This window comes from Panthera onca, chromosome D1 (genome assembly GCF_046562875.1).
Source record: "Panthera onca isolate mPanOnc1 chromosome D1, mPanOnc1 haplotype 2, whole genome shotgun sequence".
In the NCBI taxonomy this organism is placed as follows: Eukaryota; Metazoa; Chordata; class Mammalia; order Carnivora; family Felidae; genus Panthera; species Panthera onca.
In genome coordinates this window covers 28,706,905-28,995,262 of record NC_138348.1, presented here as the reverse complement: position 1 = coordinate 28,995,262, position 288,358 = coordinate 28,706,905, and the positions used below count along the sequence as shown (strand labels likewise).

The following is a 288,358-nucleotide window of genomic DNA, read 5'->3' as shown; positions in this document are numbered from 1 at the left end:
ACTTCCTGTTCATCCTATTCTTCCATGCAGTCAAAAGGCCACCCAGGCACAAGGGGAAGGGACCTAGACTTCTCGTCTTGGTGAGGGGAATGACAAAGAACTTGTGGACTTGCTTTAAGACAGCATGTATGAAATAGTATCACAAGCACTCTGTCACCTCACTTTGTTACAATTCTTGGCACAGTATGTAGTGTTACCTTATATTCTTATTGGTTTGTTATCTCTCTAAGCCCCCAAAGAATGCAAATTTTGAGAAGAGAGGCCTCATGTGTCTTATTCACCCCTGTGTCCCCTGTGTTTAGTAGAGCAGTGCCTGGCACTTACAGATGATAAATACATATCCAATGAATGAATGAACTATGAATGACAAGGGCTATTCTGAAGTATTCTGAGTATCATCTCATCGAGATTGATACTTGTGGGCTCCATTTTGGATGAAGATGGACGGTCCTCTCCTTCCTTTTTGTACTCTTTTTCTTTTCATCTCTCTTCCCCCTCCCTCCCAAAATAATTACAAATCCTTAACAAGACAGTATTTCAAACCTAGAATTCTTAGGAGAATTGTGATCCTTTGGAGATAGCTTACACTATCCCGTTTTTCAGGAGAACAAACACACCCAAGCATGCTGACTGCATCATTTGGTTAAGTCAAGGATACTTATGCAATTCTTTTTTTTTTTTTTAACGTTTATTTATTATTGAGAGACAGAGAGAGACAGAGCATGAGCAGGGGAGGGGCAGAGAGTGGAGGAGACACGGAATCCGAAGCAGGCTCCAGGCTCTAAGCTGTCAGCACAGAGCCTGACGCAGGGCTTGAACTCACAGACTGTGAGACCATGACCTGAGCCGAAGTCGGACACTCAACCAACTGAGCCACCCAGGAGCTCAGATACTTATGCAATTCTGCACCTTGTTTATTTTACAGATCATAGATTAGCCTGGATCTTTTTGTTTGTTTGTTTGTTTGTTTGTTTGCTTCCTGAGGTTTTTTTTTCGTTTGTTTGTTTTGCTTTGTATTTTGCTTTTCTTCCAACCAGATAAGGTGAGACCTGCTCTGTTTCCATTTGAAGGTACTCATCTGTCTACACTCCTTGACATTTCTGTCCCTGAGATTCAGCCAGAGATTTAGCAAGCTTTAACATTCTAACTACATGTCGTTGGCACCATTGTCTCTTGTCACACTCTTAATTCTATGTTCTGATAATAAAACTTCATTAGTGTCTGTGCCTCTTTTCCCTTACCTTTGAAATACTGTCTTCTGCTAAAATGATTAGCAGTGCTCTGCGTCAGATCATTTGGCTGCCTGACAGCCATTGTGAGTGAGCTAAACTGTGGGGATATGAAAATTTCTGACAATTTCCATTATCGTCAAATGGAGATATTTACTTGTACAAATATTAAAGGTTATTTAAAGATGTAAACTGACTTCATTTCATTAGAGGTTTGCATAAGGTAATAATTTAAAACAACTACCCATCCTCATTTAAATAAATTACCAATTCATTTTCTGAAAGAAAAATGCCACTTCTCCAGGCTGTGTTTTTAAGTGCTTGCAATAGTAGAAAGATGAAAACAAAAACCTATGAATATTTCAGAACAAGAAATGTTCAAGTTCTCTTATTGAATCAGACAATGGGTTATTGTTCTGGAAATCTGACTGAGAGTTGTCCAATCAGATGAGATAGTGAAATATCACTGACATCAAAATGGGTCTTAGAAAGGGGGTAGTAGCAACTGAGGTTAAATCCTCCTGAATTCCAGTTCTAGGAATTTATCTTAATTAAAAAAAAATCAGGATGTGTGCAAATATTTATTTATCTACAGGGATGTCCATCCCAGTGTTATTCTTTTTAAAAATTTTTTAATGTTTATTTTTGAGAGAGGGAGAGTGCAAGCAGGGGAGGGGCAGAGAGACAGGGAGACACAGAATCTGAAGCAGACTCTAGGCTCTGAGCTGTCAGCATAGAGCCCGATGTGGGGCTCAAACTCACAGACCATGAGATCATGACCTGAGCCGAAGTCAGACGCTTAACTGACTGAGACACCCAGGATCCCCTTTCCCGGTGTTATTTACAATGGGAAAGAAAGAAGGAAGCCAAAGAAGAAAGAAAATGTATCTGAGACCAGGGAATTGGATGATACATTAGGGAGTAGACATATGATGGACTACAGTAAAGATGATTAAAAGTCATATTGTAAAAGAATTCATAATGACATGTGAAAATGTTCACTGTAAATGCAAACCATAAGGATATATATCCTGTGATATGGCTTATGAAAAGATAAACATCTATGTTTGCATTGAAAAAAAGGCTAAAAGGTGGGGCACCTGGGTGGCTCAGCCAGTTAAGTATCTGACACTTGATTTTGGCTCAGGTCATGATCTCGTGGTCATGAGATCAAGTCCCGCATCGGGCTCTGCACTGACTGTGGAACCTGCTTTAGATTCTCTCTCTCTCTCTCTCTCTCTCTCTCTCTCTCAAAATAAATAAATAAACGTTTTTTTAAAGGCTAAAAGGAAATGGATACAAATGGGTAACTTGGTAGTGGGAATACTGGTGATTTTAATTCTTGTGCTTTTACAATGTGAAAAATACTGGCAATCCAATATTATTCAACCGTTTGCAACTTAATGGTGCTGGAGGCATCGTTATTCTTGCTTAGCTGAATCAGCTCTTCTTTTCATCTAGTACAGCACGGAATATCCCTGGGTGATTCAGTGTATTAATGCTAGTGCTATGCGGGTTGACAAAAGGATATGTGGAACGAGCTGGTCTGATATTATACAGGAAGTTCTTTAGGCCTCCAGGATTTGGTATCTTGGGGCCAGTCCTTCCCACTGAATACCTTTGATATTAAGCCAGTAAAATACTCCCTAATTGTTAAATTAAAGCCCTGCCTGCAAAACTTTCAAAAGGCATTGTATTTTACTATTATTATTTTAAAATTTAAATCCAAGTTAGTTAACATATAATGTAATAATGATTTCAGGAATAGAATGTAGTGATTCATCACTTACATATAACATTCAGTGCTCATCCCAACAAGTGCCCTCCTTAATGCCCCTCACCCCTTTAGAGTTTTCCCCCATCCAACATCCTGCCAGCAACGCTCAGTTTATTCTCTGTATTTAAAAGGTTCTTATGGTTTGTCTCCCTCTCTGTTTTTATATTATTTCTGCTTCCCTTCCCTTGTGTGCATCTGTTTTGTATCTCAAATCCCACACATAAGTGAAATCATATATTTGTATTTCTCTGACTGACTTGTTTTGCTTAACATAATACACTCTAATTCCATCCACATTGTTGCAAATGGCAAGATTTTATTCTTTTTGATTTCTGAGTAATATTCCATTGTGTGTGTGTGTGTGTGTGTGTGTGTGTGTGTGTGTGTATGTATCTTCTTTATCCATTCATCAGTCAGTGGACATTGGGGCTCTTTCCATACTTTGTCTATTGTTGATGGTGCTGCTATAAACATTGGGGTGCATGCGGCCTTTCGAAACAGCACTCCTGTATCCAAAAGGCATTGTATTTTTTTCTTAATGTTTATTTATTTTTGAGAGAGAGAGAGAGAGAGAGAGAGAGAGAGAGAGAGAGACTAGGGGAGGGGCAGAGACAGAGGGAGACAGAACATGAAGCAGGCTCCAGGCTCCGAGCTGTCAGCACAGACCCCAATGCAGGGCTCCAACCCACAAACCATGAGATCATGAGCGGAAGGTGGATGCTTAACTGACTGAGCCACCCAGACGCCCCAAGGCATTGTATTTTAAAAGAATGAATTAGTAGGGATTAGTTTGGCCTTTGTGTCACAAAACTCCCCTACCTCCAACCTCCAGCATGAAGCACAATGGTAGTTTTCTCGTTTTTAGGAAGTCCAGGGCTGGTAAGGCATTCTGAGGTCTAGGGATTTCAGTGACTGCTACCCTGTTGCTTTACTACCCTCAGCACACTGATTCCTCCATGAAGTCCAGGCTCCACCCATGACAGAACATTCTAGAAGACAGGTGGCAAAAGAGGAAATAAGCTGTGTCCCTGTTCTAAAATCCCAGGCATGACTTTTGTTATAACCCATTGGCCAAAACTTGGTCACATGGCTACTGTAAGGTTGTGTTATGAGAACCTGGAAAACCTATTTATTCTACTTGGCTCAGTTAAAAGTTTTAAGGGAAAAAAACAAAACAAAACAGATACTAGAGGGCAAGTAGTAGCCTCCCCAAAACCAGTCATACATGTGGGCATCACAGGATGTCATCGGGCAGAAAAGACCAACCAAGTGTAACTGTTTCAACATTTTCCTACCTATTCAACCCAGAAAGCAGTTCCTGGTGCTTGCATTTATTTGAAAACAGTCTACATGCTGCAGAATTCCAAGATACGGTCTCTGGGAAGAAATGAAACAGCTGCAGCAAATAAAGCAGATGGGAATTAAGAATGCTGGAGAATCTCCAAAATATGATCCCATTGTCCACTAAGTGCCAACTCTACAAAGAATGTATGCTCCAAAATAGAAACTCTATGAAACTTTGAAGCATTTGATTAATGTAAACCTACATGAATAATGCAAGGCTGTGCACCAGGGCTGGATGTGAAGCAGAGGGAGGAGAAAGATTAGCATGTTCATCTTGGCTTAAAATTAAGAAAAATTCACAGAGGGAACTCGGGCATTTGGGGGTGAGGGGTGTGACAATTAAAATGGCCACTGCTGACGTGATCCTTGGGGGCCTCAAAGCAAACACCAGCTGGCTTGCCAATGAGATCTCCTCCAGCAGGTAGACACAGTTTGTGCCCCTCAAGGCCCCCCAGGTCCAGCCCTGTGTGCCATTGGGTAGAACAGTCTGAGCCAGTCATGCATATGTGACATCATGCAGGCCCCCAAAACTCTTCTTTGCTCTGTAAATATCTTTCCCACCTATAGGTTGCTGAGACTAGACCTTCTTCCATTAGACATTCTCTCCTTTTACATTAATGAATTATTTTCTGTTGAAATGCAAAGATCTCTGGGAGGGATTGCACACACATATTATTCCAAAACACTGCCCTTTCTCTTCTGCCTATAAAATTTCTTGTATAAATCTTATCACAAAATATTTTAGATTTACAGAAGGTAAGGAATCACCCATCACTCAGCTTCACACATGGAATATTACCAATGAAGCTCAGGCTCCTTTCACCCCTTCCCTAATCACAACTTCTTCCTGGCCCCTAGAAGTAACTGCCATCTTGAATATAATTTGGTATATCATTCTTAAGCATGGGATGTCACATGAATTCATTATCTAGCCATCAAGCCCGTATCTCCTGCCCTTCTACTGCTTCAGGTCATTATCATTTTTCACCAAAGCCATTCATTCAGCACACACTGAGCACCTACTCTGAGCCAGGCACCATAACAACAGTCTTCTAGTCTCCAGTATCTTCTACTCTCCATCCAGTTCATCTCCCACTTTGCAGTGGCAGTGTTATATTCCTGCTTAAGAACTTCAAACAGCTTCCTATTGCCTGTATGATAAAGTCCAGGCTCCTTAGCATGGCTCCCAATGCCATGTGACCACACTGCTAAATCCTCTCCTGGAGACTTGGAAAGGTTAAGGTAAGGATTAAGGTGGGCACAGAACTATCATTAGCTTTACTGCAAATGGACCTCTGTGCAAATGTTTGCATGGCTGCAGTAACAGATTTCTGGGATGTATCTTTTCATTTTTAGTAGAAGGAATTAATAAAACATGTGTTCAAATCCAAGCTCTGCTTCTTGCCAGAACTGGGGCAAACTGTTTCATCCATTGGTTTCTATTTCTTTGTAAGGGTAAGTCTCTATGGAAAAGACTGCTTGCTAATCACTGAAGTCCACTTTGCCCTTCTTCTATAGTTCTGGAACTGTAGCTAGGACATTGTTGTCCAGCTAAGGACCACATTTCCCAACTTTCTGTGGGATTTGATTTTACCCTACTTAGAAACTGATATAGTCACTTGTTACTGTTTCACTGATGCTATTAGAAGACATGAGACTCCTAGGTGAGAGACAAAGGATTTTATCACTCATGATACAACAAGCAGCATGAACATATTTGCATTGGTTCCTCTTCTCCCTGGGTCTCATGGGGGTGATGAGACAGACCCAGAGGTATATTATGCACACAGAGGGTTTGGGTTACAACTGAGGAACACTGACCCTGGGGAATCCACCTCTTTTTATAGCAGAGAATAAAGAAGCCTGCTCATTGTCCTTGGTGTGTGTGTGTGTGTGTGTGAGATGTGTCCATCTTTTAAGGTTATTGTCTGCACAAACAGCTGTGAGAAATGGCCTGGCTAAAAGAGCAATGAGGCCTTTCTAGTCTTGGTGCATCCAGTCTAGTCTTGGACAAGTCAGAGACCCAAGCAGTAATGTCTCCCCACACCTCTTTTGAGATTAAATGTGACCATGTGACTGACCATATTCTACAACAGAATTTGAGAGGGCCTATGGGCTGACAACATAAGACCAAGCCATGCCTCATCTACTCCCTTTTCCCCCTTCACATTGGCTGGATGGTTGGAATGGCAATGATAAGAGTAATCTCAGAAACCAAGTATTAAAGAAGGTGGAGCTGCCATCATCCTGAGTCCCTGAATGACTGTGTGCAGCAAAGTTTCCACCAACTTAGAACATTCATTTCATGTTGTCATGTGAGAGAGAAATAAACTTTTTATTCTGTAAGGCACCTAAAAAAGTTAATTTGCTACTGTGACCCGGCCTAACCTTCACGGATACAACATCTAACTCAGAAAGATTATGGGGATTAAGTGAAATTGCAGTGGCTAACATCTATGCAGAGTCTACCAGTGTGCTAAAGACTTATACACATGGTGTCGTTAAATAATCACAATAGTCTTTCAAGATAGGCTCCATCATCTCCATTTTATAATTGGAGATCAAAGAGATTAAAAAATGTTCTTAAGGTTCAAGGACCAGAAATTGACAGTAATGGGACCAAATCCAGGTCTGACAAATGTTAAGCTCATGGTGGTCTGCAGTAAGCCACGTGTTCCCAGGTTTCACCTGCAGGTTCTCTCTCTCTCTCTTTTTCTGTCCCACCTGCTCCTGATCCCTTGTTTCTTCTTCCCCTCCCTCTTCCTCCATTCATTAATATTGGATTCCACTTTCATGTAAGATGGAATGCTACAATGTAATAAATACTGCAGTCAGGATATGTGAGTTATGGTCTCAGCTTTTGCAAGCACTGGCTGTGTGAACTTGGTAAATCATTGAATTCCTCTGACACCCAGTTTTCTTGTCAGAATAATAGTTATGTCAATGGTAGTTGCCTTATCCATCTTACATGATGACCATGAGGCTCAATTAAAATAAATTGCATCAAAGGTCTTTACATATTATAAAACATTCTAGAAATGGCAGGTGTTTTTCTCCACTTACCCCCTTTCCATATGCCAGTAGTCCACAATGTATGGTCCCTCTACAGCAGCATCAGCATCACTGGGAACATGTTAGAAATTCAAATTCTTAGGCTCCACCCAGGCTTGCTGAATTAAAAAATCTGGAGTACGGCCTAGAAAACTGTATCTACCAAGCCCTCTAGGTGATTCTGAAAGACACTCAAGATTGAGAAACACCATCACATGTGCACACACATGAACACACACTCTCGTATCCAGATGGAAGTAAGTCAAAATAAATATTAAATAGAAAAGAAGTCATAGAAGAACAGCCTGAGGGTGGTGTTTGTGGAAGGAGGTGTGAGTGCTCAGGAGATGCCTGGGAGGGAGGAGTAGGTCGAGGATGTGCATAAGGGTGCCAGGCCTTCTGTATTTAGAGGAATTTCCTTCTTCTCCCGAAAACCAGTGCTGTTGTCTATGGTTCAGCTATACCAATGGAAGAAGAGCAGGAAAAGTGAGTCTTGAAATGTCCCCATATTCATGAGGATTCTTTTGGTTGCAAGTAAGGGAAGTCCATCATAAATAGTTTCAAAGAAAAATGCAAATTTACTGGCTTACAAAATTAGAAACTCCAGGAGTAGACTAACTTGAGGCACAAGCTAGGTTCTTAGGCTCAAACCCTGTCTCTTACTTTTTTGGCTCTAGTTTTCCCCATTGTTCTCATTACTCCCAGGGTCTTCTTGTGTGGTGGTAAGAATGTCCAGAATTTATCTGCTTAGCAGCTCTAGTGTAAGGAGAGTGCCTTTTTCCCCATAGCTCCAGCAGAAATCTGAGGCTGACTCTCCTTGATCTTGCTTGGGACACATGCCCACCCTTGGGCCCATTAGCATGACTCTGGCCAGACCTAGGTCATATACCCAACCCTGGAGTCCAACATACCCACATGCACCAAAGAGGGGAGCGTGTTCCCTAAGAGAATATAGGACTGCTGTTACCAAAAGGAGGGCAGGTTGATGTCAGGCAGGTAATAATAACAAATGTTTACAAGAGACACTAACCTCCTACCTCTGTGAAGACTGGGATTATGGGTCAGCCATAAACTCCTACCAAGGTTCCCACCTTCCCTCTGAATCCTGCAGAATCATCTGTGACAGCAGTGACTGATCCTGAAAGGGGAGGGGTAGAAGCTAGGAAACAGCAGCTTAAAAAATAGGCCTGACTGTATCTCATAGTTTCAGGCTTGACTCAACTTCTCCAGTCTCGGGAAATTATCCAGAGAGAAATCTTTGAGCTTCATCACTCATCAGCTCCCATCTCCTTTTGCAACTTTCTGTGATAAATAAAATTCCAGTTGCCTTACAAAGAGAGGCCTGGAAGCTTCAACGTCTTTTAGGTTTGAGTCCACAATCTGTAATCTGTGCTATACAATAAATAAATAAATTCTCCAGCATGGAAATGTTCTTTATCTGTAATGTTTAATGTGGTAGCCACTAGCTACTCATGGCTATTGAGCACTTGAATTGTGACTGTTGTGACTGAGAAATTAAAATTTTCATTTTACTTAGCTTTAATTAAGTTTAAGTTTAATAGCTACACGTGGCCAGTGGCTACTCTGGCCTAGAGTAGATTGTGGGGAAAAAGTCAGAGCAAAGGCTCTGACATTCTGAATCCTATCAAGTTCAAAAGACAGGCTTCAATTCAGGGCTACTCACTTCCTGTTCTACTCTTCTTCTTAGTAATAAACTTGTAAGTTTTAGTGGACCCATGACCTACTAGCAAGAGGCTCTATTGCTCAGCTTGCCTCACAGCTGGCAGGGGTGTCGGGCAGGAAGTCACATGTTAACTGGTTTATGGAATGTGAGAAGTGTTATGTGCAACTTTGGGGTTATCTCCTTAAAGAAAAAAACCCTTGCCCTGGACTTTGTCTTCTCCTAGACTGGAAGGCAGATCTGGAATTGAATGAACTCAGTCCTCTTAGCACAACACCCTAGGAAATCATGGACCATAAAGATGGAAAGATGCTGGGTCCCTGAATTATTTGATGGAACAGAGATACCATATCAACCTTGAAATTCTCACCTTAGGACCATGTGGCAGGAGATAAATAAAACACTTTTATTTAAACCATTTAGAGCTTCTGCGTTGTAGCCCTTAATCTCTATGCTACTACATCATGTATCCAACAAGGCAGCAGCGTGGGGCAATGGACTGGTGATTTAGAGGTCTGAGTCCTCATTAGTTCCACCACTTGCTATGGTGGGATCTTAAATTTCTGTGTCCCCTTGTGTAAAAGGAGGCATTTGGACTGAATATGGGCTGTAGGAAAACAGAATTCATCTTGAGCAAAATAAGGAAAATAATAGCAACTACTTTGTAGAGTCCTGAGGATTAGACGAGACAACACATAAATCACACTTAGCCCAACTCCTGAGATGCAACAGATGCTCTATAACTATTAGCTGTAATTATTGTTGTTGTTATCATTACTATTAAGTTCTGACCCTGACAGACTGCAGGGAGCTTCCTGGAGAACTGTGTTGACAAAAAGATAAGACCCCTCAGGACCCCATCAGTGCTTGCTAGAAATTAATGCCAGAATCATCCGGCAGGGTCTACTGTGAGCACAGGAGGGAGAGTTCCCTATAATGAAGGGAATTCCTGGATTTTTTTGTTTTTTAATTTTCTTTTTTTAATATTTATTCATTTCTGAGAGAGAGAGAGCACAAGCAGGGGAGGAGCAGAGACAGAGAGACACAGAATCTAAAACAGGCTCTAGGCTCTGAGCTGTCAGCACAGAGCCCCATGTGGGGCTTGAACCCATGAATCGTGAGATCGTGACCTGAGCCGAAGTTGGAAGCTTAACCGACTGAGCCACCCAGGCAGCCTGGGAATTCCTGGATTTCCAAGGCACTTCCCTTCCAATCTCACAGAATTTATCTATCTGTACTAACAGCATAGAAATATCCTTTCCCCCTTTTTCCCTATGCACATATGCCACCAAATACTTCAAGTAAAACACAAATACAGGAGCCCCTCCTATGGTCTTTCACTCTCTGGCCTGCTCTGAGCCCATTTTCTCTCTCTCTCTCTCTCTGTTTTTTTGTTTGTTTGTTTGTTTGTTTGTTTGTTGAGCCTAACCCCTGAATCTGGAGACTCTAGACTTAGGAAAGATACCTAGACTTCTTAGGCTTTTCTTATTATTTTTTAAATTTCCTCCTCACTTGACTCAAGTCACTTTTCAAGGCCTGGAAATTGCTGTGTTAAAATGATATTATTCAGCCAGTTCCTTGAAGGAAGTGTTTGGAGGACGGGGGTACCCAACAGGTACAGTCCCTTTTGGGGGTGACCTTGCCTTGCTGATGTGATGACATGTGGAAATTCTGCATCCAGGATTCTGGTCTTCTGGAAACATAAACACTCACACAGCTTAGAAAATAACCCAGGTCAGAGAATCTGAATCTGCATGCCCATACCCAGTCTCAAATCATTTCCAGAGAGAGGTTTTATTTGGGATCTTTTCCAAAATCACTGAAATTAGAGAAACTATGTATGGAAGGTTCAGTCGGGGAAAATTGGAAAATAGAATCAACTCAGTTTAAACAGTGCATAGTTCTCACAGGATAAATTCACTCCAACTCCCTTATTTAGAAAGATAGGTCTTTATATTTTTTCTTTTATTTATTTTTTTATTTTAGAGACAGAGCACAAGCAAGGCAGAGGGAGAGAGAGGGAGAATCTTTTTTTTAATTTTTAAAAAAAAACTTACATCTAAGTTAGTTAGCATATAGTGCAACAATGATTTCAGAAGTAGATTCCTTAATGCCCCTTACCCATTTAGCCCATCCCTCCCTCTCACAACCCCTCCAGTAACCATCTGTTTCCATATTTAAGAGTGAGAGAGACAGAGAATCTTAAGCAGGCTCCATGCTCAGCATGGAGCCCAACATGGGGCTTGATCCTAAGACCCTGAGATCACGACTTGAGCTAAAATCAAGAGTCAGACGCCCAACTGACTCAGCCACCCAGATGCCCCTATTTATTCTTTTATATTGGGGTCAGCAAACTGGACCCCTTTCATAAAGAAAGCCACCATCTGTTTTTGTAAATAAAGTTTTATTGGACCACGATCACACCCATTCATTTACACATCGCCCATAGCCCCTCTAGCCTTGCCACAGTAGAATTAAGAAATTGCAACAGAGACTGTGTAATTCACAAAGGCTAAAACTTTTACTTGCCTGTCCCTTTAGAGAAAAAGTTTGCCAATTCCTGTTCTATATTTTAGCAACTTCATTTCAGGCCAATATTATTTTTTGACTTCAGTCAACCAACCAAGCTAACACAACCATTACCATCTGCCCATGTGTACATTTATTCCAGTAGCTTTGGTAATGGCACCCACGGCAACCATTTCAGCCTGATCCATCTCTATGTCCCTCCTTTCCTGGTCTAGCACCCTAAGAGTCCATCCCCACACCCACAGATAGGAGAGGTGAGCGATTTTGGGGGCCAAAACACACCCTGGTTCTCAGACAGCCTTAAAGCCCCAAGCCTGTCATGGTCTTTGTAAGTTCCCTTGTTCTGTCAGATGAGGCCAGACCACCGCATGGTGTGGTGCACAGAAGGCATCCCCCCTCTGTGGTGGGGAGAATACAGGAAGGGCAGAGATGGTACAACCGGAGAGTCCTGGCTGGTCTAGTGTGTGCATATTCTGTTGAGCTGATTTTTGCTGTGGGGGGAGCACAAACCCATGTTGCCAGATGTGCAATTCTTTAAAGGGAATCTGGAAATCCCTTTCGTTTAATTTTGTTTCCTTTTGATAGGTGATCACTGCATGCTGAGGTTTCAGACTAAGAGCTAATGACCTTGGGCAAGTTCATCTGCTTTTCTCAAGTACAGTGTCCTGAGCTATCCAGTGAATAGAAAGAAGGAAGGAGAAGTACTCTCTCTCAAAAGGGGTTTTGGATGCTTCCCCATGATAATCATGAAAGTTTTGTAGAATGGGGCTTGGCTGGCACAGAGTAAGTGATCAGTAGTTGTAGCTTTTTGGGTTTTTTACTGGAGGAGCACTACATTGAGATCCCATCTGTCTTGCCTATATCGATTCAGAATACAGTGTCCTGTCTTCCAAGGCAGAGACCACCTAGAGGAGAGATCCAGGGCTCACTGGGAAGTCTCTGGAGCCCTTCATACAGAGGGGTGGGGGAGAGAGATACTGCAAGGAACTGCTCCAAACAACATCTGCTGAGAGCTTTTCTACTAGAGGGAAAATAAAGAAATAAATAGGGGCGCCTGGGTGGCGCAGTCGGTTAAGCATCCGACTTCAGCCAGGTCACGATCTCGCGGTCCGTGAGTTCGAGCCCCGCGTCAGGCTCTGGGCTGATGGCTCGGAGCCTGGAGCCTGTTTCCGATTCTGTGTCTCCCTCTCTCTCTGCCCCTCCCCCATTCATGCTCTGTCTCTCTCTGTCCCAAAAATAAATAAAAAACGTTGAAAAAAAAATTAAAAAAAAAAAAAAAGAAATAAATAAAGACGAAAGGCTGGAAGGAAGGAAAGAAGGAATGAAGGAGAAAAAGAAAGAAGGGGAGAAAAGAGGAGGGGAAAATTAGATTTAGAAAAAACTCAAAGCATAGATAACATTGTATTTAATACATAGGATGATACCCCGGAATCATGGTTCAGGGATATAAAAAAACTGCTAGGAAAAGTCATGTTGCAGATTATAATTAATGATATGTAAAGATGCTTAAGACATTGTTGAGCTTGAAAATCAGGGTATAAAATAATGTGTGTTGAATGAGACTAACAGTGTGTATGTATTTACTCATATCTAAGTAGAAAAAAGACTAGAAAGACAACATAACATAAAAAAATGTTAATCTCTGGGTGACAAGACTGTGAGTGATTTTTGTGTTTTTGTTTTACTTATATAAACTTCCTAAATTGTCTTAATAAACCTCTAAGTTGTGTAATAAGACAAAATAAGAAGTATTAAAAATAATCAGTAGGAGTGTGATGTTAACTAGCTACAGCCAAACTGACAGTTTCAGATTCTTTTTCCAAACTTCCAGCAGGTGGCGCAATGGCAATGTCTGCCTCCGGCCAAGTTTCACTCCAGATCAACAGAATCTCAGACGCTTTGCTGTCTGCAGGCCTTGGTAGGTTCCTGTACAGAGCCTCTGTTAAGGCAGAGGACATGTTCCCCAGTAGGGCAGGGGCACTTGGAAGAAACAACCCAGACCCAGGGGCTGCCCATGCTCAGATCCATGGCCCAGGGTTCCATTCTTCCTACACCGGGAAAGACAACAGTGTTAGAAATGCAATGAGACCCCTTTCCTCTCCTTCTCTCCACTGACATCCTCCCCCTAATTTGGCCTAGGGAAAAATGCAAGTTACACTTTTAGGTGGGCATTTCTGGATTGGATTGGATTTGCAGCTTATCCAAACCCTAATGATAAGTGAAATTTTGAGCTGAAAGGTGAGGGGGGGGGGGGGCGGGGAGGGAAGGAGGTAATTTTGTATCCACAATGTTCTCCAGTCAGTACACAGAAAACCCCATCTACAAAAATGATGGACATTTTGGCCACTCTCAGATGTGTGGGTAGGAAGGCAGGAAGCAGGCAACCAGGCTAACCAGCCTCCAGGGAGTAAACGGGACAGAGTCTTTCCAGGCCTGGACATATCTGAGGCAATGGATGGGCACAGCTGGGGCACAGCCTTCACCTGCTCTGGAAGAGGAGCATATCTCAGAGGAATCACCTCCACTCTTTCTTTTGCACTTTTGTTTTGAATCTTAAATTGTTTGCCCCTAAGAGAACCACTCTGAAGGGAATTCAAGGTAAAAAAAAAAAAAAAAAGCCTCCAGAGTCTACCAAAATGGTCTCCATTCTACCCAGGCCAGCAAACACACACATAGTCTGGAAATAAGAAATGTTCTGGGCCCTTACTATTTCTCACAGCTCTTCAATAAGCCTCCCATGCCTTTCTCCATGTTGACATGAAGAAAAGGAAGGGAGGAAGGCAGGGAGAAGAAGGACAGCATGGCTCATCTTGGCAAAAAGAGGCTAGCAGTCTCCCCTGGCCTGGTTCCAGAAGTTTTCATTTACTGACTTATTCCTCTTCACCCCCGTTGTAATCTGGACACCTTAACAGAAGACTGACTTGCACGTGGCACTCATCTGGGTTTTGAGTAAAGGAATCAAAGCCCTTAACATATAGTAGCTTTCAATCTCAGACAACCTAGGCAATCAGAAGGATCCACAGAAATGACAGGCAACAGGGATGTGGCAACAACCATATGTGTATATGTAACTTCATCCTACAGATGTTCATTCCTGCTCCGGCCCTCTTCCACCCCCACCTCCCCACCCCCAACACACACATACACATGCACACACACACAGGCATTCCTCAGGGCACTAGAATAGTGGAGATCATATAACAACAAGAAGATGAAAATAACACATATGAGACTGTATATCAGTTCAGATTCAAGGCTAAGAGTTTTGGAGTCACTCAGCCTGGGCTTGAGTCCCAACCCTGACACTTCCTATTGTGATACTTTGGATTACATAAACTCTCTGAATCTTAGTCTCCACATCTGTTAAATGATAATAATAATGTCTACAAGTCACAATATTACAGAGAGGGTTCAACAAGATTCTTCACGTAGAACACTTAGTGCAGTGCCTATCTGTGAGCAGCTCAGTACAAGTGTGTCGTTATTACTTTCTAAAAGCCAAGGATAAAGGGGCAGTTTGAGATTGCCCAACTAGAGTTTGTCAGTTGAAGGGAAATTTCACCAGGGGCAGTTATGGTCAGTGACAAGACCTACTGTCACCAAGGTAATTTTTAAAAGACATTTAGTATTCTTTTAAGCAGATCCCAACACTTTTGGGGGGGACAGGTTTTAAACAGGTGACAGGTGACCGCCAAAATAATCAACAACCAGCACGGCAGGAGCTCCAGCCAACTGGAAAGAACCCTGTCTTAATGCTGGATCAGGGTCCGAGAGAACCCCTGGGTGCCAGGCCCTTTATGTTGGATTTTGGGGAAATTTGGGGAACCCAGGGAAGGAGCTGGGCATCAACAATGCCGAAGGGCACTTGGCAGGGGCTCCTGACCAACTAGTACATAAGAAGTCTAGTAGGTCAATAATCTGCAGGGTCATGCTGGTGCACCCTGGCTCAGTGTCAGTTCTGGGTCAAGGTATGGGGTTCAATCTCATTCTCACTTGAGCATTCCTTTGTCCACCAGCCAGACTGGACAGCCCATTTATAAATATGACTTCTTTGGCAAAAGAGATCAGTGAAAAATGTGTGAAATGATGTTCAGCAGAAATCTCTCCCCAGTTCTGGAAGGACTACACAATGTTAAAATGGCACATGGTAACAGAAACCCATGGGGGAGGGGAAGGAAAAAAAAAAAAAAAAAGAGGTTAGAGTGGGAGAGAGCCAAAGCATTAGAGACTGTTAAAAACTGAGAACAAACTGAGGGTTGATGGGGGGTGGGAGGGAGGGCAGGGTGGGTGATGGGTATTGAGGAGGGCACCTTTTGGGATGAGCACTGGGTGTTGTATGGAAACCAATTTGACAGTAAATTTCATATATTAAAAAATAAAATAAAAAAAAAAAAAAGAAAAAAAAAAAATGGCACATGGTTGGTTCCTAATCTTTTGTAACTGGTAGAGGGTAAAATATCCAGGAGCCCCACTTTCTAGCTGCCAACAGTCCAGGAGAGAGCTTACTCCCAGTACAAATGGAAGGAGAGCCCACTAATGCACAAGGGCTCTTCTGAGGTGGGTTTGGTGAGGCATGAGGGAATATCCCATGAGGTTGTGAGCTCTTGGAGTGAGGAGCACACCAGGCTCTGTGCCACTCCCAAAACACTGTTCCCAATCAATACTCAGTGTGGCCAGGTGTTAGTGTGGAGCTCAAGCTTTGGTCAGAAAGGACTGATCACATGTCTGGGACAAGTTTCACCAAGGTGAGGGACATGAGGGGAAGAAACATGAGAGCATGGGGAGGGAAGACTTTGAAGCCAGCCTCTGTGGTCTTGTGTCTGGGCTCCAGGGAAAGATAGGGCTACAAAGAATGCTTTGTTTCCATATTCTCTGGCAGACTGTAGGAGAGCAAGGCAGTTGTCCTTTGGAACTGGCAAGAATGGAAGGGGGTAAGAGAAGAGATCATTCCACAGTTTCTAAGTGGCCTGAGTGGAGTGGGTGCAGTTTGGCCCCCAAGCTAGCAGAAGAATGGAGCCCCACTACGTGGAAGGAGCTGTAGGCAGCAACAGCACTGGGAGACACCTTCCCTCAGCAGCATCATTAAGACTTTCCTTGGAGTTTCCCCGCAAAAGCTGGAGGGGCTCTGAGGAGAGAACCAGAGGGCCTGCTGCAGTGGGAAGGCAACCCAGAGAAATGCATGCCACTCGATGAAAATGACCCCCACATCTAAAGAGCATTCTGCAGTTTACTCTCTCAAACCTAACTCTTCCCAGTGGAGATTACTACTCCTGTTTTCTAGATGAGAAAGCAAAGACCCAAGGAGGTGAAGGGATGGAGTCAAGGTCTATCATGATGGTGCCAGGACGCACTGGATTGTCGTTCAGGTTTTCTGGCCCTCAACAAAGTACTCTTAATCAGAGTGGGATCAAGTGAGGCATGTGGGGTGTAGTACGTAAGGAGGCAAGATCCTGAAGAGTGAGGTGGCTGGGGCACAAATCTGAAGGTGCTTGAAATGGCCCTCAGGATTGTACAAATGGGCAGTCTGCCTTCTTAAATTTGGCCCTGAGACACCTTGCTCACCTCCTCCATGCCCAGGCCTTCCTTTAATGACCTGTCCCATTCCAGGGACAGAGAGCTTTGCCAGAGGAGCATACTGTTGGGATTGCAAACTAGATGTCTCTGGCCCCCGCTTGCCTGTTGGGCACGTCTGGGGCCTCACCACAGGCTACATCCTTACAGAGAAGTAGCCTGGCATCTCAATCTGTTCTTGCAGCTCAGAGAGGGGGAGAAAAGGAGAGGGTTGCCACCAGATACGCTGGGCACCACAAACAAACAACAAAAAAGATTCATGTGTTCAATGGAGCTGAATTTTAATTGATACTTTCTCAAACAGTGATTCTGAACCAACATCCCTCAGCCCCCAAAGATGATAAAGGGGGTGTGGCTTAACGCCACAATTAGCAGATAACCCCACAACAAATACAGTAAACATTAATCATATTAAATATTGAAAGCAGACTTTGGTACGCTTGAAGAGCAATGGGTTTTTTAAATTTTATTTTACAGAAGACAAAGCAATGATTGTGGAAGAATTATTCCAATGTCAGGGCTGAAGGGAAATAATGTAACATTCTGGAATTTATATAAAAATTACAGCTTTGTTGTGTTTCACACTATATATAGTAATTTAATCATTTGCAGCTGATTAATTTCAGCGAAGGAAAATGTAGCATTATGCATCCCTAATGGAGTTCCAAGGTTTGAATTCTAATCGTGAGTTGGGCACAGTTTAAGTCTAAATTAGCAATTAGCCTGGGCAAGGGACATGTAGGTTGAAATGGAGTCATCTGTTGACACGCACTGAGTCAACAAGAGAGCAGCAAAGAAAATCATCAGGAAAATGCTCGCCACAGAACACTCTTTGCTGGGTTAATGATTATAATTCCTGACATTAGCAGAATGCCGCTGCACTTTAGAAAACATTTCTTGTACGTTTATCTCATTTGCTTTGGTCTCCATCTAAGTCTATGAAGTGGAGATTTGTGCTCCATTTTATGGCAAGGAGACTGAGGCTCAGAGAAATTAAGATCACAGTGAGGAGGAACATATTGTGGCAGTCTTTGAACTCAGATGCTCCAGTTTCAAAGCTAGCACAGATGGTCCTCAAATTACAATGGTTCAACTTACAATTTTTTGACTTTGTGAAGGCGCGAAAGCAACACTCAATCAGGAGAAACCATTCTTGGAGTTTGGAATTTGGATCTGTTTCTGGCGGTATGCAGTGGCAGCCACAGCGTCCAGCCTGCCGTGCCAACAGGGAGGGTAAACAGTGACACACTTACAACCATTCTGCACCCATAAAACCGTGCCGTTTGTCACTTTCAGTACAGTATTCAATAAATTGCATGAGATAATCCACACTTCATTCTAAAATAGCCTTTGTGTTGGAGGATTCTGTCCACCTGTAGGGCTAATGTAAGTGCTCCGAGCACGTTTAAGATGGGCTAGGCTAAGCTAGGATGTTCAATAAGTTAGGTATATTACATGCATTTTCAACTTATATTTTCAACTTATTGATTGGTTTATTCGGACATGACCCCATTGTAACTCGAGGAAGAGTCTCTCTACAAGATATTTTCTGGGGGAACTTTGCTCCATCTTGAGATTCTCCAGAATGAAGTGCAAAGGTTATAACAATACTGATAAAAGTGACCCTTGATGAAACTCTCATGATGTATCCAGCACTGTGCTAAGCATTTTAAGGTATTAGCTCAGTTAATCCTGGAACACACCTATGAGGCAGTTTCCATTAATATTCCCTTTTACAGATGAGGCTCAAATGGGTTAGGCTATTTGTCTAAGTATGCAATTGGGACTGAGAACCTTGCTTTCTGCCATAACACTTAGCTCCTCTCAAAGACAGTTCTTTTTTTTTTCAATATATGAAATTTATTGTCAAATTGGTTTCCATACAACACCCAGTGCTCATCCCAAAAGGTGCCCTCCTCAATACGCACCACCCACCCTCCCCGCCCTCCCACCCCCCATCAACCTCAAAGACAGTTCTTAAATGCCAGGGTAAGGTGTCTGGATCATTGAGTCCATTTGGAATCTGGCGTGCTTGGTTGTGATGCACATTTGGGGCCAGGAACTAAGCAGAGCCCCTGTGCTGGATATCACCACATCCATTCTCTCCTCTCCACCTGCTCTGAGCCAGGAAGGTGAGGCTGGGTGGATCTGCTGAGTCTGGCCAGGGGGAGCAATGGCAAGAAAGAGATAGGAACGAGGCTCCTGTCACATGGCCACGATGCCCTCCTTGCCTCCAGGTTTAATAACTGCACCTCTCCCTGCCCCTCCAAGCCCAGAGTTGGGTATGGTGCCCACTATCACCATCCCTGGAGCATAGCACTCTCCCTTCTTGCAGTTTCTCTACAGTTTGCCTTTCACCAATGAGTGATGCATAGAAGACCTACTCTGAAGTCCAACCAAGCAAAGGTTGCTTTCAAGGAACTGGACAGAGAAGAGTGAAAGATACTAAGTTTTTCAGTATTTCATTTAAACACCCACAGAAACCTGAGACTGGAATGAAGAGCTCTCCCTGGGTTACACTCTTCAAACAAATGGAAGAGCTCACCGTGTGTCTCTAAAACCTCGGATCCCTTTGCTCATGCAAACTGCTGACCCTTTGTGCTGCCTCCAAATATCAGGGCTCTTTGGATGCAGGTGACAGACACAAACTCAAACTGGCCTAAGCAAAAGCCAATTTCATTAGTTCATGGACCCAAACTGGAAAAAGTAGAGTGGATCTGAGCTCGGGGAAGCTGGGATCCAGGAAGCCCACTACCAGGAGGATACTCCCCTCCATTTCTTTTCTGCTTCTCCCTGCACGTAGTCTTTACTGACAAATGCAGCCTTGCCAGTGATGCCATTGACAAAAGCAAAATTAAAACCAGCAATTAGGTGGGAACTGGTCATTTGGAGTGAAATTCACTGAATCAGTCAGAGTCCTCGCAGGAAGCAGAATTTCTCAGGTTGTTTAAATAAAGGGATTTTTTAAAAAGCATACCCACCTTTTCTCTTTTTTTGAATGTTTATTTATTTATTTTTGAGAGAGAGAGAGAGAGAGCACAAGCAGGAGAGGAGTTGAGAGGGGAGGGGGGAGGCACAGAATCCCAAGCAGGCTCCAGGATCTGAGCTACCAGTACAGACCCTTATGTGGAGCTTGAACCCATGAACCATGAGATCATGACCTGAGCCAAAGTCAGATTCTTAACGGACTGAGCCACCCAGGTGCCCCTAAAGAGATTTTTAATAAAAGGACTCTTTACAGAGATGTGGACAGGGTTAAGTATATAAATAAGAACTACCAGAGCACCCAGACTGGAAGAGGAAGAATCTATTATCATCGTAAAGTGAAGGGCCAACAGGAGGAAACACCGCTGCTGGACAGTAAGAGCTGCCCCGTGGAGAGGCATGAGGTGGGGACTCAGGTGTGACGGATGCTGCTACTGCCAGCAAGAAGAGCTGGAGCACCTCACCTTTTCCCTCTCTGATCTTTGATGTCTTGCCAGTAACATGCTCCCATGGGCCTCACCCAAACAGATACACAATTACAAGCAAATTGGGGTGGTACAGGGTTCAAGGTCAACCTCCCAGGGTACAGACTAGGGTAGTTAAGGCAGAAGGTGGAACTCAGGAGACAAAGGGAGACTAACCTGCGTGTTTATTTTGTATCTGTTGGGGTGTTAGGAAAAGTGAACGTATTTAAGAGTGTTTTGATTTTATGAGTGTTTCCTAAGAATTTCAACATCAATGACATAACTGACTTGAAGCAAATATCATCCAGAGTTACTAAAACCACTGAATGATTAGTTGGTTGGCCATCAAGATATTTACATGATCTCAAAGTATCTTCCCAAAGATTACCTGTTAATTACAAAATGAAGGTATCTTCCTGCTAGAGAGATCTGCCAGGCAGCTGCTTAACCAAGCAGTCTGGCTTAACATCACCAGTAAAGGACACACTGACACCAAGTGCCTCGTCATAGGATGCCACAGGAGGTATACAACTTCACCTCTGTTGTATTCTTGCCAGAATGGTTAAGCTGTCTCATCCGGAGGAAATGATCAGGCAAGTCCAGATCATAGAGCATACTACAAGACAGCTTGCCCAGACTCTTCAAAAAAGTCCATCCCCTGACCAATAACAACTGAAAAGTTAGGGGTAATTCAAAAACAGAGTACTGCACACAATTTGGACAAACTTCACATACGTAGTATTGAGCAAAGGAAGCCAGATTCAAAAGAGAGTTTATAAAGTGTGATTCCACTTACATAAAGTTAGAAAACAGACAAAACCTATTTGGGTATTAGAAATCAGGACACTTGGGGTGCCTGGGTGGCTCAGTCGGTTGAATGTCCAACTTCGTCTCAGGTCATGATCTCACAGTTCCTGGGTTCGAGCCCCACATCGGGCTCTATGCTGACAGCTCAGAGCCCGGAGCCTGCTTCAGATTCTGTGTCTTCCTCTCTCTCTGCCCCTCCTCTACTTGTGCTCTGTCTCTCTATCAACAATAAATAAGCATTAAAGAAAAACTTTTACATTAAAAAAAAAAGGGGGCGCCTGGGTGGCTCAGTCGTTAAGCATCCGATTTCAGCTCAGGTCATGATCTCATGGTTCATGAGTTTGAGCCCCGCATCGGGCTCTGTGCTGACAGCTCAGAGCCTGGAGCCTGCTTCAGATTCTGTGTCTCCTTCTCTTTCTGCCCCTCCCCCACTCACACTTTGTCTCTCTCTCTCTCAAAAATAAATAAACATTAAAAAAAAAAAAAGAAGTCAGGTTTTCCTTGGGCATGATGCCAGGGAGGATGCCCAACAGAACATTCTGGGGTGCTGATGGTGTTCTGTTTCTTGATCTTAATGCTCATTATAAGGGTGTATTCACTTTGTGGAAATCTGTTATAGCCAGTGTGCTGTGCTGTGTGTGAATACACACACATTCCTCTCTTAGAGAGAGGAAAAGAGAGAAATATAATGTTAATGTGGCAAAATATAGCCAACTGATAAATCTATATGAAGGATATATGAGTATTTTTCATTCATTATACTATTATTTTAATTCTTCTCTTCTTTGAAATCTTCCGAAGTAAGAAGTTAGACGAAAAACAGAAATGGTTTTAAATTATTTTTTAACTGTTCCACGCCACACAAATGGCTGGCATATTATTTATTAGGAATGGCCTCTCCAATACATTCACATCAGCCACACACTTATTTAAATATATGCAAACTGTTCATCCTTAGCTAGTACAAAACAAAGAGGAAAAAAAACGCAACTATTTTGCATTCATCATGATCCCTAAACACAAGACAAATATCTGTCTGGTGTTCAAACACAAAAATTGCAATCTTTTCCCGTGTTCAGAGAAAACGTGCTGTGTTGGGCATACTAAGCTATAGCTTGGAAACCACAGAACCATACCTATGGGACTTTGAATTCCTACAGGTTATTTTAATGGTAGGTGAGTTTTACTATGCTCGCTAAATTTAGAACCCAACTGACTTAGCTGTGACATCACCGGCAATGTTGACCAATATTAGAATCTTGTTTATCCTTTAAAATATATAATCTTTGTGTGCCTGGGTAGCTCAGATGGTGGCACGTCTGATGCTTGATTTTGGCTTAGGTCATGACCGGAGGGTTGTGGAATTGAGTCCCGTGTTGGGCTCCATGCTGAGCGTGGAGCTTGCTTAAGATTCTCTCTCTCTCTCTCTCTCTCTCTCTCTCTCTCTCTCTCTCCCCCTCCCCCCCCCCCCACTTGCTTGCTCTCTCGAAAAAAAAAATAATAAATAAAAGTATATGTTCTTGTTGGGGTAGGAGGAAGAAAATTCAGATCTCTGTCTTCTGATTTTTTAGACCCAGGTATGGATAGAAAATCCCAGAAGAGGGCAGACAAAAGAGGAAACAGAGGAGATCTATTTGTTTTTATCCACCTCTGTTCCAAAATGGCAGAAGATCCAATGTGGGGAGCGGCTACTCTAAGCATTCTTTTTTTTTTTTTTTTTAACGTTTTATTTATTTTTGAGACAGAGACAGAGAGAGACAGAGCATGAACGGGGGAGGGGCGGAGAGAGAGGGAGACACAGAATCGGAAGCAGGCTCCAGGCTCTGAGCCATCAGCCCAGAGCCCGACGCGGGGCTCGAATTCACGGACCGCGAGATCGTGACCTGAGCTGAAGTCGGCCGCTCAACCGACTGAGCCATCCAGGCGCCCCGCGGCTACTCTAAGAAGCAATGGTTCTTACTGTCAAATGTCATCATGACAAAATCTTTATGCCTCCCCCCAGTTCATCCTTTAACTGCCAAGGCTTCAGGAGGGCACAAGTATTGTGGCCTCTTGGCAGCCTGGGTCTGAGAAAGAAGCAGACTCTGATCCTGACTCTCCAATCTTCCAAAGCCAACTAAATAGACAACTTTATTTCAGCCCAATTGCCAGCTGATCTGTGAGCCACTCTCTGGCACACTCCTGGAACATAGTAGGTGCTCAATACATACTGTTAGATAAATGAATGAGCTAGGGAGAGAGGACTGCAGAAGAAGCTGAAGGAATGGTTTTCATAGAAGATTCTATGCAACTCAGAGGGCTTTTTGCTGATTTCTGCTCAGAACCCAGCTCTGGAATGCTCAAGGATGCCATCTGGGATCAGTAGAGATGTATCCTTGGCAGAGATATCAGCATTCTTACTTCAAGGGACTTTGCAGGGAACTGACATCTGTAAGGGGGCAGAGTAGGAAAGAAATACCATAGCTGTGAGGCAATTTATGGAAGATATACTAATTCTTGAGTCTATATGTGATATCCCCTAGGAGTCCTTGACTAACTCAGCATTTGTAGGGGGCTAAGGTGGTGACAGCATAGGAGTATAAGAGAAAGAGTCAGTGAAATTAAGGAGGGGGGCTACTATTACAATGAGTCCATTTTGTGCTCTAAAAAAATCTGTATTGAGAGTGAATTATGTGTTAGATCCCATGCTATATTCTTCAGATATGTTATTTTGTGCAATTCTCACAGCAACGCAATTAGGTATCTCATTTTACAAATGAAGAAACTAAGGCTTGAAAAGGTAACTTACATAAAGGTGATGGTTATGGGTCAACTTGACTGGGCCATGGGATGCCCATATATTTGGTTAAATGTTATTCTGGGTATGTTATGTTTGTGACGGTATTCTAGGATGAGATTAACATTTGAATCAATATACTAAGGAAAGCAGATTGCCCTCCCCCAATGTGAGTGGACCTCATCCAAGCCATTAAAGGACTCAACAGAATAAAAATGCAGAGTAAGAGAATTCTTTCTCTGACTGTCTTTAAGCTGGACATCGATCTTCTCCCACCTCTGGACTCAGTCTGGAACTATACCATTGGCTGTCCTAGGTCTCTAGCTTAGTGGCTGCAAACTTTGAGACTTTTCACTGTAATCACATGAGCCAATTTCTTATAATAAGTCTCTTTATATTCATATACAAATTTGTTTAACTTTAACTCAGTATTTCCCTGGTGTGTGTGTGTGTGTGTGTGTGTGTGTGTGTGTGCGCGCACGTGCATAGTATTATTATATTCTGTTAGTCAGGAGAATCCAGACTAAAATACTAAGATCATGCAATTATATAATAGACACTCTTGGCTGAGACACCCCACTCCCCTTGCTGGTAGGACCCACCTTCCACTATGAAGACTTAAATTTCCAAATATTCCCCTTATCAGCTTCTCATTCAGGGCACAGGCATGCAACCCACACCTTGTCATGTGAACCTAAAGGAGAGTTTGGAGGGAGGTAGTCCTGCAAAAGAGTTTCTTTCCTAAAAAAGCAGCCAACCAGGAGGAAATAGCTCTATCCAACTTGGTGGAGGATTTCATCTGCCTGGTGCCAGAAACTACAGCAACATCTTGCAATCAGAAGGAAGACATTGCCTTTGTGCTGAGGAAGGCAGAACAGAAAAAAAAGTATGAATTCATGACATTACTGTAGAGCTGCTGGATTAACCAATTTTGAAATCACTGGCCCTCCAAATTTCTTACATGACATAATATTCTTATTGTTTAAGACCCCTTTAATGTCAATACTACCCAAAGCAATCTACACATTCAATGCAGTCCCTATCAAAATAACATCAGCATTCTTTACAGAACTAGAACAAACATTCCTAAAATCTGTATGGAATCAGAAAAGACCCTGAATAGCCAAAGTAATATTGAAGAGGAAAAACAAAGCTTAAGGCATCACAATTCTGGACTTTAAGCTGTATTACAAAACTGTAATCATCTCCACAGTACAGTATTGATACAAAAACAGACACATAGATCAATGGAATAGAATAGAGAACGCAAGAATGGACCCACAAATATATGGCCAACTAATCTTTAACAAAGTAAGAAAGAGTATCCAATGGAAAAAAGACAGTCTCTTCAGCAAATGGTATTGGGAGAACTGGACAGCAACATGCAGAAGAATGAACCTGGACCATTTTTTAACCCCATACACAAAAATAAACTCAAAATGGATGAAAGACCTAAATGTGAGAAAGGAAACCATCAAAATCCTACGGGAGAAAAGAGGCAGCAACCTCTTGACATAGGCCACAGGAACTTTTTATTTGACATGTCTCCAGAGGCAAGGGGAAAAAAAGCAAAAATGAACTATTGGAACCTCATCAAGATAAAAAAAACTTTACAGTGAAAGAAACAATCAACAAAACTAAAAAGCAACGGATGGTATGGGAGAAGATATTTTCAAATGACATGTCAGATAAAGGGTTAGTATCCAAAATCTATAAGGAACTTATCAAACTCAACACCCCAAAACCAAATAATCCATTGAAGAAATCGGCAAAAGACACGAATAGACACTTTTCCGAAGAAGACATCTAAATGGCCAACAGACACATGAAAAGATGCTCAACATCACTCATCATCACGGAAATACCAATCAAAACCACAATGAGATACAACCTCACACCTGTCAGAATGGCTAAAATTAACAAGTCAAGCAACAACAGATGTTGATGAGGATGCAGACAAAGGGGAGCCCTGTTGCACTGTTGGTGGGAATGCAAACTGGTGCAGCCACTCTGGAAAACAGTACGGAGGCTCCTCAAAAAAATTTAAAATAGAACTACTGTATGACCCAGCAATTGCACTACTAGGTATTTATCCAAAGGTTACAAAAATGCTGATTAGAAAGAGCACATGTACCCCAATATTTATAGCAGCACTATCAACAATAGCCAAATTATGGGAAGACCCCAAATGTCCATCAACTGATGAATGGATATATAATGGAATACTACCCAATGATGAAAAAGAATGAAATCTTGCCATTTGCAACAACATGGATGGAACTAGAGTGCATTATGCTGTGCAAAATAAGTCAGAGAAAGATATCGTATGATTTCACTCATATGTAGAATCTGAGAAACACAACAGATGAACATAGAGGAAGGGAAGGAAAAATAAGATAAAAATAGAGAGGGAGGCAAACCATAAGAGACTCTTAAATACAGAGAACAAACTGAGGGTTTCTGGAGGGGAGGTGGGTGGGGGGATGGGTTTAATGGGTGAAGGGCATTAAGGAGGGCACTTTTGGGGATAAGCACTGGGTGTCATATGTAAAAGATGAATCACTGGGTTCTACTCCTGAAGCCAAGATGACACTGTATGGTAACTAACTTGAATTTAAATAAATTTTTTTTAAATGTATGCCCAAAAGACCCTTTAAATGAAAGTCTGTTTCCTGCATCCAAAATCATCCTAACCTAATTAGCTGATTTAATTTTCACTGTACGAACTCACATTAAAGGGCATCAGTTTATCTAGTCACAGGTATAATTAGAGTTTCAACTCGTATTCTTCTTTATTTACAAATAGTCCAACTAAACACTAAGTATGTCTATACATCTATGTCCATATCCATCCCTGCATCCCTTCATCCTTCCATCCCTCCATCCCTCTATCTATCAATCATCTATCATCTATCTATCTGAGTTCTGTGATTGAAAAAGTTTGGGAAGCTGTGATTGGAGCATACTATAGCTCCTCTGGAGAATCACAGTGAACATTAACGTGGGAGAGCCTCTGAGAAGTTCTATAGTAAAGAAACTTCAACTCAGTATTTCTCACGTTTTTGTTATCTAATCACAGAACTCTTTCTTTGAGCACACACTGTAACAGCAACCAAGTTTGGGAAACACACAAGTGACTGGGTAACTCTCTCTCTCTTAAGATCCCACACACACACTTTAAGAGGGCAATTGTTCCCTCTGAAGGCAGCACTTGTTATCCTGAAGCACTCAAGCAAAGCCTCCAGCACAGAGAGGCCACTTGGAATTTGCTTAGCAGATGTTTACATATAGCTGATGTTAATTTCTACACAAAAGGTTTGTTTATGGCCTTGACTTATTGTTTAGGATTCACAACTACATTCTAGGACCCTCGAGTCTGGCCCGTCATCCTGCTTGAGCTAACCATATTTGACACAAACAGTTCCCATTCAGGGTGGCCCTATCCCCTGTTTACACCATCCACAGCCCAAGAGGCAATCTCGTGCTTGTGTGTGAACATAAACTTCAGATCACATGCATCCTAACATTACTTCATGAGCAAGAAATTATTACATCTGGTTCATTGACATTTACTTCTGGGAACTGTTTCCATCAGATTAATCCGTTTATCTAAATGATCTTCCACTCACTTCACTACATCAGAACTCACCAATACATTTTCTGTTGATGTTTCCAGTCCTCCTTTATGTGGCCCAAGATACAGGGTCATTATTGCCTGCGGATCTGCAGACTGGACCCTGATCCAGTCTGCTGTGAGGTGCGAGGGAGCCCAAAATAGCATGTACCCCATTAGCGTTCAGGAAAGGGGAGAAAGAGTCAGACAGCTAAATGTGTCAGCATCAGCCTGTTGCTGAGAGTGCTTTTGGGAAAAGTGGCTTAGACGTGCAGGAGCAAACAGGCCTTGCGTTAGGACAGGTAGTGTATGCCACAGTTTTAACAACCAACCAGGACTCTCGGCGGCTGATAAAAAAAACAAAGGTTTATTTCTGATTCACATGCCCCCCGTGGCTGGCTGAGGGTCTGTGCCATGTCATCTTTACCCAGGGACCCAGCACTTGGAGCACTCACTACCCGGAACGCTGCCAGTCATCACGGCAGAGGGGGAAATATGAGTGGGGAGACACACACCCACTCTGGGAGCTTCTACTCAGAAGCGATCACATCGCTTCTGCTCAAGTTTCATTGGCCATGTGTGAGCTCCATCACCCAGGCCCCTTACCTCTGAACCCCAGAGCCAGACAGATGTGTTCCTCTAGAACAGGCATCACTGGAAAAGCCGCAGGCTGCATCCCACAAAGAGCAGAGCCAGGCAGGTGCTCTCTGCAGACACACAGATCCCAGAGCAGTCGATGGGGTAAACAGAACTCCCCATCAGGTGACAGGGTGGACATGGCCAGGCAAAGGCAATCAAATCACACTAAGACTTCTGCACAACAGGTTATTCCTTATGGTCTTCTTCAGTATGAAGTTCCCCATTTCACTCTTGAACCCCTTCTTCAACATGTCCTCCACCTTCCTCATAATTTACTTTCCCATCACTCTAGCCTGCTTCCTCCTTCTCCAGTGACAGCAGTGAACCCCACTCCACTGCTGGGCGCCCAGTGACATGAGCCAACAACCCAGTGGCTGAATCACAAACAGCAAAGGTGATGTTTAGATCAGTGTGAGACAGGCTTTTCTGTGACTGGCCGCCATAGGCTTCCTGTGGGAGCACTGAGCAGGTAGATAAACAAAGAGATAATGTCCCATGTGCAGTAGGTACAGTAGCTGCTCATTCAATGTCAGTTTCCACCTTCAGTACCTTTGCTTATTCTGGTCCTCTCATGGCATGCCCTGTGTTTTTCTCTTTCTGTATCCAAATGCCAACTATTCCTTAAATGTCAAGCTTAGGTCCCACCTCCTCAGGACACGTTCATACCTCTACAGCCAATGGTGACCCACCGTGATGCTTTGTCTACATCCCTGTGCTAACTCTTGGAACTCAAGTTGTTATCTGACTTCCATGTGTGAAGATGGACTTTACAAGTTACCTGGAAGCTCTTGGAGGGTGGTGGCAATGCCTCATATGCCCTCTGCTCCCCTGACAGAAACCAGGACAGTGCTGGATGCAGAGCAACTTTGTGACAGATAGTTTCTGGAATGACTTGGCATACAGGCTGTGCGGGGTGGTTGGCGAGGTCTGCTCCTATTACAGCGGGTAGGGGAATGAATGAGCACCAGCCCGGGCAGGGTGGACACTTGATCATGCCGAAACCCAGGAGACAGTCTCCACGTGAGTCCACGACTGTGGGGTAAGATGAGACTCTCTCTTTCGGGAAAACATGTCAGAACTGCCAAGGGGGAGGGTTACTCAGCTGGAATCAGTAAGGAGATAAAGGAAATCTAACACAAATTTTATTTTAAGTATTACATTATTCATTTCTCCCAGGATTCTGGGTTTTTCATTTGCTTGCTTTTACTGGACATTTTTTAACAAGTAAAGAGGTGAATTTTGCCCTGTTAACGACCTAGGAGCTGCAGCTGATTCTGGCTTGATGTCAGTGACTTTCAATGAGGTGCCAATGGCACAGTGACTCTCTTGCCTAAGTTTTGATGTACCAGTAATAACAATTATTATGAGCCAGTTACTATTCCAAACATATTATTTGTACCAATCCATTTGATTTTTACAAGAACTGTACAAAGCAGGTGCTATGAATGTCAATGTCTCAGAGATCAGAAAGCAGTGTAACAGAGAGGTTGGGTTATTTGGCTAAGGTTACAGAGCCTGGAAGTGCTGCAACCAGGTTTTGAACCCCTGTACTCTGCCTCCAGAGCCCTGACCCTTAACCTCTACACTGAAGGGCAGGTGGAGCAAGAATGGGAAACTTGGCCCTTCTGAAATAAGTCACATAGGGCATGGCCTTGAGAGACAGAGAGCCTGGGTTCTTTACTGTCTACTAGAAGTTTCATTTCAGGCCAGTTGCTTCACCTTCCTAGGTCTTAGTTCCTTCATCTGTAAAGTGGGGTTAAAAGAAATTAATATATAAGGTGTCTGGCACATAGTAAATGCACAGTAAATGTTAGGTATGAGTTGTTCTCATGTTCTCTTGTCTCCTAAGACCAGAGTCTTTATTTCATTCAGACTGCATTCCATCTGCCACTCTTCTCACCCAGCTCTGTGACTTGCAAACACAGGAAAAGAGAATTCTCTGATGAAATGGAGTTTCCAGGCCGGCCAAGCAGTGACTAGATCACCAGGCACCTCTGTCCAACACCTGCAGTCAGAGGTTCATAGGTCCCTTAGGAGACCCCAGATTCCACCGCTTTAGCTAGGAATAAAGATGTGGCTGAGAAGAAAACAAGTTCCTTGGGTATTTATCGTTATAGTTCGTTTATGCCTTTTTTACCTTCCCCCCCTCTGGTCCTTAATCAGATATTTCACATTTGTTAATAAATCCAAAGTCCAATGACAGAGCTAAAAATGGCAAACCAACCAGTGTTTCCCCATGGCTACTTCATAAAATGACAGAGACCTAATCTAGCTGCAAAGAGGGGCAAGCTGGTTAAATTAGTTTTTTTACAAAAAGAGGAACTCTCTTCCATTGTGTTTTACCTCCAACAATATTGAAGGCAATTTAATAGCTTTATATGCAAACAGCCATGTCTGGTTCTCAAGTAATTGCCTTCCCTGATGTAAACACTGGTTTGGGCTATTCACCCTTCACCCAGAATAGCTGGGTGAGCAGGTGTGGTCTGGAGAAAGAGAATGCCTGGGTTTGAGCCCCACACTTGCCATGTGACTTTGGGCAAGTCACTTGCCCTCTGTAGGAGGCCTCTCAAAAATAATCATGTCCTAATCCCCGGAATTCGGGAATGCTAATATGGGGAAAATTTCGAAGGTATGATTAAATTAAGACTTTTGAGATGAGAAGATTAGCCTGGATTATCTGGGTGGGCCTTCAATGCTATCACAAGCATCCTGCAAAGAGATGTAGGAGTTTATGCCCACGCACGGAAGGCAGCCAGTGACATGATGGGGGAAGGAGAGAGACAGATTTGAAGATGCCATACTGTTGGCTTTCAAGATGAAGGAAGGAGCCATGATCCAAAGAACGAAGCTCCAGGAGCTGGGACAGAGAGGCAGCAAATTTCCCCCTAGAGCCTCTGGAGGGAATAGAACCGTGCCTTCAGCCTGATTTCCATCCAGTGAGACTGATGTTGGACTTGCAGCTTCCAGAACTTGGAGGGGAGAGTACATTTATGTTATTTGAAGCTGGGAAGTTTATGGCTGTTATAGGCAGCCTTAGGAAACGACCAGAGCCTCTAGGAGTCATGGTCTCCATGACCACCAGACACAGGATGGGACAGGGCCAAGCAGGTGATGTGGAGGTGGGGACTGTGACAGAGGTGCTAAAAAGTGAGATGTGGAAGCTGGCTACAAACGCCATAGCGGGGCAATTTCCTGGTGACCCAGGGCAGACCTCCACACATCTGCTCAGCACTTCTTGAGTGTGAGGCTCTCGTGTAACTCTACACAAATCCTAGTGGTATAGACTCTGCAGCCAAAATTTCACTGTGCCTCTAGGTACCTGGAGCAGGCTATTTAATCCCAATGGCTCGGTTATCTGAGCTGTAAAACGAGCTAAATGAGGTAACGGTACAAAGGACTTGGTGCCTTACCTGGCACAGAGAGGTCCCTGAACAAGGCGGGTTTCCTTACGGTCCTCTCAAAGAACAGAGAAGCAGGAGGGGCTTCTCTGGGATCTTCCCCTCCACCCCCTTCTAGCTGGACACCAGTGACAGAAGAAAATGACCTGAACTGTGATTCCTGTAGCTGTGTGAAAGAGCAGCACCGTGGCCACAAAGGTCAGCTTGCAGACTGGGAATGGCCCTTGATGGTGTTCCCGTGAGCCCTTCAATGTTCACTGAACATGTTTGTTGAGCATCTACTACATGCCAGGACTGGTCAAAGCTCCCAGTGAAAGCAGAACAGTATAGCACATGGCCACTGCCAGCTCCAGAAGTGTTTTGTGCAGATTAGAAAAAGTTGCCCTCTCTGGGCAGACACAGCCCTGTTGGCACACAACTTGGCAAGCAGGAAGCCCCTTTGCATAAAGGAAAAGGTGTCCCCTCATCCAAGTGGACACAGCCCATGCAGGGCTCATGGTTTGACCAACAGAGTGAGGACAGGTCCTGCGTACCCTTCATCCAGGTGGCCTGGCTGTTCATAAGTGTCCTGCTAGATGCAGTGTTCCCCTAGTCATACTTTACAATTTTTTAATTTGAATATAGTTGATACATGATGTTACATCAGTTCCAGGTGTACAACATAGTAATTCAATTTCTCTAGGCTTTATGCTATGCTCACTACAAGCACAGCTAACGTCTGCCACCCTATAACACTATACGATACCAGACTCTGTTCCCTATACTACACCTTTCATTCCTGTGACTTATTCATTCCATAACCAGCAGCCTGTATCTCCCACTCCCCCCTTCACCCATTTGCCCATCCCCCCACCCTCTTCCCTCTGGCAACCATCAGTTTGTTCTCTGTATTTATAGGTCTGATTCTGCTTTTTGTTTATTCGTTTGTTTTGCTTTTTAGATTCCACATATGAGTGAAATCATATGGTATTTTTCTTTCTCAGTCTGACTTATTTCACTTGGCATAGAACCCCCCTAGGTCCATCCATATTGTTGCAAATGGAAAGACCTCATCTTTTTTTATGGCCATGTCTTATTCCATTGCATCTATACATCACATCTTCCTTTTACATTCATCTATTGATGGACACTTGGGTCGCTTCCATATCTTGGCTATTGTAAATAATGCTGCAATAAACACAGGAGTGCATCTATCTTTTTGAATTAGTGTTTTTGTTTTCTTTGGGTAAATACCCCATGTGGAATTGTTGGATCGTATGTTATTTCTATTTTTAATTTTTTGAGAAACCTGCATATTGTTTTCCACAGTGGCTGCGTCAACTTTCATTCCCACCAACAGGGCAGTGCATTTTTCTTAAAGCTAAATGCGCTCTGTTCAAGAGCGTCTCTTTGATTCTCTCCTTTCAGATAAATGTCCTTCCATTTATGAAATGAGGGTAATAGTAGATGGCCATTGAGAAGTGTAGATGGCACTTGCGGGTTTTATCTCTTTTGTGACATGTTCTTACCTCACAAAATTAAGTTGGCAACTTTGTCAGTTCTCTGGGACATCTTTCTGGCCTGCAAATTTAATAGCTTTGGAAATCACCAACCAATGGGAGGCGTTGCATGGTAAGAAGCCCTCTGTTCAAGCAAAGAAAAAGTCATTGCAAAACACAGAGCCAGGCAAGTACTCTATTAACATCAGTGTCCCCGAGCTGCAACGATCTGCATGACATCTCAGAACTGCTGGGTTGCTATGGTTATCACTATACCTCTGTAATTACCTAGGACGTTGCTGTCTTTGTGACACATGAGGCCCATGCCATGCAGATATTCAAAAAAGAAAAGATGTTTGCATCTGAGAAATGTACATGTGAGCAACAAATGCCACTACTAGAATGCAGCCGCATGCACACATGAAAACATTCATGCACACAGGAGAAGCACTGCCTCTTGCATGCTTTGGTGATTAGATGTGCCTCATGTGAAGACCACATAGCTGTGAAGAGGCAGGCCTTGGCTCCAGAGCTTAATCTTTCTCTTTGAGAAAGACTGAAAGAAGCCAGGATTCTTTCAATTGCTGGAAGCAGAAAACTGGTCTCAGTGAGAGGGGAGTGAATTGGCTCACCCAACTGAGAACGGAGTGTTTCTGTCAGGAATAGCTTGATCCAGGGGCTCAGTGACAGTAACAGGATCTGGCTTTCTCCTCATCCCCCTGATGCTCTGCTTTCCCCTGTGATTACTGGGCACAGGCTCTCCCCTCAGACGGCCTCACCACGTGGCCGATTGGCTGCCAAATTTCTAGCCTTGGATCCACCAGAAAAAAGGAAAGCTTATCTTTCCCAACAGTTCAAACAAACAAAAGTTCTGCGTCTGGGTCTCATTAGCCTGAGTTAGATCATATGCCTAACCCTGCACCTCCCACTGTAATCAGGGGCATGTTGAACCCTGAGCTGGGTTGTGGGGGAGCCGTAGTTCTCTAGAATATGGTCAGGGTCAACGGATGTGGCCAGCCTAGCTTCCTTTTACACCTAAAAGGAGTGGGTTCTAAGAAGTTAGTCCCCAAAGGGACATCGCCCATGCTGCTCATTCTCCCTTTGCCTCTGCCCGCCTCCTCCTTGATCTGTTCTCCCCTTTGAGATGCTGCCCAGTAGGGACTTTGTCCCCAGGCCCCTGGCTGGCTGGCCTCTGATTGAATCAGATGATGGGAGGCACAAGCAGGAGATCTGAGGGAAGGAAGGAAGAAAATGAGGTGAAGGTATTTCTTCCCTGCTCCCTCACTGCTCTGGGACCTCCCAGCACCCCATTCTCACTGGGGCAAATTCATGGGACTTCTTCCTCCTGCCCTGTCAGCCTCCTGCTGCTGTAGTCTCTGGGTACCTCAGTGCCCCCTGTTTGTTCCTTTGACCCTGTCCATATATCTGTTCATGGTCCCTTAAATTTTTTTTGTTAAACCAAGTGTCAGCAAACTCTGGCCCATAAGCCAAATATCTACGTCCCAGTCTCTCCTTGTAAAGACAGTCTTACTGAATGGAATTCAGCCTCACCCATCACTCATCACTTAAGTGTTGTCTGTGGCCAATTGTGGCAGAGACTATGTGGCCTGCAAAACCAAAAATATTATTATCTGGTCCTTCACGGAAAAAAAAATTACCGACCCCTGGGCAAACCATCCGTGATGGATTTTGTTTCCTGCTGCAACCCTGCCTATTACATTTTCTTATAAAACTTAAGAGTAGAGTGCTACTTTTACTGGGAGGTTTGCATGTAAATATCAATATAAAAGGTCAACGCTGCTGGCTCAAGGGGAAACCACATAGGGCAGACAGAGGCATAGCAATTTTTGTTCATACAGCAAGCCCTGCTCTCCCCCAGCCCTTGAGATGAGGGGGGCAGGACAGAGGGTGCTTCCAGGGCTGGCCGCTGGCCAGCACCCTTATAGACGGCGCACCTGAGTACTCCAGCTTCATCAGAGCATGCCGGCAAACGGGAAAATCAATATGTAAAGAACCAAACCGAAATGCTGGAAGAAAAAGATGAACATTGCTAGGTTTAGAAAATAAAAATGTTCTAAACAGATAAACAGTAAGCATTGCGCTTTGATTTGTACTGTTTTCCAGTCCATAAAACCCTAATATCCACCGACGTTTCATTAAGAGCTTCTATGCCACTCGGCAAGCCTGCGGCAGCTTGAACAGATTGCTGCAAAAATGTTATCCGAGCCGCAGACCCAATCTTTAGCAATGTTTTACATGGGTGCTAAATGGGGGAGAAGTCTGATCAATCATGAACAGAGCTCTAGTTTAGGGGAAAAGTAAATGCTAGAGTTAAATGAACAATATCTATCATTCTGCAATGCAGTTCTTCCAGTCAATCAAAAAAAAAAAAAATGCTAGGCAAAGAGCATTTATGGGAGTGAGGGGGAAAAAAAACTCAGCAATGAACATATGCAACCATATCCTTCGGCTTTTCAGAAACAGGGAGGATTTGTGTTGTGAATAATAACTCCAGTGAAATAAATGTTCAAATTATGTTGGAAAATTGTTCATTTGGACTCCTAGCCTTTCACAATCTCCAAAGCTAATAATACTCCCGTTTATGAAATCCCTAACTAATATATCAAAACCTCTTCATCTGTTGTCATACTCAGTCCCCCAGTGGCCCCACTGAAAGTTTTCTGAATGATCAGCCAGCACTGAAGCCACTACAGAGGACACTTTCCTTTAATGATCTTCATGCTGTGACTGCAAGGAAGAAGAAAAAGCCCTAGATAAGAATGCAGCAACCCTGAACTGGATTCTAGGCTAAGCTGAGAAGCCTTCAGCAAATTACTGAATCACTCTCTGAGTGAGCCTCAGCTTCTTTATCTATAAAATGGGACCAACTCCCCCTGCTCCCCGCCACCCAGGTTCTTATGAATTCATCTATTTCCATTTGATGAATATTTTCTAAGAATCTTTTATGTGTCAGGAAAGTGCTGGGTGGGGAGGAAGGTGCAGGCCCTGCCCTCATGAAACTCGAGTGCTGAGAAGAGAGGGCCAGTGACAGCATGCTGCAGTAAGCCCGAGAATAGCCATAGAGACAGGTCTCTGGAAGCACCCACGAGGCACCTGCAGGCCAGAAAGAGCTTCTGGAAGGAAGGGATCCCTAAATGAATTCTTGAGGAATAAGTCAAAGAAGAGGGGTAGAACGGAGAATATTATCATCACAAGGAAGACGAGAAAGAAAGTGGCCCCTTGGAGGTACTTCAAGCATCTTTGCATGGCCACATCCTGAGGTTCAAGGTGGGGTGTCACGAGCCCAGGGAAGGAAGGAGAGCTAAGCAGGACCCAGCTATCAAGGGGCCTCCTGGTTCCGCTGTGGAATTTGGACTTAACCTTAAAGGCAATGGGGAGCCCACTGAAGGGTTTCTGCTGGGGGAGGCGGCCTGATTTGCTGTGTTTTAAGAAGGCCATTGTCACCCCCCAACAGCTGCCAGGTGGAGGAGTGAGAGAGGAGGCTGGAGGCACGGAGGTCCACAGGCCAGAGGCACTGGCAGCTGCGGAAGAAGATACAGGGAGCAGAGATAAGGTAGAAGACGCCTTGTAAGAGGCATGGAGTTGACAGATCAACCTGCTAGACTGGTGGGAAGAGGAGAGGAAGGTATGAAGAAGGACACTAGGATTTGGGCTTGGACAAAAGGGCAGATGCTGGTTCTTGTCACTGAGAGGGAGCATGCTTGGCCATGGTGCCTGGCACAAGGTAAGGTACACAGTAGGTGCTCAATAAATGTTTGCCAACTCAAAGCAGAATCCTTATTCTCCTAGCTTCGTTCTCATTCCACTCCTGCTGCCCCCACCCACTGTACCTCATTCTGTACATCACTGCCTCGTAAATCTTCTTAAAATACCAATTTGTCTGTCAAATTGAAATGGCTCATTTAAATGGCTTAGGATTTCCCCAGGCACCACTCAAAGCCCCTCCGCTCAGCCTCCCTAAGCCAGCTCGCCCACACTGAGCAGTGTTGTTTCTGTTCTACTTCAGCCAGGCCGTCCACACAGTGGCCCCATGACCTGCTGGCCTTCAGGTCTTTATTCGGGCTGTGCCCCCTCCCCGGAGCACCCGCCTCACCTCTCTTTTATTCTGCCACTGCAAATTCAAATCAGAGAATCACAGTGGAGACGAGGAAAAGAGAAAGCAATTCTCTCTGTACTCCTGTTAATTCTGTTAATTCAAGACAGGCATAGTTCTTTGACATCCAGGCGACTCACAGGTCTGAGGTTAAGGAAGTTACGAAAGAAGAGAAAACAAGAGGTAAGATTATCTAGGTTATAAATAAATTGGCTGATCAGATGAGTCTTAATACATCCTCCTAGTACATTCCAGACTCTCGGAGTCCTTTTGATTTTGAAATGCGTTCTTAAAGCATGAGTGGATTATGATTGTCAGGGGGAAAAAGCAGTTTTCTTACAGGCCTGAAGCTGTAAAAACTGCTATTCCTGTTCTTTCCACAAATGAGCCCACTTTAGTATGTCCCGCTGGGAAATGAAGGCAATTGCTTTATGCCTGGGAATTACCAAAGATTTACTTGAAAGCACTACCTCACACTCAGTGGGAAATAAGTCTAAATGAAAGGGAAGACAATTAGCCCAAATGTGCCAACTGCAACGGTGTTGGCTGGCTGGTTGGTTGATTCTGAAAGCCCATTTTTGTTTCTAGAATCAAAAGTTGCAAAAACAAAGAACAAACAACAAGACCCCCAGTGGTCATATAGTCCAAAGATGAGAAGCCCGTGGGGAAAACGCAGACAGGGTTACTTTGAAGGCCACCCATCTTTGTGTTTGAGCCCTTCCCAGGACTCTGGGACAAACTGCAATCCTTTGGGCCAAGAAAGCCACAGAGCTCCCTAAAACAACCAGCAGACCCAAGTTCTGTCCACCAGGCTTCCCCATTACAACATGACCTACCTCCTGCCCCAAGCTGGTTCCACCCCCTTTCCAGCCACCAGGGCAGTATTTCTCAAACTATGTCCACGAACTACCTGTACCTGCATTAATGCATCCCATGCTTCCTGGGTCCAAATCACTGAAGGTGGGTTCATTCTTCAAGGCTATTTGTGTGTAGTCAGACTAGCAAGGCTCCTTTTTTTCTCCCGGTAAATTGGCATTCTCCTTCCATTGCTCTCCTTATCCAATTTAGAGTATCCAGTCCATTGTTTTATTCTAAACATCCTTGCAATTCTGTGCCCTACAACTCTACTCTGTTCCCCCAGGAAACTCACTCCTCACGCACCTCAATAGTGTTGTCAAATCTCTTCTACTCTCTTAAATTACAATTTCCTAATTACCAATCATACAACCTTGTAGCAATCCCCTAATTCTCTGAAGATTTAGATGCTACCAAATGAGAATTCTCTCCTCCTCTAGATACCAACACACACACACACACACACACACACACACACACACACACACCAGTCTTCTCTGGCCCCATCCTTCACCTTGACTCTGGATCCCACCCGGCCTTCCTTCTCAGAGCCTTACACTTTCATATGCCTCCTCTCACCTGTGTTCTTAGTCATATTCTCTTAACTGAACTCTTCCCTTGGCTTTCCTTTCCCATTATAGAGCATCACTAGAGTAACAGATTAGTGTGGGGCCCTCTCCAATATCCAAGTTAGAGAATAATTGCATCCATAAGGACATGTTCTACATTCGGATACCACACTTGAATGTTCACCTGATTGTTGCCTATAAATCCTTAATAAAATGAAGAATATGTTCAATACAGCTTTTAACATTTATGATTATGGAAATTTCCAAATATATTAAAAAACAGAGAAACTAGTTTAATGAACCACCACGTACCCATCACCCAGCCTCAACAATTACTACCATTTTATGGATGTATTTTAAAGCCAATCTCACATATCAAGTGATCACAATATGCAACTCCAGATGATAAGGGCATATTTCAAAAACATAACATCTACCAATTACTACAGCTAAATAATTGACAGTAATATTAATCACCTAACATACAATCCATGTTCCATTTTCCCAACTATCTCAAGATGTCTTTATAAGTTGGTTTGTTCAAAAGCAAGATTCAGTCAAGATTCCCATATTGTATCTCATTGTTGTGTTTCAAGTTGTTTTCATCCTATAGTAGTCTCCTTGCCTTTATTTTTTTAAAAGGTTGATTTCGTGGGCCATTTGTTATGTAGATTATCCCAAATTCTTGATTTGGCTAATCATATCCTTACAGTGTTGATAACTTGTGTCTCTATTCCCCACATTTCTGGTAAAGTGGTAATTACATCAAGAAATTTCATTAGATTGGGGTGCCTGGGTGGCTCAGTTGGTTAAGCGTCCAACTTCAGCTCAGGTCATGATCTCACGGTTCATGGCTTTGAGCCCCACGTCAGGCTCTGTGCTAACAGCTCAGAGCCTGGAGCCTGCTTCAGATTCTGTGTCTTCCTCTCTCTCTGCCCCTCTGCTGCTCACGCTCTGTCTCTCTCTGTCTCTCAAAAATAAAGAAAAATGTTTTTAAAAAAAGACAACAGAAAAAGAAATTTCATTAGATTTGGGTTCAGCCTTATTTTTAGTAAAGTACTTCATAGATAGTGCTTTTTAAACAGGATGTGGTAGAGACCACTTTTAGAAAAACTCTTCCTCATCTCACATCCTCTTCCATCTATCAACCTTTCTATCTCCTCCCCATCCACAGCCAAATGTTTCCTGAAAGTGGCTGTCTTCACTTTCTTAATTTTTTTTAGCTTCTACCCACACTTTAACCCACTCAGATCTGGCTTCTGCCCCTGTTGCTCCTAGAAAAAGTAATGACCTCCATACCACCAAATCAAACAGACTTTTTTTTTTCAATTCCTATTTTGTTCCAGTATAAAATTTAGGAGGTTAAAACAAGAATTTATTTTTCTCCCTCATGGGCCTGTGGATTGACTGGGATCAGCTGGGAACTTCTCACTTGGGGTCACTCAAAGGGTTGGAATCATCTTGACATTCAAGATGGCTTCTTTCCTCATATGTCTGGTACCCAGGCTAGAATAGCTAGATTAACTGGGGATTGGCCAGGCATCTCTCTTCTTGGTCTCTCTCTCTCTCTCTCTCTCTCTCTCTCTCTTTCTCCCTTTCTCTTCCATGAAGCATTTCACAGTTAGTTTGGACTTCTTCACAACATGATGGTCTAAGGATAAACGGACTTTTTACTTGGTGGCTGGCCTCCGTCTGAGTAGGGAGGGAAACCAAGAAACATTGCAAGGGTTCACATGACCTAGTCTCAAAAGTCACACAGTGTCCCTTCTGTGCAGTTTATTGGTTGAACACAGACAACCCTCATTCAATGTGAAGGATACTACACAAAGGTATGAATTTCAGGAGGCATCCTTCATTGGTGGGGCGGGGGTGCGGGCGGGCATCTTTGGAGACTAGTGGTCATACTTCCTCTTTGACTTTTCAGCAATTATCAGAACCTTTGGAAACTATCTGTTTTCTTAAATATGCTAGTCCCTTGTTTCTATAACACACCACATTTCTGCTCTCTTTCTGCCTCTCTGACAAAGGTCTATCCATGGTCTTTGCAGGCCTCATCTTCCTCTGCCATTATCTTCCAGGCCTGGCCCTATGCCTCTTCTTTTCTATATCTCTTCTCTCCCAAAGCCATTTCAATGTCCACAGTTTCAATTAATCCCTAAAATGTGAATGATGAAAGTATTAATAGCTCCAACCCAATCTATCTGCTGAGCACCATACCTCACTATCTCAAAATCTCCCTTTGAATACCCAAAGGGACATCCAAGTTAGCATGTCCAAACTGAACTCCAAATGGACCTCTACCCCCAACTGGGGCCTCTTCCAGAATTTTCTATATTGTCTAATGGCACCACCATTTCCTCCTTTTGCACAGAAATCTGAGGGTCATCTTCAACATCTCTCTTTGTCTCTCCTTTATTGGTTCAATTTATTCTTTCACCAAAAGACTGTTTCTGAAATATTTCTGCCCCCTCTCCCCCACCTCCATCTTTTATCACCACCTACTATCCACGCTACCATCTCACACATGTCATCTCTAGGGCTATCCCTTGAAGAAGGTGAGATCCAGGGCACTGCAAGGCAATGCCAAGTTCACCCAAAGTTCTGGCCCTTGAAAGGAGGCCATTCTGTATTGGCATATTTTATTGGCCCCTTGAGATATTGTTAAGGACAGCAGCATCAAAATTGAATTTTAGTGATGTTGATTACAATGTATTCGTTCTGTCGCTTCCCATCCTAAGTGCAGGGCTCAAGAAAATGCTCCATATTCTCTACCCAAAGGAAAGGCCTGCTAAATGGTCTCCTTGCATCCACTCTTGTCCCTTTAGAATTTCTCACACTTAACTGACTGAGTTACCCAGACACCCCTAGAATTTCTCCATGCAGCAGCAAAAGTAACCTTTTGCAAAATGAAACTATGGATCATGCTGTCTGATTAAAACTCTCTAATGGCTTCCAACTGATCTCAGCATAAAGGCAGAAAAAAAAACCCAATCCTTAACATAGCCTCCAACACAAATAAGAGACATGGTCTGTCCCCTCCTTTATTGTTATGATGTTTTGACCACAAGTAAGAGAAACTTGAACTCAATAAGGAATCTCAGGAATTATATAGCCCATATAACAGGAAGTCCTGAGGTAGGGTGGCCTTTGGGACAAGTTAATTCAGCAACTCAGCCTATGTCAAGGAAAAAGGTTCTTTCCACATGTCTCCTCCATCCTTGGTGACAGCTTCATCTTCAGGAGGAGAGGATGGCTGAAGCTGCCCCAGGCTTCACATTCAGGTTTGACAAAATTCAGAGGAACAATTAAGGACCCGATTTCTTTTGACTCACTCTTAGGAGCAAGGACACTTCTCTTGGAAGTCCACAGGAAAGTTTCCTTCTCTTCTCACTTGCAAGAATCAGGGCACAAGCTGATAAGTAAAACACTAACTGGGAAGGGGATCACCCCCTTGAACTGGGAGTGAAGTTAGTGTCCCCTGAGGCAGAAGACTGTGTTGGGGGGATATCTAGATTCCTGAACAAAGTGGGGGTTCTGTTGTGAAAGGAGAAAGGTATAGGGCATGCTGGGTAGACTCTGCAGTCTGATCTCACTCCAAGTTCCCCTGCTTCTCTCCACTGCAGCTACATGAGCCTTCTTTCACACCCTTGTCTGTACCTGCTTCCTTTGTTCAGAGTCTGGTACATCCCCAGGAATGCTTCCTCCCTGAGGAAATACAAAGTATCCTTCCCGTCTCAGCTAGAGCATTACCTCCCCTTGGATTCACCCCTGACCTTTGCAAGATCAAATCTCTCTGCCAGACAAATGCTCTTAGAGCCATGGACTTCTCCCTTGTAGCACTCACCACTGCTGCAGTTGTACATGATTTCTGTGATTATTCCATCAATATTTTTCCCCCATCAGACTGAAAGCAGGGACCATGTCTGATTTTCCTCACTATTGGATCATCAGTGCCCAGTAGTGTCTGACACAGAACCACAAAGAAACAAAACCCAAAATATCATGAGTTGCATGAAAGAGTTTGAAATCAAAGGGAACGATTTTAGTTAAGGTGACTTTTACCTGAGCGTCACATAATCTGTGGTCCAAAATGGGAAACTTTTGAGAGTGAAAGCGGGCTCAGTTAATAGTTAAGCCAGGACAACAGGGTAAACCAAGATGTTTCCACGAACGCCAGGATAGGTGGTTACCCTCTCTGTCCCTCAACATTGTCCCAGACTTCTTTTGTTGTTGACATTGCTGTTGTTTTTTTTTGTGGGTGTTTCATTTGTTTGTTTGTTTCAAGTTTTTCCAACACTTCTTCAGGAAAGAATAGGGGAGGCATGCATTTCCAAAGGACCACACTGATGTACCTCTCTTGGGATTTCCAAGGCGACCTTGTTTTTCTTGGTTTATGTCTATGAACCTTTGGGGCACATTATGCAACTAGAGCACAGACTCCTAGAGTATCCATAGTTTGCATAATTTTTTTTTCTATACGTCATGGTCATTGAGAAATCTGCTCTGTCACTTGCTGTTCATGGTAATGTAAACTGGTACACCTTTCTGGACAGCAGTTTGATAGTTTATCTTCAGAGTCTTCAGAAAAGGATATACCTAGCAATTCTACTGGTAGGAATTTGTTCCATAGAATGGATCAGATAACACTCAAAAATATTTGTATAGGAATTTACTATAAAAAAAGTCCCCCAATTGTTCATCCTTCCCTGTGTCCACACCATTTGCCCATAATTGTGCTGAGCCATTCTACTCTGTGCAGTTGGCCACGTGGCCTGCTTTGGCCAACAGGATGTGAGCAAATATGCCACAAGCAGAGGCTTGCAAAAGTGCTTGCACATTTCTGCTTAGCCGTTGCTCCTCTGAACAGCCATGAGAACATGCTTGGGCTAGCCTCCTGGAGGATTACTACCTGGAACAGACCAGAAGTGCCCTGGCTGTCCAAGCCATGAGCATCCTAAGGAAGCCAGTAGCCAGCCAGTCACAGACATGAGCAGGTCAAAATGAGAAGGACTGCTCAACCAGCAGGCAGTTGGCTGCAAAGGTGTAAGTGTGCCCAATGGAGAACAGCCAAGCTGAGCCCAGATCAGCTGAACCCCCCCAATCTTGCAAACCAAACAAATGTTTATTCTGGTATGCCACTGCAATTTTATCAGTTGCTCACTACATAGCATCATTGTGTCAATAGATGATACAATTGCAGTGCATCCAACAATTGAAGAATGGACCAATATCATGCAGCCATTAGGAATGTTGTGTAGATGTATACGGACTTGAAATGTTCACAGTAGACCGATAAGTTACAGAAGGAATGCAGAACATTGTATATAATATGAGACCATTTTCATAAAACGTAAATGTTTGTACCTGCAAATGAAAGTGTCAGGTCTAATATACAACAAGATGCTGACATGGTTATTTCTGGATGATAGAATTTGAGATGATTTGCATTTTTTGTTTATCTGCATTTATAGTTATTCTATAAGAACATGTGTTACTTGCATAATTTTTCATAAGGGAGAAAAAATATTTTGTTTGATTATCCTTTGGTTTGTCAGTAATAATCCTGAATGCTTTTTGGGTTCTTTTTGCAGATAAGGTCTTCAGTACTCTATTTCTACAATATCCCGTGCAGGAAACTTGGAAATAATGCCTCTTTCAAGATTCACTAGGGAGTGCAGGTAGTAGAACATCCTTTTCTAATACCTCCAACAAACCTGAGAAATAAAGCTCTGTGTTTGGGGGTGGCTTTCACACCAGCCCCAAAGTTTAGAAGAACCCTGTTTCCAGCTCCCCTGCTGGAGCCAAGATACTGTAGAGCTCCCTCCCCCAGAGACAAGGGCTGGGGAAACTGGGAGCAGAGGAGTGCACCCAAGCAACTTCCGACCTACAGGGCTTAGTGACAACCCTTGAACAAACAAAAGAGAACTTTTTCTAAATTCCTAGTAACAGGGTATCAAATTTCATACATTCAGAAAAAGAAATTCAATGCCCCAAGGCAGGCCAAGCATACCTAATGCTAATTCTTCCAAAGACTAAAAGGACTTTTTCTTTTCTTTTCTTTTTTCTTCTTTCTTTTCTTTTCTTTTTTCATTTTTTTCTTTCTTCATTTCTTCCCTTCCCTTCCTTTCCCCTCCGGTCCCCTCCCTCTCCCCTTCCTCCCTTTCTTTCCTTCTTCCCTTCCCTCTCTCCCTCCCTCTCTCCCTCCCTCTCTCTCTCCCCCCCTCTCTCCTTCCCCCTCCCTCCCTCTTTCTTTCTTTTCTTGCTTCCTTATCCAACATTTTGTAGTGAGACTCTCATTTAAAATCAGCCCTAGTTTATATAGCAACTCTATCCCTGCATTCTCCTTGCCAATCCTCAATTTGCAATAAATCGCACATCCACTTTTTTTCTGCCACAAGTGCTGCTGTTGCTCACACCTGCTTCACAAAGCTGGTGAAATCACACATCAGGCTGAAGGATTCTATAGCAGTCATATAATAATAGTATTATATGTAATCCCACCCCAGCTGGCTATCCTTAAAACCCTGGATTTCTTTTTCTAATTCCTACTAATTTCCTCATCCTTTTCCCTAATTTGAGTAGATCTTAACCTTTTCAATCTTTTTCATGCCCAAGCATCTCTGCTCCCTTCCTCACACACTCTGTGGAATTGACTCCTAACATGTGAAATCCAAGGACTGGCATTCCTCCTTCTCCAACTGTCTCCCTGCCTCCTTGTGTCCTATGAACCCCCCCCCCCCACCCCCCACCCTGCTCTGCCCCAATCTTCCTCCAAAGCTCTTGGTCCCAATCAACAGGTTTCCCCAGGACAGAGGCTCTTTAAAAGCTCGGTTCAGGGGATCAAGCAGAGTTCACAAGGCACTCCAGATGATACAAGATTCTTCTCAAATTAATGCAGATTTTTGCTCTTATGTCAATCTTTAGGTGAGAGTCTCTAGCTTTCACCTAATTTCCAAAGGGTTCTAGTGATTGAGGACTTTGCTTCATCAGTTACCCACACTTTCTTGCATTTTCAGGCTCTTCCCTTTTGACAGGCATCCTCTTCCCTATCTACAAACAACCTAGGGCCGTGGACAAGCATGAGATATAACTGACAGGTTGACAGGTTATGCCAGGTCTGCTCAGGCTGCCATTACAAAATAGCACAGGCTGCGTGGCTTTAACCACAGAACTGTATTTTCCCACTTTTTCAAAGCTGGACGTCCAGGATCAGGCTGCCAGCATGGCTGGTATCTGGTTTTTGATTGCCTGTCTTTGATTGTCTTTCCCTGACTAGTTTGCTTTGACGGTGAAATCCAAGGTTGGTAGTAACAGTCCCATCCACCTCAAGGATATACTTTATATTAGTTGAATCTGTTTAAATTTATTGAGACTTGTTTTATGGGCCAGAAGATTTTCTTAGTAAATTTTGTACACTTGAGAATAATGTGTATTCTGCTGTTGTTGGGTCATTTTTTAATTTATTTATTTTAATTTTTTTGTTATTGTTTAATGTTTATTTATATTTGAGAGAGAGAGAGAGAGAGAGAGAGAGAGAGAGAGAGAGAGACAGTGCATGAGCAGAGAAGGGAAAGAGAAAGATGGAGATAGAATCTGAAGCAGTCTCCAGGCTCTGAGTTGTCAGCACAGAGCCGGATGCAGGGCTTGAACCCACAAACCTTGAGATCATGACCTGAGCCGTTGTAGGATGCTTGCTTAACCATTTAACTGACTGGGCCCCTCAGGTACCCTGGGTGTTGTTGTTGTTGTTGTTTTCTTTTAAACATCAATCAGGTCAAGTATTGCTAGAGTTTCAAATCTACTATATTTTTACTGATTTTATGACTATTGTTCCATTAGCTATTGAGGGAGAATTTTTAAAAAGTTTTTGGCTATAATTGTGTATTTGTCTATTTCTCTTTGCAATTTTTTTCTCCATTTATTTTAAAATTTTGCTGTTAGGTACATAAACATTTAGGATTGTTAGGCTCGCTTGCCTAACTGACCCCTATGTGATTGTGAAAGGACTTTCTTTACTCTTGGCAATATTCTTTGCTCTGAAATATACTTTATCTGATATAAATATAGTCACTCCAACGTCCTTTTGATAAGCATCAGCATGGTCTATTTTTTCTATCCTTTTACTTTTAACCTATTTGTGTCTTTATATTTAAGATTCATTTCTTGTAGGTGGCATATAGGTGGGTATTGCTTTTTTACATAATTTGACAATCTCTGCCTTTTAAACTGGAGTATTTATACAAATTACCTTTAATAAGATCATTAACATGGTTAAGTTTGAGTCTATCATCTTGCTATTTGTTTCTATTTGTCTCTTCTGTTCCAGGTTCTTTTTCTACTCTTTTATCTGCCTGCTTTGGGATTAATTGAGTACTTAAAAAAATTGTTTTTAATGTTTATTTATTTTTGAGAGAGAGAGAGAGAATGTGACATTGGGAGGGGCAGGGAGAGTGGGAGACACAGAAACCAACGCAGGCTCCAGAAACAGAAACCAAAGAAGGCTCTGAGTTGATAGCACAGACCCCAACGTGGGGCTCAAACCCACGGACCACGAGATCATGACCTGAGCCAAAGTTGGATGCCTAACCGACTGTGCCACCCAGGTGTCGCAATTGAGTACTTTTTATGACTATTCTATGACCTTTGTTGGATCATTTAACTCTGCTTTCATAGTTTTGTGTTGCTTTAGGGTTTAGAGTATACTTCACATTAACAATGGAAGTTGAAGAGTTGACTGCTAAAGATTAAGACTCATGGAACCAAAAATGACAATATTTACATAGCTATAGTGTGTGTGTGTGTGTGTGTGTGTGTGTGTGTGTGTATACATAACAACATTAAAGAAAAGACATGCATGCTTCACATCATAGTGATGGGTCTGGAAAGGTCAGAAGGGTCTTCTATTGCCCTGCTTTCTATAAGGACCACAGCCGAATACAATTTATCTCTTGGATCAGGAACCACAGAACTCCTCAGAAATAAGCAGCCCCAAAGGGCACCTCGCCAGTCATGTAGCCATATATATTCTTGCTACATGCAGGCAGACTCCTCCAGGAGTCCCAATAAATGATGGTACAAAGTTGTAAAACTTGCACCCAAGTTTCTCAGACCCTTGGTTTCAAGGCAATACCACGATGGAGTGTGTTTCATGACTTGATTAGGGGTCATGTTTACGATGCAGAAACGTTAGCAAAATGGCTCAGATTAATTCCTACTCCACTGGAATTAAGCCTTACAGCATAATCTTTAATACATCATGGTCTACCATCAAGTGATAATACACCACTTCATGTGTAATATAAGAACCTTGGAACAGTGGACTTCCATTTCTCTTCTCGGGTCCTATATCCTACATACAGTTATTATATGCTTCACGTATGCATGTTATAAACCCCAAAATACATTGTTATTATGTTTGTTTGAGCCATCAGGTACATTTTTTATCTTTTAAATAATAAGAAAAATGTCTTATATATTTATCCTTTCAGGTGAACCATTTCTGGTGCATTTTGTTTCTGTGTGTTCGGCCAGATTTCTAGCTGGTGATGTTTTCCTTCTGTCTTTTTTGTTTCTCTAGTCCTCTTTTACTGCTTTCTTTTGCATTAAGTGAATGTTTTCTAATGAACATTTTCAGTCCTTTAATGATTTTTTTCCCTGTATATTTTTTGAGTTATTTCCTTAGTCCTTGTACTAAGGCTTATGTTATATATCTTAACTCATTAGAATCTACTTTAGATATTAATTCCAATGAAATATAGAAATGTTAATTCTATATAACCTTTCTCTTCCCCCCCTTGTGCTATTATTTTTACATGTATTACATCTATATATATGTTACAAACTCAACAATACATTGTTATAATTATTACTTTGTATCATTTTATGTCTTTTAAAGGAGCTGAGAAAAGAAAGAACAAACATATACTTGTAGCTTTTGTTATGTTTACCTTTTATTTGCCATTTCTGGTTCTTTTCATTTGTCCTATGGATTTGATTTATCACCTGGTCTAATATAGCCCAATATAGCTTTGTTCCTACCCACTGTCTTTATATTGTTTGCCAAATATGTTACATATCTATGTCATAGGCCTAACAATACCATTGGACACATATTTTACATACACCTTTTAAAATCAGTTGTGAGAAGAAATATGCATTTATACTGTCTTTTATAATTACATTATTATCTTTACTGATGCTCATGTAGGGGTGTGTGTGTGTGTGTGTGTGTGTGTGTGCACGTGTGTGTGTATTTGAATTGTTGTCTTAAGTCATTTGCTTTTTGCCTGAAGAACTTCCTTTAATGTTTCTTGTAAGGTAAATCTATTAGCAATGAATTCTCTATTTTTACCTATCTGGGCATGCCTTTATTTCATTATCACTTTTGAGAGGCAGCTTTGCTGGATACAGGATTCCTGGTTGATTGGCTACAGGATATGGTTCCTCTCAGTGGCCATTTCTGTTGCCTATATTTTTTTCCCTGTATATGGGTCATATTTTCATATTTCTTTGAATGTCTTATAATTTTTAAATTAAAAAAAAAATTTAGGGGCACCTGCGTGGCTCAGTTGGTTGAGTGTCCAACTTCAGCTCAGGTCATGATCTTGCGGTCTGTGAGTTCGAGCCCGCGTCGGGCTCTGTGCTGACAGCTCAGAGCCTGGAGCCTGCTTCAGATTCTGTGTCTCCCTCTCTCTCTGACCCTCCCCTGCTCATCATGCTCTGTCTCTCTATTTATATAAATAAATAAACATTAAAAATTTTTTAATTTTTTTTTTATTTTAGAGAGAGAGAGAGTGCAAACAGGGGAGAGGGGCTGGAGGGTGGGGGGAGAGAGAGAATCCCAAGCAGACTCCATGCTCAACACAGAGCCCAATGCAGGGCTCGATCCCACCACCCTGGGATCGTGACCTGAGCCGAAATCAAGAGCCAGACACTCAACTGAATGAGCCACCCAGGCACCCCTGAATGTCTTGTAATTTTTTTTTTTTTGAAAACTGGTTATTTTAGATAACGTACTGTCACAACTCCAGATACTCATCTTCCTCCTCTAGGTCTTCTTGTTGTTTGCTTGTTTATTTGCTTAGGAACTGGCTGGACTCTCTTAGAGAAGCCTCTTCCTCCACATTGTGAAGGCTGTGGCATTGCTCCTTTGGAAGTGCTGCCTTAGACATGCACACAGTCACTGTCACCCTGGAATGACAGTGGTTTAAAGAGAGCTCTCTTTGACTATTTCCTGGGTCACAACCAAATTTAGACACCACTAATTGCCAGCTAATTGCTCTATAGTTTTAGACAATGTCCTGGGGCAAAGACAGCTCCCCAGTCTGATCCCATTAAACTCATAATCCTTGCCAAAGTTTTTTGGGATCAGTATTTGAGGTGGTTCTGACCCCAGGAGGCACCTAGCTGTCTCTTTTCTGGGTTCTCTCTGGTAAACTTGCTGGCTTGTGATTTCATGTGTGTTCTTGTTACTAATTAGCATCCTTTCTTTTCAACTTAAAGAAGGCCCTTTACCATTTCTTATAAGGCCAGTTTACTGGTGAGCTCCTTTAGTTTTTGTTTGTCTGAAAAACACTGTATCTCTCCTTCACTTCTGAATGATAACTTTGCCAGGTAGAGTATTCTCATTTGGAAGTTTTTTTGGCTTTTTGTTTGTTTGTTTGTTTGTTTGTTTGTTTGTTTGTTATCCAGCACTCCCTTCTGGCCTGCTACTTTCCTGCTGGAAAATATGCTGATAATCTTATGAGGATTCCCCTGTAACATGTTGTTTTTATGTTGCTACTTTTAATATCCTCTTCTTGTCTGTAACTTTGGACATTTTGATTGTAATGTGTCTTAGTGTGGGTCTCTTTGGGTTCTTCTTATTTGGAATTCTCTGGGCTTCCTGGGTCTGGACATCTATGTCTTTCCCCAAGTTAGGGAAGCTTCAACCATTATTTCTTCAAATCAGATTTCTGCCCCTTTTTCTCTCTCTTCTCCTTCTGGGAGACCAATAATGAAAATGTTACTCTATTTGACATTGTTCCTAAAGTCTCTTAAGTGATCTCCACTCTTTTCTACTCTTTTTTCTTTCTTTCTTTTTGCTGCTCTGTTTGGATGAATTCCACTGCTCTGTCTTTGAGTTGACTGATTCTTTCTTCTACTTCATCTAGTCTGCTGTTGACCCCTCTAGTGTATATTTCAGTTCATCTATTGTATTCTTGAGCTTTGTGGCATCTGTTTGGTACTTTCTTACATTTTCCAGCTCTTTGTTGAAGTTCTCACTGTGATCATCCATTCTTCCCCCTTTTGGTGAGCATCTTTATGACCATTACTTTGCATTCTTTATCAGAGATAAGTATAAATTCCTTATCTCCACTTCACTACAGCTTTTTCTGAGTTTTTAGTTTGTTCTTTCATTTGGAACCTATACTTCTGTTTTCTTCATTTTGCCAGATTCCCTGTGTTTGTTTCTATCTAGTAGATGAAACAGTCCCCTCTCCCAGTCTACACAAGGAGTAGCCTTGTGTAGGAGATGAACCTTGTCACTCAACCCTGCCTCAGCTCTTTGTTGTCTTTTAAACCTTTGTGCGTGTCCAGGGAGGCTATTATATATTTAACGGCTCCCAGTGATTGAGGATGTACCAAGACTTGTCAGTGTCTCAAAGGGGGAGGATCTCAGCAGCTAGATTCAGACTTACTGGAAACCAAACCCTCAGGCAACAGCTTTTAAAAGTATGCAAATATAGGGGCACTGGGTGGCTCAGTCGGTTAAGCCTCTGACTTCAGCTCAGGTCATGGTCTCACGGTTTGTGAGTTTGAGCCCCGCATCAGGCTTTGTGCTGACAGCTCAGAGCCTGGAGCCTGCTTCGGATTCTGTCTCCCTCTCTCTCTGCCCCTTCCCCGCTTGCACCCCCCCTCAAAAAAAAGTGAATAAACATTAAAAAAAATTTTTTTTAAAGTGTGCAAATGTATATAGTCCTGTGGGATCACCAGCATAAGCCCTACTGGCCACCAGAGCCAAGCAATGTAAATGTGTCCCCTGGCAACAGCCACCAAAATGGGGCACCGGACATGGGCACCCTCCAGGAAGACACTGGCACTTTGGATTGCAACAGAAGGTGAGACTAAAGATAGAGCCTACCCTCAGAGTTCTGTGGAAAGGATCACAGTTAGCACCTAGATGCCTGTTTAATTAGAACGTTGCCCCTAAAGTCTCAGTCTGATGATGATTAGCTAATGTGCCTCTTTCACAGAAAGACTGAGCTTCTGGGTCTGTTTCCTCTTGCTCTTTCTTCCCTGGGGTGTCAACCGGTTAAGAACTCTGTCTCCTTTGTTCATAGTCCTGTGGGACCCACTAGCATAAGTCCTGCTGGCCCCCAGAGCTAGGTGATGTAGAAGTGCCCCCCAGCAGTAGCCACAAAAATTGGTGCACCAGATAGGGCCTATGATGGTGACACCAATTATTATGGTTCCACGGGACAAGGGTTGCAAGCTCCCTGGTCTTCAGAGCCACGTGATCAAGAGAGTCCCAGGCCACAGCCACAAAACTCAGGGCACCACATGTGTGTAAAAGCTCCCTTCTGGGAGATTCTGGTGCTCTGGGATGCTTTCATATAGAGAGGTGAACCCCCTTCACTTAAAGTCTGGGTGCAACCAGCCATTCCTGAGCTGGACCCAGAAGCTGATGAGCCTGAGCCCTTGAGCCCTTGAAGAGCAGTTTCTCAGCTCACTCCCAGTCTTGTGGGTCTTGGGATGCTAGCCCCATTGGTTTTCAAAGTTAAATGTTTTGTAGGCTTGTCTCTCAAGTGTATGTTGTAAAACTTGGGATGACTGATGTGGGGCTCACTGTGGGTGAGCTGTTTTCTTTTGTTGTTGTTGTTGTTGTTGTTGTTGTTGTTGTTTACTTTAAATAAATTGAGTTTTTGAAACGGTAAAGAAAACCTAAACTCCAAATAAATAAGGTCTTTTAACAAGTAGCGGGGGATGGGAAGAATAGTTATTTTGACATTTTAGTTTCCATCAAAAGAAACAGAAAAAGTGTATGCCATCCCAGGGGAAATTATATAAGCTCTTCCGGGTTTACAGCAGTGCTGGAATTCTCTGGTGATTCTCACAGGAGCCAAGATTACCTCTGGAACAATCTAACTATTGGAAAGCACTAGTGTCTGGCAGAAAGCCAACTAGGATAGGGCAAAGGATGTGCTGTCCTCAATCCTGAGAGTCTGGATCAATCCCAGGGGCGCAGCCTGCCTGTGGCAAAGCTGTGAATAAGCAAAGCAAAGACTATCTCCAATCCCCACCCACTTTCCTATTCCCTTCCTAATCCTCCTCCTCTTGATCTTTCTGTGCCTCCTCCCACTCCTGTTTCTCCCCCCTACTCAATTCACATCCTGCTTGTGTGATGAGCACTGAAGGTACAAAGCCACCTACTCAGGGCCCTTGCATTTTAATAAGGAGCTCTTATACACCCAGAGTAACGTTTCTCTATTGCTAGAAATTCAAGCTTCTGTACCGGCAGTGGGAAATACATCTGGTCTCAAGCACCACACTTCCTGTTCCACAAAAAATCAGCTCAGGTTTGGTGAGGCACCGAGGACTACATCCCTGCATCTCACTGCGGGCAGATGGGGATGTACAGCATCACCAGGATAATACCTCAAACTCCTCTCCTCTGTGCCCGCTCACACAGCACCTTGTTCTCCCCTCATATATCCACACCCCTGCTGTCTGGCTTAACCCACCTACCTTCAGTCTCTGTTTAGATGTCCCTTTCTCTAGGAGGCTTTCCCCAGTGGATCCCCAAATCTGGGTTCTGTCCCTCTGATGTACCCCCATAATACCGAATGCCTTCCCCCGCAGCACTTATCACACTGATTTGCTACTTGGTAAACCAGTACGCATCACAGCCCTGACATTTAACAGGTGCTTAATTTATTGAATGAATGAATGAATGAATGATCTATTCACAAACCCTGTATCTGCAGAGACCATGAAGGTCTTATCCTGCATCGTACCCTCATCACCCAGGCCAGTAATTAGGCCATGATGGGCATACAATAATTATTCATTAATTGATTGAAAGAAGTCCTCATAAAAAAGGTACTTGGATCTATGCCAATAATGTCCTGGCATCCTTCTTACAAGAGCAAGAGGCACAGCCCAGTGACCTTTTCTAGACTATCAGGATGGGGAGACAGAACAAGATAAAGGAAATGCTCCAGGAGTACCTCTGTCCAGGGGGCTCCTCTCTTCGACCACAGGCTTAATTTTCTAGGGATGCTGAACCTGAGGCACAAGAGTAGGCCTTCAGACAATCCATGAACATCCTGAAACTTTAATCAAACATTCATGTCAGTAATTATATGCACATTTTCCTGGAAGGAGGCCCTTGGTTTTCAATGAGTCTCAAAAGGCTATGACACAGAGTCATTGCTCTAGACCTGTACCATCCAGTAGGACAACCACTGGCCACATGTAGCTATTTAAGTTTGAACATAAATTAAAATTTCAAAACCTTAGTTACACTAGGTACATATCAAGTGTCTCAATACCCACTATTGGACAGCCCAGAGACAGAACATTTTTATGGCTGCAGAAAGTTATACAGAACTTCTCTATATTGGTAGCATTACCCAGCATTCAATGTATAGGCAAGATTTGTTTGAATTGCGCAGTGTTTTTGTAAAATGAGTTACCGTGGTTTAGAAATGGAAACATGGACCTCGAAATCCTGATTTGGCGGGGGAGGTAACGGGACTATCTGCCAGGTTGGGGCCTGCACTCCTGGCAGCAGGCATATACAGGACCGCTCAGTTTAGCTGGCCCCTCGTCATATCTACTTGTTGGGCCCTCCCCAACATTTGGGTTTGCGCCCTTGTTTCTAGTGGACCTCAGCCGCCCAGGTTTCTTTCCAGCCTCTTGTGTTTGTACCAGACTCCAAGTTTGGGTAAGTGGGGATGAATTTGGTTTAAGAGTGCATCTTGGGGTTGAGGTCTAGGGCTGGGGTTCAGGCACCCAGCTGGAAGTTGGGGAGCGGCAGCGCCTCGTTCCTTTCAATTCTCCATAACTGGAAGAAGAGAAAGGGAATTTTATCCTGAACATCTGTTGCTTGACAAAGAACTTCCCCGTCTTCCTAGGAGCCCGGAGTCCCCAGCCCAGTACGCCTGGGCCCGCCCCTCGCGACGAGATCGCGGGGAGGGGCCGAGGAGAAACCCGAGCCCCGCGCCCACCGCCCGGGCTGGCGACGTGGCTCGGCCTCCCCGGCCTCCCCCCCTCCCCGCAGCCCGGCGGCCAATGGGCGCGTTAGCCGGGCTGCCCGAAGCTTCCCTGCCCGCGGCCCGGGGCGCGCCCCTTCGCTCTGGCGCGGGGCGGGCCCGTCCCCTCCCCCGCCGCTGCCGCCGCCGCCGCCGCCGCCGCGCTGGGAGCCCCCACTCCCCAGTCGCCGTCCTCGTCGCTCGCTCCGTGCCTCCCCGCGGGCCGCTCTCCCGTCCTGACGATGGCGCGTGGCGGCCGCGACCGCCTCCTGGGGCTCGCCCTGGGGCTGCTGCTGGCGCTGGCGCTGGCGCCCGGGGCGCTGCGGGCCAAACCCACGGTGCGCAAGGAGCGCGTGGTGCGGCCCGACTCGGAGCTGGGCGAGCGGCCGGCCGAGGACAACCAGAGCTTCCAGTACGACCACGAGGCCTTCCTGGGCAAAGAGGACTCCAAGACCTTCGACCAGCTCACCTCGGAGGAGAGCAAGGAGAGGCTGGGGTGAGGCCGCGGTCCGGACCGCGCTGGGGGGTGTCGCAGGTGCCCGCGGGGACACCCCGGCGGGAGCCACGCGGGACGCGCGCCGCAAAGCAAAGCGAAAGCGAAATCGGGCGCGCGGTCGGAGGGCGGGGTCCGGCGGGTGCTGCGGCGGCCGGGCTCGCGCCGAATTGCCCGCGGGCCGGGGAACCAAAGCGTGGGGACAGCCGCCGCGCCCGGGCCGGGGTGGCTTCCCGCGGGGAGGCAGGAACGTGGCAGCGGCAGCGGGAGCCAGGGCGGCGAGGGCCCGCCCCCTCCCCTCGGTTGCATCAGAAGGGAGGGGAGAGTGGGTACAAAAGAAGAGTTTGTGCACAGTGGCCTTTTAGTGACATGAGTTCTTCCCCACCTTCCCAGTTTCCCTCTTCTCCCCCAATTCCCGGGGTGGAGGTTTTGTGACACTGCTAAGAAGGTCTGCAGGATGAACACAAATGGATCAAAGCTGAAGGAGCAGATGAAGGAGAGGGTAGATTCCTGGCGGGTGTTCTTGGGCCGCGGCAGGGGTGTTCTTGCCTTCTGCCTAATAGTAGAGATAGCAGAAGCAGGGATATACAAACCTTGGTGAGAAGATAGGGACATTAGGGGATAGGGAGTGGGAAGTGGGAATGGAAACCGGTCCCCCAGTTTCTCTTTCCAGCAGATGTCTGCGGAGGCACCCAGTCCTTTGGCAACTGAGGGCAAAAAGCTGGAGGGTGTGGTGGCAGATTGTGAATTTCACAGTTGAAGGCAGTTGAATCAGGAACCAAACCTGGAAAACAAAACTTAGGTACATCTCAGTGCACCCTCTCCGGGTCCCCTGGGGACACACTTGGTCATTGTGCAGAGGTATCTGGGAACCCTTCCACAGAGGAATCAGCAGCCATGGCCTGGTCCCAAGTGGAGGCTGGGCGGGGGAGGGTCCCAGTAGCCCTGCCTACTGGGCACCAGGCCTCCTGGAACCTGCTTCCTGGGAGTGGAGGATCTTTCTGTCCTGATACATGAAAAAGAACAGCCATCCCTGTGCTGAAGGGGGCCACCAAAGGCCAATGTGGTTGGTTAAGATATGAGGCTAAATTATACCTATTGTGTGGGTGCACCATCTGCCCGCCCTGATAAAAAGATCTTTGGACTTCAAAGTCACCTCCAAACAATCACCTTTTATTTTGCCGAGAAGTACTTTTCTCTTCTTGTTCAGGACTTCACAATGGGGGCCATTGATGAGTTCAGCCTATTGTATTAGCTTTGAAGCACTTGGAAACTGATTTATTCTGGGACCCTGAGAGGCAGCACTGTCACCTACGAGGAGGAGGGGAGGTTTTGGGATTTGGAGTAGGGAACTCTGCAGTTTGCAGTCCTAACAGCTTCCAGTTTAATGCCTTTACCATGACCATAAGCCTAGTGGTGAGAGCTAGTGCTGGTGAAGTTGCTCTGCATTTGGCCCTGGTAGGGACACCTTAACTTTGTTCATGTATTCCTGCAACAAACATTTCCATGGCTATTGTGTGCCAGGCACGCGTTAGATGCTTGGCAGATACAAAGATAAAACCTTATGCTCTAGGCCTCAAAGTACTTATAATTAAAAGTAGAGGAGGGGAGCCTGGGTGGCTCAGTCGGTTAAGCAGCCAGCTTGGGCTCAGGTCATGATCTCACGCTTCGGCTCAGGTCATGATCTCGTGCTTCGTGAGTTTGAGGCCCGCGTCGGGCTCTGTGCTGACAGCTCGGAGCCTGGAGCCTGCTTCGGACTCTGTCTCCCTCTCTCTCTGCCCCTCCCCCGCTCACGCTCTGTCTCTCTTTCCTTCAAAAATAAACATTAAAAAAAACTTTTTTAATAAATAAATAAATAAAAGTAGAGGAGAGAAACACAAGCAGACACTAATGTGTAATTGCTATGATGGCGGCAGGTAAAAACCACAGTGACCACACTCGGGAAAAGGAGCCCCTAGGGCTTCAGGTTGGAGAGCCAGGTTTAGGGGTTTGGGGACGTCACCTGATCAGAGATTGCGGGATGGCTCAGAGGTCACCAGGTGCACAAGCAGAGGAAGGCATTCCTGAAAACAGCCTGCTTATAAAAGTTTTGAAACCTGTTCTGGGGGATGAAGGCTGTTGGGACAGTAAAGGGACAGGGCAGAAGTGGGAGGTGGGAGGGGACCTAACAGCAGAGCAGGAAGGATCTCTTTGAGGTAGAGATTAGGTGTTATCCTGTACGTAATCAAAATGTCACCATCCCAAAAACTCGTTAGTAATGTCAGACAGGCAGGAGGACAGAGAACATAACTGAGGCACAGATGGAGAGACCAGGGGCAGGGGAGTGGCCACGAGTGCCTTAACCAGGCACAGCTAGTCCCGAGGGCAGGAGACTGTGAATCCAGGCACGTGGGAAGTAGAACAGTCAGTGCTTGCTCTGGACTTAACGTGGGGTGGGGAAGTGGTCTCTGGGGGGACATCTGGTCTCTGGCCTGAGCTACCAGGGAGGCAGTGGACACACACTCACCTGTAAGGTAAATCCAGGCTAGAAGGTGGGTGGAAGGTTGGGACGTAATGGAACGTGAAAAGCCACCTTTCTGCCCACAGCTCCTGGTGCAGCAGTCCCCTCTGCCCACCGCCACCCCCCCCCCCCCCGCCCCCAGGCTTGGGCTGGATCCAGGCAGTCACCACCTGACCTTAGATTCTGAAAATGTGACAGTTCTAGGGCTTCTGGAGACTTGCAGAGCGGAGGCCCACAGGCCACACGCAGTCACAAACATGCTATGAGCTCTTAGAAAAAAAGTAAATTACTTGCCCACATTTAAACTGAGCGATTTCACATACAGACCGATTTCTGGTTTCTCTTGACACCGTGGACTTCTATTCCCATGTAGCATTCATCGTCTGGAGCAGAGATGGGCATCTCCAGGTTGCCCAAGGCTCCACCTGGAGTCTTGGCTCACTTCTGTTACTTCTGTTACCTGCTGGGTGTTCGCTGAGTTCTCCATCCACCTGTGATCTAGATTGCAGCCCTTAGTGAGGCTGGGCACACATTCTCTCCTGTATTCCCCACAACATCCCTTGTAAAGCAGGTGTTCCAATTTATAGTCAGGCAAACTGAGATCCAGAAAGGCTGTGAATCCCTAGAAGGAAGCCTGAGGACACTTGAGGTTTAGTCTGTTAGCTCTGGGACCTGTTAAGATGGCAAATGAGAGGACACAGGAAAGCTGTTCGTAGCACTCACACTTTCCTAAGAGGGAAACGGGCTCCCCAGATTCAGGTAGGAGACAGTAACTTTATACGTACTAATAAATTCCTTCCCCATTTCTAATTAATGAAAGAGTGTCAGTTAGAACTTCTGTTGACAGTAAGAAAGTTTTCCCACTGAGTTGATAGACTGCAGCTCTAAGTAAAGAAATAAATCCCTAAGTATCCTGGCTGACCGTATCCCAGGTAAATCGACTACTGGAACTTTCTTGAGCATTGGAAATGGCTTGTGGGTGTCCTTGAAGTTCCCCACAGGGACTGCATCTCTAGCTTGGGACCCTCTGGCCTAGAGATGGACACTGGTGAGTTCCCAGCCTGAAGTTTACTTTGGACCAGGGTTTGGGGGTACCTCAGTAGAGTCCAGCGGGCAGTCGCTGGACCCCGGGCTAGCTGTGGAGCAGGAGACCCCCCCTGGACATAGGCATCTTCACCCAAAGGGCAGGGTGTAGGCTCCTGTAGCTGGCTCAGCTGGTCAGGCTTCTTGAATAGTTTTCATGATGTGAAGGCTCTTTCATCCCTGACGTTTTATGCTTTGGCCAACAAGATCTGGTCTTCTAAGTGTCGAGTATGAGTCCAAAGTGGTGATATTTTAAAAAAGAAGAAGAAGAAGAAGAAAAAGAAAAGAACTCGCTTATCTTCTGGTTTACCTAGAATTTTCCTTTTTTTCAAATTTTATTTTATTTTATTTTATTTTGCATTAGACCTAGTGCCAGAAGACATGGGTTCTTACCCTGTCATACTAAATAGTAGCTGTGTGATCTTGGAAAAGTCGTCTCATTTCTCTCAGCCTCTGTTTCCATCACTGTAACACAAGGGAGTTGGACTGCATCTGGAGAAGACTGTTGGGTTTCATCTCACAATCAACTCTGATCAATTGGTGGTGTCCACCTGCACAGTGCTGTGTTGAGAAGGATTCAGAGGCACGCCTGGGTTTATCAGGACAGAGGGCGTGGTCCGCTGGTAGTCTCTGCCATTGGCAATGGGGGGAGGACGCATATTACCCTCAGAAAAGATGAACTTTAAGATCCTTTCCAGCACAACTGGATCATTGCTTTTATTTCACTTGCTTATGCATTTTAGATTCTGTGGTGTTTGATCTTTTTCTGGATCAGGATCACACAAGCCTTGATAATAGCCTTGTGGGTTTTTTTTTTTTTTTTTTTTTTAAACTACAGGAAGATTGTTGACCGAATTGACAGTGATGGGGATGGCTTTGTTACTACTGAGGAACTGAAAACTTGGATCAAGCGAGTGCAGAGAAGATACATCTACGATAATGTCGCTAAAGTCTGGAAGGATTATGATCGGGACAAAGATGATAAAATTTCCTGGGAAGAATACAAACAAGCCACCTATGGTTACTACCTAGGTAAGAGGTGCTGCCTGAGCATTTGCACAGCTGGGGCCCATATAAAAAGCTCCTTGCGGGAGCCTCTCCTCTCTCAACACATCTACTGCCTCCGGGAGATGTCACAACCCCCTAAGTAGAGCCTGCTTGTATAACATCCTCCTCTGCTTACTAAGAATGTACAGAGCTCCTTACCCTGAGTGAAGCTGTGGGTGGTGAGTAGCGGGAGGGGTCCCAGGTCCAATAAAAAGTGACTTAGGTTGCTGCCCAATCTGAGTTTACAATCTCAGAGGCACAAAGAACAAAGAGAACAGAGCAGAGATGAAGTGTGCCTGTGCTACAGTCTCAAAATGCTGCCAAGTTTCAGACAGCAAGGACCGAGTGAGCTGAAGCAGTCAGGGAAGGTTTCCTGGTGGAGGGTGGTCTGGGAGCTGGGCCTTGAAAAATGGATATATATTTGGAGAGATAGAGGCAAGTGGGGAAGGTGGGTCCATTGGAGGAGCAAAGGTGCAGCAGTGAATTCAGCAGTGGGTAGGGTTTGGATGTAAGACATGCTTGTTTGTGAAGGTAGAGGAATGTGTGCAAAGCGTAGAGTGCAGCCCCACTGGGTACGTGGTAGAGAGAGCTAGGAGATAAGTCTGAGGAGAGCTGGTGGAGCACACACTCGTGGTTACATTAAGGGAGATTATGAAGGCCAGACAGAAACGTCTAGACAGAATGTTGCAGGTACCAGGGAGCCTGTGCGTGTTCTAGGTCAAAGAATGATATTATGAAAGCAGAGTTCTGCGAAGAAAAGTAGGACATTAGTATGGCCTCAAGCCAGCACTCCTAACCACTTGCTATAATGCCCCCAATAAGCCGTTGGGGCCTGGATTATAGGAGGGATGAAGGGACAGATGCTAAAGGTAAAATGCTTCAAAGAACTCAATTGGTCAGGACCTTTTTTGTCCTGTGTGTACCATTTGGGCATGAAGGATGACTGATCTGGAAGGAAATGCTTTCCTTAGCAGCCCAGTTTAAATGTTTCTGCACACATCTTGCAGGAAACCCTGAAGAGTTTCAAGATCCTTTAGATCATAACACCTTTAAAAAGATGCTGCCACGTGATGAGAGAAGGTTCAAGGCTGCAGACCTCGATGGTGACCAGATAGCCACTCGGGAGGAGTTCACCGCCTTTTTGCACCCTGAGGAGTTTGAGCATATGAAGGAAATTGTGGTTTTGGTAAGATAAAGAGCCCGGACTGGGAAAAGACCAGAGCGAAATCTGAACCAAAGTCTTGTCCCTTCTTCTAAAGAAAGAGCATTCTTCATTCAACCTGCGGGGAATTGGAGAAGAACTCTGAAGTAGAATACAATGGAATACTTGTCTACCACTGTGAGTCAGGGCAGGCTAGCTGCTGTAACAAACAGCCCCAATCCTAGCCATGTAAAACAGAGCTTATTTTTGCTTATACCAAGTCCAGTGCAGATGGCCTGAGTCAGGTGGGTCTTCCGGGCACTTCTCCAAGTACTTTCAGGCTGCTTACATCTTACACTCTGCCATCTTGTGGCTTCAAGGTCATCCTGGCAACAACCAGCTGGGAGACAAAGGAAAAGATAGGGAATGAGGAGAAGGCAACAGTCTACCCTTACTGTTCTGGCCAGGAAAGGAATCATCTTCCCTTTTACCTTCCACGGACTGCTTCTAGATATGACAAGGCAGGGAAATACAGATGTGTGCCCGAAAAGCGCAGAAGGGTTTTGTGAGCAACAAGCTAGTCTCTGTCCATTTTGCACCCTTGAAGGAACTGGGAAAAGACTCTGAAATGGAATGCATGATTGTTAAGACACATAGAAACTTAAAACTGTAGCTGGAAGGACACTCCTCTTCGGGTTGGGTCTTTGGAGGATGAATGAGTCTGACCCTAGGCTTTGAGAGATGCTTATAAGGCCTCTGAGTGTAGTTGCTTTCCATAGTGGCTGGCAGGGTCCCAAATGTCTTCATTTGCCATGACAGTAAAATAAATGCCATCATCTCTTTCCTGGGCAGATATGCCAGGCCAGTTCTGACTGCTTTGATGCTGGGAAACAAGTGGCTAAAGTTTTTGTTCATAATCAGCTCTGGACTATATTTTAGTTTTCCAGCTGGTAGATGGGATCCACTCTTGCTTTATTCTTCCTTCTCATGACCACCAAGACACTAAGGACTGGGCAGTGGCTCTAAGAAACATTTCTTTTTACCACCCAACATCCATTTAGCCACACCTAACTTGCCAGAGGCAGATGAAGATTAGGGAATTGTCCACAAGAAGATTATGTGCCTCTGGATTGACGCTCTGCTCTTGGGTGGCTATTTTCTTTAACCCAGGATATGCCTGTGAGTTGCTGTGACAATGGACAGTAAATTCATTTAATTACTCACCCTAGCAATAAACCTAATTAAGAAGTCTAATGGACTAAACATAGAACATATACATTCAAAAGTCAGATACACTTTTATTTTTTAGTTGCTCACTGTTTCGTATTTTTATGACACCAACCCAGCCTTCATAGTCCAGTTAGCACTGGAATCTATTTTTTTGTGATTGTCTAGGCTGGTGGTTCCCGAGCTGGGTTCCTCACAGGTACCGCTGAGGGATAATTTGGCTGGATGATGGAGATAGTTGGCTTGGCATGGCTTCTTGATAAAATCAGAGTCCCTCTGGGCTTATACGTACATTTTCATGTGAAGAGAGTGTTGTGCTGTTACAATTATGGGATGGGGGAGGAGGAACCAAAGCCACTGCCTATTGTTTTACAGATAAGAAACTTAACACCTGGGGAGGAAAAGAGATGAGCCAAAAGTTTCCAAGCATTTTCGGCCAGAAAAGCCAGAGAAAGGAGGACAGTAGGTAGAATTCTCAGACTTTCGTAGAGCACATAGCCATCTTGCATTCTCTGTTCCCCTCTACTTCCTAGGAAACTCTGGAGGACATTGACAAGAATGGGGATGGGTTTCTGGATCAGGACGAGTATATTGGTGAGTGTGGCCTGGGGTCTTGTTCTTCTGTCCCAACTGGGCAACATTCTTCCACCTACATGTCTAGCTGCTTTGGTCAGACGTCTCTTTTAGCAACAGCTGCAAGCCTGAAGTTGCCATTGTTGTGCCTTCCCACTGGGGAGGGCCTTGTCATACCAGTCCCTAGTGGTACAATCTCAGGGAGGCATTTATGAGACTTCACACAGCGGCCAAGAGCGGGCCCACGGCTCTGAGAGGTGCCCTCCTCCACACTGTGTAGTTTTACCTTTGCAGAGTGAACGTGGGGATCCGACAGATTTACAGTTAGGCTAGAGCAGACTGACCCTGAAGGACCCTGAAGTCACACTGTGGGTCAGTCTGTGGGATCTAAAAGCACTAAGTAGATGGAGCTGTGTTGAACACCCAGGCATCTGCAGAAAGGTGCCCCTTCTTAAAGAGGTACATCCTTTTACGGAGCGCACGGTTGCCCCTTGATTAGCCATTGTGTGCCTCTGGGTTTTGATCCTTTGATTGGGAGTACCGAACCTAGCATTTTGTTCTGATGGGCTCCCCTTCAAGCATCAGGAAGTGTGTTGTCAGGGGCCCAAGCACTGGTGGAGTGGGGCTCTGATTAATGCCCCCGGGTCAGAAGTCACCTGGCTGGCTAGAGCCCTCCCGAGCAGCCTGTAGGTCTCCAGGCATAAAGGACTGGGGCAGGCAACATGGCAGCTTCCACTCGACCCTTGTCACTGCCACTTCAGGGCTCTGCTACTTGGTTCCAACAGCAGGCTGCCTTGTGGTGGTGGCTCTTCTCCCGAGTGTCAATAAAGTAAAGGCTGGAAAATCATTTGAGGGATGGGATGCATATCATTTTTGTACTCCTATTTAATAGAGGCAGTTAATTATCTTTCAGCATAAAGCAGGAGCCCGAGTCACCATCAGTCTCTAGTCTGTGGTTGTATCACTTTGCCACCCCAGGCACAGGAACAAGTGCCTTCGGTAATGGAGAGCAAAGTTTCTTCTAATCATTAGAAATTATATCTGATCTGCAGGACCGAACGCCGTTCTTCGTCGGCCTGTGGTAACAGACAGGTGGCTCTCACTACAGTAATTAAAGTGATCTCGGTGGCTCTACCTTTGTGGGATGACACATGCTGACAGGCTACTCGTCCGTGCAAGCCGCAGAGCCGTCCTCCGGCCCGGTGCATGCGCGAGGGACAGTTCAGAGCTGCGGACGCGTCACCTTGACAGTGGTGATGGAATTAGACAGAAAAGGCTGACGGATTGAAACAAGCAATGTAGCACTTTTGATTAAAAGTGTGTGCTCTTCCTGGCCCTCCTGAACTCTGCATTGAAACGGTGCAAAGTCAGGGGCAAAACTCCCAGTGGCTTTGCCTAAAAGAAACATTCCATTCTTCACACTGGGCAGGGAGGGAGGTGGGGGGCATTGTGCTTGAAAATCCAGTTCTGAGCAGCTCGCAGAGAGGCCTGACGTGTGGACTTGTCAAGCAAGTGACTTCATTGATGGAGAAGCCTTCTTTTCAGGTGGGAGGGAGTGGAAAACCGGTGGTGATGTGGTGCACTGGGAACAATAGCACTGCACTTGGGAGCCCTGGCTTCTCCACTTACTAGCTGTGTGACCCAGTGGGAGTCACGTAATCATGAGAAGCCTCAGCTTCCTCATCCGTAAAATGGGAATACATAGCACCCAGGCTTGTAGGATTAGACGATGCCCAAGTTAGCTAATAAATGTGACAGCTCTTTCTCAAAAACAGTCTGCAGATTTCCAGTGTGGGTCCAACGTGTGCTGAAACAAGAGTCTTCCTTCTCTTTTCCCTTGATTCACTACCTGCTCTCTCTACCTCCTGACATTTCCAACTTGGGTTTCCATTAAAGAGAAAACTGCCCACAGAGTAGCTGTGTTGTCCAAGAAGATCTAGTGACTTAGCAAACAATGCATATGAACATTGCCTTCTTTTTTCTTTCCCTGCCATTTTGTATAATAAGGATAATAATCCATCGTATATAATTGTTATAAGGGTGAAATAAAATAATCTATGCAAAAGCCCCTTGGGAATGATGTCAGCAACGATAGGAGTAAGCGGTAAAGGCCATGGGTTGGAAGCAGAGTGCTCCTGCTCCTACATTGTCTTGAGCTCATGCTAGCTGTGGGTCCTTGGAGTAAGGCTGTGCCTCAGTGTTTTCATCTATAAAGTGGGAATAATAACAATACCTACTTCATAAGATTGTTAAGAAAATTAAATGAAAAAAGTGTATGTAAAATATTTTTTGTATAATACCTGGACTGTAGAAAGTGCTTGATGTTGGTTCTTATTGGTTTTTCACTTAGATAGTGCCAATTTGGGTTGTAGAGTGTATTTATAGAGAGTATCCTATGTAATCTTCATAATAACTCTGTGGTTTTTAAATATTACCTCCATGTTATAGACAATTTAGGACTCAGTCACTGAATTAAGTAACTTAATCCCAGTCACTGAACTCACTGGATTCATCTTCTGATTCCTAAACTCAGTTCTTTCTATTCTGCCAAGCAGCTTTCATAGTGGATAAATCATTCTGTCATTATCCCCAAGAAACTGCCCACGAGACTTCTGGGTTAGGTCTCTTGATTGGTCATCATCCTTCCAAAAACTCAGGAGGTCAGGTTTTCCTTGACTTACCTTCCCACTTGTCCTCGTAACTAAGAACAACCTTCCCTTCTAGCGGATATGTTTTCCCACGAGGAGAACGGCCCTGAGCCTGACTGGGTTGTGTCAGAACGGGAGCAGTTTAATGAGTTCCGGGATCTGAACAAGGATGGGAAGTTGGACAAAGATGAGATTCGCCACTGGATCCTCCCTCAGGACTATGACCATGCTCAGGCCGAGGCCAGGCACCTGGTGTATGAGTCAGACAAAAACAAGGTATTTCACGTTGTTCTGGAATCGTTCCTTGAAGGGAGACAGTTTACATAAGATTGGTTCTGTTTGCTTCTTTAGTGATAGCATTTGGCCCGTGGCCCATGCAGCCGTGTCATTCTTGACCTACATTACAGACTTGTAAACTTTAGCCAGACCTTGATTTTTAAAAAAATTTTTTTAATGTTTATTTATTTTTGAGAGAGAGAGAGAGAGAGAGAGAGTGAGTGGGGGAGGAGCAGAGAGAGAGGGAGACACAGAATCCAAAGCAGACTCCAGGCTCCAAGCTGTCAGCACAGAGCCGGACGCAGGGCTCAAACTCAGGAACTGTGAGATCAGTGACCTGAGCCAAAGTCAGACGCTTAACTGACTGAGCCACCCAGGCGCCCCTAGCCAAGACCTTGGTAACCCACGGTGAACTCAGTTGGCCCAGACATTCCTGGATAGTCTGCTATGGGCCACACACTTAATTCACTGCCATCTCCTAGGACTGCAGAACCAGTAACTTTGTTTGCTGTGGGCAGGGCAGGGATTTAAGAGATATACCCTGAGTTGCCCTAGGACAGGTTTGTTCATTCAGCCAGTCACTCAGCAGATAATTTATCAAACATCTGTCATTTATCAGACGCAAGGATGCCATCCCGTTACATCCCAGGCATCTTCAAGCATGCGCTTACTGCTGGCTCTGATGCCCAGCACTTCAATACCTGTTGATAAATATCCAAGTAAACAAACAAGATTTAGAAAGAAGTCCTGTGTCTTCCAGTTGGATCACTGTTGCAAGTTCTTGGGACGTAGTAGAGTTTTGCAGTCAGGCTATAAAAGGGGAATGGAATTCTTTGGGGCCTGTTTGGGGAATGTCAGCACTGTGTGTAGACATAACTGGGTTCTAGCTTCTGAATTCCTCGAGGACTTGCCTGATGTATTTTAGCACAGCTTTTAAGCCAGGGGGCTGTTCCGGTTTAGTTTTTGCAGGGCAGTGTGACGGTGACTGCTGGAGGTACCTAGCAGCTTCTTCATTATGACCTGTAATATTTTAGATGTTGAAAACCCATGAAATAACATGAGCTTCATGCTGAACTATTACTCAGAGTTACCAGAGCTGCTGTGACAGAGGTCTTTCCTCTCTCTTGCAGGATGAAAAGCTAACTAAAGAGGAGATATTAGACAACTGGAACATGTTTGTCGGAAGCCAAGCTACCAATTATGGGGAAGATCTCACAAAAAATCATGATGAACTTTGATACATAACAGCAGACTATGGGAGGCTTTCTTTTCATGTCTGGGATGGTTGCTACAGTTGTCTCATTTACAAAAAAAGCAAATTTATAACCTCAGATTGGGGTTAAAATTGTTTTTCACTCAGTATTTACTGGAAAATCATTATTGCTATTCTTTCAGTGAGACTTCTCTCCAAACACATTAAAACCTGGGTAAATTGCTATGGGGATACTTGCTAGAACATGATTTTTTAGCTTTTTCCATTAAACGTAGACTAAAGGGGGAGAAAATTTGAAAGAGCCCCTATATTCAGAAGTTGGGTGGGTTGGGGGCAATATATGAAGCGACTGCTATGTTATTTTAACCGCACGTTTTTTGCATTTGCCACTGTTGAACGGCTGATGAGAGAAAGTTCTGATGAAACTACAGTGGTGTCCTCCTGTGTAGGCTTATTTCAGAGCACGTCTAATATTCCAGATTCTTTCTTCTTGACTTTGTACTCTGAGCTGTCACTGTAAATGGTATATAAAACCTCCGTGCATTTTTCTGCACGGACCTGCTAATGTGCACAACAAATCCCTATCTTTGTGCTTTTTGTTTTTACATTAAGAAGCAATCAAGAAAGATAATGTGAAAAAGAAAGGAATTTTAGAGGTAGGGAAAACATGAATGCCAGGCATTCAAAGAGCTATAGGAAAATGATAAACACTTTATTTTACTTGAGAACATTTTCTTGACATGTAAATGAGGTAGGTCTGATCTTTGAAAAAGTGAATAGAAATACCATCCATTTCCTCGCTGATCACCAGTAGAAATGAGGCTGTGGGGTCCTGGGGAAGCGCAGCGTGCAGAGCTCGAGCTCTGGAACCCGCGCCGTCTGGTCCCCGTGAAGCTGTGACCCTTGGATCTGCCCCCCGGGACTATACACCGTGGAATGAGGACACGATGATGTTCCAGGCCATTGGCTGAACTGGTAGAAACAACTTTTACAGGTTGACATTTCACCTTGTAAGTAGCAAGTGAACAAAAATAAAGGATCCCGCTGAGGATTTTCTACTGTGTCTGTGGTGTTTGACCTCACATGTTCTATTTGTGACATTCTTATTCATATTGAATTAACAGTGGGATGGGATTACATGAGGAAGATTATAAAGGTTCTGGGTTTTAATCCGATTGCTACAATGTTTGGCATATACTCATTATTTAATCAGTCCGTACGTCTTTCTCTGCTCGTAAGGGCATCTGCAAGTCATTATAAGTGTTAGGTCTCTCTGAGGTTACAAGGCTCTACAGGGTCCGGTTCCTTCCTGTCTCAGCATCTCCCTACCACTCTCCCCTGCACCTCCTATAATCAGCACCACTCACTTCCTGGTCTTTGCACACACCAAATTAATTCCCAGGTTAGGCCCTTTATACTTGCCCCCTCGCCCTCAGATTCAGAACACCCCTCTCCCATGTCCTCAGGGAATTCAGCTGGTACATCCTAAATGGGGCCTTCCAGACTCCATCATTTATGGTGGTCACATCTGAGTCCCTGTTTATATTTTGTCTCATTTGCCCATCTTATTTTCTTCTCGGTACGTGTTACCATTTATGCCATTGTTTCCTAGGGTTGATGTACAAATGCCCACAAAGAGGGAGGCTTACAACAACAGAAACTTAGTTTCTCACAGTTCCAGAGGCCGGAGTCTGAAATGAAGGTGTCAGCAGGGCCATGCTCCCTCGAGGGGATATAGGGCAGAATCCTTCCTTGCTGCTTCCAGAGTCTAGTGGCCCCACATGTTCCTTGGTTGTGGCTGTATCACTCCAGTCTCTGCCTCCCATTTTATGGCCTTTTCTTCCTCTCTGTGTCTCTTCTGTGTGACTTGGAAAGTCACTTGTCGTTGGATTTAGTGACCACCTTGATAATCCAGGATGATCTTCTCTCAAGATCCTTACTTACATCCGCAAAGACCCATTTTCCCAAGGAAGATCACATTCACAGGTTCCGGGGGTTAGGAGGTAGACATAGCTTTTGGGGGGCCGCCTTCAGCCAACTGCACCATTTGATATGTTCTTGTTTGTACACCGTCTGTCTTCCATGCGCTAGAATGTGAGAGCAATGGTCCGGTCCATCTTAGTTGCTGAATGAATGAGAGGTAGTTGGCTTTCGTCAAAGAGGATATTCTTCAGGGGGAAAAAAATTGTGTAAATTATTTAAAAATTAGCTAACATTTGCTGAATGAGAAGTTCAGTAATTCGCCTGACTCCACTAAGTGGCAGGGCTAGAACTCAGATCCAGGTGTTCCTGGCTGCAAAATCTCCACTGGTGAGTGCTAAGTTTTACTGCTCCAACCTTTCATTCTGATATATGTTCCCTTTATTTCTTCGCTCACCCACGGTGTATGATTATATGGTCAGGAAATGAGAATAACTCCTCTTAGCCAGAAATAAGCTGACACCTTTTTTTTTAAAGCAATGAAAACCTGTCTTTTGAAAAATGAGAAAATAATATCTTGTAACCTAATTAGAAGCATAACACTTGTAAAAGGTGCTAACATTATTTTTCCCCCAAAAGGGAATACTGGTTGATTTATTAAGTTATGCATAGTAAAATGTTAAATATATTTTGAGCACTAAATTTTTCCTTTCAAGTCAGTGCACATAAGAAGAGAACCCTCACAGAGACTAGTGCTTCTGGGGCTGAATTTAACACTATTTAAGGAAAGAAAACCTTAGCTAGGGGACATAACTGTTAACATGGTGATTTGTAAAGCCTTAGATTTCTAATAGGGTCTGACTGTTTCAAGGAAAACATATTTTGTTTCTAGGTAATATTTCAAGTCGGATTATGGACAAATGCTACAAAATTGATCTGTAATGGGAAATACTGTAATGTCACAAAGCATTATTTATATGCTTAATGTGACTGAAAGCATTAATTGCTAGGAGCCAAAATCTGTCCAAGCAAAACATGAACACACATTTCGTACCTCTTGTCTCTTATGTAGGTTTTTGAATGAATTCGAGTGTAACAAAAATGTGGTTAGAGCAGCAACATCTGAAGGTTTTCTTCACCTGCTTGGATTATTGTACTTGTTTCTTGTTAGCAAAGGCATGAATCGTATCTGCTTAGAGGTGCCCAGCAAATCGTAGCTGCGTGGCTACCTGTTAGCCACCCAGGCAAAAACATCTTGTGGAGTTAAGTCGTGAATGGCCGACTGGATGTTTTTAAGTCTTTCTAGACGGATTTTGTTACCTTTATGATAAAATCCGGCTTCCTCCAAGTATACACAGCTAAGATTTGCCTCTCTCTGGAGTCTTAAAACAAGTTCTAGTGCTAGAATTTCCCACTAAAAACCAGTGAGGGCGGTAATGTTCGCTGCTTTGGCTCAAACTAGGTATTAAAAATTTGAGCCGTGGAAAGACTTTCATTAGAACTTATCAACTCCTGGATTTACACTAACGTGGAGCTATTTCCACAGAACCTATGTGCACTCTCAATTCTGGTCAGTTCCAGAGTCCGAGGCTGGCTAAACACACCCTAGGAATGATGCATCCCACCATCCCATGTGTTTTCAGTACCTCTATCATTTTTCTCCCATAAAATGGAAAACAGCGTGCAAGTCCCCACGGAGGCACAGGAAAGAACGGGAGTGTGGGGACTGGCTACTCTCCTATCTTGGAGGTGCTTGTATAGCGGAAGCACATAAGCATTTCTTTTCTCCTACACTAATAGCTGTGTGCCAGCCACTGTGTCAAGTTCTTACATACATTTCTCCTGGAACCCTCGCAACAACCTGTGAGGCTGGTACTTGTAAGAAAGAGGGATAAGCCTCGTTATGCTGCGGTTAACAAACAACCCTGCCGTCTCAGCGGCTTAAAGCAACACAGGTTTGTTTCTTTTGCAAAGTCCACTCTAGGCCAATGGTGCACGGCGGCTGTGGTGTGGGGGCACCGCAGTGTGAGAGTCAAACACAGGCAAGCAAACGTGGTGACTCCTGACAGTACCCCAGGTCAGATCACGTTCTTCTAGAAGTGGCAGAGCCAGGATACACATCCAGGCTTCTCTAATGGGGGGCCTGCCCTCTTAATCACCCCACCATGTTGCCCTCCATTAAAGTGCCTCTTGGTGAATATGCCACTAATTTTAAAAACTGGTGGCAATGCATGGTGTCATTTGAAAATTCAGGACCCCTGGGATGAGAGGCAGAGTTGGCAGCAAGGAAAGACAGGTCTAAAGCCTTGGCTGGATTGAATTCTAGCTCTGTACCCAGAAGTTCTATGATCTCGGCCAAGTCACTTTCCTCCTGAAAAGCCTGTTTTGACTGCACAACATGGACAATAATGACAACAACAATAATACCCAGCTCTCAGAGTAATCACAAAGATGAGGTGCAATAATGTACATGCCAGAACCACATGGACACTGAAAATTTTTCCTAACAACCTTTCTGAGCTGGTCAAATGTTAGTGGTCAGAGACGTCATGCCTACAGACGCTGGTTAATAGTCTCTCCTTCTTGTGTGAAGTGTTCCTAAAGCCTCAAGATCCATCTACTACTGGAGGAAACTGGATCAAATGACAAAGGAATCACATTCAGCACTGTTTTTATCATGGTGAGGGAGTTCCAAAGCTCTGTGTATGTGGCAAAGATTTGGAACTTACTTCAAAAGCAGATCAAAAGAGGGGCGCCTGGGTGGCTCAGTCGGTTAAGTGTCTGACTTTGGCTCAGGTCATGATCTCTCTGCCTGTGAGTTGGAGCCCCGTGTGGGGTTCTGTGCTGACGGCTCAGAGCCTGGAGGCTGCTTCGGATTCTGTTTCTCTCTCTCTCTCTCTGCCCCTCCCTTGCTCATGCTCTGTCTCTCTAAAATAAAATAAAATTAAATTAAATTAAAGTAAATTAAAAAGCAGATCAAAAGAGTCTGCACATTCATAAAAAACCTCCAGGGACCCAACTAAAAAAGGTCACACGGGGTCATGTTTTCAGATGGGGAAACTGAAGCTCAGAAAGATTAAGCTTGTAGCTTGCCCTTCCTCGGGACTGAGACAGAGGTTAGACTAGAACCTCTCTCTCCCCTTACTCCAGCTGTTCACTTTAAAGCCTCAACGATTTCATCTGAAAAATGGCGATAATAATCCCAACCTTCTAGAAGAGGAATAAGGATTGGTCAAGGAAATGCCTGTAAAGCACTTTGTGAAGGCAGTGCTCCCTCAGTAAATGGTAACCACGTTTATTGTTACACCTAAGTAGAGTCCTTTCGGCATCAAACATTGTATTTATTTGTGGTTACTTTTAGGCTTCAACCATGGCATTAGTGAAGGAGGTTGTGTTTTTATCAGAACATCGTCAGAGGCTTGTTTTGCTGTTTTAAATATACAAAAGAAAGGTGGTGTTGTTTTATAAAGGTCACATCTTTAAAAAAAAAAAAAAGATGTCACATGATTATTAACTGTAAGAAGCTGAGGAGATTTATCAGATCAGTGATCCCAAACCAGGGAAGTATGTGGCTGTGCTGCTAAGATACTGGTGATAAAGCTGTACATGGAAAGCACAGCCGGGTGACTGAGAGTCCGCTGGACCCCCCACTGGAGGACACTCGGCCAATTACTCCCACTCGCAAACTTCCTTTTCCTCTTCTGAAAAAGGCAGTGAGAGTGGTACCTGCCCCATTGAGTGGCTGAGAGGGCTCAGGGAGACTCTGTAAAGCCCTCTGCCTCTGGCCGGACACAAGCAGATGCTTGATCAGTGAAGCCAGGTGATGCTTGTTATAAAAGCTTGTAAGAAGCTGACAGTCATTTCAAGGGTTAAAAAATATGCTAAGGAATCAAAAGAAATCGTCTAGAGAATAATCTGAACTTTATTTTCTGACAGGCAACGTCCTACCTACAGACGATTCACACTGAAGCTGGGCTCACTAGCCTCAGAAGGCCCCTCCTGACGTCTTCTGGAAGGTCCGTTGGCTTGCGGGGGGCTGGATTCACAAAGACATGGACGGAAGACCCGTTAGTACAGGCCAAAGAGTCAAAATGGACCAGCTTGGGTGGCCAGAGAAAAAACCATCCCTGAGGTCCCAGTGATTTACAGAAGGCAGCTCCTTGGTGGCCTTAGGTGGAAACAGAGCAAGGTGGTAATACACACTGGAGTGACCCACTTTCTCCACAGCCAAAGCAGCCACCGGGACCTGAGGAAAGCTGATGGGTTTGTGGGAAGTGCACTGATTGGTCACCATGAACCCCACCATGGGGGACGTGAGCAAGCTGGTTCTCAGGCCGCAGTATCTAGAAGGTTGAATCACAACGCTTATTCCGGGGCACTAGGACCCTCTCTCCCAGCCCAAGGATGTGTGTTTCAGAGTAAAGGGCTCTAGCGTCAAAGGGCCACCACTGGCTAGCTGTGTTACCCGGCCAAGCTATTTCACTTTGCACCTCAATTTACCCAACACGAGAAAGTTCATAACCGTAATACCAACCCCATGGGCTAACAGGGAGAATTAATGATGTGTGCCATTTAACACAGTGTGCCATTTAATACACGAACAGTTCCTGGACCTAGTAAGCTCTCATTAAACATGAGGTATTATTAGCATTATCATTTCCATCTTATCCTTAATTCTGATTGTGAATAGCCAAGTACTTTTGTGTTAAATTGAGAGAGAAAACTCATTTGTTATAGTTACTGTGTCTCTTATCTCTGCTATTAGATTATAATCTCTTCAAAGGACAGTGGTTGTGTCTTGTTTATTTTCTAAGTTTGTTGACTAGAAATGAGGTTGCATTTGAGATAGATTTGGTGGTTGAACAGAATGGGAAATAAAAGCATAATGCTGAGTTACAGTCCCCCCACCTCCACCCCCTGTCACCTCAGAGGCCTATTTACGACCTAAACATTTTCACTGCACTTACTGTCTTCTTTCCTTGAGAGAATTAACATTGAACATGAGAATTCATTGTAAGGGAACAATCAGGGGTTGTATAAAGGCTTGACTACAAAGTCGCTCACTGAATCCCTGTTCACAGAAAGAAGCTACCAGTCTCCACCCAAGGAGGGCACAGTGAGTGCCTGTGTCCAGCCCCCCTGGGCACCTGATGATGTCACCCATTGTGACATTAGATAACGTTCATTTGCTGACATGGAAAACTGTTCCGTGAGAAAGATCAGGTTACAGAACAGTATGTACCATTTGATCTCATTGGCTGTACAAGACCTATCACTGGATGTACTTATTGCCTAGAAAAAACTTTGAAAGGATAGACTCCAAAATGTTTCCAGGAGTCCTGTAGCTGTGGAATTTTGGATAACTTTTTCCTTCTTTTTGTTTGTATGAATTCCCCAGAATGAACATGATTTCCCTTTGAAATAAGAAAAAAAAAATTATTTAAAAAAATGTCTGAATATGGTTTGTTTTTTTTAAGCACTGGAGTGTTGAACAGCTTGGAGAAGCAAAACTCCTTCTGCCCATTAGGATCCTCCCCCCTGAATGCCTGAGTGGCTCAGTCGGTTAAGCGTAGGACTTCGGCTCAAGTCATGATCTCACAGTTCATGGGTTCAAGCCCCGTGTCGGGCTCTCTGCTGACAGCTCAGAGCCTGGAGCCTGCTGCAGATTCTGTGACTCCCTTTCTCTCTCTGCCCCTCCCCTGCTCATGCTCTGTCTCTCTCTGTGTCTCAGAAAATAAATAAACGTTAAAAAAAAAAAAAAGGATCATCCCCCTGGCTGCCCTCGCAGAGGAGGCTTCCCCAAGAACACTGGAAAGGGAAACGGAAAACATGGAAAGAAAAGCCTTTGCCCTTCAGCGTGATTCCAAGATCCAGTGAAGATCTAATTCTTGCATTTTCATTCCCATGCTTCTTTCTTGCTATTGCTTTCCTATTTCTCTGCCGCCATTTTCATTCTTTTAGGACACTGACAGTAAAGAAATAGTGCCTCTTCCCACGGGGAGAGCAGTATTTCGTGAGCTCCCTGTACCTCCAAACCCAGCCACCATACTTTAAATAACTGAAATGCAGAGGTACTCTGAAACAAGGTCATCTATGGGCACCTGGTCACCAGGGCTGTGCTGGGGGGTTTACATTTTATATTCAATCTTCGAAACAACCCTGTAAGGCAGGTCTTATTTTCCCCATTTTACAAGAAAGAAAGTCAAGTGGAGAAGCTAAATAAATTTCCCAAAGGCATGTGTGCAGTAAGTGGTGGCTGGGGCCCAAACTTCAGGCTCTGTCAAGCCAAAATGCACACTTTCTCCTCCATGCTGGCTTACTAAGGTGGTAAAGCCAAAATCTACTTTTGAGTCCAGTGCATGAATTGCATATTTTAAGTGTTTCTATGACTTTAAGCATTACGTTTTCTTGGGGTGCCTGGGTGGCTCAAATGGTTAAGTGTCCCACTTTGGCTCAGGTCACGATCTCGCAGTTCTTGGGTTCGAGCCCCGCATCAGGCTCTCTGCTGACAGCTCAGAGGTGGGAGCCTGCTTCAGATTCTGTGTCTCCCTCTCTCTCTGCCCCTCCTCAGTTCTCTCTCTCCCTCTCTCAAAAATCAATAAACACTGAAACAAAAAATGAATTACATTTTCTTTAAGTGTTTGTCATGAGTCAGCTTTATCATGTTTGGACAACAGAGCTCCTGTTTATAAGTTCATAACCTAAGCTGATTTGGTTGGTGGTAACAACCAAATTTTTCTATTATTACTAGGTGAAATTTATCAGTGTTTATATATTACTAGGTGAAATTTATCAGTGTTTATATACATGTACATACTCTAAAAAGTCAAGTTGTTGCTCAAGACTTATTCCAAAAAGTAGTTCTCTGACTGGTTATGCTCTGGGTGATAGTCCACGTCCAGAAGTTCTTAGAATGAATTCATTCTTTCAGCAACCTCCACAGCACATCTACTGTTTGTCAGGTCCCTGAGGATAAGACACTGAAGAAGAGAACTGGCCCTGTAAGTTCTCGATGTCAGGAGACTGGGGTGGGGGATGGGACGTGGCAAGCTTCATCTTCCCTTTGGCAAGAAGGAGGTATCAGTTGTGTTCATTTCTGGGTCTCCTTCCATTCTTTCCTCCTTCTTTTTCTCTCCCTTTCTTCCTTTCCTTGGCACACACTGTGCGTTACTCTGCCCCAAGCATGTGCTAGGCATGCAAAGAGAGCAGTGAACAAGGCAGATGGTGACCGTCCCTGCACTCCCTCGTGCAGCCTGGGCCTAGAGAGGATGCGATCCTGATGCAGCAAGGGCTATGCCCAGGGCAGCGGGGGGCGGGGGTGGCTCTGCAAGCTCCTAGCAGGGGGCCTGATTTGATCTTGGTGTCAGGGAAGACTTTCTCAGGAAGTGACAGCTAGATGGGACATGAAGAACAATAGAAACAATTCAACTGAAGACTAAGGGGAATAAAAGGTGCCTGGGCATCTCAGTCCATTAAGCGTCTGACGTCAGCTCAGGTCATGACCTCACAGTTCCTGAGTTCGAGCCCCACGTCAGGCTCTGAGCTGTCAGCACCTCACCTCACCTCACCCCCCACACTCTGTCTCTCTCTCTCTCTCTCTCAAAAATAAACATTTAAAAAATTAAAAAAAAAACACACACACAAAGAGTAAGGGGAAGAGTCCTCCAGGAGAAGGAATGGCATACGTAAGGGCCCAGAGGCCAGAGACAGTAGGGCACATCCAGAGACAACACAAGCCCCACATGGCCAGAACACAGACTGCCAGAGGAGGCTGGGGAGGAGGTCAGAGCCAGACTGGGGAGGATCCTGGGCCAATGGGAAGCCAATAAATGGGCTGTACACAAGGCAGAGGCAAGATCAAGTTCATTTAGTTAAATGAGTACTGTGACTTTGAATTGAGCAAAGGGTTAGATGGAAGCAATAATGTCTGCAGGAGAATAATCAGGCAACTACCACAGTCCTGGCAGATGATGATGTTGGGGATGGAAGTCCCCTTGGGTTTGTCCAGTACGGGGCTCTCCAACACTGGTGTGTCTCAGAATGCCCTAGGGAGCCCCTGAAACATCCAGATCCCCAGTATCATCCCAGACTTCCCAAATCAATCTGCATCAAGCTAGGATGGTGACAGTGAGATGCAGCAAATGGAACGGAATCAAAAGAGATTTTGCACAAGATCTGATGACAAGTCAGGGTGAAGGAGACGAAAGGGCCCAGGATAGCTCCCAGTCTTGGGCACTTTCTGGTGATTTTATTTGTGGAAACAGGGACTGTGGAGAGGCTGGGGGTGAAGGGGAGGAAAGTACTGGGCTCTGTTTTGAATACTGTAGGTTGAGTTGAGGTGCCCACAAGACTCTGGGAGGAGGTGCACAGTAAGAATAATAATATCACTAATGTTTACTCGGCCCTGCACTACGTGCCAGGTCTCCCATTAAGTACACAACTGGATTCTGTCTCCACGAGGCATGTGGATATATGGGCCTGATGCTCAGAAGAGGTTCGGGCTGGAGACAGGAGCTGAGACACTGCATTAAATCTAAACTCAGGGTCTAGACAGGTAATGTAAAGGATTGAAGCTGGATGGGTGTAACACACTCGGGTGTGGTGGGCCTATGGTGAGCCAGAAAGTAAATACCCAGTCTGACCCCACATAAATTCAGACCTTAAAAAAGTACTGGGCAGACCAAATAAAATTGATGTGTGGCCAGACCAGATTTGTCTTTCTGGCCCCCAGTTTGTGTCCTCTGCGAGACATGGTAATTAAGCTGTGGGAGAGGGAGGGGTTGCCTAGGAGAGAACATACAATGGGGTAAACTCACACATGAAAAACTGGCTTTGGCTAAACTCCCATTTGGTTATTTCTTGGGGGGCAGCAAGAGACTGATGAAGTGTCTGATTCTGATGCTGCCTAATCACTGTGTGAGACGAATGCCTACTATGTGTGCTTCCGTATCCCTGACTGGGTAAACTTTAGAATACAGGGATATTGGGGATGGAAGTCCCCTTGGGTTTACCCAGTACAGGGCTCTCCAATGCTGGTGTGGCTCAGAATGTCCCAGGGAACCCGTGAAACATCCAGATCCCCAGTATTGTCCCGAATCAATCTGCAATGAGGGTTCCAGGCATCTTGATTTTGACAAGCTCCCAGGTGATTCCCATGCACACACATGGCGTAGGAGTTGTATCTCTAGGCCTACAGGTTTGGATGAGGAGAGAGCTCACCGCCATGCAGCTAGAAAGGGACATGGCCCGCCAACGCTCTACTGGTCACCCTAGCCCTTCCTGGGAGTCCATTAACCCCCCACATCCAGACTAAGTCCCAGCCCAGGGTTGGGGACCAGTGGGTCTTTGGTGTATTCATGGCTCAGGATCAGATCACCAATGCTCCTACCCTGACTTTGTACCCAATTCTAATAACTAGATTCAGTCTCACCTCACTCCCCTCTTCCTAAGCTCCTGCCTCCTTCCTTGAGTCCATAACTAGGTTCTACCTTGACCCCTGTGCTGAAGCCCTGCATTGGTATCTCCTCAGGCTCTGGGCACCCCTGGAGCAGGAGATGAACACACCTGAGGGGCATGGTGCTTCTGGGTCTGTGTCAGAAGCTCTTCTGCCATCTGAGCTCTGGAGAGAAGCATCTTTCAGATGGTAGGAGGCCAGTGGGCATATGGCACAGGCACACCTTTCAAGGGATGAGGCTATTTTTGTCACTCACTATAAATAGCAGAATAGGCCATAGCATGTGGTCAGTTACCTGGAATGCCAGAGTAGGATTCTGGCAAAAAGTCTCTCCCACACTCCCAAAACTAAGAATAAGCACAAGCTTGGCAGCATGTGCCCATGAACATGCCAAGTCCTCAAGGAGTATCACATGGGCAGCAGAAGGGGATGTCAGCTCTTGGGAATCTGTACAAGGAGGGAAAATAGCCTGGGTGGTGTTAGTAGGTTATGGTTACAAGGAGAAACACATGCATTTAGAAATATAGACATGGGAGAAAACACCTTAAATGTGACCATGTATAAAATTAAAAGACTAAGATGATAAAACTAACACTTAGGAATGAAGCGTGTGTCTTTCTATAAATAATTTATCTTCAGGCAAGCCTATTTGGATAGCACCTTTACAGGATGATTTTGGACTACAGGGCTAATTGAAATTAATTGTATGCAAGTCCCTGTATCAGCCATTCCTACCGATAGTGGCTGGCCTACGGAATACTGGTTAAGAGCTAACATCTTTATTTTTATTGTCTTTAGACCTGGGTTTGAATCATGGCCCTGCTGCTGTGTCAGTGAGTCACTCGATGTCCCAGAGCCTCTGCTTTTCTCACCTCTAAAATGGAGATAATAGGGGCGCTTGGGTGACTCAGTCAGTTGAGTGTCCTACTCTCAATCTCAACTCAGGTCATGATCTCCCGGTTCGTGAGTTCAAGCCCTCTGTCAGGCTGTGTGCTGATGGTACGGAGCGTGCTTGGGATTCTGTCTCTCCTTCTCTCTGCCCCTCCCTTGCTTGTGCTTGCTCTCTCTCTCTCTCTCTCTCTCTCAAATAAATAAACTTTAAAAATAAAAATAAAAAATAAAATAGAGATAACAACAGAGTCCTGAGGGTACTTTTATGGCAATTAAATAAGGTGATGCATATTTTCTACATCTTGGCTGATTTCTGGAACTTAAAGTTTTTTGTTGTTATTGCTGCTTTTTTAGTTTTTGAACTTTGTAAACAGTTTTGGCCTGTAGGGATGGAGACACATTTGTCTTTGGGCCAAATTTTTCCCTTATTTTGGGAAGACTCTTTGTGTTAGGACCCTGGTAACCAACTGGTGATCTACCAGGGGGCCTATCGATGAAGGCCTGCATTGTTCCTTCCGGCAGCTTCACGGCAGGGAACATGAGAACCAGCCACGCAGCAAGAAGGAAAGCACAGGTTGGATGAGGTCTGGAGATTGCTACAACTTTAGGGACTTCAAAGAAGAGCCAAAGCATGCTTCGAAGGGGAGAGAGGACAGGTCCCGCAACTGAGCCAGCGTAAGTTTGAACCAATGTAATTGTCATGGTAAATCCAGTAAAACTGAACTAATGTTTATTGCATTGTTATAACAGACAGGAATTTACTCAAGAGGCACAAAGTCTTGCTTGGCGTCTTTGTGGCAGTGTCACAAGTGCACCCATTGGTGGTGCTAATTCTCCTCAATGGAAACTGGTAAATCAATCTAGACTTCATCTTAAGTTTTCCTGACTTAACCACACCTCGGGGGTTGGTGCTGGTGACATGGCAGTGATTGGGTCCCTTCTCTAGCAGAGCTTCCACTTAAAGAGACACAATAATGAATATGTTGATACAAACTGTAGGTGAGCATTCAGCAGGAGAGGGACACGGCTGTATGAGATGCTATAACAAAGAAGCCTCCCCCAGGTGGAGGCAGGTGGGAGTGCAGAGCCTCTAAGGAACTGAAGGGAAGCCAGGGAGGCCAGTGAGGTCCCACCACAGGGCTAGACGGGAGAATGGCAGTGGGTGATGTGGAATAGGAAGGTTGGGCCCATCCATATACAAACTGCATTATAGCCCAATAGAGTGAGGAAATACTGTGGAGGTTTAAAGGGGAGGCAGGGTCATGGTCACCTCTGCATTTCAAGTGTAGCCCCGTTGGGAATGGACTGGGACAGACAAGAGTTTGTGAAGAGGTACCAGTGAGGAGACGAGGAGATGATGAGAACGAGGCTAGGTGACAGTGGTGGGATGAAAACTCGTGGCTCCAGAGATATTCAGGGAGGGGCTCAAAGGACCAAAACCTGGGCCTTGCTGGCCAGTTGGCTCCCAGCCTCTCACAAAGGTCAATGTTTGATAGTAACAGCCCTACAGCAAAAGCAGGACCTCCTTCAACTACTTTCTAATCTTTGGGGCTATTTTCCCACTTTTTAGCTGAGTATAAATTCAGGTCCAGGTGGGGCTCAGTCAGTTAAGCATCCAACTCTTGACTTCGGCTCCCTCAGGTGATGATCATGCGGTTAATGGGATCATCTGAGCCCCATTTTGAGCTCCAATGCAGATCCTGCTTGGGATTCTCTCTCTCCCTCTCTCTCTGCCCCTCCTCTGATTGCATGTGCACTCTCTTTCTCAAAATAGATAAATAAACATTTTTTTTTTTAATTTAGGTCCAGGTTTTTCAAGTACTTCAGGAAGACTATTATTCCAAACCTAAAGGAAATGACCATGCAAATAAACTCATTTGCAAAGTTTTAAGCTGTTTTGCTTCCCAAAGGGCTGAAAGGGATATTTTGAACAACAATGACCTGCAGAATACTGAGTTTTTCCTTTGGTTAGTTTCTTGTGCTTTTTTAGCACACACTGGCTTTGTTTTAAAGGATAAATGATGAGCATAGATAACAAGAAAGATCCCTTAGAACTATGGTCAAGGAAGACATGAGACTAAGCAAATATCTAAACAAGACTTTACCCCAAGCTATGTTTATCTTGCTACTTGGTAATATAGACAAAAATAAAAATAAATGTGATATTTCTAAACCAGGTTATCTATATCCAAATATAAGAAACTGATGTAATGAGCTGGTGATAGCTCACATTAGGGAAATGCCCAGACGCTGTGGACTCAGATCATCACCACTGCAATTTCCACAGCGTATGCATTGGGTCCCCAAACCGAGCAAAACTAACGACAATCATCTTCTGTCAGAGCAGAACAATTTCTTCGCTACAGTGTTCTCGCAGGAGGTTCATTCTGGTAAATCAGTGTCAAAATGACAAGAAAATCCAACATGTCTCAAGAGGTACAACATATAACAAGCAAAAATCTCCAAATCTATGTTCAGAAACTGAACGTTAAAGGGCCTGATGAAAAATTCAAGACAAAGTGAAGGGCTTGTAACAGATTCATTAAAACATTTTGAATAAAAACAAGAAGACCGTGACATTATGCTCAATTAACAGGAAAACAACAATCTTAAAGGGTAAATGTGGCAGACGATGATCTGATTTTTTTGGACATCCAGAAGCCGAATCAACCATTAGAGAGGACTCTGCAAGAGAGACTAGGGTAGGGAGAAACTTTTAATTTGCACACTAATGATACGGTAGCTGTCATGCCTTTGTCTTCACTGGGGTTGCTCTCGCAGTGAGAGATTTCAAAGAAAGCATCTCTGAAGAGTTACTTTTCCATCTTCTAAGCCCTCACGTTCAGCAGGCCAGGGGTGTAGTGATCACTCAAGCACCTGCTGAGAATGACTGAGAGTGGAAGGGAAGAAGGTGAGTGATGCTTCCCCTCACCCCCACTGCCCACAACACTCAGTGAGGTCCCCAAAATCCAGCATTTCACAATTAGTCATGGAAATTTGCAGGAGACTGGGAGGAGCAGCAGTTGAAAAACCTATCTTAAATCCACCAGGTAGCAGAAAACACTTAGAACCCATGGAGAGCAATCTAGAACCCATGCAGAGCAATCTAAATATACCAGAAAAGACTCACTGAGGGCTCTATCTAGAGAAGGCATAGTTACAGGAGACAGAGGACAGAAGATACAGAATTTTTCTTTTTATTTATTTATTGTTTATTTTTTAATTATTTTTTTAAGTTTATTTATTTTGAGAAAGAGAGAGCACGAATGGGGGAGGGACGGAGAGAGGGGGAGAGAGAGAATCCCAAGTAGACTCCACGCTGTTAGCGCAGAGCCTGACGAGGGGCTCGATCTCATGAATAGTGAGACCATGACCTGAGCCAAAATCAAGGGTCAGTTAACTGACTGAGCCACTCAGGCACCCTGATTGTTTATTTGTTTTTTTTTTTAAATCACCACAGGGTGATGTTGGAAGCTGACAAAACGTGAAGCTTCTGCTCTGGAAAGAGGATAATGCAGGGACCCCAGCTCCAGGGCCCCTCATCAGTCCATGCATGAGTGTGGTTTTAAAGCTTTTTTTGTCACTTGTTTCTTCATAATACTTAGTAATTAATTTTATGGCACAATTAATGAATGCACAGTGTAGAATAAACAGAAAATATAGCTAAACACAAAGAAGAAAATGTAAATTACCCTTCATTCCCTAACCCAGAAATGACCAGAATCAACATTTTGGCACACATCTTTCCAGACTGTTTTTTAGAAAAGGAGATTTTTGTGTTGTTTTGAATAAAAACAAGATTGTACTGCAACATGCTCTCTTCAATCAATTATATATCATACACTTATTTCCACATCAATAAATATAGTTCTTTTTTAAAAGTTTATTTATTTATTGTAAAAGAGAGAGAGAAAGAGAGAGAGCACAAGCAGGGAGGAGCAGAAAGAGAGGGAATCCCAAGCAGGCTCCATGCCTAGCATGAAGCTGGATGAGGGACTTGATTCCATGACTGTGAGAGCATAACCTGAGCTGATACCAAGAGATGGACGCTAAACCAACTGAGCCACCCAGGTGCCCCTCAATAAATATATTTATCATTATTTTAAATCACTGCCAAGTATGACCTCGTAACATTTATTGAATCAATCCCCTGACAATTTTAAAAACTTTTTAGTTTTTGAAGTTTTTGAAGTACTTTACTGCTTAATGAAAAGTCTGCAAGAATAGTACAAAGGATTCCTGTATATATATTTTTAAATTGTTTAATGTTTTTTGAGAGAGAGACAGAGACAGAGAGAGAGAGAAAGAGAGAAACAGAATGTGGGCAGGGGAGGGACAGAGAGAGAGGGAGATACAGAATGTGAAGCAGGCTCCAGGCTCTGAGCTGTCAGCACAGAGCCCGACGCGGGGCTCAAACTCACAAACCATGAGATCATGACCTGAACCGAAGTGAGAAGCTCAACCCACTGAACCACCCAGGCACCCCTCCTGTATATCTTTTATACAGAATCAAACATTTGTAACACTTTGCTACCTGTGCTTTTTCACTAACTTCTATTACTTCTGAACTATTTGAGAGTGTGTCATACATAGCATGGCACCTTCCCTCCAAATACACAGTTCTGGGTGTATTTCCTAAAAACAAGGATAATCTCTTCCATAAATTATCACACTCAGGAAAAGAAATACTTTTTATAATCTATAGTCTATATTCCAAATTTACCAGTTGTCCCTTGAAGAAGAAGAAGAAGAAGAAGAAGAAGAAGAAGAAGAAGAAGAAAGAGGAGGAGGAGGAGGAGGGGGAGGGAGAGGAGGAGAAGAAGAAGGGGGAGCGGGAGCAGAAGAAGAAAGAAACTTCTTTTTTTCTGGTGCAGAACCTGACCCAGGCTCATGTATGGCATTTAGTTGTCATCCCAACCGGGCACAGTCCTTTAATCTGTCCTTATCTTTTATGACATTGATATTTTATGAAGAATACAGGCCAGTTATTGTATAGCATGACCCCTGATTTGGGTCTGTCCGGTGACTCCTCATGGTTAGCTTGAGCTTACATGTTTTTGCTGGATGCTATGGACCCTTCTCAGGTATCACATCCAGAGGCCCATGCTGTCCATTTGCCTTTTCTCAGCAATGTTAATTTTGATCACTTGATTAAGGTATTTATTGTCCAGTCTTTCTACTGTATAGTTTTTTCCCCTTGTCAATTTTTTTATTATGGTAAAATATACACAACATGAAATTTACCATTTTAACCATTTTTAGGTGTACAATTCAATAGCAGTAAATATATTCACATTCTTGTGAATATATTCATATATTCACATTCCACTCTATAGTTTTTATTTTTCCTTGTGACAATTTTTTTGTGTAGAAATATTGAGATCATCTTAGTCTCATTCTCAGATACTGTCCTTAATAACCTTTCCATTCATCTCTTACCTCCCTATTTAGTATCCACCAATGATTCGTGCCAAGACAAAAGTGTAAGGCCTTATACTAACTCCAGGCTTCCCCTTTGCCTTTCCCTCAGTCCTGAGAAATGGGTGGAAATTTCCACAGTCACTGGCTCTGAACCTAGGTGAGGAAATACTCACTTGGATGATTTCTAAGAGCCATTGCTGCACCGAACCGTTATAATTCTTCATAAAAATAGTCATCCCTTGTCTGGTATCATGTTTAGATCTTCAAACAATTGTTGGTTCTACTCTGAGCCAGACTCTAGGCTAGATGTCAAGAAATAAAAATGCATAAAGCAACACTGCCTTTTATTGAGCTGCTTACATTTTGATGGGAGAGGCACAAATGGTACTTACCGTGCAATGTGGTAAAGGCCACATGACACTCTGGGCATGGAGGTAGCTCCTAGAGCACAGTATGAACAGAGAAGTAGCAAGTCTCACACCTAGAGTCAAGACTCATGGAGGTGAGCAAGATGTGTTTGTGGGGACTCAGGGAGTCAGGGGGTAGGGAGGGAGTGGGTTCCTGCACGTAAAATATCAGCAGGGAGCAGGGGAGACGAGGCTAGAGTGGCATCAGGGCCGGAGCATGGAGTGCCTGGATGCAAATCAGAGAGCTTAGACTTGACCCTGAAGATAATACAGGGTAAGCAGGGATAACACAACCAACAAGGTTTGATGGATCACCCTGAAGGCAGCAGAGAGGTCAGGTCAGAGGGCAGCAAACCCAGAAGCAGCAATTAGTCTAGATGAGGAAAGAGCCTGGCCTAATGAGGAAAGTAGGGGTAAGGGTCGTGAGGAGACACCTGATTCAAGAAATACCTAGAAGTACCTGAGTGTGGCAATGATGGTGAAGAAAGAATCAGGGTTGACTTTCAAGTGGAAAAGTTTGAAAGTTGAAAAAGTTTCCAACATTTCACAGAAAAAGAAAATCATGAGCAATATTATCTATCTCAAGATGAATCTCTAGAACAACCTTGTCACATAGATAGGGCCAATAACTATGATCCCCATTTGACAGATTATTAAACTGAGATGTGGAAAGTCAAAATGACTTGTCAAAGGTCACACAACTATTCAATGGCACAGCAGAGATACCAAGCGCATGTGCAAAAAGATGATATGAAATTATTCAAAATCCTGGAACTGAAGAACCGTATGCAAAACAAAAAATATGAACTTGGATCCATATCTCACATCATATACAAAAATTAAAAAATGGAGCACAGATTCAAATTTAAGAGCTGAAACTTAAAAGTCATACAGAAGAAAACACAGGAGAAAATCTTAGTGGTCACGAGTTTAACAAATATTTTCTTAAACAGGACGCAAAATGTACGAGCTATCAAGAAAAAAATCAATAAACTGGACTTCACTAAAATTAATATCTTTTGCTCTTAAAAACCCACTAATACAAAAAATGAACAGGCAAGCCACAGACTAGGAGATGTTGGACAAACCCTCCCACAAAGGGCTTCGATCTAGAATATAAAGCACACTGACCACTCAACAATAAGAAGACACACACTATACTTTTAAAATGTGCAGAAGATTTGAACAGATGCTCCACCAAAGAAGACACATGAATGGCAATAAACACATGAAAAGATGTTCAGTATCATTAGTCGTTAGGGAAATGAAACTGATGGAAATGTAAAATGATACAACTGCTTGGGAAAATAATTTGTCAGTTTCCTGAAGAAAAAAAAAAAGTAAAAAATACACCTACCATGTGACCCAGCCATTCCACTCTTAGGTATTTACCCAAAAGACATAAAAGTATACGTGCACATAAATTCTTGCTGTAGCAGCTTTATTTATAATAGCTGGAAACAACCCAAATGTCGGTCCACAAGTTCACAAAGTGTGGAACATTCATACGGTAGAAGACCAGTCATCAATAAAAAGGAATGAACACACAACAATGTGGATGAAACTCAAAATAATTACTCTGAGTGAAGGAACCCAGGCAAAGAAGAGGACATTCTGTATGGTTCCACTCACGTAAATTTCCGGAATACGCAAACTAATCTCTAGTGGAAGAAAGTAGATCAGTGAATACCTGGGGGTGGGGAGGATCAGGAAACTTTGGGGTGATATTTGTTATCTCAATGGGAGTGATGGTTTCACAAGTGTGGAAATAGGCCCAAACTCATCAAATTATATGCTTTAAATGTGTGTAGCTTAGTTTAATGTCAATAATACCTCAGTAAAGCCATTAAAAAAATAATAACAATGGGGGGACATATACCAATATCTTTAGCAATAGCAAATATACCAAAATATTAACAAAATCAGGCTCTGATTATGGGATTATGAATGATGACCCCCTTATTTTTTATCTTTTTCTGAATTTTCCAAATTGCCCAAAATGATCATGATATATCATCAAAATCAAAAAAGCTACTTTTTAGGAAAAAGAAAGAATTAGGTGTACAGAGACATTTGGAGAAAATAGTCTGTGCTTATGAACCTTAAGACCATTGGTTACAAAAATCAAGGACATGACATTTTCAAATGACAAATATCCTCTATTCTTTCCAAACCTATGGTAGGCCAGAGCAGACTATGAGGCGGTTTTATATGTTCCACAAGAACAAAAATATCTAAATCTAAAGCAACCTATGGAGAAGGCACCACATTAACACAAGGTCTCATTCAGCTGGACTGTTCAGCTTAAATGTTTTTTGAATACATCAGTGGGAGACAGATGCAGGGAACAAGGAAAAGAAAGAGACCATGCTAGAGAGCAACAGAAGATGAATTTTTATGTGATGCCATTACCCATCATTTCTAGAGTTCACTCAGGAGTATAAGGTTTAAGGAATAATCCAACATAATTAGCAAGTAGTCTACACTGTATATCCTTAAAAAGAATACGCACCGTAAAGTACAAGTTAGACCACGGAAAATGCTATTCCACATCTGACCAAATATGGTGAAGAATCATTTATCTGGGTTTCCACTCTCGGAAATATTTGCTAAATCTGTCTGTTACTGGGCTTAGGATTCAATTCTGGGTTTTTATTAATAGTGAAAATAACAACGTTTTAAAAGCTTTCAGGGAATGCATTTCACTTACTTAGATGGTAAACAATTTTTTAAAGCCCTTGGTGCATTAATCATTTAGATATCAAGTATTGAGTCTTATCAGGTCATTTTTTATGTCCATTTACTCAACAAAAAGTCACTGTTAGCAACTGTGCTATGTCCTAGAACATAAAGAAGCAAATACAACCCATGCCCTTGAGGAGTTCTTAATCCAAAGACTAGGAAATCTATAAACAGTTGCCATACAAAGTGTCTGTGGCTTGAGAGAATAAGAAAGAAGTCAGAGAAGCTATTGAGAGGTGGTAACATTGAAGCAGAGTCTTGAAGGCTATGCACAAGTTCTCTGCTTAGGAAAAGAGACACCTTCTTGGCAGAGAGGCCAGCACAAGGCAGGGAGGCACAACAAAGCTTAATTTGGTGAATGGTGAGAGCTTCAGTGAGGGTTAGGAATAGGGTCCCCTTGAAGGTGACAGGACTGGAATATGAAGCTCCTTTATCCCGTGCTGGAGAGGCTCAGGCTTTATCCTACAGGGAACGAGCACGTGTGTTGGTTACAGCTTTGCATCTTAACAAAAATGAATTCATGTAAAAGAGAGAGAGATGGTCCCGTGTCTTTAGAGACTTCAAGGGCCACATGCAGTCAGGCCTAGAATGGGGCTAGAATTGAGGGCTGGAAAGCTAGAGGAACTCTCCTCTACCTTTTGTCTTATTTTTTTATTTCTCTCCTCACATCTATTTGATATTAGCCAGGATTCTTTTGGCCATAAGTGACAGAAATATAACTCAAAACAATCCAAGCCCAAAAGGGAATTTATTGGAAAGGCTAGGCATATGCTTCGACACAAATGCATCTTAAAAGACATTTGGTATGTGAAATCAGCTACTCACAAAAGGACAAACGTTGTAGGATTCCACTTATATGAGGTACCTAGAGCTGTCAACTCCACAGAGACAGAAAATAGAATAGTAACTTCCAGGGGCTGAGGGGATGGTGGGGAGTTGCTGTTTAATGGTTTCAGTTTGGGAAGATGAAAAAGGTCTAGACAGATGGTGGTGATGGTCACACAACAATGAGAATGTACTTAATGCTACTGAACTACATTTAGAAGTGGTTTAAATGGTAAATTTTATGTTCTATAAGTTAACACAATAAAAGTGGGGAGGGGGCACCTAGGTGGCTCAGTCGGTTAAGCATCTGACTCTTGGCCTTGGCTCAGGTCATGATCTCATAGTTCATGAGTTCAAGTCCCGCATCCCTGCTTGGGATTCTCTCCCTCCCTCCCTCTCTCTCTCTCTGCCCCTCCCCCTCTCACTCTCCCTGTCTCTCTCTCTCAAAATAAATAAATAAACTTTAAAAAAAAAAACAACTGGGGACTCTAGGAGTAAACACAAGTTCAGACACTGCTAGATGCAGGAGGTCGAGAGACATCATTGGGATCCTGATACTCTATTTCACTCTCCTTTCTTCTGTGCTGGCTTCATTTTCAAAAGTGGAAGCAAAGATGGCCACTCTCAGGGGCACCTGGGTGGCTAAGTGTCCGACTTCGGCTCAGGTCATGATCTCGCAGTTTGTGAGTTTGAGCCCCGCATTGGGCTCCGTGCTGAAAGCTCGGAGCCTGGAGCCTGCTTTGGATTCTGTGTCTCCCTCTCTATCTGCCCCTCTTCCACTCACACTCTGTTTCTCTCTCTCTCTCTCTCTCTCTCAAAAATAAATAAACAATAAAAAATTTAAAAAAGATGACCACTCTCAACTGAAATTATCTGTGGAGCTAATGCCACACCCAGAAAAGAGCCTCTCATCTGAATGTTCCAGCAGTTCAGGGGGTGACTTGGCATGGGGCCATGGACTGCTTCTGAACCAATCAGTGTAGCCAAGGAGTAGAGTACTCTGATTGGCCAAGCCTGGGTCATGTGTCCAAGCAAACATTGCCATCCCCAGCCCAAGTTCTGCTTTCTCTTTGGCCAAGAACTTTCAACCCCAATTCAAAACCCCTGGGCAAATCTGACTAGTGCAGCTTGTCCAATTAGCTGTGACGGCGAGAATGGGGATAGTCATAGGGATAATATGGCAGCTATAGGCCCATTTTTGTGCATATAGGGGTAAGTTACAAGGGTTACTGAGCAAGACAGATACTTCAAGAGGTGTCTTTTACAAAAGATAATAGACAATCTTTACAGGAAAGTGGTGTAGGCAGTGTGTATGAAAATAGTTCTGGCAGCTAAACATAGGATAGGATGGAGGAAGAGAATTTGATGACAAGAGGGCGAATCATAGGGCTGCTGCAGAAAGATGACTCTGAAATGTCTAGCTTAGGAGAATGGAAATATAGTGATACTGTCCACCAAGAATGAAGCTATAAAAGGAATATTTGGTTTGGGGTGGGGTAGGAAGGAAAGGATGATGAGTTTAGCTTCGGAAGTATTTCCTTCAGATGCTTATGGAACAGCCCGGTGGGAGGCTCAGCAGGCAGTGGAAAATAGAGTCCTGGAGCCCAAGAAGGAGCGTGTAGCTGGGGCCAGAGATGTGGGAATTGCTGGTATACAGATGGGTGTTCAAGTCATAAAGCATCTGGGATTGCTCATGGAGAGCACTGAGTATAGGCAGAAAAGAGAACAGAGGGCAACACCCTGACAGATGCCCTCAGAGCCCTGCCCGTGGCTGCTCAGCGCTCACTGTTTCCAGCTGTGCCAACGGCATCTTCCTAAAGCTCTCTTTCCCGGGGCTTGCTTTCAGGCTGAGCTTGCTTCGGGCCAGAAATGCCAGGGTTAATCGCCCTCAGCCAGTGACAGGTGGGAGGCAGAGCGTAACTAGCCCAGCTTCCTCACTCCAGTGTGTCCCACCCCATCTCCCAGAGGTCTCCCTGGGATGAGCCCTCGTTGCCCATGGAAGTCACCTCCTCCTTCCTATCTGCCCTGGCTCCCTTCACGTCACACTCTCACTTGTCTAGTCTACTTGCTTATCCTAGCATCACCTCCCAAATAAACCACTTCCACCCAAACTCACTTCAAGGTATGCTTCTAGGGAAACCCAACCTAAGACACAGGCACACAAAGAAGAAAGCTCCAAGAAGAATAAGACTGGGGGGGAGGTGGAGTCCAAGTGCTGTGAGGAAATCCAGGAGACAAATGGTTTCCTAGGAGCAAGGAAGGAGAGAATGAGAGGCGAGGTAGGGCTCCACTGGAAATACTTGAATAGTGACAGATCCAGGAGGAGGGGGCTGTTCCCAAACATCAAAGCCAAATGTACCTGAATCTCTACATCTCCATGTTAGAGATGAGAAAACTGAGGCTTGTCTAGAGTCACATAACTAGAGGATTGATAGCCATGAAATGCAAACATAAGTCTATTTGACTCCAAAGCCCATCCATTGAGACTGCCTCATGAAGAAACCACGTATTTTGGTCAGAAGAACATAGGGAGTTTGTGAATGAGCCTTGGTTTGGAAATGGGCTAGAAGATGCTTGGAGACATTCCAAATGAGTCGATACCTAGGGGAAGACCAGGCAGGCAGGCTTATGAGAAGGGAAGGGAAAGCTGTGACAGAGGCACATGCACAGGTGCAGATTCGAGAGGTGGCTGACAGCGAGCATTTGGACACAGAGGTGGGGGTGGGGAGCTTCCTGTGTGCTACAACAGACAGCCCATTTCACCTCATCAATGATGGTTTGTAATGATGAAGAAATTGTGAGTGCAAGCATCTATGATCCAATTAAATGGTTTTGTGATAGGAAATGGAGCATACTTTTCAAGTGGTATCCAGTCAGAGATTAATAGGAGGCGCTGGACCGTGGCCGGAAATAGTGCTAGTGGATGGTAAGGTACATTGCATCTGCGCTGAGGTTACAGCTTAGGAGGTAAGGAAGGAAGGCAGTGGCAGGGGGACTCAGAGCCCATGCCTACTCTGGAAGAGCGTGAGTAGCAGCAAATAGAACATCACTGTGGCAGCACCACTCCTACATGGGGCCCTTCATGGCCTCCAGTAGCCAAAAGGCTGTGGCTGGAAGGGTGGTCCCTGGGACCTAAACCTCACCCAAGTACCTGCCTAGAGAAAACTGAGCCTCTTTTCCTCAAGGCTCTTCCAGTTACAAGTGATAGAAAGCTCAAAAGGCTTAGGCAGAAAAGGAGAATTTATTGGCTCATGTAACTGGGAAGCTTAGGAGTAGCCTAGGATGCTAGGGATTAAAGTCTTGTTCTCAGAAATTAGCCCTGTACCGCCTTCCTTTTTTAACTCTGCTTCTGTTTGCTCCTGCAGACATGTCTTCCTGCAGCAAGGCTGCATCAGCCCAGCCTCACACTCATCCAGAAGGGAGCAAGCTCCAGCCTGCCAATATCTGAATATAAATCCTCGCTGGTCCACCTTCACATCATGTGCCCATCTCTGGTCCAATCAGTGAGGCCAGGCAGGTGGGTGTCATGACAGCCCAGGCCTTGGTGTGGTGCTGAATTGGCAGCTTCGCCAGAACCACATGGAAGAACGAGGCACTTCTCACCAAGTAAGGGGGTGCTGTTACCTAAAGGAGGAAAGGGATGCTGGATAAATAGAAGCTGAATCCCTTAATTAGCAGAACTTGCCAGGGGATTCTCAGACCCAGAGCAATGGCTAATATCAAGGCCACAACTATTATGAGGCCAGGGCTTTAGTGTCTTGACAAGACAGTGAAGAGGGAAGAGTCAACTACTGTGTGAAGGACAGTTGGTGGTGGTCCACACACTGCCTCATCTAGTTTTCGTAACTATTATCATCTTCATTTTACAGATGGGGAAACAGAGGATCAGAAAGCGGAGCAATTGTCCAAAGTCATCCAGCTAGTAAGTGTCAGAGCTGGTAAATGGAGGCACAGGTCTTCTTCATCCTCTGGCGGTGAGGAAAATGTTGTTTCCTGGTCCCCTTTCTTATCAAACTTCGCTGTCAGAGCCCTACATATATATCTTGTGACCCTTCAACCAGATTTTCTTTGGGCTGTTTCCAAAGCTCAAGATGTGAAAGATGTCTCCGTTTTCATCTCTGGTTTTAGGAGGGTGGGACATGCCATGTCGGTGTCCCTGAACAGACACAGAAAGCAGTAAGAAAAAGGGGAAGGATGGTGTTGCTTACACTGCCAAAGTGGTCACTAGGTCCCTAACTGAATTAACCAGCACTCAGCCTGGCTGTCGAGCCTCCCCTGTTCTTATACCTCGTGTAACAAATAGCACAGATGTGGCACAGTCAGCACATCAAGTGAAAAGTAGGAGATTGTAGTGAGTCCCAACGTGTCCCTAGTTCCTGCCTCTGATACTTGCTGGCTATATGACCTCTAACAAATAATCTCCATTAGCCTCAGTTTTCTCATCTGTAAAATGCGTTCACACCTGTTTTAAAGATGCATTATCCTCATTCTAGTTGTTTTGCCCATAACTCCTGTCCCTTTTGGCCATGGTGGATGAGGGGCATCTTTCTGACCCAAGGGAAGAAAAATCACTACCTGATAAGAGACCACTGATGTTCTACAGAAAAATTCAACTAAAAACAGTAAGGCTGCTGCCAAACCAGTGGTGGGTGCCTCAGGTGAAAGGCCCTGGGTGAGTGGGGTGGGCACAGCTATTTGGGCCGAAGCACAAAAGAGATGAGCAGAGGAAGCCAGTCAAGAAAAAGAGAGCTTTGATAAGAGAGAAGCAGAACGAGAACAATGGCATGGCTCCTGAATGGTAGCATAACATGGGAGAACTGCCCTTGGCTCCTTCCTCTTTGGATTGAGTGACATCCTTATTTCTACTTCATCTGAAGTTTCCACTCCTTATAGCAAACCAGTATAGATCACAGCACTGACAGGAGCAAAGAAGTGGGTGAGAGTTCTGTGTTTCTGACACATAGTAGGTGCCCGTAACTTTAGTACAGTTTTTCCCCTGGACTTAATTGAGGGAGATTAAACTCATTCACACTAGCCCCGTGTGACTACCGCCAGGTCTGTATTTGGGTCATCTTCCCTTCTATTCCAAAAACCATGGTCAAACTAACTCTGCAAGATATACTGCACAATTAGTGTGCACCTCTTAGCCTTGGCTAATTACCTCTTTTATCAATTAAAAATATTTTCCCATTAAGCCAAGGAATTGAGAGGGAGAAAGGAGTCTCCTCTATTTCTAAAGCCTCTGAAAATCCAGCAAGATAATGTCACTGATTTGGTTAATTTCAGGTGCACATCGGGCCATTCAACCTAGGTGAATTTAATGACTCAGGACAGGTCGGGCGATGAATGTCCCTGTAAATCATTTATAATTGCAAGCATAAAAATTAAAAATCAGTCTGAAGAGCAAGATAACGTAATGCTAATGACGGAGGGCAGTAATCTGAAGATAGAGGTTCCCCGCTTTAATCAGGCCCATTCGGATGACGGAGCACTAAGCCTCTAGGGGATTGTTCTGGAAACAAAAGACTGGGAACCTACTTCAGTCTTTAATGACTCACCATGATAAAAGAAATTAACTGAATTTTCATATTATAATTATAAAACTTAATAGGGAATTTTTTCCCCTTCATACTTTTTATTTTTCTCCTAGTCGAGATAAACCAACATATAGTCTATTCTCCTTACGAGGATGACTTTAAAAGGCCAGTTATGTTCAGCTATGTCATGTTGAAAGTCCAGTTAATAAATTATGTCCAGGAAGAGGAGTTGCCATTGCTATAATGGAAACAGTTTCTAGAGGTCTTAAGAAACTAGAAAATTCTTTGCCTTATTTTCAGTGTTTCTGTAATATATCTCCAAGTCAGTAATATACCTCCAAGTCAGTCAGAATCAAGAACGGGGTGAGGAACAAAATATCACATCTGTCCCTTGGAATACTCTCAAATCACCAGTTAAACACCCTCCTTCCCTCACCTTTTCTGCCTGGTGGATACCTAATCATATTTCCAAGTCTTGAATTCAGGTGGAACTTCTTCCAGAAAGCCTTCTCTGACCATCATCCCTCCTTCCCCTTTTCCCCACTCTTTTCATCACTCTTTCTTCTGGTTTCCTCTGAATCTGGTACACAAACCCAACCCTGGACTTATCACACTGTGTTATAACATACAATACAGTAAGACTGCATTCTCTCGTATAAAACTATAATTTCTTTGCTAGGAGACTGTCTGGAAACCATGACCAGTTGACTCTGAATACTTGGCACATCATAGGCATTCAATAAATATTTGTCAGCTGACTGAGATTGACCTTAACTGCAGGCTAACCTAGGATAGACAAGTGACAGAAAAGTCAAAAAAACACCTTTAAGCACTGATGAATAAAAATTACAAAGAGAGATAAGAGGGGGGGAAAGGTGTTTTATTTTTTAGTAGATAAGCTTCTGTAAAGACACACACGCACACACACAAATTCTTGCTCTTGATAATAAAAACAAAAAGTGGGTATTTTACCCGGAGGTTTTAAATATTTCCAATAGTCCTTGATAAAATTACAGTCTTGGGGGAACTGAATGGTTCAGTCAGTAAAGCATCTGACTTCGGCTCAAGTCATGATCTCGTGGTTTGTGGGTTTGAGCCCCACGTTAGGCTCTGTGCTGACAGTGCACAGTCTGCTTAGGATTCTCTCTCTCTCCTTCTGTCTCTGCCCCTTCCCCACTCACACTTTGTCTCTCACACAAAATAAGTAAATAAACTTAAAAAACTTTTTTAAATAAAATTACAGTCTTTTCCCAAGCAGCTGGGATGATATCACTCCATATAATTTCCTCTCTGCATGAGTTGTACATAGTCCTATTGTGAGGTGAATGAGTAAAGAATTACCTGCAAGCAAAAGAAACTGACTTCAATCAACTTAAGGGAAAGGAAACAATATGTCAGGGCATATTTTGTTATTAGGACGTAGAAGTGTGTCAGCAAAGGCAGAAGAAGGCACCTGGCCATCTGGGCATCAGGAGGAATGGAACTGAGAACTGGGACATTACCCCATCCACAGGAGCTCTCTCTTTCTCTAATGGATCATATTCCCTCGGTCTCTTTCTCCCTCTCTACCAACCTAGTGTGTGTCAGAATCACCTGGAGGGCTTGTTAAAATGCAGATTGCTGGGCTCCTCTCCAGAGTGCCCAAATCAGTAGGTCTGAGGAAGGGCCTGAGAATTTGCATTTTCCACCAGTTCCCAGGCAATGCTGTTGCTGGTCTGAGCACCAACTTAGAGAACCACTGCTCTATACTGGTCAGTGCACAGGCAGGAAGATGGCCACTAGAGCTGCTACATTGGCAGGTCACAGCTCTAGCCACCAGGAGAGACTCACTCTGGTGCCACTGCCAATTTCCTGGGAGACAGAACTGACTGGCTAGGTTGCAGTGAGATGTCTACCCTGGGCTCTCAGCTATGGCCAGACACATAGCCGATTGTGGACATGGGGGGCAATTCCCAGGAAGGAGTTGCTGGGCAGACAACCCAGGGGGACTGACACCAACATGAAGAAGACTTTCGTTTTTACTGGGCCAGTAGAAGCCTGGATGCCTTTATCACAAGAAAATCTCAAGACTCAGGAAACGCACTCTCAACTGAAATAAAACTTGGAGTTGCTCCCACCTCTGCAAACAATCGCCCCTTGTCAATGTAGAGAGGCAGGAAGGAAGTGAGACTTACATCGGGCTGTGTGAGACACTCCAGCAGAGGGTGGAAGAGCTTGATCTAGAGCATTTTCTTCTTTTAAAAATGTTTACTTATTTATTTATTTTGAGACAGAGAGAGACAGAGAACAAGCAGGGGAGGGGCAGAGGGAGAGAGAGAGAGAGAGAAGCCCAAGCAGCCTCTGCACTGTCAGCACAGAGCCCAATGTGGGGCTCAAACTCACAAACCTTGACATCATCATTATCTAAGCCTAAACCAACAGTCAGGTGCTTAAGTGACTGAGCCACCAAGGCGCCCCTAGAACAGTGGTTCTTAACCAGGAAAGACTTTGCCACCCAGGGACATTTGGTAATTTTGGAGACAGTTTTGTTTTTCACAACCCGGGCTGGGGGGATGAGGTGATTATGACAGCTAATGGGTAAAGGCCAGAGATGTACTGAACATCCTATAAGGCACAGGACAGCCCCCACAACAAAGAATTTTCTGACTCAAAACGTCAGTAGGCTCAAGGTTGAGAAATCCTGTCTAGAGCCTACAGGATCCACAAAAACAACAAACAAAGAAACAAACAAACAGAAACCTACAGCCTTTACACCCACAAAAGGGGCAGCCGTGCTCCCACTGGCTGAATACCAGTCCCACCTGCTCAGATTGGGGTACTACACTGCTGCTTGCTGGCTGAGTGAACTTGGATAAGCCACAACACCTCTCAGCTTCAGTTTCCACATACATAAAATGAGATAACAGTGGTGTTGGAGGGAATTCAATGACTTAATAGTTGTAAATAATTTAGTCCCATTCCTGGTACATAATAAGTACTCCTTATATGGTTGTTACATATCAATACTCTTATTCTTATTAATTTGTGAATGGAAATAAATCTATTAACAGATTTCTCAACAGAAAGTTTGCAGGCCAAGAGAAAGTGAGATGATATATTCAAAATACTAAAAGAAAAACAATGTTAACCAAGAATATCATACCTGGCAAAGCTGCCCTTCAGAAATGAAGAGAAAGATTTTCCCCTAAAAACAAAAGCTAAGGGAGTTCATCACCACTAGACCTGGCTTACAAGAAATGCTAAAGGATGTGCTTCAAGCTGAAGTAAAAGGGTGCTAATTAACATTGCATAGAGAGAGCCCAAATCACACTCTGTACTGACAGCTCAGAGACTGGAGCCTGCTTCAGATTCTGTGTCTCCCCCCTCTCTCTCTCTGCCTTTCTCTCTCTCTCTCTCTCTCTCTCTCTCTCTCCCTCAAAAATAAATAAACATTTTTGAAAAGCAAAAGTATAAAGTTTTTGTATGCTATGGAAGTTAGATGTTATCAGCTTAAAATAAAATATTTTAAATATAAGATAATTTATGTAAGCCTCCTGGTGACAATAACAACAACAAAAAACCTGTAGCAGATACACAAAAGATTATGCTAAAAAGGTTAAAGCATACCACCACATAAAAAAAAAATCCTCAAACCACAAAGAAAGGCAGCAAGAAAGGAAGGTGCAAATGATCCTACAAATCACTTAACAAAATGGCAATAGTATGTTCTTGCCTATTCATAATCACTTTAAAAGTAAGTGGATTAAATTCTCCAACCAAAATACACAAATTGTTGGATGGGTAAAAAAACAAGATCCAATAATATGCTACCTATAGAGACTCACTTTAGCTTTAAGGACACACAAAGACAGAGAGTAAAAAGATGGAAAAAGATATTTCAAGCAGATGGTAACCTAAAGAAATCAGTGGTACCAATACTTCCATCAGAAAAAAATAGACTTTAAGCTAAAAATGATAAAAAGAGACAAGAAAGTCATTACATAATGATAAAGGGGTCAATCCATCAAGAATATACAACAATTCTACATATTTATATGCCTCCAACATCAGCACACCTAAATATGTAAAGCAAATACAGAACTAAAAGGAAAAATAAAGAGTAATACAATAACAGTTAAGTACTTTAATACCCCATTCTCAGCAGCAGACAGATTATTCAGAGTCAATAAGAAATGATGGATCTGAACAACACTATAGACCAAATGGACCTATCAAACATATATAGAACATTCCACCCAACAGCAGCAGAATACACATTCTCCTCAAGTATATATGGAATATCTTTTAGGATAGATCATGTTGTTGGGCTACAAAACAAGTCTCATCAAATTTGAGAAGACAGGAACTATATCAAGTTATCTTTTCTGGCCACATAGTATGAAATAAGAAATTGGTAACAGGAGGAAAGTGAGAAAATTTGCAAATACATGGAAACACACTTCTGAACAACCAATGGATCAAAGAAGAATAAAAAAGAAAAATAAAAAAAAAGACCTGAATAAAAAAAAATAAAAAATAAAATACCTGAGACAAATGAAAATGAAAACTCAACCTATCAAAATTTGTGGGATACAGCAAAAGCAGTTCTAGGAGGGAAGTTTAAATTAAAAGAAAGGTCTCAAATAAACATCTCCAGGAACTAGAACAAGAGCAAACTAGGCCCCAAATTAGCAGAAGGAAGGAAGTAACAAAGATTGGAACAAAAGTAATTGAAATAGAGAACAGGAAGCAAAGGGAAAAGATTAACAACACAAATGAGAACTAATAAAGGGATTCAGTAAAGTTGCAAGGTATGAAAATTAACATACAAAATCAGTTGAGTTTGTATAAACTAACAAGGAACTATCAGAAGAAGAAATAAGGAAAACAATCAAAAACGATAAAATAATTAGGAATACACTTAACCAAGAAGATGAAAGATCAACACTGAAAATTATCAGCATTGATAAAATAAATGGAAGAAGACACAAGTAAATGGAAAAACATACTGCATTCATGGATTGGAAGGGTTAATATTATTACAGTTTCGTATTACCCAAAGCCATCTCAATGCAATCCTTCTCAAAACGGTTTTATGGATATAACAACAAAGTACAAGCAACAAAACCAAACAGAAACAAGTAGGACTACATCGAACTAAAAAAAAAATCAACAAAATGAAAAGAAAAGCTGGAAAATATTGGCAAACCACATATCTAATAAGGACTTAATACCCAAAATATATAAAGAACTACAACTCAATAGCAAAACAAACAGGGAAAAAAAACCCTAAAAAACAAAAACCCAAACAATTGATTTAAAAATGGGCAAAGGATCTGAGTAGACATTTTTCCAAAGAAGACAGATACATACATGAAAAGGTGCTCAACATCACTAATCATCAGAGAAATGCAAATTAAAACCATACTGAGATTTTGCCTTATACCCAGGAGAATGGCTATTATCAAAAAGATAAGAAATAACAAGTGCTAGTGAGGATATGGAGAAAAGAAAACCCTTGTGCACTTTTGGAGGAAATGTAAATTGGTGCAGCCACCAAGGAAAACAATATGGAGATTCCTCAAAAAAAAAAAAAAAAAAAAAACATATATATATAACTACTATATGATCCAGCAATTCCACTTTGGGTATTGATCTGAAGGCAATTAAAACACTAACTTGAAAAGATAAATGTAGGGGTGCCTGGGTGGCTCAGTCGGTTGGGCTGCCGACTTCGGCTCAGGTCATGATCTCACGGTCCGTGAGTTCAAGCCCCGTGTCGGGCTCTGGGCTGACAGCTCAGAGCCTGGAGCCTGTTTCAGATTCTGTGTCTCCCTCTCTCTGACCCTCCCCCGTTCATGCTCTGTCTCTCTCTGTCTCAAAAATAAATAAACGTTAAAAAAAATTTTTTGAAAAGAAAAGATAAATGTATCCCCATGTTCACTGCAGCATTATTTACAATAGCTGAGACAATCTAAGTCTTTATCCATCCAAGAAGGGATAAAGAAAATGTAGTACACATATGCAGTGGAATGTTATTTAGCCATAAAAAAGGCAATTTTGCCATTTGCAACAACCCTCAAGGTTAATCCATGTTGTCACATGGGGATGTATTTATCTTTTCAAGTTAGTGTAAGTGATATCAGTTAGAGAGAGAAAAACGAACACCATATGATCTCATGTATATATGAAATCTAAAAAAACTGAACTCCTAGGAACAGAAAGCAGATTGATGGCTGGCAGAGGAGGAAAGCAGGAGAAATGGGTGAAGGTGGTCAAAGGGCACTAACTTCTAATGATAAGATGAGTAAGTTCTGGAGACATAATGTACATAACTGTGACTACAGTTTACAATATTATATATATGAAAGTTGCTAATAGCGTAGATCTTTGTTTGTTTTAAATGTTTATTTGAAGAGAAAGAGAGAGTCGGAGAGGGGCAGAGAGAGACGGAGAGAGAGAATCCCAAGCAGGCTCAGTGCTGTCAGCATGGAGCCTGACACAGGGCTCAAACTCACAAACCGTGAGATCATAAACTGAGCTGAAACTGAGTGTCTGCTCCCCAACTGAGCCACCCAAGCACCCTGCTAACAGTATAGATCTTAAAAGTTCTCACCACACACCAAAAATTATAACTGTGAGGTGATAGATGTGTTAAATAATCTGTGATAATCGTTTAGCAATATATACAAATATACAAATGCACACCTTCAAGTTACACGATGTTATTTGCCAATTCTGTATCAATAAAGGTGGAAAAATCCAATATTAAAAAAGGTTAAGCTTTTCCAAAAATGAATACATGGGGTGGGAGGAGGCTCTCATTTTTTTAGAATAGAGACACTAGACCTTGTGAGCGGCATCATTCTGCATTCTCTCTCCATCTCATAGCAAAGTGTTCTTATGTTGGCACTTTTCATACTGAATTAGGGAAAGTGAATATTAATCTGAGCTGATACTAATCACCCATGACAGAAAATTCCCACTCTGATCAAACTTTCATAACATATTAGGAGTAAAAAGCCCTCTCTCCTGCCTCTCACAGGTCAATCTCCACGCTGCCTATAAGCGTATGGTAGTAACAAGCATCTGTCCATCTGCAAAAGGCTCCTTAACATAGGTCGGTGACAATGTGAAAATTGAGACTACAACTGAAACATTACATGGCCCAGTGACAAGGCCAGCCTCCATTAAAGTGGACAGTAGTATCCAGTGTTCCCTTGATTCTCCAGAATGCCAGCATAAAGCTCTGCCCACAACGATGCCACATTGGAAGAATATTAAATCTAGGAACTTTTGAGCTGAAAAGACCTTAGGTGTCTTCTAATCAAATTCTCTCACTTTTGAGCTATCAGTTCAGGAAAGAGGCTACTGGAATTTATCTCACCACAAGACATTAAATCTTCTGCAGGAAGTGGACATTAACTAGAGCAGAGAAATAATCTGAAAGTCCTTGCCTTCTAATGCAATTTATGATAGATAGTCCTTTAAAATTTGGGGCCCAAATCTAGCTGGACTTTGTGGTGTTTTATTTTTACTTAGTCTTGATCCAATATGGTAGTCTTTGTCATTTAATGGGTTACATTTCTTGTGATTACTGAATTGTTTATGCCTTCATATTTTGTTTTTTCCATTAGCTAATCCATTTTCCTGGCTTCTTACCTCCTTTCTTTTTCTGGCTTCTTTTAGATTGACAAATTTTTTTTAAATTTTTTATGTTTATTCATGTTTGAAAGACAGAGAGAGACAGAGCACAAGCAGGGGTGGGGCAGAGAGAGAGGGGGACACAGAATCTCAAGCTGGCTCCAGGCTCTGAGCTGTCAGCAACTCACAAACTGTGAGATCATGACCTGAGCCGAAGTCAGACGCTCAACTGACTGAGCCACTCAGGCGCCCCATAGATTGACAAAATTTTTAATAATTCCTCTTGTCTATTCAGTGGCTTAAAACCAATAGATTGTATTGTTATTCTTCTACTGGTTATCCTTAATATTTTAGCCTACCCACTTAGTTGTATATTTGTACAACAAAGTCTCAAGTTATTCAGTATTTCTATCTTCATCCCAAATGTGACACAGATGTTATCATGTGAAAATGACTATATGGCCCTGTAGACTGAAATATTTACTATCTGGCCCTTTCAGAAAAAATTTGCAGAACCCTGCTCTAGAAGAATAGCTTTGTGGGGTAGAAAAATTTTAGGTCAATGGTTATTGTCACTCAACACTTTGAACATATTATTTTAGTGTCTGCTGGCCTTTACTATTGCTTACAAGAAATTATAGTTTTTGTATTACAGTTTTACTATGATGTATCTAGATGTGAGTTTTTCTTTATATTTACTGCTTGGAATTTGGTCATGCACTTTGAACCTAAAGAGGTCATGTCTTCAGTTTCTTTTCAGATACTATTTCTGTACCAATTCTTATGTTGTAGTCCTTGGTCTATCCTCCATGTCTGTTAACTTTTTTAAAAACCTTACTGATTTGTTTATTAAAATGTTCTCCCTGTTCATCCACACTTTGAATTATCTCAGTGCTATCTTCCAATTCATGAATTCTGTCTTCAACTGTTATAATCTAGAGTTTGTCCTGTTACTTTTTTGATTCAGTGACTATAATATTTTATTTCCAATACTTCTTATTTGTTATTTATTGATTGCCTTTCATTGCTCCCCTTGTCTGACAGCTTTCCAATTATCTCCACAAAGTCCACCCCAAACAGATCTTTTATTTTTTTATTTTTATTTTCAGAGAGAGAGAGAGAGAGAGAGAGAGAGAGAGAGAGAGAGAGAGAAACATGTGTTGGGGAGGAGAAGAGAGAGAAGAGACAGAGGATCCAAAGCAGGCTCTGTGCTGACAGCAGAGAGCCCAATTCAGGGCTTGAACTCAAAAACCATGAGATCATGATCTGAGCTGAAGTCAGACACATAACCAATTGAGCCAACCAGGTGCTCCCCAAACCATCTTTTAATGATATCTCAGAGTTCCTGTACCATGTACTATTGCAAAAACATAGATTCAGTCATGAGGCAGGGGGCAACCTGGCTAAGTTCTTACTTGGGAGATTCTGTGTTCTCCAACCTCCATCACTTTATAATCCAGTTGTTTCAACCAGGGCTGATTTTCCCCCAGGGGATATTTGGCAATGTCTGGACTAGTTGTCATTGTCACAACAAAAGGTGGGTGTTTGCTATTAGCAGCATTTGGTGGGTAAAGGCCAGGGATGTTGCTAAACATCCTACTGTTAGAGAACAACCCTATTACAAAGAATTATCTGGTCCACAGTGTTATTAGCATTGAGGGTGAGAAACGCTGGCACAGCCCCACGCAGTGGTCAGCACTTTTAGTCCCTTCCACGAAGGAGCCACAGCTTAGCTCCAGGCTACCTTCACAGCCTAGCTAGCTAGGCTGGCCACTGAAGCAGCAGTGAATGTGGCCCAGTGAACACTATTAATCTTTTTACCCCCAGAGGTGGACCTCCTAACCCTCCTTGTTGACTTCTAGACCCAGAGTCACCAAGCCCAAGGACTCCACCCCATTCATGTTGCACTTCTTGTCCACAGAATTATCTTATTTCTGAGCCTGGCATTTTAAATCTTTTTGGTTTTCTACTTTAATATTTTATCTCTCATTACTATGGATTTGGAGCAGAGATACTGTGCCAAAGCATGAATCCACTCAGCCACCTTGACCCAAGCCAACTTCCTAATGGGGTAAGTCTACCTCAATCAACGGGTGTTTTTTTTTTTTTGCGGGGGGGAGGGTTTTTCACATTTGTTTGTTTGTTTGTTTGTTTTTGAATAAAGATATTAGATATATGAATATGCTCTGACACAACTCCTGATACGAGATAATACCTCTCAGATAGAATCTTCTCAGTTACTTTTTAGCAGCTAAAATAGGCCTTTCAACAGATCTCCATCTAAAAAGCTTACAGCTGGCAGGTATAAAAAGATACCCCATGGGGCGCCTGGGTGGCGCAGTCGGTTAAGTGTCCGACTTCAGCCAGGTCACGATCTCGCGGTCCGTGAGTTCGAGCCCCGCGTCAGGCTCTGGGCTGATGGCTCGGAGCCTGGAGCCTGTTTCCGATTCTGTGTCTCCCTCTCTCTCTGCCCCTCCCCCGTTCATGCTCTGTCTCTCTCTGTCCCAAAAATAAATAAAAAACGTTGAAAAAAAAATTAAAAAAAAAAAAAAAAAAAAGATACCCCTGGGGTGCCTGGGTGGCTCAGTCTTCAAGCATCAGACATCTTGGGTTAGGTTGGTCAGGTTCCACACTGACAGTGCAAAGCCTGCTTGGGACTCTCTCTGTGTCCCTCTCTCTCGTTCCTCCCCCCAGTTCGGCTTTCTCTCTCTCTCTCTCTCTCTCTCTCTCTCTTAAAATAAATAAATAAACTTGGGGGGGGGGGAGATACCCCTGATGAATGCCTGCACCTTTCGCAGGAGCTTCTCCTACATTTATAAGATGCATGGGTTTTAGGGTGGAGATTTTTGAGGACTGCATTTCAAGAAACAGATTCCTCCCCATGACATATGTTCCTGCTTCCTGTGTCTTGTTGATCCCGTGAGAAATGCTGTATGGAAAGGAGACAACTATGAAATGCCCATGGCAGGGGTCTACATCTCAGACGAGATTGTAGGAGCAGAGTGTGCAGAGGATTGATGACTTTATCACTATATCGTGACCTTCTCTGCCTCTTTTCACAGCAGACCCTAAGGTTTTCTGACACTGGACGGAGCACAGCTGTCATTGTCATCCAACGTCTTGCTCTTCCAAACCCACTGGGTCTGAGTGATTTAGGGGCAAGACCAGGGCTCAGGTACATGCCGCATTCCACACAGCTTCTGATTCAGATGCCACACATCCCCTACAGCGTCTCCCCTCTAAGGAACGTCCAGCCCAGGCAGCGGTGCATTTCCTAGAGATGTACGACGTCTACCCCCAGAACAGTATTTATCATGCGTCTGCTTCTCACTCTCTCTGGGCACATTCAATTGCCTTCATGGGACACTTGGCCCAACTAACTTCTCTCTCTGAGGAAACTGAGTTTGAGTCATGAAGACATGGTCATTGCCCTGTGGGAAATCTAGCTAGAAGGTCATGTGGAATTGGGAGCTGAAGACATCATGTTGGGTTCACAAAGATAAGGCCACGTGTACACAGGGCCAAATGTACGAGAGCACCCAACCGAGGGGCAAGTGAGCACCGAACCCAGCTTGCCACGCTGTGTGCCCGGGAAGGGACACTTTCTCCTAATTTGCACAAAGTTGTCACATTGGCTAGCAGTGGGTCTTCTGTGCAAGTGGATGAGTGTGGACAGACACATATGCTCTGCAAAGATAAGAATGAAGGAAATGAGCAGCAGTGATGAGAGATATGTAGCCTCAGGAAGAAGGCAAGAGGGAGCCATTGCCTGGGCCCTGAAAGTACCAAGTGCTTTGTTCCAGTGTCTATAACAACCAGCTCTACTTCCTGCCCTTGGCTTGCAGGAGATGTCCTAGTGTCTTTCTGAGAAACCCCCTTAATTAGCTTTAATGAGTGGACTTCTGTCTCTTGCAATTAAAAATATCCTGTTGTAAATATATATATACACATATATACACACACACACACATATGTGTGTGTGTGTGTATGTGTGTGTGTATACATATACACTGTTGTGACTAAGCTGCAGGAGGGCAGGGGCTGTATCCCGTTCACTACTGCATGCTCAGAGCCTAGCACAGTGTCATCACATAATAGTTGCTCAATAAAGATTTGCCAAATAATGAAACTATATATATATAAGTTTATCTAAGTTTATTTGTCTATTTACTCTTAAGTAATCTCTACACCCGCCGTGGGGCTTGAACTCACAACCCCGAGATCAGGAATCACATGCTCTTCCAACTGAGCCAGCCAGGCGCCCTAAGGTTTGCCAAATAAATGCCTGGATGAGAAAGTAGTGACATGAGTGGTTTAAGAAAGTGGCAGCATTTGAGACTCCTCACCAAGTGCACCTGGAACAACAGAAGGATGAAGGTTTCTTCAGGGAAGTTAAATCAGTAACATTTTTCACCCGAAGCCACTGCCAAAATTTCAAGAGTCTAAAGAAAACACAGTGTGAGCCCCAATATTCAGAGGGCTATGATGCCCACTTAGCAAAAAGAAAATTTACCTTTGTGGTGAAATAAAACTGAAAATGTTTTGCAATTTAAAAACTCAATAACTAAATTGGAAAAAATTTTAATCCTTTCTGGAATCACAGATATTACAGTTGATATGCTCTACCAAAGATTGGCCTATCTAGCACTATTGTTTGAGGCAGGAGCTCAGGGGCGCCTGGGTGGCTCAGTCCGTTAAGCCTCCGACTTTGGCTCAGGTCATGATTTTGAGATTCGTGTGTTTGAGCCCTGTGTCAGGTTCTGTGCTGACAGCTCAGAGCCTAGAGCCTGCTCCAGATTCTGTTTCCTCTCTCTTTGCCCCTCCCCCACATGCTCTCTCAAGCTCTCGCTCTCTCTCTCAAAAATAAACATTAAAAAAATGAAGCAGCAGCTCAGAGAGGTTCAATAGCTTACACAAGGTCACACAGCAAACGTAGGGGAAGACAGCCTAGATCTCATGTCTTTGGCCTCTTCAGGCAGTGTTTCTAGTATACCAAACTGTCCTTGGCAAAGGAGGTTCTCTTTTCATTTCTCTGCTACTACAATTAAAAAGATACCTCTTATGCTACCCATTGAAACAGTTCCCATTTACTACTTTTGGTTCTTTTAACCCCGGTCAAATGGTTAGAGTAATGACTGCATTTATGCATTTATAAATTGAGCACACATTTAAGAAACAACAACCCATCAAATATGTCAGCTTCACTGCAGCTAAAGTTTTAAATGATCAGGTTACCAAAAAAAAAAAAAAAAGTGCAATTTTCTGCTGTATTATTGCCTGTGAAATATTACAAGTGCAAAATGTAATTACCTTAATGCTATTTTTGATATCATATCAGCAAATTATGCTGAGTCCCCACTGTGACACTTCTATCAGGGTAAGCATTATCCTGTTGTGAGTGTCGATCCCTGGGGAAAATGAAGTCGCTCAAACGGTTTGGATGCTTCAGCAATTAGCCACCCCGAGACTGCCACGAAGGGCTGATTCTGAGCCACTTATGGAATGTTTAACCTGTAAACATCTAGGATATTTACCTCCTGTTTGTTTTTTTCCCAATGAAGCCCCAGAGAATCTTCTTTATGCAAGCAAAGGATCATTAAATGTAATAATAACTTTTCTCCCTCTATTTTCCTTCCTAATCAACAGCAAATCCCCTCTGCTATTAAAATGCACACCACGAAAACTGGAAAAAAGAGGTAATAAGTATATATCATGCTGAAGACTAATACCAAATGCCACGAGGAGAAAAACACACACAATGTGATGTGTTGGAGTGTTAGCTATCTTCACGTTGAGCAAACAAAAATAATAACTTCCAGCAACCTCTGGAGGCCAGTGATTTGTTTTCTGAGCTTCAGAAGCTTTATCAGGAGATTAGAAAGGATACAAAACACACAAATACTCTTAAGCTTTGCAGAATAGCTTCATTTACTTTGGGTGTGAATACAGTGTGCTCAAGTCAGATCTGACTTACAGTGAAAACAAACAAACAAACAACAACAACAAAAAAAAACTAGGCAAAAATGACCCTGGGCACACCCAAGGGACCAATATCATGCAGACTTGCAAACAATTCCTCTACCAAAGTGAAAGACTCTATCCTGATCTCACTCCTTTGGAATTCTGTTAAAAATTAAACTGGAGAGAACTTGTGATATAAATGCAATAGTAAGTTGTTAATATAATTCAGACTTGTGATCGAATTTGGTACAAATTGAGGTTTTGAGGCTGGAGAGTATTCGTAAAGAACTATTTTCTCTGCAGGATAAAACCAACCTCTCAGAAAAGGAACGGTTGCCTCCAACTTGGCAGTCTTTTCAGGCTTAGCTGCAAAGATGAAAATATTAAGGTCAGTTACTAGATCCTGAGCATCTCTGCATTTTCAGTGTCTATTTTAGGTCGAAAATCACCCCTTAGGCTGCCATTCCATCTGGAAAATGTAATTAATAAATCATCAGCTCTCAGCTCTGCACACTGCCTTGTAAAGTGAAAGAAAGGACCAGGAAAGAGAAAGAAAGACAAAGATCTATTTCTTATGTATCAGCCCCTAATGCTGCCCTGCACGCTTTTCTTAAGTATCCCTGGGTCTCCGGGAAAACAAGGTGCTTGGATTTACCTGGACAAACTTGGCCTTCTCCTCCAAACACACAGAACGGTCCCTGCCTTTTCTAACCACCTGATCTCCAAGCCTGGGCCTATCACCCACCTCAACCACAGGGCTGGAAAAGGGAGGGAGAGACTGAACTACCTCTCCAGTGGGGCTCCAGGGCTCGACCAAATGCCCCTCATGTGATGACAGCCTCAAGAAAGCCCAGAGGGAAGGAGGAGACCTGGTTGGGAAGCTCCAGGAGCACCCTTAAATCAGAATCAGATTGAATAGGTTCAAACCCAGGCTCTACACAGCTATGTGAACTTGGGAAAGTGACTTCACCTTTCCAAACCTCAGTCCCACTCCAGAGTAAGCACCTGACTGTTAACTGTTATTACTGTGATTTAATGAACTTATTTAGCAAAGAAGCAATAGCATTTCATCCTAAGGAAACACCTCCTGGTGGATTCTGATTCAGCAGGAAAAATCATCTCAAGAGGCTTGGTGGAAGCTGTTCAGCAAAGCAAGCAAGTATTTTTATTTACATTTTTTAAGAGGAAACTGATGTACAGAGATGTAAATGGCCAGGCCAAGGTCAAAGTGGTAGTTCAGGCCCCTGGTTTAAAGTCTGCCCAAGACCCCAGGGTTCCACCCCCACAAGGGCTTCACTCTTTTCATCGAATCTGAATGTGTCTCTTGTCACTCTTAGGCCGGAATGACTGTTCTAATGTGACTACATTAAGCCTGAAGGCTTACCTTTTTTTCTTGGTCCTTTTTAGCTTCGAATTTATAGTATTTACTTGCTCTGCATGCAGTCATGATTACTGTCTGAATTTGACCATTGTGGGGTGTGTGTGTGTGTGTGTGTGTTTATACAATCACAACCCTCCACAGCTAACTGGAGTGTGATCTTATTTGGCTTCTGGGTTTCTGTACCTCCCTGCTTTAGAGCGCCAGGTATTTGGGACTAAATCCAGCCTGAAATGTTATGTGCTCTGTTTAGTGCTTTTATGATGATTCTCTTATTATCTGCATGGGCTTCAGTACTAATTGTACATTACAATGGTTGTAAGCAGGCTGCCTGCAAGCAAAACAGGGGTGAGGGGTTGGAACAAACTGCTGTTCCATAGAATCCAGGCAAGAAAGGACCAAAGAAAGAGATGCCAAAAGGAAAAGAGAAAAGGGGACAACTTGACTTTGCAGTTCTCTGAAAACAGGGCCTTGTGATGCCCCAAGGGTTAAATTAACTCTTTCAGGGCATTTAGGAAGGTGTTCTACCAAGAAAATATCTAGAAGATTAAAATGAATGTTATTCCTAAAATCCTAGGAGGGCGTCCAAAATAAACCTGAATCTTCAGACTCTAGAATCCATATGGTTACATTCAAGGGATGTCTGAAAAGGGAAATACAACCTTTAAATTATTAAAATAGTCCACAGACTTTGATGATAGTTGGCATACTAATTTAAGTAAGAACATTAAAATAGTCAAAAAATAAATTCCCAACCCTGAGTTTGAAAAGAAATTTTAAAAATCATCCTTCTGATATTTATGCTACTAAAAGAACTCACAGGAACATAAGATTATGCTTCCCCTCTACAAAAATATTTCCAATAGCTTAGAAATCACAATGGGCCCCCAAATCATGATCTCTGGTGAAAGACTCCATTTATGTTACATGTAGTTTGCAAGTTATTTTAAAAGACCACATATGGCACTATAATGCATCTACAGAAGTTTGATAAATTGCATATAGAAACCAAATTATGTGGCAGTTCCTGGCATTTTTATTAGCTTAAAAGTGATTTTAGCATTGACATTTTGCACAGTGTAATGAAACACAAATTATAATTAGCAAACATCTTGGTGTTCATTCTCAAATTTATCTTTTGCAATTCCCAGTTTTCTGACAACAGCTCAGCCACTGGAGATGAGAGGGACAACCATTACCAGCCTTAAACTGAACTTTCCCATCAGTCTCTAGCATTTCAGCTCCTTCCACATTTCATATTGAGCTGGTTGGGACCATTTTAGCCTAAGCTTCAGGCCTCTTCACTCCCTGGCGACCCTTTCAAGGCCCTGGATTTAATTTTATGTTTGTAGTTTTGCATTCTCTTTTGTAAACAGGTCTTCCCAAATATATATATTTCAAGCCCCATAAAAACTGCCCATTGGTAGAATGGATGAACCTTCTCTAAGCATCTCTGTTAAGTCACGGATCGCAAAATGCCAGCCCCTTCCTCAATCCCTTCCCAACCAGGCCGCACTTGCCTGATGTTATCGTGTCACATACAGACAACTGCAGAGCGGCTGATACCATGAATGACAGGGTCTGTGCGTGATTCTCTTGTAATTATCTCTTATAATTATTATTATTAGTATTATTTTGATTAAAATTTTAATTTATGTAAGCACAGCTCAATCCAAAATGTTTAGCAAGCTTCATAAAAATATCTAAAATATCTAATCTCTTTTTTACTTTATTTAAAATTTGCAGATTTCACAAAGTAGTTATGTCTCTAAACACTGTCTGGAGTCTTTTTAAATCACTATGTAACTGCATTTCACCTTAGAGCTTCTTATGTATATAGCAATAAGACAATGGGTGAGATCTAATTTTATTGATCACTTTCCTTTTTCCAGGTATTTGCTCGTATATAGCTAATGTAAGCCTCTGAATAATTCTATGAGGTAAATGCCACTATCCTCATTTTATAGTTGTGGAAACTGAGACTTGGGGAGGCAAAGTAACGAGTTCAAATCATGTAACTAACTAGTAACTGAACAAGTGTGGAGTCCAATAAATTGCATTAACACGAGACAACTAAGTATTTGAATACACATAAAACCACTTTCATGGTACACATGAAGAGAGTCACTAAGAAGAGTGCAGAATTTGTCCCCAATCTGTAGTTCTCAAAAATTAAAATGCACAATTTGACAATTCCACAACAAAGAAGGTGAGGGTTTAGGAAAGGTGAGAGCATCATCAAGGACAAATAAAGAGTGAAAAGTGAAGTGTCTCTACAGAACAAACCTTTCCCAATTCTGGTCACACATTACTAGTGGGGTGGCAGGCAGAAATTGGGAAGAGTCATAGAAGATAATCCAAAATATCCTTGAAAAAACAAATAAATAGGAGTCCTGAAAAATTCTTGGGCTGCTGAAAAAAACTGATGCAGGTTACCAAGTCTTGCATCCTGGAAAGTATGCTTGATGCTTGAAATTTCAGAAGGAAACAGACACTCCACAGCAACCAAGATCAGGAAGTAGGAGAGATCTTTCTTAGAGGCACTGGGCTTAGCACCAGAGCCTGTACTCCAAGGAGAAGAGAAGAGGTAATCAGGATGGAATCAAGACAGTATCTGTTTAGAAGTAAGTTAAGATGCTGAAGCTGTAAGTTGAGGATCAGGAAATAAGGTCATTTATTCCTCAAAGTAATGTCACTGAGATTTCTCAGTGGGATTCAGCAGACATGGAGGAGTGCCCACCCAGTTATAATGCTGGAGACTGACAGACTGAAATGGAAATGGCAGAGGCTGAAACACCAAATCAAGGAAGATGGACAGTCTTTGGCAAGAGAGGAATGGAACTTTAAAATGAATTTGGGGCAGAGGTTGATTTTAGGTCTTTTGGCATCGATAAAAAATGACAGCAGCACTCGATTTGATCTTGAGGATCAATGCCAATTCCTTATTAAACTGTCAATCTTTCTTAGTGTCAACCTTAAAGATTTTGATTCTGTGAATGTACCAGTGAACCTGAAAGCTGCAAGTTTCAACAGATCTCCTTGAAAAGTAAACATCAGCCTCTCACCCAGAATTTCTGGAGCTTCTGGTGCCATTTGGTACTACTTTCACACTGATTTTCCTAATAAGCTACAACCAAACAGCTTACTTCATGAATAATTTGCAGAAAATGTTTAATCTTAAAACTACTTTTAAAATAATAGCTGGGGGGCGCCTGGGTGGTTCAGTCAGTTGAGCATCTGACTTCAGCTCAGGTCATGATCTCGCAGTTGACAAGTTCGAGCCCTGCGTCAAGCTCTGTGCTGACAGCTCAGAGCCTGGAGCCTGCTTTGGATTCCGTGTCTCCCTCTCTCTCTCTGCCCCTCCCCTGCTCATGCTCTGTCTCTCTCTGTCTCAAAAATAAATACAAACATTAAAAAAAATTTTTTTGGATAATAGCTGGTACTAATTTCCCTGGGACCCCCAAACAACTAAAACCTATCACTCCCCAGCCCTACACTGTGGAAAATCATGCAAATGGCCATGCTGGCAATTGGAAAAATTCTAAGACTTTGATAAATGTCAATAACTGTTCAAATATTTCTCCCTAAAGGATCATTCCTGTGTCATCAGCCCACTTGAGCTCTTTTGGGGCTGTGAAGAAGCCAGAAAAAGGATTCAAATCTGATTTCTCTTTTGGGGGTAGAATATAAGGAACTTAGCTTTGCAGCTCCCAGGAACATGTTGTGACTTGGGTCACTCATCTGTCTACACCGAACTTTAAAGTAGACTGATTCAGATAACCCAGGGAGTGAATCACTCACTTGTGCTCAACTACAATTCCAACCTTTATTAGCAGTCTATACCAAGTCATAGAATTCTGAATTTGGTCCTTCATCATCTTTATTTCAACTCTGGGCAAGGTAAGTGTTTTTACATGCAGGGTCTCCTTACTTCCATCCCAGTGAGGCAATGAGGCAGTGAGGCAGTATTTCTCCAACAAGAACAAAAGATCAAGAATATTAAGGACAACATGGTCATCAATGCAGACGTGTATGTGTATATGTATACGTGTATGTGTATATGTAGGTGTAGGTGTAGGTGTATAGAATATGTGTATGTGTATGTATATGTATACGTATATGTATATACAATGCATAAATGCATTTGCTAGGTGCACTAAGTACTTTATCTACAGTCTTTGATTCCAGTGCCTGGCACTGTCCACACACGTCTGCCCATATAAGCCCATGGCCTTAACCACCCACTTGCCTTCTTTTAAAAATATATTACTTGAATGCCTGCTGTGCATCAAACATTGTGCCATGGCCAGGAGGTATAGTGATAAACTCTGCCTTTGAGAAGGACACAATCTGGTAGAGGGGACAAGACCATTAACAAATATATTAGCATATGATAATGCAAAAACTGAAGTAGATACAGGGTATAGAAAACATCCTTCTGTCCAGCAGGGTGGGAAGTGACTCTAGAAGTGACTCCCGGCATTGGGTCAATGGGTTTAGGCAAGTCCTGAAGGTCATTCACTAAAGCAGCCTAGCAAGCACAAAGGGGAGGGGCATCTTTCTTCATCACTGGATCACTTTTTGGTTTCATTGGGGTAGTCCCACCAGGCATTACCTCACAGATGTGCTGCTTGACAGGTAACCTCCGATAAGCATCAGACCCAATTTTCTGGGGTTGTCCATGAAGCAAGCATCTTCACACACAGAGGGGCGACCAGTCTCAGGCTTCTCCCTCTTATGTGGACATTTCACTCAGCTCCACTTCTGTGACCACCATGGCTCAACCCAACCCAGAGAAGGAGACCCAACTCAAGGGAGGCCAAAAGGCAGCATGTAGATCAGGCTTTGCTCAAGCACAGTAACACAGAGTAACACACAGCCAGATGATCTGGATTAAGAAGTTTAGCTCTGGGGCACCTGGGTGGCTCAGTCGGTTGAGCGTCTGACTTCGGCTCAGGTCATGATCTCGCAGTCCGTGAGTTCGAGCCCCGCGTCAGGCTCTGTGCTGACCGCTCAGAACGTGGAGCCTGTTTCAGATTCTGTGTCTCCCTTTCTCTCTGACCCTCCCCTGTTCATGCTCTGTCTCTCTCTGTCTCAAAAATAAATAAAAACGTTAAAAAAATTTTAAAAAAATAAAAAAATAAAAGAAGTTTAGCTTTCTCTCATTGCCCACCAGGTCCCTTAAAACTCATTCCCCACCTGCTTCTAATCTGCCTTTGTGTGGCAGAAGCCCCATTCCGTATTCCTACTCCAGAAGTGTCAGGCATATCTAGAACCCTCTTTGTTTAAATCCAAAGAGATGGTCTCCCTTCTCTAGCTTTCAAGGTTTCTTTCTTTCCTGTCTGAGGCCTCCTCTTTCCTGGACTTCCACTCTAGGATGGTCACCTGTCCTAAAAGGCAAAGAGACTTTGCCTTTTACTCTCAGGGATGTGACCTAACTCATGATGTCACCACATCAGGTGGTCCAAGATCTACAGAAAAGCCACCAACAAAGTGGAAACACAGGATGCAAGAGTTTGCTGATGGCTGCTCTCAATGGCAGGTTTTAGTCATGATCCATCCACTTGAAAGCAACATGGAGAAGTTTCTCTGGCATACAAAGCAAATGAAATGTCTCTGAACTTGAGAGAAGCACTGTCCAATAGAAACATGGTGTTAGCCACATAACTAACGTTAAATTTTCCACATTACCAGCCACATTAGTAAAAGTAAAAAGAGGGGCACCTCGGTGGCTCAGTAGGTTAAGTGTCCAACTCTTGGTTTTGGCTCAAGTCATGATCTCGTGGTTTGTGAGTTCGAGCCCCACACTGGTCTCTATGCTGACAGCATAGAGCCTGCTTGGGATTCTCTCTCCTTCTCTCTGCCCCTCCCCAACTTGTGCGCACTATCTCTCTCAAAATAAATCAATAAACTTAAAAAATAAAAGTAAAAAGAAACAAATGAAATTAATTATTTTATTTAACCCAATATATCACAACATTATAGTTTCAACACACAATTAATACCAACAATCATGAGTGAGATACTTCAGTTTTTTTCATACTACATCTTCAAAGTCCCACGTACATTTAACATTTACAGCCCATCTCAATTCAGACTAGCCACATTCCTCAGTGGCCATTGGTGGCCACTGGCCACTGTATTGGATGGTGTAGCTCCAGAGGCTTACAGTCTAGAGGAGCTGAAAGACGCTCTTGCTCTCTCTATAACATAAAGGGATGTTCAGACTCAGTACCTGTCTCCTCCCTTACCCCAGGGATGGTGGCCCAAGACTTTCCGGGGTGAATTTCCTTATGATACCTTTTAACACTAACTACTCTGTGGACAGGCAATGAAACAGACCCAAAAGAGTGGAACATGGCCAGTGCACCCCAGACTGCCCATCCCCTGACAGTTATCACCCTGCCAGGGATTCCTGCGATGGCTACTTTTTATAAGGGGTAAAAAGAGCCTGTTGACACTTCCACAGCTGAGCTATCCTACCTAGAAGCTTTCACAATTGCTGTCTTTGGCTAAATTTCATTCCATGATCGATCTCTGACCAACTGATTTTAATGCATATGACACTTTGGATATTAATAAAGTCAGCGGTTAGGAACTCTTCAGTTGCAAGTGACAGGAAAACTAACAGTGACAATTCAAGTGTCAGTAAAAGTGACAATTCAAACTAACTCAAGCCAAAAATAGGTGAAGGGCACAAGTGCTTTATCAGTCCACCTAAGTAGGAGGCCCAGAGAGGGTAAGCTTCAGGTGAGGTGGCATCAACTTCACCTAGGACCCAATTTCACCTAGGACCCAATTTCACCTAGGACCCAATTTCACCTAGGACCTGATTTCACGGTCTCTCCAGTCTACATTCCTCCACAGTGACAAAATCTTCAAGCTTTACATAATGGTCACCGGCAACTCCAGAAAATCCCTTCAGGTCTCAAAGGGACTGAACAGCTGCCCACCTCACAACCAGCAGAAGAAAAACAGCCTCTTCACTGGCTCCCCACAAATCCTAGGATTCACCCTCTTCCATTGGCCAGAACCAGGTCACATGTCCATGTCTGAATCAATAAATGCAAATGATCCCTGGATCCCTCAACTGTGCTTAGGCCAATCAGAGCCCATCCCAGGAGCTAGAGGAGGGGCTAATCCCTCCTGAGAAGAGAGAGGGGTGAAGTCCCCGAAGGAAAAATCAAGGTCCCTACATGTGAGAAGCTGAAGGTAGATAATGGAGAGGCCCTCCAACAAATATCTACCACAATCAACATGATGTGTCCAAGGTTGTTACTTTATTTTGCTTGATGGGCGGGGACTCAACCGGAGAATTGCTGAATTCTCTGGTAGCTTCAACTATGGCTCACTAAGTTTCAGTCCTTCCAGAGAACTGTCACAACAACCAGATTTCTTTGGATGGAGAAAAATCTCTGTAGCACAAAGCTTTTAAAACAAGTCCCCATGTTGGATGGGTTTTTCCCAGAATCCTCTATTGAAATCCTGACTATAATCCAGGAGTATTAAGACATTAACACCTCATAAGAGTTAAAAACTACAGAAAGATCTTATGAACAAAGTTCAAGTGTTATCAGCTCGTACTCTAAGATTACACAAATAAGCCTGGTCAGGCATGAGGTTAGCAAATCTTTCAACAACTGTAAAAAGATTTAAGGAAGCCTGTGATGTCATATTTCTGTGACCGGCTCTTCAAACAATTTTTTCTCAAGCTCATAGCTTGCTGTGCTAGTTCCTTTTGGTGACAAGAAGGCAATATGCATATAAGGGAGGGAGGGGAACTCCAGAAATAAGAAGCAAGGGATACACTTTGAAAAAGGATAATTCTTGGCACTAAAGTATCCTTTAGTGTATTTCTGATCCAGAGAGCTTTAAAAATATCACATTCATTTGAAAGATGGAACGCTCCTCCTAAGTTTATAATCTATAGCAATTACTGTAATTAATAATCAGTGACATCCATATGGGCAGGAACTGTGTCTGTTCTGTTCACCACCGTGTACCCAAGTCCTGGAACACGGTAGGCATTCAGTAAATATTCGATGCAGTGAAATCAGATTGAATTTATCTGGTAGAAGCCAACCTATTTTAATACACAGGCTTGGCCTGAAGATTATTTCACTATTCTAATGTAATTCTTCTAGGTGGTTGAGATTGAGGTGAGGCAGGGGGTGACGGTGGTCAGGGAGTGGTAATGAGCAGAGTGCTTAAGGTGACCTAAAAGCAATCATTCCAACAATTCAACCTCAGATTTCTTGATGTGGGGACCCAGAGATGGAGATAATACAGGTTCATGGATGCTCAGAGTGAGAGGAGCACCTGTGTAGTGATAACATAATGTCATATATAACAGAAGGAAATGTAAAGTGTTATCAGCACAAAGACGAAGGGGCAACTAATTTTCCCTAGCAGGATCAGGGAGGATTACAAGAAAGAATTTTGGCTTATAACTATTCTTACCTGTAGGCTCCACAAAGACAATATTTAAGGTCTCCAGGGACTGAGAGGAGTGGGAGTAGGAGGTGGGAAAATCACACGTGCCATGTAATCCCTAGAGCCTTTAAAAGTGTCTTCACAGATGAACGAGTCCTCCCTTTGCTGCCCCATGAACCTTTGTATATGTACCCATCACAGGCCCACGGGGTCCCAATCAGCTAGAACAAAGCCCCAGCTTTGGGACAACCCAGTGTCCCAGGAACTGAAGAGTTTAGCAGGGACGGACAGAAAGTACTTGCTTTGAAAAGAGGCAGTGGGTTGTTTCTACCACACTATCTTGTTTCTGGTGAAATTTAATAAACAGTGGTTCAGAAGAACGGACCACATCCTCTCCACTAGATAGATCTGTTTTTGCCACATGGTTTTCAGTATTCCTAATGAACTGTTAACAAGCTGTCAATTAAATGCACAAATTAGGAGAGATGACACGAGAGGTTTCTACAACAGAGCATGCTCCCGGGCTGCAAACTACAGACTCTTCCAGAAAGGCCAAGGCCCTTGCATTTGGACTTTCCAGTGAACATCTTTGACCTGGATGGTGGAAATGTTGCAATTAGGTTCCAGTTTGGGGTGGGGAGGGGGGTTAAGACATGAACTGAAAGTAAAATTATTTTTTTTTCTCACTCCAAGTGCCAAAAATCCTCTTGGCTTATAGCAAATCAAACAGTTAATTCTCTGCTGCAACTTGTAAACCTGTTTTACTTAAATGGGTGCTGACAGAAGACTTTATTCTGTGTGACTTTTATTGTCATTTCTTTTCCAGCCAATTGGTTCTGTAGGCTCTCTGCTGTTTATCAGGCCCTTCTTCAGGGAAAGAACTCCACACAAAGGAAGAAAACTGCAGAAACACACATCAAACTTTAAATGTAATTATCCCCGTTCTCTGCCTGTCGCTCCTTCCCAAGAGAGTCTCCTCCAAGTACATCTTATTGTTGGAGCCCTAAATCTCCCCCGCCTGGTTTATTGCCCAAGATGGGATGTTAAGGGAATGGCTGAGAGCATCAACAGGAGTGCTGAGGAGACGGAGGGCAGCTTAGCACATCCTGGGGGGGCAGAGTGAAGCTCTCTCACACAAAAGGACATGAAAGGTTTTCTGCAGACCCGAAAGAGAAAGGAAACAAAAATCAGAAGGGCTCCTTTGGTGAGAATTGTCGGAAGGGTTCCTCACGCAGAAATGGGATAACAAAAAGACCAGTTACTGGTTAACGCAGAGAAAAGAGCCTGGACACACTGGGGAGAGGGGCGGCATCTTGATACAGTGAATGAAACGGCCCTGATGACACATTTGTCAAAGGAGTCCGTGGGAGGAATTCTGGAAAGGAGGCTGCCAGGGTGGGGGACACATGGAGCTGACAGGAAATGACTGTTCCCACTTCATACCCCAAAGTCAATCATTTCCCCCAGAAAGAATGGGAGCCTCTGCTGGTTGGGCCCAAAGACTTGCAGGGCTGATTCCCCACCAGCCTACACCCTCAGGGACTTGGTTTCCCCACCCACTGAAGGACTGGAATGGTGCTGACAATCCCTAAATGAAAAAAGATGCCTGGGTGTGGGGGGGTGGGCGAGGGGGGCGGGTTGGCAGGACCCTTCTCCTTCCCAGAGCAGAGAGGGGAGGCGGGGAGGAGGGCTTAAGCCCCAGGTGGCCCCAGGGACCTTCTTCCCTTCCTGTGGCACTGCTGTCTCCTGCCGTCCTGTCTTTTACATCTCAAGTTTCTCCCTCGGTCTGGTGATGATGAACCAGACTCACCCAATCTGCCCGCCCAAGCACTGACCCTCTTCCAGTCTTATCTTAGGCCCTTACCCTACCCTGCTATACAGCACAGGGGTCCTGAACTTGGAATCTGAAGACCCAGGTTCATGCCCTATCTCTGCCATTCACTGTGTGACTGTGAATACATTTCTTGGACTCTCTGACTTTTGCTTCCTTTTCTGAAAACAGATCACAGAGAAAAAAAGCTGTTATGAGAGTCAAATGACAAAATGGAAAATTCTGCAAACCAGAAGGCAACAAACTAGAAGTTTAAAAATTCTTCTCCCTCTCTTTTTTTCCCTTTTAGCAGTGGCACCCTCTGTTCCAAAAGGTGTCTTAAGTGGAGCTCCAATGCGTTAAAGAGAGGAAAGACAGAGCGTTCTGGATGAAGCAGGGGCAGAGCCCCACACCCTTTGCCATTCCCTCTACATCTGTTCTCGACTTCATAGTTTGGAAACCACCTGCCTCTATTAACAGTCACCATTAGTAACTGCTAATCAGAAAGCATTCTGGAAATAAAATCCATGCTATTACAGATAACATGAATGGAACATAGCCCACTATGGCCTTCAGGTACTTATTTGCACTGATGGTTTTCAGTCAGACCTACAGGGGGGCAGACTTGCACCTCCTTGAGTATCAACCTCTTATCACAGCAGCCTGGCATCACTCATGCTTCCCCATGATGACGCCTGCTTCATTCACCACATCCCCCTGCTCTCTCCTGTCTTACACTCATGGCTATTTATCCTTTAAAAGAGGTATCTTCTGTCCACTTTGTGACTCACCCCTACACACATAGGTGCACACACACACAAACACACAAACACACTTAACAGCTAGATAAAAGTACAAATTTCTTAAAACCAGTCCAGGAAGAATGAGCTACAGATACATTAACAAGAATGCTTTGGAGTCCCCTAACGATCCTTACCACCAAGCAAGTTTCCAAAAGTGACTACAAATCATTGACCCCGGCTGACTAATGTGTCTGTAGTCAAGCATGGAGCCTGCTGGACAGAGGAGGGTCTGGCAGGTTTGGGCGTGTTAGCAGAGCTCCCCTGATCAGCCTCACTCAGGCCCAGCTTTAATTCAAATAAGCGTTCGTGCAGGATGCAGCACCACCTCCCCCCACCTTGCACTCTGCCTCTTTCATTAAGCAGTTCTTCCCCCAGATCTAAATGCTAACTGTCTGGCAGGCTGCAGAGCCGCATTCCCTACCCCCAGCCCCTGAGAGGCCCAGAGGGAAAGTCAGCAGGCACAATTACAGCTTTCACGTGTCCTTCTGGAGAGAAGGCTTAAGTGTTATTTTATATATTTTCTCTGCACCATGTCAGTGATTTTTCTCGGGAAGCACAGCCTCAGGCGTCCCCCCCACCACAATGAAAATTTCATAGAAAACTTATCCAGACTAAGAAAGGCAACATTTTTTTTTTCTCCTGAGAGCTATGTGGGCTGCTTTCTGCCCCATGCTACTGTTATAAACACAGAGTCACAGTAAACTCACGAAGACAGGGGAGGGGTGTAAAAATAGGAACATGGAAGAGAAGAGGGGAATTAGAGACATCAGGAGAGGGCTCCTCACTAATAGGAAAGAAGAATAACAGATTGCTTTCTTTACAAACGAGAGAATCAGGCCTGCAAGGGGCCTTGCCTGCTTCCATTCCCAAACCAACGCTCCAGCCCGCGGGCATTCGTGGCTTTCTTGTGCCCTCTAGTGGACAAAGGTGGTCACTTTTTTTTTTTTTTTTTTTCCTTGAGTGACAGCCAGAGTCTCTTATGCACTTGTCGGCCTTCTTATTACATCATGAATTTTGATAAGCCCATTAGCCAGCCAGGCAGCCAGGAGGAGGATGTCTTTCTCACTTGATGACTACACAATGAGGAGTAATATATTTTAATTTAAACACCATAAACCTATTGAGTGCTTAATTAACTTTAACCGTCTTTAGGGGAATGAAGCCAATTTGAGGGGGTCAAAAGGAGTTGTTTCAATATCAAACAGTTTTACATAGTCAATCCATTCATTCGGCCTACAGCTACTGATTAACACACAAAATTAACATGTTAGTAAAAATTCATATTCAGGCCTCTAGGGAAATTAAGATGCGCATGCACAGGGCATGATTAGCACAGCTATTGTTTTCTCCCAACAATATAATTTAATGGGTTTTTAGAATTACAGAAAGAGAGACTTGGTGCTGGTTTGAATTGATTATTTACCACAATGCTTTGAAATATAGAAAGGATAGAAAACATCTCAAGCCAAAGGGGCCAGCGAACAGAAGCGGATGGGCTCAGAGTGAGTGTATCTTACTAAGGAGCTTGGCCAGGATGAACTGATGGAGAGGCAGGCTGGGCACCACAACCAGACACGAGCCCAGGGCCAACAAGAGGAGTGGAGAGAGGCTTTTTGGATGCATGAAAAAGCACAGTAAGAGCTGTCTTCCCAGGGAGGAGGAAATCATTTCGTTTAAGATTTAATCATACTACACACCCAGCCTATCTCCCAGAGGTATCTGAGGTATGTACATTATTCAAACACACATGAAAAGAATAAATAAAAAAGAATGTAATTTTGTATTTTTTAAAAAATAAGGAGTCAATGGGGGTACCTGGGTGGCTCAGTTGGTGAAGCCTCCGACTTTGGCTCCGGTCATGATCTCACAGCTCCTGAATTCGAGCCCCGCATTGGACTCTGTGCTGACAGTTCAGAGCCTGGAGCATCCTTTGGATTCTGTCTCCCTCTCTATGCCCCACCCCCGCTCACACTCTCTCTCTCTCTCTCAAAGATAAATAAACATTTTTTTAAAATTAAAAAAAAATAAGGAGCCAATGAGAAAGAGAACAGAGAGCAACCGAGTAAGATCGTTACCACATTCACAAAGCAGATTTAGTTCTGAGCTTCCTGGCAGCAAAGGAAAAAGTGCTAAGCGCACTGGGATATCTAGTTCTCATTATCTGATGTCCTGAAGACAACATACAAGTTTGTCTGGATCGACATATTTCCTTCCTCACCCTGAATTTGAGAGATTGATTTTGTAATTGCTTGCAGACAGGTCATCACATACGAGGGTTGTCAGTGTGTTTAGCAAAAGATACAAAAGTGTTCTTCACAAAGTACTTCTTATGTTAATGCTCCATAATATGTAAGGACAAAACTTGAGATTGAAACTGGCAAAACCATTTCTTTAGTAGAGTACTAAAATAATACAGTGTAGGTATATGCTTTCTGGTGATCTTTCTAGAATCTCTGTTGTAACAATAGTAGCTTTAGGACCCAGACAAGCAGGAAACAAAAAAGGACTTTTTCTTCCCACACAACTTACAGGATCTCTATAAGAACCTTGATCGCCTTCAGTCTCTCCCCGTCTAAACCATCTCTACATGGCCAAGAAACAAATCCTTCTAAAACCTTTACCTTAGGGGCACCTGGGTGGCTCAGTCGGTTGAGGGTCTGACTTTGGCTCAGGTCCTGATCTCGCAGATTGTGGGTTCGAACCCCGCATCAGGCTCTGTGCTGACAGCTCGGAGCACTACCTCACACAAATCCTCCAGCCAAGCAGGCTGGTCTTTCACCAAACCCTCACCATGCCTCCAAGCCCCTATTCACGCCAGTCTCCCATCCCACGCTGGATTGCCTTTACTCATCTTCAGATCCTTCTTCCTCCACCAAACCGTTCTCCACTCTCCCCAAAGACTAATTTTCTGCACAATAAATAGTCAAGGCCCTTTACTATCTGACCCCAATCCCGCTCCTGCCATTACCTTCTATGTATCCCAAGCTTCAGGCTATGAACGCCTGCTTCTCCCCAAACTCACTACCGACATCTTTGCCCACATCATCCTCCTGCCTTGCTGTCCATCCCTGCTTTCAAGCTGGCACACCCTCCTTCGAGACACAGCTCACCTGAAACCTCTTCTGTGAGGTTCCCACCCGCCGGGCAGGTCACCTTCTTCTGCCCTCGGTTCCCGAAGTGCACCACCCACACCTCTTCCATCCCCAGCACAGTTTACTGCAAATATTTAGGTCGGCTTCCATCCCCCCTGCCACACTGGGAGCTCCTCGATGACAGGTTGAGTGTTTTAAAGGCTTTTTCTTTCTTCTTTTTTTCACCTCCTGTGGTAAACGGTGCCTGGCACTTATTAGGGTTAGTTGAATTAAATCACTAGGTAATCCTCAACCACGTGCACACCCCACTAGACTCAAAGCTCCTGTATGACAGGGTTGCAGGGTTCTGCTTCTCTGGTCTCTCAGGCTGTTCCTCATGTTGTGGGAGAGCAGTCCTTCTCTCTGCTTGCTGTTGTAGAAAGACCTTCTGCTGTCTGTCTGACTGACTGTCTGTGTATCTGTCTGCCTTCTTCTCTCCCTTATCTCTTTCTTCGCTCAGTAGCTTTTATTCACCAAAGAAGTCTGGCAAAGGGGACAGATATAAGGAGCCAGACAGGGAAAAACAGAATGGTTGAAAGGACCCAAGAGCACAGCCTCTTTCCACACCCAGCTGGCCTTGTTTCCCCACACTGGGAAAGGCCCAAGGCCAAAAGGTGTTTTAAAACCAGGTCCTTCAGCAAAGTGAGCAGACCACGGCAGTCAGGTCACTTTAACAGGCTGGGGCCAGGGTGACGGAGACAGGGACTGGGTTGGTTCTGGGACACGAGACAGGACTGAGACTGTGGTACAGAAGAGCTCGGGACCTGGGAACCACACATGTGTCAGGACCGTGAGGGGAACGACGCCGTCCTGGGTATCTGCAACTGACCTTCCTGAAGGCCACCCCTCAACACAAATGGGCAGAAACTTTCCGGGGGGGCAGTTTGGCCCACTCACTTCAGTCTTAACAATGTATGCATTCTTAGGACTCAATTTATTTAGGGATTTATGCCACATAAATAACCACAGATGTGTTCCAAGATTTAGCTATCTAGACATGCATGACAGTATTATTTAGTGAAAAGATGGACACATGCTCAATAGATCAATTAGTTAATGAGATGATAGCATCCATTCCACGAAATACCAGCTAAGTGGCTTAATAGTTATCGACAGAAAAAAATATTCATCCAATTTTATTAAATCAAAACAGCATGGAATAAACATTTCTACAGTATAATCCTGTTTTGCTTTAAAATATGTGTATGTTGGGGCACCTGGGTGGCTCAGTGGGTTGAGTGTCCGATTTCGGCTTAGGTCATGATCTCATGGTTCCTGAGTTCGAGCCCCACGTCGGGCTCTGTGCTGTCAGCTTGGAGCCCAGAGCCTGCTTCGGATTCTGTCTCCCTCTCTCTCTCTGCCCCTCCCCTGCTCACACTCTGTCTCTCTCTGTCTCTCAAAAGTGAACTCATGTTAAAAAATAAAAGAAAAAAATAAAACTAAAAATATATGTATGTGAATGAAAACAAAAATTTCTGGAAGGCTATTTACCAAGATGTTCACAGCAGTTATCACTATATAATAGAGTCATGGTGCCTTTTTGTTGTAAGTTTTTCACTCATCTGCAATTTAAAATTTTCTAACAATAAAATTGTGTTGCTTTTGTAAAAAGAAAAAGACAATAGGAGTTATATTTTTAATTATTTTTTAAAAGCTGATCATACAGCTTTACAGCTATTCCCACGCTTTATTACAAATACGATCCCGAGTTTTACGAAAGAAACTATGATCTTACCTGGCTAAGACTGATTGCTACCCAGCACCCATTCTTCCCTTCTTTGGTAACATAACCCCAATGTTATCCTGGGTGACAATCACTCAGCTAAATGCATTTTCCAGCCTCCCTTGCAGATGCTGTGGCCCTGAGACTTAGTGTTGCCCAACGACAGGGATACAGAAGTGCTGTGTGGGGCTCCCAGGAAGACTCTTTGAGGAAGTGCATTTCCCTAGAAATTCGGCCCACCTGTCCCTCCTGCCTTCCTCCTGCTTGCTGCCATGATGACTGAAGTTCCAACAGCTTTCCTAAATCCATTTTTACAGGGAAAAAAATTACATTTTTGTTTAAGCTCCTGTTATTTTGGATTTTCTGCTCTACCTACCCCCCCACTGCTCACAGTGGGTCAACAGCTACTGGGTGGGGGGAATACAGGAGGAAAAGGACTTGAAATTTTAACTTGGGGTGGCAACGAAAGCCAGCAAATCCTTCAGAGCTGGGCTTTCATGTGTTATTATTTAAAATCATAAATGCTGACATTTATGCCACTGAGGGAGGAAATGCCATTATTTCCAGCAATAACAGCACGGAGCTATGGCAAGTTGTTTCACTTAGAAGATGTTTAACACAGGTCTCGTAATTGTCACTTAATGGGTCAGGGAACCAAGAGAGACCTGCCTTTGTGTGTTAAGGCCTCCCTTCTGCAGATCACAAACGTTTCCTTTTATGTTTAGGAAATGTAATTACAAGCCAGAATACCACCACAAAGCTCATTGCTTTTGCGGGGCTTTAGTCCTTTCAGTATTTTACAAATGCTACAGGCTGCAGAAGGCAAAGCTTAACTCCCAAGACCCTTTGGGGAACACTTAATCGTGCCCTTCGAAGGACTGGTCACCAAGTGTAACACTGATGTTGGACAAGGCTTCCAGGTGACTTTTTAACCACAGCCTTCCCCAAACTGAAGCCTTCAGGCACCTCTCTCTTGCCTTATTTATTTCTACTAATCTTTTAAGATTCGGATCTGGTGTTCCCTACCTCCAGGTAAAGCTCAGTTAGGGGCTGGTCTCTGGCATGCCCATAATACCTACAGCTTACCTCTTATAATAGCCGCCACCTATTCAGTCCTTATTACACATGGGCGCTGTGCCAGTTGGTGCTATGTGTGGGCCATGTCACGTAACCCTCCTAACAGTCCTATGAGGTAGGTACACGTGCATTTTATAAATGAGGATAGGAGTCTCCGAGAAGCTAATAACCCACCCTGGGCCTTGCAGTATGATTCAAAGATTATGAGGTAATGATTCACCCACTTTATCTGGCCCCGGAGGCAAAGTCATACTGTCTCGTAAACCAGTGGCAGCCTCTCATTATACCATCCCCTGTACTTCCCATGCCCTGCAGTGCTTGGCATCCAGTAGGTACTCAATAAATGTCAGCTGAGTGATTGGTCCACTGTCAGTCCATTCCTATCCAACTATACAGACTTAGGTTAAAAATCACTAGATGGAAATGCAAATTGGTCCCCAAGGCTGGAAGAAACAGCCTAAGAGAGACATGGTTAAACAGAAGTCTACATACAGGGAGTGTGACCTGTAGCTGAAGGAAGCTCCTTCCAAGATGCATCTTCATATCGTCGAGGGATGAGCGGTTGGGAAGAGATCCATATTTCTTCCTCACGATTCTTCACGGAAACAAAACACAACCAACAGCAGTTGGAAAAAAAAAAAAACCACAACAAAAACCATAAGAAACAGCAACCTGGAAGCAGGCCCAGCCCTGTGCTCTGATTCCAGAAGACAATGGCTCCAAACTCAGAACAGGATTTAGAGGGCGTCCTTGAAGAGGCTCCAGAGACTCACAGTGGAGATGTGGCTGCTGAGGCCAGAAAGGGCCCAACCCATAAGGCTTTTCCTCAGCCTCACGATGAGGCCCGTCCACCGCAATCCCATGACGCCTAGTGCTAAACTCTCGGTTAGTGTTAAAGCTACATCCTACTGCGTCCTCATGATGTACCAGGCACATTTTCCTGCCCTGGGAAGGATGTGCAGAATCGGGCAGGAGAAGGCCTTTATTTCTCCTCAGGACACTCTTAGAAACCAGGAAGTGATGCATCAGGCAAAATTGAGAGATCAGGTCTGTTGCCACCCCTCCCCTGGAGCCCTCAGAGAGAGCTTTTTCACAGGACCTTCTGACATCTCTCTCTCTCTCTCTCTGTCTCTGTCTCTGTCTCTCTCTCTCTCTCTCTCTCTCTCTCTCCCTCTCTCTGAGACCACCTCAGCAAGCCCATCCGTGCTTGTGGCTATAGTGCCCTCCAGTGGGGAGACTGGGCCCTGTGGGGCCAGGCACAGGAAATGGCTGCCATGACAGAGGGTGATGCCAAGTGAAAAGCATGGCTTCCAGCAGCAGCACCTGGCCTCCTGGCAACTCCCAGCCAGGCTTGGAGTTGTGCCTGAGTTTTTTTTGTTTCAGATATTTGACAACTCCCCCCACCCCCACTTCATTCTTTTCCAAATAGGATCCTCCTGAAAGACCCCTCCTGTGGCTTTGTGAGGGGCCAGATAGCACCAGTCCTGAAGGGCTGCCCTCATTTTTCTACAGAAGCTATTTCTGACTCCTTAGTCAATGACAAGCTAAAATCTAGCCTTCTTGAAACTGCAATTTTGATTTGTGAAATGAAAATGAAATCCCTTTTCCTGTGGCAGACTACCAAGGCCGCTTTTGTTCAGGTAGTGCGTTTTGGGGCAGCTATCTGGCTCCGCAACGGACACTGGGCAGGATGGGCGTCGGTCTTAGCAGTGACCACTGGGAGACTTCAGCCTCCTGAGGAGGAACAGCAGACTGGTGACTTGGAGGCATATCCTACAACCAGGTAAGGTTTGGGCCACTCACCATCTCCCCAGTATCCTTCCTGTGCATCCACCGTCACCAAGCCCTGTAAACTCCACGTCCTCAACGGTGATTTTATGGTCTCTTCTCCATGCCCAGCACCAGAAAGCCAGCTGTCGACATCTGTCTGGTCTACTGTAACGACTCCTGTCTTTCCTCCATGCTGCATCCCTACACAGTATGATAGTGTCTCCCCCACGCCATGACACTACAGTCTGGCCCACATGAGATCTTCCATCCTCGTTCTCACCTTTGACGATTCCTATCCCTGCCCGACTCTGGCTTTGTGCCCCCCACCCCCCTCCCCGCCCTGCCAACACACACCTGTTTGTGGTGGTGCCCCAGCCTGCATCTGCTCTTCACACACTAGTCTGATGTGTTCCTCAGTCTTCAAAATCCAGCTTAGCACCACTCACTCTGGGATGAAGACCGCCAAACTACACACTGCCCACTGCCTACTTCCTCCTTTGAGTTCTAGAACTCCTTCACTTCTTTTTTGACTCCCCCAGGGGACTGTGAGCTCTTTTGAGTCCAGAGCCTGATGTGAATTCATCTTTGCATCTCTAGTGTTGATATAGCACCTCTTATGTAAGGACACTACGCTGCTCCTCTGTCACTGCAAACTCACCATGATGGAAACCAAACTCCTCATCTTCAGTTCCTCTATCTTCGCCTCGGACGGCTTATCAGTAACTAGGTTAGGTGGTCTCATCTCCACAGTCATGCATACCCATTTCCCCTTCCCATTTCTATTTCCACTGCCCTAAGGAGGACCTCATTATCCTGTACCTGAGCTATGGAAGTGACCTCCTAGGAGCTGATTCCTTTCCTAAAATACAAGGTGATTATGTCATTCTCCTGCTCAAGATCCTTCAATGGCTCCCCTCTGCCCATAGAATAAAGTTCAAACTCCTTCACTTGCCATCTAAGATGCTCTGACTTAGTCCCAACTTACTTTTGTCATCTCTTCTCTGAGCATCTGTACCCAAGGACCATGCTCTCATTCCCAACAGAATTATCACTGTTCCTTTCAATCCAGATAAAATAGCCCCTTCTTTTCAGGCAAAACCAATCCTTCCATTCAAAGTATTTCCACAACATGCAGTTTATGTTAACTGAGCACTCGTTTGTTCTACCTATTATCACATTGGGTTGCTTTCCTCACAGACTGGCCTGCTAGACTGCAAGCTCTCAGGGGCAAGAGTCCTGCCTCATCCACCTCTAATCCTCTCTGTCTCCTTGAGCACAACAGATGGTCAGTGTATTTCCATTAACTACAAATGGAGCAAATGAAATCGAAGAAGTTACAAGTTGTGTTTAAATAGGTTCACACGGGTTTGAAAAGCACCATGGTCAGGATCATGTTATGAAGCAGCTCTGGATGAGACAACGGCTCTTAAAAAGCTCACAGTATATTTGAGATGATATAGGAGACCATCCGGACACGAAAAGCCACAAAGGAAAAACAGTGGTCTTCAAGCATGCATGCATGCAAAATGAAGCGGAGATAGCACACAATTTATGAAACCCAGAGAGGTGTTTTCATGCCACTGCTCTGAATGATGCCTCTAGGATTTAAAATTCTATCAGCTTTGTCTGGAGAAACAAAGATTCTCTGAAATGTCTTAATATTGTTGCACGTGACTATTAGATTGTGTAATCATGAACAGTCCTTAGAGGAAACTCTCCTGGGGCAGTGTATCCTAACAGTTAAGAGTCAGACCATCTGAGTTCAAATCCCAGCTCCATCATTTACTCATTGTTGGCATGGGGCAATGTCTTAACCTCCCTGCCTCATTCTTTTCCTCCTGTAAATGGAGAGCGTAATAAATACCTACCTCACTGGATCCTTAGGAGAACTAATTGAGCTAGAATATATAAAGTGCTTAGAACATAGTAAACCCTGTATCAACCCTGACTATTATTTTTAAATAGACCAACTTTCCAGACAGGGACAGAGCTAACAAGATTCAGCTAACAAGCATCTGTGTAATACCTAGTATTCAGGTACTCTTCTTTCCTTCTCATTGATTTTAGAAACTACTTTTTAATGGGAAGTTTGTTTTTTTTAAGTGGTTACCATTCACTAAGGGTTTACTTTTTTCAGATAGTGTATCAATTAATCACACGGGAACACAGTACAGTAGCTAAGAGGCTGGACTCTATAGCCAGGGTGACAGAATCATCTGTGGGTATCTCCACTATGTGATTTAATCTTTCTGGTTCTCGGCTTCCTCGTTTACAAAAAGGCGATAGTAACGGTATCTACCTCTTGCCATCCTCGTGAGGATTGATGAGCTGGAATGTGTAGCAGCACTTGGGATTTTGTCAGTGTTCAGTAAACGTAGCTATTCTTTTCCAATAAATAGGTACCAAGCACAAGCCATGTGCCAGGTACTGTGCTAGTTGCTGGGGATCCAGCAGCAAAAAAAGACAAAGTCCCCACCCTCTAGAGATGTAGGTACTATGATCACCATCATCAATCTTGAAATTGAGACTTAGGGCATATTCAAATCTGCCTGAAGTTACTGCCTTGAAAGTAAACAGGCTGTGGTTTGAACCCAGCCAGGGCTTAACGAGACTACCATCCCCCTTCAACGTGGAGCGCTCAGGGTCAGCATTCACTCTTTCATAACACTAGAGACCTTGCTCACTGTCTACCGAGTTAGAGTTGGGACCCCTTAGCCTGGATTCCAGACATGCAGACCATGGTATCATCTTCAGACCCTTGTTTTGGGAAGCAGCCCAAGCTGATCTCCAAGAAAGGCAGAGCCACTAACTGGATCACAGGTGGCACCTGGCCCAAAGGCAGTCCAGCTATAGGAAGACCATGGCCCATGATGTGGCCGGCACAAAAACTTTGCTCAGTAGGGCTAATGGTAACTAGTGAAGCCAATCAGACTCAGTCTTCCTCCAGGGTGTGAACAGAAAACTTCAGAGAAGCAAATCAATGGGAAAGAGGACGAGGAACTAGAAAACACCAAAAGAGATGCAGAGAGCACATGTGGCAGCATCTCGGTTGTTGGCAGAGGACAGAGGTAAAGTCCTCAAGCTCAGGCACCGAGGAAGAGACCTTGGATACAGGACAATGATGACTCCATGGGATCCCTTACCCACCTATAGACTCCGCATCCTGACAAGAAGCCCCATTTTCCAACAGAGCTCCTGAGACTCTGTTCCCTCTAGCTGTGTGCAGCCATCCAAGACTCTCCTACCCCAACTTCCCCGAATTCTTTCTCTTCTACTTTTGCTTCACACATAACACTCCTGGGACCCAAGCAGACCATGGGCACTCCTGCTAACGGTCTTCCATACCCTATACCCACATCATACTTCAAGGCCCAGCCACACTCACCATCTGCCTGACGCCACCCTCAGCAGGTCCTGCTCATACCTGGGACCTCTCTGATCTCCAGTTTCCTCCTCTGCCCATGAACACAAGTCTCTGCCTCCCCGGCATGACTCCAATCACGCTGTGGGTCTAGTGCCTTCTAGTACGTTGCCTTGTGCACAGCACAGTAAAACCCAATAAATGTTTGCTGGTTGACCAGTAATTCTAATGCAACATACCACAGGGGCTAGAGAAGCAGGCCACAGCCTTCAGCCCTAGGGGGTTATTTGTCCTCCCCTCCCCCATCCAGAGAACATTTGGCAATATCTGGAGACATTTTTGGTTGTCACAACCGTGGGGATGTGCTAATGGCATTAGAAGGTATAGCCTGGGGATGTGCCCAATGTCCCACAATGCACAGGACTACAACCTCTCCACGATGAAAAATTATCATGCTTCAAATGTCAGTAGAGCTGACATTAAGAGACTCTGGACTAAAGCCATGAGAAAATTAAAGAGAAACAAGATTTGGGAAATACACTTACAACAATAACACATTGTTAGAAATAGACTGTTTGGCTAGACTGTATTCCTCTGAGTTGTGTTTATGATTTTAGATAAATTACAGTAAAATCCTGTGATCCCAAGCCTCATGATAATGCTAATTTGGATATAAGGCAACTGACAACTAGCAGCAAATTCACCCCAGCAACGCCATGCTCCTCTCAACACGTAATAACGTGACCCTACATCTTATGGGGTGGAGTTCTTGGACCCCACCAATAGCACTACGGCGGGGTTAGATTACAGTTCCACGGTGCTGGAAGAGTTCATGAGCAAGCTACTGCCATTCTGGCTGGTGTGACCATTTTTTATCCAGTCTGTGGGCTTCAGTAGGATTGGTCCTATTTGCCCTTTTTTTAGTTGAACAGCATTTCTCCCTTTGTGTCAGTCACACACATGGCTTTGGAGAAGAACAAAGCCAGACTCCACCCTCAGTTTTGCCAGTGGCCTTTGCCTGCACGCTCCCAAAGGGCAGGACTGGGCCTGTGCCCTTCACCCCAGCAACGCCATGCTCCTCTCAACACGTAATAACGTGACCCTACATCTTATGGGGTGGAGTTCTTGGACCCCACCAATAGCACTATGGCGGGGTTAGATTACAGTTCCACGGTGCTGGCAGAGTTCATGAGCAAGCTACTGCCATTCTGGCTGGTGTGACCATTTTTTATCCAGTCTGTGGGCTTCAGTAGGATTGGTCCTATTTGCCCTTTTTTTAGTTGAACAGCATTTCTCCCTTTGTGTCAGTCACACACATGGCTTTGGAGAAGAACAAAGCCAGACTCCACCCTCAGTTTTGCCAGTGGCCTTTGCCTGCACGCTCCCAAAGGGCAGGACTGGGCCTGTGCCATCAGCCACTGCACACTCAGTGCCTGAAGAGTAAGGGTGGTTGGGAAACATCTCTGGAATGAATGAAAGCACTCATTCTCTGTCTCACCTCTTCCAAACTCATTTTCTTCACCTATAACATGGAGAAAATAGCACCTAGGACAGCAGTTGTTACAAGAATTAAAATTAAGTGAGACCATGTATATCAAGCTCCTGGAACAGAGTTGGACACACAGTTCACTTAACGGCTCTTATCCCTCCATCTGAAAACCAGTAAAAATCTGCCAGCTCTTTCAGAATCCTGCTAGGCACCACGAGCTCCTCCCCAAACTCTCTGTTCTTCAAAGAAGCACCATCAGGCCAGAGGAAGCTCTAAAGCACCGAGAATGGAATAGGTTTATTTCTCTGAAACTAATTAAAAATCAAAAGTTCTGCCATGATTTCCAAGCCAGATTTATCCTCACATGTGGGCTTCGCATTTTAAATTTTAATTTGATTATGCACATCTCAGACTAGCAACAGGAATGGATGAGGGCCAGGGTCCTGTCTTTTTATATTTCCTCAGCATTACCTACCTACCTGCAGGCGCCTAATAAACAGTAAATGAACAAAGGGAAGAGCCACAACGTCAGGTTCTAGCTCCCAGATTTCCTAAGGGTAAGGACTAGTTATACAAACATGAAAGCTTATCTACTTGTACTCTGCGTCACAATTCGACACAAAGCCATCAGGATGAAAGAGTTTAATTGTAACATCAGCTCCTGAGATAAAACCTCGCAGACCCCATGGCTGCTGAGAGAATTTTCATGAGGCAGTATCCATGAGTACACGCAGACCGGGAAAGCTGCATGGAAGAGCAGAGCAGACAAGAGGGCTGGCTCCAGACCAAGCTGGGTTCAGTCCCTGGCTCCACCACTTTCTTTTTCCTTTGTTTAAATTTTTTTTAATGTTTATTTCCTTTTGAGAGAGACAGACAGACAGACAGACAGAGTGTGATCAGGGAAGGGCAGAAAGAGGGAGACACAGAATCCGAAGCCGGCTCCAGGCTCTGAGCTCTCCACACAGAGCCCGATGTGGGGCTCGAACTCACAAACCGTGAGATCATGGCCTGAGCCGAAGTCGGATGCTTAACCAACTGAGCCACCCGGGTGCCCTTCTGCCACTTTCTACCTGCAACTTCAAGTCTGCATTTTCTCATCTGTGGAAGAGGAATAACATACTTGCTGCTATGGGCTGAATTGTGTCCCTGCCCCCACCCAAATTCATATGTTGACATCCTAATGTCCAGTATCTCAGACTGTAACCTTACCCAGAGAAAGGCTGTTTAATTTAGTTAAATGAGGTCATTAGGGTGGGCTCTACTCCAATATGACTGATATACTTACATGAAGGGGAAATTTGGAGCCAGACAGGCACACCGGGAGAATGTCATGTGAAGATAAAGCCAGAGATTGGGGTGATGCTTCTACAAGCCAAGGAATACCAAAGATTGCTAGAAAACCACCAGCAGCTGGGGCAGAGGCATAAACAGATTACCCCTCACTTCAGAGACTTCAGATGGAGCCAACCCTGCCAAAGCCTTGATCTCAGACCTCTAGCCTCCGGAAACGTGACACGATAAATTTCTGTCATTTAGACCACTCAGTGTTATGAATGCTGTTATGACAGCAAACTGATAGAGAGCCTTGCAGTGCAAAGCCAGTAGCTGTTGTCGGTATTGCTCATTAGAGTATCACAAGTTGAACATAATAACACAGAGAGCAGATACACGTGTATGTTGAACACAGGAGATAACATATTGTCTGAATATGAGGCAACTCCCTAAATGCCAATCTCCCATTTTTCTGATGAGAAAACCAGGGGGAAACTTTCAGGGATATACATGAAAGAGCCAAATGTCTACTTACAATATTTAATTTAACTTACTTACACTATCCACACGTAAAATCTCCTGTATAAGAAAGCCATACACTGACTTAGAAATGCGTTTTCCAGTTTCATATTCCATGAAATACTTTTATTCTAACATCAGTCTTCATCATCCTTAGAACTTTTTTTTTTAGTTGTTTCCAAGAGAACTTCATCTAAGTTGTGTGAGATGCCGCACTTTTGAATCTGTATATGATGCTAAACATGAAATTTTTATCCTCAACCACAAGTACGATTTCCATTTATTTGTACTTTTACAAATATTCATGACCTTCCCTGTGCAACCACAGTGCTTTGCAGCATGATTTCTAAAAGGTGCATTTAAGACAAATTCTAACAGTTGCCATTGTGAAGTCACGCCCAAAGGAATAATTCCAAATCAGTGCCGGGAACCTCTATAAGCATTGAAAAGTAACCTTGATTTGGTCATTTCAGGGTAATGTGGTGCTTCAAAATAAAACAATGGAAAGAGGATCCCGTAACATGAGAGAACTTGCAAGACTTAATAAGGCAACTTCTTCTTTCCTGAGGGGCAATTCTTGGGGGGAAATCCATTACTTTAGTTCAGGCTATAAGCAGCTTATGCACAGTTGGCATTCTCAATCCTGATGCTTCTTCTTATGTCCCACTGATTCTCATCCTTCAAGGCCAAGTTCAAATGTCCCTTCCTCTCCCCCACAGAGCTGGAATGAGTCTCTCATCACTTCATTCCCCACTGCACACCACTGCCTACTCCCCATAGTTTTCTTCTGTCCTGAAACTGAGCTCTGGTCTTAACCACGCATACACAGCACCTCGCTTTGCAAATAAAAGGTCCCTTTTCCTTTAATAACTGAGAGAAAATAACCTAGTTTTTTTTTTCTGATTAGAAAAGTAGTACATATTTATTGTAAAAAAATTCAAATTCTATAGAGATATTTTGAAAATAAAGTACATCTTCTAAAACTCCCCTACTGTTACTGTGTATCTACTTGCAGAATTTTTGCTCTGTATACACACACACATGCTGATACATGGGCATATACATACATACAATACATATACACATACATAGACACATTTAAAAAAATTTTTTTACATTTATTCATTTTTGAGAGATAGAGAAAGACAGAGCACAAGCGGGGGAGGGGCAGAGAGAGAGGGAGACACAGAATCCAAAGCAGGCTCCAGGCTCTGAGCTGTCAGCACAGAGCCCAAGGCGGAGCTCACAAACCGCAAGATCATGACCTGAGCTGAAGTCGGACGCTTAACCGACTGAGCCACTCAGGCACCCCGACATAGACACATTTTAAACAGATGAGGAGTGATCCGTGTCGTGTTGTTTTGTAACCTGCTCTGATCGCTTAATAAATTATGCAATCTTCCTATGTAAAGAAATATAGATTTATATTATAATTTGTAATGGCAGCATAGTATTAGGATATCAAAATTTATTTAATCATTCCCCTACGGATGGTTCTTTCAGTTGTTTCGCATTTTTAAATAATCACAATGAAAAGCTTTGAAATTACAGCTTGGAAAAATGATCATTTCCTTAGGATAAATTCTGAAAAGTAGTATGCTAGTTCAAAAGGTATACTTAATGTCAGTTTAAACTACTCCCAATAACAGTGCAAAAGAGTATCTGTTTCCCCAGGTCCTCACCAACATCAGCACTACCATTGTTTTAAACAAAATGAAAGGACAAAAAAAAAAAATAACACTTTATTGTTTTAATGCCCATTTTTATTGCTAGTGATTTTTGGCATCTTTTTGGTTAATACAATTATACAATTGTTTATTGTGCAATTATTTGTGTTGTATTAAATATATTTGAGCACAATGCAATTATTTATTGTATAGTGTGATTATTCTATAGAATAGAATATTTTATAATATTTATTATAATATTATATATTTGTATAGTTATATTATTATTTACAATAGAGTTATTATTCTATAGAATGCTTCTATAGAAGTAGTAAGCTCTTAATAAATATTTGCATAATAATAATAGCTGAAACTGATTATGTACAAGGCACTGTTCAGAGCACATGTCAGCATGGTCCCACCTCCTCTAGGGTCTACAGGTACATTCACCATTGATCGGGTGAAAGTTGTCATATAGTTTGAAGAGGAATCTATATTAGTATGTTTGAAATATGCTTGTATTTTTCTTTTTGATCAGAAGTTCTTTATATATTATGGATGCTAATTCTTTATTACATATGTTGCAAATAGCTTTTCCTGTTTGTTGCTTGACTTTTTATTTAGTATGTGCTACCTATTACTATATAAAAGTTTGCAATTTGGTTTATTGCCCCTTAACAAAACTTATTGCCCCCTAACAAAAGTAGTGGCTGGTTCACAAGGTCCCTCCAGACAGCCTTGTCTCTAAGTTAAAAGTAACACTGAAGACTTTAGAATAAAAACAGTAAGAGTCACAGACATACTGGGACCTTCCATGCTTCCACCACATGCTTTAGTCTCTTCATCACATGCAGAAGAGTCCCAGAACCAGAGACTGGCTCAGGGCTGGAGAGGGTCACACTGCTGGGTTCCCTGCAGACAGAGCTGGAGAGGCGGTTGGCTAGACCAGCATCTGAACTGGTTGGGCCCATTCCATTTAGAAACCCAGACTGGAATTTTTGTTAGTCAAGCAAGAACAGGGGAGAGCAAAGTGAGAAAGAATAAGTGTGAAGGAGAGAGGGAAATAAATAAAGTGACATTTCCTGAGTTTTTACTAGGCACCAAGCTGTGTGCTATGCGCTTTTGGTTAGGTCCTATTACTTAGCCCTCCCAACTCCTCTATGAGGTAGGAAGTGACACATCTAATGTGCAGATGATACTATGCAAGGTCACACAATAGCAGAGTGAGGATTCAAAGCCAGGTCTTGTATTCAAGTCCAGGAAGAATCCTCAGGGCTCCAAGGATATACTGGCTCAGGTGAAGGGCAGACTCATGGGGCAAGGCTCTGGGCCTCCACCTCATGTCCACCCAGCCTCCATTCTAATTTGCTTTAGAAAGAGCAGCTCCAACTAAGGGTTCATTGCCATGATATGATTCCACTCTTTAAAAAAATTTTTTTTCTAAGTAGGCTTCACATCCAGCTTGGAGCCCAACACGGGGTTTGAACTCATGGCCCTTAGATGAAGACCTGAGCCAAGATCAAGAGTCAGATGCTCAACTGACTAAGCCAGACGCCCCTGAAACTAGTTTCTTTTAAACACAGTACCATACCATATTTGGTTCATACCTCCCTCCAACCATCAATCAGTTACACTGATTTAGTAGCACTAAATAGGCACATATTAATCACTGACTGTGTGCAATGCTTGCTGTGCTGGCAGTGGCATTGTGAAAACAAACCAGACATCAAGACGTGGCCCTGACCTCACACCGTCCACCTTCTGGGAGAGGAGAGAAGTACTGCACCAAACAGCAATGATGCAAGGTGAATGTGGCAAAGGGGAGCGCAGGGCCAGGCAAACGTAACCAACTGTGTGCAACAGGGGGAGGCTTCCCTGAAGATGCATGTTAGAAAGGGTCAGAGAATTTAGGAGGAAGGGAAAAACTTGTGAAGGTGTGCTAAGAGGATAAAAAGCCGTTCGCGCGTCATGAGCACAGTGAAGAATACTTGGGAGGCAGAGGGGGCATTTTAGGGATGAGGACCCCCCACACCCCGGGCTGGCAGTCAAAGCTCTGGTGGCCTTTGTTCCCTTTGTCATGCCCTTTAGGAAGGAAGAGCTTCCTGAGAAGGAAGAGCTGAGGAAGATGAATGGAAGCTCCAGCAAGGTTTGTAGCTCCCAACCTCACTGCATCTGCAGGTCCTTCTCATGAGCCGGGTGTGAACACCATCTTCCCTACAGAACACAAGGCCAGAAGAGCCCCAGAGTGAACAGAGGTTTCTATTTTTTATTTTTTTAATGTTTGTTTATTTCTGAGAAAGAGAGAGAGAGACGGAGCATGAGTGGGGCAGAGAGAGAGGGAGGCACAGAATCCGAAGCAGGCTCCAGGCTCCGAGCTGACAGCAAAGAGCCCGATGCGGGGCTCAAACCCACGAACCGTGAGATCATGACCAGAGCCGAAGTCAGATGCTCAGCTGACAGCCACCCAAGCCCCCCCCCCCCAGACGTTTTTATTTTTAATATAAAATTTAAATTCTCCTTCAGGAGAGATATTTGATTGCAGAAAATATTATAATAACGAAGATGTCCAATAGCATAGCAGGGTTCTTGGTAAATATATTAAGGTATCTTCTAACCTTCACACATTATATACCTATTAAAATTAGTGTTGAGGGAAGAATATTACTAACATGAAAGAGGTTCATGATATTGTTAAGTACAAAAATTTAATTATGAAGCAATGTGATGGTATTATTCAATTCTTACAAAAAAAAATACTGTACAAAGAAAAACATTGAAGTGTTCATAGTGATTACTGATGAGTATGAAATTACTACTCATTCGGGCTTAACTAAATTTTCTAAAGTTTCTACGATAAAGATTTATCGTTTTTGACATAAGAAAAAAAAACAAGAAGTCAATTTTAAGTGTTCCTCCCAGCCAGTGTCAAGGCCTAGAACGAGTGCATGGCTGGCTGTAATCCCTGACTCTTATTTCTGTGACCTGGCTTGTTCCTAGGCACAGAATTCAAGGCTGGCTAACAGAAAGTAGAGTCTGACTCCTCACACAGTCTCTGTCTGCTGGAGCGTATGCATGTCAATCTCTCTGTTCCATCACCACTACTGTATTCAGTGGGAAAAAATACATATTTGAGTTCCGTTCATGCCTCATATGTGGAGGCTATACTTCAGTTGTAAGAGGTGACACTTGTTAGGCATTGCCTCCACGCAGGGCTCTGTGTGAACATCTTCATTATCTCACTTAACCCATCAACAGCCGGGGAAGTTAGACACCATACTTCCACTTTACAGACAAGGAAACAGACCCAGTACCCAATCCCCAATGACCAGTTAAGTGAAAGAACCGGATTTCAAACTCTAGTCTGTGTGACATCTTGAGTCTTCATATACAATCCTTCCTTCTAAGGATCCAGTTTGTTACTATTTGTAGAAAATGCATAAGTGTCCTGGGACTGGCATGAAAACCTCCACCCAGGAAGCTGCCAAATATAAGGTCATAGGTGGCAACTGTGACAGTCAAATAAATTATATTTAAAATAAAGCCAGGGGTGCCTGGGTGGCTCAGTTAAGAGTCAAACTCTGGCTCAGGTCATGATCTCACTGTTCGTGGGTTCAAGCCCCACATCAGGCTCTGTGCTGACAGCTCAGAGCCTGCAGACTTCTTTGGATTCTGTGTCTCCCTCTCTCTTTGCCCTTCCTCTGCTTGTGTTGTAGCTCTCTCTCTCAAAAATAAACATTAATTTAAAAAAATCAAAGGTAATAAATGTACTACTCAAAACTCCTCACTTCCTAATTAATTTACTACCTTTTCTTTTTTTTTAAATATGAAATTTATTGTCAGATTGGTTTCCATGCAACACCCAGTACTCAATCCAACAGGTGCCCTCCTCAATACCCATCACCCCCCCCCACCCTCCCACTCCCCCTCAACCTTCAGTTTGTTCTCAGTTTTTAAGAGTCTCTTATGTTTTGGCTCCCTCTAATTTACTACCTTTTCTACTAACCACACTCGTATCTGTGGGGTGGAAACACCATCTAATGGTATGCTGCATTCCATGACATCTCGTGGGTAGCCTGAGAACTAGCTACAGTGGTAGTATTCATACCATGGAAATCAGCAAAAGCTAGAAACCATGCCTTGATTTATTATTTTGTTATCTAGACTTAAGGAGGTTATGAATAAAATGTTAATAACATAGATTAAATTTAAACTATACATCCTTGTAGCTGTTACATTGTGAACAGCACAAAAAATTGAGGAAATATTTCTCAGCATTTGAAGGCTATTATTGGCCTCCCTAAAGAAGTATGTCATGTCATTGCCTAACGAGTGAAGTTCTGATGTAGGTCTTTGTTGTGCCATTCATATTGGAACTGTCTCACTCATCAGTGATGTGAGTAACTTCTTTGCTGAATCAGAGTGCAATCACCCATTTATTTGCAGTCTGATTTTGTCAAACTATGGATAGACAGCAACCACACATTGGCTACAGATACAAGAGTTCAGCAAAACTCAACGAGAGCATTTTGTGATTATCAGGTGGCTATACGAGATTTACAATAAGTATGTTGCCTATGTCAATATTACTTACAAGTTGCAAGCTATACCTCTTTTATGTTAGTAAAATTTAGGATCAATTTTTTTCCTGGACAGTTACTTGTTAAACATTTAAAGCACACCACAGCATAGAACTATGGACAACTTAGACAACTCCTTCAGTGATAAATTCTCATAATTGTGAGAATTGTCTCAGTTGTCTCATAATTGTGACAACTGTCACAATTGTCTCACAGACAAGGCCCCCAGTGATCCCAAGAAGTGACACTTCAGACCTGCTCCTTCCTGAAAACACAGGTCTCAGTTCCCAACTTCTTAAAGTCATGTGAACTCTGGGCCCATCTTTCAGAGAGCTAATCACAGGTCACCCCATAGAATTAGAAACTCTCCCCTGGACCATGAGCTAGAAGCAAAATAAGCCTGATGAAATAGGAAGCTTTCCTGAGCATCTTGACAGAAGTTCACCACACTCTCTTCTTAGTTACATGTGAATATCTCATCATCATACCTACCACATAATTTACATGCCAGTCTCCTCTGCTAGACCTTGAGCTCCATGAAAACTGGGCTATCTCTTGTCCAGGCCTTGCCCAGAAAGTTTTCAGTGTTCCTGAGCTCATGTCTGAGTGCCCTAACAGACAGAGTAGAGACGGAGGACCTCCTTTACAAATTTGGCATTGGCAGAATTAACATCTGTCTCACTGTGTCATTTAGGTATTTCCTATATGGTTCAAAATCAAAATGTTTTGATTGTGATGCTATATCCAAATGGATGCAGTAGCAATCCAATTCAAAAAGTCATCCAAATTCTTAAAAATATGCTATATATACTTGTTATTCTTACTACACAAGGCACCTGACCATCACGATTAATGAACAACATCCAAGGAGTTCATATAAATAAATAAACTGCCTTTGCAGATATGGCTTCTAAATTCCCAAATGTATGGACTAAAGACACTTTACAAGTATAATATAGACTCACCATTTCAAGCTCCATATTTGTAGAGTAGAGGGAAGAACAACCTATCAGTGGCTGTGTGGCTGTGTGTAGTGGGAGCAGGTCCCACATGCACAATTTTGTCCAGAGGGTATCACATCTACCTTGTTTCAGAGTATTTAGGAACCCATGCCCAGAGCACTTGGGGGGCAGGAGACTGAGATGCAAAGAGGTGACAGCTACTCTCCAGAAAAATCTGATCCTGACAACACTCATAGGCAACACACATCCCTGACTTTGCTACAAAACTGTCTAGAGCTTAGGCAGTTTTCCAAGTTGTGCTGGAATTTAAAATAAAAGGCAGGTGGTGGAAGGCACCAGGATGGCTCAGTCGGGAAAGTGTCAGACTTCTGTTCACGTCATGAGCTCATGGTTCGCAAGTTTGAGCCCCACATAGGGCTCTCTGCTGTCAGCAAAGAGCAGGCTTTGGATCCTCTGTCCCCCTCTGTCTCTGCCCCTCCCCCACTTGGGCTCGCTCTCTCTCTCTCTCTCAAATATAAATAAATATTCAAAAAATAAATGAAATGAAATGAAATAAAATGAAATAAAATAAAATAAAATAAAATAAAGGGGGATGGGGATGCTAAGCAATACACATGAGATAATTAAGTCATTGTTTAATTCAATCATTGAAATAACAGACATCAAAACAGCACCAGAACTTTCTTCCAGGATCCATATAGATATTGGTATTGGCCCACCTTCCTGATTTCCATGCTTTCCACAATTTTTAATTTCTCCTCTCAATGACTGGAAACCAAATACACAATTTTATCCGTGGTAATTCTCTCTCACTAGGAACTGGGAATTTTGTAACCTAACAAACTAATTAAGAAGAAATTACTACAGCAAGTGTTGCCTTGCAACTCACCTGGCATCTAGGGGTTAATCTCACACATTTACCGTCCTACCTTAAACAGGAATAATAGGAGCCAGGAACCGGCTTTTATGACAACCTTCCTAAGATGGTGCTACTTCTTCAGAGCACAACAGTTAAAAAAAAAAAAAAAAAAAAAAAGCCATGCAAATGGAGATGAATGGTACGCAGGCCACCGAGGTAATTAAAAATGTATTTTCCATCTCCTAGTAATTGAATTGTGTACAAGCTGCAAGTTAATGAGGTCATCTACCCTCGAGCACTGACAGGAAAGCAGGAATAATTATCTTTCAATTTTTTCTTATGTAGCAATTAATTTTAACCATTCGCTTACACCCCACTTCCACTCCCCTCAATCCAGTCAGTCAAAGTCATGGCTAAACCGAATTGACAAGCAATTGATACGGTGGCGGCACGGAGCTGCCGAGGTGGGCAAGGTAATCAAGGGGCTGCAGCTGTTGAGGGCGAAGCGCTTCCAGGTGAATGTCGCCTGAGATTTCGCATTCTGCCACTCGGAGGACACGGGACACACAGTGGTGGCTGACAGAACATCTGGTGCCAGGTGGGCTGGGAAGAGGCACTGCTGACTTGGGAAGGCAACAGAAGGATGGACAAGGATTGATGGATGGACAAGACTTCGAAACAAAATGTCACTTAGGAAAACTGTTATCCAAAAGCGGGGCAGAAATGCCCAGCCACTCGTTAAACCTGTCCTGAACCTACAGCACCGTCAAGCTTCTGGGAGGGTTCTGGCTCCACATCAGGAGTGGGGTCCTAATGGTTAATGCTGTTAGAATCCGTTTCTTCACTCATTTGCTTCAACAAAACACACTGCTCTGTTTAACCACCTTCATTCTGAGCCCACGGTTCTGGTTCCGGGCAGTGTAGGGGAGCAATTTATTCCAGCTCTGCTGGTACCTGATGGACTTGGTCCAGAACGCACCGTGTTATGACAGGCGGTGGCTGGAGTCTGTCCGTCTGTGATGCTAGTGTTACGACCGATGCGTAGATCAAGCCCCAGACATTCCACTCACCCCCACTTCTCTAATTGGTGAAATTAGAGCAAACTCTCACTTTTGACAGGTTTCAACCAACATGAGTAAATATTTACAAGCAGAGAGAAAGAGAGCAGGCCTTCATTCACTTACCCTATTCAGACTTATGAAGACTAGACAGCTCTTAATATTAAATATGGTGGCCAGATTGCTCAATTTGTGTCTGTTGTCCTGACACAACTGTTAACAGCATCCACTTTCATTCTTGAAAGCATCCCATCACGGATGGTACCTTGTAGGGCCACCTGGTCATGGGGTGGCCAGGGGTGAAAGTTGGGATACAGCGAGGGCACAGGCTTCCTCAAAGCGAGAAGCCCTTCTCACTCCCTGAGAGCAGGCGGCCATGTCTTCTTTTCTTCTATATGTCTCCATGCTATCCGGCGTGAACACAGCAGCCTGGCACTAAATGGGCATCAATGACTTTGTGAATCCCACAGGAGGTTGGAAGTCAGTACAGGGAAGTGATGCCATCAGGCAACACGGTTTTTCTATTTGCTCCTAGAGCAAAGTGAAATTTCTCAAATGCTATCCGTTAGAAATTCCTCAAAAGCTATCCATTAGATAGATATCCAAACAAACAAGTGTCTTCTAGTCAAGTGGAAGGGCAGGAGCAGCATCTTTTTCTATGTTTCTGGGACTTTTGTTGTATTTTAATTCACATAATGTCTACACGATTTGGTGTAGACCCCAGTGATCCACTGGGGACCACAGAAGTTAAGGTACCTTGGATTCAGCCTTACTCTGATCAGTGCAGGGGTGGCCCAGGTGAGCTTGGGGATCCATGACAGGGCAAAAGGAGAATCTCTTTCAAAGCCTATGAGGTATGCCAATCGCGCTCCTATCCATGCCCTGAAACCACCACAGAAGGAGAGGGGGACAAGAAGCTCTCGCAGGCCATTTTGCAGTGGTGATGTAATGAGCAGCCCTCATGACAGGTTTGCTGCTCCAGCAATTAAATGCACATCTGCAAACCCAGAACACAGGGATGTCATCTTGGAAAGATGCACTTTGTACCACAGTGGCTGCAATTTCTAGTATAGGCTGGCTCTCACTCCCCCTGCAAACCCCCAAATAAATCTCTCTTAAGAAGCCAGCATGGATTTAGCTCCTACCATATGCTAGGTACTGTACATGTATTTATTTACTTGATTCTTTACAGCAATTCTATCCCATATTAAAGCCTCAATTTACATATGAGGAAACTAAGTCTCAAAGAAGTTAAGGGGTTTATCCAAAGACACATAAGAGGTGGACCTAGGATGTAAGCCTGAGTCCATCAGACATCAAAGCCTTTGCATTTCCTTGACATCACTCCAGCAGTCTGGACTAGGCAGTTGAAGTTTTCATCCTTTCTCATTGTAGGCTGGCTTTTCTACAGTGACACTCTTATTACCAGCCTAACTTTCTGGAGAAGTGAGGCAACATCCCCACTGGCCTCAATGTGCGTTCTTGATGACGTCTGTGTTAAGCATTGTGCTTTTCCTCTTCTACGGGCAAAACCCATGTGACAGGGGACACATATCTGCCTCTAATGCTTTGGTATGACTGAGTTTACCTGGTCACTTTTCTCCTGAATTACATGGCTATCAGGAGATAAATGCTGTGAGAAGAGAAGAAACCCAGAACCAAGGAAAAGGACACACACAAACAGGCTGGGGTTAAGCAGTATATCCATCAGAGTTTTCCAGAGAAACAAAACCAACAGGACATCAGAGGGAAGTTTAGTTTAAGCAATTGGTTCATGTGACTGTGGAGGTTTGGTGAGTCTAAAATCTGATGGGACAGGTCAGTAGTCTGGAAGCTCAGGAAAGAGCTACAGTTCAAGTCCAAAGGCCATCAGGATGGAGACCCAGGAACAACCAAGATTGTAGTTCAAGTGTGAAGGTTGTCTGCTGTAGAATTCCTCTTGCTCAGCAGTGGTCAGTCTTTAGTTCTATTTATAACCTTCAACTGATTGGATGAGGCCCACCTACATTATAGTGGGTAATCTGCTTTACTCAAAGCCCTCTGATTTAAAGTAAATCTCACCCAAAATATCCTCACAGAAACATCCAGGATAATGCTTGACCAAATGTCTGGGCACCATGGCCCAACCATGTTGACAAACAATTAGCCATTATAAGCATGGAGGAGTGACAAAGCTGGTGTCATACCAGAGCATCTCTGGCCAAGACCTGGAGAAAGTAAGACTTCTGTGAAGCTTCCAGCCTTTACATCATTTTTCTGTTTTCCCTTTTCTGTTTCCTACTCAAGAACTGTGTAGAGAAAGCATTTAGGATGTTATTGGAAAAGACACATGGTAAAAGATGATGGAAAAATGTTTTAAAGATAGGAGATAGTGTATCATGTATCTACACTATAGGAATGATCCAGTGGAGATGAAGAGAGGTGTAATTCAGGAGGGACAGGAAATGGCCAAAGGAACCAAGACCTCTAGACTGAGAGCTGCTGGCAGAATCACAGAACCTTAGAGCTAAAGGGGACTTCTGAGTTCCCCACACCTTCTGCCCACCAGAACAGCAAGGTGAAATGACATAGGCAAGGCTACTTCAGCAGGTTAATGGCACAGGCAAGACCAGAACCCAGGTCTTATCAATGACTTAGACTGTTTATTGAGCACATACTATGTGCCATGCATTTACTTTACAGAGAAGAAAACTGAGGCTCGGGGAGATGAGTTGTCCCAAGTTACAAGCTGGGGTTCAAACTTGAGAATGTCTGACTCAGAGACTTGAACACTTACTCTCCACATTGGACAGCCTCCCAGGCCAGGGGTCCCCTCGCCCTGCAGGGGTGAGTCACCAAGACTCTGGAACTCCTCACCTGTTGCTACTCACACCCATCTCAGAGAGAACAGGGGTATCCTAACTCTTGGAAGCTGGTCTAGACAAGGGATGATTCTGTCTGTCTCTGTGACACAGAGCCACAGACCCTGTCAAAGCAAAAGATAAGACCAAGATCAGATCCTTGAGGGAGTCTGTCGAGAACACCACACACATGTACACACACACTGAGGTGCGCACAGACAGCGCCACTTCACATGGTTCTGCGACGAGGCGAAGGGGCCATCAGCAGGAAGCTCCACCGTCACCTGCTAATGACAGGTGTTCCACTCCCGTACGGAGCCCTGGAACCAGTGTGTGCTCAGAAACAAAGAAGCCTGGCTTCATTTAGCAGCCAAATTGCCATCCGAAGAAAAGACTTCCCAGTACAACAGATTTCTCAGAGGGGAACACAAAAGGCTGGGCAGGTGGTTTCCCCATCAAAAAGCGTCACCGGTAACTTTCTCTCCAGGCTCCAGGCTGTCTGGTCAGACTTGGAGAGGAAGACACAAGCTGGCTCTTAACAGAGATGGTTTTGTTTTTGAGATGCAAATGTACCTTTTGAATTCTTTGGGCATTTTCTTTCAACAGATAAAGGACATTTCTTGGAAAAAGGTAAAATGGTGATGATGATAGCTACTACTTATTATGCTTGGTAATAATGGTAGCTGCAGTTTCTTGAGCACTTAACTACATGCCAGGAACTATTCACCTGCTCTCTTTAACTTGGTCTTCATAACACCTCTGCAAAGGATATTCTCTTCATATCAACATTTTATAGAGGAGGAAGTGGAGACTCCAATAGGTTAATTCACTTCCCAAAGATGCCTGGTTTGTAAGTGCAGTCGCTGAGGTTTAAACCCAAGTCTACCTGATTCCAGAGCTTGTGCTCAATTTGTGTGTGTGTGTGTGTGTGTGTGTGTGTGTGTGTGTGTGTGTGTATGCAGACAACCTAACATAAAATGGAAAGAACCCCGGGCAATTAACTGCCCAAGAAGCAGGAAGGACTTCAGGACACAGAGTGAAGTCAAATTCTCTCCTTTATTTCTCTACCAATAGGTCTACACACTAGGAATATGCAGGTGAGTGCCCACAGCACCCCTGTACTCAAGGGGCAAATGTGGCGGGACCTCCTGCCCCTTTGCATTCCCCCAGACCTTCTCAGCTTTCTAGGCATCAGTAAGACACAGGTTCCCTGGTGCCTTCCCCAACTGCCCTCACGATGTTCATCCACTGCCTTCTTGTGTATCCCCCCTTTCTGATACCTTCAATCACATTTTGAATAAAACATACACTGTGTATGTACCAAATATTCTTCTAAGTGTTTACACAAGAATTCCCTAAAGTGAGTATCATTCTTACCCCCATTTTCAGATGAGGAAACTGAGACACGGGGCGGCTAAGTCCTTTGCTCTTTCCACTGTGGTCTCAACCTATGCGCTCTGCTCCAGAACTTGCACTGACAACTTCCGTTACCCAACATGGCAAGAAAGGATCGTCCCATTTCCCAAGGTTTCTCACCCTTATCAGAAACCTTCCTCCTGATTACAAAATTTACAAAGCATATCAGAAATGAAGCAACACCCCCACCACTTTGCATCCATGACACTTCCCCTGCCCGTAACAGCAGGGTTAAGAAGAGCTACAGAAGCAGAAAACAGCTGCAGTGTATTATTTTTTGTTCTCTTCCCATTTTCCTTTGCCATAGGAGCTGTTCCTCCCAAGGGGACTCCTTAAACTATTCTACTCATGTACCTCTTACCCTTGACTTGATATCTCTCAGCAATTCAGAAACACAGTCACAGGCAGGGGGGAGGAGGTGTCATAAGGATCCACACCACCTGACTGGCCAGCACGCTGTGAACCTTCTCATCAGCGTAACTGCTCAGCAGAAGGTTTGGCGTACATATTTCACCATTGACAATCAGGTTTTTACATTAAGCCATCGATGAGAACTTTCTTTAAAAATAAACCCTCAGGGCTAATGGTGGAGTGAAATTCTATTTCTAATGCAAAGTGAGGGAAAAGCAAATATATTTTCTCCAACTGTCAGTTATTTTAACATGATACACAACCTGAGATGAATGCCTTCCCTAAATTGGTTTTATTGAAAAAGTTCATGCACAAATGTTTTACTTCAGAACCTCATGAGCAAGTAAAACGAATCATTCCCACCTTACCAAATTAATAAGGAGAGCTATTCACTGCTGCTGTTTCGAACCCACAGTCACTCGCAGCTTTCTTTTAACTCTGCTTTGTTATGTTTTATTACACTGTCATCAAGTTTACCAAGGGTGTGTTTAATTCCAGAATTTTGGGGGGAATTTTTAGGGTCAGGTCGGGAGGGAGGAGCCTCTGCAGCATTAACTACAACCACATCTAAAGTCTTCAAAAAAACAAGATGATTGTTTCTGTGAGCCAGAGTCTTCTAGAGTAACACAAACCCAGCCAGTGACTTAAATAAGAGTAGGTTCCCCTCCAGGGGTACCTTTGCAAACCAGCCGGTGAGTGGGTGCCCCTGATCTCTTGCTGCTGGGGCTAAAAACAAAAGAGGCAGGAATCTCCCCTGCAGTAAGAGGGCTAAATTGACTTCTCTTGCAAACTACACAGCCAGAGAGGACTCAGAAAATACTGGCTGCTTCACTGCACCTGCAGAAAGTGCCATGGAACCATCAGGGCCCTTATTCCCCCTAACCAGACATCATCATCATCATCATCATCATCATCATCATTGTACTTAACTGCTCTTATGGTACCAACCAACACATTTCTATGCGCCCCCCCCCCCCCCGCCCTATAGTTTACAGAGAACTTCAAATACCATAGTCCCCTTATCCACGGTTCACTCTCCACTGTTTCAGTCATCTACGGTCAACTGGGCTCCCGAAGCAGAAGGATGGTCAGAAGGTCAGTGGTAGCCTAAAGCTACGTCGTAATGCCTACATTAGTCACCTCACTTCATCTCTTCATGTAGGCATTTTATCATCTCACATCATCACAAGAAGAAGGCTGAATACCAGAAGATAAGGGTACAGAGCAATAAGATACTTAGAGAGAGAGAGAGAGAGAGAGAGAGAGAGAGCCCATTCATGTAACTTTTATGATAGTATATTGTTATAATCATTCCATTTCATTATTATTGTTAATCTCTTATTGTGCCTGATTTATAAATTATACTTTACATAGATAAAGGAAAAACATAGTATATATTAAGATTCAGTACTAACTGCAGTTTTAGGCATCCACCAGGGTCTTGAAATACGTCCCCTGTGGACAAGGGGGGACTACTATATATTAGCAGGCGTGGCACAGGACCTCGGTCGCTCAGCACTTCTTCCTCCAGCACCAGGCTAGTCAGGCCACACCCCGGTCCTCACAGCAGGTAATACTGAGTGTCCTCAGCACCCTCATGCTCACCTTGCCCAAAAACTGGAGTCAATGGTTCTACTTGGAAATATCTACTCACCCTTGCCTGACTCCACCCCCACTCCTGCACTTCAGTTTCATTATCATAAAATCCAGGCAAAAGACACATGATCTCTGAGGGTTGTTGTGAGGATTTCAGTATATTTTATATACTTATATATCACAATCAGAATTTTTCATTGCAACCCACGGAAATGAAGTCCGGCTAATTTAGGATGAAAAGGGCTTTATTAAAAGGATTCTGGAGAGCCCACAGATCTCTGAAGGGCTGAAAAACAGGTTTAAAGCTGATGTTCAGGAAAAACACCCAAAGTCACACCACAGAGCGAGTTCCTTGAAGAAACCTTTGCCACAGCCACTCTCCCCAGACATACTCTGGATGTTGACACCAGAAACACTGTCACGGCTGCCACCTCAAGCAGGATGTACCTGCCGCAGGACCACCGCCCTCACCAATCCCCACCTCGACACACCAGCAGCTGCCAGTTCAGAGCCTGGGGCAGATGCATCGGCAAAGCCTGGATCATTCACCAGCATCCTAGCTGCAAAGGAGGTTGGGAACACAAGTGCCTGGCACTTTCAGGTTCCGTAATGGGTGTATTGTGGGGGAGGAGATTCCTATAGTCATATGAAGTGTGTTTAGTTGCTAACAGCCAAAAAGAATGGCTGATATTCATTAAGCAGGTGGAATACTTAATCCAGTACCCGATGTGTTATTGGCCCTTGTGCCTTATCTCATCCATGTCTGTGTTGACAAGTCTGTCAGAACACGACATTATAAAGATCTTCACAACTTCTACACTTCCCCTCAACACTCTCACAAAACTCCCAGCCTAAAAAACCCGCCTGTTCCCACGTCTCAGTCTCTTTGTTCTTCTCCCCAAGAAGTCAATATTGTCTGATAAACAAGTCTCTGCTAAATGTTTGATATAACTGAAAATGGGTTACTTAGTGTGATGTTCCCTCCCCCCGGAAACTATTTTTACAGGAGATTCCAAGAGCTATAAAGCTTTAAACCCAAAGAAATTTCAAGCAGCTGTGACCTTTACCTTGGGGAGTTTTGGGTCAGTAACAAAATCTTTTGACTGAGGTAACTGCTCTTTAATAAAGGACTTCAGTAAGCCAGTGTCACCAACTCCCTAACAATCCCTTACCTTTGGTAAGAACTCACATGCGTTCCCATGTTTTTCCTCACCCAGTCTTCCCTCAAACTCCATGTGATTTTCAAGGTAAGTGCTATTACATTCATTTGATAAATGAGATACCCTGAAAGGTTTAACGAATTTTCTAAGGGACTAAATCTGGTCACCTGGAGAACTGAGACTGGACCTAGGTTTCCTGACTCCTGATCAAGTGTTTTATTTCACTTTCTATAGTCCCTGGCCGCCCTTCTCCAGGTCAGGAGCAATCACAGTGGTGTCAGTGAATAAGAGAACAAGGGAATCCCAGAGACAGGCCCTGGGAGGCAGGAGAGCTGTCAGGGGAGAAGAAATAACCTCAAGATGATCCCCTTCCTAGAGCGATTCCATTTGCTTTGATTTAACTCTGAGTGTTTTCAAATGGGTTCTGATTCCAAAACATTTACATTCACCAGGAGGACTGAATATAATTACTCCCTTTGTGTCTCAAAAATTGCAAAAATTAGGGGATGTACCACAACCACAGAAGGAATCCAGGAGCTGAGGTGGGGGTGGCGGGGGGAGGGAAGCCCAATCTGCAAAACCAGTGTGAGTCTTTTTAGCCGCAGTGATGGGGAAAGTGTGCTATCTCTGAGCTCCATGATTAAAGCAACTGCAAATTAGTTTCTGCAAAGGTCTTTCCCCTTAAATTGAAAAGCACCATGTAATGGAATTTCATAGATGCTGCTTTAGAAATGACTTCATACCTCACTCTGTTCAGAGCTGAGAGGTGGCTGCATGGCATGAATGATAAAAGGCTGAGGCTCTTGAAGAGCTACCGAACCTTTCTCTGACATTCACGGCTACACACCCTCAGGCTGTTCACCCCATCCCTTGACCTGGGCCCGGAAATAGTGAACTCAGAGCACTGGCGTCACCGCTACGTGATTAGTAGTCTTCTCCTGCCCCAAACCAGGCTATCTACCTGCTGCAAACCATGCTTTCTACCATAGTCAGGCTCCTGGGCTTGCTAGCAGCACAAGGATTGCCCAGGTCCACTCATTTTAAATAAAAGGCTTTGGATGACTACGAGGTCCCAGGCTCTTCAAGATTTCCCGTAGAAACAGTGAAGTCAAGGTGACAAAGATTTAATAAATGCAACACCGTTTTCACTGGATACCTGTGCTTTCTTGGGGGCACCCCTCAAAAGTGTAAAAATCAGATTTCCAAATTGTCAACAGCTTTGCAGTGAATCAAACAGGTTGCATTTCAATGTAAAGCCTGACTGACTAATACTTCCAGATAACCCAAATCCTTAATTCACTCATGCAAGAAAAATGTATTCACACCTACCATGTGCCAAACCCTGGGATATAACAACAAAACAGCTACCAGTCACGGCTCCCAAGATGCCTGCAATCAAATGACAGAGACACGATGCTTTCAAATAATTATTCCAACCAATGAAAAACTGCAATTCTGACAATGCTACACTACAGGTGGTACTGAGAGAGCCCAGGAGAGGGGAATTAGATCTGGTGAGCACATCTGGAAGACGTCCCTGAGGAAGTGACCTTTCAGCTAAGAACTAAAAGGAAAAGTTAACCAAGAGAGACAGGGAAAAACCTTGAGGTACTAACTCCAATAACAGGATATCAGCACACACCTGGTGATCTCTTTCCAACTATCTCTATTTGCATATCCTATGTCTACGAGACAAGTTCAAGCGTGTGCTTGCTCTTAAAAATGATAACATTAGGGGCGCCTGGGTGACTCAGTCGGTTAAGCAGCCGACTTCGGCTCAGGTCATGATCTCACGGTCCGTGAGTTCGAGCCCCGCGTCGGGCTCTGTGCTGACAGCTCAGAGCCTGGAGCCTGTTTCAGATTCTGTGTCTCCCTCTCTCTGACCCTCCCCCGTTCATGCTCTGTCTCTCTCTGTCTCAAAAATAAATAAACGTTAAAAAAAAAAATTAAAAAAAAAATAAACATTAAAAAAAGTTTTTTTAATAAATTGTTTTAAAATGATAATAATAAAAACAATTTAACTTCCAGTCACTATCTGTGTGCTTGTGCACTGGAGATGAGGAAGGGAGCTGGTCACCCAAAGGACCAAGCTGTCTGAACAAAGGTTTTTAATGTAGTAATTTATCTATTTAAGGGTGAAAGTACATTGTTCTCTGTCTTAGTTTGGGCTGCTACAACAGAATACCATAGACAGGGAGGACTTAGACAACAGATATTTACTTTTCACAGTTCTGGAGGCTTGAGGTCCAAGATCAAGGTGCTGGCAGATTTTGTTCTGGTGAGGGCTTTCTTCCGGGTTTACAGATGGCCACCCTATTGTTGTGTCCTCACATGGCTAAGGCAGTGAGTTCTACTCTCTTTCTCTTCCTAATTCCATGAGGCCTCCACTGTCATGCCCTCTTCCAAACCCAATTACCTCCCAAAGGCCCTACCTCCTGATATCATCCCACCGGGAGTTAGGATTTGAATGTATGAATTTCGGAGGGACACAAACATGCAGTCCATAGCATGCTTATTTTGTTAAATTATTTATTTGCTTATCATTTAATAAAAAGATCTATCTAAGATGACGGTATTAATTTTTAAACTATTACTATAAATAGAAAAAAAATTATTTTTTCTATTTATAACAATTCTCCCATAATCATGTTGCACAAATAGAGGTCACCCGGAGCTCTGCCCCTTCCTCTCTGCTCAATTGGCTAGAGCAGCTCATGTGACCATCATCTCCTTGTTTGTGTTAAAAATTCATAATGATGCTCCTCAGAAGAGTTGCACATGAGCCCATGAGCTTCTTTTGACCACATCAGCATGCAATAGATTATTTAATTAGTTAGAAACCAGGGCTCTGCATAAATGGAAGGCAAGACAGATGAGCTTTGAGAGGGGGGACAAAGGACAGCAGAGACACAAAAAGGCAGACCTAGGTAGGTTCCCATGGTGGCAATCAGCCGTCTTGAAAGTCTCAGGTGCTAGTAAAGGGAGGTACCAAATCTCAGGTTCTGGTGTATCCTTGGTTTGTCCTTGAAGAAGGTCAGTGAGGCAGGAAATGCTACATGTTGAACAAACTCCATTTCCTTTTCCTCCGGGGGACACTTCTAGACTACATTTCCAACCACCCTTCCAGTTAGGTGAGGCCATGTGATTTTTGCCTCGCAGAGTACAGGTGGAAGTGATGTGTGCACTTCCAGACATGCTTTATAGAAACCCCCTGCAGAATCCTCCTTGATATTTTCCCATTTCCTTGATGAATGCAGGAGGCTCCACTGACTTAGAGCAGTGGTTCTCAACTGGGGGCAATTTTGTCCCCCACTCCTCGGGAATATTTGGCAATGTCTGGAGACATTTTGATTGTCACACTGGGAGAATGTGCTTCTGGCATCTAGTGAGTAGAGGCCAGGGATGCATCTCAACACCCTACAATGCACAAGACAGCCCTGCATAACAAGGAAATTGTCCAGCCCTAAGAGGCTGATAGTCCCAATACCGAGAATTCTGAGCTAGAGGGGGCAGAGCCACAACATGGGTTCTTGAATGACTGCATGGACACACACACACACACACACACACACAGATGCTGACCTGTGTTAGTGATTTTAACAAGAAATAAACTTTTATTGTATTGCATTACTGAGATTTGGGGGTAATTCTTCACAGCAGCTAACATTATTTGACAAATACATGTGATAGAGGTTAGTGTTTCAGTGGAGGACAAGTGCACCTTAGCAACAAGGTCATACTACTTGACAGGTGCTGTGAAGGTTTGTGGGATAGAAAGTAAAGGGCAATGAATGCTTGGTCCTCTCCATTAAGTCACGAGACCTCACACCACCATGGCCGTGAATAACATCAAGAATGCAGTGGACTCTTCACAGTTCTTTCATTAATGGCCAGAAGTGATGCCTTTGGGGAGAACTCTTAGCAACTCAGCAGAGGAACACGGGAAGAACCCACACCTGCCCAGGAAAAACACAAACTGCCAGAAATGGAACAAGGGCTAACCTCTCTCATTTTCCTCTTTCTCTTGTCCCTTTTTGTTGTGTGGCAGACCAGCTGACAATAGCCAGCAAGGTCCGTTTAGTGTATGGTCTGGTCTTGCTGTGACTAATAAGATGATTGGTTGTATATATCCTCTTTATGGTTGTTCATTATATCACCCTAACATAAAGTAATTTAATTTCAGTGGGATAATTAGGGTATTTCTAATCTAACTGATAGTCTGAATGAAATGAGATTCTCAGAGGGAGATTTGTGTATCAGGAGACTGGTGACCTCCGGCCCCAATTTTCACACAATGTATTAATCTGACAGGCCTACTTCCCAGGCATACTGTATCCGTACATTTCCCAGCCTGGGGGTTATAGAACACACCCGCAAATGAGATTACTTTATTTATAATGAGATTTCCTTGGGCTCAAGGAGACAGATCATAGTATTTTAACTGAGGCCTTCACACTGACAGAGTATCCATATGTTAATAGAAGCCCTGAGATGCAAATGTACTAAAGAGGGAGTGTGGCCTTGTCTTGGGGTCTGGGAGATGCCAGTCAGCAGGAGAAATGAGGACTGGGCCCTGAAGGATGCCTGCCTGACTGGGACAGCTCAAGGCCTGCCTAGCAGAGAAACCTTGTGCTGGCTGAGGAGACGGTTCTCACCTGCCCCCGTGAGGAAGATTGTGCAGTGTGCTCACTGGGCCTGAGATGGGGAAGGAGAGGGACCACTGGAAAGAGGAAGGAGTAGAGGCTGGCGGGGATCAGGGCCAGCGTTCTGAGCCGGGAGGCCAGCCAAAATGCTTCTGGTTCCTCCTCAATCTCCCAAACATACCCCACCCCACCCCACCCAGGGCACACCCCCTGACCTCTGTCCTCCACCCTGGCCCCAAACCCTACCGGTAGAGTCACTCTTTTACACCAGGCATTAGAGGCAGGATGCTGCCTCTTATGAAAATCTGCCACCAGAAACACTTCCCATCATTCTTCTATTCGTGGAGCGCCCACAGGTGCCAAGCACTGGTCAAGCCCGGAACAGATAAAACCCTTCTTTCCAGGATACTTACATTTATATGATTTTATTGTTCAAGCCTCGTTGGTTAACTCCTTTAAATCCCTTTTAAGAATTGAATTTGAGAGGAAAAAAGTCTGTTTTCTCAGGAAGAAATCATCTGTTTTTCTTCTATCAGGTCATGAGAATTACGTGGCTCATCCAGTTTCCCTGTTTTCTTGGGCCCCAAGAAGCTCAGAGTGTAATGTCATCCTCAATTGCAGTACCAGAATTGGGTTGGTGTTTTACGTCTTTTTCTCCCTGTTTTCCGGTTTTCTTATTTTTTTATTCTTTTTAATGTTTATCTATTTTTGAGAGAGAGACATACAGACAGACAGAGCACAAGTGGGGGAGAGGCAGAGAGAGAGAGGGAGACACAGACTCTGAAGCAGGCCCCAGGCTCTGAGCTGTCTGCACAGAGCACGACAAGGGGCTTACACCCATGGACCGTGGAATCATGACTTCAGCCGAAGTCAGATGCTCAACCGACTGAGCCAGGTGCCCCCTCTATGTTCTTATTTTTCAATTTCTAGTAAAAAAGATTTATTTAAACGCATCTTATTTGGTAAGGTATTTCAAGTTCAACTTGGAAAGAGTATCTTTTATTTTCAAAAATAAACAAAAATAATCTGAAATAATGTAACACTGTATGTCAACTATACATTGGTAATAATTTTTTTTTTAAAAAAGAAAACACATAGGAAAATGCTTCCCGTCCTCAAAGAAATATATTTCCTCCCATTTTCTGGGTCCTACTGATTTGTCTTTCACTTTTTTTTAACAGATACAATGAATAAGTAAAAGAAAAAAGAGACACATAATAACCAAAAAGTAAATAAATAAGCAAAGATAGCCGTATTGCCTTACGAAAGGCCGCTGTTAAAAATTCTTTAGTATTTACTAAGTGGCTATTAATAACTAACATCTGCTGAGCACGTGACATGGGTCCTTTTCTAAGCACTTTGTACCTCACCACGGCCTCTGCTCTAAGTACTGCTGTCCCCACTTTAGAGACAAGGGAATGAGGAACAGAGATGCTCAAGGGTTTACCTAGGATTACACATTCAGTAAGGAGTGGAACCAGGATTGAAACCAGGGTGGTCTGGCACCAGCAGGCGCCCTCTCAACCAGTGCTCCTCAGCACATACAACCTCCTGCACTAGGCAACAGAAAACGTACGTTCCATGCGGTGGGCACCTCTGCCAGGCTGCCTCGCATCCCCTGAAGCTTCTTCTTCACGCCAGCCTTGCTGCAGCAACTGGTCACGCCAAGGAGGGACCTGACAGCACCCTGCCTGGGCAGCATGAAGAATCTCTTGCTTCCTGCCCTGGGTGTCTCTGCCCCAACCTCATGAGAGGTTCCGGGAATCTGCACAATGATTCTGACACATGCACAGACTCGGCAAATTCAGGGAGCTAACACCGTATGGGGCAAACCTTGACCAGTGAGGGATGGAACCAGTAGGTGAGTGCTCCCCATTTCTGTCTTGTGGGCAGACAATTGTGGGGCCCGTTGTACAGGGCCCCTCACACATCCCCAGGGGAATTCAGCTGCTGTTGCCCACACTATTGATCAGCTCAGCAGCATTGGGCTGGCTCCCCTTCTCCCAGCTCAGACCTCCCAGGTCCCCACTTTTGCTCCTTGGGAACAATTTCTGAAGCAAACCGCCCATATGCAAAAATCCTGTCTCAGTTCTGCTTTGGGGGGAAATCAAGGCTAAGACACTACAGTTCCTAGCTTGAGGAGTTCAGATGAGGGTGACCGGTCATTAGAGGAGGAAAAAGTCAGTAATGCTACATTAATAATCCATGACCAAATAGCCAGAACAATGACTCAAGCTATAAAAATACAAGAGCACAGAGAAAGTAGGAGAGGTAGGGAACTACCATAAAGTTTTATTGGAACACAGCCACATGTTCATTTACATGTTGCCTGTGGCTGCCTCCCCACTCCAACAGAGACCCGCGGCCAACCGATCCTAACATGTTTAATATCTGGCAGTTCACTGAAAAGTTTGTGGACCTCTGATCTAGAAAATCCAGGACTCTGTGGGAATACAGAGAATGGACACATATTCTACTTGAGAGGTGGCAGTGGGATGCTCACAAAAGGCTGGGAAGAGACAGACCACTGAAGAACAGGAGCAAGGGCATTCCAGAAAGAGGCCACGGTGGAGACTCGGCAAGCTGCTTGCAAGGAATCACAGGCAGTTTACTGCTGCACGACAGAAAAGAACAAAGAGGGAAGAGACAGGACAGAAGACTGCAGACAGAGATTTCCATAAGGAAATCGTCGTGGGTTATTTCTCTCATTTGGGGATATTTCCTTCAATAGGCAAAAACACTATAACAAAGAGTGACCGCAGAGCCTTGTTTGTACCTTCTACCGAAGGGAGTTTACGTGAAGCTCGTGACACTCAATGCTCTTCTGATGAACGGTGGGAGCCCCCGCTCACAAGGCAGCCCTCTTGGCAGCTGGGCATTCCTGACATTAAAGACCCACTGCTTTGCCCTCCTCGGGAAGCATGTCTTGGGGTGTGCCGGCTGTGGCCTCTTGCTCCAGACATAGCTGACACAGGACCGATACGGTGAGACCCCACCTGGTGCTCATTGCCGGCATGAGGACAAAACAGTAACGAGGGGCAAGAACAGTCACCAGAGACAGACCTGCTGCACTGGCCCCAGTGGGCAGTGCTTCCTCACACCCCCGGGAAAGAAAAAACCCGGTGATCCAGCATGGTCCCACAATGAGTTATTTTGTGTCGTTCTTTCAAGGAACATTCACTGAGGACAAAGCATGTGCCCCACAAGGCAATACACTCGGTATATATAAATGATGAAGGTACTGTCCTGCCCTTGATGGGGGCTCACAGGCTAATGGGGGAGAAAGACATGCTATTTTCTTTTCTTTAATTTTTTTTTTGATGTTTATTTTTGAAGGAGAGAGCGACAGAGCATCAGGGGAGAGGGGCAGAGAGAGGGGGAGACACAGAATCCAAAGGAGGCTCCAGGCTCTGAGCTGTCAGCAAAGAGCCCGACGTGGGGCTCAAACCCGTAAACCACAAGATCATGACCTGAGCCGAAGTCGGAGGCTTAACCAACTGACCCACCCAGGCGCCCCAAGACATGCTATTTTCAAGGCAGGGAGAGAGAAGCCAACTCTGTCTCTCCCAAAGTATTAATTAAAAAGAGAGGGCTTCAAGATTTCCCTGATAATACTGATTCTATACTCTTGACTAATTTGGCAAACCATTTCTGAAACAGCCGTGCAAAGGTAAATTTCAGTCCCAAAAGGACAGAATTTAAACATAATCTGGAAAACAAACCGATATACCAAGTCGCTGGCATTTAGATACCATTTTCAATTGTTTCAGATTTGGCTATGAAGGCTAAGATGGAAATGGAGAAAACCAGTGCTGAGGGGTTTTTCGTTTTTGTTTTTTTTAAAGGAAGAATAGTTAAATAGGAGTATGTACATTTTGTCAAGCACTGTGCTGAGGGCTTCATCTCGTGCATTACCTCACTGAATGTTCACAACAATCCTCTGAGGTAGATTTCCAGCATCACGAATAGCTCCATGTTACAGACAAAGCAACTGAGTCAAACAGATTGAGTAACTCGTCCTCCAGCGATCCCTGGAGGAGGGGCAGGTGTCACCTGGCAGTTGGTCCCCAAGGGCTGCACCCTTCACCACCTGCCCGACAACTATCTCGCCTCATAGGCCCCATCCCATTCCTGCCTGGGACGTCTTTTTTTCCCCCAGCAGTTTTGCCCTGAATAGGCTTCAGGATAAGTTCCTTCCTCGTGATAAGCAGGGCCCACGATCTCTGACAGCTGTTCCCCGCTCCTCATCATCCTCTGAAACAATCAGTAAGCATTAGAGAGCACTTTTCCCTTTACAAAGGTGATAATTAGATAACAAGCTGAGATTAAAGTAATTACAGTCAGACAGCTGGCGAGGCAGCACAGTCATGTTGAAATATTGTTGGTACTTCAGCATCTGGTTCTAATAACAGCACAGGCTAAAGGATTTTACATTAATTACAGAACATAATTTAATATAAACATATTTAATTACAATTGATGAGCGATAAACTGTTCAAGAATGACTTAACCCCTTCCACGTGTCAAAGTGATGGGAACTTTGGGCAATCTGCAGCCTCTTCCTCTGTCTCTTTCACCCTTCTCCACCATGCCCTCCCTCCACAACTCCCTCGTCCCCTCTCCTAGAGAAAATTCCCCTCAAAGAGGAATGTTCTAGACGGGGATGTTGCTCACTGATTATCCCATGGGTGTTTGGTGCGTGTAGGCACTACCCATCCTTAGAGAGCCAGGTGAAAGGGGGTGAAGTGTGCCAGCCAGGCCGGGACGCATTGTTTCAGCTGGACCAGCTGCCCTCCTCACATTACCTCACACTGGCAAGACCAGGTTGGTTCTCCTCAGCTGGTCTTCCCCATGTTCTCACACCTTTATGTGGCGCTGGCTTGGCTTCTGACAGCCACCTATGAGATAATCCTCAGGTCTCCAGAGAGAGTATGCCATGACTAGGAAGTCCCTGGCCACAGTGGCCAGGGTATTTTCAGTTTTGGAGTAAATGTGTAGTATCTGGAGACCTCGACATGAGAAAGGACACTCTGTTCTGTCAGGGATTCTTCCTTATATGCTGCCAACCCCCAACTTCCCACAAATTGGTGGAATCGGGCCTTGGGTGAAACAGTTTTCAAACAAACTGGGACCACACAGACACAATCTTCAATGGATAAAGGACTCAATCATCATTGTCTGCACATCAACTTCCCACATTCATAAATGAGAGATATTCAAAAAGCCACAAACATTCCATGTTTGGCATGGACTGCATGACTATGTTGCCCCCCAAATTCATAATTTGAAACCATAACCCCCCTGGGGTGGTATTAGAAGATGGAGCCTTTGGGAGGTAATTAGATTTAGATGAGGTCCTAAGGGTGGAGCCCCCACGATGAGATTAATATCCTTATAAGAAGAGAAAGAGACTTGAGCTTGAGCTCTCAGCCAAGTGAGGACACAGCAAGAAGTCAGGTGTCTGCAAACCAGGAGGAGGGTCCTCACCAGAACTCGACTGTGCTGGCACCCTGATCTGACTTGCCAGCCTCCAGGGCTGTGAGAAACAAATTTCTGTTGCTTAAACCACCCAGGCTTTGGTGTTCTGTTACAGCAGCCGAACTAAGACACACCACTAGGTCTCAACGGCACTGGGATTAAGAGTCCACCCAAAGAAGTGACAAGGCTGCTCCTTCCTTAAAAAGAGTGAGTAGTCCTGAGCACGTTGGAAAAATTCGCTGTCAAGTTTCTCTACGGGACAAATGACATGGAATTACAAGTAGCCTCAAATACTGTTTTTACCTCCTGCTGTGGATTTCAAACTATAAAGCACACATTCTCCTAAAAGCTAAAATGAGTGCTGAAAAAACAGTTTATTATTCCTAGGTAAGCAAGTATAAGCTATTTCTGGAAGAATTACTGACAGGTGCACACAAAGTAAAATTAGTTTGAAGATTCAGGACCACAAAACACCCAAGAGAGAACTAGGAACGCTCAAAGTGAAAGCTGCTCTATACATATCCTCTTGAAAGAAGAAGAGATTTGAGTTCACTAGCACAGCAAATGTGCAACGTGGGCAAGAGCTATGAGGTACTTTTTGTGGATTAAGTGTCCGTGCAGAAGTTACAGGAGGGGCAAGCAGCCAATAAAGCCTTTGCTACTTAAGAAGTTATCACTCTGTTATCAAATTTAAAACTTCTATCTGTTCAAAAGACACTGGTAATAAAGTGAAAAAAAAAAATCTACAGAATGGGAGAAAGCATTTGTAAACCATATATACGATAAGGGCCTAAGAGCCAAAAGAACTCCTGCAACTCAACAATAAAAACACAATAACCCAATTAAAAATGGAAAAGAGATCTGAACAGATATTTTTTCCAAAAAAGATATACCAAAGGCCCGCAAGCACATAAAAAGACACTCAACGTCATTAGTCATTAGGGAAATATCAATCAACCAAAATGAGATACCATTTCGCACATACCGGGATGGCTATAACAAAAAAGCTAGATAATCAAAAGTGTTGAAAAGGATATGGAGAAACTGAAGCCCTCATACATTGCTGGTGGGAATATAAATGGCCCAGCTACTGGAGAGCAGTCTGACAGCTCCCCAACAAGTTAAACACAGAGTTACCGTATGACCCAGCGATTCCATTCTAGGTATGTATATATGCAAGAGAATTGAAAACATGTCCTTACAAAAACTTGTGCACAAATATTCATAGCCACATTATTCTTAGAAACCAAAAAGTGGAAATAACCCAAATGTCCATCAACTGATAGATGAATAAACAAAATCTGGCATGACAATACAATTGGGTATCATCCAGCTATAGAAAGGAATGAAGTACTAATACATTTTAGAACATGGATCAGCCTTGAAACATCTTGCTAAGTGAAAGAAGACAGACACAAAAGACCTCATATTGTATGATTCCACTTATATGACATGTCCAGAATTGGCAAACCTATAGAGATGGAAAGTAGATTCATGGTTGCCAAGGGAAGGGGGGAGAGGGGAAATGAGAAATCCTTTTTTGGGGTGATGGAAATGTTCTGGATTCAGACAGCAGTGACGGTTGCACAACATTGTGACTATACTAAAAACCACTGAATTTGTACACTTTGAAATAGTTAAAAGAGATTTTAAGTTATATAAATTTTAACTCAATTTTTTTTTAAAAGCTACCAATCTGGGAACTGGATCTTAATCCCACTGGGGAAGCACAGGAGCCTATGTAAAGTGGGTGGCTCAGAGGTATCTCATCCAAGAGGTGAGGAAGCTGGGGTATTTATATACCAACTCCCATCAGTCACTGACTGAAGGCTACTTTGGTGCAATCCCTATCAAGATCTCAGTGGCATTTTTCACAGAGATAGAACAAACAATCCTAACATTTGTAGGGAACCACAAAAGACCCCAAATAGCCAAAGTAATCTTAAGAAAGAACAAAGCTAGAGACACCATGCTGCCTGATTTCAAACTATATTATTAGAAAGCTACAGTAATCAAAACAGTATGGTACTGGCATAAAAACAGATACACAGATCAATGGAACAGAATAGAGAGCCCAGAAATAAACCCATGCATGTATGGTCAATGGATTTACAACAAAGGAGGCAACAACATACAATGAGAAAAGGATAGTCTCATTAATAAATGGATTTGGGAAAACTGGACAGCCACATGCAAAAGAATGAAACTAGACTATCTTATACCACACACAAAAAATAACTCAAAATAGATTAAAGACTTGAACGTAAGACCTGAAATCATAAAACTCCTAGAAGAAAAGGCAGGTGGCAAATTCCTTGACATCACCCTTGGTGATATTTTGGATCTGACTTTAAAAACAAAGGCAACAAGGGGCGCCTGGGTGGCTCAGTCAGTTAAGCTTCTGACTTAGGCTCAGGTCATGATCTCATGGTTCACGAGTTCAAGCCTCACATCAAGTTCTGTGCTGACGGCTCAGAGCCTGGAGCCTGCTTCAGATTCTGTGTGTGTGTCTCTCTCTCTGCCCCTCCCCCGTTCATGCTCTCTCTTTCTCTCAAAAATAAACATTAAAAAAATTTTTTAAACAAAGGCAAAAAAAAGCAAAAATAAACAAGTGGGACTACATCAAACTAAAAGGATTCTGCACAGCACAAGAAACCGTCAACAAAGTGAAAAGGCAACATACTGAAAGGGAGAAAATATTTGCAAATCATGTATCTGATAAGGGGTTAACATCTAAGATACATTTAAAAACTCATACGAACCAATAGCAAAAAAGCAAACAATGCAATTAAAAAATGGGCAGAGGATCTGAACATTTTTCCAAAGAAGACATATAGATGGCCAACAGACACATGAAAAGATGCTCAATATCACTAATCACCAGGGAAAAATGCAAATCAAAACCACAATGAGATATCACCTCATATCAGGTAGAATGGCTATTTCAAAAAGACAAAGAACGACTGTTGGCAAGGATGTGAGAAAAGGGGAACCTTTGTGCACTGTGGGGGAATTTAAACGGGTGTAGCCACGATGGAAAACAGTATGGAAGTTCTTCAAAAAATTAAAAATAGAAATAACATATGATTCAGCAATTCCACCTCTGGGTATTTATCTGAAGCAAATGAAAACACTAATTTGAAAAGATATATGCATCCCTGTGTTCACTGCAGTATTATTTACAATAACCCGGATATGGAAACAACATAAGTGTACATTGATGGATGAACGGATAAAGAAGATGGAATATTAGCCAGCCATAAAAAGATGAAACCTTGCCACTTGCAACAACGTGGATGGACCTTGAGGGTATTATGACGAGTGAAATTAAGTCAGAGAAAGATAAATACCATAGGAACTTGCTTATATGTGGGATCTAAAAACAAAACTCACAGATACAGATAACGGAATGGTGGTGCCATGGGGGAGAGGGGCTGGAGGATGAGCAAACTGGGTGACAGGTGTCAAGAGGTATAAGCTTCCAGTTCTAAGAAATAAGTCATAAGGATGTAATGCACAGCATGGTGACTATAGTCAATAGAATTGTCCTGTATATTTGAAAGTTGCTAGAAGAATAAATCTTAAAAGTGTCCATCATGAGAAAAAAAAATCAAGTTTTTGTAACTTTGTATGGTGATGGATAGTCACTAGATGTATTGTGGTTATCACTTCACAGTGTATAAAAATATCAAGTATTATACAAACGTTGTGCACCTGAAAGTAGTATAATGTTTTATGTCAATTATACCCTCAATTTAAAAAGTCTCTGTAAAATGCTCCACAGTGCTAGATGCAGAGAAAGCTCTCAACAAATGTGAGTTATTTTTCTAGAAGACTCCATATGGTTAAATAGGTTGCTCAAAACTGCACAGCTAATGCAACGTGGAGGTAGAATTTACTCAGATGTGTCTATATGACACAATCTTTCATATAGAGAATTACATTAACCGAATATATACTAACCAATCTTGCAAACACACATCAGATGGCAATCATGTCAGCGCTGCACTCGGAGGCCATAACATCTTCATACCTTTAACTTTCTCTCTTCTCCCTTATGTGCCCTGTCTGGGGGAAACAGCTGCTTTTCTCACAAAAAGGCCCGAGGGCTGATGGTATTGTCTGCTCAAGTCTGAACACATGTGGCTTTTTGTGTAGATGCTCATTTGAGATTGAAAGCCTGCACATTTGCTGACAATTTAGTGCAAAGGACCAAGATACACGAGCACCTGAGACTGCAAGAGCAGCAGGGTGACACTTTCCTCACTCACATGTTGGTCCTCCTGTTCTTCTCTTGAATAATCTTTCAGTTGGCTCAACAAAAAGGGTGCACTAGCAGAAGAAAATGGAAGGTATCTCTTCCCATAATGCCCCGCCTGAACTCCCAACTGAGAGGGCTGACATGAGGACATGGGGCTCAGACCCCAAGCCTACCTGATCAGGTAGTGGCTGATAATAATGTCAAAGTAGCTGTAGTACACGGCATTGTTCACATGACCATACTGGTCATTGTCCTGCCACCTCGTTTGGATGGGTAAGAAGTACCCATAGGCCTCATCATGTCGATGACAATCCTCAACTCTCTGGTTCATGGATGATGTACCCAAGGAATGGACATTCCTAGGGAGCATCCTCGAAACCCAACAGGTCATAGTTGGTGATTACTGTCTCAGAACAGACCTTCAAGAAGAAAACAACAGAGAATAAGGATGGTTTGGAAAAATTGTGATTTCAGTTTTACAAAAGCAATTTCATTTAAGTTTTGGCCATTGGTTTCAAAAGGAAACTAGATTTGTTTTCTAGGAAATAAATCTTCCCTTATAATCCAAGTCTTTGTCACAAACCTTTAACAGGACTCCTTACTAAAGGACTCCTTACTAAAAAGGCTTTTGCAAACACTGACAGAAACAGTGAAGCCTCTGTTTGAATCTGACTAGTAGGAATTCAAAGTATATTTGTATGGAAGTCTTCTGTTCCACAAAATATTTCTGAGTCAGGTACTGTAGATTCCCATGATTCATCACTTACATACAACACCCAGTGCTCATCCCAACAAGCCTGTCACCCATTTTCCCCCTGCTGTGCCCCCCCATCTACCTTCAGTTTGTTCTCTGTATTTAAGAGTCTCCTACGGTTTGCCTCCCTCTCTGTTTGAAACTATTTTCCCCTTCCCTTCCCCCATGGTCTTCTGTTAAGTTTCTCAAGTTCCACATATGAGTGAAAACATATATCTGTCTTTCTCTGACTTATTTCACTTAGTTCCATCCAGTTCCATCCACGTTGTTGCAAATGGCAAGATTTCATTCTTTCACATAGGCAGGTACTGTTTCTGATGAAATCTGTAACACCACTGAGGGCATAAAGACAGAACTCACGCAACCAGTATAAAATAAAATGTTTGCCAGAAAATATTATCAACTGGGCCTACCAACTATCAGGGTTTTTTTTTTTTTAAGTGTATTTATTTTTTCTTAGAACAAAAGTAATTTTCCAAAAATGGAAACAATTTTAAATATGCATAACGAAGGGAGGGAAACACCCAATAACCCAACAATACCAGCTATATGCATTATTCCAGTCTTATCTCTATGTATCTGTATATACATCCTTAAATTGGGCCATACTGCACATGTTGTGTCATAATCTCTTGTGCTTAACAATTGATCATTATTATGTTTAAATATTCTTCTATATCATTTGTAATGTTAAGTTCCCTAATATTCCATCGTATTGAAGCACCACAATTTATTGAATCCTCCATTGTTTCATACTTAGGATTTTCACTCCAATTTTGTTGACTGGGATTAGAACCTGTGTAAATAAATCTCCACACACATCCATGATTATTCTCTTAGGATAAACACCTAGAAGCAGAAGTGCTAAGTCAAAAGGCAAAGGAAGTGTTAAAGATTTTGATATAAATCAACGCCCTCTGGAAAGGTGGCACCAACTTACACCCTCCCCAGCAGTGTTTGAGCAGGCCCCTTTCTTTATCCTTTAAAATGGCTTGCTGATTTGCCTGTGTCCTCTCATTTCCATATAAATTCAATGCAATGTGCTAAGTGGAGACACGAATGGTGCTGCTAGCTAGGACAGAATACCTAGTATCAGGATAACCCCTCTATTTGAGAACCACTCCAGAAGTTAGATAAAATGTAAAAGAAGAGCTGCCTGAAGCTCTGGGCAAATAATCAAGAAGGCAGGACTTTACAGGCTGTAACCTTGGGGACAGGGTAATACACTGATGAACCCTGTACTCACCATCCCTATTTCTCATCAGGGTATTTGCCAGCTCACCATGTGGCTAACAACGGCTCAGAATGGCAGGAACCTACAGCTCATGGTGGTCTTGCTGTGTTGATAGAGGAGACAAAAGTGATAGGCCAACATCCTGGAGAGGGTGAGCTGCAGAGAAGTGAGCCTGGTGGTGCAGGTTCCCCTCGGGGCATCTGCTCACTCCTCCACTGCGTGTGTTCTGATGAGACCAACAAACCAGCCAAAAGCAACTACTACAAGGTTAAAAACCTAAGGAGAAAATAGGAGTCTTGTTGTGTTGAGGAGACCCCCCACCCTTTCAATTTCAATCCAAGAAGGGCTACTCCCTTACCATGAGGACAAACCTTAAATTGAGCAGCCTCGATCAAGCTTACCTACCCAAACATCATCTGTCAGCCAGTAGGAAACGAAATCATCTCTAGAGGAAAATAACACCACCTATAGCCTCTACAACTTTTCATACACCAAGTCTGGCATTCAGTCAAAACCTAGGCTTACTAGGAAAGAGGAACAAATGGTCAAAACCCAAAATTATTTTTTTTTAAAAGACAATAAAAGAGACTCACAGACTGATTTTAAAATAGCCATGATTACCAGGCATCAGAGATAAGGGCTAATATCCATCCTTACTACATAAAGAACTCTAAAATTGAGGGGGTTAAGACAAAAAAAAAGAAAGAAAGAAAAATAAAAATATGTCAAAGTCACAAAGAGACAATTCACAAATAAAGATTTTAAAATGACCTTTAAACAGATGAAAAGATGGACTTCGGTCATAATAAGAGAAATTACAACTATGCTGAATTACTGTTTCTCAATGATTAAATTTGGTAAAACTACAAAGCTTGATGGCACATTCTCTTGACAAGACCATAAGGCAAGAAACATTCTTACACACTGCTGGTGGGAATGTCCCCTACCTCTATGGAGGGAGAATTTGACAATATCTAACAAAATCACAAGTGAGTTTACCTTTTGACTCATATCTAAGAATTTACATTGAAGGTACACCTTCAGGAATACAAAAATGCATATGAACAAGGAACATCACTAACTGTTATTGAAAAAATATTGGGATAAAATATACATAGAAGATTGGTTGAATAAATTATGGTACATTCACACGATGGTGTATTATACTGCTGTAAGTAAAAACTAAATAAGGTGTTGGTTGGGTACTTGGGTGGCTCAGTAGGTTAAGCACCTAACCCTTCATATCAGCTCAGGTCATGATCTCACAGTTCGTGGGACTGAGCCCTGCGTTGGGCTCTGAGCTGACAGTGCAGAGCCTGCTCGGGATTCTGTCTCTCCCTCTTTTTCTGCCCCTCCCCTACTCATGTTCTCTCCCTTCCTGTCTCTCTCTCATTCTCTCTCTCTCTCTCTCTCTCAAAAAAAATAAACTTAAAAAAAAAAAAAACTAAAGAAGGTATGATATAGAGTGATTTCCAGGATATACTTGCTGTCAGTCAAAATAAACCAGTGTAAGAAAGTATATAGAGTACACTACTTTTGTGTAATAAAGAAGAGAAAATAAACTCTTTTCTGGGAGATACTGGTTAGCTGGAGCAAGGCAGAGAGAGAGCACCAAGATGGCATCCATAGCCCATGTTCCTTGAAAGCAGCTCCATAGGCCACTAGCTGTGTGCCAAACCTGAAGCCTACTCCTCAGACCAAAGCTCCAGGATAAGCAAAGAGGTCTGTTTCGCAGAAGGACTGGGATGTGTGCTTCAGTCTGCTATCTGTGCAATGTCCTGGGGGTGGCACCCTGACAAAAACGGTCTTTCTGATTGCCATAGTCTCCTGGGACCCAGGAATGCAATCCCCCACCCCAACCCTGGCTACTAGAGCCAGGCGATCAAGGGGTGTCGTCTGGGCAGCAGCTACAGAAATCAGGGGACCAAATACATGTAAAAGCTCCCTTCCAAGAAATGCTGGTGCTTTCGAGCATGGCAAAGGGAGAGCATAAAGATGGAACCAATCTCTATCCCCAGAGAGTGTTCCAGCAGGCTACTAAATGTGTTAAATTAGATGCCTATCCCTCAGGCTGATGCTTCAATAAGATAATATAAATGTGTTTATTTATATTTACAAAAAGAGACTCCTGAAGGTTGAACAGGAAACTAATGAGGGTGCATTAACAAGGTAGATGGGGCAGGGGGGCACCTGGGTGGCTCAGTCAGTTAAGCATTCAACTCTTGGTTGGACTCAGGTCATGATCTCATGGTTTCGTGAGCTCAAGCCCCACATCGGGCTCTGTGCTGGCAGCATGGAGCCTGCTTGGGATCCTCTGTCTCTCCTTCTTTCTCTGCCCCTCTCCCACTCGCACTCAAAATAAATAAATAAACTTTTTTTAAAAAGGTGGATGGGGTGGAGAAGGAAAAGTAACACTCCTTTAAATATAGAATTTTGTATAATTTTGGGTTTGGGACCATGTTAATATTTTACATACTCACAAAGACGATGATGACGATGGTGACAACAACAATGAAGTTAAATTAACAATGATGGAGGGGAAAGAAATATAAACAGAAACAAATGAGGCCAACTATATTTCAAATGAATAACAATCACACTGAAGGGAAAAATAACTACCTTCAAATACAGAGTTTTGACTATATACCCTCAGTCTAAAGACAAGAATCTTTTAACAAATATTGAACACTGGTTAGTGCATATGTTTTTTCTAGTGGTAGTGTTAGCAATTCTGAAACTGTTTTCTGTGAATCTAAGACTGGTAAAATGAGTAGATATGCCGAGAATAATGTGAGCCGGGTTTCTCACTTGGAGACAGGAGTTACAAACAGACAGGAGAAAAACTAAAATAAACTTTCTGGTGTTGGATTCGATTTTGAAATATCAATATGGACTTGGAGATTAGAGATAGAAATAGAGATTTCTTAGCTCCATTGAGCCTAGACACAATGGCACTCCAGTAGCAAAATGATGATACTTAAGTGTCCAGAACTTAGGTTCTAAACTCTCCACAAAAAGAAACCAGAATGCCTTAAGAAATGACTGATTCCAATGCTGGGGCAGATAAAATAAAAGATGATCCTAGAACATCTCATTGTGCCAGAAAGTAATGTTCAAAGAAGATGGCAAAAGTTCATAGGAGTCAACCTGAGGGGCTTCGAAATGGCCAATTCTGCAATATTTTAGCATCAAATTTAAAAATGAGATCAATGGATTATAAGCTTTTCAATTAAATAAGAATTCTTTTGGGGGCACCCGGGTGGCTTAGTTGATTAAGTGTCCCAATTCCTGATTTTGGCTTAGGTCATGATCTCACAGTTCATGAATTTAAGCCCTACATTGGGCTCCATGATGACACTGTAGAGCCTGCTTGGGATGCTCCCTCTCTCCCTCTCTCTGCCCCTCGCCCCCCTCAAAATAAATAAATAAACTTAAAAAAAATTTTTTTAAAGAATTCTTAAGTCTGCTAAATTAATAAATGGGATTGAAGGAAAAGTTATTCCTTTTTTTTAAATATGAAATTTATTGTCAAACTGGTTTCCATACAACACCCAGTGCTCATCCCAACAGGTGCCCTCTTCAATGCCCATCACCCACTTTCCCCTCCCTCCCACCCCCCATCAACCCTCAGTTTGTTCTCAGTTTTTAACAGTCTCTTATGGTTTGCCTCCCTCCCTAACTTTTTTTTTCCTTCCCCTCCCCCATGGTCTTCTGTTAAGTTACTCAGGATCCACATAAGAGTGAAAACATATGGTATCTGTCTTTCTCTGTATGACTTATTTCACTTAGCATCACACTCTCCAGTTCCATCCACGTTGCTACAAAGGGCCATATTTCATTCTTTCTCATTGCCACGTAGTACTCCATTGTGTATATAAACCACAATTTCTTTATCCATTCATCAGTTGATGGGCATTTAGGCTCTTTCCATAATTTGGCTATTGTTGAGAGTGCTGCTATAAACATTGGGGTACAAGTGCCCCTGTGCATCAGAACTCCTGCATCCCTTGGGTAAATTCCTAGCAGTGCTATTGCTGGGTCATAGGGTAGATCTATTTTTAATTTTTTGAGGAACCTCCACACTGTTTTCCAGAGTGGCTGCACCAGTTTGCATTCCCACCAACAGTGCAAGAGGGTTCCCGTTTCTCCACATCCTCTCCAGCATCTATAGTCTCCTGATTTGTTCATCTAAGCCACTCTGACTGGCATGAGGTGGTATCTCGGTGTGGTTTTGATTTGTATTTCCCTGATGAGGAGTGACATTGAGCATCTTTTCATGTGCCTGTTGGCCATCTGGATGTCTTCTTTAGAGAAGTGTCTATTCATGTTTTCTGCCCATTTCTTCACTGGATTATTTGTTTTTTGGGTGTGGAATTTGGTGAGCTCTTTATAGATTTTGGATACTAGCCCTTTGTCCGATATGTCATTTGCAAGTATCTTTTCCCATTCCGTTGGTTGCCTCTTAGTTTTGTTGATTGTTTCCTTTGCTGTGCAGAAGCTTTTCATCTTCATGAGGTCCCAATAGTTCATTTTTGCTTTTAATTCCCTTGCCTTTGGAGAGGTGTCAAGTAAGAAACTGCTGTGGCTGAGGTCAGAGAGGTTTTTTCCTTTCTCCTCTAGGGTTTTGATGGTTTCCTGTCTCACATTCAGGTCTTTCATCCATTTTGAGTTTATTTTTGTAAATGGTGTAAGAAAGTGGTCTAGTTTCATTCTTCTGCATGTTGCTGTGCAGTTCTCCCAGCACCATTTGTTAAAGAGACTGTCTTTTTTCCATTGGATATTCTTTCCTGCTTTATCAAAGATTAGTTGGCCATACTTTTGTGGGTCTAGTTCTGGGGTTTCTATTCTATTCCATTGGTCTATATGTGTCTGTGTTTGTGCCAATACCATGCTGTCTTGATGATTACAGCTTTGTAGTAGAGGCTAAAGTCTGGGATTGTGATGCCTCTTGCTTTGGTCGTCTTCTTCAATATTACTTTGGCTATTCGGGGTCTTTTGTGGTTCCATACAAATTTTAGGATTGCTTGTTTTAGCTTCGAGAAGAATGCTGGTGCAATTTTAACTGGGATTGCACTGAATGTGTAAATTGCTTTTGGTAGTATTGACATTTTAACAATATTTATACCTCTAATCCATAAGCATGGAATGTTTTTCCATTTTGTTGTACCTTCTTCAATTTCCTTCATAAGCTTTCTATAGTTTTCAGCATACAGATCTTTTACATCTTTGGTTAGGTTTATTCCTAGGTATTTTCTGATTTTTGGTGCAATTGTGAATGGGATCAGTTTCTTTATTTGTCTTTCTGTTGCTTCATTGTTAGTGTATAATAATGTAACTGATTTCTGTACATTGATTTTGTCTCCTGCAACTTTGCTGAATTCGTGTATCAGTTCTAGCAGACTTTTGGTGGAGTCTATCGGATTTTCCATGTATAATATCACGTCATCTACAAAAAGTGAAAGCTTAACTTCATCTTTGCCAATTTTGATGCCTTTGATTTCCTTTTGTTGGCTGATTGCTTCCAACATTATGTTAAACAACAGTGGTGAGAATGGGCATCCCTGTCTTGTTCCTGACCTCAGGGAGAAAGCTCTCAGTTTTTCCCTATTGAGAATGATATTAGCTATGGGCTTTTCATAAATGGCTTTTATGATGTTTAAGTATGTTCCTTCTATCCCAACTTTCTCAAGGGTTTTTATTAAGAAAAGATGCTGAATTTTGTCAAATGCTTTTTCTGCATTGATTGACAGGATCATATGGTTCTTATCTTTTTTTATTAATGTGATGTATCACATCGATTGATTTGCGAATGTTGAACCAGTCCTGCAGCCCAGGAATGAATCCCACTTGATCATGGTGAATAATTCTTTTTATATGCTGCTGAATTCGATTTGCTAGTATCTTGTCAAGAATTTTTGCATCCATATTCATCAGGGATATTGGCCTGTAGTTATCTTTTTCTGCTGGGTCTCTGTCTGGTTTCGGAATCAAAGTAATGCTGGTTTCATAGAATGAGTCTGGAAGTTTTCCTTACCTTTCTATTTTTTGGAACAGCTTGGGAAGGATAGGTAATATCTCTGCTTTAAACATCTGGTAGAATTCCCCAGGGAAGCCATCTGGTCCTGGACTCTTATTTGTTGGGAGATTTTTGATAACTGATTCAATTTCCTCACTGGTTATGGGTCTGTTCAAGTTTTCTATTTTTTCCTGTTTGAGTTTTGGAAGTGTGTGGGTGCTTAAGAATTTGTCCATTTCTTCCAGGTTGTCCAGTTTGTTGGCATATAATTTTTCATAGTATTCCCTGATAATAGCTTGTGTTTCTGAGGGATTGGTTGCAATAATAACATTTTCATTCATGATTTTATCTATTATCTCCCTTTTCTTTTTGAGAGGCCTGGCTAAAGGTTTATCAATTTTGTTCATTTTTTCAAAAAAACAACTCTTGGTTTCATTGATCTACTCTACAGTTTTTTTTTAGATTCTATATTGTTTATTTCTGCTCTGATCTTTGTTATTTCTCTTCTTCTGCTGGGTTTGGGGTGTCTCTGCTATTTTCTTTAGGTGTGCTATTAGATTTTGTATTTGGGATTTTTCTTGTTTCTTGAGATAGGCCTGGATTGCAATGTATTTTCCTCTCAGGACTGCCTTCACTGCATCCCAAAGCATTTGGATTGTTGTATTTTCATTTTCATTTGTTTCCATATATTTTTAAATTTCTTCTCTAATTGCCTGGTTGACCCATTCATTCTTTAGTAGGGTTTTCTTCAACCTCCATGCTTTTGGAGGTTTTCCAGACCTTTTCCTGTGGTTGATTTCAAGCTTCAAAGCATTGTGGTCTGAAAGTGTGCATGGTATGATCTCAATTCTTTTATATTTATTAAGGGCTGTTTTGTGACCCAGTATGTGATGTATCTTGGAGAATGTTCTGTGTGTACTCGAGAAGAAAGTATATTCTGTTGCTTTGGGATGCAAAGTTCTAAATATATCTGTCAAGTCCATCTGATCCAAGGTATCATTCAGGGCCTTTGTTTCTTTATTGATCCTGTGTCTAGATGATCTATCCATTGTTGTAAGTGGGGTAATAAAGTCCCCTGCAATTACCACATTCTTATCAATAAGGTTGCTTATGTTTGTGATTAATTGTTTTATATATTTGGGGGCTCCCATATTCGGTGCATAGACATTTATAATTGTTAGCTCTTCCTGATGGATAGACCCTGTCATTATTATATAATGCCCTTCTTCATCTCTTATTACAGCCTTTAATTTAAAGTCTAGTTTGTCTGATGTAAGTATGGCTACTCCAGCTTTCTTTGACTTCCAGTAGCATGATAGATAGTTCTCCATCCCCTCACTTTCAATCTGAAGGTGTCCTCATGTCTAAAATGAGTCTCTTGTAGACAGCGAATAGATGGGTCTTGTTTTTTTTGTTTTTTTTTTATCTATTCTGATACCCTATGTCTTTTGGTTGGAGCATTTAGTCCATTTACATTCAGTGTTATTATAGAAAGATATGGGTTTAGAGTCATTGTGATGTCTGTAGGTTTCATGCTTGTAATGATGTCTCTGGTACTTTGTGGTCCTTGCAACATTTCACTCACAGAATCCTCCTTAGGATCTCTTGTAGGGCTGGTTTAGTGGTGATGAATTCCTTCAGTTTTTGTTTGTTTAGGAAGACCTTTATCTCTCTTTCTGTTCTAAATGACAGACTTGCCGGATAAAGGATTCTCGGCTGCGTATTTTTTTTTCTGTTCGTCACATTGAAGATTTCCTGCCATTCCTTTCTGGCCTGCCAAGTTTCAGTAGATAGGTTGGCCACTATTCTTATGTGTCTACCTTTGTAAGTTAGAGCACGTTTATCCCTAGCTGTTTTCAGAATTTTCTCTTTATCCTTGTATTTTGCCAGTTTCACTATGATATGTCATGCAGAAGATCGATTCAAGTTACGAAGGGAGTTCTCTGTGCCTCTTGGATTTCAATGCCTTTTTCCTTCCCCAGATCAGGGAAGTTCTCAGCTATGATTTGTTCAAGTACACCTTCAGCCCCTTTCTCTCTCTCTTCCTCTTCTGGAATTCCTATTATATGGATATTGTTGTGTTTCATTGCATCACTTAGTTCTCTAATTCTCCCCTCATACTCCTGGATTTTTTTATCTTTCTTTTTCTCAGCTTCCTCTTTTTCCATAATTTTATCTTCTAATTCACCTATTCTCTCCTCTGCCTCTTCAATCCGTGCTATGGCCACCTCCATTTTATTTTGTTCCTCATGACTATTTCTTAGTCCCTTGATCTCCATAGAAATAGATTCTCTGCTGTCCTTTATACTTTTTTCAAGCCCAGCGATTAATTTTATGACTATTATTCTAAATTCTTGTTCTGTTATATTGCTTAAATTGTTTTTGATCAGTTCTTTAGCTGTCGCTACTTCCTGGAGTTTCTTTTGAGGGGAATTCTTCCATTTTGTCATTTTGGGTAGTCCCTGAGGTAGCTCCAAATTTCAGCGCCCTTCCCCTGTGCTGTCCGGAGTAACTTGTGTTGGTGAGCAGGGCCGCAGTCAGACCTGATGTCTGCCCCCAGCCCACCGCTGGGGCCACAGTCAGACTGGTGTGTACCTTATCTTCCCCTCTCCCGGGGCAGGACTCACTGCGGAGTGGTGTGGCCCCTGTCTGGGCTACTTGCACACTGCCAGGCTTGTGGTGGTACTTCAATGGGATCTGGTCAAGGGCATATTAGCCAGGGCAGATCTGCAATGTGCACAGGGGCAGGAGGGGCAGGCTTAGCTCTATTTGCCATCCGTGGTCCCCTGTGTGAGGGGCCCTGCAGCACCAGGAGGGAAGCAGGCCCATCGAAGGGATGGATCCACAGAAGCACAGCTTTGGGTGTTCCTGCAGTGCAAGCAAGTTCGGTGACAGGAACTGGTTCCCTTTGGAATTTCGTCTGGGGGATGGGAGAGGGAGATGGTACTTGCCAGCGCCTTTGTTCCCCCGTTGAGCTGAACTCTGTCCTTCCAGGGCTCAACAACCCTCCCTCCCTGCATCCTCTCGCCCTCACCGCTCTCTGAGAGCAGAGCTGTTGACTTTTAACATTCCAGATGTTAAGTCCCGCTGGCTGTCAGAATTCACAGAGTCCGGCCCCTCCGCTTTTGCAAGCCAGACTTCGGGGGCTCTGCCTTGCCAGGCAGGCTGCCCCTCCACCTCCCGGCTCCCTCCCACCAGTCCGTGTAAGCACACACCACCTCTCCGTCCTTCCTACCCTCTTCCATGGGCCTCTTGTCTACACTTGGCTCCAGAGAGTCCATTCTGCTGGTCTTCTGGCAGTTTCTGGGTTATTTAGGCAAATATGGGTGGAATCTAAGGGATCAGCAGGAGGAGGTGAGCCCAGTGTCCTTCTATGCCACCATCTTCCCAGGTATCTGAAAAGTTATTCTTTTTTTTTTTAACGTTTATTTATTATTGAGAGACAGAGAGACACAGAGAGTGAGCAGGGGAAGGGTAGAGAGAGGGGGAGACATAGAATCTGAAGTACGCTCCAGGCTCTGAGCTGTCAGCACAGAGCCCGACACAGGGCTTGAACTCACAAACTGCAAGATCATGACCTGAGCCAAAGTCGGTCACTTAACCAACTGAGCCACGTAGGTGCCCCGAAAAGCTATTCTTTACACAAGTATGCCAAGCAATAAATGTAGAAAAGATAATGGATTTAGAAAATCATCATTTTGCAAATATCATAGTAATAATTGATTTAGGCAAGAATCATTGATGGATGCTAAAATATATTAGGTACAAGTTTGGTGAGAAACATAACATTTATATGGTCCCCAATATCTGTCTCACAAATTAGTCATTACAAATCAATAACAGTAACTTTATGATGGATAACACACAAAGACAGTATGATTTTACCAAGTTATCCAAGTCAGTAACACCCACAACAAACCAATAGACTGAAACAGACACAGTATCACTTCCGAGTTCTTTCTGGCAACAATGCATAATATGAATCTAATCATGATAGAACATCAGAAAAAAACAAAATTGAGGAACATTCAAAAAGTAATTGTTCTATACTCTTAAAACATATCAAGGTCATGAAAGACAAGCAAGGGTGGAAGAATTATTTTGATAGAAAGAGACTAAAGAGCCATGACAACTAATTGCAATGTATACTAGATCACATACTGGACTGGGAAAAAAATGTAACTATGAAGGATATTTTTAGAATAACTGATAAAATTTGAATTTACAATGTAGATCACATAATAGTATTGTATTAACATTAAACTTCCTAATTTTGATAGTTGTACTGTGGTTACGTAAGATGAATTCCTTGTTTTTAGTAAATACAAATTGAAGATTTAGGAATAAAGAAGAATGACATCTGCAACATCCTGTCAACTGATTCAGAAAGAAATAATATGTGTGAATGTGGCAGGAGATAACACCTGTGCGTGGAGGAAAGGATGATAAAGTAAATAGAGGGAAATGTAACATATTTGTGACTCTAGGTAGAAGATATGCTGTAATGTTTCTACCATTCCTACAAGTTTTCTATAAATTTGAAATTAAAAAAAAAATTAAGGTTTCTCCAGAAGGCTATCGATAATATGTTAAAAAGAGAACATAAAAAATTTGACCATTTTACTGGAGCACTAGAATCTATGAAATACAATCATTGTATTATGAATTCAACAGATAGGTTAAACAACAGATTAGTTACAGTAGAAGAAAAAATTAATTAACTGGAACATAGGTCAGGCTAAATATTCAGACTGAAGCCCAAACAGATAAAAATATTTAAAATACAAACAAGCATAACTGACATATATAGAATACCACTTTTTTTTTAAGTGACACAATTGTTGTAAATAAAGTTCTAGATAAACAGGAAGCAGAAAATGGGTAAGAGTCAATATTTGAAGAGATACTGACAGGAAAGTTTCCCAAACTGAAATACATGGAGACACGGATTCAATAATCATTATAACTCCAAGCTAGTTAAGTTAAAGAAACACAACCATAAAAAACTGCTGAAAACCAAAGACAAAGACAAAAAGAATCTTGAAGAAAAAAAAAAAAAGACACTTTACCTTCAAAGCAATAACAATAAGCTGACTTATTCAGTGCAAACAATAGAAAATAGAAGACAAAAGAATGGCACCTTTGAAGTTCTTAAATAATTGCAAAGCTAGAATTCTACACCCAGAGAAAATGTCCTTCAAAAATGAAATCCAGGGACGCCTGGGTGGCTCAGTCAGTTCTGGGTCTGACTGTGGCTCAGGTAATGATCTCACGGTTCATGGGTTCAAGCCCCTGGTCGGGCTCAGTGCTGACAGCTCAGAGATTCTGTGTCTCCCTTTCTCTCTGTGCTTCAGATTCTGTGTCTCCCTTTCTCTCTGCCCCTCCCCTGCTCATGCTCTGGCTCTCTGTTTCTCTCGAGAAGAAATAAAAATATTTGCAAAAAATGAAATCTAAATAAATAGCCATTTTAACAAAAACAGAGAATTCATCCCAGCAGACGCACACTAAAAGAAATGCTGAAGGGTACTCTTTAAATGTTTATTTATTTATTTTTGAGAGAGAGAGGGAGAAAGAGAGGCGGTGGGGAGTGGGGGAGGGAAGGAGGAACAGAAAGGGAGAGGGAGAGAGAGGAGCCAAGCAGGCTCCACGATGTCAGTGCAGAGCCTGACACAGGACTGGATCTCACAAACCATGAGATCATGACCTGAGAAGAAATCAAGAGTTGGATGCTTAACTGACTGAGCCACTCAGGTGCCCCTGAAAGGCACTCTTTAAAAGGGTGGGAAATGATCCTCAATGAAAGAACAATAATGCAGAAAAGAATGAAGAGCAGTGGAAAGGATAAATAAGTGGGTAAATTTAAATTAATACTGACTGTTTAAACATAATATTAATAATGTCTTATGGGGTTTAAAATATATATATATAATATAAATATATAGATATAGACAATATTGAAAATATTCCACAGCAGTAGCAAAAGAGATACCAGAGTGAATTCAGTTATAGTGTTACAAGGTCCTTGCATTTTTCAGTAAGTGGTAATAATCCTAATTTAAGTTTGACTGTAAGTCCAGGATGCATGTTGTAACCTCTAGGATAATCACAAAAATAATAGAAAAAGAATATTTAATTAACAAAAGGACAACTAAGCAATAAAAATATATATTTTCAAATCCAGAAGAAGGAAATATGTAGATGATATGACTAAAAAACAGATGAGACAAACAAAAAACAACTGGAAAACGAAATTTTAAAACAATATCATTTACAATACTATAATGTAAGCTATCTATGGATTCCTAGCATCAAAAATACCAGATACCTAGGAACAAAGCTAACAAAAAATGTGTAAGACCCTGTACACTGCAAACTACAAAGCACTGCTGACAGAAAATAAGAAAGAGTTACATAAATGGAGGGATATACTATGTCCATGGATTAGAAGACTAAGTGTTGCAAAGATGTCAGTTCTCCCCATTGATCTCAAAGTTCAATGTAATCCCAATCAAAACCTCAGCTGGCTTTTCTATGAAAATTAATAAACTGATCTTAAATTTTTATATGGAAAGGCAAAAGAGCTAGAATAGCCAAAACCAACATGAAAAAGAATAAAGAATTTACATTAACAAATATCGAGATGTATTATAAACTGTAGGGTAATCAAAATAGTGGTACTGGCACAGGATAGGCACATAAATCAATGAAATAGTATAGAGGATCTAGGAAACAGACCACTCACGTAAGACCACCTAATTTATGAAAGAAAGTACTATTGAATGCAATGGGGGAAAAGATGGTATGTTTAATAATTGATATTTTTTAATGAAACTTTAACCCACCTCAAAGCATGCATACATATAAATTCCATATGAATTACAGATCTAAATGTAAACGGAAGAACAATAAAGCTTCTAGAAAGTAACACAGGCTATATTCTTAATATTGGGGTGAGCAAAATAATCTCTGAATACAGGACATACAAATCATAAAAGAAAAGATTATTATTACTATTATTACCACCATACAATAAAAGATTAATAAATATAACTTCCTCAAAATTAAGAACTTCTGTTTATCAAAAGACAACCAGTAAGGTGTGTAACACATATATCCAACAAAGAATTCATATTCAAAATATAAACAGGGACACCTGGGGTGGCTCAGTCAGTTAGGTGTCTGACTTCGGCTCAGGTCATGATCTCACCATTCATGAGTTTGAGCCCCGTTGCAGGCTCCATGCTGATGACTCAGAGCCTGGAGCTTGCTTTGGATTCTGTGTCTCCCTCTCTCTCTTCCCCTCCCCTGCTCATGCTCTGTCTCTCTCTGTCTCTCAAAAATAAATAAACATTGAAAAAAAATCTTAAAAAATATATGTATACACAGAACTTCTAAAAATCAATGAGAAAAAAAAAAGACAACCCAATTTTTAAAAAATAAGCAAAAGACTTAAATAGAGAATGAAAGAGAATATCCAAATGGCCAAGCAGAGTAAAAGCTGCTAAACATCATTAGCCATCCAAGAAAATGCAATTAAAACCACAGTGACTTCACTTTTAAACCCCTCAGAATGGCTAAAATTTTATTTTGTTGGTGACTAGATAGAGCAACTAAAATGTTAATACTCTTCTGGTGGCAGTGTGAATGTAGGTATTATTTCCCCTACGTTTCACAGTGTCTATTAAAATGGTACAAATACATATCCTGTATTCCAGCAATTCCACTCCTTTGTAGACATCCAACAAAGTTATATGATTATATTAAGTGTCTAGTGTCCAGAGCAGTTTATTTCTCATTTTTTTACACAGAGAATTCACCTCTTGTCCATTCACCCTAATGCTAACTCAAAAACCTTGAGAAAGCTAAGATTCTTCTTTATCTATATATGGCCTGGTTATTCGGTTGCTTTGTGGATATGCACGTATTTGTACAATCCTAAACAGACACCAAAGAAGCCGGATTTTAACTCTCACATAGTTAAAATGAAAGTAATGTCTCAGAATCTTTGATGCCCTGAAAATAACCTGCCATCTATGTGACATTTAAAGGAAGAAGGTTCTTAAACTTATATATTTTTACTTTAAACTCTCCTAAGGAATCAACCTTCATCATCTATACCTTTTGGGAACACAGAGGCTAATATTCATTCACTTGAACACACACAAAAATCTCAAAATAGAAGAATGCTCTGCATGATACTGAGTACCAGGTGGCATTGTGACTGACTCCTAACACAAATTAGAGGGAAATCATTTTTAAAAACAATTTTAAAGAACTTTATCTAGTAGCAAAGAACAGTAGCATATCCAAAGGAGATCCATGTTGACACCTGCTTCGTAGATACTCAGATTTTACAAATAATATTAAGGGCATTCCAAATCCTTTGGGAATGTGCCTTGATTTCACAAAGCAAATCACCACAAATGGGTACTTCCCTGAAGTCTAAATATGTGGGGGAGGAGGATCCTGCCATGCAGAGAAATTCTTATGAAGCTGTGAAGATATTAGCTATTTTACTCAATTTATTCCAAGCTGAAACATAATAGTACATTATAAATCTCTTTTGATTTTACTTAATCTAATGAAAAAATGTTCATCTTTTTGATAAGTGCTCATTAGCCATTTTTTTCTGACATAAACAGACAAGAAAGATGTTCTTGTGCTGCATTTAAAACGCAACTCAGCTAATTACAGTGCAATGACGCAAAGAACAAAATCAACGCACTGAAGTTTCTCACTTGAATTGTCTTTATAGCTGAATTAAAATCCAACAAAAAAAGTGTTTTAAAGGGCCCCAGCAGTGTATTTTATACTCAGGTTGAACAATGTTTAAGTAAACAAAGGCTAAATTCTAGCACATGATATAAATTTTTAAATTTTCTGATGTCATTTGCTAAGAATATTTGCTGAATTTATGAACAAAAGGGTATACGCTTAGAGGAGTGATGCACTCTCCTTTTGGGAAGTTATGATAAATTAGCATGAACAATTCACTCTATTTTACCCGGTCCTTGGTGAGACCAAAAGCCAACTTGTAGATAACATCCAATCAGGGTAGGGGCCAGGCAAGGGCTTAGAATAAGCATAAAGCTAAGTGATTGTATAAGAATCAAACTTTCAGCCCAGGCCGATGCCCAGGGTTTTTAGGAATATCAGATGGTTTGAGCTTTTTGAAATTCACAGTATTAATCTGCTGAAACCTTATCCTGAATGAGTCTAACAGAATTAATTCCATTTCCCAAAATGCTTGATTCATGCTCCAGGAAGAATCTTAACTAGAGTAATCTGATCCTTTGGGTATCTTAAATCCAGCTTATTACCTAAGTGATCATTTCATTGATTTTTTTATTCATGTTTTATTATAAAATATATTTACCTGAAACTAGAAACTTTAAAATGTATTTTAGTTCTTTGACATCTAAATTATGCATATTGTACCCAAACTCATAGGCAAAACATCACAGAGAGAAGTAAGTAAAATTGATTACTTAAATATGTCACTTCTTCTTACCTGTAAAGTCAGCATTTAAATGAATACATACAGGTTTTTTAAAGCTTCATTTAATGAACAAACAGAATAGTGAGAGAACAGTCTGCTGCTGGGCTCACTGGATGGACGGTTGTCTAAGTCACCTTCACAAATGATTCTGCTAACATTTCTTAGTATTAGACATTGTATCCTAAGGGAAAAAAAACACTCCTCTGTAGCTTACAGGACTTCAAACTGCTTCAATGCATGTTAAGAAAATGGTTCTCCTTTATTAGAAGCCCAGTACAACTGTTCCACGGAGCAAATGCACACCTTGGAGGTTACGCATTCAGGGAGAAAGAAACAGAGATTCAAGTCCCAACTCCACCACCACTTGTTCCTCAAGAGAACTTAGACAAGATTCTTCGCTTCTCTAAGCTTCATACATGAATAAATAACAAGACAAATAATACCTATATTGCTGTTATGAATATTCAGTGAGATGATCAGCAGTAAGCAGTTAGCACGGGGTCTGACACACCATCAAGATTCAAATTTTAGCTGAGATTAATGAACCACTAATAGGACATGAATCTTAAGAACCTTTTCAGGAGCAAGGAGCCATCCTTCCTGCTTTCCATTCTGTGTCCTTTTCAACATTCCAGGGTTCTCTAGAATGAAAAGGCAGACCCTTTCCCTGTACGACACTAACTGGTCGGTTTAAAGCATCACACTTATACACTAGACTTTGTTATTATCATCCCAACCTCACCATCTCTCTTTATTATATCGCACCCCAAAGTGTCAGCATGGAAGAGGAACACAGTACCTAGTGCACGTAGTCATTACGGGTCACTAAAAAAAACACATCTTTTCTGTAATTCTGCTGAGTTTATATTTCCATTAATATACTTGGCACAAAGGAAACGTTTGCCAACTTATTAAGTAATTGAATGGGTCATGTTCATTTTACTCTGCTTTTGACTAAATAAAGTGAAACATCAATGCTTCTCTAAATTTTTTTAATGTTTGTTTATTTTTGAGAGAGAGAGACAGAATGTGAGCGGGCGGGGGGGGGAGGGGCGGTGGGGAGAGAGAGAGGGAGACAGAATCCAAGGCAGGCTTCACATTCTGAGCTGTCAGCACACAGCCCAACCTGGGGCTTGAAAACACAAACTGTGAGATCATGACCTGAGCCAAAGTTGGATGCTTAACCGACTGAGCCACCCAGGTGCCCCTGAAACGTCAATGCTTCTCTACAGCGTACATGCTTATCAAAGTTGACCTCATTCCTCCTTAATAGAAGGAATGAATATTCACCCATTGTTGAATACTTACTAAGTTCCCATAAGTGCCTGAAACTCTTCCATAGACCATCTCATTAAATCCTCAAGTAATCCTAGGTAATAGATACTGACATCCTTACATTAGGAAAGTGAAACTCAGAGAGGTTAAGGAACTTATTTAAGGCATGAAGCTAATAAATGATGGAGCCAGGATTCAAAATCAAGTTGTTCTAACTCCAAAGTTCATGCTCTGTATCACAAAACTGTAACACCACAAAGGAGTTGGAGACTATCCGCAAACATGTCCAGCAGGGCATTCATATCAGCAACAACTGGGATAAAACTGGACACCCCTTAGTGTTATACTTTTCACTTTGGAGGTCATCTGGACACTGCATAGCAGGTGCATTCTTTCATTTATTTCTATATATTTACTGAACAACTAGTATGTAGTGGGCACTAGGCCAGGTGACATAGATGAAAACAACATGTTTCCTAACCTAGTTAGGAAACTTCTCCCAGGCCTCATCCAAAGCCCAGGGACATCTTCAGCATCTTTTCCTCAACAACAATGCTCTGGACAAGCACACTGGGCTTGAAAATAGAGGAAGTAAGATTTTCTACATGTTATACAAATTGATTTATCAACTTCTCTTTTTACGGGTCTTCAGGTACTTTTGTTGTCTGAAATTCCCCAATGGTAAACAACATATATGAAGGGCTTCATAATCTTCCTCAATTTTCCAATTTCATCTTCTAGTGTTCTCTACCATATACTCTAAAGCTGAACCATGCATCTTTTCCCGACACACTAAGCTACTTCTCACCTCCATAATTTTGTATACGCTGTTCCTTCTGTACAACATGCCTTTTCCCCTTAAAAGGACCCAGCTCACACATTACCTTCTTTATTATGTCATTTCCCTCCGTCTACGACCTTCAATAATCAGAGATTAATGATCACTCCCTTCATTCGTTCATTCAACAAACTATTCCTGGAGTTGGGACAGATTAGTGGACCCAACAGACAAATATCCCTGCTCTTGGGAAGATGATATTCTCATGGGAGGAAGACAGACAATAAAAATAAATAATTACAGAGAATGTTACAAGCTGGTAAGTGGCATAAAAAGAGATATAGTAGAGTAATCCCTACTGTAACACCTTCTGTATGGGGAGAGGGGTGCAGGCAAGAGGCACTGCAATTAAGAGTGGTGGTCAGGGCACCTGGGTGGCTCAGTCGGTTAAGCCTTTGACTTCAGCTCGGGTCATGATCTTGCAGTTCGTGGGTTCGAGCCCCTTGTCGGGCTCTGTGCTAACAGCTCAGAGCCTGGAGCCTGTTTTGGATTCTGTGTCTCCCTCTCTCTCTGTTTCGGCCCCTCCCCTGCTCACCCTCTGTCTGTCTCTCTCTCTCTCTCAAAAATAAATAAACATCAAAAAAAAAATTTTTAATGCTTTTTAAAAGAGTGGTGGTAAGAGGAGAGCCAACTAAGAAAGTGACCAAAACATGCAGAAGGTGAGAGACTCCAAACACTTTGTACTGCCTCTTTCCAAATACCATTTTGTAATTTCCCATTTGCATTTTAGTCTTCCTCATTAAGCTGGGAGGGGCAGGGATTTAAGTGAATTATCTTTTTCTAGTGTATAATACAGCACTTGGCAGGAATTGCTCAATTTATTGTTTGTTGAATGAACAAACGAAAGAAACACTCTTCACCTGCTCCACTGTCAGAGAATCGGTTACTTCTACCCCTACATTTTTATTTTATTTTATTTTATTTTTTTTATTTATTTATTTTTTAACGTTTATTCATTTTTGAGAGACAGAGCACAAGCAGGGGAGGAGCAAAGAGAGAGAGAGATACACAGAATCTGTAGCAGGCTCCAGGCTCTGAGCTGTCACCACAGAGCTCAACATGGGGCTTGAACCCATGAGCCATGAGATCATGATCTGAGCCAAAGTCGGGCACTTAACTGACTGAGCCACCCAGACCCCCCCTACCCTACATTTTAAAAATATGCCTGACTTTGTTTGCCTTTAGTATCCCCAACCTTCCTGTCCTGTAATCCAGCGATCTCCAAAGTGTGGGCTATGCATCAAGCATCTTTCCAGGATGATCCAATGATGAGAAGCATGGGAAGAGAGGAGGAAAATAGAATTTACATTCATGTTGATTTTTTTATATCAAGACTAAGAGAGAAATTAAGCATCATTGAAATATAGTATATGGGTTGATGCTGAGCTGTCCTAAGGAAAAGGAGGATTCTACTCTAGAATGACATCCCTCCTTGGACAGAGCCAAGAATAAGTAGGTTTACATGTCACATATTGCTATAGACTGAATGTTCATATCCCCCCAAAATTCACATGCTGAAACCTAATCCCCAACATGATGGTATTGGGAGGTGGAGAGTCCTAGAGGTGCTTAGGTTGTGAGGGTGAAGTCCTCAGGAAATGGAATTATTGTCCTTATTAAAGAGATCCCAGAGCACTTACTCACCCCTTCCACCATTTACACAGTGAGAAGACAGTTGTCTATAAACCAGGAAGCCATCCCTCACCAGACGCCTAATCTGCTGGCACCTTCATCTCAGACTTCTCAACCTCCACAACTGCGAGAAGGAAATGTTGTGTATAAGCCAACAACCCATCTTCTTTAGTTTTTATTTTTTTATTTCTTTAAAAAAATTTTTTTAATGTCTTATTTATTTTTGAGAGAGAGAGAGAGAGAGAGAGAGAGCGCGCCAGCAGGGAAGGGGCAGAGACAGAGAGGGGGACACAGAATTTGAAGCAGGCTCCAGGCTCCAGAGCCCAATGCAGAGCTCGAACTCATAAACCATGAGATCATGACCTGAGCCAAAGTCAGACGCTTAATCGACTGACTGAGCCAGTCAGGCACCCCCTAGTTTTTATTTTTTAAACTTTTTTATTATAAAAAAGTGACATATCTACTTGATAAAAACCTTCAAGCTCTACAAGAGCATTAAATGAAAAACACCAACTCATTACCTTTATACGTAGTTATTATCACATTATTTCACATCTTGTTCCCTACTATCCACCCACACTGGTCCTTCACTCCCATTCTAACCCACTCCACATCTGGATGTCCACATTCATGGACAGGATAACTGGAATTCTCACGTAACCACCAGACTAATTGAAGTCGTCTGTCCATTCTCTTTAAGATCATTTACTATTTTTTGTAATTATGTATTGTTACTGCGATTACTTAATTAAAATATGTCTCCTCTTCTAGACAGAGGTTCTTTGAGGGCAGAGACCCACTACTATTGTTTTCTTACAGTTTGTCCTGCTTCTGGAAAGCACGCAACAAATATATGATGAATGAGTGAATATTGGCAAGTATTACAAATAGTAAAAGTTCTGGAGAATTGAACCAAAGCTTGTCTTTGCACCTCAGGGACCCCTGGTAAGGGCTGAGAAGGACACAGATGTGAGAAATAAAAAGAGCTATACTCATTATTCAGGTCAAGACTTTCCTGTTCCCTGGGCCACCCCAGCTGAGAGCAGCCCTGGTCTATTTGAGCTTATAGGAGATGGCAAAAAGATTTCTTTTTTGTGCTGTGACCTATCCAAAGGAAGAAGATTTTTCATCAGGCCCTTCCTTATCTCCCAAAATTTCTTTCTTCATAAAAACAAAAGGTCCTGATATCTGAGAGACTCTCATGTTAAGTGAGACTTATCCAGCCTGAACTTAGACTGTAAAAGGCCACCCGTAAACCAACATTCTGTCCTGATGGAAAGTAAGTGATGTGCACCATGACCTCCAGTAGCAAACCTTTGTCTGTAACACAACAAACCTCACCACTTGACTTTGGCATCCTGAACATGGCCAAGCAGCCCTGGTTATTAGACATGGGTAGCCAAAATGCAGCCCTGTGGAACAGGTCTACCGTACTCACCCCCAAACCTTCCTGGGGAGAACAAAGCAAGACTGTCAAGGGCACCCAGTGATGACTGGATTGTTGGGTTCTGATCAACCTAAGTACGGTTTCTTCCTTCTTCCCCCTTCCTCCTGGGGTTGGAGACCTAGTACATGAAGATGATAGAGAAAGGGAATCATCGTAGCATAATGATAGTATTGGAAATACCCAATATGAGTTGTGTATCATATTTAACAAATACTCCCCACCCAGAGAAGATATTGTGAAAATCCCCTCAACCCCATCATTCAGTGCTCTGGTACCATCTGGTCAAGAATACCTGGAATCAACCATAGAGAGGGACATAACTCCAAGGACTGGGAGCAAACAAATAAAAATAAAGAGGTCACAATGGCAGGAGAGAAAAGGTAGGAGGGCAAGAGAAGGAAGACTTACTGGCCTCCTTGAACCTACTCCACCATCTACAGAATGGGAGTAATTAATGCAAAGTCCTGGATTTGGGTGTAAAGTATCACTTGCACAAAACTAAGGAGGGGACTCTCTGATGAGAACCAGGGGGGTTCAGCTGACTGAAGGTCAATTTGACATACATGTGATGTATGCAATCGTTTAAGCAAATACCGTTCTCCAGCTGCATGAAGAGAAGTAATATTGTTTGCAATAAATAAAGAACACGTCTACCCTTTCTGCATGACTTTGAGGTACAGCATGCAGTTTTTTTTTTTTTAACGTTTATTTTTGAGACAGAGAGAGACAGAGCATGAATGGGGGAGGGTCAGAGAGAGGGAGACACAGAATCTGAAACAGGCTCCAGGCTCTGAGCGGTCAGCACAGAGCCCGACGCGGAGCTCGAACTCACGGACCGCGAGATCATGGACCTGAGCCGAAGTCGGCCGCTTAACCGACTGAGCCACACAGGCGCCCCATAGCATGCAGTTTTAAGGAGAACTCTCAAGTTCCAGAGGAAGATGAGCAGCGTGACACAGGCCTAAAAGTCACACCACCTGGGACAATCACAGTGAGACCCGCAGGGGCAGCTTGCACAGCACACGGAAAGCCCAACCCTCGCTCATCATCTGGGCTCATGCCTCACCACCTTTTCTGTGAACGTGGCAATCATTAGCCTCCTCCTGATTAATGACGCCACCCTTTATCTATCTCAACAGACAACAAAGGATTTCATTAAACAGGTCTATTCAATCTAATATTTTATGTGTATGTATGTGTGCCTGTATAAATATATAAGCATTTATTAATATCCTGCCTCATTCTAAAAGGGATTCAAGGGGGTTTACAGTGATATATACAAAAAATGCAAAACAGCATATAGTGAAGAATAGGTAAGAAAGATAAATAGTGGAGAATAGATAAGAAAGATAAATAGTGGAGAGTAGATAAGAAAGACAAATATTACTTTATTCTACTTCTCCTCCTCCTCCATCCCCATTTTTGCCTTGGGTTCCCAAGTCACAAATGCCATACAGTTTGACCCAACATCCACTCTGAATAAGCGTGCTTCAGCAGCAGTGGCCTGAATCAAACCTATGCAACCAGCTTCAACTTCCCCAGTCCTCTCCGTCAATGTTAACACTGTCCCCTAGGCACTGGAGACACAGGGGTGGTAAGACAAGGCCGCTTCCCCCAAAGAGTTAGCAGTGTAGCAACCCACCTTCTTCCCAATAGATAGAATGCTTAAGAAATTGGCAATGTTGACTTTGAAAATGCAAACTTAGGGGCAATGGGATTGCTATTTCCAAAAATTTGAAGGGCTCTCACAGAATTTATCTTTTTCTTCTGTTTTAAATAGTTTTTAACTATGCTATTTTACATGCACTTTTATTTGAAGAGGCCTCAAATTCCTTTCGGATCTAAGGAAATTAGAAATTAGAAATGAGTAAATATAGGCCAGCAACATAGCAGAGTAATTTAATGCAGGGATGTGGGAGTCAGCTGACTTGGTTCCAAATCCAGGCTTGGCTATTCGCTACAACGGTAGATTATTTTACATTTACTTAGACCTTGGGCAACTTACTTAACATCTCCTTGTTTCAATTTTGTCATCTTTAAAATGAGACTATTAATATGTTGTGAAGATTAAATGGCATGATGTATTGCAAAGCACTTAGCTCAGGAACTAGCAATCATAGCTAGTTACCATTAAATATAAGCACACTTGAAAAAATATATATATAAAAACATTAAATATAGGTAAGCCTACTTGAAGACATGTTATGTGGAAAAGGATATCATGATACTAGTGAGGTGAACTGTGATTTTATTTTCATCACTTCTAGAAACAAACTCTGGGTTTCCTTAGATTGAGATTTCTACTCATTAAAGAATAAGTTTCTAACATCTAAAATATTTAAAAACTCACAAAATTAAAAACTGCAACAACGTGGGAGTTAAATGCTCAGTTGTTACGAATGGACAAGCAGTGTGAACCCCTCCATCGTGACTGTCACTGGGAGGGAGTTGAGCTACGTATCTATAAATTCCCTTCCTACTACAAGACTCTGAATTTGAATTAAAATATCATGTAGAGTGAGAACAAAAGAATTATACAGCCCCAGGGAGGCTCTCTTGTCACCTGGACCTCAGAAGACTAGATCAGAAGAACTGAAACCAGTTTTCTGAAGCACAGCAAAGGTAAGGGATTCCTGGACCTGAGAAGACTCAGATGGCCTCTGGCCATAGTGGCCGGACTGTTCTGCTTAGTTCCTGGAAGCCAAATGCAAATCTAATCAACGATCAATCGGTATTTATTATATCCAGGATTATGAAAAGCTCCAGACATGGTACCAGAAATAAGACTGAGACATGGGAAACAGGTTGAGAGATCATTAAGGATGACAATGACCACGAACCTTACTTTTTCTCTCAGGAGGCACAGGTCAAATGTCAGTGTTTTCAGTTACAAGTTCCCAGGCCTGGGTCTCACTTAGAGATGCCATCCTCAGTCCCTGTCCTACACAGTGAGTACATGTTTTAAAGAGCTACAGCATTCAATTCTGGAGACAGTTGATACATAAGGCTGGTGGTAATCTTCCCAAACATGATTTCTTTGCAAAATATTCATCAGAAGAGTGACAGACAGTAAGGAATGATCAAGGAGACCCCAGACTAAATATTTTTAAATATTTTATGTATGTATGTATGTATGTATGTATGTATTTATTTATTTATTAGAGAGAGAAAAGAGAGAGTACACGAGTAGGGAAGAGGGGCAGAAGGAGGGAGAGAGAGAATCTTAAGCAAGCTCCACACTCAGCACAGAGCCCAACACGGGGCTCAATCCCACAACCTTGGGATCACGACCTGAGCCAAAATCAAGAGTCAGACTCTCAACCAGTGGAGCCACCCAGACACCCCTGAATATTTTTAAAGTTTGCACTTGAGCTCCTAGAAGAAAGGTACATCATAGCCAATAAATAAAAACATCTGAAAAATACCTGTCCTTATCAGATAGTTTTAAAATAAATTGTTCTTTTTAAAGCTCCTCTCTGGTTCCTTACAGATGAGTGGTAACTTCTGTTCCGCATCAAAAGCTTTTTTATGCATTTAGTCCCAAGTTGTCATGCTGCCTACAAAATCTGCAATAAAGCAATTAGAAGCCGGAGAGTAAACAAAATGTGTTCGGTAGAATGGCAGGCTCAGGAAGCAGATCAGAAATATTCACACACTGTCTGTCAGGGTGTTTTCTGGCTTTTTCTCTGTTTTATTCATTTATACTAATGTGTGGACAAGAGGGTTGAAAACATTTTGCTAAGAATGAAACCCTGAGATTTATATGTAATTCCGAAGCTTATCCTTGGGAAAGAAGCCACAATCTGTTTTCAGACAAGAGTAAAACACTTGCAATTCCCTTTGAAAAACAACATCCAATCTTCCCTTAAATTGAGATGCCAGGGCAACTAGATTGCGATTTAAATCAGAGAACAAAATTAGTCCAGGTACACCAGGATAGAAGGAGAAGCAGAAAAGACACTGGTAAATAGCCTATGAATTCAAAATGTAGAGTCTTCCCCCTGCCCCCAGCCAATTCTGACTTCCAACAAATTAGAGAAATAAATTGGCAGTTCACCTACGACTTGCTGGTAAACAAACATTTTTCACCAGCCCCTTCATGACTGTCTTTTTTGCTGGGCCTTTTTAAATCCCATTAAAAAACCAGGATGGAACGATAACTCTCGGAGTTCACAATAATCGCTGGCAGGGCTCTAATGAAAAAACAAAAATCTCCACCTCATTCCAACAATTTGCCATAGTAACAGAAGCGTTCCTATTATGAATATTAGCATGGCCTGGCGGCGGGGGCCTGGGGGGGTGGGGGTGGGGTGCTACAACCTCAGTGAGGGACAGGGACTGGCAACGGCAGCTGAAATATTACATCTCCCAGTTAAACCCAATAAGACTAGGGTTTCAAGTTGGGTTCAAAAAGCACAAACACAGACCGATATCAAGGATGGACTTGACCGAACTTCATAAGCAGCAGAAATGAACAGACCATTCTGGTTGTACAGAGGCTCAGCCTGCTAAGATTTCTTTGTGCTCTGGGTAAATAGATCATTGGCTGGTTCTTCTTACAAACTGGAATAAAGGTTTGGCCTCCATATTCCCACAAAACTCAGTATACCAAGGAATGATCAAAATCCCAGATTCGTCCACTCTTCTCTTTGGGTTCTATAATCAACTGAGACCTCTGCTGGCAGAGAATTGAGGGGGCAAGCGAGGGAACACATTCTGATTGGAAGAGTTTCTATTCCACAGAGGTGTCTTTATCTCCGCAAATATGTCCCACCGGCAGGTTGGCTGGAACCAGACCTATCTCTCCGAGGCAAGGGCATTTCAGGACTCAGCCCAAGGTGGCATCTATTTAGTCCAAAACTTTACCATCAATAGAGCACACAATCTGCTTAGCAGGCTTCGTCTCTCCCTCCCCAGCCCTCCCCCTGAGAAGGGCACTGGTCCCAGGTGAGGGGACATAGCCAGAAATGACAGAGCCCTCTACAAAATAATTTTTGCAAACATTCAGGTAGGGATAAAGGGCCGAGGGGGTGATTTGCATTAATCTAACATCCTACCATTAAATTCTGTCCAAGTGGGCTTTTGTCAAAACTTATACCAAATAGTGGGAAGCAATAATCAACTGAAGGCAAAGTGGCTACTTACAGAAAGGTTTCAAATTCACCATCTTTTATCATGGAAGAGGTAGGTCAGGAGGTGGGGAGGTGGGTTTCTAAAAGACACAGCAGATCACAAATGTGCCCATCTAACATTGTCAATGACATCTCATCCCAGAGGGCAAGTGAAGGAGACACTGGGATTTAAGGCACCTAGACACCTGCCAACAGACTATGAAGACATAAGGAAAAAGCAAACAAACAAGAATCCTTCAACTGCATGGTTTAAAAGGTACATAGGTCTAAAGGCAATCTCAAGAACAGTTTTAGGAATAATACGTATCTAAACCTCAGAATAACATGAACTTCCAGCGACAGAAAATGGGGATGCCGACTACATTCAAATCTGTTCAGAGACTTTATTCCAGGGCACAAAGCCTGAGTTGCTGCAATGTACACAAGTGGGGTGTAAAGTCAATGGGATTACATTTTCCTAATTATCTTCTGCTTGAGCTTTACAGCACATACACAAAATGAGATCAGCCGGGACTTGCCTCTCTAACAAATCACTCAGATTTAAACATTGCTCACATAAACAAAGCGGGGTGGGGTGGGGGAGAGGCACAAGGCTGGGAAAAGACAGAGAAGGGCTTCTTCAATCACAGTTGCAAGGAACAAAAACCTGGAGGGGGGAAAGAGTTGCTGGACTGCCACCAAATCTCCCCCACTGGAGACAAGAGCCCATCTGCTGAGCTCGGCAACTTAGCTTTAACTACCATTCAGCTCGCGTCTCTGCAGAGATCTGTCTGCAGAACTGGCAGATGGACCCCTGCTTCCCCGAGTCGCTGTGTTATTTGTTTAATAAATTTAATTAATATCCATACTGCATTGGATTGCTCCCAGAAAAGGGGCCGAAGTGCTCCCTTTCCCCAATAGCTACACGATGAGTGATTTCCCAGAAAAGATCACATAACGGTGCCCCGGGGCCACCGAGAAATTAAAAGTACCATGTGCTTACATTACTTTGCATGTATTAATTTTTTTGTAGTACACTAATATACTTTTTTGAGGGTTATTTTGACTTTATGAAAGTAGGTAATTCCAAAAACGGCAATCCAAAGATGACCTCTTCTTTCAGATCATTTAGATTTGTTGGAATGTTTTAAAAGAATCCAATTTAACCATATATTCAACACTTGCATCTATTTCCCCCAAATGAAGCATCATGAATGGTAAGAAGGTTCCTTTTGGCAAACAGCTAGCTCCCGGACCATTGTTAACAAATAGAAAAACCTCGCCAGTCATACTGAACTTGTATTATTTCCTAAGCTGAACAATGTGGCCACGGCAAACATGGAGAATAGAAAGGGTCCTGGACAAAATCGAGGCAATAACATTCTTCCTTCTCATCAAGTGGAGTGCCAAACTGCTTGGTGACAGAGTCCTGCAATCAACAAGTATGAATTAAAGCAGTGTTTTACTTGCCTTGTTATCCAATGTCATCCTGTCCTTCTACGCAGCACATTTCATCTTAACCTAGATTTCCCGCCAGTGTGCTCTAAGAAAGAATAGTTCCTTGAGAATGTAAAGGTCTAGGAAACATTATATCAAAGAAGGTTAAACAGGTTTCTTCACTGCAGGACTTCTCAGAGCCTTTCATGTGCTAACAGGCACTGTGAATATTTCTGCAGAGGGGGATGGGGTTCAACAGAAAAGGCAGCATTTCCCAAAACCCAGGCACGCATAGCTCACCACTGTATCTCAGGGCTTAATACAGAACCTGGCAAATAGTAGGTACTCGTTAATACTTGTTGAATGAATCAATCAGTGAACAAATGACTGAATAAGTAAAGAAGTAAACTTCCAATGGTTTTGCTTAGGGATAATCCTTGGCCACTTGAACATGAGCACAGATAAGATTTTATTTAAAAACAAATGAACAAAATCACGTCCACACTAAAGAAGAATTGAAGGTACTTGAATCAACCATTGAATTTGTTGGGTTTCACTTTCAAGGTGTTATTTCCTTTATTATTAGGTTTACTTTGCACTTTAAACTCTTCCTCACTGCTAAATATCGTAAACAATCCCCTGCTCCTTTGCATGTCATGAAAACCTGATCTTGGAGAATTCTGTACACTTCTCAGCTCCTTGGCAATACTATAATGTTTTTGTCTTTGATATGCTTACTACCTTCCAAGAAACTGAGTAATGAATTCAATTCAATCATAGGCATTGAACTGAGATGAAAAATCACTCCTTTCAAATGAATTATTTGATGCAACAGCTTACAAAGGCAGAATTATTTTTGAGAGCCTGTTGATAATCTCAATGTTAAACTTGTTAAATTGAAATTAAGATGTTATTTAATAGGAAAAATTAAAAGTTATCGTAGTGTAGGTTAACCCTTGTGAATTTATCTAAAACAATCCCCTGGGGTGCCTGGGTGGCTCAGTTGGTTGAGCCACCGACTTCAGCTCAGGTCATGATCTCACGGTTTGTAAGTTCGAGCCCCGCGTCGGTCTCTGTGCTGACAGCTCAGAGCCTGGAGCCTGCTTCTGATTCTGTGTCTCCCTCTCTCTCTGCCCCTCCCCCACTCATGCTCTGTCTCTCTGTCTCAGAAATAAGTAAACATTAAAAGAAGAAAAAACAATCCCCTATTGTTCGTTTTCCTTATGTAATTTTCCTACAATACTCCACCCTGTTGCCACAGCACTGAGTTCACTTGTCTTTCTACCACAGTTTCAGACGACAGCCCTTCCTGCTAATTTGATACTCACAGAGGATACACAAAATGGCACCAAAGCGCACATATCCAGAATAACTAGATGATAAATAGCTCTCCTCTACTCAGCTGGCTACTAGTTTCTAAACCTAAAGAAAAAGATCTGATACCTGGTGATTTCAAGCAACTCATTGCAATTTTATGTTGAAAGTTCTCGGGAAGGCTTTGCTAACAATGAAACCTTTAGAAAAAAAAGGAGAAATTAGAGAGGCTTTAAACAAGCAGTGCCTTTGAAAAATTCCCTACGTCAAAATATTTCTTGAATTGGAGAATAAACAGTCAATAAATTAGAACTCAAAAAGTATAGGCTAGCTTTTAGGACACAGAGGAGAAAAAAGAAGGGGCAGGAAATTGATATTTATCGCATGCCTACTATGTGCCAGCCACAGTGTTCAATACTTGTAATAATAATAAAAATAATGGACAGCTAACATTCGGGTATATGACAAATACTGTGGTAAATCTTTATATGGATTTTTATTCCTCTTAGTAGATACATTATGATTTTAAAGTTGAGGAAACTGGGGCTCAGATATGTTACACAATACGCCAAAGGTCACAAAGCTAGTAAGTAGAATGAGGAAACTCAAATTCAAACCCTGCCCATCTGACTCCAGGGTCCATGCCCCCAAACACTGTGCTTTCCCACCTCATACATATTACCATATGATCTTATTTCAGAGGCTATATACTGGAATTCTCTCCATCCCTGCAGAATGGAAAAGAACGTGACGAAAATATTTTGCATTAGCACTCCCAATAAATGGCAGTGGCAGGAAACTGTTAGGACTGATGTGTGTCAAGACTAGCCCTGAACTTAAATTTGTTAACCTCGTCAAAATCCCAAGTCCATCTAAACTGGCTTAGCTGTCTTTTCCTCTACCAGATTTTCTGGCCCACATTTCAATGTGATCTTCTCCTGCGAGTATCTTTTTTAATATTCTACTTAATGTGATGTGCTGAAATTGTTTCTATCCCCCGCTAACTTCAGGAGCAGCAATTAATACAGAAACATGCACCTAACAATAAACTCAGATGAAAGATACACAAGTACCTCTCTACAATTGTTTGCCTTCTCCCCAAAAGACCTCATTTTCCTTTAAGGCAACATGAGAATTTTAAATTTTTTTTTTTTCAACGTTTATTTATTTTTGGGACAGAGAGAGACAGAGCATGAACGGGGGAGGGACAGAGAGAGAGGGAGACACAGAATCGGAAACAGGCTCCAGGCTCTGAGCCATCAGCCCAGAGCCTGACGCGGGGCTCGAACTCACGGACCGTGAGATCGTGACCTGGCTGAAGTCGGACGCTTAACCGACTGCGCCACCCAGGCGCCCCGCAACATGAGAATTTTAACTCCTTGAATAATTTAACAAATATTTTGGTTGTCTATCACTTACAAATATCAATAAGCATGTATGCGGCACCTCCCAAAGGCTCTCTCTCTGCCACTGGATGCTGGATAGGGTACGTTCTATTATCTGCACTTCACACAGATAAAAACTTTGCAGCTTAAAACAACAAATATTGATTACCTCGCTGTTTCTGTGGGTAGGGAATCTGGGCATAGTTTAGTTGGTGGACTCCCGCTCAAGATCTCTCAGAAAGCTGCAGCCAAACCGTCAACTGGGGCTGCAGCCTCATCTGAAGACTCAAGTCAGGTGGGGAACGATCCACTTCCAAGCTCATTCACCCAGCTGTTAGCAAGACCTACTTCCTTGAGAGCTGTTAGACTGAAGCCTTCAATTCCTTTTTGGCAGTTAGCCAAAGCCCTCCCTCAGTGCCTTGCTACATGCATGGGTCTCTCCACAGGGCAGCTCATACTGCAGCAGCTGGATTTCCTCAGACACAGAGAGAGACAGGGAGCAGGGAAAGAAAGAGAGAGAGAGAGAGAGAGAGAGAGAGAGAGAGAGAGAGAGAGAGAAGTTGCAGTATTTATGTCACCTAATCTCAGAAATGACATCTTATCACTTTTGCCGTGTTCTATTCTTTACAAGTGAGTCAGCACCAGGTACAGCCTACACTCAGGGAGAAGGGAATTACACAAAGATTTGAAAACCAGGAGGCAAAGATCATTTGTGGCCATCTTAGAGGTTGCCTATCTCTAACGTTGTACTTCTGTGCCTCAAGGGACACACACACACACACGAACACGAACATCTACAAAATAATTCTTGTTTCCCAACATTTCTGTTTTAAAACTAAATGAATGCATTTACAAAAATGCCCACGTATACAACAAATACTTTAATTCATTCAACAAACATTATAGAGTGCTTAATAGGCCTAGACACGGTTCTGGAACTTTTCTTTAAATGAAATAACTGAAATTGTACCATAAAAATTCACTAAGACCATGACCAAGCTCCTCTTCCTACAAGCAGAGACACAGGAGCAGCAAGATTAAGACAACCATTGTTCCTTTCTAATTAAAACCACCTCAGCATTTACTGCTAGCAACTATTTTAAGAATGCTTTCTCAGGCTAGAGCAGCGATGAGCAAATCCACTTGCCACAAATATAAAACACATTCTCTAGCACTGGCTTTAATAATGATAGTGGTGCTATTTCAGTCTCCCTATGCCTTCCTCTTTTGTCTTATAGCTCAACTGACCAGAATTTGGGAGAGGAAGAAGAGTATTATTTATCATTTCCCTTCAAAACTCAATATACATCAAGTAGAGGCCATCAGTGATAGAGAGCACAACTAGACATCTCATCCCTGATGCAAAGAAAACACTTAAGCTCCTCTGGAATTTTAATTGCTTTAAGGGAAAAGAAAAGAAGGGAGAGAGGAAATCATTCCTAATTTATGGAGAAATTCATGAGCTGGCTTAGATTCAGCTACAGAGAAATAACATCCCCTCTCTGTACACCTAAGTTTTTGTAAAGACACTCATTACACATGTAAATAAATATTTTACAACCTGTAAAAAGTGCCAAGGAGAAAGAGAGAAAAGTGATAGAGAGTAATAGAGATTTACTTAGTCAAAGAAGATCTCTCTCTAAAGAGATGATATTTATGCTGAGAAGTGATGAAGGAGAAAGTTCCAGGCATGTAAAAGAAAAAAAAAAAATGGGAATGTTCCAGATCTATGGAATAGCATGTTTCCTGATAAGGGGAAGAGCTTGGCAGGCTATAGGAATCCAAAGAAGGCCACTACTGGAGCATATGAATAGGGCAGAGAGTGGAAGAAAACGAGACAGCACTGGCTATCGTGTGGGAGATGGAGAGAGCAGGACTGGCAGTGGGGAGATCAGTTAGGAGGTAGCTGTAGCAATGCAGGTAAGAGATGATGGTGGCCTGATCTGGGGCACTGTCAACAGAAACGTAAGTCAGAGGCAAGAAATATTTAGGAAGTAGAAATGACAGTTGAAATTGGATGGGGGTGGTGATAAAGAGGTAGAGAGAGAAAAGGAGACGGAGAAATGACTTCTATGTGATGGCTTCCGTGTGTCTGGCTTACCAACCTGGTGAGCAGTGCACTTCAATGTGACCCATCTCTCCAGCTTTGAGAAAGCAGCCTTGAAAAAATTCTGCAGAACTCAATTCTCACTTTTCATCCTGTCAGCCATGGGTGACATCCCCCATTACCTGGGAAGTCAGACAGGAAACAGACTAAACTGCCCACGGAAAGAGGACTGAGAAGTTATAGAGTATGCATGCAATCAAGAAAAGGTCTCTATTACCTACCCTATGACCCAGCAATAGTACTGCTAGGAATTTACCCAAGGGATACAGGAGTACTGATGCATAGGGGCACTTGTACCCCAATGTTTATAGCAGCACTTTCAACAAGAGCCAAATTGTGGAAAGAGCGTAAATCTTCATCAACTGATGAATGGATTAAAAAAATTGTGGTTTATATACACAATGGAGTACTATGTGGCAATGAGAAAGAATGAAATATGGCCCTTTGTAGCAACGTGGATGGAACTGGAGAGTGTGATGCTAAGTGAAATAAGCCATACAAAGACAGATACCATATGTGTTCACTCTTATGTGGATCCTGAGAAACTTAACAGAAACCCATGGGGGAGGGGAAGAAAAAAAAAAAAAAGAGTTTAGAGTGGAAGAGAGCCAAAGCATAAGAGACTCTTAAAAACTGAGAGCAAACTGAGGGTTGATGGGGGGTGGGAGGGAGGGGAGGGGGGGTGATGGGTATTGAGGAGGGCACCTTTTGGGATGAGCACTGGGTGTTGTATGTAAACCAATTTGACAATAAATTTCATATATTGAAGAATAAATAAAATAAAATAAAATAAAATAAAATAAAATAAAATAAGAAAAGGTCTTTATTGATCATCTTTTCCAACCACTTTAACAGATGAGAGAAGTGTGACTCAAAGATACCGATGAGTCAGGACCAAAGTTAAAGAGGCAGTTATTGACAGAACCAGTGCTAGAATCCAGTTCTTCTGACTGGACAAAACAACAAATTAAGCAGCATGACAAAGGGGGACAGTGACCGCATGTATTTAATAGCCGTGTATTTACACTTTCCTTTTCTTCCCTCCTCCAATTCTTAATGAAACGGTGCAGCATTTGAATGCCAATTGGTGGGGGGCCATAGAGTTTTGCATCCCTTTTGGATGAGAGCCCCTAAACATATGCTATGGGACACTAAACAGTAGAGCTCTAAATATTACTGAAGAAAAAGAAGGGAGGAAGGAAGGGAGGGGTGAAAGAGAGAAAGCTGAAAGTTATAACCTCTAATTACGTTGTTGAAGATAAACAAATTTGGACCCTGGATGAGCCTGTGATGTCTCCTTTGCTTTACGGGGCTATAAATGATAATGAAATCCATGTGAAATTTTTTCATATTTTAATTTCCTAAGTCTAAGGACCTAATTTTTATCATCTTTTTTACATTTTTCTAATAGTCCAATTCTAGTTCTTTTCCAATATGAAAAGAGGAACAGACTGAATTCAAAAAGAGGTAACAAATGAAAAGAGAGAAGATGATAAATACAAAATATCATTATTTTAGCTCGAGTATTCCCTTTCCAAATGACATTTCAACACTAGGGGCTTTCCATTCCACTCCTCAATCTACTGACATTTACTTTTAACTCTCCTTTACAAATCCATTCTGATACAAAATTCAGAGCGAAATCTATGTAAAATATTTCAAATTGTGACTCATCTCACAGTAACATGTTTGACTAAATTCAAGTTCTCAGGAAGACAACTTTGAGTGAAGTCTTTCATGCAGGCTTACATCGCCAAGCTTAAAAAAAAATGCTTATGTCAACAGATCCAATTTTACATGAGAAGCAAATAGCTTTCATATACATTTACACCCACCAACAGAGAAAACAATCTAGCCTGAAGCTACCCACTTTTCCTGAAATTATGGACAGCCTATACAAGTTGAAAATGTCTGTTTGAAAGCTCTAAAACCAGAATTAATTTTGCTTTAAGATAGCCACCAAATTTTTTCCCTCTTAACAGGTAAGTTAGTTCTTAGGGCCTGTGCACACTGCGGATTTGAAGTTTGGAAAGATCAACTGCTCCTCTTTATTTCATGCTCTCACACTCAAAACGGCTGGCTCAATTTAGGTAACACTTTCCCCCAAAGTCTCATTACACCCCTCTTTGTGAAGCACAATGCCACTGCTCAGAAAGTTATGAGTCATGGAAAACAGGAGGTTATAAAGCCTTTCTCCTCTAAACTAAATAAAAGCATGCATTACCAACCTCAGGAGAGAAAAGTCAAATCAGTCTTCGTGCAAGTGAGTGAATCAGTTCTATAACCTCCCACAAGATTCTTCTCAAATGATTTGCGACAAGAATTAGTGCAGCCTTCACCAAAGGAGTTAAAAACAAATTGCACTCTTTCTGTAATTCAGTGATGAATTTATGTCTTGACCATTTTCTTGTCAATGAAAAGATCCAACCTTAACCTTCTTCCAATTCAGTTCTGTATTTAAGTGAGAACTTCCAGTTTAAATAAGAAATCTTAATCAAGTAACTAAATAAAGCAACGCCTGGCATTTTAAGTATGTCACAAAGAGGGCTATTACAAATTTACCACCACCAGGTCCCCAAACTCTCTCACGACCTACGTATGGGGGCTTTGTCAGTAGCCAAGGGGTTCATGGGCCTCCAACACCATCAGGCTGGGCAGAAAAGGGAAAGGAAGAAGATGAAAGGTCCAAGCCTACTATTTCTCCCATGCCTTTATCCAGTGTGTTCAATTTTTCTGCTAAGAAAGCAAAGGAGTTTTAAAAATATTCTCATCATAGTGGTCTACGACTCACAGGGACCCAAAAGTAAGAGTAAGAGTCCATCACTATCTTTAAAACAGAGAAGTAAATACTCCCACTAGCTACAACTAGGTGACTATCCCTTTCACCGATGTATGTTTTCCACTTGGACCCGTCCTTCATCCTCATCGCGCTGCCCCACTGCTTAGATCAGAACTGGTAGAGCTCACGGATCTGATATGCAATGCACTCCCCCCTCCCTAGGAAATAGTACATCAGGTTGCCAATCATAGGCCGCCCTTCAGTGGTGACCCCATGAGGTCGCTCCTCTGAAGGACACAAATCATGGTTCCTAGTAGAGGCCTTCTCAACTGCTGCCACAAGGAAAGGGAAGAGTAGCCTGCAGGGACGGGGGTGCAGACACATTCCATCTGAAAGATGATGCCTGACATTAACAAATCAAATTCCAGAAATCTTAGACCTAGTTGATGTCCTCACCGAGAGGCATCCAATTCTTAGGAAAACCCTGAAACCACAACAAAATATTAAGGATAGATGTGTTGGTGCAAAAGAAGGGGCTAGACTTTCCCCTGCCTGGGCTCACACCTAACTCTCTAGCTCTAAAAAGAATTCTATTACTTATTTTTTATTAATATTTATTTACATGTCCAATACTGTGACACCGGAGTCTTTAAAAAATCCTTAGGATTACAAAAAAAAAAAAAAAATCCTTAGGCAAATTGTAACTGTCTACAGATCACAGGATAATGCAGGTGTTATTGGCAACTGCAGCAGCCTAGGATTTTGCACATACATATTCCTTTTGTTAAGTATTGCATTCAGTCTTAAAACATTTTATCTACCTGAGGACCAGGTGTGGAGTCCTTCAACTAAAAAAAAAAAAAAAAAAGAATAGATGTAGTAAATTTGTATGTGTGTGCACATGTGTGTAGAAAAGGTTGTTAAATGTTAGAATTGAAAAATGAAAATGTTGAGGAAGAACAATGGGTCAATCAACATGGCCCCCAAGCCAAGGTTAAGAAATATCATAGGTCTGAATGGTACTTTATAAGCACATCTTTATAATTTTTAAGCACATCTGTTTCATTTTAGGAAGCCTCATTCAATCTAAAACTACCAAGATGTAGCACAATTTACTACAACTTGAAAACAGAATCCTGTACCCAAGTATACAGTATTTCTTCAAGAAGTTTTTGCTAGCTGTAAGTAGATATATTATCCTCGACATTCACAAATGTGGGAGAAGTCTTATGACCCTAAAGATTCTTGAAGCCTTTAAGCCAAAATAAACAGCCAAGTGTGTGCTAATCATCTGACAAATGTAGAAGGCTGAGATACCTTCATTTAGAGCTTTATGAAGATATTCTAAAGCTCACTTTACTGCAAGTAGGATTTTCAACCTGTAAATTTCACTAAAGCACACAGTGAATAGAACCATGGCAGTATAATCCTCACATATCTCTGCCAGCTGGGATCCTGGATGTTGAGATGTGACCGCCTCTCTATGGGCCTGAAACCACCAATCTGTTTCACATGGGTCACCACACAGTCATCAGATGGAGACACTATGTGGTCACTACCCTAAGGAACAGATCCAAACCACCTACGTCGAGGGAAAAGGCCACAGCTCCCGTTTCCAATCTCCCAAGCCACCCCAGTCCCTTTGCGATGGGGTATCAATAGAGAGACTAAATGAATTGTTCACTTCATTGTGCTGTACGAGCTGAATAATTGCACGCTTTCCAGAAAAGCTTTGTAACCAATGAGATGGCACCGAATCTGCCAAAACCTTCACCTTGAAGCCAACATCCTTTCTTTCTGCAGTCCCTCTCCTATCACAAATAATGGCAACATTGGTATTATTTCCAGAGGATGCAAAACCATGGCAGAAACATCAAAAAACATGTCTTTCAAAATGGAAAAAAAATCTCCATTAAGGTGCACCCGCTGAGAACTGCTATCTCTATATAAGCCAATGTGAAACCTTTAGTTACAAACCCTGATTTAATCTGTTACACACTAAAACAGCCAACAAATGGCAAAATAATCTACGTTTTGGGTGAGTAAAATTAGTCCATTACATATAATGCCCACATTTTAAGAGGATAACAGAAATGTTATGAAAATAAGGGGTTTGGAAGCTATTTTTCAAATATCAAATATTATGCAAGAAGACCAGAAAGATGGAAAATGGAATATTATTTATGTGTTGAGTCTTTAGAATGATAAAAATCAACTAATACAAGACAGAAAATACTGAGATAAGATGTGTTGAAAAAAAATCCCTTAACGGTAGCAACCATTAAAATTTTAGCCAAAGAAAACTCCGTATTACTTAATAAGTCAAGAGAATAAGGCTGGAGAGATGTCTCTATAACTCATTCCCCAAAATATACTTGAAGCATTAAAAACACAAGGGAAGTTCTCAAAAGACTTGCTTCTGGTAAAGAACTGTTTGTAGCATTTCCCTTATTTTGTTGTTTTCATTTAGTTATTTTTGAATAGGTAAGGCTTCAAAGACATGGTTCTTTGAAAAGAAATTGAAAAGTCTCCCTCCTGCCTAGATCTCCAGCCAGGCATCCCCCTTTCCAGAGGCAACCACAGTCACCAATTTCTTATGTTTTCTCCCAGACCAGAGATCTAAATATTCTTCAAACTCTATTTCATAATGATTTATCTCCTATATGTTCTTGTCCTTGTTTGTTTATTATTGTTTTGTTTTGTTTTTGTGCAATTTTCCATTAATAATAATCAGTGCCTTTTTTCCTTGGTAGGTTTGTGTTCATATAGTTTGAGATTCTTCAACGAGCTATTTCTTCTCAGATGCCATAATCACCCATGATACAGTCTAATCAACAGGTCTCACTAACAGGATTAGGACTTTAAAGGAACAGTATGCACCAGAATCTAACAATAATGCAAAGATGCTATTTTTATCCAAAGATGCTATTTTAACCTCTCAAAACCAAGATATTTAAAACAGAGGGAAAATACAATGGACAGCTGTCACCAAACCAAAGTTCTAAGAGTTGTTTGAGTCTTGACCTGACAGTGTTGTCCTGATTCAAGTGCCAGCTGGCTTGGATTTTGGAACATCCACCTCATCTGATTTTTCAGGGGTAGGCTGGCCCCAAGAAATATTGACCTGAGCACCTTTGAATGTGTTTGGGAGTAGAAAAGAGATGATGGGTGTTTTATTGGGAGGAAATATAAGGAAGAAAGGTGCAATCCATAGTCCAAGAGGCCTTCTAAAGAGTCCTTGCTTTGAGAATACGCAAAAGGAAGGTAATATGCAAATTTCAAATGTGTAAGGTCAATTTTTTTTTCCTTCCCAAATCCAACTGAGGTTATAGACAGTTGGGGAGTCGGGGGGAAACCCAAGTTCTAGTCCTGGTTTTATCACAAACTCAATGTACACTTGGCCTAATCTCAACCTTTGATTCACTCTTCTCATTTATAAAATTAGGTCCTTGGCCTTGATGAGCTATAAAGTCCTTTAACTCTCTTGGTCCAATATGCAATTTCTCTCCACATATTGACTTATATACTTGTTATATGAACATAAAATTCCTTTGACTTCCCACAAATTTATTTGCAATGAAGTAACAATGACAGTTGTCTTTTTGAAGATGCCCATCTTCCATTCCTCCTCCACTTTGATTTCTTTTGATGGTACAATGTGTACAATGTGTATACAATTTGATGGTAGAATGTGTACAATTTGTGGTGGGAGGGGGACAAGTCCCAGTATTTGCCTCCCCAACTCCAGAAGCTCAAGAAGAAACTGGAAGTTCCTTCTGCCAGATTCTCCTCTCCTAAGTCAATCCATCCATAGGATGAACATGTGACTCAACAAATTTTCTACTTCAGCACTCTAAATCTTTAGAACACAGGAACAGAAGAAACAGCTAGAGTTCATTCACTGTATAAGCGGTACCCAGGCAAGACTGTTGACTAATTCCTGCTACAAGACTTTCAGCTTTCCCTTCAATCCTACAAACAGCCCTATATCTCGCCAACAAATTCTTTCTTTTTTTTTTTTTAATGTTTATTCATTTTTGAGAGAAAGAGTGTGAGCAGCAGAGGGGCCGGGGAGGGGTGGACAGAGGACCTGAAGTGGGCTCTGTGCTGAGACAGTGAGCCCGATGCGGGGCTCAAACTCACAAACCATGATATCAGGACCCGAGCTGAAGTCGGACGCTCAACCTACTGAGACACCCAGGTTCCCCCAGTAAATTCTCTTTCTACTGAAGTTAGTGGTTTGCCGCATAACAATCTACTCCAAAACTTGTAATGCCTTAAAACAACAACCAGTTATTTACTCGCAATTCTGTAGATTAGCAATGTGGGTAGGGCTAGGATTGTGTGTCTCTGCTTCATGCAGCGTCAGCTGGGTTCATTTAAGTATCTGTAATTGGTGGGCAGATCGGGGGGGGGGGGGGGGGGGGGGCGGTGCTGACTGATCCCAGATTGCCTCACCTACTCACTTACTTGGAAACTAGCTGGAACTGCCAGCTAGAATCCCTGGTTCTCCATGTGGCCTCTCATTTTCCAGTAAGCTAAACTGGGCTTCTTTAAATGATGGAGAAATGTTCCAAGAGAACAAAAGCAAAAGAAGGTGAAACCTCTCTTCTACCACATTCTATTGGTCAAAAATAGTTTGAAACCAACCCAAATTTGGGTGGGAGAATCAACTTCATCTGTTAATGGGAGGAGTGGCAAAGAAACCTTGCCAAGAAAAGTGGCCACAGGGAGACATGATCCACTGGGGATAACTACTGTAGTAATCTACCATGTTGGAGTTCATTTCTGTTGCTCAACCCAAGAATGGTAAGTAACCCACCAATCAATGAAATGTGACATGGAACACATTAGATTTGGGGGGGCCTCTACATTTAGGGCATTTTTCCCATTTATACCTCACATATTAATGAGATTATTTGGAAAGAATATAAGTGTCATGGTAGTGGGGCTGTAAGAAGCAATGAATTTAGGGGCTCCTGGGTGGCTAAGTCGGTTAAGAGTCTGACGTTTATTTATTTTTTGAGACACAGAGAGAGACAAAGCACGAGCGGGGAAGGAGCAGAGACAGAGAGGGAGACACAGAATCCGAAGCAGCCTCCAGGCTTTGAGCTGTCAGCACAGAGCCTGACATGGGGCTGGAACTGACGAACCGCAAGGTCATGACCTGAGCCGAAGTCAGATGCTGAACTGACTGAGCCAATCAGATGCCCCCCAAAAGATTTTTTAATTAAAAATTATTATTATTATTATTATTATTATGGTTCAAGTCCTGCCAGTTATCCAGATATGTAATTTTGAATCTGCATGATCTCTGTGACTTTCATTTATATGAAAGAAGGAAAGAAAGAAAGAAAGAAAGAAAGAAAGAAAGAAAGAAAGAGGGAGGAGTGAGGGGAGGGGAGGAAAGAAAGAAAGTAAAAGAAAGAAAAGAAAAATGGAGGGGATAATATTTGCCTGAGTTGCAGAATTTTGTGGCCATTAAAGACTGTAAATCTATGAACTACAGGTGGTCCTCACTGTAGGAAAGGACCATAAAAATGACCATGCAGGTTAAGACCGTGCAAGACTGAATGGAAAGCATGACAGTTGTTCCATGACCTGTAAAAATGTTTGTCAAAACATTAAAAACTTTCCCTCTTGGTTATAAACGTACAGGAAAATGGAAAAAATATTGTTTACTTAGGACACTCAAATACTAGAAACATTGAAAATAAAGTGGTTTATTTATTTGTAAAAAAAAAAAAAAAACAAACAAACTTAGGTTGAGCAGAGCTTGCCTTCTTGTCATCATATAACTCACACTATGGAGTGAGTAGCTTTTCTGTGCCTTGGCAAACTGTCACCTCGCTTTTTAAGTTTGCATCTGTTTACAGTCTTTTATCCCTCACTTGTATTTTCAATGTCATTAAATATCTCCAAAAGCTCCTTTCAGGTGAAGTTTTTGCTGGCATCACCTCCTCTGGGACATTTTTATCCTTTCATCACAACTACTTTCCTCCTTTACGTCCATAGATTTGCCTTCACTAAGTTCCTCTGACTGCACGTCTTTCAAAAGGAGGCAGTGTCATGCCCACAGTCAGCTACTTCTCTGTTCCATTTATGTTTGATTCCAGCTACACTTCAGCATCATCACTTTTGTTTCTTCGCTGCACTTTCATTTTTGTTGGCCAGTTCTGTCTTTGATTACCCCTATTGGCAAAATGTCTCATGGGTTTATCACTGGGGAACAAAGAGGAAACACAAATACACTGCTGTCTCTTCATGAGCTGAGTAACACAGTCACAGTGGCCAATCACTGAAAGACTTTGGAACAAGTGACATGATTGGTTGGAATAAGTGACATGACTGGTCACCGACCATGATGCGCCTCTGTCACTTACATAGTGATTTGTGGACTAAAGAGCTAGCAGCAAAGTTTGTAGTTCATCAAACTTCTCAGTTAATGTATTTGGTAACTGAAATTTGTGCGTATCAGAACTATGCAAAGCCAGCATTGAGTATTAAAGAGTATGTCAAATTTAATTACTGCCACAGTTGCTATTAAAAAGGGAAAGACTAGACCTCGTTCTTACTGTATTAAAAAAAAAACACTGGATTTAATTCAAACATGTGCCAGACTCCAGCAATTTTCACCTTTGCCACCTCATGGTCTGCAGATTAATGTTACATTAGGCAGCCAAGAGGGGAGTAGGAAGGAGTACAAAAAACAACCGCATTGTAGACTTTTCACATAGGCCTGGAAGAAAATTCCTGGAGAGGAAAATAGAGCATTGTAAACCCAAAGGCCATCCAAAAGTGAGGAAAGATATTGTCCAAATTAAGTAGATCTTTTCATTATATTTTACCTCCATGGCCAGAAGGAAAATAGTTCAATATAGCTTTCTTTCCATGAATGTGGTTGGTGGTCTCTAAAATATCCATTTTCCTTTATCAGCACCAGAATCCCAATTTTTGGCTGGTAATGCCAGAATAAAGGTCCTATCTCCCAACTTCTCTTGCAGTTGTGCCCACATGATTTACCACTGTCCAATGAAAACAGAAATGAAAAGACTGTGGGGATTTGAGGGAACTCCTTAAAAGGAGCTTATTTGATTGGAAAAAGCAGCCTTTGTCCCTTCTACTATCTGGAATGTGGACAAGATATTAGAAAGCACAATCTTAGTTAGACTGGGAGGCAATGTTGAGAGTAGAAGCCAGACATTGGGGTGGTAAGACATAAACATAAAAGGCGCATGAGGCCTGAATGCCTTTATGCAAATATCACGCCGCTTTTAGGCTCTCTCCATACAACCTTAAGCGTATTTAAGCCATTCTTTTTTCTCTTAAGTTTATTTATTTTGAGGGACAGAGAGAGTAAGCACATGTGCGCGAGAGGGGGAAGGGCAGAGGGGGGGGGGAGAGAGACACAGAGAGAGAGAGAGAGAGAGAGAGAGAGAGAGAGAGAGAGAGAGAGAATCCCAAGCAGGCTCTACACTGTGAGCATGGAGCTTAACACAGGGCTCAAACCCACAAATCATGAGATCACCACCTGAGCCAAGAATCAGACCTTAACCCACTGAGCCACCCAGGTGCCCCTAAGCCATTACTTTAGATTCTTTCTCACCCACAGATCTGAATGAGCTCCTAATTGATCAAATGAATACTCTTATATAGTCAGTGGACTATTTCAGTGACCCAAATGTCAACGATTGAGTCTTACATCATTTAACACAACAGAGGTCACAAATGAGGCAGAAACACAAGGGCAAAACAATACCCTTCACATGGTGCTGGGTATTTGGGGAAGGAAAGTTTACGGTTGTTTGCAAAACCCTAATACAGATTCACATAATCAAAACTCAAACACAGATATGGCTTAAGAACTGTTTGGATGAAAAAAAAAATGGGATGGGAGGGAAAGAAGTACCAGTTCACAGCAAGCTTGCTATAAATCAGAAACTGCAGGTGGGAAATAGAAGCCCCAAAATATAATTCAGTATAAGGCTGCACTCATATAAATAGCTCTAGGAAAACAAAGGAGGTGCTAACTCAGTGCTGGTCCCATGTCAAAGGAATATCTAACAAACAGAAACTGAGGGAAGGGTAACCAAGGTGGTCTGGATATCCCCATTTTGTGAAGGATGCGATAAGAAACTGGGGCTATGTCGCTGGGAACAAAGAAGACAGAGTAGAGACATGATTGGTATTTCAAATATCTGAAGTATTATCTTGTAGAAGGGGGCCTTGCTTTAATCTGCGTGGTTTCAAAACAAGTAGAATTGGGACCAATGAGTGAAATAAACATAAAACCTATTTCAACTCAATCAAAGAAAAAAATCTTCTGAGAATTAGAACTTTCCAAAATTGGAATGCACTTTGTTGTAAGACAGTAAGTTATCTCACATGGTGAATTGGGTGTACTTTTTAAAGTAGGGACCATAATGGAATTCAGGACTTATTCTGAAACTCAGAATAGAAAACCAAAACCCTAGTGTATCTTGAAATCCTTAAAGAAATGAAGTGGTTTTGATTCTAGTGTGACTATCAATGAAGGATATTGAGGAAGGGAGTTCTGCATTGGGTGGGAACTGGCAGGTGACCCTGCCAATTCTACTGTTCTATTAATACTGTATTTTCTTATTGTATGTGAAGTAGTTTAATATACAGTGATCCAAGGGTTGAACAAATGCTCCCTGAGGAAAATGATGATGACCTTATTGGCCAGAACTCTTCCAACTGTAAGCGGATGAAACCGACCCAGAATAGTGTGAGGGGGTAAATAAGAAATTCAGTGGTAAGGGGTACATATCACTTCAGGCCTGAGTGTTCAAACGATATGGCCAAGAATCTTTCCCCATCTCTTGCGTTGATTTTCTCTGAGCTGGCTTCAGTCTCAGGAGACTGTCCCCAGGCAGAAGACTAGATCACCTCTGCCAGCCTCATACTACATTTCTAGCCAGAGAGCTCCTTTTTCTCTAAAGGCTTGTAACTGACTTGGAGTAACCTGGGGACTTCGACTGGTCAGGCTTGGGTCACATGAACTGAGAGTAGGGCAGGGGTGGTTTCTACAAGGAGAAGAAAGCTTCTAAAGTAAGGGATGCTGTGAAGATAAAAAATAATAAATGTTCACTACAATGACAATGAATGTGGTAAATTTTTAATGGCAACCTTAATGGACTTCTGGGGCTATTCTGAATCTCAAAATAGGAAATAGAAACACTGCTATATCTTTAAATCCAGAGAAAATGAAAGGAATTTGATTCTAGGCCTTAATCTGAAATTCTAATACTCAGACAAATAACCATTTTAACATGTCTGTCTTTTCACCAATCCCTCCCCCGCTTTTTTTTCTTAAGATGCCTCTGTTCACAGACAACCTCATCAGACAAAGTAATAGCAAACAAAGAAAAAAGCATAAAATGTTTATTGAAGTGGATGAAGGCATAGCAGGTAAAGAAAAAATTCTTCATTAATAGCTGAAAAAATCTTTCTCTATATTTAATATTTAGGTGACATATTTCGATTTCAAGAGAAGTAAACATTACAGTCATGAATAGCAAACAGAAACACAAACTCCATTTATTTGTAAAATAAACTCATTTTCTTTTCATATCAATGCAAAAAATGACCCAATGCCATATGTTCCATTTGCCATGATTCTAAGACAGCAAAGCTATACAATTTCTAGATCATTAACTTGTCTTCCTATTTTTCCATGTCTTACAGTTCTGCTAGGTAAGCGTTCGTTCATTCACTTCGATAATGCTACCTTTTATAGGTTTGGTATTTCATTTGCTCAATTACTCCATGTGAAACTACAGCAGCCAGTGGGTGGGGGTGTGGGGAAGAGAAGGGCCCACCCCACAGTGTCTCTAAAAGAACAGGAACTCAAAACTATACTTCCAATGGTTTCAAACAAAAGGGGGTTTTTGTCTTTTGCTAGTCTCAAGTTTGAAAAAGGCATACATACCCCCTCATTTTATGTCATTGGAGCCAGGCTGAATGCCACAGAACTCAGGATAGTACAATGGTACAACACAGCAGCATGTCAGCTCTGTAAGTAGTGGGTGGCAAGAGGGGCAGGAGGAAGGTGTCCCTGCAGTCATATGGGAATCATGCAGGGGTCCCTGGAAGAGAAGAGGAACAATCGCAGGGTTTGAGGTTATCTGCATGAAATCAGAGAAGTAGAATTCTGCAAGTATATCCCAAAATTAGACATGAAAAATATAATCTGGGGTCACTTCAGTGATACGAGAGAGATACCCTGAGGTTAAAGCAGTCATGTATCATCCCTGTGTTTTCCATTTTTATTACATTGCCTAGCTAGCCATAGAATGATTTCTTCTGGCCAGCTTGATTTGATCCATTCACAATGGTTGCCAGGGATTGAGGCCATTATGAAAAAAATGTAATCAATTTGTGAGACAAGCTATAGAGTTCACACTAACTAGCCTAGTTTATGTGATTAAGAATATAAAGTCATCAGTAGATGCTTACCCAAGAAACCAAACAGGAACCAGTGCACAATCTGAATATATAAACATATTAGCAGGATATAGGAGCAAAGCAGTAACAGGAGACATAAGAGAATGCAGCGACTCATGACAGATGCATGCTTACGCTATTAAAATTTACTACTTCTTTTTTGGAGATAAACTCAGGAGTAAAAACTGAACAGACAAAATGATAACTATGGAGAGACCATCATGATTTATCAAGCTTGCATAAATAACTTAATAAATCCAGCATGGAGGACCTCACTGAATCCTTTCGATAGGTAGGTACCAATAATATCTCCGTTTTATAAACAAAAAAATGGATCTCAGAGAGTTTTGTGTAACTTCTCTAAAGCCACACGGACGGCAAAGGCAGAGTCAGGACTTTAACTCAACCAGTCTGATCCCAATTCTTTGCTCCTAACCACCAGTACTTTTTTCTTAAGCACTTTGCATGAAGTTGCTCATTCAATTTGATTCTCATAACAACATAATAAAGTAGAAATTGTTATCTCTACTTTTCTAATGGGAAAATCAAGAAGATAAATCATTTGTTCTAGGTCATACTGATGTTCAGTGGCAGAGCCACGATTGGAACTCACGCTTGTCTGACTGTAGAGCCCACTAATATAAATAGTATGCCACAGACAGCTGCTTGCCCACCAAAGTCTATTCTCCTCTTCTTTCTGGGCACATGTCTGCCTCACCAAAAACTGCACTTCCAATCTTCCTTTCCACTTAGGTGTAGCCATTTGACCAAGCTCTTATTAAAGAAATATGAGTGGAAGTAACATGTGCAACTTCTGAATCAAAAGGAACTCCCCGGCCCCAGAATTTGTCTCTTTCTCATGAATGGGATTTCACAGTGGCAAAGCTATGCCTCACACAGACAATGGCTATATCCTAAGGGATGACAGATCTAAAGCTTGGAAGAGCCCAAGCTCCTGAATGACTGCAGAGAGAAGAGCGGTCTCAAAGAGCTGGACCACCCTGGAACTGTCAGATGAGAGAGACAAATCAGTTTCTACATTATTTAAACCACTGTACTATAGAGGATCTTTGCTACAACAGCTTAACTGATTTCAAATAATATAGCCAACAAGTATCACATGACAAGGAAAAGATGCTACAGACTTAGGTGAGAAGGCAGGCATGAGGATGTGAGAGAATCAGTGAGGCTAATACCCTAATCACTGTATACTTTCTATGAAATCAGCATTGTAATACATTCTTCATTCCTAAACACAATAAAGTATTCCCTACAAAACACACCTGCAAAACTTCATCTACTGGAAAAGGCAAAACAACAAAAATCAGCCACCTGAGATATAACAGACAGCAAATACTGGGGTTTTTCATTCCTTGTTTTTACTTTGCTTTAGACACTTAAACATACTAAGAATCTTTTTGACACAGATTGGCTCTTGGTAGGATTCATTAGAATAACCAAGCTAGAAAGCCACTAGATCATACCAAAACAAAATATCCTTTAACACAGGTATACTGCAATGAGCCTAGATCTCAATGTTGTGACCTACTGAGCCATGTCTGGACATCATTTCACACACCTTCACTTCATCCCTACACTGTATGTTGCTTCTCCTGGACATGGTGTTGTGGATCATGCAATGCAATCTCTATTGTCATCTCTATGAAAAATATTAGGAAGAATGTAGAGACAAATCTTCAATTATATACTCACCTCTGAGTCTGTGGTTACCCAAAGAACCCATGGGATCTTCTAACTGAATCTGAGAAACGTTAAGTTCTCATTTTTTACTGTAAAAAAAATGCATTCCTAAGAAAAGTAAATTCCACATATTTCAAGATGCACTAAAGTAATCATAACTTTTGACACTCTCTTGAGTTATAAATGATAAAAAGTATCTTAATGAAATGATAAAAAGTATTATATTTGCAAAGATGCGCTAAAGTATATTTAAGGAAGGGGAAAATGTAAACAAAACATAACATATGTTTTAAAACATAAAACAGCAGAGATGAAATACTTGAATGATGGTCCATCCCTAGGAGAAATACAAGGCTGATATTTAAAAACAAATCCCAAGGAAAAGCACTAAAAACAAATTTAATCTTTTATGATATCTTTCAAAGAGAGAAAAAAGGAGGTTTGCTTTTTGCATGACCCAGAACAACACGTCTAAGAAAGGCTACATACACTACAGGAATTAAAAAACAAAAACAAAAACAGGTTCTGCAAGTCAAATAATATTTCGGAAAAGGAAACAGACAAATCCAAATTCTACAGGACAATTGACTGGGTTTTTTCAACAAGTTAATGGCATTTGTTTTTTAAAGCTGAATCTGCTATAGATGAAAATAAAGTTAAGAAATAATAACAGCCATTGCATTATAGAGATCATTATTTGAATCCTGATGTGTAGAAATCAGGATTTTAAAATGACATTTTTGAGACAATCAAAGAGATTTGAATATGGTTGGATTATACGTAATATCAAAGAATTACTGCTACTTTTGTTAGGTATCATCATGGTACTACAGCTACATAAGAAAATATCCATATGTTCTAGAAATGCATAATGAAGTATGTAAGGGTGAAATGACAGAAGGCCTGAGACTTACTTCAACATACTGCAGTCACAGTCAATAGCCACCACCACAAAACACACACCTATTTAGAAATACAAGTTCTGCATTAGTTTGTCTGCCTGAGTAGTTCCTATTTTGAGCCAACACTTACCTTAGGTCAAGTTACTTGACTTTATGCCTCTTCCTCTCCTATTTACTGATCACTATAACCCCATTTATTGTCTCAGGTTATTGTGAGGACCAAATGAGACGAGCTCTGTAAGGCACTCGGCACAGCGTGTTAGCTATAATTATTACGAACCAGTTTGCTCTTCACTGGTCTAGGATCCCAAAACCCAGTCACCAAAACACTTCATTCCTCAAACTCTCTTTTCCTTTTTTTTTTTTTTTTAATTTTTTTTTTAACGTTTATTTATTTTTGAGACAGAGAGAGAGAGACAGAGCATGAACAGGGGAGGAGCAGAGAGAGAGGGAGACACAGAATCAGAAGCAGGCTCCAGGCTCTGAGCCATCAGCCCAGAGCCCGATGCAGGGCTCGAACTCACGGACCGCGAGATCGCGAGATCGTGACCTGAGCTGAAGTCGGACGCTCAACCGACTGAGCCACCCAGGCGCCCCTCTTTTCCTTTTTTTAATGTTTATTTATTTTTGAGAGAGAACGCAAGTGGAAGAAAGGCAGACAGAGGATCTGAAGCAGACTCTATGCTGACAACAGAGACCCCAATGTGGGGCTTGAACTCACGAACCATGAGATAATGACAGCCCAAGTTGGAAGCTTAACAGGCTGAGCCACCCAGGTGCCTCTTGAAATCTCTCTTCTGTCTTGCTCTACAGTTCTTGGTTCCAACCCATTTCCTCCCTTGCTAGCCCCTGTTTCCTTCTGGAGGATCTGTTTTAATTGTTAATAATGAATTCATTAATTTAACATCTCATTAATTTTTTAAAAGCTTATTTATTTTGAGTGAGAGAGGGCATGCGTGTGCACAAGCAGGGGAGGGGCAGAGAGAGAGAGGGAGAGAGAATCCCAAGCAGGCTCCGTGCTACCAGCGTGGAGCCCAATGCAGGGCTTGATCTCACGAACCATGAGATCACGACCTGAGCCAAAACCAAGAGTCAGACGCTGAACCTACTGAGCCACCCAGGCACCCCTATCTCATTAATTTTTGAAAGTGATTTTCTTTTTAAAAAATTAATTAGGAAAACTATGGAACAACATGGAAATAAGGAGAATACAAAAGTAATGGGTATAATTATACTCAGACATGAACATGGAAAAGGATCAAAGGAAAAGTGGAATATATAAACAGAGGCACTCTGAATGAAATCAGAATCTTATATCTAATGATTTCTGTTATTAGGTTCAAGCAAAGGAAAAAAGCAAACTCAACAGACTTAAGGGACCCTAAGAACAACTGAATAATAAGTATGTGTGCATATTTTGATGGATAAAGGCATGTTTGCTATTACTGGCAAACCTAGAGCACAGAAAGGAAATGGAAGACACAAAATAACAGGAGTCATAGTAACACTACTTATCTATCTCATTGATTCCATGGTTTCATGGGTGTGTAATCTATGCAATCACACAAGGTCCTATGTTTAGAAGGGCCGCACACTTGGTTTAAAATTCGGCTATCATCGGGGCGCCTGGGTGGCGCAGTCGGTTAAGCGTCCGACTTCAGCCAGGTCACGATCTCACGGTCCGTGAGTTCGAGCCCCGCGTCGGGCTCTGGGCTGATGGCTCGGAGCCTGGAGCCTGTTTCCGATTCTGTGTCTCCCTCTCTCTCTGTCCCTCCCCCGTTCATGCTCTGTCTCTCTCTGTCCCAAAAATAAAAAAATAAACGTTGGAAAAAAAAAAAATTTAAAAAAAAATAAAATTCGGCTATCACCATTTTGAAATTCGTAATAATTTTTTAACAAGGGGCCCCACAGTTTCATTTGCACTGGGTCCTACAAATTATCAGTCCTATTCTACCTCAGGACATTGGCACTATTAGAATTCCTATTTTAAAGACAAGAAAGCTGGGGCTTTAAGAGGTTAAGGAACTGCCTACAGCCACCCAGCTAGCAAGTGGTAGGATTTGAACACTGGTTCTCTCCATATGAGACTATGGAAAGAACTGAAAGAGGAAAACAGAGAAGAGGAAAGGGGAGAATAAAAAGAAAGCCAGTAAGCCAGGAAACTAGGACATGTCATCTACATGAGACTCATCTATTAAGAAATGCAATCAAGGTCACGGAGTTAGTCTTAGACTTAACCTCATGAAGGCATCGATTCTGTAGCTGATGCCAGACTCCGTATCACAAGACTATGTGAGTAGAACGTGGAAAGGATGCCAGCACCCATTAGCCCTTCTGGAAACATGATCTGCGGGGGGGGGGGGGGAAGAGCCAGCATCATTTTCCCATGTAAACTGGCCAACTCCTTGGAGGTTCCTGTGTTCCTTGGAGAACTAGAGCAGTCAAGGATTAGGATGGCCCTGTTCTCTTGTTAAAGTAAGACTTTCAAAACTATGTTTCAACATAATGCTTCCTTAGTTTAGCAGCACAGGAAATTGTTGGTCCATCCCTATCCTAAGAACTGCTTTAGGAAGTCACAGGACTCTGCAGGCAACAGATCTCTGCAGGAGGAGCTGCTGGACTTGGTAGTTTTCCACATTCTCCTTCAGACCTACCTCTCTTCCAAGAGGTTTAGCGGCTATGATCATTAGACTTAGAGCACATTTACAAAAATAAAACAAAATAAAAATCTTAGGAATCAGGGAACCAGTTCCCAGGTTAGCAGTAAGAAAACAATCCCCCACTTTGGAGGAAGTTGAATGGATTTTATTCTGTTGTGCTTGTCTCATTGAGGCCAGAGTGGTAGAGAGTTGCAGAGACTTCCAATGGCAATTAATGGGAATAAGACAGATTTTCAGACAGGAAGCTAGTGTCTAGGGGTACCTTACGCAGGGAAGAACCTCCTGTTCCTCCCTGGGATCCTCCTCCCATATCTGGATCTGCCTCCTGCCTTGTCCTGGGGAAAGATACCCTCTGCCACAGAAGGTGGCCACATAGTAAAGGCAGAGTGGTGCCCAGAAAGCCAGATGCCCGAATTCAGAGATTTCCAAATATGGCTACAGATCATAATCCTTTGGAGCAGCTTTTTTTTTTTTTAATTTTTTTTTTCAACGTTTTTTATTTTTATTTTTGGGACAGAGAGAGACAGAGCATGAACGGGGGAGGGGCAGAGAGAGAGGGAGACACAGAATCTGAAACAGGCTCCAGGCTCCGAGCCATCAGCCCAGAGCCTGACGCGGGGCTCGAACTCACGGACCGCGAGATCGTGACCTGGCTGAAGTCGGATGCTTAACCGACTGCGCCACCCAGGCGCCCCTGGAGCAGCTTTTTAATATACAGATTCCACGACCTACTCTACGGTCATTGATCCCATAGTGCTAAAGGTCATTACCTACAGGTCTTTACTGATGTTGATGATGCAGTTGGTTGAGAAGATGGAGTTAAATGAACTTATTCTCTCCAAGACACAAGAAGTGTAATGTAGCTTATTTATGCTTAGGATTGGCTTATTTTAGGTAAGATAGACTTATTATGAATTAATTCTCTTTCATTCATTCAACTCATTAGTTATGACCAGGAACAGGCCTTTTAGCTTTTTGTGTTGACTCAGCGGTTGCTAGAGTGTGGTTTTGTTAGGCAGAGGTTAGGGAGAAGAGAAATACAAGTCTGGCAAATGACGCCATTAGCAATGCCTTAATTCTTACCATGTTGATTTTTTGGCCATGTCTGGTAGACCTAGTAATAGGTAATGACCAGTAATAGATAACACTCTGAATTCTTACCTAGGAAACCTGAAAGACTCACAGTTACAAGAGACTGAACAGAGCTTACTAAACTGTGTTTATTGATATAGAAGGTATTTGCAATGCAATTAACTGATAAAGGATCTGTTTCCAGAAAAAAATTAACAACAACAACAACAAACCAGAAATAAAAAACCTCCTATAACCAATAAGAAAGGCAAAGACTATCCAGTAGAAAAAATAGACAAAGGATATTAATTATGAATAAGCATTCCATAAAAAGGGAAATCTGAATGACCTTTATAACCATGCAATGATGCTCAGGGAAATAGAAATAAAAAATAAGAGACCATTTGATCCACACTAGATAACATCAACTGTAGGGAGCAGGTGGAAAACAGAGATTGTGGTACAGTGCTGTTGGGGGTAAACAGGCACAACCACTTTGAAGCATATTTTGAACAGGAAAGTGGAAGATGTGCAACTCCAGTCCCAGGTGTCTGTCCAACAGAAGCTCATGCATCTGTGAACAAGGAGGCTGTTCCAAGATGTTCACTACAGCATTATTTTTAATAGCAAAAGAAGTAAAACAACTTAACGGCCCATCAGTAAGATGTATACATGTCAAAATGAATAAATCTCAAAAAATATAGTGTTGAAGGACAAAAGCAAGTTGCAAAAGCCTACTATTAGTAAATGAAACCTATAAAACTCAAAAATAATACTAAATATTATTTATGGGTACATACAGAGCTAGTAAATACATAAAACCATGTGTGGAAACGTGACACGGATATGACATGCCATCTTTAAGCTAGGGAAAGAAGTAAAAGAGAGGGGGTAGGGCTTTGACTCTCATTGCTCTATTTCCATTTTCAAAATGAGGGTCTAAAGAAATTGAAGCAAATATAGCACAATATGAAATTTGGATTGCAGGCACATGGGTTTCTGGAAAATTATTTTCTTTTTGAGTTGTTTTAAATATTCAGTATTAAAATTTTTATTTCAAATGAACTTAAAAATAAGAATACACATCAGAGAATGTTTCCAGGTATATTTCAAGAAACTGGATTTTCAGACCTTTATTACTGATGCTCACTACCTTCACTGATTCAACTAAAAGATGACTGGGTGAGTGGCAGACAGAAGGAGGCAGGGATAGATGGATGGATGGATGGATGGATGGATGGATGGATGGATGGACGGACAGACGGACCGACAGATGGATGGACGCATGGACGGACGGACAAGTGGCTGGATAGACTGACTTTGGAATACATAGATAGAGACAGAAAAAATAAAGTAGCTTAGAGAAGTGAAAAGTTTTAATGAAGTCATATAAAATAAAATGAAGTGCTCAGATTTTGGAGTCTGAACTCCCAGCTCTATCACCCTCTAGACTGTCACCCTGGGCAGGGCCACCATGTGAATTGCACAGACCACAATGTGAATGGCGCCCCCTAGGGTTGTGCGGTGCCCCACCCCTGACAGATAAATGCCTCGGGTCTGAGTCCTTGTTTCCTTATCTGTAAAATGAGCCCAATAATACCTGCCTCACAGGGCCTTTAGGGAGACTAAGTGAGACAATGTACAGGAAGTGCTTAGCACAGAGCCCAACACACAGTAAGTCATGATAATACTGGAATTATTATCGAGGTAGTACTAGGAAAATGGACACAGAGTCTAACATTCAAGACTAGGTTAATGTGCAACAGTAGCTATCTCCTTGGAATTTAAAAAATCACCTGCTTGCAGCAGAAAAGTAACATATGTACCTTATCAATACACCTAGTCAGTGTGGCTGATCTGGATGACTGTAAGTTTCCCAGCAGGCAATAGAGTGTGTTAAGACAGAAGCCTTCCCACCCTCAGTCCTGGGGTTCTCTGGAGTGCTGCAAGGCAGTGGGGTTCAGCTAAGGCGCTGAGGGCCCAGGTCCTCCCTCTGCTACCATCAGAGCAGGTGGGCCTTTCTGTGCCCTTAGATGCAGGGATCTCTTAGCCAAGACTTAATAAACATAAATCCGATTTTATGTAAGGCTCTCCACAAAGCATCTACAAAATGTTCATGGTGCATAAACATATACAACAAGCTCAGCCATGATGTGGTGTAGCATGCGGTGCAAGGGGGGCAGGACAGGCAGGAGGAGGCAGCAACATGGGGCTGCTGGAAGCCGTCCCTTCTCCGTTCACACTGTCATAGTGCAGAAACTGATTTCATAATAAATAATAAGCTGGCTTACACACACACACACACACACACACACACACACAGAGAGAGAGTAGACTTAACATAAAGATTTTCCTGAAGGGCACCTCTTTCAGCCATCTATTTCTATTTCTAGTTCAGTCATCTATTTAAGCCCAAAATTTAGTGGCAGAAAATAACAAGAATTGACTATTTCTCTTGATTCTGCACTTTGCTGGGTGGTTCCTCTGCTTTCCTGGCGGGCTCATTCACCCTCCTGCAATCAGCTGGGGAGTCACCTTGCCTGGAAGGTCCGAGATGTCTCCTGTCTAGTGCACAGTGCCAGATGTTGACGAGGCGGCCCCAGTGCCAGATGTTGGTTGGGGGGGCCTCAGTTCTCATCCATGTTGCCTCTCATCCTCTGGCAAAGTAGAGCAGCGTCTTCCCTTAGAGGTCTTAGGGCAAGGACCCCAGAGGACAGAAGGGGCAGTTTCTTCACCTGGTCGTCTTAGGGCCCCATGAGGATGGAGGTGGCAGCTGCAAGACCTCTGGAGGCGGGGGCTGGGACTTGGACATTGCCCCCTCCACCACAGTCTGTTGGTCAAAGCAAGCCAAAAGGCCACCAGATTCAAGGGGAGGAGAAATAGATTCCACCCCTTGACGGGACAAGCAGCAAAGTCTTATTGTAAAAGACTTCAGCAGAAATAGTTGCAGCTGTCTTAGAAAACGATCTGCCACAGAGCTCTGTGAAGTCAGGCATGGACTGGTCTGGGCTTCTGTGTATGATTTATTAAAAAAAAAAAAAGTTAATGGTTACAAATAAAAGTTGGAAAAACCACTCCATTAAAGCAAAAGACCAGAAAATAAAAATAGGAGTGAGTGGCATTTTTTTTTCTCCTCCTGAAGAAAAAAGTCTTCCTGGTGGGAGCAACAGGGTTCCTGAGGAAGCGAGATTTCTCCTCCACTGAGCAGACAGTGAAAGTCATATCGATGTGACCAATGAAGATGGTGAACAAGTGACTGGGGGGAGGAGAGGAGTGGGACCCCACTGGAGCAGGTACCTGAGACTGGTCCTCGTGAGGACTGGCGACAGAATGTGATGCTTGTGTGGAGACAGGCCAGGCTGCCCAGTGAGAGAGGTGGAGCAAGGTGAGCCTGAGCATGTTGGGGGTGGGGAGGTGGGGAGGAGGTGGGGTAGGGGATGGCAGTGAAGGAAGCAAATCCAGGAAACGGCAGCAGCTGCTCAGATACAGAGATGCCCTTCACCAAAGGGACAAAAGGCTGAATAGCAAGCGTCCACAATTCTTCCCTTCCTCTTCTGGAAAGAGAAAAAGAAAAAGAAGAAAGGGGCTTTGTCAAAATAGCAAAGCCATATTAATATAATAATTGAACGCTAAGTAAATGAGGAGAGAATCTGTAAAGCCCCGACAACTCAAAAGAAGACGACAAAGAGGAGAAAAGAAGAGAACAGAGTAAGACTGAGCTTTAGACAATAAGCAAGCCATCTCCCTCTGAGAAACACTTTCCCGCTCCCTCTGTGGCAGGTGGACAAATAGAGTCACACTTGTGTATGCGGGCTTATAATTGGTTTCATTTTATTCCATAGTAAAATGGGTTAATAGTGCATCCATATTGTGACAACATTCTCTAGCAAATGTCCTAATTAGGAACCCTAACTAGCTTTCCATTATTTCAAAACTGTCCAAATCTGGGTAGACCCCAAAGACCATCTGGAACCTGGACATATGCCCGGGCAGCAAGGGATTGTCCTTCATTAGACCTCTCCATGCCCCACCTATTTGAAAGAGAGATAGGGTGACGGAGAGTTGCATGGCAAATACAACGCAAAACAGCATTCCCTGCTCAGACATTTGGTTTCATGATTTTATCTTCTTTGCAATGGACCATGTTCATAAAACTTCAAAGGAGATTTTTCTGGTGCTTTGGCTACTTAAAATTAACTGGGACATGCATTTATTTAAGTATGCATTGATGTCTGCATAGTATGCAGAACACTCATCCAAGAAAACAGCAGAAAGTGCTGCTATTCTTTATTTTATCTTTAAACTATTTTAGTTTGAAAGGGAAGCTTTTAAAAAATCAAGAATAACTTCAAAATCCGGAGGGAGGAATTGCCAATAAAGCAAAACCACTCAAGTTGATTTATCTTTGTATTTCTGCAGCCATCGCTTGCTTCAGTAGCTTGTCACTGTAGTTGGGGTGAGGGGTGGTATTCATCTGGATCTCACGTCGCATATAAAATCTGATATGGATTTTAAAATTCAATCATAAAGCTCCCCCAAGTGGATAATTTTTAAACTACACCAAGGAACCAGCCGTGGTATCTAGGATTGCAATCAAGACTGAGGCCTCCAAATATGCCTTTAATGGGCAGCAGTGACCTGGCTTATCCATCATTTTGTACATAATTTAATAAGATCAGCATCTTGGGAAAAGAATTCTATAAATGTTAAAATGGAATCTGCAAAAACGCTCCCCCTGGCTTCCTGGGAACTTAGCCGGGGTTAGAAGCTGCCTGTGGCTATGCAAGATCTTACCTGGACTCAAAGGATGCAGGGATACAGTGATTTACAGCTGCTCAGGGGTGGAAAATCCCCTTGTGGCCTCTCCGGAAAAGCTCCCTCGTCCACTTAATTGTGTTCCTTATTCCACTATCTGGGCTGATTATACTGAATTACTTGGCACCCCTGTTAAGCCTGTCACTTAGATTCTAGAACAAATTAAGTTTGTTGAAGGCTTTGCTCTTTCTCTCTATTAAAATATTCATATCTACTCTAACAACCTGATAAAAACTGGCTAAAAGCCTTGATGGTATCCCCAACAGGGAGTGCCATTTTTAATGAACACGCAAGCATCATGAATAAAAAATAACTGGTCTTAATAAAGAATTGATAGAGCAGCTCTGGCCCCAGATAGGTGTCAACATGGAAGCGACACACAGCCTTGGGAGACCCAGCGCAGAAATGAGTCTCCCAGAGCCTGAAGGCATCCAACCAGCAAACTCCAAACCAACGCAGAAGCAACAAATTTCCTGAATAACTCTCCACAAGTAGTTGAAGCTAGTGGACCTCTATGGATATGGATGGGAGAGGGTGTCAAGGAGGCCCCTCCAGGGGAGTATAAGAAAGTGGGGGGAGGACAGAAAGGCACACGCAGGTGGTAATAATAGCAACAGCTAACGTTTCTTGAGCATTTACCATGCACCAAGCATTATCGTCCCAACAACCCTACCAAATGGGCAGTATTATCCCCTCTTCACAAATTAAAGCAAATGCAGTATATAGAATTCTGAATTCCAACCCAGGTCTGACCCTAATCATAAGCTCCTCACCACTAAAGGCTTTAGAAATACTGCTTAAAACTCTCAACACATTCCAGATAGTTTTTGGTAAAAGATGGGACATGAAATCAGCAATCATGACATTCATTTGCTCTGGGGGGCAAGGCTCCAAACACCCTGGCAGGAATCCTGGCCTCCTTCAAACTAGGCCATTGGATTGTTCACTCCAACCCCACCCCATGGCCCACAAGAGAGCAGGGGACCTAGATTCATAGGCTCCAGAAAACAAACTAAATAAATACTCATAGAGTGTCTGGCATCGAGGCAGACCTGCAGCCCTGGTTCTGTCATTTGGGGATCATGAAACACGTTATTTCCTCTCTCTGAGCCTGCAAACGTGTCCATTAAGTAGGGACGACAGCCTTAACTGTTCATACCAGCTCTGTTCCAAAAGGGTTTCGGGCTGCTAATAATACCTACTTCACCGAGTGGTGGTCAGAATAAAATAGAATTTTATTAGCTATTTATGACAACTTGTTATGACACAATATCTGTCAAGAGCCCAGCATGGTGCCTGGTTCACAGCAGGCTGGCAGTGAACAGGACTCCCTGCCCCCTGCCCGAGACCACTCACAGGTCCTCCAGCGCTCCCCACCCCATGCCCTCCAACGGTTCCTGTGCCCAGGCTACCACCCTGCTCTGCTAAGGTTCCCAGTGCTCAGCTCTTATTCCTCTCATGACCTGGTACGTTAGGATGGGGGTGGAGGGATGCAGGATGAGATCAAGAAAAAGGAGTTGCAACAATCCTAGCTTCTTCTCATTCCTCAAGCGCACTCCCAGAAAAAGTGCTTAATTAGCCAAAAGCACAGACTTATAGTGATGTCCCCCACAGAAGAGGTTTACCTCACTTAATTCTACACCCAGTAGTAGGTCACAACAGAGGAAACCCTCACCTGCATAAGCATAGGAAACGGCACTGGCCGTCCAGATAAGCAAAACTTCTCTCTTCACTCATACTGTTTTCCTGTTTTGTTTAATTACAAGTTTTAGACAAGCACCATTTTCTGGAATGCTAGCACTCCAGACTCCACAGCCAGACTGCACGTCCAAGCCAAGACGTGTAACTTCAGCTTTCTCATCTGTAATACTGGGATAGTGGGAGACCTTACCCCCTAAGGTAGCTGTGAGGACGATATGAAATAATCCATGTAAAAGGCTGGAGGGTGCCTGACATACAGTAAGTGCTCTACAATATTTCATTTTTCTCTTGGAGCTAAAATAGACTGTGCTCGCCTTGGCACCTGACTGCCAGTTAGACCACCACTGCTGCTAAGGGAGAACACATTCTAAGGTGCAAATCACGATTTTAGAATGAACTCCCGACAATTTGAGTTGTTACAAAAATAAGAAGTTACCACTGAGCTCTTAATTAGCTGGCTGTTAGAAAAAGATTGCCTTTTTTAAATCAATGCCAAAATGGGGGTCACTTACCAACGATAGTGTTGCAACATGCATTATCCTTTTCTTCATCCAATGAGGCTAATGTGATCAATGTTAAAATATATATATGCCTGGGGCACCTGGGTGGCTCAGTCGGTTGAGCGTCCGACTTCGGCTCAGGTCATGATCTCACAGTTCGTGGGTTCAAGCCCCACATCAGGCTCTGTGCTGACCGCTTGCTCAGAGCCTGGAGCCTGCTTCGGATTCTGTGTCTCCTTCTTTCTCTGCCCCTCCCTCGCTCACACTTTGTCTCACTCTATTTCTCAAAAATAAATAAATGTAAAAAAAATGTATTTAAAAAAAAAAAAAAAAAAATATATATATATATATATATATATATATATATATATATATATACACCTCTCACAGCAAATGTCAAAAGATTCTTAGGTTCAGGGTGTAAGAGAACCTAGCCACCACCCCTAACCCACACCCCAAGACCAACCTCACAGTCTAACTGACCTCAGGGATCTTCATTCAGAGACTGCTAACAGCTAATTGGCTAAAAGTTAGATACATTTTTCAAGAGACTGCTGGGGTCAGAAAGAAAAACATTTCTTCCACTTACCACAAGGGTCTGAACTTTTGCAGAGGTATGGCTGAGATGCCTGACGCTGGCCTTATCTCAGGTGGGAAGTGTTCTTCTTGCTCAAAAATATCTCCCTCATAATCCCACCAACTGGTTTCACTGAGTCTACAAAATTCTCCTCTGAGAAGTGAATCTTGCATTTAAAAAAAAAAAAATTCTAAAAGCAGATGCTCCATAGTATAATACCAATTTTCCCTAGGTGGTGGGATGGGGGGGGGGGGGGGGGGAGGGGGGTTGGCTTTTCTACTTTTTTGGTTTTTTTAGTCTTTTTACAAAGAACAAGCAAAAGTTAATTTTGATTTTAAAAAGACCTTTCTTAGATGGATCAAATAAATTATATTTGGTAGGAATTCCCTTTAAAAAGGAAAAAAGCAAACCACAATGAGAGATCACTCCACACTCATTCAAGTGGCTATTTTTTTAAAGGGAAAATAACAAGTGCTGACAAGGACAAGAAGCCACTGGAACCCTCCTACACTGCTGGCAGGAATGTAAAATGGTGCTGCCACTTTGGAAAACAGTCTAGCAGTTCCTCAAAGTTTGACATAAAGTTACTATATGGCCCACAACACCCTACCTAGGTAGGTATATATTTAAGAGAAATGAAAACATATAGCCACATAAAAATTGGTACACAAATGTTCACAGAGCATTATTCATAATAGCCAAAAAGTGGAAACAACCCAAAGTCCATCAGTGGATAAACATATAAATAAAATGTGGGAGGGGTGCCTGGGTGGCTCAGTTGGTCAAGTGTCTGACTCTTGATTTCAGCTCGGGTCATGATCTCATGGTTGTGGGATCCAGCCCCACATCAGACTCCACACTGGGCATAAAGCCTGCTTAAGATTCTCTCTCTCTCCCTCTCCCTCTGTCCCTCTCCCCAGCTTCTACGCTCACTTACTTTCTCTGTCTCTCTCTCTCTCTCTCAAAATAAAATAAAATAAAATAAAATAAAATAAAATAAAATAAAATGAAGTGAAATAAAATAAAATAAAATAAAATAAAATGTGGGATGCCCATACAATGGAATATTATTTGACCATAAAAAGCAATGAAGTACTGATATATGCTATACTACACAGATGAACCCTGGAAACATGCTAAGTGAAAGGAGTCACCAAAGGCCACATATTAGATGACTCCTATTTACATAACATGTCTAGGATAGACAAATCTGCAGGGACAGAAAGTAGATCAGTAGTTGCCTGGTGGTGGGGGATGAGGGGAATCTTTGAGAGTTTCTTTGGAAACAGATGATTGCACTTATTTGTGAATACACTAAAAACCACTGCGTTATCCACTTTAAATGGATGAACCATATGATATGTCAATTATATCTTAATAAAGCTGTTCCGCCAAAATGGAAGAAAGCAATCTGAGTAGGATGGGATTGTTGACTTGCATGAGTAGGGACTGCTTTGGGTCGGGGACACATGTGGGAGGTCCGAAGCCCCTGGAGATGGAGAGACTGGAGGGCACCAAAGACAGGATGCCATTTGCACTCAAATGTTCAACCAGCACAGACTGGAAAAACTCATCCCCATCCATGGCACAGGCCTGGGCTTCCTCTCCTATACATTAACCAATCAGAAACCTAGATCGTTCCCTGCAGCTCACCTTGGGCACTAGAAAACTGCTGGAATGAGAAAGGCAGAGTCAGGAATCAGAAACTGACTCCACCACAATCACACAACACCAGCTAACTTAGTGATTTCCCAAACCCTGTTCATCAGAATCATCCAGGGACTTTGTTTGACTCTCTGTTTCTTTTGAAATGTAGACTGCTGGGCCCCCCAACCCAGATATTCTAATTGCATAGGTCTGGGAGACACCTAGGAATCCTGTACCTTTTAAATGTTTCCTCCATGTTTCTGACCATACACCAGGCATAGGAACTTCTGGACTGGATGATAATCCCTCTGAAAATATTTTTGAAGGAAATAAAAATAAACACATTTTTTTTTATTTTAAAAAAGCTTTAGCTTCCATGCAAAGACAATACATAGAAACTGCTTAATAATATGTTTTTTTATAATCCCCGGTATTGCTACAAAACAATTTTTTAAAAAGGATAAAAATATTCATGTCTACACAACTTAGCAATTCTCAGTTTAAGCGAGGTGTTCCAATAGATTCTTCTAAATTGTTCCTAAAATACTGCTTAAACAACACAGAATTTAAAAGCTGAAGGAGACTTGGGTATCGCTCCAACTCTTTCATCATAAACAAGAAGAAATGGCAGCCACAGAGAGCAAGGATCTTTCCCCACCCGGCAAACCGACCAGGGTTAGAACCCCGCCAGGCATGCTCACAGGACAGCCTTCTCTCTGACGTCACAAAGCACTCTGCAAGAAGAGCTAACACTGGGTCTCCAGTTGCAGTAAAATTAGTCTCTGGGGATGTGAAGGAATGGCATTTAAGCAAAAATCCAACACTCAACACTCAACACTCAAACACTCAAATCCTGGGTGCATTCTACTAAGAAGGAACCTGTAGGTCATAGGACCAGAATCTACAACGCACAGGTGACCTAGTACCACAAACCTCAATGAACCAACGAGAAATGATGCTAGAGGATATGGACTTGTGTAGGAGTCTTCTGAGAGGAGAAATTACTAATAGTCCCAGACCCAAAGCTTATACCCACTGTGAACTACACAGGGGCTGGTTAGGGGGCATCACTATAGTTGTTGTTGCCCTTGCAAAGATCTAATCACACTCACTGTCTAAGCTGATGTTACCCCTATACAACTTTTCCAAGGCAGCCACACTGCAGCAAGGAGCCCTCCCCTGAACTCACAAGGATTAGGATACTGGGTTGGGGTTTTCAAGGTTTGTCACAGGCATGATTGTAACACCCCTGTGAAAGCCCTGCTTATCTCTCCCCTGCCTGCCTGCCTGCCTGCCTGACCAGGAAACCAGGAAACCAGGAAACTGGATGTGCCCCAGCCAGTGCTCATGTCAGGACACAGGTGGCGAGTGGTATTTTGATTCCTAAGAGTAAGGATAGTTCACTCACAGAAGCGAGGAGACATGGCGCTCATGTCATTCTTCCTGGTGTACGAGTGACACTATGGCACAATAGAAAGCATCAGATTTCAATCAAAAGATTGAATCTGTGTGCTGATTCTTTTTTTTTTTTTTTTTTTTTTTTTGGCGGGGGGAGAAGGGCAGAGACCGAGAGAAAGAGAATCTTAAGCAGGCTGCATGCTCAGTTCTGAGCCTGAGATGAAATCAAGGGTCAGACGCTCCACTGACTAAGCCACCCAGGCGCCCCTGATTCATCTTTTGTTCACTCTAGGAATCTGGTCAAATCACTTAACTGCCCCAATTCTTGTTTACTCCCTGTAAGATGGAAGAAACAGTTGCCTTACTTAACCTTCCTGACCAGCTGAGCTCAGTTTTGCAAAAATATAAACTGTGCAAATATAAACTCTACATGCATGTAAGTGGTTTCTGTTACTACAGTATTTAGTGATGAGGGAATGGTGATTGCTACCAAAAACCCGAAAATGTCCACCAGACAATAAAAAGAGCACCATTCACTTTACATCTTCCAAGAGCTTGGCTAAGTTCTTTAAGTTTCTTCCACCCCAAAATCTTCTAAAGAAGGCATATTATTATTCCATTTGCACTAGGCCCGAGAGCCAGCAAGCAGCAGAGCCAGATTTTGAACTTCAGTAGTCCAATGAGTCTGCCAGTTTTTTATTTTTTTAATTCCTCAAATGGATAGACATCAAATGCAAAGCTTAAAATGAACAGTGATGGTGGAACTCTTTTTTATGTTTTGGGGTGTTGGGGGGGGATGTGTGCTTCTTTTTACTGCAGTTTCTTTTTTTTTTTTAACGTTTATTTATTTTTGAGACAGAGAGAGACAGAGCATGAACGGGGGAGGGTCAGAGAGAGAGGGAGACACAGAATCTGAAACAGGCTCCAGGCTCTGAGCTATCAGCACAGAGCCCGACGCGGGGTTGAACTCACGGACCGCGAGATCATGACCTGAGCCGAAGTCGGCCGCTTAACCGACTGAGCCACCCAGGTGCCCCTTTACTGCAGTTTCAAACAGCCATATGAATCACTGCAAGAGGCTGTGTTCCCAGATTCTCGATATCCTCTCTCCATGATGGAGCTAACTCTAGAAAGCCCATGCCGGCCTCTGGGTGCCTGGCACAGCACTGCCTCCCGTTCTCCAATGTTGTGCTTTCACCGAATTGGCAGCTGCTTACCCAGACCTGCTTGTCAGGAAGGAATGGGCTGCTTGTGTCTAAAGTCATCAGAAGGAACAAGCAGCTTGTCTCTAGAATGGTACTTATACGATCTGTGCAAATTAGGTACAAAGGGAAGAATTTTTGCAAGAGGGAACATTCCCATGTTTTTTAATCCACAGAAATATCTCCTGAGATTCATCAGGCTTCCTGTCCAAGCAAGAAGCTCAAAGGGAAGAATCAGCTTTCACCCAAAAAAAAAAAAAAAAAAAAGTGATTTGTGAGTCAGCATCTGAGACCACAGTGGGCACACATGCTAGGCACAGTCATTACCCCTCTGCCCCTGGCTAGAGGGGCAAGGACGTTTGTCTTCAGAGGCTCACAGGGGCCTTCAAGTGACCAGATTCAGGAAGATTGCCTCACGGGAAAGGCTCCAACATGGACTGAGCCATTGGAGGAAGGCAGGCACATCCCAAAGCCTCCATCCTTCCTGCAATTCTCCTGATCTCAAAGCTTTCTCAGCCATTGCCTGCTTGCGGCAGTTGGCAGTAGCTTGCTGGAAGTCCAAACTCTTTGGTCCTCAGCAAGGCCTCTGAGGTCCCTTTATGAGACCCTTCAGGAGACAGCCCTGCTCACCAGTGTCTCCTGTCTTCCTTCCCCACCACCACCACCATGCACTGCAGCCTCCTGTCCTGATCACCTGTCACAGCGCCTGGCTCAGGCAGGCACCACAGTGATCAGATGCTGTATCGGTGAGTACTTGTATTTTCCTAAATGAACCAGGTTCTTTTCCCTCTCCAGATCTTAGTTCAAACTACTGTCTCTAACTGAATTGTCTTTCCCATTCCTCTAACCTCCTCTCTATTTACAAGAATCAGCTTTAGAGTTCTGCTCGCTTGGGAAATCCATCATCTTTAACCCTCTCCCTGAGCTGAGTTAGGGACACCAATTACCGAAAAGATCCCGTGTGTGATGAAGAAGAAATGAGACTGGGTCTTACTTTAACAAGCACACCTGAATTTACATTCTAAATGAGTGCCGTCCCCTTTAAAGAAGTTACTTAGTCCACTTTAAGAGATCTGAGGGGGTGCTGAGCGGTGCCTGGGTGGCTCAGCCTGACTTCGGCTCAGGTCATGATCTCAAGGTTCATGAGTTCGAGCCCCACTTTGGGCTCTGTGCTGACAGCTCAGAGCCTGTTTCAAATTCTGTGTCTCCCTCTCTCTCTGCCCCTCCCCCATTCTCTCTCTCTCTTTCTCTCTCAAAACTAAATAAACATCAGGGGTGCCTGCGTGGCTCAGTCAGTTAAGTGTCCAACTTCAGCTCAGGTCATGATCTCACAGTCCCTGAGTTCAGAGCCCCGCGTCAGGCTCTGTGCTGACAGCTCGGAGCCTGGAGCCTGCTTCCGATTCTGTGTCTCCCTCTCTCTCTGCCTCTCCCCCATTCATGCTCTGTCTCTCTCTGTCTCAAAAATAAATAAACGTTAAAAAAAAATTTTTTTTTTTAAATAAACACCCAAACAAATTTAAGAGATCAGCTGAGTTTCTGGTGTCAGTAAGCCTCTTCCAAGGCTAAGAAATACATTAATTTTCCCAGAACATCATAGCACTAAAGATGGCATCGCTTCTGTCGCTCAGAATCCTGAATGAGTTAAAAAGTCAGGGTCAGGAGGTAACTTGAACATCAGCTCAACCCCTCATTTTACAGATGTGGAAACTGAGGTCCAGGGAAAGTTGAGGTCACCCTGGAGATCCAATAGGAAGTTAGTGGCGGAGTTAGACAAAATTTCAGGTTATCTTTAAGCTAGTTACACACTCAAGGCTTTAATATTTTTTCATGTCACACTCAGAAGAAGACGAAAAAACTCAGAAGTAACTTCCTCCCAATATCGGCTTTGAATCATATTCCATGCTTTGATTTGGTGTTTTTTGCTTAGAAATTAAAGAACAATATTATGCTGAAAATTTAAATCAAAGGTAAACTATTGTAAAAGCTCCAGATGGTTTCAATGGACAACATGTTACATCAAAACATGGGGCCACCCCCAGTGAACAAAAGCTAATCCCAAGGTTCCAACAAGTCTGTAGTCCAATGTTCTTCACACATCATTAATTCACATATCATTATCTCAATTTTGGCCAGATTTGACCACCACCTTTACTATTGTTTACTTATTTCTTTTCTTTGACTTGCTTTTCTTTAACTCACTTTTTAAAACATAAATATGTAAGGGTGCCTGGGTGGCCCAGTCGGTTGAGCGTCCAACTTCGGCTCAGGTCATGATCTTGCAGTTGGTGAGTTCTGACAGCTGAGAGCCTGGAGCCTGGCGGCAGCTTCGGATTCTGTGTCTCCCTCTCTCCCTGCCCCTCCCCCACTCATTCTCTGTCTCCCTCAAAAATAAACATTTAAAAAAACCATTAATATCTAATTTAACCTCAACCTAAGAAAAATAAATAATAAAAAAATCCAAAAAATCACACATGTTGTAAGTTATACTGTTTTCCTAGCACATTTAAGGTAAATTTGTAACTGTTAAAAGAAAAAAATATTCGTGTGCCCCTTAAAATCACCCATGTACTACCACCAGTATGCACATACCATTCTAGGAAACCGTGCTTGTACTCTAGAACACAGCTGATTCCGTCCAAAGCGAAACTATTTACTGGTATGCTCAATAAGTTTCTCTTTAGTCTTCTGCACGCGCCTATTTTATCTGAAGTGTCAATCAGCAGCAGCAAATGCAGATCCCAAACCAAAGCTTATCTTTACACTAATAGCTTTTCTTATCAACCGCCAGATCACTATGCCTTCCACACATCTGATCTGTCACTTTGTTTGAAATAATCCTCTACCCTAATGTTCTGCACTGACTATTAATAAATTATGAACAAACAGCAAAAATAATTACCCTTTCACCTAGGAAAACACTGGTGACTACGACTTAATGGTCTACCAGTGACATACGGCTTTACCCAGCATAATGGATGCAAATGTGTAACAGGATATGGGTAAGTTATTTTCACACAAGCTGTCACTTGTCACACAAATTACATGGGCTTCTTAGCTGTTTAATTCACAGACTTAAAAAAAACAAATTCCACTCACAATACCTGCATCATTCCTAAGCTCCCGGGGAAACCAGAATCAAGCCACAAAACCACCAAAGAATTCAAGGACATTTTCTGTAGGTAAGACAATGGTGCCTGCGAGTGGTGGAAATAATGTCAGTCAGAATCATCGAAGGATTCAAAAGTCTTAAGAGGAGGAGAGGGAGACCTGAGATTGTGAGCAAAGCCCAAATCTGGATGCCCTGGCAGAGCAGGAATTCATCGAGCTGGCCGAGCCGTTTATGGATCGGCCGAGCCGTTTATGGATCTGCCGAGCCTGGACAAGGTGAGGCTGGCGGGGTGTTCCTGGCGCCATACAAAGGCAATGCTAAGGTCGGCTGCTTCGCATCATCAATCTACACTCGACAGAGCCCTCAGGACGGTGCTTTCCACGCACATTCCTGAGGAGCAGTGACTGGGGACCAAAGGCCCAGTAGTCTGTGTTGGGGGGGGGTTGTGGGGAGGGGGGGGGCTGGGGCCTGAAGCTGCAGCTGTTTGGTCAACTTCAGCCCAAGGCTCTGTTACCATTTTAGGAAACTAGCCGATGCTTTGCAAACTGACCTGGTTTTATTCACACCTCTTACATCTTAGAGTTGGCATAGTTTACGGTTTTCCTCCTTATAACAAATAACGATAATAGTAACAATAGCCAGTATCAATCCGGTCCTTAGCATGTTCCAGGCATTGTTCTAAGCGGTCTCCGTGTATTAACACATGTAGGATCACAGGAAGGTTGAGATGGAAGGAGCCTCAGCTATTGTGCTGGAAGAAGCCCTGACAGATGTCAGGAGAAATGAGTACTTTGACACCTATTGTCTGTGAGATTTTAAGTGAGTCCTGCCTCTCCCCAGGCCTCAGTTTTCTCATCTGGTAAGGTGGTCAGAGGGATAAGAGATGAAGAACAGGTTCCTAAAGGAATGCCAACTCTGAGCCAGCTGACCTGTTTGGGGCACTATGTTGAGTGGGATTCTGAGCCTGTGCCGCAAAGAGCCACAATCTGTTGACAACATCTGCTACCACGGGCACAGGGGCAGGGAGCATGAAGCATGTCCTCTATTTGCCATCTCTGACTAAAGCATCTCTGAGGTCCCTTCTTGATCAAGTTGTTTCAATTCATGGTTCGAATCCAACTGTCTCACTAAGTGCAGTCTCCTTATAAATTAAAAAAAGAAAGAATTCACTTTGGGACCTGGATGCCTCATTTCTGTCCTAGAGCATGCAGCCTTTACAAGTAACTTAAGTTCGGTCTCAGTTTACTCATCTACAAAGTAAGGACAGAAATATTTAACCTGCACAGCCATCTTGAGGATCAAATAAAGGTGGGAAGCACACAGCACGGCGTCTGCAATGCAGTTGATGTTCGATGAAGTAGCAGCTACTATTGGTATTTTCATCATCATCACCATCTTCGTTAGTCTATCAACCCCAAGCTGGATTTACAACATTCTTCTGACCCATGATTTGTCATTTAAGGAACATACGCTTACAACAAACACTGATTACCATAATTTTTCTTGAGAAGTAAACTTGAGCTCCTTCCCAAGGAAAAATCATTTAGACATTTTATTATGGAAAAGTCCACAAATACAGAAAAATAGAAGATATTATAATGAACTCCCATGGACCCATCACTAAGCTTCAAGAATTATCAATTCATGGCTACTCTTGTTGCATCCATATTCCCACCCACTCACCCCTCTTTCAGACAACCTGTATTTTTTAAGCAGATCCCAGACATTTCATTTGTAAATATTTCAATATCTATCTCTAAACAATAGAAACAATTAGAAACTGTTCATAATTTTAAAAGTATTTGTTACCTGCATGAAATGCCAACAGCAAGGCATAATTAGGAAATTATTTTCTCACATCTCTAATAATATTCCATGAAAGTCACTAACAAGTGTATGTATTAAAAACATAATAATAAGGGGCTGGCTCATGAGGCCACGTGGGAACTGTGGTATGCATGATTTATTATAGCTACACAAAGTGAGTTATTTCATTCTTTTAGATATTTATGACACCGCTAAAACACTGAATACATCAACATCAGAATTAATCATGAATAATATTTAATTAGTGCTTGACAAGGATCAATTTGGCAACTCTTTTTGTTCTTTCTCCTTCCCCCAAATAGAAAAATAGTCATAAACTAAAGTGTTTTATTTTTTCCATCTGCTTCTGGTAAAGCGCATCCCTGAATTGCAAACTTAGTTGAGATCTCCTGAACTTTCATATACCCAGGTAATTAGACTCAGATGCTGTCCGGACTGAGATGATAAATCAAGTCTGTGTATGTAAGCAGAAAACAGACTGCTCACACCAAAGCGGGTGTTGCTGTTTTCTCACGGACCTGCCCACAGAGCAGACAGGCCCCACGTCTGAGCAAAGCAGAAAGAAGCTTCCGTGTAGCTCCCATGTCAATGGACCCCTTCTCTCACCTCTACAGCCCTGAGAAAGCACTGATTATAGGCTGACCTCTTTATTTACAAAAGAAGAAAAATCTCTTGAGACACTCAACCAAAAATTCTGCCCAGAGCTATGTTAGTAGGTACAAGGGGGAAGACTGAGGCACACACAGAAGGTACACGACCATGGCATCTTTCCAACCAGATTATTAACATCCAAAGCACTTGGTGGCCCCAAAGAACTTCTGTGGCACCCTGTATACTTCTCAGTCAGGGAGTTTTGTTCTCCTTCAGAGTGATTAGGAGAACTTTCAACCCATTGTTTCGTAACAACATACGCATTCATTTACTTTTAACAGAACAGCAGTATTTGTTTCCGTTGACTTAGTATTTTAAATTGGGGAGCCAAAGTCTCCCGGGTTTTTGAAGATATCTGAAAGAAAGTGTTTAATGTTTGTTTTTAATTGAGGGTAGGGGTGGTGTCGTTCTAACAGATCCCCTTTTCTTTATCTCTGACTCATATCAAGTAAAACTAGGGTTGAAATGCCTACTGGAGACAACACCCAGCATCCTAGAAGACTTGGAGAACGGGAACTCAGCTAACACGTGTTAGGTTCCATGTGCCAAGCACAGTACATCCTGTACCTAACTAAAGCCTCACAACAGCCCTGGGGGGACAGGATACGGTCATCAGCTTACGGAGGAGCACACAAAGGCTCGTGTGGTGTATGAGGTTCCAGAGTTGATGAGCTAATACCTATGAGTTAGGAGTCCGAACTCGGGCCTTTCTGACCCCATAGTCCAGATCTACACCATGCAAACTGATCCCCTAAGATGGCTCTTCCATCTTCACAATTATAAAAACTGGTATTACTGAGCGCTATGTGCTGCTAAGTGCTTTATATGAACCACCTCATTGATTCCTCACCCGTGTCATTGTCATTACCATATTACAGGTGAAAAAGTAAGGCTTAAAAAGGATATGTAAAGTGCCCACCATCACACAGGAAACTCAACTGACTGCAGGGCCCTTTCTCTTAACATTTTGCTACACCTACCTTAAAGGCAAACTGGGCCACAATATTGATATTTTTAATTTTTTTTTTTTAATTTTTTTTAACATTTATTTATTTTTGAGACAGAGAGAGACAGAGCATGAACGGGGAAGGGGCAGAGAGAGAGGGAGACACAGAATCGGAAGCAGGCTCCAGGCTCTGAGCCGTCAGCCCAGAGCCTGACGCGGGGCTCGAACTCACGGACCGCGAGATCGTGACCTGAGCCGAAGTCGGACGCTCAACCGACTGAGCCACCCAGGCGCCCCAATATTTTTAATTTTTTTAATGTTCGTTTATTTTTGAGAAAGAGAGAGGGGGGAGAGGTAGAGAGAGAGGGTGACACAGAATACAAAGTGGGCTCCAGGCTCTGAGCTGTCAGCACGGAGCCTGATGCAGGGCTCGAACTCACGATCTGCAAGATCATGACCTGAACTGAAGTCGGACGCTTAACCGACTGAGCCACCCAGCCGCCCCCAATGATTTATGAGAGGTATGATACTTTGAAGTTCTGAGTTCCCATAGATTTGTAAATACTGCTGACTGCCTGGGCAGGTGCTCAATGAATTTCACACTGTGTAAGAACATAAAAAAGTAAGAATTCTAAGCCCTCCAACAGACAGACACACATGGACACACACATGCACACACACACACACGTACACGCACAGCATATAGACACAAACAAAAATGGGTACAAACTAAAAGTTGAATGATTTTCACAAGGGGGAGGAATAGTAAGAACTAGCCAGAGTTTATCATAAAAAAGCCAGGCTCTTACAAGATATGACTGAAATAAAAATTCTATCTGGTTCTACCCTCCCTGTGCCAGATGCTGAATTTCCCTCCTCCATGGCTTGGGTGATGAGGTCAGTGGATCGCGTTTCTGCTCCACTGACTTTTCCACACGCAACCTGATAGCTTCTGGAAACAAACCAACGATTGTGAGATCATTAAAGTATGTTATTTTAATTAAAGGTGGGTCCTATGTAGGGGGTGGGGGTGGGTAGTAAACTTGTTAGTGGTCAACCCAAGCACCAGGTGAGAATCTACTCACCGTGGCCAGTCTCACCATCCCTTCTTCCCAGTTGGCCTCCACATCACAGCCTGACTGGACCCAATTCTGCTCTGCACCCCCATCAAACTGAGGCAGCCCACCTAGGACCTCACATGTGATATTTTCCAGATAAGCCTTAAGAGGTGAAAAGTTAGTGCATTAAAGCAGTAATCACCACAAGAGCTAAGAGAGAGGCTTGAAATTCAATAAGGCTTTGAAAAAGCAAAGAAAAAAGAATGAAAGTCTAGGCTGCCAAAAAAATAAATTGGCATTGTTGTAAAATTGTGTTGCACAGCGAGAATACAAATATTATTCATGTTGAGGAAAGGGCTGACCTAAGATGTGATTTATTGGCTCTTCAAATACGGTACAGGAAGTAAACGGAAAAATTAGGGTGCAAGGTCACCGAGTAGGCAAGAGTCAACTTAAGGGTAAAGTTAAAAACTTTAGGAAGAGAGCACACAGTTCAGCTTGCCATATAAATTAAAATCTGTCCTTACTTTGAAGAAATGGGAGAAAATTGAATTTTAAGGTGGGTATGTTACTAAAGGCGTTTTCTTCTCAACATGCAAGAAAACAGGAATACTTGTTAGAGGGTAAGAAATGCCAAAGAGCTATTTCATAAAGAAACAGACAGGAGGTTGCTGCCATCCAAGAATCAACCCTGTTATCAGTCAGTAATGTAAACAAACAAGGGCCACAAGTAAAAGGGCTTTAGAGGCACTATCCTGTAATCCTGAGGAATACAAACCGAGTTTTGTTTTTAGGGATGTGTTGCTTCATGCTTTTATTAAAATAGTCTAAACTTGTTTGGACAGTTCCTAAACTTGTCAGTGGCCAGGGAGTGACAATTGAAACAGAAAGGAGTTTTCAACTGTGGAGCTTCAGGGATTCTGTTCTCTGGAGTCATCTTGCTCACTCTCTCTCTCTGGCCATTCGGTTTTAAATAGAATCAGCATTAAATGTTGTCTTTGTTGTTGGTGGTGGTGGTGTTGTTAAGAGAATGTGAATGTTTCCCAAAGAACCACTAGAGGGCAGAGCTTTGTGATGTTCCGAAATTAATAATTGCTAAACCTGCCCAGATCTCCTACTCCTCCTCCCCCCCCCCCCCCCCCCCCCCCCCCCCCGCATTCCTCCTGATAGAAGAAAACTAGAGGCATGTATGGCAGGGCAGAGCTCAAGTATAGCTTGATACAGAGCAGTCCAGAAGGGGGCGCTCCAAGCTGAAAGGGATCTAGGTGGAGCCAAGGCTCAGAGACACCCACCCAATCTGCCCCACATCCTCCACTTTTTCTTAAACAAACCACACACTCCCCTCATGCGCCTGAAGCTACTTTCACTGCAGTCCTTCCCTTGACCAAGCCCCTGATGTTCATGTTACTATGATTTCATCTGCACAGAAAATACTGAGTGAGGGGCACCTGGCTATCCCAGTTGGTAGAGCATGAGACTCTTGGTCTCAAGGTCAGGAATTTAACCCCACAGCAGTGTGGAGCCTACTTTAAAAACTAAATAAATACTGGGGCGCTGAGTGGCTCAGTTAAGTGTCAGACTCTTGATTTCGGCTCAGGTCATGATCTCACGGTTCTTGAGTTCCAGCCCCACATTGTGGAGCCGCTTGGGATTCTCTCTCTCCTTTTCTCTCTGCCCCTCCCCCATGTGGTGTGCATGGTGTCTTCCTCTCTCTCTCTCTCTCTCTCTCTCTCTCTCTCTCTCTCTCTCTCTCAAAATAAATAAATAAACTATAAATAAATAAATACATCCATACGTACATATATATTGGGTGAAAAGGCCAAAATATCAGAAAAATCAACTCTGGGCCTAAAGCATCCCTTATTTTCAGCCCCCACTTAAAACTCTGTCTTCTGTTGGGCTGTTAGCCTGCAGCAACCAGAGTCAAAGTTGGAGGGAGCATCCTTAGAGCTGCTGTGATGTAGAGAAAAGGGGCCAGGAGAAATCCCCGGAGCAACTCTGAATCGGTGCAAGGCCACCACAGAGGGCTCCCACAAAACCCAGTCCCCTTGGCCTCTAAGACGCTTTCTCAGGCTGGAAGACAGAGGAATGTTTTCATGGTGCCCCAAGTCCCTTCACGGCCCCTGTCCCCTGCCTGAGGACCTGAACACAAAGGCTAGAGCTAATTACATCATCATCACCCACCCCTACAGTAAGGGCCCTCGTTAACCCATATCCAGTGTGTCTAACAGAGAGAAATCTGATCTCAGCTGAGGGTGTGGGAAGAGGCAATGGGAATTTTCTTTCTTTCCAACTCTGAGTTAGAGTCCCATTAATAATTACTGCCATTATGAAAGCAGGTAGCTGGGCAACTTATTAACTGTCTTAGTAAGGAAAGAGCTCCAAAGGAAAGAGCGTGGCCTTTAAGGCTATGCTAGGGCTCTGGAATTATCAGTGGATTTCAACAGTAATTCAGGGCAGGCTCTTCTGCTTGCTAGCCATTTCCCCCATGCCCTACCCTCAACACACACACACACACACACACACACACACACACACACACACAGAACTCTCAGAGCTTTCCATCAGGGCGGAATAAGCCTTGGAATCCACCCACTCCTGGCTCTGGTGCTTACTACCTGTATGACCCTGGGCAAATCAGTGAGACTATCAAAAATCTACTTCGGTAGGAAGGCTGTGAAGATCAATGAGAAAATACATGTAGAAAAGGACTTAAAAACTCAAAAGTACAATCATAACCATCCCTCCCCCATTGTACACATAAAAGCAGCCCCCCCAGTGACAGGATACACCGTAGGCTGTTTTGTTAAGTGGCCGCCTGGGGAGGGAACTGAAATAAGCTTTTTTTTACAAAAATGATATTTGTTACTCCTCCTAGTCTAACCGAAATCTGGGTTTAATGACCAATAACCAAACCATGTTCAAGCTCAAACTGCACAACATTTTCCTCTTTGCTGCCTCCAACAGACATTAACACCAACCCTGGTCTAATGCTGGCTGGTTTTTATTGTTGTTGCTGTTACTGTTTTAGGCCAAGTTCCCTGTTGGGATCTGCCAAGACGGAGTAAAGCCCTGGTGACCCCGTAGGGAGTGACCACAGGGCACTGGTTCGCTTCTGGTGGCTGAGAGTGCACCCTGTGGGGAGATATCAGCAAGTTAGACCATCACATGGCCAGGAAGGTGCAGGGCTACATGAGCACAGCAGCTAACACTGGATAAACACACCATCAGTGCTCAGATGTAATACCTAACACGGAGCAAAGAGAGTCTTCAGAAAGAGCCCAGGGTAGTACAAGGTTTATTTAAGATTTCCCTTCAGGGCCATCCTTATAATAACGCAGGCAGTGGTTTCTGTAAAAGCCGGATTAGATCATCCTACCCTGCCTTTTAGAAGTTTCCACAACAGATGGAGGGACACAGCCTTAGAGGAAAGCCCGGCTCACATCCGTCTGCGTTCATTATTGGCTCTGTTCTCTGAAATGCTATATGTTATCTTGAGCCTGTTTGTTTTTATCTGTCAGAGTGGTTTATTGTTAGGGAAATGTGGTGTCAGCTGTCTCTTCCCCACCATCAAAGCCGCTTCATTAAAGTTAATAGTGTTTGACTTGCAGAGATCTCTTACCGAGGTAACCCAAGAAAGCCCCTGCTGGCTGTTATTTTTCTGGCAATAAAGGCACCAAACGGACACAATAACTGCATGAATCTTTTAGGAAGAAGAAGAAATAAAAACCTACTGCATGACTCTATCTAGTAGCTGCTTAGTAAATGCACCTTGAATTCATGACGCTAATGCCACTCTTCGGTTTGGAACAGGGTAAAGACCTGAATGACCTGTGTCCTGAATCTGCCACGCAAGGCTCTGTGGCCTGTGGCTTACCACTTCCCCCAGTACGAATTTCAATCTATTAATCTCAGAAGTAAGAGGCGTAGAGTATAAGGAAGCTTTGTCTTTAAATTGGGGAAGCCTTTGAACAAAAGTAATGTTGCAATGAAGCCTCATGTACAAAGCAGATAAAAGCAAACTTTTTCTAGCTAAGGGGGAGAAACCAGAAGTCCCACCCTCTCAGTATATCTACCTCCCTCCATACCCCCTTCATCTAAACCCATCCTCATCCCTCCCCCAGGGGTCCTGAGCAACTTCTGTAGGCTGCCACCCCCACCACAGACTGCCTAGGACGTCATCTGAAATCCACTAGCCTAGAAGGACTTATCTTTAAGGTCTTGTCTGCTCAGAGTCTGGATTCTGTGATTAAGTAACTGGAGTCAGACCACACAAGGACAGTTTCTAATTAATGTCATACCTTCATGAAAGAGCCTCTGCTCAGTGCCGCACAACATGGAACAGTTTGGGTTTGGCTTCGTGTTCTGTCTTTCTACCTTGTGACCACTGCTTTCTATTGTGTGCTGTCAAGCCTCCCTTCCCCATTGGAGTGGTGGGTCTCCAGCAAGTTCCATCACCTCTGGGTCACTGTCACTTATTGCTAGTTAGTTCAGCTTCAGATGTCAACGTGACTCAATTTGACCCTCCTCACCTGCCTCCCCTGCAGGGCAGGCTGCATCTGGGAGTGTGACTCTTCAGCGTGCTTCCTCGCTCAATGGGCCACCCTCTTCTTTGGCCAGAAAACGAGCAAGAGAGCCGCACCCAACAGCCCTGCTCCATAATGTACACCTGACCACAGTAAACTAGGGGATCCTTGCCACATCAACCCGGCAGTGAGCCCCACAGCATCACCCCATCCTTCTCCAGTCCTCTCCTCTGCTCATTAAGCCAGGGGACACATCTGCAAGGCTGCTACCCAAGCAGGAGTCCAATAGGGAAGCTAATGCCAGTTTCCCCTTCTTGCAAGCAAGAAGGAATTTCTCCCCTCATTTAATTTGTTGAAGCAATTACCCCCCAGCCTCTGCCTCTCCCTTGCATAAAGGGGAGAAAATTATGGACACCACTGCGCCAAAAGACTACAGCCAAGAAGACTCTCTCTCTCCCTTCGCGCCGCCCCCCCCCCCCCCCCGCCCCATAACCTCCATAAAAGGCCCTCAGGATGACAGAAAAGGCTTGGGTCAATGACCAGAGGTAGGAGGACCAAGAAGGCTGCCCCACAGTAGGGGAGAGGAGAAGGGAGGGAATGGAGGGAAGGGCGGGGGCACGTTGTCATTGGCTTTCTTTAAAATGTTGCCTTTGCAACTACAGTTCTAGTTGCCAAATCCAATACCACGGAAAGAAATCCCACAAAACATCCTGTACACATGTAATACTAGGATATCTACCAGACTATATTTGTATTTATACATGCGGTTCAGACTTGGATGGGTACCAGCACGGTGCACCTGTGTAAAACTCTAAGGAATCCCAAACCACACATTTAGTTTTATTTTTTTGGCCCAAGTCTCTGAAGGAGAAAATAAAACTAGAGCAAAGAAAATCCTTCCTGCCTTCCTTCCTTCTTTCCTTCCTTCCTTCCTTCCCTCCCTCCCTCCCTCCTTCCTTCCTTCCTTCCTTCCTTCCTTCCTTCCTTCCCTCCTTCCTTCAAATCTGGTGTAACTCTTTCCTTACACCAGACAGGTGCTAGGCACTTGAGTGAGGCAATGGCAAATAAGACACATTCTCTGGGGGTGCCTGGGTGGCTCAGCCGGTTAAGCATCCCACTCATGATCTCGGCTCAGGTCATGATCTCACAGTTTGTGAGTTCGAGACCCACATCGGGCTCTGCGCTATCCTGCTTGAAATTCTGTCTCCCTTTTTCTCTGCCCCTCCCCTACTTGCTCTCTATCTCTGTGTGTGTGTGTCTCTCTCTCTCTCAAAATAAATAAATATTAAAAACAAAAAAACATGTTCTCTGCCTGGCCATGGTCACTCAAAACCACAGAAATAATTCCACTTGTATAACACTTTAGCATTACTTTTCCAGAGGCTTTTATACCTAATAGCTCATTAGGATCTTCACATTAACCACAAGATAGCTTTGGTAGATATAGTCACTGTTTTACAATGGAGAAAATAGAAACACAGAAAGGTTAAGTGACCTGTCTAGCCCCAAAGCTAGTTAAGTGCATCTGACTTCCGGTCTCAGGTTCTTTCTGTTTGACCAAACTCTACCCAAACATATCCTGTGATTTCCTTACAACTAACACTACAATGACTATACATTCCAGATTTTCCAGGGTCCTTTCGATGTTAAATATTCTGTTCCTTTGTCTTCCAATTTTTGCTTGTCAGACCTCTTAAACTAGTTTTGAAAATATAGTCACTTATACCAATTTTAGGGTTGAAAAATATAGCTATCGTGGGCTTTTTTTAGTTTAAATGGATTGAAGTTAGATTTAGACTTTATAGCATTAAGGCTATGCAAGAGTCACAGTTTTTCAATCAAATCATCCTTTGGTGTAGAAAATTATTTCACTACACACATTATTTAAGCTATTCTGAAAACGACTCTGACATTCTTTTTATTAATCTTTTTCCTGTTTCAAATCCTTCCATCAGGCATTTCTGTCAGTCTTCTGAAGGGTCCCATATGCACACTTCCAGTGCAGAAATGTGTTCTTTTTTGGTTCACTGGAATCTTTCAGAATGTCTGGTACTGAAACAGATTGGCTTTAATTAAAAGGCTATGATTTCTGTGAATTCCCATTAAGCTAGTGAAAGAAATCTGCATTTAAAAAATACAGTTAACACATTAAGACACAGTTGTACTGAAAAATGGTTCATGTTTTAAAACTACTTAAGCAGATGAAACTAAACTGCCTGTAATAAAAATATGCTCATTTTTAGTAAAATCCCTCACTTCTAAATAGAGGAGTTAGTTTAGTACATATGTGCCCAATTAGCCATAAAAACTCAACTAGACACGAACCATGCAATCCACCAATCTGCCTGTTGATGTTAAAACATAGATCCTATTAACAGGAATGTAATTTAAATGGTTAAAAAGTGATAAAGTGCATAACTATAATCTGATAGGGTCTGAAATATGATACTGCTATATACTGTTGACAAATCAGTTTTGAATTATGACTCCAGCAAAGTTTGAAATAGCTCAAGCATGTTAATTAGTGATCCACAAATTTAAGAACGGCATTATGTTATGTTATATGGTATATTCAGTCAAAGCTCTTTGCCACGAGCAAAAGCATAACCTCTAACATTCAGAGAGAAAAGCCATGTAAATCTTTTTGAATTCTAGGTCCTGGATACCATAGAAACACCTGACATAACTTTCCCTCACTCAACTTACTTATCCTTAAAATGTGACATAATTCAAGATAGGTTCTCAAGGAACAGTATTTCAGAGGACCCATGAAGTTCAGAGAAGTTCACTAGTTACTGGGGAAATGCACAAAGAGCAATCAATATAATCACTTCTTTCCACATCAGTGACCCTCAGACTATGTAGGGACACTCCCACATAGGCAGGGGAAAGCTGGTGATAACCAAGAACTGGGAGGAAGATATCTGAATCATTTATTATTAGCTTTATTAGAGATAAATGTGAGCTGATGTACCTTACTTTTTATTATAACACCCTATACATTTATGGGATGGGCTTGAGCCTACCAAGAAGATCCTGATGGCTCACCAATGAATGGGTGACCTTGTTTGAGAATCACTGAACTAGGTGCTTATAATATTAAAGGCTGGATTTCTTTGGTAAACATTTATAAATAAAATAAAATAGATTATTTTGGAAGACAAGCTAAACTCCCATCATCTAATTTAATTCTCTCATATTTTTTTGAAGTTTATTTATTTTGAGAAAAAGAGAAAGTGAGTGCGGAGGGACACAGAGAGCAGGAGGGAGAGAATCCCAAGCAGGCTCTGTGCCTGAACCCCATGCAGTGCTTGAACCCACAAACCATGAGATCATGGCTTGAGCCAAAACCAAGAGTTGGACGCTTAACCGACTGAGCCACCCAGGCTCCCCAACTGTCTCATCTTTTTAATTGGCCACAAAGCAGTTGCACTGCAGTCCCTTGATCATGCAATTCCAGTTATCTCCCATCCTTAGAATCAGCTCCTCAGGTCTAATACAGCCCTTGTTTGCTCTGCTTCAGCAAATTCCCTCTGTTTTAATATTCACTGGAAGAAACCATTCTCGAAATACCATGCCACCATCACAAATTTAGATAATGGCTAGGAATGGTATGCCCTGCCAGAGGACCTGGGCCCTGTCAAAATTACCAGATGAGATGCTGAATAATGTTCTAGCCGGTGTCCCTAAAATAACAAGTTTCTTGGAGGAAAGGGAGGAAATGAGTCATCAAACACTGGTAAATCAATCTATTTAGCTCATGTATGAACCATTGGGTAGGAAGACCTCCATTCAGAGTTCACGAAAGTTACCGTGGCTTTATATCAGTAATAAACCGTGAAATTCAAGAAAGAGATCCTCTCATTGCTGCCTTCCTAACTAAGGTTTTCATTTCTCCTTTCCATTTGCTGCCGCACCTCTCTAGAGTGGCACTGTATCTTGCCTGGACTATTGCAGTAGCCTCTTGGCTGGCCACTCCACCATGAGCCTCTCATCTTTCACGCTGCTGAAAAAGTGAATCTTCTAAAAGCCCCCCCTCTGATAAAATTACTCTCCTGATCAAAACTCTTGAATCATTGGTTACCAATGCCTGTCAACAGAATTAAGGTCACATTCCTTAGCCTGGGATTCAAGGCACTAGCCTCTTTTCAATGTTGTTTCCCACTTCACTCCAGGCAATCTGCAAGGCCCAGTCCTCTCTGTACAGACTCTCCTGCATTTGTTCCTGCGGCTCCCCCACATAGTGTACTATCCCCTGCCCCATTCCATCTCCTTATAACCCCTCTGAGTTGAAATCTTTCCCATGTGTAAAGCCTAAAAGAGAGAAATTCCATCTTTGCTATAAAAAGTGCAAAGAGCAGTGCCTGGCTTAAAAACTCAATAAATGTTTTCCGTTATTATTGTTGTTGCTGCTGCCATCGTGTGCCATGAAGTCTTTAATCTTCACAGATGGACTAACCCCTTGCTCCTAAGGGGGTTTTAAATGTAGCTCTCCTATGATATACCTAATTACTTTTTATGTCCTCCCATAGTTACTTAATTATACATTTCATCTCCTCTTATGGACTGTGAGCTTCTAAAACAGATCTTATTTCATTCACCTTTGTATCTTCCATGTCAGAATACAAGGCCTACACACAACTCTTCAAAGAAAAATGTTAAATATCGTATCATGCCACAAGGGGGCATGGTTGAGCTACCCAACCAGTCAGTTGAGTTACCAGTCAGTAATAAATTAGGTTTTAGAATTGAGAGGCTTTTTTCTCTTGAAAGTCTATTTGTAAATCTGTTTAAAGTAAATATATACGCATTAAGTATGATTACAAATCTATTCATGTTGACAGGGAAAGATAGCTATGATATAGTGAATTTTAAAAAGCAATAAGCAAAATAGAATATATATGATCCAATTTTTATATAACATCTAATCTTAAATATATGTGAGAGAAATAAAAGTCAGGAAGAATACTCACCAAAATGTTAATAGCTGTTATCTCTGGGGTGGGAGGGGAACAGAGAATGGGAATATGGAGGTCTTATTTTCTATTCTGTATCTTTCTGGATTTTTAAAATAACCGATAATACATATTAATTTTATAATCAAAAATACATAAATAAAGCCATTTACTTTAGGAAATCTCAAAGCAAAGTGTTTATTTTATTTCTCTTGTTACCTCATCTCCAGTCCCATCCTTGACATATTTAAAAGTAAATACTTTGGGAATTTTCTGATAAATTACAGCAAAGAATCCCAAACTCTCGTGGTACATGGTGCCCTTAGCGTCTCAGTAATTTTTTATGGCACCCCTTGGATGAAAGAAATACTTAACAGTTCCATTTAATAAGTGTTAAAATCCAAACAATTTACTAAGTATTTATGTCCTAACAATTGAGTGGCCATTTGAAAGAATAACACACGTAAATTGAAGAAAGAGCAGATTTTCTTTCTTAAATGGTCACAATTACTTCTTAATGGATGGTGTACACCTATTGGGCACTGTGTGACTTCTGACACTTTGGAATCAGATTGGAAACTGCTGCTCCCATCTCCTACTCTACCCTGATTTTCATTAGGCACTCAGTTTTTATCACAGCTGCACCAAAAACCCAGCTTCACAAAGATATGACACCATTGGAAGGAACGTAGCACAATCTCATGTTAAAACTATGAACAGCTCGAGCAAGTAGTTCTAGGGCATCCCACAAATGTCAAGTACAGTTGTGTTTCCCTTAAAAACTTAATATATCTCATGGCACCCTGCAAGTTTACTGCAGCACCCCAAGGCATCAAGGCATACAATGCGGGAACCAGTAAATTCAAAAGATAAAACTGATTCCCTATAAGGCTGGCAGAGGAAGAGAAACTCATTAAACTAGACTTGAAATTATTCCAACCTAATAACTCAGTCAAAACTATTTTGTTTTCTCTAAATCTAAGTCCTCAGGGAAGGAGAAAGGGTGGTGTGGGAAGCTGGGCTGAGCTCTGGACTCTGGTGGTCTCTCCCTGTCTCCACATTGCACCAAAGTCCTCTGCTAGTGTTGCCCCTACTCAAAACTAAGAACCAATAGCGGCCTCCAAAGCAGCATGTTCCTGGGCAACAGCTGAATTCTTGACCATGGTGTCTAGGCCTGGATCTCAAGCCAACCTACTACTCCCTGCTCCCCCCCCCACCCCCCACCCCGAAAGCTTTAGGCTTTGCAAGGATGTAGGAAAGCACAGCAAAGCCCCAATACTTATCTCTCAACTGCAGAGTTAGCGCCCGTCCATCCCCGGTGGGCTCCTGGGACCAAGCCAAGCCCCCCAGTAAAGTACAGAACTGTTGCTATCCAAATCCACTTGAAGTCTGGGTTAGAGAGTATTTTTTTCTCTAAAGTTTAATGAACTCAATTTCACATCTTGATTTAGTGAGATGGTTTGTCATTTTCTATTATCAACTCAAACATAACTAAAACAAACTTGAAAGGCATCTCCAACTTGTATGGAAATCCCATGCAGGGACTACTTTAAGAACTGAATCAAGATCACAGAGAAGTGGAAACAACACAAAGGTCCATAGGCACATAAATGGATAAAAAAATACAGTCTGTCCATACAATGGCGTATTATTTAGCCTTAAAAGTAAAAGAAATTCTGACCCATGCTACAGTGTAGATGAATTTTGAAGACATTATGCTAAGTGAAGTAAGCTAGCCACATAAAAGTGTATGATTCCACTTACATGAGGCCCCTAGAGTAGTCAAATTCATAAAGAGAAAATACAATGGTGGGCACCAGGGGTGGGTGGGGAGTGAGGAATATGGAGTCACTGTTTAGTGAGTATGGGGTTTCAGTTTGGGGAGTTGGAAAAGTTCTGGAGATGGATGGTGGTAATAGCTGCTCAATAATGTGAACATGCTGCACGTCACTGAATTGTATACTTAAAAGCTGAAATGCTAATTTTACATTTTGTATATAATTTCATTATTTTTTAGTCACAGCGATGACTTTCCAGGAAGGGAAGTCTTTGATTTAACTGGAATCATGTCCTTCAATGTCACTTGGAACAGCTTGCAGCAGACCTCGACATGAGTCAATTCGGATGATCCGGTATAAAACGCCTGCATGATGCCTCAAAACCCAAAGACCTGTTCCAAAGGAAACCATGTACAAGCAAGAGCTGTAGCAGAGCACCAGTAACAGAAAAGAGCTTCCACCTCCTCCAAGCCTTCAGAAGGAAGAGCGAAGTATTCCCAAGAAAATTCAAAATTTCCCCACGATTTCCCAACCTTACAGGCAGGAGTGTGAAATTCTCACTCGTGTTTCCTTCAAAGCTTATAATACACTTTCCCTATGCTATAAATTAGAGGCATGATGAAATAGGACCTACAAAAACTGCTTGAAGAGATAGGCAAATGCAAACTCACCTGGGTTCCAGAACACAGTGTCCTTCCTGGATGATGTTTCCTTGCTGTAATGTAGGACTAGGGTTGTTAAAGGTCCAAGGCACTAGGCTTGCTTCTTACTTGAAGTTTAGGGAGAAGGAGAGGGGGTTTCTGTGGACAACCTGGGAAATGCCGTATGATACATTCTCTCTAAAGGCTCAGAGAAGTCCTATAGAATAGAAATTTGAATTCCTCAGATCTTCACCCATTCATCATTTTTAAAATATGCCTAGCTCCTCCCCCTCTTGACTTCTCCATTTTGTAAGTGGCATCCAATCTCAAATGGTTAGTCTTTTTTACCTCTCCTTCTGTCCACACATTCCATCAGTCATCAAACTATAAATTTAGCTCCAGCCATACCTCTTCCATCACCCTTTTTTTCCTTGTCCCCTGCCATCATACTAGTTTAAATCCTTATGACTATCCCAATAGCCTACTCCCTGGTCTTCATATCTCTGTTTTCTTTCCTCTTAACAGCAAGTATCAGAAGAATGTTCCAGATCACAGTACTAAGCCTATCACAACTATGCTTAGAAACCTTCGGTGGCTCCCCATTACCTACCCCTTAGTCTGGCATGTGAAATTCTTTCAACCTGCCCTCCTATAGGCATCCCCACTACAGAGAACCTATCACTATAGTCAACTATTTTCCATTCCCTGAATGGACCTCAAGCTTTGCTATCACACCCTGCCTCCCTCCACTGCCATTTGTTCATCCTCAATCAGGTTTGAGCCTCCCTCCTTTCCCCCTTGTCTTTTCCAACTTTGAAGTTCAGCTCAAATGCTGAGACTTTGTGAAATCATTGATATTTTCCTTGAATTCTCCCAAACACCTTGATTATAGGAATCTCATAGTTCATAATACACTCAGCTTGGTATAGTATCATAAGTTCCAAAATGGTCAATAGTACAGTTGACCCTTGAGCAATACAGGAATTAGGGGTTCCAGCCTGTGAAGTCAAAATTCCATGTAAGCTTTACTGATAACATACAAACACCAGATTTTGTCAATGAACACATATTTTGTATGTTATGTTATGTATATATTATATATTATGTTCTTACAGTAAGGCAAGTAGAGAGAAAACATTATTAAAGAAGGGAAAATACATTTACAGTTCTGTATTATATTTACCGAAAAATATCCACATATATGTGAATCCACACAGTTCAAACCCCTATAGTTCAAAAGTCAACTATATATTAATGTATTACATATTGAAGGACTACAAACAACTTTGAATATCAAACTGTTCTATCATCTCTTAGTTTTCCTAAGTGCATAACACAATGCTTCATACATAAAAGCATTTAAAAAATGTTGAATAACAATTTAACACACACCATCAAATTCCTAAACCTCAGTTATACCCTTAAGCCAGTGATAGTCAATTTTCTTTTTTTCTTTCTTGCATCCCAGACCTTTTTTCTAATGAAATCTTTAAGAAAAAAATTTTTTTAAGTTTATTTATTTTTGAGACAGAGAGAGAGCATGAACAGGGGAGGGTCAGAGAGAGCAGGAGACACAGAATTGGAAGCAGGCTCCAGGCTCTGAGCCATCAGCCCAGAGCCCGACGCGGGGCTCGAACCCACGGACCGCGAGATCGTGACCTGAGCCGAAGTCGGACGCTTAACCGACTGAGCCACCCAGGCTCCCCCTAATGAAATCTTAGATGGAATCCCAATATATGTTTTATAAAGATTTATATGTGTTCTACATACAGAGTAAAGCACATATAAGTGACATCTCATTTTGTATACATTTATTTTAAATTAAAATGTATAACATTTCTTATTATTAAGTGAACTATGAGAATAGGAGGCTGTTTCAATGAATATAAAATTTTAAGTAGAGGGTCAGGAGCGGCCATTTGCAGTCAGCTATTTCTGTATCCAGCTTATTTCTGGTTTCACATGACTCTGAAAATTCTGACAGCTAAGCCTCAGTGTGCAATTTTATGTGAGTGGACATAGGCAGAGTAATGAATTCCATTTTTTTAAAGCTCTGATACAACCTGCTATATCTGTGACACGTTAAGAAAGCCATACACAGGAACTAAGAACCCAGACTCGATTTAAATCCTGGCTTTCCTATTTAACAGTGCAGACTTGGGGCACCTGGGTGGCTCTGTCAGTTAAGCATCTGACTTCAGCTCAGGTCATGATCTCACGGTTCATGGGTTTGAGGCCCACATTGGGCTCTATGCTGATGGCTCAGAGCCCGGAGCCTGCTTTGGATCCTGTACCTACCCCTCTCTCTCCCTCTCCTACTTGTGCTCTCTCTCTCTCTCTCTCTCAAAAACAGAAATAAATATTTTAAAAAAAAAAATTTTAACGGTGCAGACCTTAAGCAAGTTATTCAGCCTCAGATCTACAAACTGGAAATAATATAGTTCTTCCCTCATAAGGTTGTTCAAGAGTAAGATAGGTTGTACAAATTAATGCTGCAATAGTCTTCAGTGTGTTAAAATGCAGTACAGGATACACTGAATTTTTAATGTTTTATATATTGAACAGTTATTAAAGCATTTATATGTGTAAAGTATAAAGAATAGCAGTATAACAAAACCTATGTACCCACCCAGGTTAAGAAAATGACAATTACAATTTATATGCCCCTCCCTGATTCCATTCCTTGTCCATTCCCCATGAAGGAACTGTTACCTTCTCCATATTTTATCTTTAATTTTTGTTTAGCACTAACCCTATGACTATGCACCAGGTTCTGTTCTATGTACTTTCCAAAACGTCCACATCTCGACCTCCCAACAACCCCACGAAGTGGAGAACATTATTATCTGCATCCTGCAGATGCGGAGTGTGGCACAGGGAAGTATGATAGTGTGCTCACAGTTTATAAGTGGAGCTGCCAGGATTTGAACCCAGGCAGTGAGCCTCCAGAGTCTACATTCTTGGACACACTCAGGCTTGAAACACAGCGCTAAGGGCATTCTCATCCTTCGTACTTGAACGAACACTTACTAAATACCCACCACGTGCCAGGCACCATGCTCAGCACTGAGGAACTTAAGAAGCTTCTCGCTCTGGCACCCGACAGTTCCCAGAACATTGGTTCCTCCCACAGCTGCGGTTCCGGCTCTGCCCATTAAACATGCAGGCCCGCTAGGCAGCCTGTAAGCCCCTGGGAGCCGCATGGGGCCTTGAGGAAAGGCAAGCAGGCCCAGCCACTTCACCTTGGTGTTGGCCCCGTGGTTCTCTGCAACAATCAATCCCCAAGGAACCACGGGAAATTCCGAACTTTCTGCCCCCACTCCCAGCCTCTTCCTCATCAAGGCTTCCTCTGAGAAGTGAACCACGTAGGAATCTGCAGGAATCCACGGCCTTTGCCAGCAAGCAGGCCCGTTGCAGCCTTGTAGCCCAGCCCACAAGGAAAGACCTCTGCTTTAGCGCATGTCACCCCCCTAATTATTCCCTGTGCCTGGAGTCCAACAATAACAGAGCATCTTTCATGAGCCTCTCCCACCACGAACCTTGGAGCCTCATGCGTACAGCCAAGCACTGGGAAGTGCTAAAGGGTCAGGGGGGTTGTGCGGCCAGCAGTCCCAGGCCTCTGGGGGAGAATCCCAGCCACTCTCTAGTCCAAAATCCAGCCCCAGAAAAACTGCCTGAGGCCCCATCTGCCTCCAGGGCCCACTTCCTGGGGCTGGCCTGGGTGGGGCCCCAAGAAGGGCCAGCAGATCAGAAAGCAGCTGCACCCAAGTCACCAAGGGGAAAAAGGGGTGGGGAACAGGAGACTAAAGATGTTTCCTCCAGGGTCACATTTCAGCAAGTGCTCCCAAGGCTACACTATACTACAAAGATTGGGTTTTCAGTAAATTTAGTCACTAAATACCAGTCCTGGCAGACTCTGGGAGTGGGGGATATGGCTCTGGGATAGAACAGCAAGTAAAACAGCAATGTCCCCTACATTACCGAGGTGAGGGGCCAGGAATAATCAATTAATAATTTCAGATCCTGGTTAGTGCTTTGAAAAACACAAAATATCCTTGTCCAAGCATGTGGGTGGGCACGTAAATGGATATGAGCTAAGATCTAAATAAGGAGGAGCTAGCAAAGCAAAGGCAAGGGAAAAGCATTCCAGGCAGAGAGAACAGAAGTGCAAGACCCTGAGGCCTCTGATTAAATACTCATTAGGGGGTTAAAAAAATGATGAAAAACTAGTGCTTTCAAAATTCTAGTACAGGGTAGTTATTTCCTTAAGAGTATAAAGATCAAAGAACTATGTTGGAAAAAAAAAATTGTCCCTGGCTTTAAATGAAGACGCAAAAAGAATGTGTGTGAATATATATTTACATTTATGTGTCTCACAAGGATCTTTTTAAAAAGCCTTTCATGTCTATCCTTTAAACTTTTGTAATATAGGTTGAAAGCATGATACAATCTTTAACTTCCAGCTCGTGCACTGAAAGATCTTTCTCCTAGAACTAATGAAGACATCCGTTCTGTCGGGATGTAATCTACCTCCCTTGTTCCAGAATTTGAAGTAAGAATGCCATGTACCCCTAATTGCAACTATGTAAAAAAAAAAAAAATACGTGTGCGCATGGATTAAGTCGGTGGGAGTACAGGAAGGGGTGGCGGTTGTTTTTCAAAATTCCTGTTTTGTTATTAAAACTGGGAAGAAAAGAATACATTGTGCATAACTGTGCAATCTTCCTGTCTTCAGTGTTAATAAATGTGGTTTTTACTGCTGTTAATATCCCATTTCCAACATCACTACCACTTACATCCTCTCCCAACTACAAATAGAGTTGAAAAGTGCACGAGGTATTCACAAACCCTTGTTAACAGTTGAGTGCGTCTGCTCACGTGCAACCCATGTGCACCCTTCTTTCTCTCTGTGGACGGAATTTCTTGGGGATCCTTCGGGCCCCTAGCCATATTTCTCCCTAGGCTCTTATTAAAACCAGGTGTGCAGGAGGCGGGCGTTCTGGACAGATAAGGCATCGCTTGGCCCAAAACTCCCCCTTCCGGTGTGTTTTCTACAAGGGATTCGTGAGCTGAGCAAAGAGAAAGCGGGCAGCTCGTCCTGGCCGGGCAAACGGGGCGTACTTGTCAAGGAAGACACGCAGCCTGTCTGTGCCAGGGCCAAGTGTGTAAGGGCAAAAAGTGAGGCCGGGGTCGGGGGACGCTGCGCCCCGGCCCCAGGAGTGTGGTCCGCGCGCTGGGGAAGCCTCCGCACCACAGCTCGCCCTGCGGCGGAAGAGAAGGCGCGGAAGCGCAGCCGCGAAGCCGCCTCGGATCTGAGCTTGAAAGCCGGGAGCGCGGAGGAGCCGGAGGAGCCGCAGAGCTCGCTCGCCGCCGGCTTCCGGAACGTCCGCGGGGCACCTGGCGCTTACCGTGGGCGGCCGATGGCGCTCGCGTCTCCCGGGAGAGGGTGGGCCCGGCGCGGGGCGCGGGGCGCGGCGGCCCGAACGCTGAGTGCGCCCGCCAAGCACGCGGCAGCCCGGCGCCCGGATTCTGAGCTGCGGTCGGGAGACTCGGGGCTGCGCGGCGCGGGCCTCTCAGCCCGCGACCTTCGACCCGCCGTCGGGACTGGGCCGGCGAGGACCGCGCCCCCTCTCAAGCGCGCAGTGAAAGTCCTGGGAGACTTTACCCCTCTCGGCCTGAACCCCGACTCCCGGCCCAGCCCGTGAGGGGGTGGGCGGTCGGCTATTTGTGCGGGTCAGAGATCCGAGTGTGGGCGCCTTAATCAGACTCTAGAGCTACTCAAAGTAGAGACCGCGGGCCTAAAAGAAAGAAAGAAAGGGGAGCGTTATTAGGTTACAAGCAGTTAAGGGGCAGAGAACAGGGACTCCCAAAACTATGGTTCCAAATTTTGAGCGGCCATTTCCTCTTCCTGGGACCAAAGGGCAAGCCGACTTGTTTTTTCCTTTTCTCTAATTACTGTTTTTAAAAGCCCTTTCCGAGGCTCTGTGTAGCTTCCAGCGCGACAGCTTTGCTGTCTAAAGGGGTTGCATGAATTTTCAGTAACCCCAGGAAACAGTCGGTCAGACGGTTAGAAGGCCTAACTTCCCAAACGTTTGCCCGCACACTCAGCTCCATGAAAACCACTCCAGACTGGACCACCAGCGTGCCTTCTGGCCTTGTTGCCCTGTTTGATGGGGAAAAGTTTTCTCAGCCTCACCGCGCCCTCCCCCCCCCCCCCCCCCCGAGATCCTGTGACAGCTAACAAGAGAATTCTAGAGATGTTTTCAGATTCAAGCAACCCTAGTAATTCCTGGCGAAACATTATCTAAAGCCGATTTGTCAAATCGTGGTCCAGGGACTACCTGGATCAGATTTCCAGAGATCCTCACTACAGATTCAGTATTTAGGGCCTACGTTATAACTGACCAGTTAGATTAAGAATGATGAGGCCCAGGAATCTGCATTTTAACAAGCTTGTCTTGTGAGATTTCTGCTCATTAAGGCTTGAGAATTAATAGATTTGGCCCTTTATTTGACATTTCTGAAATGATGCTTGTTTCTTCCATCTGGAGGCCTCCCTCAAAATTCTCAACAGTGTTAAACATTCTTTTTTTTGTTGAGTGTAGGCTACAAAGTTTGGCTTCCAAACAAACCGTGCCTTAATTCGTGGATTTGTTTAAATAAAATTATTCGAAAGGCATTACTTCCCACCGTATAGGCCCTTGAGCACATCCTGATGATAAAAAAGTAGGTGGGTTATGCTGCGTGCCTTCGACTAACGTTGGGCTATTTGTCATCCTGAACCAGACATCCTCCTGCAGTGCTGCTACTGACTTAATGTTTGTGTCTCCCCAAATTCATGTGGAGACCTCATCCCCACTCTGATGGTATTTGGAGGTGGGGCATTTGGGAGGTGATCAGGTCATGAAGGCAGAACCTAATGGGATTAGTGACTTTATAAAAAGAGGCTGCAGAAAGCTTCTTACCCCTCCCACCATGTGAAGACACAGCTAATAAATGACCCTCTGAACCAGGAAATGGGCTCTCACCGGACACCAAATCAAGTGCCTTGATATCCTAGCCTCCAGAACTGTGTGAAATCTCTGTTGTTTATAAGCCACTGAGTCTAGGTATTCTGTTATAGCAAGCCCACATGGACTAAGACACCTGCCGGTTTTTCTTCTGCTTCACTCAGGCCTCAATGAGCACAGCTTTCCTGGGTAAAACAGGAGCTGAGTCTGTGATTGTGGTGGTTTCCAAACTGAACTGGACCACAAAATCAGCTGTGGAGCTTTTTAAACTGACCCACACGGAATGTCAGCAATCCCAAACATATTTGTTTGCAGAAAGTTTATAATTTCACAAAGCACCTCATGGGATTAATGACCTGTCAAAAGTGGTACTGTCATAAGGAGCAGTGAATTGAATTTGAGGAAATAATTAAGGGTGTAGACACAATTTTTGCAACAAAAACATTTAACACGTTCTTGCTTATAAAGAATTTGTTGTAGGGGTTTTTTTAAGTTTCATTTATTTATTTTTGAGAGAGAGAGTGCATGTGTGTGCGTGCGTGTGTGTGTGTGTGTGTGTGCAGAAGGGGCAGAGAGACTGGGAGACAGAATCCCAAGCAGGCTCTGTGCCACCAGCACAGAGATGCAAGATCATGACCTGAGCCTAAATCAAGAGTCAATCACTACCTGACTGACCCACCTAGGCACCCCAAGAATTTGGAAATAACCTAAATTTGCCCAGCAGTAAAAACTTGATTAAATAAATAATGGCACATTTATATGAAGGAATACAAGACGTCTATTAACATAGTTCAGAGAACATTTATTGACCTGGAAAGATGTTCTTGGTGAGTAAAGTGAAAACAGCAGCATGAACAATTGCTCCCTTCTTGTTTAAAAAAAAAAAAAGTCTAGTGGCACTGACAGAAGACCCACGAAAGCAACTTCTAAATGAGTGATACGAACACCAAAAGAGAATCCCAGTTTGAAGTACAGAACTGGGAAACAGAGCAGAAAACAGAGCTTTGGTTGGAAATCTGTTGAAGAGTAATTAGATATCCTCTCCAGGTCATTATAGCCGGGTTACTGTCCTCCGCGGCAGCAGAAACACTGAAGGCTTACTTTCTAGAAAGGGAAAGTGCATTAAAAAACAAGAGGATGAAATTAAAATGTAAATACTGCCCAAACCCTCTTTCCCAGCAGGCTGGAAGCCTGATATACGTCCTCCAGAGAGGAGATTGCAAGATTTCTTCTCTGTGACATGAACGGCTCCTGATCAGATCCAGTAAAACTGCTTTGTGGTAAGGGTCGCCTGGGTGGCTCAGTCTGTTGAGCGACCAACTTCAGCTCAGGTCATGATCTCACAGTTTGTGAGTTTGAGCCCCGCATTGGGCTCTGTGCTGACAGCTCAGAGCCTGGAGCCTGCTTCGAATTCTGTGTCTCCCTCTCTCCTCCTCCCCCATTCATACTCTCTCTCTCTCCTTCAAAAAATAAATAAAAACATTAAAAAAAAAAAACTGCTTCGTGGTGAAACCCACAGTTGACAAACCCCATCCACACACACAGAGCTTCTAATCAGTGTTTTTCTGCCTACTTGGCAGATACCAAGAATCACCAGATGTTAGAAGGAAGATTCTAATATTAAAGATGTGGTAAGAACAAACAGAGAAAATGAAGACTATAAAAGGAGGAGGGGAAAAGTGGTTTTTTAATTACAATCCTCAGAGAGGTAAAAGAAGATATGAATCTATCAAACAAGAACAGGCTATTTTTAAAAAAAGGACATAAGAACGAGGCAGAGCTCTTCAACATTAAATATATGAAAATAAAAGGCATAAAAGATATAGGTGAAAATACATGGGAAAAAAGGAAAGACTGGATCATTAAATACGTAATTGTTTCATTAATCAATGGGATCTCCCCAAATTGAATGACATGAGTTTCCTGACTGAAAAAATCTCTTGAGTGCTCAGGAAAAAATGATTTAAAATGAGCCTACACTAAAGAACATCATTATGAAATTTCAGAATAGTGGTACAAATAGACTTTTAGCCACTTCTAAAGAAAAAGAAAATGAGTGACCTAGAAAGGATCAAGAATCAAAACAGCTTCAGACTCCTTGACAGCACTACAAGTTGGAAGGCAGTGGTAGCTGATATTCAGGGTAGACTTTAACTCTACTAAAGTAAGTGCTTTACAGTTCATCCTTACAAAAGCCCTATGACATAGGTACTATGACGATCTCCATTTTACAGGTGAGAAATCTGAGGTACAAGGGAGCAAAGTACACATTTGCCCGAATAGCACAGTTAATAAATGGTAAGAGCTGGGATTGGAACCAGGCAGTCTGGCTCCAGAGTCCATGATCTAATTGGTATATCATACTGAAACAGTGCTTTCAAAATTAGAAGGGAAAAGTACAACGAGCACAAATGTATATATCCAGCCAAATTATCAATCAGTGAGAAATAAAGACATTTTTTAAACTTTTTTTTTTTTTTTTTTTTTTTTACAAGCGAGAAAGTGCAAGTTGGGGGGGGAGTGGAGCAGAGAGAGAGAGAATCTTATGCAGGCGCCACACTCAGCAAGGAGCCCCATGCAGGGCCCGCTCCCATAACCCTGTGATAACGACCTGAGCCGAAACCAAGAGTCAGACACTCAACTGACTGAGTCACCCAGGCACCCCACAGACATTTTTAGATATGCATGTTCTCAAGAAATATACCTTTCATATACACTTTCTTAAGGACAAGTATTATGTTTCCACTTAAATGACTAGAATAGTCAAATGCATAGAGACAGAAAGTAGAACATTGGTTGCCAGGGTGTGTGGGGAGGTGAGAACAGGAATTGTTGCTTAATGGGTACAGAGTGTCAGTTTGGGGAGATGAAAAGAGTTCTGGAGATGGACAGTGGTGATGGTTTCACAATGTCAATATACTTAATCCCACTGAACTTTACACTTATACATGGTTAGAATGATAAATTTTATGCTGTGTTTCCCAAAAGAAAAAAAAAGGTACTAGAGGAGAAGGTATGCCGCCAAAATGAGGGAGTAGAGCAAGAAAGAGGAAAGCTGGGATACAGGAAGCAAGAAACCTAACTCAAGAGTAAGGTAAAAGGATCCCCAGGATAACGATAGGGTGTCCTCAGATAGCAGCTCTGTGGTAGGCACAGAGAACAACCATTCTAGAACCCCGAGCAGGTCACAAGGTTCTGGGTGTGATGTCTCCCAAAAGATGAATTGATGAAAGACATAGTGTTTTTTTGAACTTATTGACAAGGTATGTAGCCAAGTGGGAGAGAATTTGAGGCTAAATTAATAATGATGTGAAAACCTAAGCAAACAAACAAATAAGATGATCGTTATTTGGGGGGAAACTTCAAGTTGGGACAGAAATCAAAAAATAATCTCAGAACTCCTTTGTACTGCATGGCTCGGCAGTGAATGGCATGTATCTCGTCAAGACAATGTGACCACTAAACGTTGATGGAACCAAATCATGATGGAATTACACTGAGAAGGTGGGTGGTGTGTACCAGCTGGGGGGGCAGGGGCGGGCAGTGCAAATGATTGTGAAAGCTAAATTCTTATATGCTTTAATGGAAGTCAGTAGACAATGCCGAAAAGAGAAAAATCAAGAAGTGGCTTAGACACATGTGTTAAGTACCCAAATAAACAACTAAAAAATTTAAATGCAACATCTTTTTAAAATTGAGGAGGCAGAGGGGTGCCTGGGTGGCTCGGTGGTTAAGTATCCAAGCTTGGCTTAGGTTCCCGGTTCAGAATCTCACGGTTCATGGGTTTGAGCGTCGTGTGGGGCTCTGTGCTGACAACTCAGAGCCTGGAGCCTGCTTCAGAATTTGTCTCCCTCTCTCTCTGCCCCTCTCCCACTCATGTTCTGTCTCTCTTTGTCTCTCAAAAATGAATAAATGTTAAAACTTTTTTTAAAATTGAGGAGACAGAATGGTTTGGAAACCGCTATTTTTGGTGATAAGCCTTGTCGAATTCTTTGACTCTTCAAACCATGTGGATGTGGAAGTTTGGTAAAAATAAAAACCAATTAAAAAAAAAACAAAAAAAACTAACACAACTCCAAACTCCTCTAGATAATCTGTTTCTCCCTCCTGGTTTTCTCAAACCGAACTTACTTTTTTCAAGCAGTAGTTTTCTGTATGCCTCTTCTATTATCCTCTGTCATTGTCACACATTTTCATAAAATAGGCTTTCATGAGCTAACCTAGGAACTCACCCATTGCTAATATTACTTCTCCAGAGAAATGTAGCTCAAGTTCTAACCAAACAACTTCCGAAAAAACTTTTAGAACTTCTGTTTCTTTATTGGGGACTGTGCTATCCATTCCCATAAGACTTTACAATACAACTGGAAAGACATTTGAAAAATCAGAGAATATTGTGATTGTATTCAACACCATTCCAATTGTTTGGTAGAGTCAATGAGCGGTGTGGCTACTGGAAAGAGTAATGGCCAGGGGGCAATCACTGGGGAAGGCTTCCTCAAAGAGGCTCAACTCAAGCTGAACCTGCAAAGACGGATTGTAGCTTGTGTAAACAGTGGTATCAATCAGGACTCCTTATGTAAGTGACAGACACTCAAGCCAAACTAGGTAAGCCAGAAAAAGAATTTTGGTTCACCTAACTAAGACATCCCAAGAGACTGGCTTCAGGCAAAGATTGATCCTGGGTCCAGAGTGATGCTAAGCTCTCTCCATCTCCATTGCTCCCCTCTGTAGCTCCAGTCTTACCCTTCCAGCTTTGCAACATACGGTGCTGATGGGGTGGCTGGATAACTTTATTGGCTATTCATCAAAATCCCAGGGGAAGACCCTGAGTGGTCCTCCTATGGTTCAGGTGAATGGGTACTATGATTTGGCTAGGCCTGAATCAGCTGCCAGAAAAGGGAAGATGGGGAATAAACTACTGGGGTGCCAAAAATAAAACCTATTACATCCCTGTGTAATTGTACATACCAAATATGCTCTAGTGGAGATTTATTAGAGCCTGGGCCAATTGGCAGTGTAAGTAAAAATGCCTCATAAATGCTAAAGCACCATGAAATGTTGGTTGTGAGTCAGTACTAAATATAAGTCTATATCGGCCCTGCACAGCCAAACGGCAATTACTCCTGGATCCTTAGCTCTCTGAATGTTTCAAGTTTTTCTTTCCTCCTAGCAGATACATTTGTCACAGTTTCCCCGCGTACTGGCCTCTTTCTTCTAACAGAGTCTGCTTCCAACTGCAGTGAAAAATTTGCTCATGTCGTTTTTCAAAGGAAGTCAGAAGGGGAAAAAAAAAATGTCCAAAGTTGGAATAGTTTGAAACTGAAAACATAATAGATGTATGTGTGTGTAATCAGATTGTTCTCAGCATCTTTCACTCTACCGTTTCCTTAATCTATTGAGTCACTTTCTTGGCCTCTTTGCTCTAGTCCTCAAATAAGCCAAAAATATTTTGCTGATACTAGCTGCAATTTATTGAGTGATAGGATATTTGTAATGTACTTTGAGAGTGAGCTTAGAGCCCTGAAGATTAGGCAATTAATTAGCAGAGAAATATTTTTTCCATCTAGAAAAAAACCCCACAAGTTTCAGATTAATTAACCGTCTATATTGGAATTTCCAGTTTTTATAAGGTTTCTTTAGACATCTGATTTTTAATTAAGTGTGAGGGGTTCATTTACTGCTGACAATGTGAAGTAGGGTGCTGCCTAAATTTGCTTCTGATAAGCCTCTTGTTGTCAATACTTGAATACCTAATGCTACATTGAACTTCGTATTCAAAGGTAGTATGGATGAGGCTCCTGGGTGGCTCAGTCGGTCTGACTTCAGCTCAGGTCATGATCAGGTTTGTGGGTTTGAGCCCCATGTCGGGCTCTGTGCTGACAGCTCGGAGCCTGGAGCCTGCTTTGGATTCTGTGTCTCCCCCTCTCCCTGCCCCTCTCCCTGCCCCTCCCCCACTCACACTCTGTCTCTCACTCTCTCAAAAATAAATAAACATCAAAGGTAGTATGGATAAAAGCTAACTACCTGTGAGTCAGGGTTTTACTAAAAAAAGCCTTAGGCCAGATCTTGGTAATGTTCTCTGCAATGGACACTAACAGAATCTTAGGACACGGCCCCTACTTTGTTAGCACAAAATTCCCAAAACAAGACATTACTGGATGATTACCCAAGGCCATTCTCAATCTACTTTTTCCTCACCAGCTCCGCACCTACAGAGACTGAAAATTCCAGGTATTTACTTTCCCAGCCTTCTCTGCAGCTAGATAGCCATATGATCCAGTTAAGGCCAGTCAGATGGAAGAGAAAGAGGGGATTTGGGGAAAGATTTTCCTACCTCAGTAAAAGACAAGATTCGTGGGAAGAGAGTCCTTTTGTTTCCATCCTTGCTGCTTCCTTCTTGTTTGGGTCACAGCTGCTTCCTCCTTAACATTTGAGAACGTAATACCTAGAGCTCTAGCCGCCATTTGTGACTGTTGCTAAAACACTGAGTGGGACAAAGCAGAAAAAGTCCAGATTACCAGGGACCTCATTGAGCCTCCACACCAACTGGAATGGCCCACCTTCACATTTCATACTAAGTGTGACTAATCTATATTTCAGCCATTGGTTATTCTATCACTTTTAACCAAAGACATGCTTTATCTTTAAGTAATTCAAGGGTTCCACTTCTAAATTATGAATAATTTATCCACTAACCATTCTCTGCTCTCCCCTTCCTGACTATACTCAGATTTTTATTTGGGTATCCAGTCTTCCTGTGTCTTTCATGTAGCCAGTGGAAGCAGATTCTGCCCCATTTCCAGGGGTGATTATTGGTTGACTTAAGTCAATCAACAAATTCCATTCTCCTGGCCTGGAGTGGCAATTGACTCAAGGATTAGCTGCAACTTTAAGTTGTCCAACCAGGATGAATCTTTGGATTCTTGCTTGGAATACTAGAAAAGAAGTGTGCTCTCACCATCTCAACTACTCACATATGAAGTCTGGAGTGCAAACAGAAGGCAGAACAGAAAGACATAAAGAAACTAAGTCCATGATAATGTCATTGAGGTGCTGTATCACCCGAGTTTTGGACTTGCCGTTACATGAGCTCATAAATCTCCTTTATTAAAGTCCGTTTGAGTTGCATCTTTTGTTCTTTGCAGCTTCAGAATGCATTCTGATTGGATACAACTCCTATCTGGACTGATAAGCAACAAAGAGGAAAGCCAAATGGCAATCTCTTAAGAGGCAAAAGCAAAATCATCCCTCCATATCTCAACCATATTAGGTAGGGTGTATGGTCATTCATCCTTTCTTTCACTCACCAAAGCTGGAGGAAAAAATGATGTGCTGAGCTGTCACATGTATTGTGCCCTGCCACTTACTCGGTTGGGCTTTGAGCAAATTGGTTAGCCTCTCTGTGTTTTAGCTTCTGTACAGGTGAAATGGAGATGATAACAGCACCTATCTTATAAGGTGGCTCTGAGATTAAATGAGATAATGCACGTAAGCGCCTCTGCTAAGGCCTATTCATCATAGTAGTCAGTAGATGTTCGTTCTTATGGTGATCAGGAGTCCCCTGTTAACTAGGGATTGCTCTGAAGAGACCGATGTCTCCTACCAAATATTCCCAATGGTCTTTCTACACGATATCATCTCATTGTTGAAGAGCTCACTCCTCTTCTTTTAGCCAAAAGAGAGCAAAATAAGATTCCTCCAGGTTTCTAAAAAGGCCCCACAACTCCTTAGCTCACACAGATCTCTTACTCAAAGCTCAGTCCTGCCTTTCAGAAGGATGTGGAGTATTTAAACACTATTGATTTTCACCCTCCACAAAAGGAGGTTCTCACCCTCTGTATCCCCTTACCCTAGGAATCCAGAATGAGACCTTTCATGACAGCACATCAGCACCACGCCCAGCATGAGGAGGAAGCCCAGCCTGGGGCATGTTTGTATTTGGCAATTGCCACCCCACCCCCTTAGCCCCCCAGGAAAGACCAGGATGGATTAGTAGACCCAGAGGAAAAGGGAGAAACCCAGAGACTGAGAAGCAGCCTCTAAGCAGGGTTCATGGAACGGTTGCATCAGTGACTTCATCCCTGGTCAGGGAAGCCATAAAAAAGAGAAATATTCAGTGATCCCCGTTTCACATCACTGTAAAAGACTTAGAATCAGGGCCCAGAAACTTGGGTTCCAGCAACATTCTGCTTTGACAGGACCTTAAAATGCCTTCTGGAGTCAAGTCAGGGAGAAAAATTCTTAAGGTAACTGAGTGCAGCAAATAACTAAGTATGAAGAATTTACTCTAATTGCCAAAAAGGAATATGGCCAAATCTTCTCAGGAAAGGGGAAAAAAGTGAAAAAGAAAGCAGAAACATTATGATAAGAAGAGAAGGGATGTTCATTTTCAAACAGGAGATAAGATATGGATTAAAGTTCATCCTCAGAATAGTGTAGCAAGAAACTTTATAGCCAAGCTGACTCCCAACCGGAAAGGTCCCTGTTTCTCGGATCTCTTTGAATTATAGGGAAAACTAATTGGATCTTCATGTTTACCATGGAGGAAACCAAGTGTTACTCAGGATGTAAATCCTGGAGGTACTTTAAAAGGACAACGTTGACCTTTACAAGCCTCTAAACTTATAGATCTGTAAGGAGAAAAAAATTGATTTCCTGACCTTTGACCGGTTCCTTGTCATTTTTTTTTTTTTTTTTTTTTTTTTTCTCTCTGCACAGGGGCCTCTATTCCCCTCACTCTCTCCCTGGTTCTTTTTTTTTCTGACTGTACCCTCTATCCCTGGTCAGACCTAGGGCAAGGGAATCGGCCCGGTCTCCAGTCCAGCCCTGGGAGAAGCCAGCATGAGATGTGACTCTTTTATACACCAACACTGGGTGAAGCCTGCCGCCCCTCAGCAGCCTCCCCTGTCTCTAGAAGCCGGCTCACCTCTTCAGCAAACCCATGACAATGAGACTAGCCACCACATTTACGAACCCACTGTGTGCTGGGTATTGTGGTAAGACATTTTCAGACATTACCTTAATTAATCCTCACAACAACTCTATGCGTTTGGGCCCCTGTCTACATACAACTCTCTCATTTCACCAGTCGCGAAACTCCTGGTGTCCTCACCACATCCTTTCTCCTTCTTCCTCCTTTCTTCAGCCCACCTTCCCTGCAAGCAAAGAGGTCAGGTAAATGGAGGAAAGATCATTTGAACTCAGAGTTTCGGGGCTGATGGGACAGTTGCTACCAAGATGAGGAAACGGAGGCCTAGAGACTGAGAGGGACTTGCCCTATAAGGCCCTTCAAGTTCAGAGGAGGCAGGGCCAGAAGCCCCCACACCAGCACTGTTCCACTATGGGACGCGACCTTTTTTCATTCACCCAAGCTTGTTCAAGGAGGCCACAGTGAATCACCATTCTTCAATGTGAAGCAATTCCCTGTGAGTCAGCTGCCATCTTTCGTGTCACAGTCTATAAGGAGAAGAGAGGGAAACCTGGAGGCCATTGCAGGACTGGAGGGAGAAGTGGGAGTGAAGGGGCAGAGCTACAGATGAGCCCACAACAGAGAAGCCAGACTGGGAGCGGTAGAATCATGGGGCAAGGGGTGGACGGTGCTAAGTGATTCATCAATTTATTCCCAATCCTCAGGCAAAGATGACCCTTCTCAAAGTAGGCAAGGGGCTGGGCAGTGTGATCTGTGATATGTTTACCTCAGGGGCCTGTGTAGGGCCCCAAATCATTGCCACTCAAATGGTTTACAGCCACATCTCTTGCTTTTAAGGCATTTGCTTACCATTGTGAAGATTTTTGTCATATTTGTGAACCATCTGCATTACTTGCTTAACGGTTTAGACCTATTTTAAAAAACAAATGGATGCGTTTTAGGGAAAACTTTGCATCAGTAGTGTAAATGGAAAGTCAGTGTCACTTGCCCCAAATAGAGACGTAATAGTAAATACAATGAAAACAATACGATGTTATTAGGAGCTAGTAGCTGTCAGCCAAAGGCGCTGAGCCTGAGGTTTGCTCTCTTTTTGTTAAAAAGAGAGATTACCAAGTGTTAGGTGTTAAAGGCAGGGCCAAATGGAAATTGTCTCCTTGACCTAAAGCAGAAGGATTGACAGAGAAGTTAAATGCTGTTGAATATCACCTAAATCATCTTAAGAACAGCCAGTGGTCTTCATCCCAGACCCTGGGGAGTTCTTTGGGCCCCTTTTATGTTTCTCCAAAAACCAACACAGTTACACACACGAAGGAACAATTCATCAGAGACCTATTGTCCAGCTCTGTGAGTTGGAGTGATTCACTTCTCTGGGCTTCAGTTTTCCTCACCCACAAAATGGGAGAGTTAGACCAGATGATGTCTCCCAGTCTTTTCCAGCTCCAGAGTCTACTTCCTTTTTCATCTAAGGAAACACATATCAGATCTGGGACATAGGACAGCTTGGATGTAATGGCAGCCGGATGGTACCGTGAAAGGTGAGAGAGAAGGGGCCCAAACGCTGGAGAAGGGGTGTGGTGTGGGCGTATCACAGATAAAAGTCATCCAGTTCCCAGCCTTGCCTGGGGCCACTGAAATAACATGCCCAGCCCAGGAATGCTGAAATGGTTAACATGTAAAACTCTGATCTCTTCATGTTCAACACTCAGATTTCAGAACTAAATTGTATAATTTTGGTGAGAAAATCTGACTTCATTTTCCTTTAAAAAAAAAAATCATTATCTACTTTCTGATATGGAGTGTCCTGAATAGACTGGTTTCTGTTTGACTGATAGGTGGTTTGAGCAGTGGTTAGGACCTTGGCCCGAAAACTTGGGCAAGTCAGTCTCCACCCTAAAAGAGGGGTTAGGGCTCACCACCCTTAAATTGCAGTGACTGGGCCAGAAAATACGTGTAAAGTGTTTAGCATAGTGTCTAGCAAACAGAAAATGTATAAACGGAAGTATTAGTTGTTAGTGTTCCTGCCCATATAGACCCTTCCCCCTCAACCCCCGCCCGCTCTCATCCTGCGTTCCTGTCTTGATGTCACTTTTCTCATGCTCTGGCTGGCACCTCTCTATGGGCCCGTCTCCATGTCCTTTGCCAGATGCAGTCAGCACTCAATAAATCTGTCGAGTTGTGTAGAGACCCTTTTGAAAATAATAGAACCACCCTTTAGCTGAAAACAGGGAAGATTTTACGTGGACATTTGTATACTGCCTTCGGATTGGCTGCTGAAAAACCTAACCCCAAAGTGTGTTATGTACGAGAAATACTTGTACAGCATATGCAATCTTTATAGGACGTAGCTGAAACAAGTCCTCGTTTGCTAAATTAAGATGAGGAAAAGAACATCGTCTCCCACTTCTGTTTCATTTCACCCCAGGATAAGGAAGAAGAGAGGGATGCAAGTTTCCTAACTGTCCTGGTTTTCTTCTTGGATTCATCTAAGTGTGTTTACAAAATATAGTCAATGGATTCCTTAGTAACACACACACGATTAGCCCCTTCTGATATCTGAAAGATATATGAATTGCTGAGCTGCTGATGAGAAAGATCCATGAAGAGTTTTTTTAATTGGTTTAGTAAGATTATTTCCAGTCAACAATTCCCTAGTTTAGTGGCAGAAGATAGATCTGTTTTCCATTAAAGTTAGATGCCAGACTTTTGAATCATTCCACATAAAAACTATTCCCTTAAAGAGCCACTTGCTATCATTTGTTTTACAGCAAAAAAATAAAAGTCAAGATAGAAACTATTATCCTAGAATGGCATGCTGAAGACGCACTGGCAACGATAAGGACACAGCTCTTCTGCCAGGACCAAATTTCCAACTACCGCTGCAGGATCTGCTGGCCTTCGTTGGAAACAAATAAACAAACATAAGCCAACTCGCCCTCATTTGTTTCCATCAGCTCAATAAAATCGGCCACCTCCTACTTGAGAGTTAGAAAATGCTTTCTTGCCTAACTTTTATTTGGTCCTGAGAACCGTCCCTGGGAGGCAAATGGGGTGGGAAAGGGAGATAACATCAGAAACGTCCCACATGTCCATTAACTGCTGAATGGATAAATAAAATGTGGTATAACCATACAATGGGATATTACTGAGCAGAAAAAAGGAAGGAAGTTCTGATACCTGCTACAACAGAGATGAACTTTGACGGCATTAGACTAAGTAAAAGAAGACAGTCACAAAGGACCACATATTGCATGATTCCCTTTGTATGAAATGTCCAGAATAGGCAACGCTATAGAGACAAAGTAGATTGGTGATTTCTGAGGGCTGAGGGAGTGGGGTGGGTGGGGGTAGTAGAGAGACAAATGGGAAGGGGTTTCTTTTGCAAGGGGGGTGCGTAACAAAAATATGCCCAAACTGATTGTGGTGATGGTTGCACAACTCTGTGACTATACTAAAAGCCAGTGAATCTTAATCAATAAATAGACATATTGTGTGGTTTCTTATATCTCAGGAAAGCTGTTTTTAAAAAGAGAAGGGTAACATTGAGGAGTCTGTTTCTGGCATTAATGTGGGTTCCATAGCAGCTCTACCACTTAGTGACTGTATGACTTTAGCCACATTATTTCAGCTTTCTGAATCACAACTGACCTCTGTCAGAAATAATACTGCCTCCCTTGCAGGGTGGTGCAGAGGACTGATCAGTGCTCGCGCACAGAGTGCCTGGGAGTGTGCTGCGTATGTGGTTAGTGCTTGATAAATGGCGGCTCTGATTATGACGATTTTGATGTTGAGCTCACTGAGGCCCAGATGATTGAAAGCCTTGGTGATGGATGGGAAATGGGCCTCGCTGGCCTGCTTGTACATGGCACAGATCTACCTTCTCCATTGCCTTCTTTGAAGCAGAACAGAACGTTTAAAAAAATTTTTTAATATTTATTTATTTTTGAGAGAGAGAAAGACAGAGTGCAAGCGGGGGAGGGGCAGAGAGTGACAGAGGCACAGAATCCAAAGCAGGCTCCAGGCTCTGAGCTGTCAGCACAGCCCCACACGGGGCTTGAACTCATGAGCTGTGAGACCATGACCTGAGCGGAAATTGGATGCTTAACTGACTGAGCCCCCCAGAAGTCCCATGAACAGAACGTTTAAAAGAACATCAGATTTGGGAGCAGAAGAAGCAGGCGCTTACTCCCTACCATCCTCTGGCAGTGAGGACACAAGGAAGGGCTAGGTGGACGTGGTCCCTGTCCTCATGGAGTTCACAGAGTAACGACTAGGAGAACCGGTTCAGGAGCTGAGTTGACTGGAGGCAGACTACAGGCGTTACCATTGAGTTGCTTTGTAATCCTGGGTGAGTTATTTAACTTTTCTAAGATTCAACATCTGCAAGTGTCAGATGAAGATAATACATAATCTGTATGTCAACTGTACTCAGAACAAATTTTTTTTGCTGTGGATGTGTTTTTTTATCTTAATTTCAGCATAATTAACATACAGTGTTATATTAGTTTCAGGCATACAATATAGTGGTCCAACAATTCTATACCTCCTTACTCAGTGCTCATCACGACAAGTGCACTCTTAATCCCTTTCACCTTTTTCACCCCCCAAAAAATTTTTAATAGTAATACGTAATCTATAATATCGGTGCGACAATTTAATCAGATTATCTATATCACGTGTTAGATGGCACACAGTGAACACTAAAGAACTGACTGTTAACACTATCTTACTTATGATCACTGAGAGTAGTATTGCATCCCAAGCCAGAGGACAATCTATTCAGTTTCTATTAGCTTATTCCCTCATTTATGAACTGGACATATTCATGATTATCTCCAGCTTTTTATGTAAGCCAGATAAGGAGATTTGTGTAAAAAGCATTTTTGACTTGGGATTATTATTTAATCCCATGAAAGGAGCACCACTCAGAACCCTGAGTGAGCCAAAGCATTGCTTTGTTTTGCCTCCAACAGCAAGCGCTTCTAAATTACAGCCCTGGGAAATCAAGATGATAGTAAATTATCTGGGCCATCCCCTGGCCTGGGGGACTTAGGGTTAGGGTTCAGGTAGTAAGTCCTAGAGTAAGTGGACGTGTAGCCAGCCTGCAGATTGATGAGGGCTGAGAGAAGCTGGTTACTTGATCCCCAGGAAATGTTTCTGTGCCGGGGTCACTGTTGCCAGCTTTTGAATCAATAAGGCAGCACCTTTCAGACCAGAAAGTTCAATTCTATTTATCAAGTCAAGAGAAGTGAGAGAAGCAGAAGCATGATGAAAGCGGGGCACTAGCAAGCTGCTGTGGAGGCCACAACTTTACTCCTCCAGGAAAAGAGGGTGGGACCTAGGCAGAGCGCCTCATCTCCTGGTTTGCGGGGAGTTCTGGGGGTTTCCAGGGCGGGGGGTCTTCCTTCAAGAGCTCCACCACTTTCTAACCTCACCAGAGAAACAAGCACCAGATACCAATTCATTACAAAAACCTTTACTGAACACACACTAGGGGCCAGGCACCTTTCTAGGCACACATAATATTCATCATTGCATTTGCACAACAGTAAATATTGAGCACTTCCTCTCTTCCAGGCACTGTGATAAACGGAACAGTGGAGACATGGCCACTCACAGACTTTCCAGTTTAATAGGGGAGAGAAGGAGATCAGCAATTACAGAGTGGTAAACGGTATGAGGAAGGACTGAGTAGGTGCTGTCAAAGCACATAGGAGGGAAACCAGACCTAGACTGGAGCAATCTAGGGTGGCTTCCAGGAGGAGGTGATACTTTAGCCAGGAATCGAAGGATGAGTAGAAAGGAGGAAAGGACTACAAGCAGAGGGAGTGGTGTATCCAAAGGTCTAGGTGTGAAATCCACAGTGTTTTTTGCAGAATGGAAAATGTGCCATTTGGCTGTTGTCAAAATGGTACGTGATGGGGATTGGCCTGAAATACAGCTAAAAAGATTGACTGAAGCCACCTCTCACCTACCTGCTCAAACTACTCTGGTGTTTTTCAACTGGCTGAAACACACTTGAGGATGCTGGCATGTGGCCGGAGAAATAAGCCAAAGGAAGAATTGTTTGAAATAGTAACAATTCATTGTCACATGTGCCACCATCTGGGGACTGAGAAAGAGCAAAAGCTCCTCTTTCGATTCCCACTGCTAGTGAGGCTTCCTCCCCCCATCTGAAGGCCTGACAGCCAGGTTCAGTCCTCCAGAAATTGTCTGTGCCCCAAAACCTAGAGCAGGCACACAGTGTAAATAATGACATAAAAAAGCAACCATCCTCCAAATGTGGGTTCTCTTGGTGACCCTATGTTCATAACTTGAAACCCAAACACCCTTTTCCACCCTCCCCCTGCTCCCCTCTCCAGTATGTTGACTTGGCCTTTGAAGTCACTAAGAACTCCTCAAAGGGGGAGACCCCTAGAGGCGGGCCGGCCACGCATCAAGAAATGAATCAGACTCACACTTTTATGATATGGCATCACATCCCTCAGGTACTTTTCCCAATTTGTGTGTTACCTGGCCTCCATGGGTTCCCATCTAGAGCGCTCCCTTGAGTTGTTTACCATAATCCATGCCTGAGATTTTTCAGGCAAGAAGACACATGTGACGCCCTGGGTGTGGGGCAGAGGGGAGGGATGCTCAGCAAACCAAGCAACATGACAGCCAGAGTGGGGCCATGGGCAGAGACCCCGGTTTCCCTAGTGAAGGGGAAAAGATGGGAAGGGGAAAGGAATGATGCAAGATGAACTAACTTGAAAGGCTTTCCTTGGGAGATATGTATATGTATTTATATCTGTATTCTTGACTAACAGTGTTTCTCAAACTTCATGTGCATATGAATCACCCAGCCAGTTTGCTAAACTCCACCTTCCGATTCAGTGCATCTGGGGTGAGGCTTGAGGTCTGCATTTCTAAAAAGCTCCCAGATGATAACCATGCTGGCTATCTATTGCCGCATAACAAATTACCCTGAAATTTAGCAGTGTGAAACAATTTTTTGTAGTCTCACACAGTTTCTGAGGGTCAGGACGCTGGGAGCAGCCTCACTGAAGGATTCTGGCATGGGCTCTCTCATGAAGTGACAAACACACCATCCTGTGTGCTGCAGTCTCTGAAGGGACTGGCCCCTCCACTTCCAGGCTCAGGCTTGCTGGTTACTGTCGGCAGGAGGCTCCAGTTCCTTACTATGTGGGCCTCTCCAGAGGGCTGCTGATGATACAGCTTCCCCTAAAATGGAAGCCACAGTCTTTTTACGCATAATCCCGAAAGTGACATGCCTTTGGGTCTGTAGTGTTCTATATGCCAGGAGCCCACACAGAAGGTGAGAGGAATTAAACCCCACCCCTTGATAGGAAGAGAACCAACACATTTGTGAACGTATTTTTTAATGTTTATTTATTTTTGAGAGAGAGCACAAGCGGGCGAGGGGCAGAGAGAGAGAGAAGGGACGGAGGACCGGAAGCGGGCTCTGCGCTGACTGCAGCGACCCCAGTGCAGGGTTCAAGCTCACAAACCAAACTGTGAGATCATGACCTGAGCCGAAGTCAAACACTCAACAGACTGAGCCACCCAGGTGCCCTGTGAACTTATTTTTAAAACCATGATAGATAGGGGCACCCAGGTGGTTCAGGTTGGTTAAGCGTCCAACTCTTGATTTTGGCTCAGGTCATGATCTCACTATTCCTAGGATGAAGCCCTGCATCAGGCTGTGAGCTGACAGCACGGAGCCTGCTTGGGATTCTCTCTTTCTTTCTCTACCCCTCCCCCACTCATGAGCACGCACACAATGCTCGCTCTCTCTCAAAATAAATAAATAAATTTTTAAAAACTCTTTAAAAATAATAAAACCACACTGCTGCTAGTCCTCAGTCCATATCTGGAGAGACAAAGGTTCAGAAGTAGTTGGAAGGCCATTTAACCTCTCAGTACGTCAACTGTAAAATGGACGTAATGATGAAAGCCATCACATAGGGTTTTTGCCTTATAAGTCATAGAAACCACTCAGCACAGTACCCAGTTTGTGGAAGTGCTCCATTAGTGGGAGCCATTGTCATTATTATCCATAATGTTGTCATTTGAGAAGCTGACCTGCCTCCCAATACCAGGGGCATCAGGCTCTGCTCTCTTGCTCCTTGGTCCCAGTGCTGCTCGGAGCAGGTTGTCTTTTGTCCCTTGAAGCAACAGGCTGAGTGCTGAATTGTGCCCAATTGTGCCCGAATCCCAGAGACTTTCTCACCGTCGTCCAGCCTCCTGCAGAGGGGCTGTTGGGTGGCTAGGTGGGAAGTAGGGGAGCAATGCCTCAACAGCATGAAACGAACGTTGGGGATGCAGCACAGACAGTCATAAGGTGGTCATTGGTTGATTTTCAGAGTCATGTCAGAACTAGACCCACTGAGCCAGAATCTCTGGGTACCCTGTATTTATAACATACTCTGTATGAGAATTGCTACGTACACCAGAGTTTGAGAGGCACCGCAGACAGATGCAAAGAATTTATTTATTCACCTACCTCCCCCTTCACCTCGCAAAAGAACAGGAAGGCTTGACTTGGAGTTCCTGAGAACAATAATGAGCTGTCCTCCTGGGGCCCTGTCTGAGGCCAGAGCCGGACTGGCCCTGGGGTTGACCTGGTACAGAACTTCTGTCCTGGTGACTAATGATCCAGCACGGCCCAGCCTGGCTGTGGTTTGTCTACAGGCCCCATGACAGGCCCATCCACCCAGATAACCACAATCTTGCTTTGTGGGATCAAATACTGGCTCAGGATTTATGAGTCCAAGAAACGACAAGGCTGTGCTCGAGAGGGGGCGGCGGAGGGCAGGGGGCAGCCTCTTCTCCCTCCGGAGCCTTGGCTGCCTTACCTAGCTTCGGGCTGCAGGGCAGGCCAAGAGGACAGGCTGCTGACCCTCTCGGGTTGGAACAGGGTCAGAGGGCCGGTGAATAGCACAGCGGCTGCTTCATGTCTCCACTCAACCCCTTCCACTTGTGTTCCAGGGTGAAATCATTGCATGGTATGCGCTGGTGCATTTTGTCATCCTCAAACTGAAGACGAGGTTAAAAATAAAAAAGCAGCATTCTCCCATTCTGTAATCAGGCAATGGAGAAGACGTTTGTCATTGTTACTTCCTCAACAACTGGAATTAACGGCTTGCCGACTGCTGAGATGCTGCAGGCCTCAGTTATGAATTCCAATAAGCATCTTTCTATCTTTGCTCCTCCCTTAGGAACTTGGGCCTATGCCTCACACGGCTTTTGAAAATTAGAAAGTGTGGGCGAACTCCAACCTGAGCTTCCACGTGTTTGGTTCCCCCTGACCATAGTGGGGCAGCATTCATTCATTGATTTATTGATTTAGTTGTTCATTTAAGTGATTTTGATTAAGTAGTATTCGCCAGGCACTTTCTTAGGCAGCTGAAGATACAGATAAAGACTGATGATGGAGCATACATTCTGGGGGGGTGCCAGTGGAGACAAATAATGAACAAGGAAACACATAAATTAAGATAATTTCCGGTTGTGATGAAACAGGGCTGGAGGTTGCTAGGAGCATTTCTAACAATCATTAACTGGTGTTGTGGTTGGAGAAAGCAAAGAATTAGAAATTGATTTGCAATTTAGACTGTCAATTTTTTTATTATTCCTATCTGAAATGGTTACCTGCCTAAGGACTATCTGTTGCCTACGTTTCACTTTCCGTTTTGTTTGGACGGGACATCATGCAGCCTTACAGCACAGGGCCCCCATTAATAGCACGGTTGTTACTGCACAGATCTGTCCAGGTCAGATTTTATTGTTTTTGGCTCAAGGCTGCTGCAAAATTTACAGAGTAAAGAGAGGTACAATGTGGTCTACTGAGCAAGTTACTGAGTTAGAGTGAGTTTCTACACTTGAAGATACTTAGCATTTAAAGGCAATTTCATAAAAGTCATCATTAGACTAATATATCACAATGGCAAGTCAGCAGTGATATGTAAGTTTTAACTGTGACTTTTGGAGCAACCAGTACAAAAAAAAAAAGCCTTGAACATAAGATTGGGATGACTTTGCTTATACAGTTTGGGGGTAATAGAACCCTCTGAGACCTGTAGAACACGCTGAACACTGGAAAATGCACACATGTGCATTCACATAAAATTTCAGGGTCCATGAACTCTTGAAGTCCATCCATGGATCTCCCAGAGGATCCATGGACCCTAGCTTCCCGCTCTAAAATTTATATTCATGGAAAGATATCCAAGATATTTTTAAGTAAAAAATATAAATAAATTGCAGACAGTATATATAGCACGATTCCATTTTTCTTTTCAATGTTATATGTAAATGAACATTTGATACCCAAGGGGAGTGGAATCAAGTGAAAAGTTCACTTTTTTACCTTTTATTTTACTCCGTTTTAAATACTTTATGTAGCAAACGTGTTATTTTTGTAATAATAATCATCATAAAAATCGAACCTTCAAAAAATAGAAATCGTGACCATGAGTCAGACAGTGAGCTTAACATTTCTGGGAAACTGATCTTGACTGAGAACCAATACTTACAGGAGGCTCTCGTGTGGACCATAATATAAGGGGCCAAATACAAGGTCATGTGGAAGGTCTGTTTCAGGGTGCTTTAGATGCTGGGTTGCTGGATTTAAAAGCTCGACGGGGTAGCCATGGAATAATTTAAAATGTCTTCTGAAAGAATTTGTCTCCAATGAGGAAAGAGCAAATTGGTCTAGAATGGTCCCATCAGATCATTTTAGGTTACCTTGGAGAGGTCTGCCACATAAAGCATTTGGATCAAAGATCTCTGTTCTTAGAAATTGGTGCCAGTCTTCTACTGAGTCCTCATCAGAAAAGAACAGAGCTGAAACAAGTGAGAGGAATGATCAACCCAACTCCCAGAGTTCCATATCTGGGCATAGTTCACAGAGAAGGCTTACATCTGGGGGTATTTGATCCTGCACACATGTATCCTAATAGAGAGGTATAGAAATTCGGTCTGTCATGTTTTAAATCATGACTCCCTTCCCATCTGTGCTCTCTGTTAAGGTGATGAGTAAAACATAGAAAAGTACAAAGTAAAGCACTTTGCATTCAGGAATCATTTACTGCTCTAAGGGTAGGTTTTTGCAAAACCATAGAGCTTAGCACATCACACAGTGTATTAAAGGGGGCTCAGCCACGTGAGGAAGAAAGAGACCAAGTTCTCCTCTGAATTAAGTCCTGGTCTGTGTTTACTGCTTTCCTCCCAGTGTGAAACCACAAGCTGTTGAGAACAGGCTTGGGCCAGCTTCTGCTCCGTTTCCCCTGGCCTTGAGGAATGGAGGCCAGTTACATTTACTGGAGTCACTCCATCTGCTGTGTACTTGGCCAGTCCTCTTGAGCTTGTGCTGGACAGGGTTAATCACTACACTTCAGCATGGCTCTTCTAGGGGAGGCAGGAGAAGCAGTGATTAAGTTAGCTATCATTAACATGAATTTAGTGATATAGGCAGAGACTAGCCCTGCAAAGACTTACTTGGCATCAATGGGTGAGGGGGACACTGCTGTCCCACCTCCAGGGAGTAAAAGCATGGATGGGGTTGGGATCATTCTGACCCCATTCCTAGTCCCTTCTTGGGACCAAGGCCATCAGAGTGTACTTGGACAGTGCATGACATCCATAGTCCACATGACTCCATTGTTAGCTGCTGCAACTGCCATCGTCTTATATTCAGAGTGCTTTCCAACGTACAGCATGGCCACATGAATTCGTTATCTATTTTGATCTTCATGATATATCCGTGAGCCCAGATGAGTGTCCCCACTTGACAGATTAGAAAACTGAGGCTTGTAGAGGATAAGGAATTTTTCCCAAGGTCTGCTCATCTCATTAGCAGAAGAAAATTTACTTGAAACCAGGTCTTCTGACCCCAAGTCCAATGCTCTTTCCCCTTTGACTAGCTGAGATTAGACAAATAACCACAAAGCACAGTCTAGTATTGAACCAGTGAGCATCCCTGGGCATGGCCTGTGTTTCTCTTGGACATAGGAAAGGAAGCGATCCTTTGCCCTCCAAAACAAAAGTAATAATAGCTAGCTACATGTTATTAGCTCTTACTCTATGTCAGACACTTCATAAGTATTATCTCCTGATCCTCACAACTATTTTACATAGGAGGCACCATTATTCATTTTATTAATGGAGAAACTGAGGTCATGGACATCAAACGTCTTGTCACAAAGAGTAGCAACACCAGGATTTCCTCCAAGCTGCGGCTCAGCGGAGGTCCTGATTCTTAGCCACCACACTTGGCTCCTTCTCCCAGTGGGCTTGCTCCTCAGTGCATTTATCAGGCAACCCTCCCCAGGTCCCGACACCCTCAGAACCTTTGCTTGGTAGCAGGTTAGCTGATTGAACCAAGCCGAATACTTCCACCTTGTCTATTAACACCCCTTTAGCAATGGCACATTAGGGACCTAAGAGCCCTTAAACCAGCCACACAAAATCCCCTCTTTCTGCAAAATTGCTCTTTCAGATGGCAGTCGAACTCCATGAGGACACAGAGACAGATTCCTCAAACAGAGTCTCACTCGGCAGCATAATTAATAAATGTCCTGAAGAGGGTCAGGGGGAAAGATTTGCTGCCGTTTTGCTGGGCATCTGGGGAGTGAAACGCAAGCTATTCAAATACATTTTTTATTTCCACTTATTGCTTTTGTCAGGAGCCTCCATATTCCATAGGCCAGATGGATTAGGGTTGTTGTTTTTTTTTTAAATAGTTCCATGGTTAAGTGAAATAAAACTCCCCTTTCCACCTTCACTGAATAAAAAGAAAAACTACATACAAAGAAAGGGAAAAGGCAAAAACCGAAGCTCCAGTTGTTGACACGCGCTGCGGAAGAAAACTTTCTTTTTATCCAATTAATACTTATTCTCATGTTTCAGCCTTCCCCCCCCCCCCCAAAACAACTACGTGCAAAGTTAGTAATACAATTTGGTGGAGAGAAATAAACTTGCAACGGATTGCCTCCGCAAAAATGTGCTGATAGTGAAGGCGTGGTTTAAGATTTTGGAGGTTTGTGCCAGAAAGGGAATGCAAACCCTGTTGCCTGTGACCTGGAAGTCTCAGCCCGTCAAGTCCCGGAGTTCAGCTTCGGGTTTTGCTGTTCTCCTTGGAGACTCCGATTGATAGCTTGTGTCTCTGCGGATACAACTTGAACTAATTCCCAGGATAATGACCCAGCCTCCCATGATTTACTAACCTCACCGCTTTGCAGCCGCCGGACCAGGACTGGTTAATCCTTTAATGGTCCCTGCAGTGTGTTTGGGGCTGCTCCGAAAATTCCACAGCCCTCCCTGGAACACTGAGGGGCATTGAATGCCCTCTCCCCCTCTCTCTGCCCCCACCCCTTATCTTATCAGGTGGCTAATTCCCACAAATTATTGTGTGATTCGGGAAAAAAAAAAAATGAAATCGCTCTCAAATCATAAATTTGTCACTTTCTGGACAGCTGCTAAGTCAAGAAAATCTTGACCAAGTGGGGCTTAGTTACTGTTCTGAACAATTAAGACCTGTAAGTGCATTTGGCTTTCTCTCAAGTAATGTTTATTGATGGGAAGGAAGAAAACAGTTTATGTACTGATTTAACATGATATCCACTCTTAAGTGGAGTGTAATCCCTCATCGGGGGTAATGGGACTCACCATACACTGTTCCAGGCACAATGGCTCTGTGGCCCACACAGCACCCCATTTCCTGTGGTCATCCTCAGGATCAGTATTTGCTTTAAGACAGAGAACACCCAGGCTTCCTAAATCCAGTACTACTAGGGGCTGAGAGTAATTACAAGGGCTGTAGGAGGTATAGACCACATGGGGTCCCACAAGCACTGAGCCTCTGAGAGGATATCAGGCCGCTTTTCCTTTAAGTTATATACCCAGAATCTGCCTACTTCTCGCCACCTCCACCACTACCAGCCTGTCCGAGCCACCATCATGCCTCAGGTCGATTGTTTCGAGAACCGTCTCACTGGTCTTTGTCCTCACCCACTTCAGTCTATTCCCACACAGCAACCTGAAAGATCCTACTATTTATTTCTTTATTGAGATAAAATTCATATAACATCAAACTAAGCATTTCAAAGTATACAATTTAGTGACTCTTAGTCCATTTAGGATGTTGTGTAACCATCACCTCTCTCTAGTTCCAAAACATTTTCATCATCCCAAAGGAAACCAGTACCCATTAAACCATCACTGCCCACTCTCCACCTTCCAGGGAGAGTGTTCAGGGAGTGCTATGGAGTTTTCAGAGCAGCCCCGGAAAGCAACCACGAATCTGCTTTCTGTCTCTATGGATTTTACCATGCTGGAAATGTCATTTAAATGGAATCATACAGGGGCGCCTGGGTGGCTCAGTCAGTAAAGCATCCAACTTTTGATGTCAGCTCATGTCATGATCTCAGGCTCCACACTGACAGCACAGAGACTGCTTGGGATTCTCTCTCTCCCTCTCTCTCACTCTCTCTCTCTCTCTCTGCCCTTCCCAACCTTGCACTCTCTCTATAAAAATAAATAAATAAACTTTAAATAGAATAGAATAGAATAGAATAGAATAGAATAGAATAGAATAGAATAAAAATAAAATAAAATAAAATAAAATAAATGGAATCATACAATATGGGACCATTTTTGTCTGTCTTCTCTCACCATGTTTTTGTGTCTCACTCATGTTATAGCATGTATCAGTACTTCATTCTTTATTACGGCTGAATAATATTCCATTGTGTGGATATACCACATTTAGTTTATCTGGTTATCCGTTGATGGACATTTGGTTGTTTCCACTTTTTGACTATTATGAACAGTGCTGCTATGAACATTTTCATATGAGTTTCTGTTTGAATACCTGTTAAATACTTGACATAACATATTTAGGATTGGAATTGCTGGATCATGATCCTTTTCAGTTTTAAGTCAGATCATGTTACTCTTCTGCTCAAAATCCTCCAATGTTTTGTTGCTCCACAACAAAAACAAAAATCTTTACAATTCCCTACAAGGTTGATCCTCCTTGGTCTGGTTCCTATAAGCTCTCTGAATTCACCTATTACTCGTCTATTAGCCCCAACGCACCAGCCTTCTACTGTCCTCTAGTACACCATGATGCCCCATCTTGGGCCTCTGCACTTGGCTGTTGTGCCTGGAACACTCCCTCTTCCCTTCTCCCTGACTTCCTTTGGGTCTCTGCCCAAATAATCTCAAATAATGACCCTATTCCAAATGGAGCTCCTATCCCCTTTATCCCACTTTGTTGTTCTTCACCAGACCCAATAAATATTCATTTGGTTTTGTGGTCACTGTCTTGTCTATTTCCCCCATGTGAATGTAAGCTCCATGGGAGCAGAATTTTTGTCTTATTCATTGATATTCCAGTACCTAGAATAGAGCTTGCACTGGCTAATAACAATAAGCACTTACATAGGTGCCTGAGGTGCCAGACGGGTGCTTTTATATGAAGATATCATCTCCATTATCTCCAATTACAGCAAGGGACATTAGTTCAATCTCTATGCATATATCAGATTTAAAATAAAGTTCAACACAAAGTAACTTAGTAACATCATACCCAAACAGAAGCATTTACACATATTCACTCAAATACTCTTGACAAGAAGCCCATGTATTAGCTTAACCCACGGGCTTCTTGTAAAGTGGTTAAGTGACTTGCCCAAGGCTCACAGCTAGCAAGTGACAGAGCAAGGAATTTAAACCCGGCAGGACGCTTGCCCTTAATCACTATACTGTACTATCTTACTATTTGAATGCATTGAATGAATGAAGGAACACACATAAATATGAGCTTTAGAAATCCAAATTTTCATTTCAAAAATCAAGATGGACTTAAAACACTTGTTGTGGTATGGGCTATTAAAATATATTTTTTTCCACAGCTAAGAAAGAGTTCTGAGTTGTGGTAGGACAGTTACTAAAATAACAGAGTTGACTTTTGCAGGTATGGATACATGTGGTAGGTTTGAATTGCTATCCACACATTCAAGAGCATATGAAATCATATAACTTTATTTTCCTAAAATGGAACTTAATTCCTATGTCAAACTCCCATGTCACTAGAGTCTAATCTTGGCTAATGTTAAAGGGTCTAATGTAAATTTCAGAAGAGTCACTACAAAAGCCTGAAATATTGTTTTTTTGCTGTTCTAGCAATCTGTGCACACAGGTATTCCCTGAGACACTTCCCCTGTCTGCCTGTCCCCTTGAGACCTGGAGAGCACTAGACATTCAGCTGGGCCATCTATGGGACCCTACCCAAGACACATCACTCAGCCACCTCCCCCTAGGGTCTTGCCATATCCCTTCCCAAGATCTTCCCTTTGCATAAAGGAATGTTTTACTGGTCTTCAGAAGAAATCCTTTCTTTTAAATTATGTGATTTTTTTTCAGAGTCATTCCCTCCATGATTTTTTTTTTACATGGTGGCAAATACAAGTACAAATATGCGTAAACACTCAAAGGAGGTACCAACTGGTCATTTTTTCCTATCATACTTATTCCCTGAGGAAAGAAACCCAAGGACTAGCTGCTAGAGTAGGGAGAGAGGAAGCAGATACTAGAAGAAAAATAACAAGGATAACATTTCCAAAGTAGTTTCACTGGCCAACTTAATATTGAGCACACAATATGGGCCAGTCACTGCTCTGGGTACTAGGGATACAAAGATGAACAAAATCTACATAGAGGATGTATTAGGTTTCTACTGCTGCGATAACAAGTTACCCCAAACTTAGTGACTTAAAGCAACAAAGGTATTATATTACAGTTCTGAAGATCAGCAGTGCAAAGTGGTTCTCACCAGACTAACACCAAAGTATATCATCAGGGCTGCATTCCGATGGAGGCTTGGGGGAAAACCTGTTTCCATGCCTTTTCTGGCTTCTAGAGGCGACCCATGGCCTCTCATCACTCTGCACCATGGCCCTCATCACCCTGAACTCTCCTTCCTTTATTATATCTCCTTCACTGATTCTAACTCTCCTCTCTCTTTTCCTTATCAAGGCCCTTATTACACTTAGGCTCCACCTCAATAATCTAAAATAATCTCCCCATTTTAAAAACCTTAATTTAATCACAATGGCAAAGTACCTTTTACTTTGTAAGGTAACACATGCGCAGGTCCTAAGGATTAGGACATCTCTGGGGAGCCATTGTTCTGCCTAAAATAAGGGCTTAGAGTCTGGAGTCGCTGTGGTAGGAGCAATAATAGGAGAAATGTGGGGTTGTATCAGAGGTCTCAGGGATGGTAGATTTGGAGTCCAAGAAATGCTTCTCTGTTTAGCCTGAGACCTGGAGAATGAGTAAGAGTTAGAGATTTGGGGGAAATGGGAAGAGGAGCTACAGAGGAAGGGATTCAGACAAAATTCAAAACAGATGCTCAAAGATCATAGAGAATGAAGTCCATCTTCAGAGCTGTGAGTTGTTGAGCAAGGCTGCAACGTAGGGGTCAGGTGTTCAAAGGGCCAATAACCCCCTGGGAATTTAGGCTTTATTCTAAGGGCAATGGGCAGTGAAGTGAGATGACTTATTTTAAAGAAGTCCCTTGTGGCTACTGTGCCAGTATAGATGGACAAGAGCAAGACTGGTGGTAGAGAGAATAGTCAGGAGGTTTTTGCAATAATCTAGAGTTGGATGATGGAGGTGAGGGCCTGGAGAAAAGTGGAGGCAGTACAGAGAAACTTAGATTTAAGACTGCCAGGGTTCCATGATTGATTGGATGTTGGGTGATGGCATAAGGAAGAAGGAGGATCCCAGGATGACTCCCAGGTTTCTGGCTGGAGCTACTGAGGAGAAGGAGGATTGGGGAAGAAGATGATGGGTTCCGTTTTGAAAATGTCGACTTATTGGCACCTGTGGGAGATCCCAGTGGAGATGCCTGAGAAGCAGTTGGCTACAGCTATGTCACTGGGTTTTTGTTAAGATTAAATGAAATGAAATGTCCATGGAAAGCATTTGGCCCAGCAGTGGGCACTTTAGTAAATGTGAGGTATTACTATTAATAATTTTATATTCAGGTCTGGGCTATGCTTCAATAAACCATGTCCTGAGAGCCACTGGGGGTAGGGAATGGGGACAAAAAGAAGGCAAATAACTGAGGAGAGAGCAAGGAAAAGGGTGATTCTGTAACTGCATACATGTCCATGAGCTGCTCTCATTCTGGGACTCAGAATCTGTTAATCTCATAGATTAACAGAGGAAAGGTGGGCGGTTTGCCTGCTGAAATGGGGACATTGATTAGCATTAACCAAATACAGAGGAAACAAAACTACTCTGAGTGCACAATATTCCTGGGGGCAGTCAGGAGGGAAACACATTGATTACTAAGCTTAACTCAAGGCTGGTTTTTGCTCGTTTTTTAAAGATTTTATTTTTTAAAGTAATCTCTACACCCAACATGGGGCTCAAACTCATGACCCCAAATTTCAAGAGTTTTATGCTCTTCTGACTGAGCCAGCCAGGTGCCCCCATAGTTTGTTTGTAATGGGAAGCTAGGTGGGTGTGAGGAGTGGGGCAGTCCTTCCTCAGCGGTATCAACAACAGCAGCAATGAGTTGATTCTTCTTTTAGCTCTGATTTCAACCTAGTATTATAGCCATCAAAGAGAGTTCTCTGTCTACACATCTGGGCACACAGGCACTTGTAAGAAGACAAAGGCAATTTCTCCTGGTAGTTTAATACTAATATTCTCCCCTCAGAAAGAGGAATTCATTAGTACTTGCCCCTCAGAAAGAGGAATTATTTTTTCTGGGCAAAGGTACCATTTGGTACAAGGAAACATTTTATGATTTATGAGGCACCAGAGGCAATGCGTTTCCTTTCAATATTATCATTATGAACGTAGCAACTTCATAAGAGAAAAATGGAATTGAACGAACATTAACCTCTAAATATTTACAGCATTTCAAATTCTGGTCTGTCTTCATTGTCAATAGGATAACTTTGGAAGTCATAGGCACGAGGTCAGACAATGTAATGAGAAATATCCAGAATCCAGTTGGTTGTTGTTTTAATATCTTTTATGTGTTGTTGGACTTCAAGGCTGGAAAAATATTCAAAGAATGAAGGATTCTACCAAGTTTAAAGTTCTTTAAAACTAGACCAGACACATTTAAATATCTCAAGAATCAAAGAAATGCAAAATCCAGTCAAGTGAAGTAGCAGGCTAGGAGGTGTGCAGACTTCTTGAGTAGAGAGAATGTTTAGGAGTCCTGACTTGTATCCAAGGGAGACTGAGTTACAGGATTGCAAATAAGGCTCAGTGGGTCTGATCAGTCTGGTGGACAGTTTTGTAGTCAGCATTCAGACTCCATCAACCCTGCCAAAGGTAACCCCCAAAATATTTGGGGTAATGAAATTGTTTCCTCAGAGGGTAAAATCTTTTTTTTTTAAAGCTTATTTATTTATTTGGCGAGACAGAGACAGCACGAGTGGGGAAGGATCAGAGAGAGAGGAAGAGAGAATCCCAACCAGGCTCCATGCTGCCAGTGCAGAGCCTGATGCGGGGCTCTAATTCACAAAACTGTGAGATCATGGCCTGAACTGAAATCAACACTTGACTGCTTAACCGACTGAGCCACCCAAGCACCCCAGTAAAAGCTTCTTTAATTCTGAAACCTGGGGGATTTTTTATACATAAGTGTAGAAATGCTAAGAGAATCAAACAAAAATACTAATGTTTTTGTGTTATAAGTACACGTTTGGTACTTTAAGTATAACATTTAAGAGAACTTGATCTATTAGAGTTGATGGTCGGTTTTGCAATTTTATTTTAAAGTGCAATGTGAATAGATCTTGCCAGTGCTTCTAATTCCTGTTAAAAAGAGATTGTAGTGAAAGACATCCTTGTCCACTTTCCTTTTCAAGAAGAATCGCTTGGTTCTTCTATGTTAAAGATGCTTTGGCTTTTGCATTTAATTTCTCAAAAAGTTTTTATCATGGAAATTTTCAACACGCACAAAGGTAGAAAAGTATACTAAACTGTCATGGATTCAACACCCAACCTCAACAATTTTTAACATTTCTCCATTCTTGTTTTATTTATTGACCCTACTCCAAACATTCTTTTCTCTTCTTCCTCCTCAAGGCTGATGAGGCCGACTCAAGTATTTTTTTTTAACTGAGGTAAAAGCAATGAGATGTATATATTTTTAAGTGAACCACTTGATAACTTTTAATAAATGTATACAACCAAGTAATCAAAACCCCTGTCAAGATATATAACATTTCCATCATTCTAAAAAATTTTCTTATGCCCTCTTCCAGGTAATCCCCCCTTTCCATAGGCAACCACTGTTCTGGTTCCTATTACTACCCAGTTATTTTGCCTTTTCTTGAACTTCGTATAAAAGGAATCATTCAGTATTCTCTCTTTTGGTCTGTATTCTTTCACTCAAACTGCTTTTGAGATTCATCCAGATTGCTGCATTGATCAGTCATTCATTCCTTGTCATTGCTGAATAGTATTCCTTGTACGAATTTGCCACAATTTATTTATTCCTTTTCTTGTTGATGGACTTTGAGTTGTTTCAAATTTAAACATCGTGATTAGAGGTGATATAAACATTCTTATATAATTCTTATTGGTGATGAATGTTTTCATCTCTTTTGAGTAGATATTAAAAGGTGGAATTGTTGGGTAATAGGATAGGTGTATATTTGACTTTATAAGGAACTGCCAAAAAGCCTTCCAAAATGACTTTACCATTTTAAACACTAATAGCAACATATGAGAATTCCAGATGTTCCACAGTTGTTGAGATTAATTTGCATGTGTGTGTGTGTGTGTACGAATGTGTGTGAAGAAATTCTTCCTATCAAATTTCTAAGTTTGATCAAGGAAAATGATAGACTTTTTATTAAGGCATAAGATAACTATTATTTTTCCTGTTGAACAGGAAACTATTAATAGTTTCTAAAAATTACATTTTCCATTCCCAGAATAAACCTCATATTACCATAGTGGACAGTTCTTTTAATATGTGCTGTTTTATTCTAAACGGATACAATTTGCTACATAGCTTTTGCACCATTTCCATGTAAAATTAGTTTAAATTATTTGGTAGTAAGGGGAGCAGGATCAATGTGGAACTGTGTCCTTGTCAGATTTAAGGATCAAAACCAAATTCAATTCATACACTAGCCCCAGATAACACGTCCATCCCTGATGTTTTGGAAGAATTTGTGTAATAAAAGGATTATTTATGGTGTCATGTAAAGAGCAGTGACTTGGGATGCAAACAGAAAAGCTCCATAAGGCCACTCATCAGCCTTATGACCTGGTAAATTACTCCATCCATCTATGCCTCAGCATCTCCCTCATAACAGAGCAAATGGATGGATAGAAGACAGATGCCTGGTGGATCCTGATGGCAAGACTGACGATGCGAGCAGAAATCGCAGGTATAGGTCAGGTGCAGTGTCTCCTGGCACATAGAATCATTCGGCATTCATCTTTGTACACTGTATTAAGTCTCCCATGATGGAGTGGCTTAAAACAACAGAAACTGATCTCACAGTTATAGGGGTTAGAAGTCTGAAATAAAGGTACCAGCAGGGTTGGGTCCTTCTTGGGGGCTCAGAGGGAGAATCTGTTCATGCCTCTCTCCTAGCTTTTGGTGGTTGCCAGCC

The 288,358-nt window shown here is 42.8% G+C and overlaps 2 protein-coding genes across 3 annotated transcripts; one reads left to right on the top strand and one right to left on the bottom strand.

Annotated features, from left to right (window-relative positions):
• The first annotated feature begins 55,226 nt into the window (after positions 1–55,226).
• On the top strand, positions 55,227–68,379 carry RCN1 (reticulocalbin 1). Its single transcript, XM_060606286.3, has 6 exons — positions 55,227–55,611; positions 60,030–60,223; positions 61,246–61,424; positions 63,140–63,200; positions 65,904–66,103; positions 67,234–68,379. Exons 1-6 carry the CDS (start codon positions 55,358–55,360, stop codon positions 67,339–67,341), a joined length of 996 nt encoding a protein of 331 aa, XP_060462269.2. The 5' UTR covers positions 55,227–55,357; the 3' UTR covers positions 67,342–68,379.
• Positions 68,380–124,367: 55,988 nt separating this feature from the next.
• LOC144612948 (uncharacterized) lies at positions 124,368–256,275 on the bottom strand. Of its 2 annotated transcripts, XR_013550172.2 has the most exons (7): positions 256,160–256,275; positions 250,782–250,968; positions 188,478–188,604; positions 165,965–166,210; positions 126,945–127,047; positions 126,462–126,560; positions 124,368–125,674 (listed from the first exon to the last, which is right to left on the bottom strand). XR_013550172.2 is itself a non-coding variant. In XM_078433353.2 (6 exons), exons 4-6 carry the CDS (start codon positions 166,180–166,182, stop codon positions 126,552–126,554), a joined length of 330 nt encoding a protein of 109 aa, XP_078289479.1. In that variant the 5' UTR covers positions 166,183–166,210; positions 188,478–188,604; positions 250,782–250,968; positions 256,160–256,275; the 3' UTR covers positions 125,812–126,551. The 2 variants fall into 2 exon arrangements, 1 of the variants encoding a protein (XP_078289479.1); XM_078433353.2 differs by lacking the exon at positions 124,368–125,674 and having other exon boundaries at positions 125,812–126,560.
• Positions 256,276–288,358: the final 32,083 nt, after the last annotated feature.

Bases quoted from the DNA above. Each gene is read 5' to 3' on its own strand.
- RCN1 (XM_060606286.3), top strand. From the start codon at position 55,358: ATGGCGCGTGGCGGCCGCGACCGCCTCCTGGGGCTCGCCCTGGGGCTG. The intron at 55,612-60,029 runs GTGAGGCCGCGG...TTTAAACTACAG, and splicing joins GAGAGCAAGGAGAGGCTGGG to GAAGATTGTTGACCGAATTG. The intron at 63,201-65,903 runs GTGAGTGTGGCC...CTTCCCTTCTAG, and splicing joins GGATCAGGACGAGTATATTG to CGGATATGTTTTCCCACGAG.
- LOC144612948 (XM_078433353.2), bottom strand. From the start codon at position 166,182: ATGACCTGTTGGGTTTCGAGGATGCTCCCTAGGAATGTCCATTCCTTG. The intron at 127,048-165,964 runs GTAGGCTTGGGG...GTTTCCGTGAAG, and splicing joins ATCAGCCACTACCTGATCAG to AATCGTGAGGAAGAAATATG.